Consider the following 228,097-nt stretch of genomic DNA (forward strand, 5'->3'; position numbering starts at 1 on the left):
TTGGTCCCTTTTCAGGGCCACCAGCAACAAACTTGGCCTTTTTTCAGGGTCACCAAAAGCCATTTTTTTCAGACAGTGGTAACAAACCCCTCGCTCGACCCGACTGACTAGCCCAATTGATGAACGAGCCACCAACTATAGCTCCAACTACAGCAGCGCTTAGGAACCAACCTGGCGGAAGACGAGGTGATCGCCCTGCTCATCGGTCAGCTGAGTTCCGAGCTTCGCACCCTAGTTTGAGCTGCTCGTCCCACGAACTATGAAGAGCTGATCATGATCGCCAACGACCTGGAAACCGACCTCAACAGTCGACCAAAATATAAGCCGCCTCAACCTACGGCACCCGCAGGGCCACCCCATCGAGAGCCGCCGCCGAGGTTCAACTACAACCAGCTTCCTCAGTGTCATTACTGCCCGGCCAAGCATTTTCATCGCGACTGCCCAGAACTCACGAAGAAACGGCAGGGAAACGGCGAAACTGGAGAGACTCGGACTCCACCCCTCGAGCACGGGAAGTAGGAGTCCACTACACTAACAATGAGGTGCAAGACCCGCAGCCCCAGCCTCGCAGGTCACCACCCCAACTACAAGCGATAACCGTCACCGAACCGGCCAGCCAGTCATTCCTTGGTCACGCCACCGTGGATCCTGCCAGCATCACCAAGCCTCCTTCCAACGTCACCAAAGACCCCTCGCTCTTCTCGGCTGACGGAGACTCTCCACGGTACCTAGCAGCCGCACCTCCACGGGCTATCAAGAATGACCCAGTACCAGTCATCACCTGGGTCACCGTCTCACAACAGCAACCATGTCCGGCACACCCTTGCGCGTCAACCACCCAGCCGTCACTCATGACCGTCTCACTCACAACGGATCGATCGCCTACCCGTCACGCCACCGTAGACCCTGCTAGCGTCGCTAAGTCTCCTTCCAATGTCACCGAAGACCCCTTGCTCTTCCCGGCTGACAGAGACTCTCCACAGCACCCAGCAGCCGCGCCTCTACTGGCCCGCGAGAGGACAGCATCACCAGCCAACAATGAGCGCGTCATTGACCACCAGCCTGGGGAGGAACATGCAACTGTGACCCACACGCACCCGCCACCTACCGGGATCGCTGTCATGGACGGAGTCACCAACACTGCCCTCGCCGCAGTCGACGACCAGGTCACCAACGCTGACCCAGCTGCAGTCAGCCACCAGGTCACCAACACTGCCCTGGCCGCAGTCAGCCACCAGGTCACCAACACTGCCCTGGCCGCAGTCACCGACAAGGTCACCAACACTGCCGCCCCAGTAGTCAACAACCACATCACCAGCCCTCCGCCCAGCCAAGCACCAAACCTAGCCGTGATCCAGATAGACGGACAGACTCTACCCCGGATCCCTGTCATCCTCGCGGGTAAACAACTACACGCTCTACTTGATTCAGCCGCAATGCACAACTTCGTGAGAGCTGCCCACCTCGACCACGGTACACGGATCCAACGGCTGAAGCTACCTGTACTGCTGGCCAACCGTCCCACTAGCTGCGAAACGGCCATACAAGGACATCTGGAACTCCAGATCCAACAGCACATTCAAAATATTCCCTTCCTAGGTCTACCTGACCTATGCGAAGACATCATCTTGGGACGACCATGGTTTCGGGAGAATAAGGCAGTGCTTGACTTTGAGCAAGACAGGCTAATCTACGGCAAGACGCAGCAAGACACGATCTTCTGGATAGCGCAACCACCAGTCTCAGTAGAGATGGACACTCACCTGGTTGACAAGTTACTAGAAGACACGCCCAGCGACCAGCACCAACGGTTAACAGTATTACTGCAACAACACGCAAAATTGTTCATGGAGCAGATGCCACCCTCCATCACCACTGCCGCCACCATGACAATTCAACTCAACAGCTCAGAAATACGCAGCCAGCGGCCTTACCGATACTCACGGGAGAAACTGCAAATTATCGAGTCCGAAGTTGCCGCCCTCAAGGAACGCAACCTGGTAGAAGCCAGTGATTCGCCTTACAACTCTCCAATCGTCGTTGTCCCCAAGAAGGACGGCACATCGCGGTTCTGCATCGATTACCGATGGCTGAATTCCATCACCGTTCCAGCCACAGCACCGCAGATGACCCTACAGGACGTCATTCGAAGCCTGGGAACTTCAAAAATATTCAGCTCACTCGACCTACGGATGGGATACTGGCAGGTACCACTCGCACCCCAGTCTCGACCTTACACGGCCTTCACCACTCCCTACGGCGAAAAGCTACAATTAAAGGTCATGCCTTTTGGCCTACGAAATGCACCCAGCTGCTTCCAATCCATGATGAACAAGGTACTGAGTGGATACGTCGACAAGTTCTGCTACGCTTATCTCGACGACATCATTGTGTACTCGGATACCTGGGAAGAACACTTACTCCACTTAGCCAAAGTGTTTGAATGGTTAAATCTATACAATCTTTTTGTCTCAGCAGCAAAATGCCAGATCAGCCGCAAGCAACTTGAATACCTCGGTCACATAATCACCTCCGAGGGCAACCAAGCAAAACTGCAGGCTATCCTAGCTGTGACTTCTGCCCAACCACCCACCACCAGAAAGAAACTGCGAGAATTTCTCGGAGTAGTCGGCTGGCTACGAGAATTTTTACCTAACGCCGCTGATGTTTGTGCGCCTCTGTCTGAGCTACTTAGCACGAAGACGCGATGGAAATGGTCACCAACAGAAGAGACAGCTTTCCGCTGCCTACAAGCATTGACCGCCAACATCCAACCACTCTGTCGACCAGATTTCTCCAAGACCTTCGTCCTACAGACAGACGCCAGCAAGGTCGGTATAGGGGCTGTCCTATACCAAGAAATCAACAATGACCGTAAGGTGATCGCATATGCCAGTGCCAAGCTGAACCACATGGAACAACAGTATCACAGTAACGAACAAGAGTGCCTTGCGGTTGTCTGGGCAATAAAGCGATATCGCCCTTACCTGGAAGGCAGGCCATTCATACTCCGTACCGACAATAAGGTGATTACCTGGTTACAAACTGCAAAGGACAGCCACACCAAACTCACTTGATGGGCCCTGCTCCTACAAGAATTTGACTTCACCCTAGAACACTGCCCGGGTAAAGAGAATCAGTTCGCCGACGCACTGTCATGGCAACCCGACAACGAAAAAGATGAGGAGACCAGTCAACAACTAGAACAAACCATGCCTCCCGACATCCTGCCAGTCACCAGTGAACCCGCTACGCTAGCAAGCATCGCAACCGAAACTGAACTGTTAGAAGAGATTCGGAAAGCACAGGCCACAGACGACCAGATCAACGTGCAGGTGCAACGATGGATGGAGATCGAACCCCGACCGTTGGAGGATCAACAGTGAACTGATCAAGTATTCCTCACCAGATACTGCCTACACAACTGACTCTGGGAGAAGAAGACACGCGACGGTTGGCGAATAGTCATACCACCCAACTTTCGCACCCGGCTACTGTTCTGCTATCACGACGATGATCTAATGGGACATCCAGGCTATGCCGAAACCTACCGAAACATCGCTACATACTACACTTGACCCCATATGAAGGCGCAGATAACCGCGTACGTACAAAATTGCCTGCTGTGTAGCTGCTCAAAAGCGTACAACCGGAATCACGAACCTACGCAATGACCGCGACGGTCTACTAGACCATGGGAAACCGTATGTCTCGATCTGATGGGCCCCTACCCACTCTCCAAGCGAAGAAATCGATTCATATTGGTCATCACTGATTCTTTCTCCAGGTGGATAGAAGCCTACCCACTGCCTCACGGCGACGCCAACACGATTGGCCGCACGATGGATACGCACCTGTTTCCCAGATGGGGATACCCAAAAATCCTACTCTCCGACAATGGCACTCAGTTTACAGGGAAACTATAGAACGAACTCTGCCTCAAATGGGGAGTCTTACACTACACCACGCCAATTTATCACCCCCGAGCCAACCCTACCGAGAGAAGGAACCAGGAACTCAAGAAGGGACTACGGATCCGCCTACAAGAACAACACCAAGAATGGGAGAACCAACTACCATCCGTGCTATTCACCCTGCGAAATCGACAGAACACGGCAACAAGATACAGCCCCAGTCAAACCCTGTTTGGCCAAACCCTTCCACGGCCAGGGGAATGGAGCCACTGGCCCGAAAATCAACTCGAACCACACAAAGACCATATTAACCAGCATCTACACACGCTAACCGCAATCCAACGCGAAGCCGTGTTGAACCAAGAAAATTATCTCAATAGGAAGGGAGACCAGATAGCCGAGACACAGCCTCATTACCAGATCGGCGACCAGGTGCTCACATGGAATCATCAACTCTCAAACAAGGCTCAGAAATTCCACGTGGGCCTAGCACCCAGATGGAAGGGACCATATATGGTCGCCCACAACCAAGGAGCTGTCTACTGGATCACCGTGACAACGAGACCATCAAGGTGTACGAGACTCAACTACGCCCGGCTCCAACCACCAACCAGCAACATCTCTTGGAATAACAACCCACCTGTTTGGGGAGACCCTTCTGGTCTTATTTCTGTAATTATTGACCACAACCCACCTGTTGGGGGAGACCCTTCTGGTCTCACTTCTGTAAAATTATCGCCCAATGGCACTTTTGTATATTTTGTAAACATTGTATCTTGTTTTTGCAATCAATAAATTCTCGCCGTGGCTACCTCAAACGGGGGGGGGGGGGAATTGATACCTCCCTCGCGTTCACTACCTTTCAGCCTGCCGCTCTGCTCTGCTCCCCACGCCACGCATCAACCAAATGAGTGGTTGACCCACCCGCCACCAGGGTGCGCCTCAGTCGCCGCCACCCGTTCCTGCGTTTCTATTGGCCGAGCACCGCCGGCCAATAGCAGCGCAGGTGAACTCGGGGACTGTGAATAAAAGGGGGCTACTCAGCTACCCTCGATAGCACTTGCTCACTAGCAGCCTTCCACTGAAGAGCCAGAAGAGACCACCAGCCGAGACCACTACCAGAGACCACTACCAGCCGAGACCACTACCGAGACCAGGAGCAGAGCAGCGAGCAGGCCAATGAGGGAACCACGGCGAGACTAACCGCAACCTGAGGTGTCTTCCTTGTCTACTACCCAGCCGATGCCTAGGAGGAACCGAGCCGGCCGCCGAATCCAGAAGAGGAGGGCCCTACGTCGGCTTCGCCAGGTGGAGGAGAGGCTGAGGCTGTACACCGCCGCGCCAGCTGCGCCCCAAGACCTAGCGCCCCAGCCTAACAACTGGCGTGCGGTTCTGGATGCGCGGGTTGGGTGCCGAACCGACATCGGAGTGTGTGCAGTGGAAGCCTACGACCCTGCCTGCCCGGGGTTTGACCAAAGGCCCCTTCTAAACGAGGAAGTGGTCGAGGAGGTCCTCCCGGCGGAGATTCGGCACGACCTCTGGCTAGTAGATCACTCGGTCAGCCCTCTCCGTAGCCCGGGTAAACCAGAGTGGAGACTGCGAACCATTGACTTGAGCCCCTGCCGGTCTGCTCTCGCACCAGACAGACCTCCCCGGGACCCTCGCGCGGCGTGGTATCGCGCCAGTCGACGACTACTAAACATCTAGCCTGCCTTGTCCCTTTTAGGGCCACCAGCAACAATCTTGGTCCCTTTTCAGGGCCACCAGCAACAATCTTGGTCCCTTTTCAGGGCCACCAGCAACAAACTTGGCCTTTTTTCAGGGTCACCAAAAGCCATTTTTTTCAGACAGTGGTAACAAACCCCTCGCTCGACCCGACTGACTAGTCCAATTGATGAACGAGCCACCAACTATAGCTCCAACTACAGCAGCGCTTAGGAACCAACCTGGCGGAAGACGAGGTGATCGCCCTGCTCATCGGTCAGCTGAGTTCCGAGCTTCGCACCCTAGTTTGAGCTGCTCGTCCCACGAACTATGAAGAGCTGATCATGATCGCCAACGACCTGGAAACCGACCTCAACAGTCGACCAAAATATAAGCCGCCTCAACCTACGGCACCCGCAGGGCCACCCCATCGAGAGCCGCCGCCGAGGTTCAACTACAACCAGCTTCCTCAGTGTCATTACTGCCGGCCAAGCATTTTCATCGCGACTGCCCAGAACTCACGAAGAAACGGCAGGGAAACGGCGAAACTGGAGAGACTCGGACTCCACCCCTCGAGCACGGGAAGTAGGAGTCCACTACACTAACAATGAGGTGCAAGACCCGCAGCCCCAGCCTCGCAGGTCACCACCCCAACTACAAGCGATAACCGTCACCGAACCGGCCAGCCAGTCATTCCTTGGTCACGCCACCGTGGATCCTGCCAGCATCACCAAGCCTCCTTCCAACGTCACCGAAGACCCCTCGCTCTTCTCGGCTGACGGAGACTCTCCACGGTACCTAGCAGCCGCACCTCCACGGGCTATCAAGAATGACCCAGTACCAGTCATCACCTGGGTCACCGTCTCACAACAGCAACCATGTCCGGCACACCCTTGCGCGTCAACCACCCAGCCGTCACTCATGACCGTCTCACTCACAACGGATCGATCGCCTACCCGTCACGCCACCGTAGACCCTGCTAGCGTCGCTAAGTCTCCTTCCAATGTCACCGAAGACCCCTTGCTCTTCCGGCTGACAGAGACTCTCCACAGCACCCAGCAGCCGCGCCTCTACTGGCCCGCGAGAGGACAGCATCACCAGCCAACAATGAGCGCGTCATTGACCACCAGCCTGGGGAGGAACATGCAACTGTGACCCACACGCACCCGCCACCTACCGGGATCGCTGTCATGGACGGAGTCACCAACACTGCCCTCGCCGCAGTCGACGACCAGGTCACCAACGCTGACCCAGCTGCAGTCAGCCACCAGGTCACCAACACTGCCCTGGCCGCAGTCAGCCACCAGGTCACCAACACTGCCCTGGCCGCAGTCACCGACAAGGTCACCAACACTGCCGCCCCAGTAGTCAACAACCACATCACCAGCCCTCCGCCCAGCCAAGCACCAAACCTAGCCGTGATCCAGATAGACGGACAGACTCTACCCCGGATCCCTGTCATCCTCGCAGGTAAACAACTACACGCTCTACTTGATTCAGCCGCAATGCACAACTTCGTGAGAGCTGCCCACCTCGACCACGGTACACGGATCCAACGGCTGAAGCTACCTGTACTGCTGGCCAACCGTCCCACTAGCTGCGAAACGGCCATACAAGGACATCTGGAACTCCAGATCCAACAGCACATTCAAAATATTCCCTTCCTAGGTCTACCTGACCTATGCGAAGACATCATCTTGGGACGACCATGGTTTCGGGAGAATAAGGCAGTGCTTGACTTTGAGCAAGACAGGCTAATCTACGGCAAGACGCAGCAAGACACGATCTTCTGGATAGCGCAACCACCAGTCTCAGTAGAGATGGACACTCACCTGGTTGACAAGTTACTAGAAGACACGCCCAGCGACCAGCACCAACGGTTAACAGTATTACTGCAACAACACGCAAAATTGTTCATGGAGCAGATGCCACCCTCCATCACCACTGCCGCCACCATGACAATTCAACTCAACAGCTCAGAAATACGCAGCCAGCGGCCTTACCGATACTCACGGGAGAAACTGCAAATTATCGAGTCCGAAGTTGCCGCCCTCAAGGAACGCAACCTGGTAGAAGCCAGTGATTCGCCTTACAACTCTCCAATCGTCGTTGTCCCCAAGAAGGACGGCACATCGCGGTTCTGCATCGATTACCGATGGCTGAATTCCATCACCGTTCCAGCCACAGCACCGCAGATGACCCTACAGGACGTCATTCGAAGCCTGGGAACTTCAAAAATATTCAGCTCACTCGACCTACGGATGGGATACTGGCAGGTACCACTCGCACCCCAGTCTCGACCTTACACGGCCTTCACCACTCCCTACGGCGAAAAGCTACAATTAAAGGTCATGCCTTTTGGCCTACGAAATGCACCCAGCTGCTTCCAATCCATGATGAACAAGGTACTGAGTGGATACGTCGACAAGTTCTGCTACGCTTATCTCGACGACATCATTGTGTACTCGGATACCTGGGAAGAACACTTACTCCACTTAGCCAAAGTGTTTGAATGGTTAAATCTATACAATCTTTTGTCTCAGCAGCAAAATGCCAGATCAGCCGCAAGCAACTTGAATACCTCGGTCACATAATCACCTCCGAGGGCAACCAAGCAAAACTGCAGGCTATCCTAGCTGTGACTTCTGCCCAACCACCCACCACCAGAAAGAAACTGCGAGAATTTCTCGGAGTAGTCGGCTGGCTACGAGAATTTTTACCTAACGCCGCTGATGTTTGTGCGCCTCTGTCTGAGCTACTTAGCACGAAGACGCGATGGAAATGGTCACCAACAGAAGAGACAGCTTTCCGCTGCCTACAAGCATTGACCGCCAACATCCAACCACTCTGTCGACCAGATTTCTCCAAGACCTTCGTCCTACAGACAGACGCCAGCAAGGTCGGTATAGGGGCTGTCCTATACCAAGAAATCAACAATGACCGTAAGGTGATCGCATATGCCAGTGCCAAGCTGAACCACATGGAACAACAGTATCACAGTAACGAACAAGAGTGCCTTGCGGTTGTCTGGGCAATAAAGCGATATCGCCCTTACCTGGAAGGCAGGCCATTCATACTCCGTACCGACAATAAGGTGATTACCTGGTTACAAACTGCAAAGGACAGCCACACCAAACTCACTTGATGGGCCCTGCTCCTACAAGAATTTGACTTCACCCTAGAACACTGCCCGGGTAAAGAGAATCAGTTCGCCGACGCACTGTCATGGCAACCCGACAACGAAAAAGATGAGGAGACCAGTCAACAACTAGAACAAACCATGCCTCCCGACATCCTGCCAGTCACCAGTGAACCCGCTACGCTAGCAAGCATCGCAACCGAAACTGAACTGTTAGAAGAGATTCGGAAAGCACAGGCCACAGACGACCAGATCAACGTGCAGGTGCAACGATGGATGGAGATCGAACCCCGACCGTTGGAGGATCAACAGTGAACTGATCAAGTATTCCTCACCAGATACTGCCTACACAACTGACTCTGGGAGAAGAAGACACGCGACGGTTGGCGAATAGTCATACCACCCAACTTTCGCACCGGCTACTGTTCGCTATCACGACGATGATCTAATGGGACATCCAGGCTATGCCGAAACCTACCGAAACATCGCTACATACTACACTTGACCCCATATGAAGGCGCAGATAACCGCGTACGTACAAAATTGCCTGCTGTGTAGCTGCTCAAAAGCGTACAACCGGAATCACGAACCTACGCAATGACCGCGACGGTCTACTAGACCATGGGAAACCGTATGTCTCGATCTGATGGGCCCCTACCCACTCTCCAAGCGAAGAAATCGATTCATATTGGTCATCACTGATTCTTTCTCCAGGTGGATAGAAGCCTACCCACTGCCTCACGGCGACGCCAACACGATTGGCCGCACGATGGATACGCACCTGTTTCCCAGATGGGGATACCCAAAAATCCTACTCTCCGACAATGGCACTCAGTTTACAGGGAAACTATAGAACGAACTCTGCCTCAAATGGGGAGTCTTACACTACACCACGCCAATTTATCACCCCCGAGCCAACCCTACCGAGAGAAGGAACCAGGAACTCAAGAAGGGACTACGGATCCGCCTACAAGAACAACACCAAGAATGGGAGAACCAACTACCATCCGTGCTATTCACCCTGCGAAATCGACAGAACACGGCAACAAGATACAGCCCCAGTCAAATCCTGTTTGGCCAAACCCTTCCACGGCCAGGGGAATGGAGCCACTGGCCCGAAAATCAACTCGAACCACACAAAGACCATATTAACCAGCATCTACACACGCTAACCGCAATCCAACGCGAAGCCGTGTTGAACCAAGAAAATTATCTCAATAGGAAGGGAGACCAGATAGCCGAGACACAGCCTCATTACCAGATCGGCGACCAGGTGCTCACATGGAATCATCAACTCTCAAACAAGGCTCAGAAATTCCACGTGGGCCTAGCACCCAGATGGAAGGGACCATATATGGTCGCCCACAACCAAGGAGCTGTCTACTGGATCACCCGTGACAACGAGACCATCAAGGTGTACGAGACTCAACTACGCCCGGCTCCAACCACCAACCAGCAACATCTCTTGGAATAACAACCCACCTGTTTGGGGAGACCCTTCTGGTCTTATTTCTGTAATTATTGACCACAACCCACCTGTTGGGGGAGACCCTTCTGTTCTCACTTCTGTAAAATTATCGCCCAATGGCACTTTTGTATATTTTGTAAACATTGTATCTTGTTTTTGCAATCAATAAATTCTCGCCGTGGCTACCTCAAACGGGGGGGGGGGGAATTGATACCTCCCTCGCGTTCACTACCTTTCAGCCTGCCGCTCTGCTCTGCTCCCACGCCACGCATCAACCAAATGAGTGGTTGACCCACCCGCCACCAGGGTGCGCCTCAGTCGCCGCCACCCGTTCCTGCGTTTCTATTGGCCGAGCACCGCCGGCCAATAGCAGCGCAGGTGAACTCGGGGACTGTGAATAAAAGGGGGCTACTCAGCTACCCTCGATAGCACTTGCTCACTAGCAGCCTTCCACTGAAGAAAAAGAAAGAAAGAGAAAGAGAAAGAAAGAAAGAGGTCTGTCTCTTCTGAAGAGCCAGAAGAGACCACCAGCCGAGACCACTTCCAGAGACCACTACCAGCCGAGACCACTACCGAGACCAGGAGCAGAGCAGCGAGCAGGCCAATGAGGGAACCACGGCGAGACTAACCGCAACCTGAGGTGTCTTCCTTGTCTACTACCCAGCCGATGCCTAGGAGGAACCGAGCCGGCCGCCGAATCCAGAAGAGGAGGGCCCTACGTCGGCTTCGCCAGGTGGAGGAGAGGCTGAGGCTGTACACCGCCGCGCCAGCTGCGCCCCAAGATGCCGAACCGACATCGGAGTGTGTGCAGCGGAAGCCTACGACCCTGCCTGCCCGGGGTTTGACCGAAGGCCCCTTCTAAACGAGGAAGTGGTCGAGGAGGTCCTCCCGGCGGAGATTCGGCACGACCTCTGGCTAGTAGATCACCCGGTCAGCCCTCTCCGTAGCCCGGGTAAACCAGAGTGGAGACTGCGAACCATTGACTTGAGCCCCTGCCAGTCTGCTCTCGCACCAGACGGACCTCCCCGGGACCCTCGCGCGGCGTGGTATCGCGCCAGTCGACGACTACTAAACATCTAGCCTGCCTTGGTCCCTTTTAGGGCCACCAGCAACAATCTTGGTCCCTTTTCAGGGCCACCAGCAACAATCTTGGTCCCTTTTCAGGGCCACCAGCAACAAACTTGGCCTTTTTTCAGGGCCACCAAAAGCCATTTTTTTCAGACAGTGGTAACAAACCCCTCGCTCGACCCGACTGACTAGCCCAATTGATGAACGAGCCACACCTTCCGCCATATCACCGTCTCAGCAAGACCTTCAAGAGTCACTAGTTCCAGCAGTTCCGAACCTTCAATAAGATGCCCCAAAGAATTAGTCAACTACCGGAACCAAGATATAAGGCAGTTATATGCAAGTGGCTGAAAGAGAAGAAGCATTTTATGATTTAAATGAATATATGAACTACACTGACATGCCTGGTGACACTCAATGACAGCATAGATTATATATGTTCCTTTTCTGGCTTAACATTTTGTAAAATTACTCAAAAATTTCCAATTTGTAGAGATTTGAGTGAAATATTTTTGTTGTTAATTAGTTTTAAAAAACAAAATTTAAAATTTTTAGTTTAGTCATTACTTTTGAAGTGTAAATTGAACTTTTTGAAGTGAAAAGTGAAATCTAATAACCTCCTTTTTTGAGACTTTTATTTGTAAAAATTTGGGAGAGGACAGTTTTGGGCTATGCCTGTTGTCTTCTCCCAATCATATTTTAATTATGATTTGTGATTGTGATTGTGAATGAATATATTGTATTTTGTTCTTTCCCCAAAAAAATGATTATGCCTACTGTACAGTGTTGTATTTAATGGCAAATAAATATTCTTATTCTTAATATATAGTTTTGCAATAAATAGGTAGTCTAGTGATGAATATTATGGTTTTGAGAGCATACATTTTTGAAGGATTCATGGTTCATTACAAATACGTTGTACGGTTTCAACTGAGTATCGATATTTGCTCGCCTCATCATAATACAGAGTGACGTTTTGAACCAGTGTGGTTTATCAATCCAAGGAATTTCAGCCAGGTATTGCCGGAAACAATCGTTCTGAAAACAAATTTATTATTTGAAATTACAGAAGAGGATAATATTTTTTGAAAATAGAATGAATTGATGTATTAATGTAACGTAAGTCATCATCATTCTGCCAAACATATATTTCTGTGGCTTGGTGCAAGAAGTACCTATGTCAAAATATTTATCAACTTTCTCACAAATCAGCTTGAAAGATCACCGTATTTTCGAACTACGGCATTTCTATACGGAAATGCGAGTGCTAGAAGTGCAGAAGTCGACATTGGTAGATCTGACACGGAGTATGAATGCCAATCTAAAAACATATGTCTTCATTGGTAGCTGGAATACTCTCACACTCTGAGAGTGGAACTAAATCATGACATTAGTATTATAAATAATATTATAAATAAGTATTATAACTTTTTATTGCTTTGAGATGTGACATTGACACTTCTGGAACTGAAAATAATATCGATATTAGTGATGTATGAAACTCATTTTTGAAAAAAATTGACATTGGTAGTTTCTGCACCAAGCCACAGATTTATATTTTATATTTTGAAACCAATGCAAGAAAATTACTAAAGAATCTCAGTAAAAAATAGAATAAATTGAGGTATTGCCGTAAATTATCCTCCTGTAAAACAAACATTATATTTTGAAACCATTTTCAGCTAAAACATTTGAGTAAAACAAAATTGAATAATGTTCAAGTATTGGCGTAAATATTATCGTTCCTTCTTGTAAACAAATGTTATATTTTGAAACATTTTTAACAGAAAAATACTAAAAAATTGAAAAGATAAAGGAAAGAGTCTATTTTTCTAACGTCATTTATTTATTTACAATGCAAGTGACACGAATGTATAAAAACATTGGTGGATAAAATAATAAGGTAGTCCTTGTGCTATTTTTTCCAAATTTATCGGTGACAAAGTCCAAGATATTATTATAAAATTTCATATTAGAGTTTCATACTTAGGTAGTTAAAAATAGTTATAGAATACTATAAAGTATTTTATAAAATATTATAAATACTATATAGTACCTATTTTATAAAATACTTTATAAATAGTTCTTGTCTGAATTGATAGCTCAATATTTTAAAATTTCTAGTTATTTAAAGTTTTATCCAGATCATTCATTCTTTCCAAGGTCTTATAAATTGAAACTTTGCTTCATTAATGAAGGATGAAGCTATAAAAAAGTGAATTCGTATAGCTTTTGTTGGTGGGGAGTCCCTTGCAGGAAGGTCCCACCTCCTGAATATATAATTTTAATTTAGGATGAAGCTATGATTAGTGCGAATTGATCTCAAGTGAATTAATTGTGAAAACCAAATCTGAAACTCTCACATCTGGAAATCCATAAAGATAGATAATTCATAAAACTAAGGGTGTTTATAATGATAGGCTATATTATAGGCAAATTACATTCGTATTTCTAAGCAAATCAACTAGTTTACTTTATTAAGTTGTATGAAACTTTTTTATCTATCCATTTTCATTTATTTCACAAAATAAATAATTGTAAGATAGGTGGTTTATGAAATGTATAGATGATTTGACCCAAACGTGTCTATTTTACATGTCTGTTTATGTGTATAGATAATAAAAATATAGGCCTATATTGAATAGTAAAGTCTTGAGTACCTGATTAACGATTTTCTGGCCATTGTGATAGCAGAATAGAATTACCAGGTTGACAAATATGCAAGTGAAAGCAAAGTACAGCATCATTTTGAAATTGTAGGCCTGTAGAAACAGGATTGATTAGAACGCATCAGATTCAGATTATATACTGCTTAGGAGAGTTTATTACTCCATTACAAATCATAGAATCATCTAAGAATGTAAGGTAGAACATACATTATTATTTTTGTTTACATTTAAAAATGACTCATGATTTGAAACATATTGTGCACTTATAAAAATGGGCACTTTTTCTATTTTCATTTCATATTTATAAAAGTGGTAGCAGATCTATATGAAAAACAATGTACCTAGATTATGTTCTAGAAACTGTATATTGGAAAAAGTATACTTGCTTTTGGCTACAATAAACTATTATTTTATTTGCATTACTAGCTGGCCCGGCGAACTTCGTACCGCCAAATAGTTTAATGCATCTCATGACAAACTATAGCTGGATGCACACCTGAGGACGCGCGATGCGGCATTTTTATTTATATAGATAATTTTCCAACTGCCAAATAAATAATTTACTAAAAATCAATTAATTCTGAACACCGAAGACAGCACAATTGTTCAAAACAAAGCAATGTCTTTAGAGCATTTAAGTCTTCAACCTGAGGCCACACTGATGGATGGTTACACACAGAACAGTCATTTGTTTTTAGTCGGGGCGTATAGAATAAAATACATGGGCGGTTATGGAGCAGCACACACTCTTGTCTACTATCTACAGACGGCTGTTTTATGACGCAATGATTATAACAGCTGATTTCTATTTCTGTGTGTGGCCAGCTCACAAATCTTCTCCCATAAGGATAACATGTAAACTTTGAAGGACCGTAGGAAAGAGTCCTGAAGTCGGATTATAAATTTGATAGGCCATAAACCTGGTACTGAACATAAAAAACACAACTAAAAAATCATCAAATTCGGTGCACACATGAAAAAGTTATGAATGTCAAAATTTGAGGCTCGATTTTTACTTTCCTTGCCCTATTACCATAGGTAAGGAAAGTATTGCTTTCCGAAAAAAATTAAGGTACTCCAATTTCTAAATTTCTATACGTTTCAAGGTCCCCTGAGTCCAAAAAAGTGGTTTTTGGGTATTGGTCTGTATGTGTGTGTGTGTGTGTGTATATGAGTGTATGTGCGTCTGTGTACACGATATCTCATCTCCCAATTAACGGAATGACTTGAAATTTGGAACATAAGGTCCTTTCACTATAAGGATCCGACACGAACAATTTCGATCAAATGCAATTCAAGATGGCGGCTAAAATGGCGAAAATGTTGTCAAAAACATGGTTTTTCGTGATTTCTCGGAAACTGCTCCAACGATTTTGAACAAATTCATACCTAAAATAGTCATCGATAAGCTCTATCAACTGCCACAAGTCACATATCTGTAAAAATTTCAGGAGCTCCGCCCCATCTATGCAAAGTTTGATTTAAGATTCTCAATTAACAGGCTTCAGATACAATTTAAACAGAAGATTTTGAGTGGAAAAGATTGAGCATGAGAATCTCTACAATTAATGACCAGTAACATTCTCACCTAGAATTAAATATAAGCTCGAAATTCGAGAAAATGTGATTATCCAATTGCAGTCTGTTGGCAACTGTTGAATCTATTAGATGATTCACTATGACGAGATAGCAGACCTCATGTGTTATTGCCCTGTCACCAGCTGGCTCAGATCTTTGAATAGTAGTAGACTTGAGATGCGCGGGAGCACTAGCGTCAGGTGATCAATTTTCATAACGGCAAGGGAAGTTGTGTGAGTGCGCCACATCAGATTTTTCTATTTTCATTTCATATTATTATTTTATAAAAGTGGTAAGGTAGCAGATCTATATGAAAAACAATGTACGGTACCTATAGATTATGTTCTGGATACTGTACATTGGAAAAAGTATACCTGCTTCTGGCTACAGTAAAACTGTTATTTTATTTGCATTTATTTTCTATTTCCATTTATATTATCTCATTTGTGTGTATGCTAAGCGAATTCCTGATTTTATTTTCAATTATGAGATATGCTCCTGTTTGCAGACAAAGTTAATTCTTTAGCAAGCAGTATATTGTATTCATTGACTGTACACACTATACGCATTTTTGTTGAATTCATTTTTTAAACTATACTTTGATGCTACTATTCTGATACATTAATATAATAAATATTTATAATATTTATCATTTTTTAGACAAAGTTCATTCTTTAACAAGCAGTATTTTATTCATTGACTGTAGACTACGCATTTTTGTTGAAATCAATATTTTATTCTTGTTATTCTGTAATGTACTTGTCATTGAATAGAGATTTTTTTTATTAATGTATCAAAATAGTAGCATCAAAATATAGTTTAAAAAATATTTTGAATTTTGAAGGAAGAAGGGTAATAATAGGTATTCAAAATTTTCAAAATTGATATTCAGTACCTACCTTGAGCATGGTATAAGTACTGGCGACGGTATCAGCATATATTATAACAGTACATATGACGGATCCATAAGCTGAGTAGTCTGAACACTGTTTGAAATTCCTAAATTATCGAAGAAAATAAATTATAATATGACAATTCAATAACATTATCATGTAATATTAACAGTACATGATTATCATGTGATCAAGTAACAATTCATTAGAACATATTTTTGTTCTTCTCATGAAGTCAAGTCTCTACATGAATGTCATGATTTCTAAATGCAATAGACAGGGGCGTCTTATTTATATTGACAGTGGAATTTGAAGTAATTGATTGTTTTCTATTAAAATGGTTTAAAATTCAGCAACCTACAAATCGAAAAGAGAAAAATTATAAAGTAATTCTCTGTTATATTATAGGTCATTTCGTATTCTTTGAAATGATAAGGAGAAATATATAATGTCCCTAGATATTCAAAAATAAAAGCTAGACAAATTTCAGTGCATCTGAATACTAGTCAAGTGTAAAAATAGAGACATTTATCGATCTATTTTTCAATCTTATTTGACAAATAGCTTCTTTATTAACAGAAAAAATCTCTATTTTGCGTTATTTGATTCACAGTAACTACTTTATCGTGTTGAATGAGATCAATTAATATTATAGATAAAATTAATTATAACTGGAACTTTACAGTATCTATGAAATTGTGCTATATAGGCCTACACAGAATTCATTACAAAAAAGTTTGATTTGATTTAATCCTAATTTTAAAGGGGATAATCATTCATTTGAATAATTTTAGTTTGAATGTGAGTATATTTTCCTCTCACCTCTTCTATATTGTCAAAAATACGACAAAGAAGATAAGTGTTATGAGATAATAAAAGCCCCCTCTTCCACGTTACCCACATCAGGTTACACCAGCTTTAAATATTACAAAGATGATTTATATTGTGACAGTAGGTATTCGATTTTTGGTGAGTGCTCCTCTAATTTATATGGAAATTAAAAATCCAGTCAGACTCAGTTTGGAAATGGCATTATTAATAAATTCGTATGGCTTTCATTGGTGGGGAGTCCCTGACGGAAGTTCCACCTCGTCTGAATATATCATTTAAGCCTTAAATGGGCCTTACGATTGTCATACTTCAGCCGGGATCGACAGTTCAACGTGCCCATACGATAACACAGGATTAATATTTTAAAACATGTTGTGAATGAAGTTTAGAAAACGGTACTGTACCTACTTTGATTTTTAATTTCCAAATATTATATTATTTATTTATTCATTCAGAATTACACAGCTTACAGACCACAGGCTTATACTAGTAGTTCTATGAACAGTAGACCTCACGCAGTATTCTCATCCACAAGTACCTGATTGAAACTATAGACCTTATGGGAATACAGCAATAGACTGGCTTCTCCACACATCTGTGTAATCACTTGTCAGCTGATTTATGATGAAGTTAGGTTTCAGAGAGTCTGTGAGAGAAAAATTCAAAAGCCTCAACATATTGACAATTTATGGACTGTACATAATGGAATGTATTCTGACATTGAAATTTAAAAATGAAGAATATGTTACCCACCGGTATCATACACGCTCAAGGAGAACATATGCACTTCATCAGCACAGGAGACACTTCTTTGAAAAACGGCCATCATACATGGGAGCAAAGTTCTTCAACAAGCTGCCGATTGATGTCAGAGAGAAGGAGGGTGCAGACTTCAAGAGAGAACTGAAGAGATATTTAATTTCTATGAGCCTGTACTCAATTCAGGAGTATCTAAATTGAATTGTTGTTAATGTTGAAATTCTTTTACCTCTTTTACTGTGACGTTATTTATATTGTATTGATGCAATGATGAATAAAGAATTATTTGATTTGATTTGATTTGATTTGATGAATAATTCTATAGTCTGATTTTTACTCCAATATTGGCGTATGGAGGAGGAATTCATTCTTCCTTTTATATTATCCTTGAAATGCAAAATTTCCTAAAACCTTGTATATACGTTGACGCGCAATTAAAAAAGGAACATACCTGTCAAATTTCATGAAAATCTATTACCGCGTTTCGCCGTAAATGCGCAACATAAAAACATATGAACATATAAACATTCAAATATTAAGAGAAATGCCAAACCGTCGACTTGAATCTTAGAGCTCACTTCGCTCGGTCAATAAGCCCAAAACGGTTCCAATTCTAATTTATACAACAGTCCTAATGTAGCTTTACCTTATATTACAGCAGCTTTACCTTACCTATTTAGATTCTGATGACATTGTATTAAAATGATCATATCGTTTCTGAGATCAGCATTTTGTTTGAAACCATTTTCTTGCACCATTAATGAATCACTGTCAAAGTCTTTTATGAGGTCTTCTAGAAGCATGTAAATTGTTAGAAAGTCAGCCAGCACCCGTTCAGTAGCTAAGCAGGTTGTGAGTAGCAGAGAGAATCCTTCCGCCAATAGAAACATGAATAAACCGATGTGAAGAGTTTCCACAATCACGAAAAATACTCTAGTATCATATCCTGGAGGACACCAGTACAAGTAAGGTGTTGGCCAGTCTTTAAAATTATCCTCAGATCCACTAAAAACATTTCTACCTACGTAACCAAACAGCAGCCCTACACTAATCACCGACATTCTCCCATACAATTTCTCCATAACCTTTCTCCTTTCACCATAATTTGCATGAATTTTTTCCCATTTACACGACCTCTCCGGGTATTTCTTGCTCTCTTCAACAAGTAGCTCACCCTCGATTAGATCCAGAATTCTGTTGACTTCAGCAGGATTTGTAGTGCGTTTAATGAGACATGTGAACAGGCAGGCCACAATGAAAAACTCCGCGATACCTTTAAGGCGTTTTTCTACGTTTTCCGTTTCGTAGACAACTACCAGGACAAAGTTCGATAGTGCGAAAGCAACAAGGGTTGCTAGAGTTATAGATGGAAGAGAGCTGAACGGCTGGTGGCTGAGAAAATTTGTAAACTTCCTCAGGAATTGTGTGCTTTCCAGTTCAACCTGAAAAAATATTACCTTCAAAATTTCATTCTTAGATGGAGATTACTGAGATATTGCATTTATTCAAATGCTAATGAATTATTGAATGAAAAAGACTAAGAAATTGTCAAAAAACCACAGATTTTTTGATACTTAGAAAGACTGGTTTCGGTTATTACACCATTGTCAATCTCTGATAAACTAAAACTAAATACAAGAGCAGCAGAATTTATACTAGTATAAAGCTTTCCAAGTATCAATAAATCTGTGGTTTTTTGACTATTTCTTAGTTTTTTTCATTCAATATGAATAATTACTACAATATCAACTTCTCAACTACACAAAAAGTGCTAATGAATTAATAATTATTATTTATTAAAAACAAGAATATGTGGAAGCAACAGATCAGTGATCCATTTTTCCTCCATTAAAATCGTTTGAAAAAACAATGAAAATTTGAAGGACAACTGAACAAATTAATCAGAAATAAGAAAATTAAATGTAGAAAAATTCATAAATTAAAAATATTAAATTTAGAAATATTAAACGAAAATCCAAATTAAATACTGTAAAATGGACTATAGTAAGGTCAAATATGTGGTATCAGATATATCATTATCAGCTATCTTCTATAAAAGATAGTGGCAGGCAGAGAGAATCTGCAACGCTGGTCTCCTATCTTCCTCCACTACCATTATATAAAGTGGACCTCACCATAATATCATTTTGAAATCCAAATTGAAAAAAAAAAACATTTTAATACAAAACTGTCACATATGCTTACAAAATAAGCCACTGTACTATTATTGTTTTTTACTTTCCTTGCCCTATTACCATAGGTAAGGAAAGTATTGCTTTCCGAAAAAAATTAAGGCATCCCAAATTTCTATATGTTTCAAGGTCCCCTGAGTGTGTGTGTGTGTGTGTGTGTGTGTGTGTGTGTGTGTGTGTGTGTGTGTGTGTGTGTGTGTGTGTGTGTGTGTATGAGTGTATGTGCGTCTGTGTACACGATATCTCGTCTCCCAATTAACGGAATGACTTGAAATTTGGTGCTTGAATTATAGTGCCCTTTGAAATTAATAAAATAATAGATTAAGGGCCGTTTGCACAGTCAAAGCTTAAACTGAACTTAATTTTAGCTGGTGGCTTCAAAATTTAACACATTATAATAAACGAGACTTGATACGGATTTAATCCAGTTTAAAATGAAATTTAGTTTAAACTGTCACTTTGCAAACGGCCCTAAGAATACAAAGAAAACTATAATTCTATTTCATATTGACCGAACGTAGTGAGGTCTATGTTTTAACTCTGATTTTCTTTTGTCTGTCTGTATGTAGTCTAATGCGATTTCGGCCAAACACGTTGATAGAATTCTATGAGATTTGGCAGGAATATTTCTTTTTTACTTTCTTGCCCTATTACCATAGGTAAGGAAAGTATTGCTTTCCGAAAAAAAATTAAGGTACCCCAATTTCTAAATTTCTATACGTTTCAAGGTCTCCTGAGTCCAAAAAAGTGGTTTTTGGTTTTGGGTATTGGTCTGTATGTGTGTGTGTGTGTGTGTGTGTGTGTGTGTGTATGTGTATGAGTGTATCGGAAGAGCTCGATTCCAAACGGGCCTAAGTCCATTTTTGTGGAAATCAAGATATCAGCTGATTATTGAACCTTATACATAGACCTTCATTCCTAGCATACTAACTACTCCGAACTATCCTTAGTCACTACAAAATAAATATCACAATATCACGTTTTTTTCCAAAGTGTATCTAAGTCCATTGCTGTTACTTTCCATTCCAACTCTAGTCCTTTGCGCATGCGCAGAGCATCTTTTTCTGTCGGTCTGTCTACAGATTGAAGCCTAACTACCATTTTTACTTCGAGATCAGCGCGTTTTCAAGGGAAGAGAACAGTGAAAGTCAAGAATACATACACTGGGGATTACCAAGGATATCAAGTGATCAAGAAAATTTATTCAAAAAAATTGGCAAAATATAATTCAACTCAGCAAATACAGCACTTGAAGAAACTTATCATATCAGTGACATGAAGAAGGTCCGAGTCCAAGTTTCTTCCCAAAATGTCACCAAGTCCATGGACTTGGGGACATTTTGGAAAAAAAAACAAGAAAATTAACCTATTACACAGAAATTACTTCAAAATATGCAAAATTATTGTATGGAATTCAAAATACACACTTTATACATTGGATTATAAACATTTTCCAACATTTAAGTGATGACTATCAAAAAATCGATTTCCTGAGAAAAACACTTTTGTGACTTGGGCCCGTTTGGAATAGAGCTCTTCGCTGCGTCTGTATACACGATATCTCATCTCCCACTAAACGGAATGACTTGAAATTTGGAACTTAAGATCCTTACACTATAAGGATCCGACACGAACAATTTCGATCAAATGCAATTCAAGATGGCGGCTAGAATGGCGAAAATCTCGCGTCAAAAACTGGGTTTTTCGCGAATTTCTCAAAAATGGCTCCAACGATTTTGATCAAATTTATACCTAAAATAGTCATTGATAAGCTATATCAACTGCCACAAGTCTGTAAAAATTTCAGGAGCTCCGCCCCATCGCCCCCATCTATGCAAAGTTTGATTTTAATAAACTGATAATTATCAGGTCTCAGAAATAAGAAAATTAAATGTAGAAAAATTCATAAATTAAAAATATTAAATTTAGAAAATTAAACGAAAATCCAAATTAAATACTGTAAAATGGACTATAGTAAGGTCAAATATATGGTATCAGATATACCATTATCGCAGCTATCTTCTATAGAAGATAGTGGCAGGCAGAGAGAATCTGCAACGCTGGTCTCCTATCTTCCTCCACTACCATTATAAAGTGGACCTCACCATAATATCATTTTGAAATCCAAATTGAAAAAAAAAACATTTTAATACAAAACTGTCACATATGCTTACAAAATAAGCCACTGTACTATTATTGTTTTTTACTTTCCTTGCCCTATTACCATAGGTAAGGAAAGTATTGCTTTCCGAAAAAAATTAAGGTATCCCAAATTTCTATATGTTTCAAGGTCCCCTGAGTGTGTGTGTGTGTGTGTGTGTGTGTGTGTGTGTATGAGTGTATCGGAAGAGCTCGATTCCAAACGGGCCTAAGTCCATTTTTGTGGAAATCAAGATATCAGCTGATTATTGAACCTTATACATAGACCTTCATTCCTAGCATACTAACTACTCCGAACTATCCTTAGTCACTACAAAATAAATATCACAATATCACGTTTTTTTCCAAAGTGTATCTAAGTCCATTGCTGTTACTTTCCATTCCAACCTTAGTCCTTTGCGCATGCGCAGAGCATCTTTTTCTGTCGGTCTGTCTACAGATTGAAGCCTAACTACCATTTTTACTTCGAGATCAGCGCGTTTTCAAGGGAAGAGAACAGTGAAAGTCAAGAATACATACACTGGGGATTACCAAGGATATCAAGTGATCAAGAAAATTTATTCAAAAAAATTGGCAAAATATAATTCAACTCAGCAAATACAGCACTTGAAGAAACTTATCATATCAGTGACATGAAGAAGGTCCGAGTCCAAGTTTCTTCCCAAAATGTCACCAAGTCCATGGACTTGGGGACATTTTGGAAAAAAACAAGAAAATTAACCTATTACACAGAAATTACTTCAAAATATGCAAAATTATTGTATGGAATTCAAAATACACACTTTATACATTGGATTATAAACATTTCCAACATTTAAGTGATGACTATCAAAAAATCGATTTCCTGAGAAAAACACTTTTGTGACTTGGGCCCGTTTGGAATAGAGCTCTTCGCTGCGTCTGTATACACGATATCTCATCTCCCACTTAACGGAATGACTTGAAATTTGGAACTTAAGATCCTTACACTATAAGGATCCGACACGAACAATTTCGATCAAATGCAATTCAAGATGGCGGCTAGAATGGCGAAAATCTCGTCAAAAACTGGGTTTTTCGCGAATTTCTCAAAAATGGCTCCAACGATTTTGATCAAATTTATTCCTAAAATAGGTAGTCATTGATAAGCTATATCAACTGCCACAAGTCTGTAAAAATTTCAGGAGCTCCGCCCCATCGCCCCCATCTATGCAAAGTTTGATTTTAATAAACTGATAATTATCAGGTCTCAGATATAATTTAAACGAACGAGTGGAAAAGATTGAGCATGAAAATCTCTACAATCAATGTCCAGTAACATTTTCACCTAAAATTGAAAATAAGCTTGAAATTTGAGAAAATGTGATTATTCAATTGCAAACTGTTGGCAACTGTTGATTCTATTAAATCATTCACTATGAAGAGATAGCAGATCTCGTGTGTATCCAGCGTTATTGTCCTGTCACCAGCTGGCTCAGATCTTTGAATAATAGACTTGAGATGCGCGTGAACACAAGCGTCAGGTGATCAATTTTGATAACGGCAAAAGGAAAGTTGTGTGAGTGAGCCACACCAGATTTTTATATACCGTACTTCAATAGGGCTGTTCATGGTTTTATTATAAAGAGCCATACTATGATACAATGATTTTTTCATACTTTTATACTTATAGGATCTTTTACAGAGCCATACCAAACTCACCATATTGTGACAGATTGGCTAGAGGTATTGGCTAGCAAGATAGGTCCAAGTACCTCTACAAACTTCCAGGTTCTATATAAACCTTTCTGGAAAAATAATATCCCTACAATGACGGTTAAGTGAAGTGTCTTCGATACTACTGACCAAAAATAATTATGATAACTCCTGTTATATACCTTATTACTAGAATTATACACCACTCGTCATAAATATACAGTGCTGGTTAGAAATAGCAGACAATCTTCATGAAAAGACTATAATTTCAGAGAATAAAAGAGAGAAAAACAATAATTTGGGTGTAGATATTTTTGAGTTGTTATTAGATGGTGAAATATGAGACAAATGACGGTGATTTTAATTGATAATATAGGAGTTGGAGACAATAATTGTGGTTTGAGATGACAATTATTTTGTCATGATCTGTCACTACAGGAAATGGATCAATCAAAGAATAAGTCTATTTTTAATCTGTTTCTACTTTGAGTGTTCGACATCGGCATTATAGAGAAGAAAGCAGAATTGGTAGCAACTCTTTTCTCATAATTGGATATATGCTCAGGTAAGTATTGAACACACAAAAAAATAAACCATTAAAGTCAAAAGGTGAAAAATTTATGGAATGAAATGAATATCTGTATAAAATCGTGATTATTTTATCCTTATCCTTCATGTTCGAAAAACTATTTGAAAAAGGTTTGTTTATTAAAATTATTATTATTTATTACTTCTAATAGTTCTATATGAGATTGAAAATATAATTCAATGCAGTAAGTTTATCAAATTTCTCCTCTCCAACAATAATTAGTACCTATGCTTTGTAAAAAAGGCACTGAAATACTGAGTCCTCAATTCAACAAATATATGTACATATAATTTCGTGTACAGTATTCAATATACGGTAGGATTCTATTCTTAATGGGCATTCTATTTTTAAAGGGGACAGCCAGTACGTTGTAATTACGTGTAAGTCGAGGTAAACTAGGGTAGGTATTTATTGGAATACAATATAAATGTTATAAACAATATGAAATACTTTTCTATCTTGAAGATGAAGAGTAGGTACTTCATAATTTATATTTTATTCCGATAATTTCAGTAGCCCTAGGAAATAAACGTGAATAGGCACCTATTTATTATTTACGGTACTATCAAGTACCGGTAACCCGTGCTCCGAATGGTCTAATTAAAATCTTGTCCTACTGAGATCTTGAAGAATTTAAAATAGGTCTATAACTATCCTCGGTAAATAATTGTTTTATTTTATGAAATTGATGTTTCTTTCCATGACGAAACACTATATAATAACTCTGTTATAGTTCAGACACTGTGTTACTTGTAAATATTTGAAAAAACACTTACTTGTCTTGGAGTATTGAGGAATGCATTTCACTCCTGAATAGGAGCTTCATCAGCCTCAGAGGCTGCAAATATTAACAAGTAACACATTGTCTGAACTACAAAAGAGTTTTTATTTTATGTCCTGATCATCATATCTACTTTTATTGTAAAGTGTAAATGAAAGTCATTTATCTATCCATCTATCTAGTTGTATTTGAATGGATCCATCTCATAATTTTCTCATACAAATTTCTTTAATAGAGAATGCTTGAAGAAATAGGCATACCGGTAATTATATTTTTCTGTATTATTTAGCCTATTGTAGCCTATTAGTATAAAGTTTGAGGAGTATTAACAATCTGAATACTGTACACACTAGTTGCATAATTATATGTATATTTCATTACTATTTCATTTTTCATAGTTCCATAATGTCTAAGGTATCTTGAGATTCAGTACGGTACCCAAATATATGAAAATATTCCACTTCCCTTCTTAGCCCTTTCATGTTCTTCTTTCCATCAATTACTGTTCCCTATAGGCTACAGTGTTTTTGAATGAAGTGTATTTTCTTTATTAATCGACACACCTAGAATAAATAATGAATTGAACTTGGTTTTTGATCTGATCTCTGAATCTACCATATCTTTCTTTAAGAATCGGTTAATAATAAAAGTGAATAACCATTAAATTATTTTTCTGATTAAGAACGTTATTGATTTTATAGGTATAAGAAATAATATAAAAATAGTACCCTTTCTTTAGAAAATACCTTCCACTTATTTTTCAAAAAACAATAAACTTTTTAAATGATAAAACCATTGTTATTTAAAAAAGGTGTTTTCTAAAAAGGGTAGATAGGTACTACTTCTATTACGGTACCTACTAAAAGAAGCACTTACTCATAATTATTCAAATAAATAATAAATAATTTTTTGATGAATTTAAATTGTATTTTGCGCTTGGGACCAGCTATTAAAATTTTGTTTGTTCTATGGGAAGAGACATCATAATTTATATTGGGAAATGCTCTATACTTACCTTAGGTACCGTACCCTATAGGCTACTATATAGGTACTCTGTACCCTTATTTTTCTTTAAATTCTATAAAAACTCAATTTTCTTTGAAATTCATGAAGTTTTTTACTTTATCTTATGATGATAGGCTAATTCTTATCAGCTATATATGAGCTATCATGATGTATATGTTATCAAATCATTGCATGAACAGATAAGAAATATTCCTTGCAGTTTACAACATTTCAAGACTGTTTCAATTATGTTAACTAGAAATAAAACCCAAAATATGTATTTATTTAATGCTGCAATTTTTCAAAACTTTTTCTGCAAACGAAACTCCACCCAGTTGTAAACGATGCTTGTAAAGATATTGAGAAGTAGTTGTTGACCTCTGATAAACTTGTTCTCAGAAAACTACCTTCACCACGCGCTCTGCTTGTCAAGATTTCAACTACAGTACGGTTTCATATCTTTCCCCTCTCCCCTTCTCAGAATCAACAGAAAGTTATAGTTAACCACACTTCAAAACTTGCCACATTGTTAGCTTATTTACGTGTTTCTATGGTATTTAAAAGCTTTAATTGTGTTGAATGTGTAATTAACATAAAATTGTGGAATCTGATAGCAATCGAGGTAAAAGTTTAAAGGAAATTACCTTAAAAGTGTTTGAATTTTGACTGACTACTCATAGCTACTTGAGGATTGTGTTGTGTTTTGTGTAGGACAAAGCAGGAAGATTTTTGTTTAATCTTGTGATAACTATAAAGGTAAAAGTTTCAAAGTCAAGTTTTACAGTTTAAACTGTTGTTCTTGGATTTCACAAATTACTCTCACTTTTGAGTTTTGAGGATTATTGTGAACAAAGTCTGATAGTATCCTACATACGATAACTTGAATAAAGTTCTTGTGATTAGAACTAAAGACAAAAATTCTACTAGAGGTGGACAGTTCTAAAGTTAGTTACGGTTTACAAAGTTGATTACTTCGATTTTGTTTTGAAACTGCAAAACTAAGTTAGGCATTTTATACTTGCACCAGAGGTGATATTTCTTAGTTTATTTTTGTGTTTTGAAGCTGCCCAACTTCGTAGCTTACTCTATACTTGCACCAGGTGATATTACTACATTTCTTTTGTGTTTTGAAGCTGCCCAACTTCGTAGCTTACTCTATACTTGCACCAGGTGATATTACTACATTTCTTTTGTGTTTTGAAGCTACCAAACTTTAGTACACCTTCTTTATACAATTGCACTAGAGGCGACATTCCTTAATTTTTTTGAGTGTTTATACTTGCAACATGGGTTGTATAATTGGAATCCTCGGCTACATCGCCCCCTGCTTCCCAACCTGCGTATCTACCGTGGGAGGTTGGCTAGGTTTCAGCGCGGTAGGCCCAGTAGCTGGCTCCGTGGCGGCGGGGGCCCAAGCGGCCGTGGGGAGTGTAGCGGCCGGATCTGCGTTTGCTGCCGTTCAGTCGGTTGCTATGACAACGGCCGCTGTTTCTACGCCTTGGTTGGTTGCAATTGGGGGCGCCATTGCTGGTGCGTTTGGAGGGTTGGTGGCCATTTTCAAATAATCATTTCTGATTATCAAAATTGGTTGGCCTATCTGATTTATATATAATTTCTAATAATTTGTGTTGAACAGAACATGTTTTTTGTATAACGTACTAAAATTTGTGTTGACAAGAACAGTTTAATATAAATAAATCAAATTATAGAATTCTAATCTGATTTTTACCGTACATATTTTGAATTCTCTTATAAGGCAATAGGCCTATAAAACCGTCCTGATAACTTTTGTAATGTAATTTTTGACAAGGTACCGTACCGTATGCACGGTAGCCGCCGTAGGTACGGTAGGCAACGTAGCCACCTATTTTCAAGTGATCATTATTTTCTAATAATCTTCTGCAGGCCTATCTGATTTATATAAATTCAACTGTATTCTTATATGGCAATTGATTTGACTATTTAATAAAAGTGTCCCAATTTTTTGTAATACCTAATTTTCATACGTACCCTACATAATTGTTTAAAAATAAATAGGCTAATAATTAAATGATATTACCAACCTTTTTACTAGTAGGCCTACCATCTAGTATTATTTTAAATCAAATCAAATCTTTATTTGTCCCAAAAACATAATTACAATGACAAAAATGGTTATAAATGAAAAAAGTAAAATACAATATAAAATGAAAAAGAAAAATACCATTAATAGGATTATACATAACTATATTAAAAACGGGAAGTCCCTGCAAGGTTCGAGGAACCTGAGCGCAGAGGCCGAGTGTTCAATGCTTAACAGTATATGAAAATAATAATGGGATATTATTAAGAAATAGGGAAAAGAAAAAGTGAGTAAGGAAGGGAAGAGAAAGAGCAGAGTGAAGGTATAGGGGAGAGTAAAGAATAGTTGAAGATTACATAAAAAACATGAGAGTAAAGTAACAATATTACTGTATATTGTTATTGATTGATTAAGGTACCGTATGCTACTTAATTGTTCTATCTCAAAATGTGTTATCTTTAGTACTACTTATATAATTGTTATATAAGGTACCTGAAGCTGCGTTTACACCAAAGTTGTTAACAAAATGTTGATTAACTTAATCCTTATAGATTCTATTAGATTGAACATAACTTATTATACACATGTTTGTCAAGCTTCGTTCAATTTAATACAATATAGTAAGGATGGAAAAACAAGCATATTGTTAATAACTTTGGTGTAAACGCAGCTTTACTTTATTGTTCATTAAAAACGTTCTGAGTTTGTAACCAGTTGTGATTTGTCGAGTGGTAGCTATTTTCAAGTTATCATTTCTTATTTGTTAAGGTACCTTAGCCTATATTATGATATGGTACCTGATTTGTATATTTAATAATTGTTCAGCAAATCCGTCCTGGTAACCAATGCAATGTGGTTTGACGCAAGGTTACATACCTTTATTCAAGTGATCATATTTCTGATCTCTTTGTAAATTTAACTGTTTAATAGAACCGTCCTGATAATCTTTGCTTTGTAAATAAAATGTAAAGACTGTAAAGGAATTTTTTATGCCTAACAATAAATATTTTGTACTCAAAGTAAAATTTACATGTGAATTCAATGTAATCCAAATAGCATTGACTTGTGCTAATTATGAGGTTGTAACTGTGGAAAACGTTTTCAATTTCTCATTATATCAAAATATGGAGGGATAGAAGCTAGCTAATTAGAATAAAAAGGGAATTATTAGACATTGTTTTTTTAATAAATTAATGGATCTTTTCTGTTGTTTTTTATGGAACCAGATTTAATTTAGATTTGTAACATTTCAAAAAAAGTGCAATAGAGTTGTAAAAGCCATAATAAAATATGATAATGTTGTGAAAAATAAGAAAATCTTTTGCTTTAAGATTGTGATCATTTTGTCAAATGATATTTAATAATTAGTGTTTGACTATAATTGTTGTACAAAATCTATTTCAACAATAAACAACTTTATAAAAGATTATTTTAGTTGAACTGAATACTAGACTATGTCCTGAAAGACTCTGATAAGAAATCCCTAATACGTACGTTATCATAAATTTTCACGTCTAGTGTGTATGTAGCTGCATGTGCATCTTAAACCAGTATACAGTATCACAGATTAATAAAATATGCATATAAGCAACATGCATAGAGCTTGTGCTGATGCATGAAGAGCAATAAATTATTATAAAATAAATTCAAGACAGTACTTGGGACCGTATTTATAAGCGATTACTCTTCGACGTATTTAGAACGCTCTTCGACAAGCACTGTTTTTGACTAGATCGGTTCCTGATATTATTATTGTAACAAAGCAGGCTTTGCTTCTAATGTCTTTGTAATCATTCATGAATACGGTCCTTTGTATTCGTCTATGTAAAAATATTCAATTTATAGAATACTAGTAGTTCTGTGAACAGTAGACCTCACGCAGTATTCTCATCCACAATTACCTGATTGAAACTATAGACCTTATGGAAATACAGCAATAGACTGGCTTCTCCACACATCTGTGTAATCACTTGTCAGCTGATTTATGATGAATAAGGCAAGTTTCACACTCATTCGGTTCGTTTCGTTTTCGGCAAATTCCGATAAGTGTGAAACGATGATTCGGTTTGAATTCGGTACCGAATAGCTACCGCATAGCACCGAACGCCCCCTCGACACGAATAGGTTTCATTAAATTCGAATTCGTTGCTAGGGAAACAGGAAAAATCTGGTGTGGCGCACTCACACAACTTTCCTTGCCGTTATGAAAATTGATCACCTGACGCTAGTGTTCCCGCGCATCTCAAGTCTACTATTCAAAGATCTGAGCCAGCTGGTAACAGGACAATAACGCTGGATACACACGAGATCTGCTATCTCTTCATAGTGATTGATTTAATAGAATCAACTTACAGTTGCCAACTGTTTGCAATTGAATAATCACATTTTCTCAAATTTCAAGCTTATTTTCAATTTTAGGTGAAAATGTTACTGAACATTAATTGTAGAGATTTTCATGCTCAATCTTCTCCCTTTAAATTTTTTTGTTTAAATCGTATCTGAAGCCTGATAATTGGGAATCTAAAATCAAACTTTTCATAGATGGGGCGGAGCTCCTGAAATTTTTACAGATATGGGACTTGTGGCAGTTGATAGAGCTTATCAATTACTATTTTATGTATGAATTTGATCAAAATCGTTGGAGCCATTGTCGAGAAAATGGCAAAAAACTCTGTTTTTGACAAAATTTTCGCCATTTCAGCCGCCATCTTGAATTGCATTTGATCGAAATTGTTCGTGTCGGATCCTTATAGTGTAAGGACCTTAAGTTTCAAATTTCAAGTCATTCCGTTAATTGGGAGATGCGATATCGTGTACACAGATGCACATACACTCATATACACAAACACACACACATACAGACCAATACCCAAAAACCACTTTTTTGGACACAGGGGACCTTGAAACGTGTAGAAATTTAGAAATTGGGGTACCTTAATTTTTTTCGGAAAGCAATACTTTCATTACCTATGGTAATAGGGCAAGGAAAGTAAAAACGTTGAGACTTGGAGAAAATATCCGTCTTGACAAAGTATTTGAAAAATCAATATTTTCTTGCTATAAACCATATGACTAGATTGACCACTCTGTATCTAATGTGTTGTCGAATTGAATACATTCTGTCATATGGGGTTGCATGGAAAGATTGAAATTCTCACAATTTGGCAACAGGAATATTTTTCCTAGTCTCAAGTTAGGTTTGTATGGCAGAGTGGACCTAGGGTCCTAGCTCTGCCCTAAAAAGGCATATAATCATTCAATCTCGACCTATTTCATACAGACTTTAGTTGTAATACAAGCTCAAAAGTATAATCGTAATGGAGCACTATGATTGGCCGAATAAATTCCTCCCACTTGTCTCAAATTACTGTTAGCCAATCATACCTCTCGGATGTTCGTTCAGCTTTCGTGAATGGAACACAAAATGGAGGATTCCCTTGTTTACAATATTACTCATCATTTGGTTAGTCAATTGGTAAGATTTACTTTTAAATGTCTAAGGCCCGGTTGCAAAAAAACCGGTTAAATTTTAACCGTGATTAATTTCACGAGAACCAATCAGATAAGACCTTTTCGATAAGACGGTTTCACTGATTGGTTCTCGTGGAATTAATCACGATTAAAATTTGACGGGCTATTGTGCATCGGGCATTAAATTGGTTGAATGGAAGTGTTACAGTGATATTTATAAGATAACCATATAAAGCTGGATTCTCACAATGATATCAGTGAAAGTGAAAATATAATGTCCATGGGTTTTAATGAGACAATACATACTTGCTCGACCGTGCTGTGTGTGAATAGTCCAATCAGAACTCATGCAAATTATATTTTCACTGTGCCGGTAACTTTCACTGATACAGATAAATGTACTGTACGGGAATCCAGCTTAAGGCTTTCCGTTCTACCTATGCTAACAGTGGTTTGAATAAACAAACAAGAGATTAAGATGGTTTTTTGCGTTTTTTATTAAAAAAACTGAATTTACTTAAGCTGAGTTTACACCAAAATTATTGACAAAATGTTAATAACTCAATCCTCATACTAGATTCTATTAGATTGAACGGAACTTGACAAAAATATGTGTTCATCATGTGTATGATAAGTTATGTTCAATCTAATAGAATCTATAAGGATTAACATTTTGTTATCAACTTTGATGTAAACGCAGCTTTACTGTTAAGTTATGTAATATTACATTTTTTTCTCGATTGGAATCGAATCTTCAATTCGAGATCTATAAAACTTTATAGTAAATATCAGAGTAATCGATATACGGACAACTTTTTGACTGAGAATTTATCATATATAATTGTGTTGCTTGTTCCATGGTATCACCGAAAAAACAAACTCTGTAAACAGAGTTAACAGAATTAACAGATCATATAGATGATATATAAATTTAAAATAACAATTTCGAAATAAAGTTTTATTGAGAACAAATGTAAAATGTGAATTCTAAACTTGTAATTTATAATTTTTTGGTGACGTGTCCGTGAAGTCGTCACTGGTTTGAGTTGTCTTTGCTCTTTACTGGTAGGCTTCCTTCTTCTCTAAAAAAATGGTGGCTGGCTATTGAAGGTGTTTTGTGCTCTCTGAATATTTTTCTATTTAATTGAAATTTTAATGTTTTAAATTGAGTTTTGAACAGTTTATAGTGTTCTAATTTTTGTCTATAATTATTTCTTGTGTTTACAAGCCTATAGCCATTGTTTTTTCAACTACATAAGTGGATAAGTATTTAGCTCGTAATGATTTTAGATGCTTAAGTGTGTAAGGTATTGTTCTTTGTGGATTTGTGTTATATATTGCCAAAATTCTTCTGAAGATTATAAGTTGGTTTGCTCTGAAAACTGGACTTCTCATTCATAGGCAATAGATCCATTCATAGTTTATCAAGAATCTATTACGTTGGAGCCGATAACTTTCCTTAGGTTAATAGGTGAGAAATGCTATCCAACCGATTTAGGAGAAATTGGTAGCACGGCAGTTATTGAAAATTAACTTGATAAAATAATGTACAAAGATTTTAAACAATACGTTTCTTTATTTAGAAATGAAACAATTAAAAATTGAGTTTGTTATTTTATATTTTTTGAAAACATATGTTTCAGTAAACATAATATGACTAACTTCTATTAATCAATAATTACAAACTACAGTTTACAATAGTTGGCCTCCTCAACACCCCTTATAGCCAACCCTAACCACCTCTAGTAAATAACAATAGAAAAATTACTAAGTTATAATAAATTTAATTACAAACTAAAAGGAAAAACGTTTACAACAGCTAGATTGAACAAATTTGTTTACCGACAAAAAGTTATATAGAAAAAATACAAAGTTATAAGAAATTTAATTACAAACTAAAAGCAAAAAAGTTTACAACAGATTGAAAAAAATTAATAACAGGCGAATATTTTTATATCAATTTCCAAATGTGATTTCTGTAAAGATATATTTCCAATACAATTTTCAAAATAAATTTTAATTGAATCGTATAAGCTGAGCTTTGGCTTCAGTTGAAGTTACAATAAATTCACTTACAAACTAAGTTTACAATTTATAGTTGGCATCCTCAAAACCCCTTATAGCCAACCCTAACCACCTCTAATAAATAACAATAGAAAAATTACTTATAGAAAATTACAATAGAAAAGTTACAATAAATCTAATTGAAAACTAGAAGAAAGAAAGTTTACAACAGTTGGAGTGAACAAATTTGATTACAGGCAAAAGTTATATGATTTCCAAGTAGTGTGACTTCTGCAAAGATTTGAAATTAAACATTACTTCAATTAATCACCAACAATTGATAAAGTCTTATCTTTGAAATACAGTAAAATTTTGAGACTAAAAATCAACCGCACTATCTTAAACTTGTTTTGAGTTTATTCAGGCAATAATAAGTTGATAATTTTATAAGCTGAGCTTTGACTTCAGTTAAAGTTACAATAAATTCACTTACAAACTAAGTTTACAATAGATGGTAAACTCCTCAACACCCCTTATAGCCAACGCTAACCACCTCTAGTAAATAACAATAGAAAAATTACCAAGGGCCGATTTCCGAGCTCGGGATTTAGCTAAGTTCTAGACTTTAAAGAGCTGGAGTCAGAAAATTGGCTTTCCGAAACGGGGCGTAGTCGCAGTGTCGTAGTCCACGTTTAAATTAAATTTTTAAAAACTAGGAAATTGAACACAAAATAAAATGAAGTGAAAATAGTGTAAAGTTTCAGCTATTTTGATTTATTTGGGAATGTTTCATTTCGTCAAGGAAAAACGTTTCCAATTATAGAGATGAGAAAATAAAGATTATCATAAAAATTACGACTATGCCCAGTTTTGGAAAGCCAATTTTCTGACTCCAGCTAGAACTTAGCTAAATCCCGAGCTCAGAAACCAGCCCCTTAAAGTTACAATAAATTCACTTACAAACTGAGTTTACAATAGATGGTCTCCTCAACACCCCTTATAGCCAACCCTAACCATCTCTAGTAAATTACAATAGAACAATTACTAAGTTACAATGAATTTAATTACAAACTAAAAGGAAAAAGTTTAGAACAGTTCAATTGAACAAATTTAATAACAGGCTAATATTTTGATATTAATTTCCAAATGTGATTCCAACTGCTTTTAATTACAAACTGAAAGGAAAAGGTTTAGAACAGTTCAATATTGAACAAATTTAATAACAGGCAAATATTTAAATAAATTTCCAACTGTGACTTCTGCTATATTTTTGCAGAAGTCACACTTGGAAATTCATATAAATATTCCCCTGTTATTAAATTTGTGAAATCCAACTTTGTTTCAATACAATATCCAAAATACATAATTATTTCAACTGAATGGTATGATCAAAATATAAAATAAATATTCCAATTTTAAAATTATTATTCAACAAAGGAAAAATTAAAAAGAAACAGTAATTGTGATGTAGTCCACCCACCATGAGCTGAGCGTTGGCTTAACAGTTTTGTATCAAATTATGGTGTTGTGTATCAAGTTGAGATTATATTCTGTATAATGTTGTGGTGATACTGTATCATATGTGATTAGCCTATACTGTATCATTTATGGTGGTGAAGCCATAGAGAAAAGATTGCTTAAGAAGATATCACATGGATTGTGGAATTAATTCAAAGTTTGCAAGTTCTGTATAATATTATAGAACAACATATTATTTCGATATATTTTGCTCAGTCGAATTGTATGATAGATATTTATATTTAATGTTAGTGTAGCCTTCCATATAAAATGACTAAGGGCCGTTTCCGAGCTCGGGATTTGACTAAGTTCTAGACTTTAAACAGCTGGAGTCTGTATTACAAGTCAAGTATTAACAAGTTAATAAGTATGAGCCTAATATTTCTTCAATGAATTAATTATCAAGTAATTAATTTTAGAGGTAAGAGATAGAAGGTAGAAGTTAGAATCAGTTAGGCTTTGACTTGTCAATTTGATGAAATTATAGGATTAAAATTTTTGACAACATGAGCTAAGCTATGGATTCTTCACTAATTAGAGCATTGACCTGTGGCTAAACGATTGAAATTAGTATTAATATTTTATCATTAGAAGAATAAATCTTAGTATGATTATAGAATCAGTAAGGCGTTGGATTGTTGAATTGAAGTAACTAGTATTAATAATTTCGACAACATTAGCTAAGCTATGACTTGGCAAATTGAAAAACATCTTAGTAGTGTTTTTTAATGAATTATGTAGAAATTAATATTGGAAGAATTAGTCTTAATATTATTATATAGATAGTATTTTGATAGATATTCATTTATGTTAGGCCCACCGCAAAGTAAACACACGATAATCCACGAAAAGCAACCCACGCCGTGGGATGTTTTGTAAACCATCCTATAGAATTATTCATAATCAATCAGCTGACAAGTGGATTATCCATTGCATGTATTATTATCATTACACAGATGTCTAGAGAAGCCTAGCAATGGTTTACAAAACATCCCACGGCGTGGGTTGCTTTTCGTGGATTAGCGTGGATCTACTTTGCGGCGGGCCTTAACCAGCCAGGGCTAAGCTTATTGTAGGGTACAAAGTTACAAATAATTCACTTACAAACTAAAAACTTAACTATGTTTACAAAAGTTGGCCTTCTCAAATTTATTTTCAGCTAATCCGTTCCACCAGAAGTTGATTACAATGGACAAATGACTTAGTTGGAAAAACTTACTTACAACTGGAAGGAACAAAATTTATAATAGTTAAATTGAATAAATTTGATAACAGGCAAAAATGTATATGAATATTCAACTGGACTTCTGCAAAATTATATCTAATGAGGAAGCTACAAGTAAAGCACAAGAAGCCATCAAGAAAATTGGACTAGAACCTGGCGGATTAAGTTGAATGAAAGCAAGTCCACACATGTTGTCTTCACAAATAGGCATTATGTGTACGTCCCAATAAGATTAAACAACTTAGAAGTTCCGTTTGCAAATGAATATAGGATGAGAAGACTGCCACCGACGTTCAACTTCCAAAAGAGAGCTGCCACCACTAGAATACTGGGAGAAGGCCTGTCAGAGAAGGCTACCAACCTCAAAGAACCTCAGACGGTCGACAGACCATGAGTGATGTATGCAAAAAAAAAACTTAGAAATACACTTACAACGCATAAAAACTTCTAAGAAATCAGAAATATATATTAATAGCTTTGTTCTAGCTTAGACACTGTTTTACATTTGTGAATATTTGAATAACACTTACTTTTCTTGCCGAATTGAGGTATGAATTTCACTTCTGAGGAGGAGCCACTGATGTAGCTCCTCCTCAGGAGTGAAATGCATACCTCAATTCGCCAAGAAAAGTAACTGTTTTTCACATATTTAAAAGTGTAACACAGTGTCTAAATTACAACAAATTTATCATAGGCTATAGCGTTTCGTCATGGAAAGCAACATTAATATATCAATAACTTTGTAAATTGATCCATTTTTTGCTGTTTTCAATATTCTGTTTGTAATTTTCAAGAAATCAGAAATGTATATGAATAACTTTGTATATTGATCCAATTTTGGTTGTTGACTCTATTCTACTCTGTACTTCAATTTTCAATTTTATAGTGAAACAAAAAAGGCTTGAAAAACCACACACCAAGTGCTTGCCTAATAACCTAATCTGTACAGTCTTGCTTATAGAAGAAGATTTTTGTATTTTTACAACCAAAGCTTGACAAACTAGAATTATAAATCTTTTGAATGTGGCAATTTCAAAAACTTGACAAAGTTGAAATTTTATAATAAACTTAGGCTCAACTCACACTTACGCGACTCAGGTCGAGAAGAGACTCGACTCTAGTCGAGATCATGTATTTTCAAATGGTGACAGTTACGGAGACTAGAATCGACTGGTCTGAGTGTCAACGTTTAGAAAAACATTCTCTCGACTAGAGTCGAGTCTCTTCTCGACCTGAGTCGCGTAAGTGTGAGTTGAGCCTAATTCAATAATAATAAAAAAAATCACCGGCTGTCCGATTAAAAAGTTAATTCTCGAAAAAACAGTAAATTACTTGAATACTATCAGAATAAATTAAACTATAGATTTGAAAGGATCAATGTGAATTTCAAAATTGAAATCCAAACTAGGAATTGGATTTAAAAATTTAATGAGATTAAACTAAAGATTTAAAATAATCAAAGTAAATTTAAAAATTCAAATTTTAAACTTGAAGATAAAAGAGAATTCTCCACTAACCTTTGAACCATGAAGTAGCGAACCGGTAGCCAAAATTTCGTCTTGAACTTCATACTTTTCCCACTGTGGTGGGGTTGGCGTTTCAGGTCATTAGCTTCCAGGAGTCTACTTCGATCATGAGCTCCATTTGGTGTTAGTCCCAAAAGGCTTCTCTATATAGAAGCTATATAGATAATCATCCTGAATGAATAAATTATTATGAGAAAGAAGCTGAAACCTCCTTATCTGAAACAAAAATCTCATTAGTTTAACTGGAAAAACACATTACTGTAACAATTTAATTGAACAAAGAAATATATAGTTTGAGTCAGTCGCTTCCAGGAGTCTCGGTCATGAGATCCGTTTGGTGTTAGTCCAGAAGGCTTCTCTCTATAGAAGGTATTATAATGTACCTCTCTATCTATGAAAAGGAATCTGAAATCTCATTATCTGAAACAATAAATTTGACAACGTATATCAACTATATACATCTCTACTTAATTACAATAAACAATGATATTAGAGAATAAAAATGAAACATGTATAATATTAGGCAAATAAAATAAATGCGCCAAAATGAAATGAATAGAAGGATAAGACCTAAGTCAACTATACAATAATATACATCTATCTATTATACAAAATACAATAAATACAAATAGACCGCCGGGACCACATTGGAAATGAGGATATAAGGCAAGAGCTGGGTGTCTTTAATATAAATGAAAAAGTTATATCATATCGCAACCAGTGGAGGGAGCATGTCAACAGAATGCCAAAAGAAAGGATTCCTTGAAAATTCTTAACTACCACCCTATAGGAAAAAGAGATATAGGAAGACCTAGGAAAAGATGGCTATAAAATATAAAAGATGAATAACTGATTTAATGATTATTGTAATTTTAGATTACCGTACTGTAATAGATATACAATTATACTGTTGTGAGTCGGAACAGGCAAGAGACTAAACCATGAATGAAGGAAGAAGACATTAAATATACATTCGTCCTGAACTATTGAATAGATAATATTATATCAACTTTATCATTATTATTATGATAAATAATAATGATAAAAATACAATTTGACAAATACATATACAAATATATGTATTTATGATTATGATTTATAGTATCATTAAATATAAATATCATAGATATTATATTTAATGAATATAGGCCTATTTTATTCCCATAATAATAGAAAATTCCCATTGAATTTATTTATTATAGGAACTCATTTATTACATTTTTCAACATAAATTTTCAAAGGCACTAGGATCTTCTTGATTTAGCACTTGAAAATTTATTGTTATGACACTAAAATGTAATAAAGAGTTGAAAATATAGCTGAAACTCCATAATCTGAAACGAAATATGTTTAGTTCAATAACACAGCACTAAAATAATGAGAAATCTAAGGCTCAACTCACACTTACGCCACTCAGGTCGAGAAGAGACTCGACTCTAGTCGAGAGCATGTGTTTCCATGGTGACACTCAGACCAGTCGACTTTAGTCTCCGCGACTGTCACCATTTGAAAACACATGCTCTCGACTAGAGTCGAGTCTCTCCTCGACCTGAGTCGCGTAAGTGTGAGTTGAGCCATTATCTTGAAAAAATAGTAGTGATGATCATTATGGTGCAATGGTGATGATATAATATATTACTATTAAAATTCCAACACGTTCCTAACATCACATCCAAGACATACAAGTGGAAAGTAGATGCAGCAAATAATATATCATTTTAAAATTTACACCAGGAAAAGAGAAGTGGAATCGCTCCATATTAAGATGAATATTGAAATAGATGTTGTCAGTTCTACATTATTCTGTGGAACTGAAAACATCTCTTTCAATTCACCTTGACTTATAATTTTGAATACAATAATATCTGGCAACACATTCGAGACCAATAATTGGATAGTATGCAACAAATAGCTTATGATTCCTACATGGGTTGCCAGAGTCAATAAAATTCATCCAGTCTCTTTGTTCAACAAATCACTATTTGATCTTCTGCGTGCAAACCCCTTCTATTGAATGAAAAAGACTAAGAAATTGTCAAAAAACCACTGATTTATTGATAACTAGAAAGACCGGTTTCGGTTATTACACCATTGTCAATCTCTGATAAACTGAGTCAATTGATAAACATTGTCGATCTGAGTTTATCAGAGATTGACAATGGTGTAATAACCGAAACCGGTCTTTCTAGTTATCAATAAATCAGTGGTTTTTTGACAATTTCTTAGTCTTTTTCATTCAATATGAATAATTACCACAATATCAACTTCTCAACTACACAAAAAGTCAAACCCCTTCTATTCTTTGGAGGAGTCTCACACATTCCTTTTTCAATGAAGTGTTAAGTGCCGGTTGCACAACAGCCGGTTAAATTTTAATCGTGATTAATTCCACGAGAGCCAATCAGAGAAGCCGTGTTATCAAGAAGGCCATCTCTGATTGGTTCTTGTGAAATTAATCACGGTTAAAATTTAACCGACTGTTGTGCAACCGGGCCTTAGTGTTATGAATATTTTACTGGCGTTGCTGATGTCTGTATAGTCCATAGCAAATGAATTAAATCTATCTATCTATTATATGCCTACAGCTCATTCAAGATTATAATGAATATTATGCAATATACAACATATAATATTATTCTAACACATGTTTTTCATCACATATCAAACATAAAAGTGAACATATAGTATGCAACAAATGGCCACAACACAACGTGTTCAAGATGCAACATAAATCATCCTAAACATGCACTCAAAACACATGAAGAGATAGAGCTGTAAAACTAAAACTGTAGGTGCATTCATATCTTATCATCCGCCTCATTACCCATGCACAAGCCTAGATCACTGGAAGCATGCACTCAAAAAAATGAAGAGATAAAACTAAAACTGTAGGTGCATTCATCTCTTATTAATTATCATCCGCCTCATCAACCATGCACAAGCCTAGATCACTCGAAGCATGCACTCAATAAAAATGAAGAGATAAAACTAAAACTGTAGGTGCATTCATCTCTTATTAATTATCATCCGCCTCATCAACCATGCACAAGCCTAGATCACTCGAAGCATGCACTCAGAAAACATGAAGAAATGAAACTGTAAAACTCAAACTGTAGGTGCATTCATATCTTATCATCCGCCTCATCAACCATGCACAAGCCTAGATCTCATGCGGGCATCACACTCAAATGAAAAATAAAAGTTGTGAGCATGTGCGCACTTTAAGTAGAGAAGCCGCAATGAATCTGAAACGTACTTGAGAAACATAAAAATTGAGAAAATTTATGTTGACAAAGAACTTGAGTTGTTCTAAATGCAACATGGGTCACTCAAAGCATGTACACAGTAAGCATGGAGGAGGAAAAGATGTGAGCGTTTAAAAAGATGAGCTAAGATGAAAAATATGAGCGTTTAAAAAGATGTACCTGAAACACTATGAAACTGAAACAAAAGGATTGAATACAATGTAGATAAAAAATACAAATTCAAGATATAAGATAATTACTCAAAGAATCCATTGTTATTGGATGTAAATCAAAAACACCATTTCACTCACAGAGTAAAATGTAAATTCAAAGACACCATTTTACTCACAGAGTAAAAATGAATGAATAGCTGCGACGATTGTGTTTATAATTATTAGAGAAGTGATGCTGTGATGAACCTGTAAACAAATTAAGGAACAGGGCAATTTAATACAATGAATAACATTAGATACAATAATAAAAATTGTAACAAATTAAATACAATATTAATATTAGAAACTGATCACATGCACACAGTATATAGTTGTAAACATGTGAAAGAGAAGCCATGTGATGAACCTGGAACATACTCAAGAAACAGAACAATTATATTGAATACAATAATATAATATTGTTAAAAATATAATAATATTAATATTGTAATTATTTTCATGCACACAGAAAATATTTGTAAACATGTGTAAGGGAAGCCATGATGAACCTGAAACTTACTCAAGAAACAGACCATTAATACAATGTTGATAAATTATAAATTACAACTTTAACTTATCATTAAACTAAACTAAGGCACTTCCTGAACCAACAGGAGTACATGTTCCCCCCGCCAACTAGCAAAGGCTAGAGGCAACGCTTTCTCGTCCCCGCCAACTAGCAAAGGCTAGAGGCTATCACCCGCCAACTAGCAAAGGCTAGAGGCTATCCCCCGCCAACTAGCAAAGGCTAGAGGCTATCACCCGCCAACTAGCAAAGGCTAGAGGCTATCCCCCGCCAACTAGCAAAGGCTAGAGGCTGTCCCCCGCCAACTAGCAAAGGCTAGAGGCTGTCCACCGCCAACTAGCAAAGGCTAGAGGCTGTCCCCCGCCAACTAGCAAAGGCTAGAGGCTATCCCCCGCCAACTAGCAAAGGCTAGAGGCTATCTCTCCGCCAACTAGCAAAGGCTATAGGCTATCCACGGCCAACTAGCAAAGGCTAGAGGCTATACTTTAATGATATAACTTCAGAATTATCAATGGTATATAGTCACTTATAAACTAAATTTCATGCAAGTTAAGACTTAAATTAGGTTAGAAATCAGTTTAAACCCAAGGTTTTACAGGATTGCATTGATCTTCAGTTCCGCGCCAACTAGCAAAGGCTAGAGGCTATCCCCCGCCAACTAGCAAAGGCTAGAGGCTATACATTTTCTTCCCCGCCAACTAGCAAAGACTAGAGGCTATCCCCGCCAACTAGCAAAGCTAGAGGCTATCCCCGCCAACTAGCAAAGGCTAGAGGCTATAATTTCTCTTCCCCGCCAACTAGCAAAGGCTAGAGGCTATCCCCCGCCAACTAGCAAAGGCTAGAGGCTATACATTTTCTTCCCCGCCAACTAGCAAGGCTAGAGGCTTTACTTTACTAATATCACTCCAATCTTAAAACTAAACTTAGATTCTAATTTCTTAATTCTAATGACTTATCACTAAACTAAACTAATGCACTACCTGACCACCAGGAGTGGATGATCCCCCCGCCAACTAGCAAAGGCTAGAGGCTATACTTTCTCGTCCCCGCCAACTAGCAAAGGCTAGAGGCTGTCCCCCGCCAACTAGCAAGGCTAGAGGCTATCCCCCGCCAACTAGCAAAGGCTAGAGGCTATACTTTCTCGTCCGCCGCCAACTAGCAAAGGCTAGAGTCTATCCCCCGCCAGCTAGCAAAGGCTAGAGGCTTTCCCCCGCCAACTAGCACAGGCTAGAGGCTATACTTCACTTTTACTTCAGCCTTAATCTAATCTTAATCCAGCATTAATCTAATATTTACATCGCCAGTGTCATAGAACAAGTCAGACCAGGCCACAGTGTAACAGTACCCCACCTGCCCATCAAATTAGTGCTGTACTGAGCCCGCAACCATCATGAAAAAGCTGTGAGACCACCACAAAGGGCACTGATCAGAAATGAAATACTCGACTGACAACTGCAAATATCCTACGGGGATCCTAACAACTCAACCCCTATTTATAGTGATTGTCTTACACCACAGCCATCCACAAACCACAATCAAACAGTAGCACATGTTCGTCCAGTTGTTGGCACGCGGAAATGCGATCTGCAGGTCAGTTGACTCTAACTTGAAAGCATCCATTGGACTCAGAACCAACCGGATAGAACTTGGCACTGCCGAGAGGGTTGGGATGAACTATGTTATAATACTAACCGCCACAAACATCCCATCCCTAAATGTCTGTGTTATGGGAAAGTGTTAAGAAGTTCTAGCCTGTCTTAAAATAATATAAATACCAGATACCTCATACCAAATTCACCGGTCCATATCTTCATTACGGTAGTGGCGCTGCTCTCCATTGATAACTGATGTATGTCTTTCCATAAACGTTTCTTTACGTTCATATAGTCCTGTTGGAATAAACAAAACCTAGGTTAATAATCATGATTTACAAATAGTATCAACTGTAATAAATATATTAAAGTTAAGCCTACCTTATGTTTTAGAAATTAATTGAAGATATTTTCAAAAAAATCAACTAAGATTATTTTTTGACAGGAGCATGCTTTCGTGTGTGCTCACAAGTCTCTTCAATTATGGAAAGCTTCCACAACATCAATGTTCACTCTACAAACTTAAAAAATGAACTTTTTTATTGGGGGTTGTGCATTCAATTGGTCTTGAAACTAATTATTTTTAATAAAATTCAATTAATAAATCTGACAAATTGGATTGTTTCAACTATTGGCCAACCTTGAAAAACGTAATTTGACCTAAAAAGAAAAATGTAATAGGCCTATAATAATTTTATTTCATGATGTAACTTAGCCTTGCCTTTATTTTAGTTTTGAATCCAAACTACTTGTAGGCTAAAGCATTTCAATAAAAAAAATTACTAGGCTATAAAAACATTTCAAAGATTTTGTGATGGAGCATTTTTAATGGAATGAACTACATTATTGAAATAGAATTTATAGAACTTACTCGAGATTGATAGAATTTCTTTTAAATAATTAAGAAAAGTATGTGATAGGAAAAGAAAGAGTAATAAGAATTGTCCGTATAGAATCGATAAGAAAAATATAGAATGATCAAAATGATTATTTAAGTATTTTAAAAGATATCTAAATTTTAAACTATTTGAGAAAGCTGGGCTCAAAATAGTTAATTAAAAAGCTAACAAGTACGGTATTGAAATGAAAAATCATTATATATTATTATGAGGCAGTTTAAAAAACTGAATATATCTAGACTTGGATGAAAAACAAATAACAACCGGCTAAAATGAATGCTTCAAAAGAATTAAAGTTAAGTTTAAGAGTTGAATATTTACACTTGAAAGAAAAAGTGACTTCAACTAACCTTCAAACCATGAATTAGCGTAGGAAAAAGTTTACTCTGTAGTATAATCTCATTACTGAAAACTAAATTAACAATTGATGTAATTAAAAACTTTACAAATTGAATTAAAAATGAGAATTAATGCACTAGCAAATAATTTTACGAAAAGTGAATGATCAACTAACTTTGACATCCTCACTCAAGTAGGTACTGGGCACATCTGATATTGTCGTCTGCTTTCTCCAGGTGATCGGGCCAGTCACTGCCTGGTACGTGCTCAGCTGTCTAATCAGTGATGTAAAAATATAAATATTTTTAAAGATTACCAAGCAATAAACAATTTTATCTGTTGAATAAATTTTTCAAATTACCTGGAAAATTATCAAATAATTATATTATCAACTTATTTTCTTTCATATGAAATATTTAATTTAATTCTTCTGAGAGCGCTATGTTTAAAAGCAATGTTTTGAAAATTGGAAATTGCTCAAACAGAGAGTAGCCGTTATTGATTTCTGCGAAGAGTGTATAATATAACTTATAGTCCAAGCGATGATTGTTAAATTAAACATCAACCTGTAAAGAATTTAATGCTCTATAAGCTTATAATCAGAATGTTTTTCAACGTTTCTAATTATAAGAACAAGAAAAGCAAAAAATTAGAGGCGAACGGTTTTTTACCAATTATGTCACACCTTCAAGATCAGATATAAAAAAAAGTTGTGAGATCAATATTACAGGGAATAATGCATGCTTAAATTTCGTTCACAACAAAGGTAAAATTCACTCCAAAACTGAATAATTGAAGCTTTTTCCAGTTTACCTTGTCTGGACCCAACGTTGTAATTTGCAAAATTATAATATAATAACATCGGAAATTAATATGTAATTTAAATCATATGTCACATCTAAATCATATGTAATATTAGCTGTTTATTCCTGTTCGAAATACTCAATCTTATTTTATCTATAGAAGGCAATGGTGAGGCTATACATTTTCTTCCCCGCCAACTAGCAAAGGCTAGAGGCTATCCCCCGCCAACTAGCAAAGGCTAGAGGCTATCCCCCGCCAACTAGCAAAGGCTAGAGGCTATACATTTTCTTCCCCGCCAACTAGCAAAGGCTAGAGGCTATCCCCCGCCAACTAGCAAAGGCTAGAGGCTATACATTTTCTTCCCCGCCAACAAGCAAAGGCTAGAGGCTATCCCCCGCCAACTAGCAAAGGCTAGAGGCTATCTCTCCGCCAACTTGCAAAGGCTATAGGCTATCCACGGCCAACTAGCAAAGGCTAGAGGCTATACTTTAATGATATAACTTCAGAATTATTAATGGTATATAGTCACTTATAAAATAAATTCCATGCAAGTTAAGACTTAAATTAGGTTAGAAATCAGTTTAAACCCAAGGTTTTACAGGATTGCATTGATCTTCAGTTCCGCGCCAACTAGCAAAGGCTAGAGGCTATCCCCCGCCAACTAGCAAAGGCTAGAGGCTATACATTTCTTCCGCCAACTAGCAAGGCTAGAGGCTATCCCCCGCCAACTAGCAAAGGCTAGAGGCTATCCCCCGCCAACTAGCAAAGGCTAGAGGCTACCCCGCCAACTAGCAAAGGCTAGAGGCTATACATTTTCTTCCCCGCCAACTAGCAAAGGCTAGAGGCTATCCCCCGCCAACTAGCAAAGGCTAGAGGCTATACATTTTCTTCCCCGCCAACTAGCAAAGGCTAGAGGCTATCCCCCGCCAACTAGCAAAGGCTAGAGGCTATCCCCCGCCAACCAGCAAAGGCTAGAGGCTATAATTTTTCTTCCCCGCCAACTAGCAAAGGCTAGAGGCTTTACTTTACTAATATCACTCCAATCTTAAAACTAAACTTAGATTTCTAATTTCTTAATTCTAATGACTTATCACTAAACTAAACTAATGCACTACCTGACCACCAGGAGTGGATGATCCCCCCGCCAACTAGCAAAGGCTAGAGTCTGTCCCCCGCCAACTAGCAAAGGCTAGAGGCTATCCCCCGCCAACTAGCAAAGGCTAGAGGCTATACTTTCTCGTCCGCCGCAACTAGCAAAGGCTAGAGTCTATCCCCCGCCAGCTAGCAAAGGCTAGAGGCTTTCCCCCGCCAACTAGCACAGGCTAGAGCTATACTTCACTTTTACTTAAGCCTTAATCTAATCTTAATCCAGCATTAATCTAATATTTACATCGCCAGTGTCATAGAACAAGTCAGACCAGGCCACAGTGTAACAGTACCCCACCTGCCCATCAAATTAGTGCTGTACTGAGCCCGCAACCATCATGAAAAAGCTGTGAGACCACCACAAAGGGCACTGATCAGAAATGAAATACTCGACTGACAACTGCAAATATCCTACGGGGATCCTAACAACTCAACCCCTATTTATAGTGATTGTCTTACACCACAGCCATCCACAAACCACAATCAAACAGTAGCACATGTTCGTCCAGTTGTTGGCACGCGGAAATGCGATCTGCAGGTCAGTTGACTCTAACTTGAAAGCATCCATTGGACTCAGAACCAACCAGATAGAACTTGGCACTGCCGAGAGGGTTGGGATGAACTATGTTATAATACTAACCGCCACAACATCCCATCCCTAAATGTCTGTGTTATGGGAAAGTGTTAAGAAGTTCTAGCCTGTCTTAAAATAATATAAATACCAGATACCTCATACCAAATTCACCGGTCCATATCTTCATTACGGTAGTGGCGCTGCTCTCCATTGATAACTGATGTATGTCTTTCCATAAACGTTTCTTTACGTTCATATAGTCCTGTTGGAATAAACAAAACCTAGGTTAATAATCATGAGTTACAAATAGTATCAACTGTAATAAATATATTAAAGTTAAGCCTACCTTATGTTTTAGGAATTAATTGAAGATATTTTCAAAAAAAATCAACTAAGATTATTTTTTGACAGGAGCATGCTTTCGTGTGTGCTCACAAGTCTCTTCATTATGGAAAGCTTCCACAACATCAATGTTCACTCTACAAACTTAAAAAATGAACTTTTTTATTGGGGGTTGTGCATTCAATTGGTCTTGAAACTAATTATTTTTAATAAAATTCAATTAATGAATCTGACAAATTGGATTGTTTCAACTACGGTATTGGCCAACCTTGAAAAACGTAATTTGACCTAAAAAGAAAAATGTAATAGGCCTATAATAATTTTATTTCATGATGTAACTTAGCCTTGCCTTTATTTTAGTTTTGAATCCAAACTACTTGTAGGCTAAAGCATTTCAATAAAAAAAATTACTAGGCTATAAAAACATTTCAAAGATTTTGTGATGGAGCATTTTAATGGAATGAACTACATTATTGAAATAGAATTTATAGAACTTACTCGAGATTGATAGAATTTCTTTTAAATAATTAAGAAAAGTATGTGATAGGAAAAGAAAGAGTAATAAGAATTGTCCGTATAGAATCGATAAGAAAAATATAGAATGATCAAAATGATTATTCAAGTATTTTAAAAGATATCTAAATTTTAAACTATTGAGAAAGCTGGGCTCAAAATAGTTAATTAAAAAGCTAACAAGTACGGTATTGAAATGAAAAATCATTATATATTATTATGAGGCAGTTTAAAAACTGAATATATCTAGACTTGGATGAAAAACAAATAACAACCGGCTAAAATGAATGCTTCAAAAGAATTAAAGTTAAGTTTAAGAGTTGAATATTTACACTTGAAAGAAAAAGTGACTTCAACTAACCTTCAAACCATGAATTAGCGTAGGAAAAAGTTTACTCTGTAGTATAATCTCATTACTGAAAACTAAATTAACAATTGATGTAATTAAAAACTTTACAAATTGAATTAAAAATGAGAATTAATGCACTAGCAAATAATTTTACGAAAAGTGAATGATCAACTAACTTTGACATCCTCACTTTAGTAGGTACTGGGCACATCTGATATTGTCGTCTGCTTTCTCCAGGTGATCTGTCACTGCCTGGTACGTGCTCAGCTGTCTAATCAGTGATGTAAAAATATAAAAATTTTTAAAGATTACCAAGCAATAAACAATTTTATCTGTTGAATAAATTTCATCAAATTACCTGGAAAATTATCAAATAATTATATTATCAACTTATTTTCTTTCATATGAAATATTTAATTTAATTCTTCTGAGAGCGCTATGTTTAAAAGCAATGTTTTGAAAATTGGAAATTGCTCAAACAGAGAGTAGCCGTTATTGATTTCTGCGAAGAGTGTATAATATAACTTATAGTCCAAGCGATGATTGTTAAATTAACATCAACCTGAAAGAATTTAATGCTCTATAAGCTTATAATCAGAATGTTTTTTCAACGTTTTCTAATTATAAGAACAAGAAAAGCAAAAAATTAGAGGCGAACGGTTTTTTACCAATTATGTCACACCTTCAAGAAAATCGTGAAAAACATGGTTTTTATGTATCTGTCATTTTTCTCAAGAATATTACGGAGCTCCTGCAATTTTCTCAGAAATGAGACTCACGTCAGTTGATAGGGCTTATAAATAGCTATCCATGATAAAAATTTGTATAATAGTACTGTAAGGCTAGCTACACACACATAGATTTTTGTCCATACGATATTTTGCCATCCTTGTAAATTCTATTAGATTAAACAGATGATTTCAAACAGATGATGTTTGTCAAGTTCCGTTTAATCTGATAGAATTCATAAGGACGGCAAAATATCGTACGAACAAAAATCGATGTGTGTGTGCAGGGCTTAAGTGATATTATGATATTGTTCTATACCAATATTTTTTGCAATGTTAAATACGGTATACAGATTCAACATCGATATAGTTTAGTTAATATTTTTGAATAGTATGGACCTTTCAGAAGAAATTTATTCATTTTACATTTATTTCAATAGGTCTACTTGGAAGTTTAATTACATTTTTATTGAACGAGGGTTAGTGAGTTCTCACTTGACTTACTAAAGGTCAAAATCTTCCGTATGTGTGTATGTTCTACAATTAACTTTCGCAAGAATTGATCAATCAGCTTCAAATTTTGAACGCATATTCTTCGAACCTTTCCACAGGTCAAGTTCATTGGACAACAAAATTGACTCACTCCTTCGTCCTTTTTCAGGATATAAGAATAATATTGAAAGTGCATAAGAAAAAAATCTGGTGTGGTACACTCACACAACTCTCCTTGCTCATTGAACTATAAGCCTCATTATCAAACGAGAATAATTTAGGGGAATAACATAATGACGATTGACGGCAACATATTTGCAACTACGATCAGACTACTGTATATGTGTATATACAATTGTTTTCAGAGTACTTTTTCCTTTATGTAAATTGTGAAATTCGATGATTTTTTTTAAATTCGTCAAAATAGCTGTTCTACAGATGAAATATCTTGACTATGACTGTGTTCTTTTTATAAACTGCTCTACCTACCGTACCCACGGTATATGAAAAGAAGAAAAAGAAAAAACCGTGTACCTACCTATCTCATGCACGAGAAGGAGGTTACAAAGTCCATTTCTCAAGGATTGGGTGGACCCCCCATTAGTACCCCAGGAAAAAGACTCATGCCAGTTGATAGAGCTAATAAATAACTATACAGGGTATGGATTTGAAAAAAAACGTTAGAGCCGTTTTTGAGAAAATCGTGAAAAACATGGTTTTTTAGTAACTGTTTATTTTTCTCAAGAATATTACGGAGCTCCTGCAATTTTCTCAGAGATGAGACTCACGTCAGTTGATAGGGCTTATAAATAGCTATCCATGATAAAAATTTGAAGAAAATCGTTAAAGCCGTTTTCGAGAAAACCGTGAAAAACATGGCTTTTTAGTCATTATCCGCCATTTTTCTCAAGAATATTACGGAGCTCCTGGAATTTTCCCAGAAATGAGACTCATGCCAGTTGATAGGGCTTATGAATAGCTATCCATGGTATAAAATTTGAAGAAAATCGTTGGAGCCGTTTTCGAGAAAAACGTGAAAAACATGGTTTTTTAGTCATTTTCCGCCATTTTTCTCAAGAATATTACGGAGCTCCTGAAATTTTCCCTGAAATGAGACTTATGCAATTTGATAGGGCTTATGAATAGCTATCCATGATATAAATTTGAAGAAAATCGTTAGAGCCATTTTCGAGAAAAACATGGTTTTTTAGTAATTATCAGCCATTTTTTCCGCCATCTTGAATTGAATTTTATTGAATTTCTTATTGTCGGGTCCTCATGGTATAAGGACCTTAAGTTTAAAATTTCAAGTCGATCGGTTAATTAGGAATGGAGTTATCGTGTTCACAGACATACACACACACACACACAACACACACACACACACATACACACACACGGACCAATACCCAAAAATCATGTTTTTGGACTCAGGGGACCTTGAAACGTATAGAAAACTTGAAATTGGGGTACCTTAATTTTTTTTGGAAAGCAATACTTTCCTTACCTATGGTAGTAGGGCAAGGAAAGTAAAAAACAAAGTCTTTTAAACACGCTTGCCTTTTTTGTTTTTATTTTAACCTGATATCGTGATTATCTGTTTCAGAATTTTCCAAGTCAAAACCATATGGTCAATCCATTCCTGTTAATTCACAGAAACATTTTTTCTCAATGAATAGTTTGCTAGAAAATATGAAAGATATAAAAATAACATCTTACAATTTAACACCAACTGTTATATTTAAATACTAGCCGTCAGGCTCGCTTCGCTCGCCATATCCGTCTAGCCAGGGGGCTCCGCCCCTGGACCCCTCGACTGGATCGTCCATGAATGAGATCAGCAGGCTCGCTTCGCTCGCCTGCATTTTTTATTTGAGCATTTTTATCATATGTTAGAACAATCCAGTCGGGGGTCCAGACTAAACGTCTGACTAAACTGATATGGCGAGCGAAGCGAGCCTGACGGCTAGTAATATAATATTCCCAGGATTGAAGTAGCAGTGCCCAATCAATCTTTCCGCGATAAATGCATTTAAATCTTCAACTTGGTGCCAACCTAACAAACAAAGTCAACTCAACTTAATGCCAACCTGACAAAATTATTAATTTTGTTGCCAGTTAACAACTGTTTCGAAGAGGTACTCTATCTAGATTATAGTTCTATAGTAACATATGATATGGAAAATTTCAATTATAATTAAGAGATTGGGAGAAGAAGAATATACATGCTAAAAGACGAACTTTAAACCCTTAAAAACAACCCTTAGAGTTAAAATATTGCCAAAAGATTTCTTAGTGCGCCTCTAAAGGGCCAACTGAACATACCTACCAAATTTGAACGTTTTTGGTCCGGTAGATTTTTAGTTATGCGAGTGAGTGAGTGCCATTTCGCTTTTATATATATAGATACCAGCATGAACTGTGAAAATCCAAACACAGCTGTGTTTGAGAAGAAAATACTTAATTAGAACCGTACGAATTAAAACCTGACATGTATGAAAGCCTCATTCGTTTTCGGTAACGAGCCGAATGAAACCGAAAGCGTGTGAAGCTAGCCTTATTCTATAGTCTGTTTTTTACTCTAATATTGGCGTATGAAGGAGGCTCCTTTTTCCTCTTATATTATCCTTGAAATGCAAAATTTCCAAAAACCTTGTACATACGTCGACGCGCAATTGAAAAAGGAACATACCTGTCAAATTTCATGAAAATCTATTACCGCGTTTCGCAGTAAATGCGCAACATAAAAACATTCAAACATCAAGTGAAATGCCAAACCGTCGACTTGAATTTTAGACCTCACTTCGCTCGGTCAATAACACTAATTTTCAAGCCCAGTTTTTGCTTAGCGATTGCAGTATCTGTGTGATATTTATCCAAGTAATGGAGTTCTACGAGCGTGTACTAACAAACTGTTTCTACAAGACTATTTTTTGGCTTTATATTTGACTGAACTCCAGATATGGCGTTTTACCAGAATTAGGGCAAAGCAACATGAAGCGTTTTTTCAGGCATTTTCAGACGAGTCGGCAGGGCAGAAAGCTCTGCTAATCGGGTTGGCGAACGGGAATCAGCTGATAATCAGCCAATGGTAGAGCATCCTCTCCTGCCGACTCGCCTGGAAAAACCGCTTCGTTTGGCTTCGCCCTTGTTAGGTTTAGTCTAAATACTCTATAGTGAGGTCCACGTTATAATGAGTGTTTGATTAGCAATGGTATTGCTATCCTTGTCTATCATTCAACAAAGCGGATACCACTATCTCTTTTGTTGACTAAGGAGGTTTTGCTCACTATAGTGAGGTCCACGTTATAATGGCAGTGTTTGATTAGCAATGGTATTGCTATCCTTGTCTATCATTCAACAAAGCGGATAGCGCTATCTCTTTCTCGCTTGCTCTGTTGCCAGATCGTCTTTCAACAATGTAGAATAAATAATTAACAAAATATTTCTTTTCAATGGGAAAATTCATTATTGAAAAATATGATTTCTTGTCTAATAAAATATAAATGATATAGATTTGGATGATATTCAGGCTATGGATAGAGGTTACATTGGCGAAATTCACTCCTGTTCTTGAGTTATAAGCATTTGAAGATAAGTGATTTCTCTGATCTGTGAATGGAGGAAAGATTTTATGTTTCAGTGAATAACTCACCCTGTATTGTAGCGAAACGTCTCATATTATAGCACAACACTTGTTAGGTCAACCTCTATCCATAGTTCGAATATCAATCAAATCTGGGAGATTTGCATTTTTCATGAAATCCATGAGTAAAACATCATGGATTTTTGCAAAAAATGGTTGAGAATTAAAATCGCTCAAACTCTCAGGTATTGAGACTCTATTCAGGAATAGTACTTGACGAGAGGAACAATAAGATAACATCACATTGGCGAAATTCACTCTTATTCTTGATTTATAAGCTTTGAAGATGAGTGATTTCTCTGATCTGAGAGTGGAGTAAAAATTTCTTATTTCCTACAGTTACGTTGAAAAGTGGCCATTGCTGCACTGATTACAGAACGCAAAGAATCACTTTTCCGCTCTAGTGCGGGAAAAATTTTTCTGAACTCCAGATTTGCAACATGGCAACGCAAAATACTTAGTAGGTTATATGGAGCAACAGTGCAGCAAAATCAAAATGAAGTTGGTAACAGTGACTGCTGTGGCTGCTATAGTGAGCAGAGGTGCAACCAAGCACAACGCGCTAATTATTATTCATTATATATTATAACCAAGGACAGCGAGGACTTTAGGATTTTAGGATTAAGGTTTTTATCAATAATAAAATTACACAGAAAAACATTTGATGGATTTCAGGGAATGTTACACATAATTACCAACTTTTCATAATCAATGGTAACTGTAGGAAAAACGTAATGTGAAATACATGCGCAAAGTTCCTCTGCTGCACTCAAGAAACCATTCCGCCCTCGCCTACGGCTCGTGCGTAAACGTTTCTTTCGGTGCAGCAAACTGTCACTTTGCGCACTAGTTGCACAAATAACTAGTTTCAGTGAATAACTCACCCTGTATTGTAGCGAAACGTCTCATTTTGTAGCACAACACTTGTTAGGTCAACCTCTATCCATAGTCCGAATATCAACCAAATCTGGGAGATTGCATTTTTCATGAAATCCATGAGGCCACACGTCCTTCTTGGCAGTTCAAATCCAGCCACATTTACTCCAACTGATTACCCAGTTTTTTTAAATAACAGTAAAGGGTAGACCCCTATTGAATGATGGAAAATCAAAGCGACATGTTTATTATAAAAATTATATATTTGCTATTATACAACCAGATGCGACAAAGAAGTTATTACACAAAAATATTACACTTCATATACACTTAATCATGTACAGACTTATACGACGCACCAGAAAACAATGAAAAACTGCAAATTGATCAACCAAAGTAATAATATTAATACATTTTGTGTATGTTTTTTACTTGAATAGATTCGAAAAATAGAATAACGCAACAACCAAAATATATTTTAACAAACCGACTTTTGTTTAGAAGTTATAGCTTCAGTTTTCATCAATAATAATATTGTATTGGCTAAACATGGTAAGTATACAACTACCTACTAAGTTATTAGGGAGAGATATCTGAGAAAAAGCAAAATGGTACCTTACATTATAAATATCAAACCATATATAGTTGGATTACAACATACAAAGATTAGCCTAGTTCTGTAGAGTATGATTATTATGCATCTATTACAATATTCCTATTCAAAACACACATTTGAAAAAACCGAATAGAAAATCCCCATAAATTATTATGCTGTTGAACTACTGTAAACAAAGCAGCCAAAATGTACTGTTTGACGAAGACAAGATAAAAACGAAAAGATTCAAGAAGAATACTAACTTATAACAATCTCATACTTCCGATAATATCTACTAAACCTACTTCATAAAAATAATTCAAGTAACAATCGTTAAAACTAAGTTATACATGACTTTTCATAGAAGACAGATGGATGCATTTTTCATATAAATATATCGATAATAATCAATCATTATTTACAAACTGACAGACACTATCACAGAATGCGGGGTTCAGACTCCTCCACTACATTTACAAATTTCCGCTCATTACCTATTTGTAAATAAAAGTAGCAAATAACATCGTTTAGTTAGTAGGTGCATTTCAAGGAACAGCCACAGTCTTTCCCTCAGTCTTTGAAAAACAACAAAACAATGTTGGCGACTCTTGGCGACAAGTTGACAACAAAAGTAGTGTTGCCGACAATGTTGCTTGGCTGTTTCTATTCTTCTATGACTTTTGTTTCTTGTTGTTGTTGTGTTTCTTGCGCCTGGGGGGGCGTGACTGGCTCCGCGAATCCGTTCGCCACCAGTTCTTGATTAACTAGCACCACCTGAAAACAAAACAAATTATTCAATCATTCAACATGTTGAGGCAACAAATTCAAACCTCATCTGCTTATTAGTGGATAAATTTTATTTGATTTCAATAACGCCAGAGAGCGGCCAGACGTTCCAAGTTCCAACAGTCTTGGAAGGGTATAGACAATAGACAAAGAGAAAATATACTAAATGAAAAAGACTAAGAAATTGTCAAAAAACCACAGATTTATTGATACTTAGAAAGACCGGTTTCGGTTATTACACCTCTGATAAACAGAGATTCAATAAATCTGTGGTTTTTTGACAATTTTTTTTAGTCTTTTTCATTTAATATGAATAATTACCACAATATCAACTTCTCAACTACACAAAAAGAGAAAATATACCATAAGAAGATATGCCATGGTTTAGGGCGATTATGTTCCAACTTTCACCAATAGTCCTAGTAGTTGTTTTTGGTGAAGCTGTGTGACGCTGATAGACTCTCATACTGTGCCGTTCTTACACTCACAATAACAACACATACTATAATGAGTTAATGGCAGTATGATTAGTATTGGTGTTGCTATCCTTTACTGTCTCTGCAACATTGCCGACCGTTTTTCAACTATGTATAACTATAATAAATTCACTTTTTTCTATGTATTCCAACACGACATGCAGTCAAATATTAATATCGCGAGACGGTCGAAAGTACTACAGTCAGTAGGTAAAAGTTTTTGATTATTTACTTAAATATTTGACTGCATGTCGTGTTTAAATACATAGAAAAAAGTTCATTAATACATCGCAGCTCGGAATGAATCAAGAAACCATCACCTATAATTAATTATCAAAATATTTTATCTCAGTTATGAAATTTATTATTGAATCATTGAAAAATATATTTTCTTTAGGTATAGAATCCAATTGGTATTTCAAACAAGAATGAACAGTTGATATTACATAAGATAAACCGTTATCAATTATCCTAATAATAATTATTTTTGTAATTTGACACTGTTCAGATGTATTTTGTGCATTTTGATGAATAAAGAAATTTTCAATTCAATTCAATTCTCTATACAAGGCTGATAATCAGCAACGTGAACTTCACTATAGTTGAAGGAGACATGAGTGTAAAGTAAGATACTTTACCTGATTTCCACAAGTGACGTAAAGGTAAATGAGTGGCATGCCTTCCTCTGTGTAGTCGTAGATCTGTGCCTGCAGAATCTTTCCATAGATTAGATTTTGTACAAAGAGTGTTGCTTCTTCACTCCATACGGCTCCTGGCCCACCTAAAAACAAAACAAACATTCATTAGCAACTATTATTTATTCAATCATTCAACATGTTGAGGCAACAAATTCAAACCTCATCTGCTTATTAGTGGATAAATTTTATTTGATTTCAATAACGCCAGAGAGCGGCCAGACGTTCCAACAGTCTTGGAAGGGTATAGACAATAGACATAGAGAAAATATACTAAATGAAAAAGACTAAGAAATTGCCATAAAACCACAGATTTATTGATACTTAGAAAGACCGGTTTCGGTTATTACACCTCTGATAAACAGAGATTCAATAAATCTGTGGTTTTTTGACAATTTTTTTAGTCTTTTTCATTTAATATGAATAATTACTACAATATCAACTTCTCAACTACACAAAGAGAAAATATACCATAAGAAGATATGCCATGGTTTAGGGCGATTATGTTCCAACTTTCACCAATAGTCCTAGTAGTTGTTTTTGGTGAAGCTGTGTGACGCTGATAGACTCTCATACTGTGCCGTTCTTACACTCACAATAACAACACATACTATAATGAGTTAATGGCAGTATGATTAGTATTGGTGTTGCTATCCTTTACTGTCTCTGCAACATTGCCGACCGTTTTTCAACTATGTATAACTATAATAAATTCACTTTTTTCTATGTATTCCAACACGACATGCAGTCAAATATTAATATCGCGAGACGGTCGAAAGTACTACAGTCAGTAGGTAAAAGTTTTTGATTATTTACTTAAATATTTGACTGCATGTCGTGTTTAAATACATAGAAAAAAGTTCATTAATACATCGCAGCTCGGAATGAATCAAGAAACCATCACCTATAATTAATTATCAAAATATTTTATCTCAGTTATGAAAATTTATTATTGAATCATTGAAAAATATATTTTCTTTAGGTATAGAATCCAATTGGTTATTTCAAACAAGAATGAACAGTTGATATTACATAAGATAAACCGTTATCAATTATCCTAATAATAATTATTTTTGTAATTTGACACTGTTCAGATGTATTTTGTGCATTTTGATGAATAAAGAAATTTTCAATTCAATTCAATTCAATTCGATTCTCGATACAAGGCTGATAATCAGCAACGTGAACTTCACTATAGTTGAAGGAGACATGAGTGTAAAGTAAGATACTTTACCTGATTTCCACAAGTGACGTAAAGGTAAATGAGTGGCATGCCTTCCTCTGTGTAGTCGTAGATCTGTGCCTGCAGAATCTTTCCATAGATTAGATTTTGTACAAAGAGTGTTGCTTCTTCACTCCATACGGCTCCTGGCCCACCTTAAAACAATAACAAATCAATACTTTAACAAATTAATCAATACTATAATAGAGGGAAGAACTACTGGCTTATACACTTACAGGATAGGAAAATTATGTTTGACGCATCATCACGTCTGAACTGCTTAACTAATTAACTTGAAATTTTATAGATTCTTCGTTAACCAAGGATGGTAATAGGCCTATTTTGAATTCTTCAAGATTCCACTCGGTCAAGTTTTCAGTTTGTCAAGTTTTTAAATAGACCCTTGCGGAGCACAGTTTCCTGCTAGTTGATAATAAAGCAATAATTACGCTTGTTGGCGGCGAGATTCACATGAAATCGATTACGGTAAGCTTATCAACTTTCAACAATAACATATTTTTATCTATCAACATTCAATGCCGCATCTACATGTTGGTCCAATGAAGGCCAATGTCGACCAGCGTCTGTGGTTTGCCAGCGCTGGCCTTCGTAAGGAATTGCACGTTTACCGGGCTGGGCCAGCTTACTGGACCAACATGTGGCTGCGACATTCGAGTAAAAAAATTATGCAATCAAGAAATATAAATTTATTCGCGATTCTAGGGAGCAGAGCGAAACTTATTCTCCGTGAGGGGAAACGTTTTAAGCCCTGGCATCGCTGCAATTTCCCACAGGGAGAAAAGGCACTTATGTTCCCTTGTTGTACTATAGTGAGGTCCACGTTATAATGGCAGTGTTTGATAAGCAATGGTATTGTTATCCTTGTCTATCATTCAACAAAGCGGATAGCGCTATCTCTTTCTCGCTTTGCTCTGTTGCCAGAAAGTCTTTTAACAATGTAGAATTATAACTAATTTATTACATAATATTTCGTCCTAATTATAAAAATTCATTATGAAATAATTTACAAAATATAATTTCTTGCTTAATAAAGCATAATTGATTATTTTAAACGAGAATGAACAGTTAATATTACATCAATAAACCTGTATCAACTACCGTCTATAGAAGGCATTGACAAGACAGAGAGGATCGGCAACGTTGTTTTCCTATCTTTCTCCACTGCCATTATAACGAGGACCTCACTATAATTATTTGGGTAGTTTTGTCTACCATTTTCTTCTTTATCCCCTCCTTCTTCTCTGTACTGTTCTTCTTCTTCCTCTCCTATTACTTCTAACTGTTATTCATCAGCATCATGATCATAATAATCATCTTCTTCTTTTTCTGAAGTAGAAGAAGAAGATGGAGAAGAACAGTGATACAATGATGATGAAGAAGAAGAACCTTCTTCTTTATTTTACTGTTCTTCTCCATCTTCTTTCTCCTTCTCCTCCTCTTCTTCATTTGTAGTCGTTGGTCTTCTCCTTTCTCTTCTTCTTACTGATGTTGTTGTTCTTCTTATTTCCTTACCTATGGTTGTAGGTAGGGCAAGGAAGGTGAAAAAGAATGAGAATAAGCAGATGAAGAAGAACAACAACAGTAAGGCTCAATTCACTTTTACGCGACTCAGGTCGAGAAGAGTCTCGACTCTAGTCGAGAGCATTTGTTTTCGAATGGTGACATCGCGGAGACTAGAGTCGACTGGTCTGAGTGTCACCATTTGGAAACACATGCTCTCCACTATAGTGAGGTCCACATTATAATGACAGTATTTGATTAACTTTGATACTACTATCCTTGTCTATAATTCGACAAAGCTGGTAGTACTATCCTTTTCTAGCTCCGCAACGATGCCAAATCTGTTTTTGACAGTGTAGAAATGTAATTAATTGAGGCAGAGAAGAAGCAACGCTGTTCTTTTATCTCTATCCACTGCCATTATAACGTGGACCTCACTATAGAGTCCAGTCTCTTCTCGACCTGAGTCGCCTAAGTGTGAGTTGAGCCTAAAAGTGCGTACAGATTTACGAGCCGCGAACACGAGCAATTATTCACTTTTCATCAGCAGATTATATCTGTATTTCTACAGAAACGGTAAGATACAAATATATAAAACAGCTTGGCATTAGCTGATTAAAAGTGAATAATTGCTCGTGTTCGCGGCGCGTAAATCTGTACGCACCTTGAGGTGGGCCGTCCACTGGAACCGATTTCGTCCGAACTAGCATCGGCCGAAAACTACCGAACTCGTCCGGACGATCCCCCAACAAAGAGAGAAATAGATGCTCGTCCATTGTTAAGGTTCATACGTCCGTGCACGGCCGTCTCCGGCAGAAAAAAAACCGACAGACTATGAAACAATTTTGAGGTTAGGATGATGTTGTCTCAGCTCGACTTCGGTCGGATAGAGCCGGAAAATCCCATTCAATTCGGATCAAAAACTTGATCGGCCGGAGACGGCCGTGCACGGACGTATGAACCTGTTGCAATGGACGAGCATCTACAGCTTTCTTTGTTGGGGGATCGTTCGGACGAGTTCGGTAGTTTTCGGCCGATGCTAGTTCGGACGAAATCGGTTCCAGTGGACGGCCCACCTTAACGGCCGGCAGATTCGTCCGATCCGACGGCCGAACGGATCGGTTGAATACGGTTCCAGTCGACGGTTACCCTAACCGAAGATGAGGAAAGAGGAAAGATTTGTATGACTGACCTGTGGGTGTGACGTTGGCGAGACAGCACTCGACCGCCTGGAAGGGCAGCAGCAGAAAGTCGTAGCGCATCTTCTTGAGGATGGTGTACTCGCAGGACAAGTAGCCGCCATAGTCCAGGAATCGCAGCTCCACTGTCTTCTCATCGTCGTTCACCGCCACTATCTGCGCCCTAAACCACCCGCCCATCGGCGCAGGCGCCGCGCATACGCCGTCTGTCATCAAACAATGAATAAATCAATCAATCACTTATTGCCTCATAAGACAATAAAAATACATAATATAAAATAGTTCACTTGGGCTCAACTCACACGACTCAGGTCGAGAAGAGACTCGACTCTAGTCGAGAGCATGTGTTTCCAAATGGTGACACTCAGACCAGTCGACTCTAGTCTCCGCGACGTCATCATCATCATCATCATCATTATTGGCACTACAGCCCATGTAGAGCCTTAGCCTTCACAACCACATCCTTCCACCCCTCTCGACATTCTGCTGTTCTTCTCCATCTTCTTACACCCAGTCTTCGCAAATCCTCCTCCACATCGTCAACCCACCGCTTTCTTGGTCTTCCTTGTAATCTTCTTCCTCCGGGTTTGCCTTCCAGCACCATTCTTGGCATCCTCCCTTCCGGCATTCTGCACATATGACCAGCCCATCTCAGCCTCATACTTTTCACAACAGATAAAATACTGGTCTCTTCGATCAATCTTCCTAGTTCCTCGTTTGTTCTTATCCTCCATATTTCATTTTCCTTGATTGCTCCAAAAATTCTTCTTAAAATATTTCTTTCCCATCTCTGAAGCAGACCTTCTTCTCGTGTAGTCAATGGGGCTTCGGCCCCATATGCCATTGGTCTTAAAACTGTTGTGTAAATTTTTATTTTGCCTTTTTTGACACATTTTTGGACTTCAGGATATTCTGCAGGGCGAAATACACCCTATTTCCGGACATTATCCTAGCATCCACTTCTTCTGCTACATTATTATCTTCCGTTATTAGGGTGCCCAAATACTTGAATGATTTCACTTTCTCAAAGGTTCTACCTGATAACTGTATCTGTGTTCCATCATTCACTGGCCTCCTGGACATAACCATCACTTTAGTTTTCTGCATATTAATTTCCAGGCCTACTTCCCTTGCCTCATGTTCCAGCTTTTCATAGATCTCCGCGACGTCACCATTCTTTCAAAACACAACATGCTCTCGACTAAATGACTCTTGAAGAGTTGAAACTATAGTGAGGTCCACGTTATAATGGCAGTAGAGAAAGATAGGAGAACAACGTTGCCGATCCTCTGTCTTGTCAATGCCTTCTATGGAGGGTACCGGATACCGGTCTATTGATGTAATATCAACTGTTCATTCTCGTTTAAAGTAATCAATATTATATTTTATCAAGCAAAAATATTTTCAATGATTTCTTAATTAAATTTTCACAATCAACATTAAATATTGTGTTAATTAATTTTATTTCTACATTGTTAAAAGACGATCTGGCAACAGAGAAAAGCGAGAAAGAGATAGTTCTATCCGCTTTGTTGAATGATAGACAAGGATAGCAATACCATTGCTAATTAAACACTGCCATTATAACGTGGACCTCACTATAGCTGGAGCTTATGGTTAATTGCTAGATTATAGTTTTTATTTAATTGACCCAACAGTTTATATATGCGCCCAAATTTGTGAACTACAGCTGTAGAAAGTCAACTTCTTCTTTTCTTCAACCAAATAAATCAACCAAACATTAATAGATGTTCCTGCCCTGTTATTAATAGGAAATCAAACCTCAAATATCTTGGCATATGGATCGATAAGTGTCTCAAATGGGACATCCATGTTAACTTCCTATGTAAGAGACTAAAATACCTATCTTATAAATGTTATAAATTGAAAAATGTGCTATCTTTCTCAGAATGCAAACAGGTATATACGGCACTAGTAGAATCCCTAATGCGATATGGTTTAATAGTTTGGGGTGGGACTTTCGATACCCATATTAAAAACCTTTTTCTAATACAAAAATTCATCATAAAGACAATTTTAAAGAAACCTAGAACTTATGATAGTAAGATGGTTTTTTATATTTGTAACATTTTATTGTGTTTTATTTGTTTCAAATTCTTTGTAATTTGTTTTGTCTTGTTGTGTGTTTTTAATTAATAAAAATAATTTTTTAAGATTTTGTTCAGTGAATTTGATGTTAAAACTATACGACAGTTATATCTTAGTTGCATAACAAATTACAGTTTTAAATACGAGCATAATTTCCCTCTAGCCGATGACATAAATTATAATCTTAGACCTAATACAATAAGAAAATATGAAATATATAACACCAACTCAGCTCTTCTTAGAAGGCAACTTTACTACATTAGCAGTGAATTCATAAATATACTAGAAAGTGAATTTCCACTTAATAATTTCCAAAATAATAAACACAGAAAAAGAGCCATAGAAGCATGGCTAAACTTGAATTATTTCCAATCGTTGACTTTTATACAATAATCAACTTCATATTATAAATTATATTTTCGAACACTTCATACGCTAGATTCAAGTTTATATATTACATCCCTGATTAAGCTGATTTACGACTCAAACTGGCGCACAAGGAATCTTCCTTTTGCCGGTGTTTTTGCCTCACCTACTGTACTTATGCATGTGATCATAAATTGAATCTTCATTTTAAAACTATTGTTTGTAATGTAAAGGATATCATTTCGTTATTATATCTAATTAAATAAATGTATGTATCTTGGTTTAAGTGCAGTAGCATATACTTATATTTATTTTTTGTAAAGCTTTTTTGTATTTTGTTTTTGGCAAATAAAATTCATTCATTCATTCATTCTTGTACTGTATCTATTGTTGTATTGACTCCTCCTCTTAGCACGGACTTACTAAATATTAGAGGAGTAATTCTGAGGGGAATTTATTGTAAAATGTACTAAAATAAAATGAATTTGCTATTTTGAATAATGGTTAGCTAACCTTTGACAGGTTCCTCGAGTGAAGGCGAGTCGTTGTAGCAGTAGTTGGCGTTCATGACCTGATTCAGGGCAGCCAACTGCTGGAACGAGGGATGTGTTGGCTGTTGCAAAAACATGTGACCGGCTGACACCAGGCTGGATAGAATCACGTCGTTGTTCACGCCTTCAACCAATTGCAACTGCAAACAACACAACATACAATTAATTACAAAAAACGTATAATTCAATCATCAAGCATTACACAACTTCCAGAAAAGTACCACAGGATTAAGCCCAAAACAGTTATAATTCTTTATTATATGACAGTTAGACTGTAAATATTGAAACTATTTATTCTTCATTCTTCTCTTTACTGTTTTTCATTTTTCTAAAATAACCTTTCTTATTATTATCCTTAGTAGAATATTAATATTTATCTACTAATTTCATAATTTTGTTTGTATTATAATTTTTTACTAATTTTATTATAAAAAACTTCAATCCTATATCAGTGAATGAAGTTTGTAAATAGTAATTATAACACGCAATAAGCAACTAATTACTTATACCCCAACACATATAATTTATAGTGGGGTGTATATTTATTCATTGAAGTTATCATTTATTCATTGTTGAAACACCGCTGATTTATGTAGTTACATTACAATACTATATTATCAATATTATAATGTTCCATTCAATCTTCATTGTAATTAATAAGTTTTCATAATATGTGAAATTTGTTGCATAATTTGCTGTTGTACTGTAATTTATTGTAGATTCGTGTATAGACCGGAATGAAACATTATGTTACTAAATGGATTACATATGTACAGTGAATTGTAGATTAATAGTTACATGAATCATCTCTTTTTCTTTTGAGTTTTTAAATTATTATGAATTCATTCTAGTTTTTCTGCTCTCTTAGTATTTCACTCTTAGTACTTCTTCTTTTCGGATTGAAATTTTATTTTATTTTTTCTAGTTTTTCATACATTCCATATTATGTTTCTTTTTTCTTTATTATATTTTTTCTATTTTCGACTGAATCTCAAGCCACTAATTATAGCCGACTGATTACTCGTTGCCATCGCTCAAACTACTTAGTTTTGCTGGTAACGCCAATGATAATATTATAATCGATTTTTAAATGGAAAAGATTTTAATTTCAAGTTTTTGTAATGTATTGTATATGAAAATTTTTATATTTTTCACATTTGTAATGTTTGTTTAATGATTTTGGCAATAAATATTTCTTTCTTTCAATGTATTGTGACTTACTTGAATAAATAAATTTGAATTGAATTGAAAAAGTCCAAATGACATCATCATAATTATCATCATATTATACGACATCATCCTCACAAAAAGGATGCTACTATTAATGCCGCATCACGTGTTGGCCCTTGGTAGCGGGAGAAGTGAAGCATGCTGCACACAGGGAATGCGGAATTAAAACTGTCCTTCACTCAAGTATGATTATGACATTTCCAATTCTGTATTCCGCGACAGCTAGTGGTACATTATCAAACCTTTATTAGAGATTCAAGTTTACTTACACGGAACTGTTCTGGAGCGAGCTCGCAGGTGGGTGCAACCTGTACAAATGTCACCTTCTCGAGGGTGAGAGTTGGGTAGCGGCGCAGTGGGAACTTGTGTCTGATCATCGACAGTGCCGCGTCAATGTCTGCTTGTGCGCCTAAAACAACCAATTCACATATTTATCAATTGATTTTTACATTCATAGATACAATATTATCCTCAACTCATCATGTTCTAGTAATAACGTTCGATTAATTACCGTCCTCATGAATTATATTATATTGAACAGATGATGTCAAACAAATGATGTGTGTAAAGTTCCGTTTAATCTGGTAGAATTCATAAAGAGGGCAAAAATCGATGTGTGTGCAACTGGCTTTTTACTTTCCTTGCCCTACTACCATAGGTAAGGAAAGTATTGCTTTCCGAAAAAAATTAAGGTACCCCAATTTCTAAATTTCTATACGTTTCAAGGTCCCCTGAGTCCAAAAACTGGTTTTTGGGTACTGGTCTGTATGTATGTGTGTGTGTGTGTGTGTGTGTGTGTGTGTGTGTGTGTGTGTGTGTGTGCGTCTGTGTACATGATATCTCATCTCCCAAATAACGGAATGACTTGAAATTTGGAACGTAAGGTCCATACAATATAAGGATCCGACACGAACAATTTCAATCAAATGCGATTCAAGATGGCGGCTAAAATGACGAAAATGTTGTCAAAAACAGGGTTTTTCGCGATTTTCTCGAAAACGGCTCCAACGATTTTGATTAAAGTTATACCTGAAATAGTCATCGATAAGCTATATCAACTGCCACAAGTCCCATATCTGTAAAATTTTCAGGAGCTCCGCCCCATCTATGCAAAGTTTGATTTTAGATTCTCAATTATCAGGCTTCAGATACAATTTAAACAAAAAAAATCAAGTGGAAAAGATTGAGCATGAGAATCTCTACAATTAATGTTCAGTAACATTTTCACCTAAAATCAGAAATAAGCTCGAAATTCGATAAAATGTGATTATCCAATTGCAAACTGTTGGCAACTGTTGATTCTATTAAATGATTCACTATGGAGAGATAGCAGACCTCGTGTGTTTCCTGCGTTATTGCTCTGTCACCAGCTGGCTCAAATCTTTGGATAGTAGACTTGTGATGCGCGGGAACACTAGCGTCAGGTGATCAATTCTCATAACGGCAAGGAAAGTTGTGTGAGTGCGTCACACCAGATTTTTGTCATAGTCATTCAATTTCAGCTGTTTTCCATGCATGAAATCAAACCGGTAAACAGCTGTTTGCAGAACAAATAAACATATGATTCTCATTACAGCATACTCTACTGCAATGAAACCATATGTTTTCTTTACAGTCGAGTATGTTTCCTAGTTCCGAAATAGGAACAGCAAAACTGCTACAAAAAAATCACCTTTAGCGTTCCAGGTGGAAGTAGCCTAAACTAGGTTATGTTTATAGAATGCATGTAGTAACGTCAGCACAAGCAGGTAATTCAAATTCAAATTCATTTATTTGCCATAAAATAATACAGATTGATAAAATAAATATTCTAACTTACAAAATGGCACTACCGGCAAAGAAAACTTGTGCGCCGGCAGTGAGTTCGAACAACTAGGTACAGCAAACATGTCAATAGAAAGAAAAAGAGCTTATTCAAACCACTAGAATAACTAAAATTATGGCCAGGTCACATCTCAATACTTCCAAACGATAAGACAAAGTAACAAAATCACAAGTGACAAACTCAAAAAGACCAATTCAAGGAAGCCATGACAATAATATTTTTTAAAATTTATAACATAAGAATGAAACACTACATAATGGATATAGATAATTTAAAATGTTTTCTATTTCTAAATTATTCTTCTATAGATTATTATGACAAAAAATAGTGTACGTTACTTGGACGTGAATGTCTTTTGCAGTGCTCGAATAAAATTCTAGTCTCGGCTAACGCCTCGACTAGAAACATCATTCACGCCTGCAAAAGGCCCCTTCCCGTCCTTGTGACGTAAGATACCATTACTCCATAGCAGCACATACCTTCGACAGCACAAATCTTGAGCTTGTTAGTGTCCGGGTGGCGTTTGATGAAGAGGTTGGTGTGTGTGGTGCCGCGAATCTCCTGCAGGAAAGCGCCATGCCTTCCTATGAGGCGACCAACCAGGTGCTGGGGAATGATGAACTCGTACACGCCAAACGCTTCCGCCCCCGCGTCACTTCCCGCCTCTTCCGCTTCCGCCTCTGCCGCCTCCGCTGCTTCCGCCTCCTCCGACACTGAACTGCCTCCGGCCGGCGGTGTTGCCACGTCACTGCAGCCTTTGCCGCTGTCGCTCGAACCCTGTAAATAAATTAATTAATTTAGATAGGTTTTTGTATAAGGTTTTTTGTATTAGGTTTTTTATAAAAGCATTTTCAGTGCCGCTGTCGCTTGAGCCCTGTAAATAAATCAATAAATTCAATTCAATTTGGAAATGTTTTTTGCTTACATAAGCATTTTCAGTTGAGATCTGAATGCTTTTCACTAATGTAAACACCACATACAAACCAACTATTAATGAAAAAGCTCGAAAAATATAAATTTTCGTTCCCTGAAAAGATTGATAGGCTAGTACAAATCACACTCAAGTCGAGACTATAGAAATAGAAATTGCTTTATAGACAAGAACATTTTCAACAAAGTATGGTCAATGTCATGTACAAAATTTTCAAGTCACAATACAAAACATCTAGATTTGACTTATATAAAAAAAAAATCAAATTAATAAAATATCGTTTGAACAGAGACAGAAATAATACAGTATATACATTAATTTTAATACTGTTTATGTATAATCATAGAGAAACAATAGCGTAAGTAGATATCCCATGGTATAGGGAATTTATGTCGCAACTTTTACTGTTATCTCAAGCCGATTACTGTCGATTATTGTCAATTTTGACTGTTTTGTTGGGGTGATAGTGTATGAACGGCACAATTTGAGAGACTACCAGCGTCACACAGCTGCATAGGGAAGAACTATGTGAACTATCGGCTTGGGATAACAGTAAAACTTGCGACATAAACGCCCTATACCATGGGATATCTATGCTATCGTTTCTCTATGGTATAATTTTTCCAATTTATAGAGAAATAGTCAGTTACTTTATATGGTGTTTCGTTTATCAAAATTTTCTTCACTTTCATTTTAAAAGATGTCTTGCTCAATTTAGGCGATAACCCAATCAGACAATCGGAGAGCTCCCTGCCCTGCCGACTCTAAACGCCTAATATGGTCTCGCCCTTAGGGAATCCGGAATCAGGGCTAGCAACTTGAGCAGAATGCAAAGAGATTTTGCATTTTAATGCTAATAAAATCAACTTATTCATCAATCAGCTATGGACAACGTTGTAACAATGAAATAAAAACACACATATATCGTCAAGTTAGCTAATTAGACACTGGCTCAGTCGAACGTTATAACAATTTTAGTCTAGTTACATATACAACGATTTTTGGACTTACGATTTTCAACAGTTCTTATAAATTCTATTAGATTGAACATAACTTGACAAACATAAAATGATGTTGAATGAAAAAGACTAAGAAATTGTCAAAAGCCACAGATTTATTGATACTTAGAAAAACCGTTTTCGGTTATTACACCATTGTCATTGTCATAGTTTATCAGAGATTGACAATGGTTTAATAACCGAAACCGGCCTTTCTAAGTATCAATAAATCTGTGGCTTTTGACAATTTCTTAGTCTTTTTCATTCAACATCATTTTATGTTTGTCAAGTTATGTTCAATCTAATAGAATTTATAAGAACGGTTAAAAATCGTAAGTCCAAAAATCGTTGTATATGTAACTAGACTAAAATTGCTATAACGTTCGACTGAGTCAGTGTCTAATTGTTTTTGACAATTTCTTAGTCTTTTTCATTCAATATGAATAATTACCACAATATCAACTTCTCAACTACACAAAAAGTGATAATATGATGTTATCATGTGTTTGCCAAGTTTCATTCAATCTGGTAGAATTCATAAGGACGGCAATAATATTCTTCAACTCAAAAATCGATGTGAGTGTCACTGTTTTTATTTGGCAACATTGCACTCATCTGTTCCAGTTTGCATCGGACTATTTTCGTGCGGTTGACTGTAGAGGACGCTACTATTGTCCCTTTGTGCAGGGTGCTACAAAGTTTCACTGTACACCAACGAAACCAACAATATCATTGTTGTTACTTCGAGGCAATCGACACTAAAGTTAAGGTTTCAATACTGTATAGATGGAAATATACGGAGAAACTATACTTGAGGCACAGAAGAAGGAACCTTACTTAAGGTGCGTACAGATATACGCGCCGCGAACATGAGCAATTCACTTTTAATCAGCTGACTATATCTGTATTTTTACAGAAACGGTAAGATATACATATAAAAAGCTTGGCATCAGCTGATTAAAAGTGAATTGCTCATGTTCGCGGCGCGTAAATCTGTACGCACCTTTATGTTCGTTCCTTTATGCTCAACACATCAACTTAAGCTGGGTTTTCGTTTGTGCGAAATGCCGTCGTCGACCAAGACAGGGTGAGGATCTCAGATTGGGTAGATTTCAATTTGTCTAAATAACTTAAAAGATTATGTTCAATTATGTTTTATTGTGGCAGGTTGAGCTTATACTTTTAAATGGCAATATGTTGATACTATTAGTAATGTTTTTATTCTTGAATAAAAGACACAAATGATGAAAAGTTATTATTTGGTCAGCTGTTTTAGCACACTTGAAATTTGGACAATATGAATGTCAACAATGCTTGTCGTCGTCGACTGCGGAAATTTACGCACAAACGAAAATGCACCTTTACTATTATCCATTATATACCTAAAAGTGCATTCTCGTTTGTGCGTAAATTTCCGCAGTCGACGACGACAAGCATTGTTGACATTCATATTGTCCAAATTTCGAGTGTGCTAAAACAGCTGACCAAATAACTTTTTATAATCTGTGTCTTTTATTCAAGAATAAAAACATTTCTAATAGTATCAACATATTGCCATTTAAAAGTATAAAAAAGTATAAACTCAACCTGCCCCAATAAAACATAATATTTTAGGTTATGTAGACAGATTGAAATCCACCCAATCTGAGATTCTCTCCCTATCGTGGTTGACGACGGCATTTACGCACAAACAAAAACCCAGCTTAACATGAGTTACTCACATGAGTTATATACCCTATAACTCACTATTATTCGTTATTCATACAAAGGGGAGGAAATTGAAGAATCAACACACTATGTGTATCCTGATAAAATATGAAATTTATTCGGAGCGGACACTTGTTTTAGGATAATTTTTCGGTACCGATATCTAATAGAATGGCAAATATTCATACTTTGCTTCAAGGATCCAAATATTTCAAGGAGTTTAAGCAGATAACAGTTCTTATGATGCATTGTTGGAGAGTTATAAGCCCTGAAAGAGCAAAACATTGGATAAAAACCTGTTATTCTAAAGGTGCGTACAGATATACGTGCCGCGAACATGAGCAATTCACTTTTAATCAGCTGATGCCAAGCTTCTTATATCTGTATCTTACCGTTTCTGTAAAAATACAGATATAGTCAGCTGATTAAGAGTGCATTGCTCATGTTCGCGGCGCGTATATCTGTACGCACCTTGACAATTACACACCTTCAAGAGCGAATATCTCGGAAACTGTTGGGAATATTATCACAAAATTCCACTGAATAAAAAATGTAGAGAATTTATCTCTTACAAGCCTGAATCCTTGGAACAAGTATCAACTTTCTCATAAAAAAGTGACGATATATTGTAATAGTGCGTTGGTTTAAATAACCGAATAAAAATAATTTATTGAAAATCGTGTTGAATAAGTTAGAAAAAAATGGAATTTGTACTGAGCGACAAAGACATCACCTATTTGTCTAATCATCAGTAATAACGTTTAAAACTGCTTACCAATGTTGAGAAACTTTCAATAACTAAAATAATGGGCTTTGAATGATGGATATATCCGTCTGAAACTGATGACAGCCCAAAAAATGTGCATACAGATAAACAAAATTAATAAGCTCCCATTGTTTCCGTAGCAAATGAACTGTGAGCAAACTCGTGTAAAAAAGTGTTTCAAACAATTAAGATATTAATTTTCAACAATACAATGTATGTCTCGACAGCGTAATAAAAATAATTTCAATGAAAAAACATCGAGCGATTCGATTTCTTATTGGAAATAATTGATGATTGCTGATATTTTCTTGCCAAAAAACAGTCAGATAAGTGTGGGTCCAAGGTTATTACATCACAATGTATCAAAATTTAGACATTGAACTTATCAGAATCACATTTATTAGTAAAATGTCAACTTGCAGAGATAACCGACTGATGAACGAGAAACTTTCTAAGTGCATCGCTTCTGATAACAAACCAAACCAAAAAGACAAGACTCTTCACGATTGATTTTAATAAATTGATACCAATAACAATGAGGAGACTGTATTAAAAACCTACTTGAATCTTTTGGTAGCAAAATAAAAATATGTAAAACTTTGTAATTTGTGTAAAATATGTATTTTAGTGTAATTATTAAAAATCTCTTCAGGGATGAGTAAAATACTCAATTTTTTACAGATGGAAATTACTGAGATATTGCAATTATTCAAATCCAATAATTCAATGAATTTTTGAATTTTCGTTTAATAATTATTATGTATCAATTTTTTGATTTTGATTCAAGTGAAATTTTTAATATTTTTTGTGATTGTGAAGGAAAATTTTTGTTTGGATTTGTATTTTTAAATTAATCTGATAAATTCAAAATTATTGTAGTACATACATTTTTGGACTCAAAATAGTGTGTGAATTGAGTTATCATTTAAATAACCTCTAGACTGTGTATTCCAAATTAAGGTTTAAAGCAGTTTTTGGCGAATGCCTGTTGTTTCTACTTGCATTGTATCTATTGTCTATGAATAAATGAAATGAAATATGATTGGTTGCAAATGAAGAGGATTGTATAGTGAGGTCCACGTTATAATGACAGTATTTGATGAACATTGCTGTTGCTATCCTTGTCTATCATTCGACAAAGCAGACAGCGCTATCCTTCTCTACCTCTGCAACGTTACTAGATCGTCTTTGAATAATGTAGAAATATAATTAACAAAATATTCAATCTCAACCATGAAAATCCATCATTTAATCATTGAGAAATAGATTTTCTTGACGTCAAATAAAATTTAATTGATTATTTTGAACAAGAATGAACAAGGTGCGTACAGACTTGAGCCCTACGAGCATGCGCATTTACCTTTCAATATGCTTACTGTACTGGTACAGAAACTGTGATAAAAATACAGATAATTTTCACCAGCTGATTATACAAGAAATGCGTGTGATCGCTGTGCTCAAGTCTGTACGCACCTTTTGATATACTTGTATCAGCTATCCTCTATAGAAGGCTGTGGCAAGACTGAGAATCGGCCACGCTGTTCTTCTATCTTTCTCCACTGACATTATAACGTGAACGTGGACCTCACTATACATATAAAGGTGCCTACAAATATACGCGCCTCCAACACGCTCCGCACTCGCTCCGATCATGAACGTTACGGGAGATGTTAGCTCTTCTCGCGTTCCACTCTTGCTTCCCGGTCGATTATCAATCGATCTGCTCGAGTGACGTTCGATTGCGGAGCAGAGCGGAAGTCTGTACGCACCTTTAGATATTCAATAAACGATTGCACCTTCTTGTGGGTATCAATTGAGTACCATATTTCGAGTGATCTACTACAGAATCTATAGTGAATTCCACGTTATAATGTCAGTGTTTGATTAGCGATTGTATTGCTATCCTTGTCTATCATTCAACAAAGCGGATAGCGCTATCTCTTTCTCGCTTTGCTCTGTTGCCAGATCGTCTTTTAACGATGGAGAATTAATGATTGATTAACAAAATATAATTGATTATTTTAAACTAGAATGAACAGTTAATATTACATCAATAAACCTGTATCAGCTACCGTCTATAGAAAGCATTGACAAAGACAGAGGTTCGGCAACGTTGTTCTACTATCTTTCTCCACTGCCATTATAACATGGACCTCACTATATATCAAATTATAAAATACATTAAAGCCATTAACGACAATTAACTATTATACCAACCTCACTGTGAGCATCGGAGAAATTGCTGAGTGCCGGACTTTCGAGCATAATTTCGGCAGGGCTGTGATTGGCCGAATCTCTCTCCCCATCGTCATGTGACTCGTTTGACAGTTCCATCTTCCGATCCACACTCAGCTCATCCTGTTGTCTCTGTTGCTCCTTGATGTCCAGCGCCATTTTCGGCTGTTCTCTGTCCTTTTTCAACGCAACAACTTCCTGCTTTTGGACTTGCACCTCCTCAACTGGTTTCTTAGACACCTTCACACAATTTTCAACACTGTCTTTGACAGCAGACTTGTCACTTTCCTCAATTTTCTTCTCCTTCACTACTGATGCACTTTCCGCAATCTTCCCCTCCTTTACTGATGCACTCTCCACAACCTTTCCCTTCTTCCTCTCACAGATTCTATCTGTATTACAATTATTGTCTTGACGCACCTCGTCACTTGATCTTTCTGCTACACTTTTGATGATTTGTTTTTGATTTGTAGTGGATGTATTTGCTCCAGTAATGGTTTGTTGACTTGCAACAGTTTTAGATTCTTCACAAGCGATCTGATTTACAGATATTTCCTTGGGAATCTGTTGTTTTTTTACAACTTTATCAGATTTTTTACAAACTATTTGTTCCACAGATATCTTCTCAATAATGGGTTGATTATCAACAACTTTATCAGATGTTTTACAAGCGATTTGTTCTACAGATACCTTCTCGTTATTGGGGTGATTTTCAACAAGCTTGGATTTTTCACAAACGATCTGATCAACAGATATCTCCTCGGTAATCTGTTGATTTTTTACAACTTTAGATGTTTGTTTTACAGATATCTCCTCCGTTATTTGTTGATTTTTAACAGGCTTTTCACAAGCGATTTTCTTAACAGATATCTTCTCGGGAATCTGTTGATTTTCAACAACTTTAGATGTTTGTTTCACAGATATCTCCTTGGCGGACAGTTCGACTGACCTAACCTCTTCGACCTCAGCTATCGGCTGCGACGTCTCCAGATCGCGTCGCGCCTTCTCAATGGCATTCAGCAACTGGCCGGCGGTACGGCTGATGGATGGGTGGTCACCTATGGACGCCTGCTCCGCTGCGGTCCCCCCGGGGTCACTCTTCAGTGACGGCCTCCTGCGTCTGTACCAGAATAGACTGATGAGAACGGCCAAAGTTGGCAGGCTCCAGAAATTATATTATTTTATAATTAAAGTTGAACCTCTGTATAAGGAAGTTTATTATCCCGAGAAAAAAAATCGCTGCAGAGAGGTATTCGTTATTAAGAGGTTGCTCGGTCTAGAAAACTGCCACACTCTTATGGATCTTATAATATATGAAGGGCGGTAATAATATGATTTGGGCGGTAGTTAGTGTCTTATTGGGCAACAATTTAAAGAATATAACATTCTCATTAACATTGAAATCGGTTCATAATATTTTCTGAGAACGTTTTCTGAACTTTTCTAAGAACATTTTCTTTCCAGAATTCACAAGAGGGTACATATCAACACTAGCACTTCCACCCAACATCATTTTTTGGACGATGTCATTTTTCAATTTTTCTAACCAGCTTTTCTTGCCTTAAAACTACTGTATCCCGATGATACTGCAAATTCTAAAGCCTTTTCATTGATTAAATTCCCTGACAATGGAAGATTTTACTCTTGCATTACAGTCACCCATTTTATTACCGGTTATCAGTATCATCAAATGTACAAATTTACAATGTTGCAAATCATTAGCAACACTTAGTTTTAGAATCTGATCACGATTTTTTAGAAACTGAATGAAACTGAGTACAGTAACTTAAAAAGCAAAATTGAAATGTGTAACATAAGCAAATGGTGGGATGATGGAAAAATCCAGCATTCCCGTTCCTTTATCTATGAATGGCGAGTTCTAACAATTGAAATGTCTGGCAAAAGCAAGGATAAGAAAGTCCAGTCGTTTACCTGTCTGGTCTACGAATGACAAGTTCTTGGAAGTCCATTTCCAGTAACTTGCATTCAATTTCCGACACGTGTTTCAACCTCTATTGACTGTCTAACACCCTATCTTCTTCGTATTTGAATTGCCATTTATTTTTAGTTCTTTAGTCCATTATTATTGACCTTTCTTCTGAAACTAAACTTTTTCTTTGAAAATGACTCTCTGCTTCCTATAAACACTACATTTTGTATGTTGAAGTCAAGAGAAAACTTTGTTGTTGAGAGGTCCGAAATTCGTTAAATAGAGGTAAATAAGCAGCCAAAACTCTAAAATGTCATGGGACGAGGTAAAAACTCGTTGCGTAGAGGATTTCGTCAAGTGGAGGTTCAACTGTAATTAATTAATTACAATTCTAATAATACCATTAGAAATCATGTGAATTATATTTTCATATTGTAAATCAAACCTCCTGGAAATTATACTCACACTGATATGAGGCACTCCATCTCTATAAAGCTGGATTCGCACATGAAACAGTGACAGTGGAAATATAAATCACATAAGCTCTAATGGAATTATTCATACTCACTCGGCCGGGCTCAGTGAGAACAGTCCAGATAGAACATATGTGAATTATATTTTCACTGTTCACTGTCACTTGTAGTGTGCGATTCCAGCTTTATAAAGCTCAGTGTTAGTAAAATTTCCATGAGGTCTAATTTCAGGTAGCCTAATTTAAGATATGATTTACATAAAGTAAATATTTCATTAGTTATAAATATTTCTGAAAATACATGGACCTTGTCGAACAAACATAAAAACAACAATTAGTACGGTACGGTACTTCCTGAGCTATTATCAGACTAATATTTTAAGACAATTAAACATAAAATGTGTAATCAAACTAGATGTCAGTATGTAAAACAATATGACCGATATATTGACACAATTCTTAAAACTCAAGGTAGGCCTATGCTATAAAATTCAAATTTCTCCACTGCCATTATAACATGGACCTCACTATATATCAAATTATAAAATACATTAAAACCATTAACGACAATTAACTATTATACTAACCTCACTGTGAGCATCGGAGAAATTGCTGAGTGCCGGACTTTCGAGCATAATTTCGGCAGGGCTGTGATTGGCCGAATCTCTCTCCCCATCGTCATGTGACTCGTTTGACAGTTCCATCTTCCGATCCACACTCAGCTCATCCTGTTGTCTCTGTTGCTCCTTAATGTCCAGCGCCATTTTCGGCTGTTCTCTGTCCTTTTTCAACGCAACAACTTCCTGCTTTTGGACTTGCACCTCCTCAACTGGTTTCTTAGACACCTTCACACAATTTTCAACACTGTCGTTGACAGCAGACTTGTCACTTTCCTCAATTTTCTTCTCCTTCACTACTGATGCACTTTCCGCAATCTTCCCCTCCTTCACTGATGCACTCTCCACAACCTTCCCCTTCTTCCTCTCACAGATTTTATCTGTATTACAATTATTGTCTTGACGCACCTCGTCACTTGATCTTTCTGCTACACTTTTGATGATTTGTTTTTGATTTGTAGTGGATGTATTTGCTCCAGTAATGGTTTGTTGACTTGCAACAGTTTTAGATTCTTCACAAGCGATCTGATTTACAGATATTTCCTTGGGAATCTGTTGATTTTTTACAACTTTATCAGATTTTTTACAAACTATTTGTTCCACAGATATCTTCTCAATAATGGGTTGATTAACAACTTTATCAGATGTTTTACAAGCGATTTGTTCTACAGATACCTTCTCGTTATTGGGGTGATTTTCAACAAGCTTGGATTTTTCACAAACGATCTGATCAACAGATATCTCCTCGGTAATCTGTTGATTTTTTACAACTTTAGATGTTTGTTTTACAGATACCTCCTCCGTTATTTGTTGATTTTAACAGGCTTTTCACAAGCGATTTTCTTAACAGATATCTTCTCGGGAATCTGTTGATTTTCAACAACTTTAGATGTTTGTTTCACAGATATCTCCTTGGCGGACAGTTCGACTGACCTAACCTCTTCGACCTCAGCTATCGGCTGCGACGTCTCCAGATCGCGTCGCGCCTTCTCAATGGCATTCAGCAACTGGCCGGCGGTACGGCTGATGGATGGGTGGTCACCTATGGACGCCTGCTCCGCTGCGGTCCCCCCGGGGTCACTCTTCAGTGACGGCCTCCTGCGTCTGTACCAGAATAGACTGATGAGAACGGCCAAAGTTGGCAGGCTCCAGATTAGCACTTGCTTGGGACATTGGTAGGGCGCCATGCCAGAGATCCACTTTGACAATTGAGTAACTGCAACACAAAAAACAAAAACATCCATCATTATATTGTCACATCTACATACAAGTACGAGGAGACTTCAATAAGTAACAAGACAAATTACTATCAATCATTACACACAAAATATTGTCAAAAAATTCGAAATTTGATTCAAACGAATTGATAAAGTGAAGCAACATAATCTACTTTTTGGACATACTTATATCAAAATTCGTTAAGGGCAACAGTTTTTGGCTAGGCCTGTTGGTACTTTTCTGATCATATATTTGATTTGTATGTTATGGAATTTGAATAAATAAAGATAGGAGATACACGAATGACGCATTATTACATATGAACAAATCAACTTTAAATTTTGCATAGAGATTCTGTAGTTACAGACTGTATTATCAATTCAATTTTTCTTTGGTATACTCAGTGGTCAACTGATTTTTATCAGATAATACAAATTTAATCGAATAATACAAACTATTAATAGATACGATTTGTAGTGGAAATTTTAATGGATAACACATTCAAAAATTCATCAATTTCATAGCTTCATATTTCTGATCAACCCAGATACAAAATTTTTAGTAAAATGCTTATTTGGACTGTAATTGATTGTGATTTTTATAAAAGTTTTTACATAACCTCATTTTGACTATTTTAATCGAAATTAGGGAGAGAAACAGTTATGGGTTTATCCTGTTGATTCTCTCCCAATCATTTAATTTGGCATTGTGATTGTGGAATGAAATAAATAAGTAAATTACACCACTATTGTATTCTATTAATAAATACAATACGAGTTCTAGTAGACAATTTGAGATGAACAATTACAATAATAGCATGTAAACAAAGTGCAAATCCTATTCAAGGACAGTAAGATGATGTATATCAACTAACAGGAATATACGAGTGTGGTCGAGACACACTTTATCGATAAAAACCAGAAATCCGGATATTTTGACACAAGAATCTCCGCAGATAAACGACGACGGTTGACTACTAAAAAGTGAAGGTTATCTGGGCAAGCGCCAAAGTCCGAGCGGGTAAACTTTGCGACAAAGTCCGTTAAGTCCCACTGAGGAACTTCTCTAGTGGTCGACCTTCGGACGATCAACACCAAATAATTCAGACGATCCGCACCAAATGTCAAAGGCGTTCCTTGCACCTGCTGATGATCGCAAAATTGGAAATATTGCGTCGCAGACTCATACGCAACTTTGTTGAAACAGATACAACTCTATGCAGACTGATAGGCTCCAAGTCAAATGTCAGCCGAACTGGTTCAACGAGTAACATTAAACGAATTTAAGCGATCGAAAAAATGTAACCACATCACAAAATTCTCCAAATACTGATCATCCACAATTATCCCTAAAACTATAGTGAGGTCCACGTTTCTTTTCTGGCTTAAAATTTTGTAAAATTACTCAAAAATTTCCAATTTGTAGAGATTTGAGTGGAATATTTTTGTTGTTAATTAGTTTTAAAATATCAAAATTTAAAATTTTTAGTTTAGTCATTAGTTTTGAAGTGTAAATTGGACTTTTTGAAGTGCAAAGTGAAATCTAACCTCATTCTTATTTGTAAAAATTTGGGAGAAGACAGTTTTGGACTATGCCTGTTGTCTTCTCCCAATCAATAACTCTCTATTTGGTAGAGACTTAGTGGGGAGGATATTTTTAATATTCTTTCCGAAGAATGGACATTGATATGTCCAAAGCTCCGCCAATTTATGTAGATGCATAACAATATAATTATCTATAGTTATTATATTACAAATTACTTTTTCATATCATATACAGTTCAATAATTATTTTCTTAGTCTATATTATGTAAATTCATCTATAATTTTGCTGTATTGTAAGCTATTGTATATAAGTGTATAAGCCAGTATATATTGTAATCTACATAAATAAAGTACTCAATCAATCAATCAATCAATCAATCACATTTTAATTATGATTTGTGATTGTGATTTAAAATAATAATAATAATAATGGCAGTATATTTGATTAACATAGGTTTTGCTATCCTTGTCTATCATTCAACAAAGCAGACAGAGCTATTATCGCTAACAATGTAGAAATATAATTAATTAACATTCTCAATTATGATCATAACAACTAAGGTGAGATTCACCATTAATAGGACGGCATAGTTGTCAGGTTTCCTTTTCCACCACCTACTAAATTAGATAGTTTTAATAATTCAAGTCAATCATGCCAGTATACAGTTTCTGATGAGAAGTTTCTGCAGGACTACTAACTTGATCGATTTTTCTATAGATTTACTAATAATCTTAAAAATTATTAATTTTACGGTGCTACATGATGAATAATTATTAATTTTTCGAAACTACATGATCAATTTTCATAGGTTTACAAATAACCTTGACCATTATCAATGTTTGTGGTAAATATATCCGATTTGAAGTACTCTACAGTTGCTCTTACTTTTCAATAGGTTAATGACTTTCAATATGAGATTTCTTTCATTCAACTTCAAAGAAAACAAATGTAATTTGAACGGATATTTACATCACGTATGATAACATTGACCACACAAATATCTATCAATATATTTGAAAAAATGCAGTCGCCACTTTTTATCATTATATAAAAACAGTACAATCTTCAATGAAGAAATTGCGTCTTAAAAATAATTATCTTTGCTTCGCGAGACTGATAGCATTTGCAATTTTTTTTCAAACATTCAACTGGGTATTGAAATCAAGTTGAGCTATTACTGCCTTACAAACATGATGATTGTAAATTCAACAAATTCATAACATTGATAAATTTGTCATAACGTAATGGTTCAAAATAACCAACAAATTCAAGTTAATCCTTCAACTTGAAAATAAAACTGTACGTCATAAAGTATAAATTTTGACTTGTAAAGATTATCCAATAAGCTTATGCTTCTTGTTATACAGCAGAAGATAATCTAAAAGTCAGTACAAGGACTGTCCAAGTACCTTGGACAGAAAATTATATGTCAATCAGAGTATCAATTACTCCAATTAATAATTAACTATCCCAAGAACATAAAACTAATTGTAACAGAAAACTAAGATAAGAAGTAATTGGAAAATAGTGTAGAGTTAACTTACACAATAATTACGATCTTGACATAAAACTTGTTGTAAAAAGTTGTTGAGAATTGATTTACTTATAAATTTCTTGGAGAATAATTCAATTTTAAAAATTCAATACCTAATTCATAGAATAATACGAATACTTGATTGACACTAAGGGACGTTTGCACAGTGCCAGTTTAAACTAAATTTCATCTTAAACTGGATTAAATCTATATCAAGTATCATTTGTTGCAATGTGATTCATTTCCTAATCAATTTTCAGCTCGGAAAAATATACAAATATTAATTATAGACTTCATCTATTCTTCTATATTCTTCTCCACCTTCTTTCTACTCTCCACCTCCTTCAAATTGTTTCGGCTTCTCTTGTCATACCTCTATAGTGGGGTCCACGTTATAAAGGCAGTGGAAGAATATAGAATAACAGCATTGCCGATTCTCTGCCTTGTCACTGCCTTCCATAGAAGATAGCTGTTTACCGGTATATCTGATGTAATATCAACTGTTCATTCTTGTTTAAAATAATCAATCATATTATATTTGTCAAGGAAATATATTTATCAATGATTAATTTATTTTATGAAAAGAAGTTTTGGACTGTAGTATGTTTCTTCGTCCTTAAGTTGATTGTAAATGATGCATAAATTAAAACATTTTCAAAATTGAAACTGAATATTTAGTTAATTAATTGTTGAGAAATTATTTAGCAACGTTACGGAGCTAGAAAAGGACAACGCTATCGGCTTTGTCGAATGATAGACAAGGATAGCAACACCAGTGTTAATCAAATACTGTCATTATATTGTGTACATCACTATAGCAATAATTTTGTATTGCATTTGCCCTGATTGCTATTACTTTACAACGCAATAAATGATGTATATACAGCAGTATTCCGCATTCAACATGCTATCAAATGCTATGCAAAAAGAGTTCAGCTTAAAGAGATAGATAGTCTCAAAATCTATTTGAACAGATGGCTTTATGACTACAACGCTAATGAAAACCTTCCACAACCTTCTCTAATATTACAATAGATATTAATCAACGGTCTCACTCAATATAACATGACAAATGAATTCAGATCACATCCAAAACAATAGATCTAAATATTCTTCACGTCGAAATGCATCATTATAAAAATGGTTGCAGAAATTATATTTAATCCGTTCAAGGACAAATTTAGTTACCTCAATAGGCTTACAACATCGTGAAAACTTAATCATAAAATTTTATTCATACTAACAACTATTTTTTATAGTTATCATCATCATAATCATCATCATAGATTTATTCTACTATTATTGAATGTAAAAGACTAAGAAATTGTCAAAAACCACATATTTATTGATACTTAGAAAGACCGGTTTCGGTTATTACACCATTGTCAATCTCTGATAAACTCCTACACTACTATTTTAGTGAAGTCCACGTTATAATGGCAGTATTGCATTGTATCCCAATACCAAGATATCATGATTTATTCTTTATTGATTCATACAATAAGTTCATCATCAAAAATGATAGGGAGAGAATAAGGTAACCTTGTGCTATTCCTCTCCCAAATTTAGATAAGGCTACACATAGTCCGAAATAGGTTAAGAGTATATATTTGAATATACTTCAACTCCCTATTTTTTAAAGTTTGTAGTGTTAATGTTGATGTGGAACTTTTCCATAATTGAATAGACTTAGAACGTTGTCAAAAATCCACTCTAATTAAATAAAAATTAATATTTTTTTACAGGAGCATGCTTTCGTGTGTGCTCACACATCATCAGCTGTAGGTTACACCTCTTTTTTATAACTATGCACATTTCCATATTGTGGATCTCAATATTTTATAATATTGTAGTGCTTTTAAAATATTATATTTTCAATTATTGTATTACTGTATGAGAATGTACGGCATTTATTGTAAACTATGATGGAGGTAGAGATTCTGAAGACCACAGAAGCGGTTACAATAGAACATATTACATTCGATCAACATTAGTGTTGTTATCCTTGTCTATCATTGGACAAAGCAGATGAAGCTATCCTTTTCTAGCTCCACAATACCGTTTTCCATTAATGTAGAAATACAAATAATCAACAAAATATTCAATCTCAATTATGGAGAAAGATGGGAGCACAGTGTTGCCGATTCTCTGCCTTCTATATAGAGGATAGCTGATACCGGTATATCAAGAAAAAATATATTTCTATCATTTAATAATGAATTTCCATAATTGATCTCTTTTCTGTATAGGGCTACTTTTTATAGAAATAGAAAGAAAAATAAAATCTCAGTACCCTTATTTAATCACAACATGTTTCGGACATTGATGCCATTATCAAATGATGAATATCATTATCAAGTGATAAATATCATTTTCAAGTGATAAATATCATTATCAAGTGATATTTATCACTTGAAAATGGCATCAATGTTCGAAACATGTGATTAAATAAGGGTACTGAGATTTTATTTTTCTTTCTATTTCTATAAAAAGTAGCCCTATACAGAAAAGAGATCAATTATGGAAATTCATTATTAAATGATAGAAATATATTTTTTCTTGATAATACCGCTATCAGCTACCCTCTATATAGAAGGCAGAGAATCGGCAACACTGTGCTCCCATCTTTCTTCACAGCCATTATAACGTGGACCTCTCACTGTAGAGTGGCTTCAGCTGCCGGCTATCTGCACTGGAAAACTGAAACTGGTTTGGTTGGCATTTCTATTTGGTAGCCACAAATGTAGACCACATCTACTCTCTCAGTCGCACCCATTCATATCACATACTTCCTTCTCTCTTTCTCTTGCTTCTCAACCCATTCAGCTCTGATTTCCATTCCAAAGTAGGCAGACCTCTCAAACACACCCACATTCACCAGTCAACAAACTCGGCGAAAATAATTAATTATCGTCGTATAAATAAATCAAGATTTAATTACTGCAACGTATAAATTTTATAGGCTATCACACCATGGAGAAGAGGTAGCATAAGAGGATATCCCTACACATAGCATCTCCAAAAAGAAGTATTATGACTATCGGCTTGAGTTAACAGAGACATTTGGAACATAATCGCCCTATAACATATCTGCTTATGCTATCACACATCAACTCATCATATACTAGTAGTTCTGTGAACAGTAGACCTCGCGCTCAGTAAGTTACATTGACCTCTTGTTATGTTTTCCCAAAAATTAATAAATAATTTATCAATTTAAAATGTCTAGAAAAAATCCTAAATAAACATAGATCTTTCTGTCCTATCGTACCGTGACGTGTCGTCCCGGAATTTGAGTGTGAGCGCTGTTATCAGGTCTGGCTGCCGTCGATACGCCAATCCAATCAACCCATCAGAGAACATTCTGTGTTATCGTGTGGCGAAAAATCGGTGTGTTGAAATTAACAAAATAAACTACCATAATGCTGATTTCCTACAAACTTAATTTCTCACTTTTCATGATTTTAGAAATCAATTTCTTTTCAATAATATTTGCTGCAATTTTGATCATCAGATTAAAAAATAAAAATGTTTTCTATCAATAACTCCAAATTCTAAACTGGAATCATGGCCTCAGCTTATGGAAAGACAAAGTTAGTAGACAACTGTCTACAAACGTTGATGGAAAGATACATTTTCAAGATGTTCGATGTTTTTGAATGGGTAGTATTATATTCCACTAGGCAGCTGATTTATGATGAATAATTTATTATTCTATAGTCTGATTTCCACGGTAATATTGGCGTATGAAGGAGGCTCCTTTTTTCTTTTATATTATCCTTGAAATGCAAAATTTCCAAAAACCTTGTATATGGGTCGACGCGCAATTAAAAAAGGAACATACCTGTCAAATTTCATGAAAATCTATTACCGCGTTTCGCCGTAAATGCGCAACATATAAACATTTAAACATTAAGAAACATTAAGAGAAATGCCAAACCATCGACTTGAATCTTAGACCTTACTTCTCTCGGTCATAAAGAGACATCTGGAGGAAGGGAATGAAATAGGGAAAGAAAATAAACTTCTGTTGACTAAGGAGGTCTTGATCGCTATAGTCAGGTCCACGTTATAATGGGAGTGTTTGATTAGTAATGGTATTGCTATCCCTGTCTATCATTCAACAAACCGGATAGCGCCATCTCTTTCTCGCTTTGCTCTGTTGCCAGATCGTCTTTTAACAATGTAGTATTAATAAATTAATCAACAAAATATTTTATCTTAATTATGAAACTTCATTATGAAGTTATTGAAAAATATAATTGATTATTTTAAATGAGAATGAACAGTTAATATTACATTAATAAACCTGTATCAGCTATAGAAGGCATTGGCAAGATAGAGGATCGGCAACGTTTTTCTCCCATCTTTCTCCACTGCCATTATAACGTGGACCTAACTAGTTTTCAAAACTCATGTAGCAGTTTGGTATGACAGTGGAGGTCCACGTAAAAATAATGTCAGTGGAGAGAGGAGAACAACGTTGTCGATTCTCTGCCTTACCATTGCCTTCTATACAGGATAGCTGATACCAGTACAACTTATATCAACTGTTCATTCTTGTTTGAAATAATCAATTATATTTTATTCTTCAGTAATACTCTTCAATAATTCAATAATTAATTTTCAAAATTGAGATGACATATTTCATTGATTGATTGTTTAAAACCTATCTGGCAACATTTCATAGCTAGAAAAAGATAACGCTATCTGCTTTGTCAAAGTAGAACTAAAGACCTGCAATTCACTTTCAACAGAAAATCAGAAAAATTTAGTTCCTTTAAATTTCTAGGGCTAACACTTGACAACAATCTTAATCGTAAAGCTCATATCCTTGATGTATGTGGCAAGCTTGCAAAGGGTATTTTTATGTTACGCAGGCTAAGAAATATTGTTAGGCATGAGGTGATAAATAATGTATATTATGCTCATATTTATAGTTATTCAATTGGGGTATTAATTGGTATTAATAACATAACGGTATTCAATTGTGGGGTAATAGCTCAATGTCACCTACACTCTTCAAGCTTCAGAAGAAAGCAGTAAGAATAATTTGTCATGCACCACCACTGGCAACTTGTAAGCCACTCTTCTAAAACTTGCAACTATTGACTCTTCCCTCTCTCTACATATTTACATGTTTGTTATATATGAGGAAGCACGCGCAAAAATGTACTCTGAATGGTAACATTCACGATTACAATACAAGAAGTAGACAAGATATAAGAATTGACGCTCACCATTGGACTACGGCTCAGAAAAATTGGCGCTACATGAGTATCAAGATATTTATAGTATATTTCGCACCTAGGGCCGAAAATGAGACTTTTCCGGCTCGAAATCGGTTTTCAAGTCCGAGGTCGTAGGCCGAGGACTAGAAAAGATTGAGAGCCAGAAAAACATTTTTGCCCGTGGTGCGAACGCTATTTTTCGCCACACACAAAAATAAACAATATATAATTATATGAGAATAATTCTTTATTAAGCACTTCCGAAAGCAAAAGTGGAAGGTCATAGCTCTAGCAAATCTGAGGTAATCTGAATAACAGGAAATTGTCAAAGTATTTTTATTTTTTATTCTGATTTGTCTAAATAACCTAATAGATTATGTTCAATTATGTGGGAGGTTGAGTTTATACTTTTTTATTCTTTCAAATGACAATAAGATGATATTATTATAAATGTTTTAATTATTATTGAATAATAAACTCAAATAATGAAAAGTTTTTTGATCAGCTGTTTTTGCACACTTGAAATTTAGCGGCAGGAAAGGGTACTCTTTCCGGCCTTAGCCGGAAAGAAACCTGTTCTGACGTCAGACGAGAGTCGTCTGCAAACAATGCCTTTCAGATCTATGTAGGGACTGGAAAACAGCTGCTTTCTGTGCAGTGTGGCGAAAATAAATTACCACTTGAGGTTAGAGCAATGGATGACAATCATTTCAAGTCCTATATAAAGAAAATACTCATTCAAAAGTGTTTCTATTCTATTGAGAATTACTTCAATTCAGATTTTACACTAAGCAGGTAGTGTCGTTAGATTTTTGATATTTGTTTGCGAACTCGGTTTTAGTTGCTGTGATATTTATATAATTCCAATGAAAGCTCCTGTACATTATTTGTGTAATTGTTTATTTGTGTTGTTTGTGTAATTTGTAGCCTATTATTTATGCTCTGTTGTAATTTTTCAGCTACTGACGTTGTTATAACATTGTTCAATGTTATTTTGATTTGATTCAAATGATAGACAAGGATAGCTGCAACACCAATGTAAGTCAAATACTGCCATTATAACGTGGACTGGGGGCCTCACTATAGTATCCTGCTTCCTAGTGTAATATGTAGTTGGCTGACAGAGGAGAACAGAAGACAACCAGGCAGTTGGCCAACGACATGGACACAAATAGACCAAAACTGCATCTGACAAAACTTCACTTTCAACATGCAACCAATCCCACAGGTCAATCCAACATTCTAATCTACAGTCAGGTTTCGACAATAAATTGTTTTCAAAATAGAAATAAAATTAGATTCAAATCAAGAGTGGTACCGAACATCTCATCAACAGTTTCAACAATTCAATTTTTAAATGAAAAATCTGGTGTGGCTCACTCATACAACTTTCCTTGTCGTTATGAAAATTTATCACCTGACGCTAGTGTTCACGCGCATCTCAAGTCTACTATTCCAAGATCCAAGCCAGCTAGTGACAGGACAATAGCGCTGGAGATACACGAAGTCTGCTAACTCTTCATAGTGAATGATTTAATAGAATCAACACTTGCCAAAAGTTTGCAATTGAATAATCACATTTTCTCAAATTTCAAGCTTATTTTCAATTTCAGGTAAAAATGTTACTGGACATTATTTGAAGAGATTTTCATGCTCAATCTTTTCCACTCGAAATTTTTCGTTTAAATTATATCTGAGATCTGATAATTGGGAATCTAAAATCAAACTTTGCATAGATGGGGCGAAGCTCCTGAAATTTTTATAGATATGGGACTTGTGGCAGTTGATAGAGCTTATCAATTACTATTTAAGGTATAAATTTTATCAAAATCGTTGGGGTCATTTTCGAGAAAATCGCAAAAAATCCTTTTTTTGACAACATTTTCGCTATTTTAGCCACCATCTTGTATTGCATTTGATCGAAATTGTTCGTGTCGGATCCTTATAGTGTAAGGACCTTAAGTTCCAAATTTCAAGTCATTCCGTTAATTGGGAGATGAGATATCGTGTACACAGACGCACATACACTCATACACAGACAATACCCAAAAATCACTTTTTTGGACTCAGGGGACCTTGAAACGTGAAGAAATTTAGAAATTTGGGTACCTTAATTTTTCTCCGGTGCACACAAACTGTGATGTTTATCAGAGATTGACAATGGTGTGATAACTGAAACCGGTCTTTCTAAGTATCAATAAATCTGTGTTTTTGTGACAAATTCTTACTCTTTTTTTCATTTAATACGAATAATTAACACAATATCAACTTCTCAACTACACAAAAAGTGAATTCAATTTTTATTCAATTATTGAAAGGATTTTATGAGCTTGAAACAGAACAACTCATGAAACGTCAAAACTTTGAAAAACTGTAAAATTTTGAGACAAACACACACAATTGGATAAAAATCCATGAACAAGATTCATCTCTCAACATTTATAAAACGCAAATAGTTGATAAAAAATAAACCCTTGATTGATATCTATGCATCATCCTGAATTACTTTACATCTATGCAACTTCTCTTCAATAGACTAAAATATAATCAAACACCAGACCGTAGTTCAAAAACAAACATAGTTTGTAAAACTACTACCATTGTTCCTGTTATTTGAACAGCTCTGACAAACTCCAAAGATGTTTGAATGTCAATTGTCAACATCATATTACACTGTCTCTATCTATTCAATGCAGTGTCTCAACATAAAATGAATATAAATTTATACAACTATAATGCAGTCATTTGGAGTCTTGTTGAACGATGCATGGCATAAATCACTAATGAAAAGTGAGTGAAGATGATGAATCAACACTTGTTGATTGGTTAACATTGTCTTCTTAACTGTGTGCGAAAAACATCTGTAGCTATTGTGAGGTCCACGTTATAATGGCAGTATTTGATCAACATTGGTGTTGCTCTCCTTGTCTATCATTCGACAAAGCAGATAGCGCTATCCTTTTCTACCTCCGCAACGTTACCAGACATTTTTGCAACAATGTAGGAATATAGTTAATTGACAAAATATTCAATATCAGTTATTGTTTAATCATTGAAAAATATATCCTCTTAACGAATAAAATACAATTATTGATTATTCTAAACAAGTATGAACAGTTGATATTACATCAGATATACCAGTATCAGCTATCCTCTATAGAAGGCAGTGACAAGACAGAGAATCAGCAACGTTGTTCTCCTATCTTTCTCCACTGCCATTACAACGTGGACCTCATTTTAGCTATGTGCGAATAACTTGTAGCTTTGCACACTTCCATAAAAAATCCTATTGTTCTCAGTAAAATACGCAAAATAATAATGTGAGTTAGTTGAGTATGTAATTTGTTACAAACTTGGTGATAAAAGAGTGTGGAAATCAGGTAAAAACAATGAAAGACCACGGGACAATACTTGCATAGCTATGAGAATTATCATAATGAAATGACAAATTAATTAGTTACAATAGTGAAAGGTCCACGTTATAATGGCAGCGGAGAAAGATGGGAGGACAGCGTTGCCAATTCTCGGCCTTGCCACTGTATTCTATAGAGGTTATCTGACACCTGTTTATCTGAAGTAATATGAACTGTCCTTTCTTGTTTGAAATAATCAATCATATTTCTTTTGCCATGAAAATATAGCCTATTCTTCAATGATATAGATTTTCATGATTGAGATTAAATATTTTGTTGATAAATTATATTTCTATTAACTATTATCTATTATAAAATATATACATGACGCGAACTCACAGCCTCCTTCATTCCCTGGGATTTATTGGCCTGCACAAGAAATAAAATCAATCCTAAGTTTAGTTAATATTTTTCTTTTTATCTTTTATTTCTTAATTAAGTATTATTTCTTATTTCACTATTATTTGAATTTGTATTTAATCTATTATTATCATTATTATATTCTGAAGCTTATCTTTTCTATTATAATTATTTTATGTAGTGACTGCTTATGTTGTCTATGGAACTCTCCTCCACACGCAGACGTTTAGTTTTTGTGGAGGAATTCCGTAATATTGAGTTTTACACTGTAAATACTTCAAGGAATAAAAAATATTTGAATTTGAATTGAATGAAAAAGACTAAGAAATTGTCAAAAAACCACTTATATTTCTACATTGTTAAATGACTTTCTGGCAACAGAGCAAAGCGAGAAAGAGATAGCGCCATCTACTGTTGAATGATAGACGAGGATGATATGACCAATGTTTATCAATACTTCCATTATAACGTGGACCTCACTATAGTTTTTCTGCATTCAACAATACTATTTTTGTAATCTGGTGTATTTTTGAAAACGCATACGGAAATGACAAAATTTTTCATAAATTCAACACACATTGCATGGCACCTCCCACAAGAAACTTCATCTCACAAAACAAAATCCAAGAGAATCATTTGTTCAAGTTCAAACATGCCATTTCCCAACACCCACTCAAGGGCTTTTCAAAAACATTGTGTCTATTAGACGAAAAACAAGAGTTATAGACAAGTTCAGTGGCCTAGACATGCCTAGGAAGTGGCCGATTGAGTTCAATAACATTTCAAAAAATTTGGCTATTCAAGCCAGAAATTTAAAAATAGCTGGGACAGCCACATCGTTGTCAAATTGGAGACGACATTCGTTTCTAATTCTATTTCTGTTGATACACAAGTTTCTAGAATGGGCCACATTTGTATCAAGGCGAGATACGGGGAGCCGCCTCCTTCAAAGATTTCTGAGAGCATCCTGTCTGTTTGGAGTCGTCTATTTGAAACGGTATTTCCGGAAGTTGTGGGAGGCTGTCTGTAGAACTACGCCGGTTGGAAGCCCACAACTCATCTAATTATTGCAATCAGCTGATTTCTTCTTCATCTTCTTCTACTTCTTACCCTTCCTCTTCTTCTTTGACCTCTTCCTCTTCTTCTTCTTTGATTCTTCCTGTTTATCTTAATATTTTTTTACTTGTTTCTCTTCCTCTTCTTTTTCATCATCTTCCTCTTCTTATTCTTCTTTATCATCTTTTTCAATCATCATCATCATCATCATTATTATCTTCTTCTTCATCATCTCCTTCCTCACCTAATTATTGCAATCAGCTGATTTCTTCTTCATCTTCTTCTACCTCTTACCCTTCCTCATCTTCTTTGACCTCTTCCTCTTCTTCTCCTTCTTTTATTCTTCTTGTTTATCTTAATATTATTTTACTTGTTTCTCTTCATCTACTCTTCTTGTTCTTCTTCTTTATCATCATCATCTTCCTCTTGTTATCCTTCTTCATCATAATCTTGTACAATCATGATCATCATCATCATCATCATCATCATCTTCCTTCCTCACCTAATTATTGCAATCAGCTGATTTATTCTTCATCTTCTTCTACCTCCTACCCTTCCTCTTCTTCTTTGACCTCTTCCTCTTCTTCTTTTATTCTTCTTGTTTATCTTAATATTCTCTTACTTGTTTCTCTTCATCTTCTCTTCTTGTTCTTCTTCATCATCTTCCTCTCCTAATTATTGCTATCAGCTGATTTCTTCTTCACCTTCATCTTCTTCTACCTCTTACTGTTCCTCTTCTACTTCTTTTTCTTGTTTCCCTTCATCTTCCTCTTCTTCCTCTTCCTTTTATCGTTCTTCATCATTATCTTCTTCTTTTTCTTCTTCTTCTTCTAAATCATCTTCCTGTTTTTCATCTTCACCATCTTCATCTTATTCTTCATCCTCTTCTTCTTTTTCATCATCATCATCATCATCAACATCCTCCTCCTCCTCATCTTCTTCTTCACCTTCTTCTTTATCTTCTTCTTCAGGCAGCTGCACCCGTCTGCTAGTCGACCAGGATTTAGCTTTTATTTCTCACCAGTAGACTAACGACTAACTAGACCGATATTCTCTGGTATAGAAGAGTCCTTTCACTGACCTGCCTACTATTGGAGAGAATTCTACAAACCACCACAGTCTATAGTGAGGTCCACGTTATAATGCCAGTATTTGATCAACATTGATGTTGCTATCCTTGTCTATCACGCCACAAAGTAGATAGCGCTATCCTTCTCTACCTCCACTACGTTACCAGACATTTTTTAACAAAGTAGAAATAAAATTAACAAAATATTCAAGCTCAATTACTAGTAGTTCTGTGAACAGTAGACCTCGCGCAGTTATAACGACCCCCAACCATAAGCACATCCACACTGATACACTAACTATTTATTTGATCAGATCATGCTTACACAAGATTTAATTATCATATAACGCTTTCCGGAATTTAGCGCGAGAAAACCAGAAGACATCTGGGCGCCCAGACGAGCTGTTATAAGTTCTTTGCATCCTATTTAATAGTGCATAAAAATTGCATTCAATGAGGCATATAGTCTACACAGCTGCTAATTTTTTACCAAGTTACATTGAGATATTGAATTGCATGCGTCTTGGCATGCAAATTATAGTCAACTCGACGGCTGATTTATGATGAATAATTCTATAGTCTGATTTTCACTCTAATATTGACGTATGAAGGAGGCTCCTTTTTCCTTTTATATTATCCTTGAAATGCAAAATTTCCAAAAACCTTGTATATACGTCGACGCGCAATTTAAAAAGGAACATACCTGTCAAATTTCATGAAAATCTATTACCGCGTCTCGCCGTAAATGCGCAACATATAAACATTTAAACATTAAGAGAAATGCCAAACCGTCGACTTGAATCTTAGACCTCACTTCGCTCGGTGAATTATGAAAAAAGTATTATTCATTCATTAAAAATATATTTTCTTGGTGAATGGAATAAAATTGATGAACTGAGTTGATATCACATCAGATACACCGGAATCATCTATCCTCTATAGAAGGCAGAGAATCGGCAACACTGTTCTCCTATCTTTCTGCACTGCCATTATAACGTGGACCTCACTGAAGGGCACGGCAACTCTTGACTCAGCTGTTGAGTGTTGATGTGACATGGAATTGTAACTGGAATTAATTCAGTCCAAGAATTCAGTGAAGAAGAACTAACTTGTTATTCTATTTAGCCGACAACCAGTCTCGCAAGTTCCGAAAAACAGCTTCACTTGGCGAAACTTTTAGTTTTATTTGAAACTGACGAGCTTTTGGTGGTGGTAACAAGAACTCTGCTATGACGACTGTCCGCCTCTTCTCTTCCTCGTCTGCTTCTATTCCTTCTTCAATATATCTTCCTCCGCAGTTGCCGGCTCATTGGCAAAACATCTGATCCTCTCTCTCACTCACTGGTGTTCTCCTACTCTTTCCTCTCTCACTCACTGGTGTTTTCCTACTCTTTCTTCTTCTTCTTCGTCTTCCTCTGCAGTTACCAGCTCATTGGCAAAACATCTGATCCTCACTCACTACATCTATCTCTCTCACAAACTCTGTCCCTCACTCTCTCTTTCTCGTGTTTCCCTTCTCATACAAACTTGCTTCCTTCCTTCTCCTTCACCTTCCTCCGACATATTTCTGTCCTTTCTTTCTCTGGGACGTCTTCCTCTCTCACCGTTCAATATGTCTTTCACTGGAAGGAAGTGCTTTGTACAAGAAATTACACACAGCAGTCTTCTAGTTCTTTAGTGAGGTCCCACGTTGTGATGGCAGTGGAGAAAGATGGAAGAACAGCGTTGCCGATTCTCTGCCTTTTATAGAGGGTAGCTCATACCGGTATATCTAATGTGATATTAACTGTTCATTCTTGTTTAAAATAATCAATAATTGTATTTTATTTGTTAAGAAGATATATTTTTCAATGATTAAACAATAAATTATTATCATAACTGATATTGAATATTTCGTCAATTAAATATATTCCTACATTGTAAAAAGGTCTGGTAACGTTTATCAGAGATCGACAATGGTGTAACAACCGAACCCGGTCTTCCTAACTATCAATAAGTCTGTGGTTTTTGACAATTTCTTAGTATTTTTATTTAATATGAATAATTACCACAATCTCAACTTCTCAACTACACAAAAAGATAATCAATTACATTTTATTCGTCAAGAAGATATATTTTACAACGATTAACTAATAAATTTTCATAATTGAGATCAAATATTTTGTTGATAAATCATATTTCTACATTGCTAAAACGATCTGACAACGTTGATTGATTGATTGAGTACTTTATTTATGTAGATTACAATATATACTGGTTTATACATTATATACAATAGCTTACAATACAGCAAAATTATAGATGAATTTACATAATATAGACTAAGAAAATAATTATTGAACTGTATATGATATGAAAAAGCAGTTTGTAATATAATAACTATAGATAATAATTATATTGTTATGAATCTACATAAATTGGCGGAGCTTTGGACATAGCAATGTCCATTCTTCGGAAAGAATATTAAAAGGAAAAGGATACCGCCACCTGTTTTGTCAAATGATAGACAAGGATAGCAACACCAATTTTAATCAAATACTGCCATTATAACATGGACCTCACTATAGAATAGTCTAGTGTAGTGTAGTAGGCTACAATTCGCTTGCCACTTGAATCGACCGTGGAGACGGGAGAAAGTCCACCCAAGAATAGTATATAGCTAGGCACTATATTTGAAGTCCACCAACCGATAGGCCGGCCGGCAACTGAGAGTATATAGAATGTAACATTATATAAATATATACTGAATAGTCTGAGGCCGGCAAGCATGGTATGAACCGGTTTCAGATGCAAGACAGACTGTACAAGCAACCGGTACAGAGTACAGACTAGACAACACTGATACTACACATCCATTCCTATCCTGTTCAAAATATTCATAACACAAAATCATTCATCATTTATTTCTTTATCACAATTAACCTTCCATATAATTTCAATGTTTCATTACAATCATTTTATTTGTATTATTAAAGTATCGTCAAAAAATGAGCACTATATCCACTAGCTGGAAAATAACAGATTTTGAATGGTGTTTGACTTTTTTCAGTATTGAATGAAAAAGACTAAGAAATTGTCAGAAAACCACTGATTTATTGATAATTAGAAAGACCGGTTTCGGTTATTACACCATTGTCAATCGCTGATAAACTATAAACTCTATAGTTTATAAACTATAACTATAAACTGTAACTGTAACTATAAACTCTATAGTTTATAGTTTATCAGAGATTGACAATGGTGTAATAACCGAAACCGGTCTTTCTAATTATCAATAAATCAGTGGTTTTTTGACAATTTCTTAGTCTTTTTCATTCAATATGAATAATTACCACAATATCAACTTCTCAACTACACAAAAAGTTTTTTCAGTATTATTCAATCTCTTAAATGAATCAACTATAGTGAGATACTGATTAATAGTGGAATGAAAAAGACTAAGAAATTGTCAAAAACCACAGATTTATTGATACTTAGTAAGACCGGTTTCGGTTATTACACCATTGTCAATCTCTGATAAACAGTTCAACTGTGGTTTTTGACAATTTCTTAGTCTTTTTCATCCAATATGAATAATTACCACAATATCAACTTCTCAACTACACAAAAAAAAAAAGATTAATAGTGGTTTGCTATCCTTGACGGTCATTAGACAAAGCAGATAGTTTCATCCTTTTTCAACCCCTACCGTTGCCAAATTGCTTGTAGGACTATGTAGAAATATGATGAGTTGGCAAAATATTCTACCTCTATTATGAAAAAATTCAATACTGAATCATGAGAAAAATATATACTTGAAAAATAATTATATTTGAGATAGAATTGATCATTTAAAATAATCATCAATATTAATAACAGATCAGATTATTTATCAGAAGGTTGTGTGTTTAAATCACGTCGGGGTCACCAATATAAGAATTTAATTTGTTGGTTTCCTATGTTGGAATTGATTAAATGAAACTAGATGAATGATGAAATATTTTTACTTTCCTTGCCCTATTACCATAGGTAAGGAAAGTATTGCTTCCCGAAAAAAATTAAGGTAACCAATTTCTAAATTTCTATACGTTTCAAGGTCCCCTGAGTCCAAAAAACTGGTTTTTGGGTATTGGTCTAGATGTGTGTGTGTGTGTGTGTGTGTGTATATGAGTGTATGTGCGTCTGTGTACACGATATCTCATCTCCCAATTAACGGAATGACTTGAAATTTGGAACATAAGGTCCTTTCACTATAAAGATCCGACACGAACAGTTTCGATCAAATGCAATTCAAGATGGCGGCTAAAATGGCGAAAATGTTGTCAAAAACAGGGTTTTTCGTGATTTTCTCGGAAACGACTCCAACGAATTTGATCAAATTCATACCTAAAATAGTCATCAATAAGCTCTATCAACTGCCACAAGTCCCATATCTGTAAAACTTTCAGGAGCTTCGCCCCATCAATGCTGATAGATTCCCAATTATCAGGCTTCAGATACAATTGAAACAAAAACAAATCAAGTGGAGTAGATTGAGCATGAAAATCTCGACAATTAATGTTCAGAAACATTTTCACCTAAAATTGAAAATAAGCTTTGAATTCGAGAAAATGTGATTATTCAATTGCAAATCATTGTTGATTCTATTAAATCATTCACTATGAAGAGATAGCAGACCTCATGTGTCTCCAGCGTTATTGCCCTGTCACAAGCTGGCTCAAATCTTTGAATAGAAGACTTGAGATGCGCGGGAACACTAGCGTCAGGTGATCAATTTTCATAACGGCAAGGAAAGTTGTGTGAGTGCGCCACACCAGATTTTTAATGTTGGAATGACAAAATTGAACTCTGGATAAAATATTGAAATAAACTGTTACAAGTGATAAACAAACTATGCCGGTTGAAAACATCACACAGGTGGCAATCATATGATACGCCACAGATTTGAAATACCAGGATAACTTGGAGCACAGCCGTCTACTAAAGAAAACGGCGGAAAGAAAAAAGTGTCAACAATGCTTTCCTATAATTTTCTTATAATTTCCTATGTCCTATTTCCTATTTTTTTCCTATAATTTTCGCCGTCTACTAAAGAAAACGGCGGAAAGAAAAAAGTGTCAACAATGCTTTCCTATAATTTTCAATGATGTTATAACATGTGAATCTTACTATATTAAAGTAGCCTTTGGTACAGATTTTTCCAATAATTCATTTGAAACCCCATATTGAGAAGCCTGGATAGAATATACTGATGTACCACAAAATTGAAGATTTATCTATGTTATTTATTTATAAAATTGTTATAAGAATTTGATTACTCATATTATGGGATTGTTCCTGATGAGAAATTTTGTATATCAAAACATTTTAGCAGTTTAAAGTTGTCTGTGGTGATGAATCAAATAAGTTACATTTCACTAGAAGAGTCTGAGGAAGAGAAAAAGCTCAGATAAAATAGTTATTTGTATATCTAGAGTGAAAAGTGCTGTTTTTTCTCCTTGAGGGAAAAGTTTGAAGCCCGAGGCGAAGCCGAGGGCAACAATTTTCCTGAGGGAGAAAAAACATTTTTCACTTGTGATATACACAATATTTTTCCTCCACCTACATTTTTATAAAAACTATTAATAAAATAATTTTTAAAAACTTATATGACCAAACAATGTGTTACAACATAATCTAAAAAGTAAACAGAAACAGCTGGCTTGTAATCACAGTTCTCCTCCGACAGCACTATCTGTCGGCTAAAGTTGTAACAACAATGACAGCCAAAACTACAGCTATGATGAAGTTCCCGTTTCAAATTTGATTAGTTAATAAGTAATATTCGTTGGCTGATATTTTGAATAACATGGAATAAAAGAAAAAAATATATACATTTTTTTTAGTATAGTGATATGAAGTTTGTAATAATAATTTCAGCATACAAACATAAATTTTATATATCGATCAAATGTCTGGTTGAGGTATTGAATTTAGTTGGTTTAATGACTACTCTATATGCCTCCTCATCTGAGCTTAGACCTTCTGACCTATTCCAAATGTAAGTTTTTAAAATAGAGATGCTTCCCATGTTATTTAAATGGAGTCACTTTTACTCCCTAGGGAGTTTTTCTGTTTTTTAGTACCGAGAGCGAAAAAGTGACACTTTAGTATCATGTTTCAGGGAGTAAAGTAAGTACTTTTGACAGTAGGTGGAGGAAAAGTTAATCAAGTACTGTGAATCAGACTAAAGGCTGTCAATTCATTTTTATATATTAATAATAAATTGAATGAAAAATTTTGTATAAACAAAGTTTTAGCAGTTTAAAGTTTCTTATGGAGATGAATCAAATAAGTTACATTTCACTAAAAGAGTCTGAGGAAGAGAAAAAGCTCAGATAAAAAGTTAATCAAGTACTGTGAATCAAATTAAAGGCTATCAATTTATTTTGAAGTATTTGTAATATCATAAATTATCTCCATAAATTGATTCTCTTCATGAAATTATCAACTATCATGAATATACACTAGTAATAAAATAGAATGACAATGAACAAAATAGTTTCAAAACACAGAAGCACATTCTACAAGAGGTAGTTAATCTGTTTACGATGATAACAATCATTCTTGGAAAGAAATAATTGTTGTTTATCGATGGAAAATTATCAGGTGGATTGCTGAAATATTGCAGAAAATAACTCAAGAATAACCAGAATAGTAGAAGATGCAATAGTGAGGTACACGTTATAATGACAGTGGAAACAGATGGGAGAACAGCGTTACCGATTCTCTGCCTTGCCACTGGCTTCTACAGAGGATAGCTTACACCGGTATATCTGATGTAATATCAACTGTTCATTCATGTTTAAAATAAGTCTAGGACTTGAATAGTCTGAGAAAATACTTTTTTAGTCTAGGACTTCAATGGTCTGATAAAATACTTGATTTACATCTAGGTTACGATTTTAGTTGTTTAGATCCTTAAGGTGCAGTTCCTGAATACATATTGAGAGTTACCTTAAATTTAAACTCATGAAAAGTTGTCAATTATTTTTTTCAGAAATCGTTTGACCTATATCTGGTTGATTACCGATTTCAAAGAAACCGCTTGACTGAGAAATAATTGTTCAAGATATTTACTGCATGGTTCCACGAATGCATACAGTTATTAATATAGGAGTAGTTGCCGAGATAACGATCAACTTCACCTATCAACCAACCTGCTCTGCAAGTTTCTCACCTACATCAATAAATATTGTTCAAAATCTATAGGTAGTTGACGCAATACTAAATGAAATATTGTGCACTGATTTATTACGATATTCATTTTTATGGAACTCCCACTTTCTCAATCCACTGTTGTATAGCTATAGATATAATTGTTTTATAGCTATCGCTGTTGTATATATCTATAGCTATGACTGTTATATATCTGTCTACATGGTTTGGCATTTGATGTTAGGGAAATTATACAGTGAGGTCCACGTTATAATGGCAGTGGAGAAATATAGGAGAACAACGTTGCTGATTCTCTGCCTTGCCACTGCCTTCTATAGAGGATAGCCGATACCGGTATATCTCATGTAATATTCACTGTTCATTCTTGTTTAAAATGATCAATTATTATATTTTGAGGAAATATATTTTTCAATGATTAAATCTTCATAATTGAGATTGAATATTTTGTTAATTAATTATGGTTCTACATTGTTAACTATCTGGGGACGTTGTGGAGGTGGAAAAGGATAGAGCTATCTGCTTTGTCGAATGATAGACAAGGATAGCAACACCAATGTTAACCAAATACTACCATTATAACGTAGACCTCACTACAGAGCAACCGGTCCCAAGTTGCCCTCAGGTTATGTGTTGGCTCAGCTTAGATTTTTGCACTGCTTTTCTTCAAGAGCCTGAGAGATCAGATCACTACCAATCGGCTCTAAATTCAAGGCGTATAATTAACTTTCTTTTCAGCCTGTGCAAAAAGTGATCACCATTTATTATTTTGTTGCAGTTGCTTCAACGTTTTCAGTACGTAACTGTTTCTATCTAGAACAATATTGCACTGGGCTGGTCGATTCTAGCTCAGTATAGACAATTTATTTTCCCGCAAGGGACTCCCCACCAACAAAAGCCATACGAATTTACCTTTTTTATGAAATTGGGATGAAAAGAAGTTTTGGACTGTAGTCTGTTTCTTTGTTCTTAAGTTGATGATTAAATGAATAAATGAAAAGTATTTTCATTACTATAAATCAATGAGTACATTTAAGAAGGAAACCTTTTTGGAATTGAGCCATAGAGAAAAACCAGAGAAAAGTCAGTACTTCTCTCTTGTAGAGATCTATACATCTAGTAGATCTTCTCTTATCTCTGATAGTAAGTAGCCTACATAAGAAAGTAGAAGGGAAAAGATAGCATATTTTCATTAATAGTTTTTAGCCTAGCAACATAGCTAAACGTATTTTGGGTGCAAATTTCAAACAGAAATTCTATATTTGGATTGTTTTTATGTGATAAATTACAATTTGAAGCAATTTTGGATATTTGTAATGGTGAGATAATTTTTAAAATGTTTTTTTTTCTGGGAAAATTGAAAATTGAGATTCAACCTTCTTTAACCTCAAAATTGTTCCAGCAATCAGTTTTTTACTTAAATATGTGTAACGCTAGTTCGCCTCCATGGTGCACATTGGGTAACGCTAAATGGACTAGCAAATAATGATGGCGGTCAGACAAACTTATGTTCTCCTGACCAAAAACTACACAAAATCCTGAATAAATTGAAAAAATATAGTGTATATAGAATATAGTGTATATAATATAGTGTATAGACTCACGAGCTTTATATGTGTTGTGTATCTGTCATACAATATTATTCAGTATATCCTCGAAGCATTACTAAATACTCTATTAAAAGACAGTGACAAGACAGGGAATCGGCAACGTTGTTCTATCATCTTTCTCCACTGCCATCAAAACGTGGACCTCACTATAGGCACTAAAGTTCTTCAGTAAAGAGTCTGGTATGTAGATGCTTCAAGTGACCTCAAAGTATTTTCTTCAATAGCAGACTAGAATCGGTGCTAGGTTTTTCCAGTTAGCTTAATCATAGAGGAAAGATAGCATAAGAAGATATTCCATGGTGTAGGTCGTTTATGTTCCAAATTTCAGGTCGATTCTATACTAATTCAAGCCGCAGATTACTGTCGACTACTGTCTATCATTACCGTATTGTTGGGAGTTTAAGAGTGTGAGAACGGTACAGTTTGAGAGACTACCATCGTCACATAGCTTCACCAAAAACAAATACCAGAACTATCGGCTTGGATATTGAAATTTGGAACATAAACGCTCTATAACTTACCGTGTGATATATTTGGGGGAAAAGGAGACATATTCGGGAAAACCAGTTGTCTCCATTGTAAATAATGAATAAATAAATAAATATCTTCTAATGATATCTTTCCTCTATGATTAAGCTAACTGGAAAAAGCTAGTACCGATTCTAGTCTGCTATTGAAGAGAATACTTTGTTTAGAAAATGTTTTGAGGTCACTTGAAGCATCTACATACCAGACTCTTTACTGAAGAACTTTAGTGCCTATAGTGAGGTCCACGTTTTGATGGCAGTGGAGAAAGATGATAGAACAACGTTGCCGATTCCCTGTTTTGTCACTGTCTTCTAATAGAGTATTTAGTAATGCTTCGAGGATATACTGAATAATTTTCTAAAACAAGTGGATAGTATCTACAGACCATCTAATTTTGATAACCGTTGATACAGAAACTGTTATAATATAGTTATCGACTAATAAAAATGAAATTCATACTCCCAAAGAACGACTAAACATGAATATTTGAATAAACTATCAACTAACCATCTTTAATTTTTGCGGGCATCATTTTTATGAACATTACAGCTAACTCAACGTAATATGAATATCAAAAATGCTAGCCTTATGATAATTTGACACCTGGGTGTTAATATTGTTAAGATGCTTCCGGTGGAGCTAGAACCTTAAAAAATGCAAACTTTATTTAAATTTAAATGAAGGGTTCAGGATAGACCTTCAACTCAATTAAAATAAAGTTCGAGAGGTTATATTGTCATTCATTCCTATCGTTCAGATGCTTCCGGTAGAGCTGGGACTTTCAAAAAATTAAAACTTTATTTAAATTTAAATGAAGGATTCAGGATAGACCATCAACTAAATTAAAATAAAGTTCGAGAGGTTATATTGTCATTCATTCCTATCGTTCAGATGCTTCCGGTAGAGCTGGGACCTTCAAAAAAACTAAAACTTAATTTAAATTTAAATGGAGGGTTCAGGATAGACCTTCAACTAAATTGAAATAAAGTTCGAAAGGTTATCATTCATTCCCAACAATAACTCAAAAACTCTTCAACTAAGGATATGGTGGCAGAGAGGAACTAGAGCCCTAACTTCGATGAAGCTAATTATTCAATAATTCAATTCAAAGTTCTAAAGGTTATTTTGTCTATTATTTTCCCAGGATATGTCTCCTGCTATTTCACTACACACACACACACACACACACACACACATAATTCGCATTTCCAAGTCAATAAATGATGATGTTTCCTCTATAGTGAGGTCCACGTTATAACGGCAGTATTGACATTGGTGTTGCTATCCTTGTCTATCATTCGACAAAGCAGATAGCGCTATCCTTTTCCACCTATGTAACTTTGCCAGATCTTTTTTCAACAATGCAGAAATATAATAAATTAACAAAACATTCATCTCAATTATGAAAATTCATCATTAAATCATTGAAAAATATATTTTCCTAGAGAATAAAACATAATTGATTATTCTTAACTAGAATGAACAGTCAATATTATACATCAGATATACAGTTTATCAGCCATCCTCTATATTTATACATTTACTTATTATCATAATTAGGTTAGGTTAGTTTCCATCATTAGATGTCCCTAACCTAACCTAATTATTAATGATAATACTGTAAGTAAATGTATAAATATAGAGGATGGCTGATAAACTGTATAACTGATGTAATATTGACTGTTCATTCCAGTTTAGGTTCCATCATTAGATTTACTTAATTATTTCTACATTGATAGATACAATATAATTCTCAACTATGAATGATTGGGAAAGGAACACAACACGCTTAAAGCCCAAAACTGTCCCTATAGAAGGCAGTGACAAGGCAGAGAATCGGCCACGCTGTACACCCATCTTTCTCCACTGCCATTATAACGTGGACCTCACTATACTAGTAAAGGCCTCCCCCGTTATGTTGGTTTGTACTTATGAGACATCAAACATGTCTAGCAATAAGAATCCCATCTTGAAATGAGAAAATCGTCCAAGCCATTACACGAAATTATGCTATTATTTGAGGCAAAAATTGACTATAATTCTGCCCCAACAACATTCTCTATCCACTTTTCACTGTGGTGATATGTATGTATGGTAGACAATTCACAATGTGAATGTACCATCTCTACAAGATCATAAAATCATAATTGGTTTCCCATAAACAATATGTAAATCCAAACTGCTCTCACTTCGCCAGTGAATGTAAGTTAGTTCTCAATACTGGGCCTGCAGAGTTATTCAATTTATTGTTCAGAATACTGTATTATATTTCTTTATTGATTGATACAATAAGTATATCATCAAAATGTTATTTATAATTATATATAAACTCAGATAACTAGGCAAACTACAAGGATGCTAATCAGACTCCCCAAACCAAACAGCACTACCTTCCAGAGATGCTTTTTATTCCTTCGACCTAAATTCTTCAATATTCTCCCAGATGAGATAAGAAAGCTACAGAATCTCAAGAAATTCCTAAAACAAACGAAGAGTTGGCTATGGCTTCATTCACCATTAGAAGTAGAAGACTTATTCAAAGTAGTAAGCTGAGAAACACATGGTGCTAATATCTAATCCATTATTGAATATGAATTTCAGTATTGCTTACTTCAGCTTTGCTTTGAGCTTTGATCTGCAAACAATGTTTTATTTATCGCTGTTATGTCTCATCTTTTATTTTTCATTTTTTTCCCCTCTCTTGTCATGAATTATGTTGAAAAAAATTATACTGGTGATTCTTCCTCCCATTTTTTCGCAGTTTTAACTACATTTCATAATATAAGTATATTTAAAGAGAGGAAATGCTACAATCAATCAATAAAATTACTTGATGATGGTGATTGAATGTGTGTGTTTGTGTTTGTGTGTGTGTGTGTGTGTGTGTGTGTGTGTGTGTGTGTGTGTGTGTGTGTGTGTGTGTGTGTGTGTGTGTGTAGGCTTTTTTCTCCTCCTATATCAGATTAAACCTCAACTCCTGCTCACGGACAAGTGCTTCATGAAGCACTTTGTGAGCAGTAATTGTTCACATTAATATTATATTATATACTATTACTTACAATCTATTATTAAATTTTAGATGGATTATTGTTGTATTTGTCAAGCTAGACTCTATTTGGTTTCTGTATATGTATTTATGAGTGTGAATAAATTTGAATTTGAATTTGAAAAAAATTGAAAAAAAATGATAGGAAGAGAAAAAATAAGGTAACCTTGTGCTATTCCTCTCCCAAATTTAGATATTGTTCAGTATACTGTATTATATTTCTTTATTGATTGATAAAATAAGTAAATCATCAAAATGATAGAAAGAGAAAGAATAAGGTAACCTTGTGCTATTCCTCTCCCAAATTTAGATAAGGCTAGGAAAGACAAGACTAGTCACGTTTAGTCACAATACTTCACATAGTTGCTTATGAAGTCATGTCTAATTGCAATGACTAATCTGTGTGAGTTGCGTCACAAGCAGCTATGTAAAGTATTGTGACTAAACGTGTCTGATCATTTCTTGTCTTGACTAACTGGTGTGCGCCTAGCCTAAGGTTACACATATCCAGAAATAGGTTAAGTCTTGTAGTTGTTCACTTCACTAAATTTTCAATATTGTTTGCACATATTCAGTAACAAGCCTGATTCCATTCAATTAGTTCAAATGACTCCAAAGTCAATAACGAGTTAATTAACTTGACATAACTTCAAGTTTATAATGGACCGATTAATTTATTTGAATGACTCCAAAGTTAATGAAAACTTAATTAACTTGATAGAGTTTCAAGTTTATGATAGACAAATAAATTCAGGAATGTTGTCATTTACAGAACTGATAGAGTCTAGAGTAGATTATAGTCTAATGACTAATGGTTCAACAAACAAAGCTGGTAAATATTTAGAGAAAACATGGCCTAAATATTCATTCCAATATTGACATAACATTATGATGCAAAGCAGCCTTTCTCTCTGAACTTCCAAAATTTGAATCAAACAGTTCAGAGAACATAATCAATATTAAACAAATACTGCCATTATAAAATAGACCTCACTATATATGGCTTTATCTTTAGTGTTAGTGAACTTCAAATTCAATTTCCATCATTCTTCACTAAATTTAATCAACTTTTTACATTAAGATATATTGTAAAAATTTATTTTTTCATTTTAGTACCAAGTTATGTTTCATTAGAAACTAAATCAAAGAAATCAATTCCTATCAATTCGGATCTTAATGTTTCTAAATTCAAAATTAATAATTGTTTGTGTTTTGTTTCAATGTGAAAATAAGTGAAGAATTGGAAAGTCGCACATAACCTTTATTTGGACAATTTATTTTATGAAATTGGGATGAAAAGAAGTTTTAGAATGTAGTATGTTTCTTTGTCCTTAAGTTGATTGTAAATTATAAGTAGATAAATAAATAAATTAGAATTCTTTCCTCACACACAAACTTGTCTATATGGGAAAAATTCACAAGTGTATTTTTATTCATGTATTGTGTTTTGAATCTGTGAATAACACTTTATTTGATTCAACTTTCAACTTGATGTTGGTATCAAAGCATAATTCGATAACTGTAATTTGCAACTTTGGAGTTATATTAATTACTTACTCAATAAGGACTGAAAATTTTGTGAAGTAAAAACTAAAAGACTTCACTTATTTCGGACTATGTGAAACCTTATCAAAATTTGGGAGAGGAATAGCACAAGGTTACCTTATTTTTTCACTCCCTATCATTTTCAAGATGTACTTATTGTATCAATCAATAAAGAATTAATACATACTCAACTAGTAGTTCTGTGAACAGTAGACCTCACGCAGTATTCTCATCCACAAGTACCTGATTGAAACAATAGACCTTATGGAAATACAGCAATAAACTGGCTTCTCCACACATCTGTGTAATCACTTGTCAGCTGATTCATGATGAATAATTCTATAGTCTGATTTTTACTCTAATATTGGCGTATGAAGGATGCTCCTTTTTCATTTTATATTATCCAATGCAAAATTTCCAAAAACCTTGTATATACGTCGACGCACAATTAAAAAAGGAACATACCTGTCAAATTTCATGAAAATCTATTACCGCGTTTCGCCGTAAATGCGCAACATATAAACATTCAAACATTAAGAGAAATGCCAAACCGTAGACTTGAATCTTAGACCTCACTTCGCTCGGTCATTTAGTCAATAACTATCTTGATCACGATGTATTATCTTCATTACAAAATAGCATATAACATTATTATTATTATATGAACATGATTCTATCTACACTCGACTTTGAAGTATAATAATTTTATAGAGAAGTTGTAGCATAACATATAAATCGAAATTCTTTGAGAGAAGGGGCTCTGATTTAACGATAAGGGTAGCTTTTTCATTGGTGACACCAGAAGACATTAATTGACATAATATATTGGATCGGTTCGAATTCGCCAATAAGCAATAACCAACTCGGAAATGACATTTAGTTTGCACATGGGAATTGGGAAGCTCCAATTGCTTATGTAACGGAGAAGTGGAAGCTACAGTGAGTTCCACATTATAATGACAGTTAACATTGGTGTTGCTATCCTTGTCTATCATTCGACAAAGCAGATAACGCTATCCTTTTCTACCTCGGCAAGGCTTCCGGATTGGTTTCTAACAATGTAGAAATATAATTAACTAGCCGTCAGGCTCGCTTCGCTCGCCATATCCGTCTAACCAGGGGGCTCCGCCCCCTGGACCCCTGACTGGATCGTCCAAGAATGAGATCAGCAGGCTCGTTTCGCTCGCCTGCATTTTTCATTTGGGCATTTTCATCATATGTTAGGACAATCCAGTCGGGGGTCCAGACTAACGGCTGGCTAAACGGATATGGCGAGCGAAGCGTGCTTGACTGCTAGTAATATAATATTCCCAGGATTGAAGTAGCAGTGCCCAATCAATTTTTCCGCGAAAATGCATTCAAATCTTCAACTTGGTGCCAACCTAACAAAGTGAACTCAACTTAATGCCAACCTGACAAATTATTAATTTAGTTGCCAGTTAACAACTGTTTCGAAGAGGTACTCTATCTAGATTATAGTTCTATAGTAACATATGATATGGAAATTTCAATTATAATTAAGAGATTGGGAGAAGAAGAATATACATGCTAAAAGACGATCTTTAAACCCTTAAAAACAACCCTTAGAATTAAAATATTGCCAAAAGATTTCTTAGTGCGCCTCTAAAGGGCCAACTGAACATACCTACCAAATTTGAACGTTTTTGGTCCGGTAGATTTTTAGTTATGCGAGTGAGTGAGTGAGTGAGTGAGTGAGTCAGTCAGTCAATCAGTGAGTGAGTGCCATTTCGCTTTTTATATAGAGATTAATTAACCAAATATTCAATCTCAGTTATGAAAATTTATTATTGAATCTATGAGAAATATAATTTCTTGACTAATAAAATATAATTGACAATTTTAAACAAGAATGAACCGTTGATAATACATTAGATATACCGGTATCAACTATCCTCTATAAAAGCCAGTGACAAGGCAGAGAATGAGCAACACTGTTCTCCTATCTTTCTCCACTGCCATTATAACGTGGACCTCACTAAAGTCGGTTGTTTAGTGTCCAACGCTATTGAAATTCGTTCATAGAATATTTACCAGACTCCAATTAAGCCTTGTTGCTACAGTATCACAATAATCAATTAACTTTATACTAACTAATCTAGATTAAACTTGCTGAAATAACTAATTAACTTTAAACTAACTAAACTAGATTCAACTTGCTGAAATAACTAACTAACTTTAAACTAACTAAACTAGATTCAACTTGCTGAAATAACTAATTAACTTGAAATCCGAAACATTTTTAAAATGATTGAATATTTCAGTTGGAAGCATTTACTTTTGATATGGAATTTGCAATGGTCTTAATGCGATTCCATTTCATATAGTAAACGGAAGTGGGTTGTGTATTGCAGTTGTTGACAGACTAGAAACACAGTTTATGACAAGCTATAAATAGAACAGAAAGTTCAGTAATTGAAATACATTTCTAACAATGTCGACAGATAATAGAACTCGAGTTATGACTAATGGTATAATACTAATGTATTATAATTGTGAACATGACAATACATTTAATATTAATTACTGTTACAGTAGTAATGAGATTTTCATGTATGTCTTGGAAAAAAAAATCTGGTGTGGCGCACTCACACAACTTTCCTTGCCGTTATGAAAATTGATCAACTGACGCTAGTGTTCCCGCGCATCACAAGTCTACTATTCAGTGATTTGAGCCAGCTGGTGACAGGGTAATAATAATAATAATATCGAGTGACCTGGCTGGCTCAGGTCTGGTGTCAGAGTTTTCAGGTCGCCACTGATCAATTTCAGGGCCTCTGAAATGACCTAACGACTGCTTTTTAGGCAGCCGGGACCGACGGCTTAACGTGTCCATCCGAAACACGGGAGTGGCCCGAGATAAATTATCTTGCCCGGGCCGGGATTTAATAATATTAAACAGGGTAATAACGCTGGAGACACACATGAGGTCTGCTATCTCTTCATAGTGAAACATTTAAAAGAATCAACAGTTGCCAACAGTTTGCAATATTGGATAATCACATTTTCTCGAATTTCGAGCTTATTTTCAATTTTAGGTGAAAATGTTATTCAACATTAATTGTAGAGATTCTCATGCTCAATCTTTTCCACTCGAAATTTTCTGTTTATATTGTATCTGAAGCCTGATAATTGAGAATCTAAAATCAAACTTTGCATAGATGGGGCGGAGCTCCTGAAATTTTTACAGATATGGGACTTGTGGCAGTTGATAGAGCTTATTGATAACTATTTTAGGTATAACTTTAATCGAAATCGTTGGAGCCGTTTTCGAGAAAATCACGAAAAACCCTGTTTTTAACAACATTTTCGCCATTTTAGCCGCCATCTTGAATCGAATTTGATCGGAATTGTTCGTGTCGGATCCTTATAGTGAAAGGACCTTGAGTTCCAAATTTCAAGTCATTCCGTTAATTGGGAGATGAAATATCGTGTACACAGACGCACATACACTCACACACACACACACACAGACCAATACCCAAAAACCACTTTTCTGGACTCAGGGGACCTTGAAACGTATAGAAAATTAGAAATTGGGGTACCTTAATTTTTTTCGGAAAGCAATACTTTCCTTACCTATGGTAATAGGGCAAGGAAAGTAATAAATGATTGATGATTGATTGATAGTAATAATGTAGTTCCAATATTTTCCCATTGTCAATGAAAACATATTTAATACTAGCAGGTAAACACGTGCTCCAAAAGGGTCTAATTGAAAACTTGACCTACTGGAATCTTGAGAATTTAAAATAGGCCTATAACAATCCTTGATAAATTAAGAATTTATTGCAATATTTCAAGTTAATCAGTTGAGTAGTTGAGACGTGATGATGCGACGTGATTCGTGAATTTCCTATCCAATAAGCCAGTTCTAACCTTTATTATATCATAGATTCATTAATTGATATCAGTTTTATATACTGTTAAGGGAGCTCTTAAACAAATAATATATTTAATTTTGTTAATGAATAATGTAACATTTGAAAAAAAATAAAACTAATTTACAGGATAGTTTTTCTCAGTGATAGAAATGAAATGAAAATACTCTTTATTAGGCGGAGTTAGGACTAGAAAGTCCTTTCTACCACTCAACCTTAGAATCATGTTGCTATTATTAGTAAACAAATACTTGGCAATATCTTTTAGCACTTGTTGAATATTATATTTCAAATTCCAACCTATCAATCAACCGCATTTGATAAGTATTCCTTTATTTCACACAAACTTACACATTGTTCAAAGGATAGTATGCCACTTGTTTCCCCGTTTATTTCTATCATTTTTCATGTTTATTCTATATTTGAAGATCTAATTCCTTAAGAAATTTCCAGAAGAAATTTAATAACTCTCCATGTTGGGATTCGATCAAGTTCGATAAGGTTAAATGTCAATTTTCAAAAAGTGTCAAACAACTAGATATTGGAAACCTTGGTAAAATAATTATTTAAACTCTTTAAATTTCAATTGGTAATAGATTAGGTCTCTGAATCATAGTATCAAACTACTATTGAATATTTATGTGATACAATAATAAACAACATGATTATCACAGTTTCAAGTTTTAATTTCAATTGCTACTTCACAAACGTAGCTCATGTTCAAATCTGATCTTTCTAATTAGATAATATGATAGGTTGTTTATGGCAACTAATGAGATTGAATTTGAAAATACAAAAATGTAGTCAAATATCACGAAATTATTAGGAGAGCAACAAATATGTTTCAACGCCTTTAGTCAGGTCCACTTTCAAAATGCAGTGGAGGAAGATAGAAGAACAGCGTTGCCGATTCTCTGCCTTGCCACTGCCTTCTATAGAGGATTGCTGATACCAGTATATCTGATGTAGTATTAGCTGTTCATTCTAGTTCAATTTAAAATAATCCATTATTTCATTCATCAAGAAAATCTATTTTTCCTATGATGAAAAAATATCAAACTTCATCATTGACATTTAAATATTTTGTCAATTAATTATATTTCTACATTGTTAAAAAACGATCCGGCAACGTTGCGGAGCTGGAAAAGGATAGAGACATCTGATTTGACAAATAATAGACAAGGATAACAACACCAGTTTTAATCAAACACTGCCATCATAACGTGGACCTCACTATAGTATCAAGTTCACCGGCTCTACCAGATGGTTTACGATTTTCCTCCTCGTTCCAAAAATATTCACAGGGAAAACCCATCTATAAATCCCTATAAAAAAATTTCCAACTTAAAACCAAAAATCTACAAGTCCCCAATCAAGATAACTAGAAATCCTATACAACTGCCATGACATCCTTATCACGTCATATAAGTCAACCCCCGACCACGTGTTAAGAAAATGCCAGAACCTTCCACAAATTTCCTAAACAAAACAACACCCTTATCAACAATGTTGACAAACAAATATATCAAATACGTTGAAAATCAAATAATCACATCAAAATATTTCCACCACGTGATAAATCAATTCCAGCTGTTAGTACCTGGTCAATAAAAGGCAGACACGTGCTAAAGTCAAAATGTTTTGTAAATACAAGACTGGAGATGTGATAAAGATATCTCACTGTGTGACATACGACAATAATTGAATTGTGCTTGACAATAATTTATTATTGAAATTCAACAAGAAACCCAGATGAAATACACAAATTTGAAGCGAGAACACTACACTAAATGCGGCAGACAGAGCGAGACAGAGTATCGATTTTAGTTGCCCCCCGCACCTTATACAAACCGGGTGTGTCTAGCGTTGTATTCAAGTATTTTTACACAAAAAACTATCGAAACCAACTCACCTGATCCATTATTTTGGGCTGAATTTAGTTCCAAATACAAATATGACACAAGAAAGCTTCAACAACAGACTCACTACTTCACAAGAGCTCGACTAAAAACGCAATGCGCTTTCAAACAGAATTGAAATGCCACCACACCACGTGGCTTCTCCGAACTCATGCAACAGTCTGTCGGTTCTCCGTGATACGCGTTGCAAACCGAAATGATACTGTATCCTTTGAGCACCTACAGATAGGGAATGGCAGAACAAAATAATGTAGATTAATTTTAAATGAAATAATCATGAAATGATAACTAATTAAATGGAAGGTGAAGGATGATCGTGAAAAAATAAATAAAACAAACCAGTGTAGCATCTTCGATAAAAACATATGATAAAAGACATTAAAATATTGCATTAAAAAACCATGCTATTAAAAATGTAGTAAAAATTTGAGAAGGGACAGTTTTGGGCATAAGCCGGTTGTGCCTTCTCACATAAATGTAATAAATTATACATGACTGAATAAATAAATAAATATCAGGGCCAAGCAACACGAGGTGCTTTTCAGACGAGTCGGCAGGGCAGAAAGCTCCCAGATTGGCTGATTGGGTTAGCGTTCGGGAACAGCTGATTCAGAATCAGTCAATCGGAGAACATTCTGCCCTGTCGACTCGTCTAAAAAACGCCTCCTGTGGCTCGCCCCTTACAGTACAGTGGACACCCTCTAAAGTAAAGGTTTGGTTTTTTCTTGTAGAATTTGTTGGCTGAGATAAGAGAAACTATACTGTTGACAACTATTCAATAATACAACCCTGACACAATAATCTACAATTTTTGAACGTAAATGATATTCATTTCCAATTGGATTTTCTAATTCTCAGTCCTTTGGGATTTTATTGATTAACTACGGTATTTCAATATACCATATTGTGGAAAATTTATTCTAGCATACAGCAAACTGAGAAGTTGCAAAGTTATCCCACTGTCCACTGTTAGAAAAACTGCAAAAAAGAATGCAATAGAAGCTAAATTGATAGCATATCATTATTTTTTTGCTAGCATAGATTTTCAACTCCTTTGTATGTTCTGATTTTCTCCTTTTTTTTCTCTATTTTATGATTACTTTTTTGAGTACTGTACTCAATACTTTTTGACGTGTCTTATACTACCAAGCTTTGCTTGATTATGTAGTGTCACATGACGAAAATTAAACTAAACATCAAGTGCAAGCTGATTAAACAATTACTTTAACAACTTCCAATTATTTCTGTATTCAGTTCTACCTGCATTGAAAATGTAATTGAATTCTTGATTATTCAAATGTTCAACAAATTTTACCAATTTCACAAATCAATATTTGTTACATACCAAATTTATGATGAGATAATCATGATTCCAAAAGTAGCTTTCAGATCTGATCTTTACTAATAAAAATCAAATAAACTTAGCTACAATTCCTTCATTCCACTATGACACTGATAAAAACGCGCAACATATTTACAAAACCTCCTTCAAAATCAAATTCACCATAATCAACCTTTCCCGTCCATCCTAACCAAGACTTAGAAACACAATTTTCTACAAAATCTAAAATTCACCAACTTACCAACTCAACAACTTTCATCCAATATGGAAGAATTCTACAAGACCACGTGCAAAATAAACTGTATCGTCCATTCAACAGCTGTTACTCTTGTATCACAGTGAGCTTCCTTCTTATAAGAGGGCGAACTTCTTGGAATGCGGTGTGGCCGCAAGACCATTACAACCTTTACCTGCAACTCAGCGACTAACCTATACCTGTATATACATATAATATACCAGGGAATAGCTATACAGACTGGATAATTCTATACCTATACACATAACCACTGAATACAACATTATAGTAGACATGACCCAAGTTGCTATAAATATAGACACATCTATGCTATAATATAATATAGACATCTAACAGTGCAGTCTGTACACTTCGATGAACCTATAGTGAGGTTCACGTTATAATGGCAGTGTTTAATTATTATCAATGGTATTGCTATCCTTGTCTATAATTCAACAAGTGGATAGCGTTATCTCTTTCTCGCTTTGCTCTGTTGTCAGATCGCCTTTTAACGATGTAGAATTAATAATTAATGAACAAAATATTTCATCTTAATTATGAAAATTAATTATTGAATTCTTGAAAAATATAATTTCTTGCTTATATTTTAAACGAGAATGAACAGTTAATATTACATCAATAAACCTGTATCAGCTACCGTCTATAGAAGTCATTGACAAGACAGAGGACCGGCAACGTAGTTCTCCTATCTTTCTCCACTGCCATTATAACGTGGATCTTACTATAGAAAGACACGGTGTATCTACATAATGTAAACAACGCTTTGCCATAGATAGATTCACGTTAAAATGGCAGCGTTCCTAAAAAGCAACACTAACCAATGCTGGCTATATGCATGCTTGCCTACCAGCCCATAGCATATAGCAATAGCATAACATAGCAGCTCCCAGACAAATGAAAAAGTGAAATTAGCCTTGAAATAGCAACGCAGCGGACAATAACCTATTACGTTGTCTTACAACATACGCCGCCTTACAGATTCACAAAACATAATCAAAATAGTTCAACCAAAAAACTCTTCAACATAAATTATTGACTTTTCAATAATTCAATTTGAAATTAATTGATGCTTAAAAGCGTGACAATTTTCCACAATATAAACTAATTATTTCTTTGTAAAAACATAAGATTCCTGCAAAAATCTTTGGGTGGCTCGTTGGAGTAAGTGATAACGTGTCGGTTTAATAATCAAGAGAACCCGATTTCGAATCTCGACCGAGGCAAAAGTTTTCGACCACAGCACAATCACATAGATACGGTTACCCCGTCTTTCGGAGGAGACGATAAGCCGTCGGTCCCGACTACCTAAGAAGTAGTCGTCATCTCTCATCATCATCCCTCTCACTCATTACCCACGCACAAGCCTATGAGCTTATGTGGGCATCACTCTCAGAATTATTATAGAAATCTACAGCATATGTTACAAGGAGTGAGAAGGATGGAAGGAGGAAGAGAATGAGCGAAGAAAAGAAGAAGAAGAAGAAGAAGAAGAAGAAGAAGAAGAAGAAGAAAAGAAAAGAAGAAGAAGAAGAAAAGAGAAGAAGAAGAAGAAGAAGAAAAGAAGAAGCAGAAGAGAAGAAAGAAGAAGAGAAGAAGAAGAAGAAGTAAGAAGAAGAAGAAGAAGATACGAAGAAGAAGAAGAAAGAAGAAGAAGAAGAAGAGAAGAAGAAGAAGAGAAGAAGAAGAAGAAGAGAAGAGAAGAGAAAAAGAGGAAAGAAGAAGAAGAAGAAGAAGAGAAGAAGAAGAAGAAGAGAAGAAGAAGAAGAAGAGAAGAAGAAATATAAATTGTGGAGTAGGAGAAAAGAGAAAACCAATGAATAAAAATTACAAGGAGGAACCAAGAGATGAGAAGTAAGTATAACATTGAAATTCACGTTATAGTGAAGTCAGGTAGGACGACCTGGTTGCCAATTTTCTTTTACCACCGCCTTCTAAAGTGGACAGCTTCAAGATAGCATAGTGAGGCGCACGTTATGATGGCAATATTTGATTAACATTGTTGTTGCTATTTTCTATAGAAGCCAGTGGCAAGGCAGAGAATCAGCAACTCTGTTCTCCCATCTTACTCCACTGCCATTATAACGTGGACCTCACCATAACATCAGATATACACAGAAAGGTATCTCTCCAAATGTGTCCACTACATTTTCCCCCAATATATGCATGCAAGGCTAAGCACACACCATTTAGTCAAGACAAGACAAGACAAGACATGATCAGTCACAATACTTCACATAGTTGCTTATGAGGCAACACACACTGATTAGGCATTGCAATTAGACATGTCTTCATAAGCAACTATGTGAAGTATTGTGACTAAACGTGTCTGATCTTGTCTTGTCTTGACTAACTGGTGTGCGCCTAGCTTAAGGGTGAGCACATTCCACTTAGTCAAGACAAGACCAGACACGTTTAGTCACAATACTTCACATTGTTGCTTATGAGGCAACACACACTGATTAGTCATTGCAATTAGACATGTCTTCATAAGCAACTTGAAGTATTGTGTCTGATCATGTCTTGCCTTGACTAACTGGACCTAGCCTAATTCTCATGAAAATAATTAGAAATGAGGTAAACCGTATCATAGATATCACACCAACATCAACTTAAACTGGAGATATGGATTTCCCAATACTCCATACCCATATACCTGACAAATTATAGTTTATCAATGCTATTCCACATAATTCCTAGCAGATAGTGAGTGGAGTTGTGAGCGCGCATTTAAAGCAATACGATAACGGTTAGCATAAAAGCATGACCGTTACATTTGCTCGATAGACCGTGAATGCCAGCATTATTTGTCACTGATACTTGGGTCGCCATCGCGATCAAATCGACATAAATACTCGTTACAGACAGGCTAGAATCACTAGATATGGCTGCTAATTAGATGCGAAATTCTTCCACAAACAATAATAGAGTTTATCGTCAGTTGTGGTAGAACAATTCTGATAGCGATTAATTAGAGCAACAATTCGACAACCAAATAATGAGCGATTTTTCTTCATTTTTTCTGATAACAAAAACTGTACTTGGATTAATTCCAAGTTTCTAAACCAATATCAACAATGGGAACAAGACGAATCTGAATTAATTTAGAATTTTAAGACACTTAAGACAATAATGAGCGATTTTTTATTTATTTTTGATAACACTTGGATTACTTCCAAGTTTCTAAACCAATATCAACAATGGGAACAAGACGAATCTGAATTAATTTCGAATTTCAAGACACTTTAGACTCAAGACTTTTCAAGATAATTTGAAGAATAATGGCGAGGCAAGATAATACCAACAAAAGATTCATGTTGCACTGACGAAAAAATGATATTTTCATGATCTTAACAGATGGTCTTCTATATATATAAAAGCGAAATGGCACTCACTGACTGACTGACTGACTGACTCACTCACTCACTCGCATAACTAAACCTCTACCAGACCAAAAACGTTCAAATTTTGGTAGGTATGTTCAATTGGCCCTTTAGAGGCGCACTAAGAAATCTTTTGGCAATATTTTAACTCTAAGGGTTGTTTTTAAGGGTTTAAAGTTCGTCTTTTAGCATGTATATTCTTCTTCTCCCAATCTCTTAATTATAATTGAAATTTCCATATCATATGTTACTATAGAACTATAATCTAGATAGAGTACCTCTTCGAAACAGTTGTAAACTGGCAACTAAATTAATAATTTAGTCAGGTTGGCATTAAGTTGAGTTGACTTTGTTAGGTTGGCACCAAAATTGAAGATTTGAATGCATTTATCGCGGAATAATTGATTGGGCACTGCTACTTCAATCCTGGGAATATTATATTACTAGCCGTCAGGCTCGCTTCGCTCGCTATATCCGTTTAGCCAGACGTTTAGTCTGGTCCCCGACTGGATTGTCCTAACATTATAAAAATGCAGGCGAGCAAAGCGAGCCTGCTAATCTCATACTTGGACGATCCAGTCGGGGGTCCAGGGGGCGGAGCCCCCTGGCTAGACGGATATGGCGAGCGAAGCGAGCCTGACGGCTAGTCGTTCTATAAATTATCATAGAGTAAGGACACGCTTCCAAATTGATTATTCTGAGATAAATTGAAGAACGTCCATGCACAGTTTGATACTGTGATACTGTTTGCACAGTGAACGTTTTAACTGAATTGAATCAGCTGGTGATTTAATCTCAGAATGAATTACATTAAAGCAAACACAACTAAATATTGATTAAGTTCAGTTTAAACTGCAATTTATTTTCTGTATATTGTATTATTTTGTTTACTGTATCCAATAAATGAACTAGCACAGTGCAAACGGCTCCAAGTTCAATGTAACAAATATGATAAAGAGTTGAAACCCCAATATTCATTCGGGGAACCAATATTTTATTCCACTTACAAATTTCAATTGAAGAGGAAACAAATACTTTTAAAAAAATGCTCAAAATAGTTTTCTGCCTTGTATAGGCTGGCAGGAAGTTGAGCATCGATTGTCAAACCACTGCTGACTCAATCATTAGTATATCCAGATCTAATTTTGAGAGGTGTTCGTGGCGCATAAGTCTGTACGCACCTCAATACAGAAGGCGGTGGTAACGCAGAGAATCAGCCCCCTCGACTCCTAACATTTCCACTGACTTTACAAGGTTCATCTCACCATAAATCTACAGAAAATATCTCAAAATCCTCACCTGATTAGTCCGAAAATGTTGCTCCCGATTTTCACCTGGCAATCACAAGGAGCCGTATCCAATTTGCTGGTACCTGCACACACACACAAACACAATTAATTAACACAACTACACTCAACACAACTTGTCTCAACTTGTCTACAATCTAGAATAAACGCGAAATGACCACAAATTCGCTTGCCACTACAGTGAGGTCCACGTTATAATGGCAGTGGGGAACGAGAGGGGAGCAGTGTTGCCGAGTCTCAACCTTGCCCCTGCCTTCCATAGAAGACAGCTGATAGCGGTATATCTGATGTGATATCAACTGTTCATTCTTGTTTAAAATAATCAATCATACTTTATTCTCCACGAAAATAAATGTCTCAATGAATCCTAAATAAATCTTCATGATTTAGTTTAAATATTTTGTTGATAATTATATTTCTACATTGTTCAAAACCGATCCGGCAACGTCGCAGAGCTGGAAAAGGATAGCGCCACCTGCTTTGTCGAATGATAGACAAGGATAGCAACACAATGTTGATCAAATACTGCCATTATAACGTGGACCTCACTGTAGGAAACCGGTAGTAGGAAAGTCGGAAGAGAACAGGGAACATTAAGATCGGAACCAAGGGCAAAATGTTGCCAATAGCCTTGCGCTAAACACTTATGTTTTATGAGCAGTTTGCTAAAAACCGGAAATAACGTTCACTTACCCCAAAAGTAAAAGTCCATGACATTCTAGTAATCACTCACATTCTAATCAACTTTATTTTATTCAATAAAAATTGAAAAAAGTTGTACCTACTCTAATTATTACGTTCTATACTTTAAAACAAATTATGCAAACTGTGTATGTGGTACATTCTTATCTGACAGAATGGTATAGTGAGGTCCACGTTACTAGTAGTTCTGTGAACAGTAGACCTCACGCAGTATTCTCATCCCCAAGTACCTGATTGAAACTATAGACCTTATGGAAATACAGCAATAGACTGGCTTCTCCACACATCTGTGTAATCACTTGTCAGCTGATTTATGATGAATTATTCTATAGTCTGTTTTTTACTCTAATATTGGCGTATGAAGGAGGCTCCTTTTTCCTCTTATATTATCCTTGAAATGCAAAATTTCCAAAAACCTTGTATATACGTCGACGCGCAATTAAAAAAGGAACATACCTGTCAAATTTAATGAAAATCTATTACCGCGTTTCGCCGCAATTAAACATTAAGAGAAATGCCAAACCGTCGACTTGAATCTTAGACCTCACTTCGCTCGGTCAATAATGGCAGTGGAGAACAACGTTGCCGATCCTTTGTTTTGTCAATGTCTTCTAAAGACGGTACCTGATACATTCATTCTCGTTTAAAATAATCAATTATATTATATTGAGCAACAAATTATATTCTTCAATAATTTCATAATTAAAATAGAATATTTTTGTAATTGATTATTAATTCTAGATTGTTAAAAGACGATCTGGCAACAGAGCATAGCGAGAAAGAGATAGCGCTATCCGCTTTGTTGAATGATAGACAAGGATAGCAATACCATTGCCATTATAACGTGGACCTTACTATAGTTGTTGTTATAATGAGGTCCACGTTATAAAGGCAGCATTTGATTGACATTGGTGTTGCTACCCTTGTCTATCATTCGACAAAGCAAATAGTGCTATCCTCTACCACCTCTGTACTATTCACAGATCGTTTTTCAACAATGTGGAAACATAATTAATCAACAAAATATTTAATCTCAATTAAGAAAATGTATTATTTAATCATTGAAAATATAATTTCTTGAATTAAATATAATTGATTATTCTAAACAAGAATGGACAGTTAATATTGCATCATATATACCGGTATCAGAATGCATTGTCATCGCAGAGAATCGGCAACGCTATTGAAAAATATAATTTCTTGCTTGATAAAATATAATTGATTTTTTCAAACGAGAATGAACAGTTAATATTACTTTAATAAACCTGCATCAGCTACCGTCTATAGAAGTCATTGACAAGATAGAGGACCGGCAACGCTATCCTCCTATAGTGAGGTCCACGTTATAATGGCAGTGGATAAAGATAGAAGAATAGCGATGCAGATTCTCTGAATTAATTAATTATATTTTCCTACAGTTACGTTGAAAAGTGGCCATTGCTGCACTGATTACAGAATGCAAAGAATCACTTTTCCGTTCTAGTGCGGGAAAAATTTTTCTGCATTCCAGATTTGCAACATGGCAACACAAAATAGCTAGTGGGTTATATGGAGCAACAGTGCAGCAAAATCAAAATGAAGTTGGTAACAATGACTGCTGTGGCTGCTATAGTGAGCAGAGGTGCAACGAAGCACAACGCGCAAATTATTACTATTATATATTATAACCAAGGACAACATTTTTATTCAATTTGACAATAAATTAAGGTTTTTATCAATAATAAAATTACACAGAAAAACATTTGATGCATTTCAGGCAATTTTACCCATAATTACCCACTTTTCATATTCAATGGTAACTGTAGGAAAAACTTAATGTGAAATACGTGCGCAAAGTTCCTCTGCTGCACTCAAGAAACCATTCCGCCCTCGCCTACGGCTCGGGCGTAAACGTTTCTTTCGGTGCAGCAACTGTCACTTTGCGCACTAGTTGCACAAATAACTATTCTACACTGTCAAAAACATAATTGGCATCGTTGTGGACCTAGAAAAGGATAGTACCACCGGCTTTGTCGAATGATAGACAAGGATAGCAAAACCAAAATTTGATCAAATACTGTCATTATAACTTGGACCTCACTATAGATCTATACTCGTTTTGGGGTCTAAACGCTGCCAAACAATACATTCAATCTTGATAAAATAAATATAATTTTAAAACAAAAATCCAAATCAAATTTAAAATCTTGAAAGCTCGATCAGCACAAAAACGCAACATTCTATTATTGTGCTGTATCATCCATGCTTTCACCTATCGTGGGTACCCATTCAGATTTTGCACGAACCATTTCCGAGCAAGTGAGAGAGAGAGAGTGTGAGTGGAGAGAGAGGGTGAAAGAGCGATTTGAGAGAAATCTTGCGAGACGGTCGTTAGCATGGCAGGCAGGCAGGCCAAACACCATGAGGTCTGATGACCTCGATTTGAGCCGGCGCAAATTCTCAGTCTACTTCTAGTTTTTATGTGTTCCACCCTTCTTATCATCTACACTGTTGCCAAACCTCCAATTTGACAAAAAGTCTGAGCAACATTTATACGGTTCACATTATGCTGAACTGGTGGCATTATATTATTTTCACTCTTCCTACTGGAGAGTAGAATTTGTTTCACTACTTGTTTCTGGCTACTGATATGTTTACTTTCCTTTGATTAGAAAAACAAAGATATTGATTGATTTTTTTTAAGGGGAGTCTAGCTCGTCTCTAACACAATAATAATTGACCAAGCGAAGTGAGGTCTAAGATTCAAGTCGACGGTTTGGCATTTCTCTTAATGTTTAAATGTTTGAATGTTGATATGTTTATATGTTGCGCATTTACGGCAGAACGCGATAATAGATTTTCATGAAATTTGACAGGTATATTCCTTTTTTAATTGCGCGTCGACGTATATACAAGGTTTTTCAAAATTTTGCATTTCAAGGATAATATAAAAGGAAAAAGGAGCCTCACTCATACGCCAATATTACAGTAAAAATCAGACTATAGAATTATTCATCATAAATCAGCTGACAAGTGATTACACAGATGTGTGGAGAAGCCAGTCTATTGCTGTATTTCCATAAGGTCTATAGTTTCAATCAGGTACTTGTGGATGAGAATACTGCGTGAGGTCTACTGTTCACAGAACTACTAGTAATAATAGGGTTGTAGGGTTATAATAGGGTATTTTTCAATTGGGTTGTATCATTTTCATATCTATCATAGTACTTTTAAGTATATGGAATTGTAGAGAACTCGTTCCTCGCACATAGGCTTTGCCCATGTGAGGAAACTTCTTCAAGTTTTGTATATATATATTGTATGTAATTCCTAAGAAGAAGAATAAAGATAATTTCAATTTCAAGACTATGGCCCGGTTGCACAACAGCCGGTTAAATTTCAACCGTGATTAATTTCACGAGAACCAATCAGAGAAGGCGTTTTCGAAAAGACGGCTTCTCTGATTGGTTCTCGTGAAATTAATCACGGTTAAAATTTAACCGGCTGTTGTGCAACCGGCACTATGAGAGATACATGATAAGTCATATAGTTCACTTTTTGTGTAGTTGAGATTATCAGAGATTGACAATGGTGTAATAACCGAAACCGGTCTTTCTAAGTATCAATAAATCTGTGGTTTTTTGACAATTTCTTAGACTTTTTCATTCAATAGTCATATATTGTCATAATACCTAAAGCTGGATTTTCGTTTGTGCGTAAATGCAGTCATCGACCACGACAGGGAGAGAATCTCAGATTGGGAAGATTTCAATTTGTCTACATAACCTAAAATATTATGTTCAATTATATGTTTTAATGGGACAGGTTGAGCTTATACTTTTAAATGGCAATATGTGATATTATTATAGATGTTTAATTCTTTAATAATAAAGACAAATAATGAAAAGTTATTTGATCAGCTGTTCTAGGACACTTGAAATTTGGACAACATGAATGTCAACAATGCTTGTCGTCGTCGACTGCGGAAATTTACGCACAAACGAAAATGCACCTTAAGAAAAATAATGTATCGAAGTCATAATATCTGTCATGAATCCCAGAGAGATTTTTTGATAAGATATTTATGAGTTACTGATTTATTCTTCAATGATTCAATAGGATATGAAAAGGAGAGCTTTATCTGCTTTGTCGAATGATAGACAAGGATAGCAACATGGTGTAAATAGCTAAGATGCGTTCCACCTCAAGTCTAAATGATTTTCTAAATAATATTATAAATAAAAATTGAATATTATAGTTGAAAAACGTTCAGGAAACGAGGTAGAGAAGGATATCATCATCTGCTTTGTTGAATGATGGACAAGGATAGCAACACCAATGTTAATCAATGGTGTAATAGCTACAATACATTCCACCTCAAGTCTACATGATTTTCTAAATAATATTATAAATAAAAATTGAATATTATAGTTGAAAAAAGTTCATGAAACGAGGTAGAGAAGGATATCATCATCTGCTTTGTCGAATGATAGACAAGGATAGCAACACCAATGTTAATCAATGGTGTAATAGCTACGATAAGTTCCACCTCAAGTCTACATGATTTTCTAAAGAATATTATAAATAAAAATTGAATATTATAGTTGAAAAACGTTCAGGAAACGTTGCGGAGCTAGAGAAGGATATCGCCATCTGCTTTGTTGAATGATGGACAAGGATAGCAACACCAATGTTAATCAATGGTGTAATAGCTACAATACATTCCACCTCAAGTCTACATGATTTTCTAAAGAATATTATAAATAAAAATTGAATATTATAGTTGAAAAACGTTCAGGAAACGAGGTAGAGAAGGATATCATCATCTGCTTTGTCGAATGATAGACAAGGATAGCAACACCAATGTCAATTAATCGATGGTGTAATAGCTACGATATGTTCCACCTCAAGTCTACATGATTTTCTCAAGAATTATATATCAGAATATTATAGTTGAGAAACGTTCAGGAAACGAGGTAGAGAAGGATATCATCATCTGCTTTGTTGAATGATAGACAAGGATAGCAACACCAAGGACCTGACTACAGCGATCGGATACAGTTTGGTAGTGGATAGAATACCATCATTTACAAGAGAGCCAATTGATCACATGACCTGCCTCTATTTATACAAGCCACGTCTCTCATCTACTTGCACAGAAAGTGCTGTCGTCATTTGTTCAAGAGTCGTTGGCCGTTTAATGCCACTGCCATCAATATCACGGAACTCTTTCAATTTTCACCATCAATATCACGAATTTACACCATCAAATCATGTCTCTTCATCACGCTTCCTCCTCGTGACGTCACGAACCTACTCCAATTTCAACCAGTTTCCAACCAGGCAAATCGGTCCATCCACGTAAATTATCTCTTCTACCGGTATAGAAAGTCTTCACTAGATTTGCCCAACGATTTTTACAAGTAAATCATCACGTTAATCGGAAATGATTGATTCACTAATTGAAAAGAGTTTTTTAATTATAATTTTAGATAATTTCCAACACCATGGCATTGTTTATGACAGGACTTCAGTTTCGTGTTGAAGCCAAAACATATTCAGCTGTACTGTAATCTATAATTGACCGAGCAAAGTGAGGTCTAAGATTCAAGTCGACGGTTTGGCATTTCTCTTAATGTTTATATGTTGCGCATTTACGGCGAAACGCGGTAATAGATTTTCATGAAATTTGACAGGTATGTTCCTTTTTTAATTGCGCGTTGACGTATATACGAGGTTTTTGGAAATTTTGCATTTCAAGGATAATATGATAGAAAAAAGAGCCTCCTTCATACGCCAATATTAGAATAAAAATCAGACTATAGTCATAATCATAAATCACCTGACAAGTGATTACACAGATGTGTGGAGAAGCCAGTCTATTGCTATATTTCCATAAGGTCTATAGTTTTAATCAGGTACTTGTGGATGAGAATACTGCGTGAGGTCTATTGTTCACAGAACTACTAGTAAATTTTTCAATGATTAGCATAACAAAAGCCGGTTAAATTTCAACCGTGATTAATTTCACGAGAACCTATCAGATAAGCCGTCTTATCAGAAAGGCCTTCTCTGATTGGTTCTCGTAAAATTACAGCTGTACTGTAATCTATAATTGACCGAGCAAAGTGAGGTCTAAGATTCAAGTCGACGGTTTGGCATTTCTCTTAATGTTTATATGTTGCGTATTTACGGCGAAACGCGATAATAGATTTCCATGAAATTTGAAAGGTATGTTCCTTTTTTAATTGCGCGTCGACGTATATACAAGGTTTTTGGAAATTTTGCATTCCAAGTATAATATAAAAGGAAAAAGGAGCCTCCTTCATACGCCAATATTAGAGTAAAAATCAGACTATAGAATTATTAATTATAAATCAGCTGACAAGTGATTACACAGATGTGTGGAGAAGCAAGTCTATTGCTGTATTTCCATGAGGTCTATAGTTTCAATCAGGTACTTGTGGATGAGAATACTGCGTGAGGTCTACTGTTCACAGAACTACTAGTATAATAGAGGAAAGAATTGCCTTATACATTTGCGGGATGAGAAATACAATAATGACGCATCATCACGTCTGAACTACTGGACTGATTAACTTGAAATTTTGCACATACTGTAGATTCCCAGTTTACCAAAGATGATTATAGGCCTATTTACAGTTCTTTAAGTTCTCAGTTTGTCAAGTTTACAATAAAAGTGGAGTTGATAAACAAAACAGTGTTACTTTTTGTGTAGTTGAGAAGTTTTTATTGTGGTAATTATTCATATTGAATGAAAAAGACTAAGAAATTGTCAAAAACCACAGATTTATTGATATTTAGAAAGACCGGTTTTGGTTATTACACCATTGTCAATCTCTCATGAACTAAAACTAAATACAAGAGCAACAGAATTTATTCTAGTAGGCGAGTACTGCTATTGGTCAAGGACATGAATGCCTGCCATTGGCCCAGCTAGACAGTCTCCTCCCACTCAACGGTGTGAACAATGGCAGGCGTTCGTGTCCTTGACCAATAGCAGTACTCGCCTACTAGTATAAATTCTGCTGCTCTTGTATTTAGTTTTAGTTTATCAGAGATTGACAATGGTGTAATAACCGATACCGGTCTTTCTAAGTATCAATAAATCTGTGGTTTTTTGACAATTTCTTAGTCTTTTTCATTCAAAACAGTACTATTTATGATTTAAAATTATTGTATTTCTTGTAGCCTACTGTATTAGTGTAAATTCTTACACTAACTTTATTATTTATTCCTTGTATGTATTGTTTGAGGGCTATTAATTTTGAATCAATACTTTTATTTATTTATCATTTACAATCAACTCAAGGACAAAGAAACAGACTACAGTCCAAAACTTCTTTTCATCCCAATTTCATAGAATAAATTGTCCAAATAAAGGTTATGTGCGACTTTCCAATTCTTCACTAATTTCCACATTGAAACAAAACACAAACACTTGAAACAATTAATTTTGAATTTAGAAAGATTCATGATAGCAATGATTGGAAAGTTGACTGGAAATTGATGCAATTATTGAATGAATAACTACTTTCAAGCTGTGTAATGCCAAGTACACACCTCAGATATTCAATTAATTACAACAAATCAATTTAGTAAACAAGGAACTCGAATCTACTAAAATTATTGTGTACATATTGGAAGCAGTATTCTTATATCTTTATGACTAAATAGAAAACAGAAATTCACATGTAAGCAGAGGCTTGAAAACGAGTTCCACTCTTAAGCCGATTATAGATGAGTGAATCCAATTTGAGTTATCTCACAGAGCTACAAACCAACCTGCCACACCTAACCACATTAGTCCAATATTATTTCAACCAAATATTGATATTATATAGAGAAAATAGAAATTATTTTCTAAAAAATTTCAAAAAGAATTCGATTTTTAAAAAGTGAGAATCATAAATTTTAGTCTTGTGGGACTATAGTGAGGTCCACGTTATAATGGCAGTATTTGATTAATATATTATTTGAAACCAATATTATTTAACCAAATATGGAAATTACAACGAAAATAAAAATAGTTTTCTATAAAATTTTAAAAACCATACTTTACGATTGTTTCACAAATTTTAGTCTTGTGAGGCTATAGTGAGGTCCATGTTATAATGGCCGTTTTCAATTAATATTGGTGTTGCTATCCTTGTCTATCATTCTACAAAGCAATGGAGCTATCCTTTTCTACCTCTGCAACGTTGCCAGATCGTTTTTCAACAGTTTAGAAGTTATTAATTAACAAAATATTCAATCTCAATAATTATAAAAAATTATTATCAAATAATTAACAAATATTATTCTCTTAACGAGTAAAATAGAATCGATAATTTCTAACAAGAATGAGTGACAGTCAATATTTCATCAGATATACCGGCTTCAGCGATCCTACTATAGAAGACAGTGGTAATCGGCAACGTTGTTCTCCTATCTTTTGGTAGAGAGTAAGTGGGGAGGATATTTTTAATATTCTTTCCGAAGAATGGACATTGATATGTCCAAAGCTCCGCCAATTTATGTAGATGCATAACAATATAATTATCTACAGTTATTACAGATTACTTTTTTCATATCATATACAGTTCAATAATTATTTTCTTAGTCTATATTATGTAAATTCATCTATAATTTTTCTGTATTGTAAGCTATTGTATATAAGTGTATAAGCCAGTATTTATTGTAATCTACATAAATAAAGTACTCAATCAATCTTTCACCACTGCCATTATAACGTGGACCCCACTATAGAGGTATGCCAACAGAAGCTGGAGAGTAGAAAGAAGATGGAGGAGATAAAATCTAGCATCACAAATCATCTAAATCCTCACAATTCAAAAATTAAATAATTGTAGGACATCAAGATTAATATAGTCATGAATAAATTTAAATCATACCTGATCTACTTCCAAATTCAAATTATCGATTGTACCGTTTGAAAACTGAAAGCTTACTACGATTGAAACTAAGTGTAAAATGACAAGAGTAAACAGATAGAAGAGTCAGCACCAATTGTTTGAGAATAGAAACAATGGATAGGCACACCAGGAGGCCTAATTATTTCATAACTATGACAGTAAGAACTGGATTAACAACACTTATTTTTCACTAATTTACCGAAAAATTCCTACATTTTGTCATTATGTTTGAACCCGATTTCAATAAATAGGATTTTTAGGAATATACGTTACAGAGCGTCACCTAAAACTATGTTAAACAAAAATTTTCCCAAGAGACTCCAGATAATGTTTCTAATTTTGTCAGACACATTTTTCAATTCTGAACCTCCATTACACAATAAAATTTCTGATTTGAAACGATATTGCTGTTATTTAAAAAATATTGTTATTGTTCAACCGGGTGAGGTCAATGCAATGAAATAATCATCACTTGAAAATTAATGGGCATTTAGCGATTCAGCAGTCAATTCTCAAATGAGAGACAGTGAGGTCCGCGGAGTGGCAGTGGAGAAAGATAGGAGTACAGCGTTGCCGATTCTCTGCCTTGCCACTGGCAGGCAAAAGTATCAACACCTGTAATAATTTACAATGGAGAAACTATTATTTGATTGGGCTTTTGTGTAACTTAAGTTTTGGATCAAAAATCAAATAAATTTGTTTCTATTATTATTATTGAAATTACAATAATTAATATTGATGAATAAAAATGGGAAATAGGACTATAACAATCCTCAGTCAATTGAGAATTTTCATGCACAATTTCAAGTTTATCAGTTCAGTAGTTCAGGAGTGATAATGCATTCGTGCACCTCCTATCCTGTACGAAGAGGAAGAAGAAAAAGAAGAAAAGACGGTAGAAGAAAAAGAAGAAGAAGAAGCACAAGAAGAAGAAAAGACAGTAGAAGGAGGAGGGAGAAGAAGGAGGTGGAGAAGAAATAGGAGAAGAAGAAGAAGGTGGAGAAGAAATAGGAGAAGAAGAAGGAGACAGGAGGAGGAGGAGGAGAAGAAGAAGAAGAAGAAGAAGAAGAAGAAGAAGAAGACAGGAGGAGGAGAAGGAGAAGAAGAAGAAGAAGAAGAAGAAGAAGAAGAAGAGAAGAAGAAGACAGGAGGAGAAAAAGAAGAAAAAGAAGAAGAAGAAGAAGAAGAAGAAGAAGAAGAAGAAGAAGGTGAAGAAGTTATAGGAGAAGAAGGAGGTGGAGAAGAAGAAGGTGGAGAAGAAATAGGAGAAGAAGAAGAATACAGGAGGAGGAGGAGAAGAAGAAGAAGAAGAAGAAGGTGGAGAAGAAGGTGGAGAAGAAGAAGAAGAAGGAAGAAGAAGAAGAAGAAGGTGGAGAAGAAGAAGAAGAAGAAGGTGGAGAAGAAATAGGAGAAGAAGAAGAAGAAGAAGAAGAAGAAGAAGGTGGAGAAGAAGAAGAAGAAGAAGGTGGAGAAGAAATAGGAGAAGAAGAAGAAGAAGAAGAAGAAGAAGAAGAAGAAGAAGAAGAAGAAGAAGAAGAAGAAGAAGAAGAAGAAGAAGAAGAAGAAGAAGAAGAAGGTGGAGAAGAAATAGGAGAAGAAGAAGGTGGAGAAGAAATAGGAGAAGAAGAAGAAGAAGAAGACAGGAGTAGGTGGAGGTGGAGGAAAAGAAAAAGAAGAGATAAATTATAGATTTTAAATAATACAGTAGATATTGTTACTTATAAAACTCATTGGACATTATTTACAAATTAACCAACTCCAGTGACAAACAATTTCACCACAACCCAACTCATTTGTATACAAGTCGACAAGTTTGGGACTCCGTTTACATAACCATAAACTCTGAAGAAGCGAGCTTGTGACAACGTTGGAAGCTAGCTACTCACCACACAGCACGCGAGTTGTTTATAAACAGCACACGAGGAGTGGAGGAGGAAGCGTGAATTGCTGTGACGTCACTGGAAAAAGCACAAAAAAGAGCCAAGGATGGCTGGTTGGTAGGTAGTCTGAATATTTTGGGACCGATTCAAAAACAGCACAGCAAAGCATGGCTTGTGACAATGCGGTCACTTCAACCCCCTCCTCCATCACCCAACATTCTAGGGGGAAACTATAGTGAGGTCCACGTTATAATGGCAGTACAGAAAGATAGGAGAACAACGTTGCCGATTCTCTACCTTGCCACTGCTTTCTATTGAGTATAACCATAGATGAAGGATAAGTAAGACTATATTATTCTTGTCTCTGGTATAACTGATACCGGTGTATCTGATTTAATATCGACTGTTCATTCTTGAATGGAATAGAGTCAATTATATTTTATCCTTCAAGAAAATATATTTTTCAATGAATAAATAATAGAATTTAACAATTGAAATGATATATTCAGATAGCACAACAGCGTAACCGACTCTCTACCTTACCACTGTCTTCTAAAGAGGATAGCAAGATACTGGTATATCTCATGTAACATATTCCTTTATTTAAAATTTATTTGACAATCACAAATCATAACTAGTAGTTCTGTGAACAGTAGACCTCACGCAGTATTCTCATCCACAAGTACCTGATTGAAACTATAGGCTTAGACCTTATGGAAATACAGCAATAGACTAGCTTCTCCACACATCTGTGTAATCACTTGTCAGCTGATTTATGATGAATAATTCTATAGTCTGATTTTTACTCCAATATTGGCGTATGAAGGAGGCTCCTTTCTCATTTTATATTATCTTTGAAATACAAAATTTCCAAAAACCTTGTATATACGTCGACGCGCAATTAAAAAAGGAACATACCTGTCAAATTTCATGAAAATCTATTACCGCGTTTCGCCGTGAATTCGCAAGATAAAAACATATAAACATTAAGAGAAATGCCAAACCCTCGACTTGAATATTAGACCTCACTTCGCTCGGTCAATTAAAATATATGAAATATGATTGGGAGAATACAACAGACATAGCCCAAAAATGTCTTCTCCCAAATTTTTACAAATTAAAGTTTCAAAAATGAATGAGGTTAAGATTTCATTTTTCACTTCAAAAAGTTCAATTTCCACTTCAAAAATAATGACTAAACTAAAAATTTTGAAATTTGATATTTAAAAACTAATTAAAAACAAATATATTTCACCCAAATCTCTACAAATTAGATAGACATATACTATGCATTCCTGTTTAAAATAAACAACTATATTTTATTTGTCAATAAAATTTATTTTCAATGATTTACTAATTAAGATTAAATACTTTGTTCATCAATTTTATATTTCTACATCGACCGATCTGGCAACATTAAGGAGCTAGAAAAGGATAGCATTAACTGCTTTGTCAAATGATAGACAAGGATAGCAACACAAATATTATTCAAATACTACCATTATAACGTTAACCTCACAATAACGAGTTCGTCAGCTATGGGTCTGGATTATTGGAAATTTCTATCTCAACATTCTAGCAACAATGCAGAGGTAGAAAAGGATAGCGTTAACTGCTTCGTCGAATGATAGACAAGGATAGCAACACCAATGTTGATCGAATACTGCCATTATAACGTAGTCACATACTGTAGAGCAGCTGCAACCTCTCATAATACAATGAAGGGTCATTGAAATCCAAAACCCTACAATGTGGGGGCAGGAAGGGAAGTAGGGAACACAAAGATTTCATTGAAAACCTGTTGAAAGTGCCACAGGTGTTCTGGGTCCTGGGTAGATGCGTTTTGTAGAGCCTACCAAATCAAGGTCACCACCCTACATAGTAATAGACCCTTAGTGAGGTCCACGTTTTAATGGCAGTGAGGAAATATAGGGAAACAGTGTTGCCGATTCTCTGCCTTGCCAATGCCTCCTATAGAGGATAGCTGTCCCGGTATATCTAATTTAATATCAACTAGTTTAAAATAATCATAATATCAACTAGTTTAAAATAATCATAATATCAACTAGTTTAAAATAATCAATATTATATTTTATTCCACAAGAAAAAATATTTTTCAAGAGCGACTGTACTGTTGGCTGGTGTTAGACCGAACGAGTATAGAACTATAGTGAGGTCCACGTTATAATGACAGTGGAGAAAGATAAGAGAACAGCGTTGTCGATTCTCTGCCTTGTCAATGCCTTCAATGGAGTAAAGCTGATTCCGGTATATCTGATGTAATATTGATTATATTTTATTCATGTTTTCAATAATCAATTATATTCTATTTATCAAGAAAATATGTCTTTCAATGATACATTTATAAATCTCCACAATTGAGATTAAATATTCTGTTAATTAATTACAGTTCTACATCGTTGAAAAACGATCTGGCAAGAGCTAGAAGAGGATAGCGCCACCTGCTTTGTCTAATAATAGACAAGGATAGCAACACCACTGCTATTACAACGTAGACCTCACTATAGCAGACTAAAGCCCGGTTGCACAAAAGCCGGTTGAATTTTAACCGTGATCAATTTTACGAGAACCAATCAGAGAAGGCCTTTCTGATAAGACGGTTCATCTGATAGGTTCTCGTGAAATTAATCACGGTTAAAATTTAACCGGCTTTTGTTATGCTAATCATTGAAAAATTTACTAGCAGTTCTGTGAACAGTCGACCTCACGCAGTATTCTCATCCACAAGTACCTGATTAAAACTATAGTCCTTACTAGCCGTCAGGCTCGCTTCGCTCGCCATATCCGTCTAGCCAAGGGGCTCCGCCCCCTGGACCCCCGACTGGATTGTCCAAGAATGAGATTAGCAGGCTCGCTTCGCTCGCCTGCATTTTTATGATGTTAGGACAATCCAGTCGGGGGTCCAGACTAAACGGATATGGCGAGCGAAGCGAGCCTGACGGCTAGTAATATAATATTCCCAGGATTGAAGTAGCAGTGCACAATCAATTTTTCCTCGATAAATGCATTTAAATCTTCAACTTGGTGCCAACCTAACAAAGTCAACTCAACTTAATGCCAACCTGACAAAATTATTAATTTAGTTGCCAGTTAACAACTGTTTCGAAGAGGTACTCTATCTAGATTATAGTTCTATAGTAACATATGATATGGAAATTTCAATTGTAATTAAGAGATTGGGAGAAGAAGAATATACATGCTAAAAGACGAACTTTGAACCCTTAAAAACAACCCTTACAGTTTAAATATTGCCAAAAGATTTCTTAGTGCGCCTCTAAAGGGTCAACTGAACATACCTACCAAATTTGAACGTTTTTGGTCCGGTAGATTTTTAGTTATGCGAGTGAGTGAGTGAGTCAGTCAGTGAGTGAGTGCCATTTCGCTTTTATATATTATATAGATAGATGGAAATATAGCAATAGACTGGCTTCTCCACACATCTGTGTAATCACTTGTCAGCTGATTTATGATGAATAATTCTATAGTCTGATTTTTACTCTAATATTTGGCATATGAAGGAGGCTCTTTTTTCTATCATATTATCCTTGAAATGCAAAATTTCCAAAAACCTCGTATATACGTCGACGCGCAATTAAAAAAGGAACATACCTGTCAAATTTCATGAAAATCTATTACCGCGTTTCGCCGTGAATGCGCAACATATAAACATTTAAACATCAAGAGAAATGCCAAACCGTCGACTTGAATCTTAGACCTCACTTCGTTCGGTCAATTATTTGATAATTGAATAATATTATATTTCCTATCTCCTATGCTGTTCTCCTATCTTTCTCCACTGGTATTATAACGTGGACATCACTTTAAGCAGACAAAATCTGATTGAAGGATCCAACTAATTCAAATTCCAATGTCGTGTTGTACTGGACAGATTTATGCATTGTGACAAGGAGATGTTTACAACACGTAGGAGCTGAACAAAGGTGATTGTTGCAACAATGGAAAGTTATGTGAACATCGACCCCATCAATGACTGGCTCACTACAGAGAGGTATGAAAGTAAACTATATTTTTCAAGAGATTTTTTTTCACAGGAGAGATGAACAAAAAGACGTTTCGAATTATGATTACAGTTTTATTGAAAACCGTAAATTAAATCAATCAGCAAAGTGCTTGTACATCTCTATTTTATTTACAATTTCAAAGAAAACACTGATTGAATTAATAGAGAATTGACTGCAGTGGTAGTGAAAACATGAAAATATGACTATATTTTTCAAGAGATTCATTTTTACAGGAGATCATCATGATATTTATTACAGAAATATTAAATCCATTGAAGCAGAGCACGTACATCTTTATTTCATTTAGCATATACTGAAGAAAACATTTATTTATTCATCACATTGTGTACAAATACTTAACATGGGGAAAGGCACAACAGGCTCATGCTCAAAACTGTCCCATTTCCAATTCATACTTTGATTTAATACTTTAATTTAACATTGATTGAATTGACACCAGTTGAAGAAAAAACGACATTACTAACAATCAAAAGAATGATTATTGAAGTCAGCCAGACAGATCAATGATTATGTAAAATCTCCAATGATGATGATTCAACACAGAATTAATTATTGGCAGCATAACGATCATCAACAAACATGGATGAACTTGGAAAATAAGTTAACTACAAAATTAACTACTCTCATTATTAAAGCGATATTTGGTGTATTATTCAAAAGCAACACATCCCTAACATAACTGGATTAAATATCAAAGCAAATCAAATAAATCACTCAAATTATAATCAATCAGTTATATTTTTGGCTTCTAGTGGGGAAACAGAACAATAAAATTTCACTATCAAGTGGTTTGACAGGAGCTCATTGAGTGATAATTTTATCTCAAACGTTTACAAGCTACAATTTCTATCAAGAGGAACAATAGATAGCGTTTTCTACACTAGCAAATTTGTTTTATAATATAACACTGTTCACTGACTAACCGAGTTCAGTACTCTAGTATCTACTACGATCATAGAGAAAATATATCATAAGATATCCCATGGTATAGGGCGTCTATATATTTATTATTTTAATCACAAATCATAATTAAAATATGATTGGGAGAAGACAACAGGCATAGCCCAAAACTGTCTTCTGTGGTAATATACCATGGTATATTATATCTCCAGTATGATATCTGTGTTTGTACAGAAACAGTAAGATACAGATTTAATGGCCATAGAATCATAGATAAAATAGTATAGCTTAAAAAGATATACCATGGTATAGGGCGTCTATGTTCCAAATTTCTCAGTTAACTCAAGCCTATATTCCCAGTAGTTTTTTCGTGAAGCTATGTGACAATAATAGTCTCTCATACTGTGCAGATCTTACACTCTTACCCCAACAACACAATTATTATAGACAGTAGTAGACAGGAAAGATACAAGGCAAGAGAAGTATAGGAAGAAGACGGATCTCCTGGTTAAATAACTTGAGACAGTGGTACAACAGTAGTTCCATTGATCTGTTCAGGGCGGTTGCCTCAAAAATCAAAATTGTCATGTTGATAGCCAACCTTCTTAAAGGAGACGGCACATAAAGAAGAAGAAGAAGAAGTAGACAGGCTTGAGTTGACAAAAAAATTGGTTTGAAATTTGGAACATAAACGACCTATACCATGGGATATCTTCTTATGCTACGAGGTCAAATAATAGAGATTGACTACGACTGCAAATTAGGTATCAGAATTTAAGTTCGAGTATGAATTTCTATTTATTTTCATTAAAAACAGGATAAGAAATACGTTTATTAAAAAAGGGAACAAATTGAAAATATTGGCTTACATCATATTGACTGAGAAATAATAATTGCATTACGTTGCATTACTCATGTCATGTACTTGTTTTCGTCTAACCCTCTTCACATTCAATGACTGAAAAATCATTCACACCAATTTCAACAAGTGTTCACATTGTTCAATTCTTTCAATTTCTTCCTTCAAAGATTCTCAATAGATACATTTTTCAGTATATTACAAGCTTAGAGCAAGTGTGCGATAATTTTTCAAAGATTCTTAACTCACTGAAAATATAAAAATAACTGCTTGACTCAAGTTGGAGAGAATGGTGGTAGAATTTGACAAGTAATTATTGGTTAATGAAAATATGTTCAAATTTAAAATGTTTCAAAATTATAAAGGTCATGGAAAGGGGACTGATCTTGAGATTTATCAAATGCAATAACAACAGTCCTTAGAATATCAATGTAATGGAGACTTGTGTATGTACAACACTCAATTCAAAAGATAGCATATCTTTATTGACCTAGTTACAATAAACCGATTTTACATTGGCCAAACAAATACATGTGGCTACAACAAATTTGTTCTTTAGATAAATGGAATACTTGTAAATCATTTTTTTTCTGGTACCTATTGTTATTCAAGTTATTTTACCCAGGGGTCCCCAGGGGTGGGGGACCTTGATATATAATAATAAAATCTTGGTGTTAATAGGTTTTCAAATCAAAGGGGGAGGGAGGTTGGTATAGCAGCTGTAATTTTTTTCTAATTTCTTATGGGGGTGCGTCAATTTTCCACCTAATTTCAGGTGGTGGGGGAAAGGTGGGTCCGTCCATTTTCTACCTAATTTATGGTGTGGAAGAGTCTGTCCATTTTTCGCCTAATCACGGGTAGGAAAGGGGAGACATCCCTGTTTTACCTATAATTAGAGACCGAAGTTTAGAGTATGTAAATAAAAATATTATAAATCTTACGAGCATTAAAGAAATGCGAATTACTTATAAAATGGGAATTATAAACATGTTAAGTTTCATCGAATATTGGAAGAACAGTTATGGCTTATGAGCCTAGCATGTTGTTCTTTCGCAATCATAATTATTTAGCCTAGTTTTATAATGTATGAATGGAGAATAATATAAGTGATTTGATCAATTAAATCCGAATAAGATGCTTATTTTGTTCGATGAAACACCAAAAACAGCAGAATAATCACTTGAGACCAGACAATTGGTGTTATCAAATTTTGTTTGACCTCTCTAGAATATCATTTCAATGTAGAATAGAATTCTTTCAAGACTATTTTGAATTTTGAGCTGATTATTCTTAAATTCTCTTTGGTATATAACCAACATTACGACATAAATTTCGTCAACCCAATTTCATGAAACTTACATGATTATAAGTTTACCCAATATTATGACACAAAAAGTGTTAAATTTTATGAAGATCAGTCTAGCAATCAAAAAATTAAGATCAACGTCAAAATAAGATATTGCAAGAGCATACAAGACCAATACAACTAATATTGGAGAGTTTGATCTAATCTCAAAATACAAAAAAACAAAGATAAATACAAACCGGTTCGAAATGAAATTAAAATAAGAAATGAGTAAAAGGTGAGACCAATTAGGATTTTATTAGTTTTAAAAATTATTTCAACAGTATACAATGTTGATAGATGTTTATATGCAAGACTGGTGAAGACTATATACCAAAATAAAATTTGCAACTGGAAATTCAAGTAGAACAAAATGCCCACAAATATCTTTTAATTAGTTTCGAAAAACAAAATTGATAAGTGAAACCATTAATTGAATTAGCTAATGTGTTATCAACATGTTAAGTTAATACATTGGCAATTGATAATTAACTTATCAATTCAAATAGAATCAAAAATACAATCATCGTCTACTTCCAGTTATACTGGCATGTTTCCGGCATGCAGTTATATGGAGAAAAATCACTCACCTTTTGTAAAAGTATTACAGAAAATCAATAAGTTTCCAAACGAAGAGAATGATGTACATAAACTCACAAACTTCTTATTTCCGTTGGAATTTCCTTCCGATGAAAAAATTCAACACCACGTGCAAAGAGAGCAAGAAGACGCAATTTGACTTCAAGCAATATGGCGTCAAACGACAGCCTTGATTCAGTGGTGCCTGGATTATAAAAAAAAGTTATAGACCTTCTGAATTTTATCGCTGATACAGTTTTGGAAAATTAAATATTTAGTTGTTGACTAAAGATAATTCTAAAAAAATTTAAATAAGCTGAAATTTAACACCCTAAACTACTTACTCACTTTTGAATCTAATTCAAACAGAACCTCATGCTTTTTTCTTTGAGATTTTAGGTTATGTCTTGATTGTGGAGGAAAATAAAAAAAATGGTTCTGAAGCTGCTATCTAGCAACAGAATAAAATTGAATTAGAATGATTGTCAACGGAGAGCTAGCGGCATTTTAGTAGCGAACATTATAACTATATCAAACATTAGAAAGAGAATTTTATTTTTGTTGCTGGTAGCCTTGACATCCCCAAAGGAACAAGAGGATCAATAAGCAATAATTACATAACCTGAAAAAAGTTAATTAGTATTTCAAAGGTTGAAGGGAAGTTTTTAATTTGAAATGTTAGTATGCTGGTATTGCACAAATTTTCTTGATAATTCAAAAAAATGAAAATGAGGGAAAGAAAATAAAAACGTTTACTTCCTATGAAAACTTCAACCGCACATGCGCATTACGCTGTATTATTGCTAGTTGATCCTCTTGTGAACTGTCAAGGTTGATCAATTGTAAGGTTATGAATTACAATATTATGTTTATCGTTAATTTTCGTTAAGAAAATATAATTGATAATGCTAAAGGATTGTTGAACAATATCTGAGAATAATGGATATAATAATTACCAGCCTAGAAGCTCTTATTCGTAAGTACCGGGTCAATTCTCTTGTATTATCTACCAGATTGTCATTGTTGATGTGGTAATGTTTGTCTTAGATTATATGGATTTTATCCAGTTTAGTTGTATAAAAATATAATCATACTTTAAAAAACAAATTTTTCAAGGATCAAATCACATATTCCATCAGTTTATTTTATTACATATAGCAAATCAGCCTACAATATACTTTAGTGATATACTGTAGCATATCTGCGATCTCTAGGGCCGAAACATACAAGTTGTTTTTTCACACAATTCGGCATGACAGAACAAGAATCTCTCAGTCAAGTTGATTGGATTGGTGTATCGTAAATCAGCCAATCGGAGAGCTTGGGAAGACAGGAAGCTCTTTGATTGGCTGATTCTCGATACGCCAGCCAATGGGAGAGCTTCCTGCCCTGTCTTGGAAGACTTTCGACTGCCCTGTTTCGAGACTTTTCTAAAAAACGTCTCATGGATCACAGGCTCTAGATGCGCACCATGGGAATATCAATCAGCTCTCGAAGCCTGGTGTTGTAGTGATGCACATCTGACCGTGTTTCCAAGTCGTGGTGGTTTATCAGACAGATTCGAGTGGTTTAGATGGCTGCTTTGTAATTTAGAGAACCGGGTTCTAATCTAGCCAGGGCAAGAAATTTTTTTCGGGCCATTCCCGTGTTTCGGATGGACATGTTAATTCGTCGGTCCCGGTTACCTAAGAAACAATCGTTGGGTCATGTCTGAGGCCTGAAATTGATATGTTGCGACCTGAAAACTCTAACACCAGACCTGAGCCAGCCAGGGCACTCGTTATTATTACTTTCCTTGTCCTATTACCATAGGTAAGAAAGTATTGCTTACCGAAAAAATTAAGGTACCCCAATTTTTAAATTTCTATACGTTTCAAGGTCCCCTGAGTCCAAAAAAGTGGTTTTTGGGAATTGGTCTACATATGTGTGTGTGTGTGTGTGTGTGTGTGTGTGTGTGTGTGTGTGTGTGTGTGGTGTGTGTGTGTGTGTGTGTGTGTGTGTGTGTGTGTGTGTGTGTGTGTGTGTGTATGAGTGTATGTGCGTCTGTGTACACGATATCTCATCTCACAATTAACGGAATGACTTATAAGGATCCGACACGAACAATTTCGATCTAATACAATACAAGATGGCGGATAAAATGGCAAAAATGTTGTCAAAAACAGGGTTTTTCGCGATTTTCTCGAAAATGGCTCCAACGATTTTGATCAAATTTATACCTAAAATAGACATTGATAAGCTCTATCAACTGCCACAAGTCCCATATTTGTAAAAATTACAGGAGCTCCGCCCCATCTAGGCAAATTTTTATTTTTGATTCCCAAATATCAGGCTTCAGATACAATTTGAACAAATGATTCCAACATTTAAACATTCCAAGTTAAATAGATTAAGCATGAAAATCTTTACAACTAAAATGGCGAAAAGGTTGTCATGAACAGGGGTTTTCGCAATTTTCTCGAAAACGGCTCCAACGATTTTGAACAAATTCATACCTAAAATAGTCATTGACAAGCTCTATCAACTGCCACAAGTCCCACATCTGTAAAAATTACAGGAGCTCCGCCCCATCTATGCAAAGTTTGATTTTAGATTCTCAATTATCAGGCTTCATTTAAACAAAAAAAAATTAAGTGGAATAGATTGAGCATGAGAATCTCTACAATAATGTTCAGTAACATTTCCACCTAAAATTGAAAATAAGCTCAAAATTCGAGAAAATGTTATTATTTTAATTGCAAACTGTTGATTCTATTGAACCATTCACTATGAAGAGATAGCAGACTTCGTGTGTATCCAGCGTTTTTGTCCTGTCACCAGCTGGCTTAGATCTTTGAATAATAGACTTGAGATGCGCGTGAACACTAGCGTCAGGTGATAGATTTTCATAACGGCAAGGAAAGTTGTGTGAGTGTACCACACCAGATTTTTTTATCATAAATATAGGAACAGAGAATAGGACAATAGATAATAGACAATAGGAATAGAGATTTTTTAAATGTAGGAACAGATTTTTTATTGATTATTATTATCATCAGGCGAAGAAGAAGGAAGTGACTGACTACTGTCAAAATACTTGACCAAGTAACTACCCAGGCTAACATAGAGGGGCCAGAAGTTTCATGATCCGTTTTGTAGCCTTAGTACGTCCACAACCTTACCTGAATGACACCACAAGAGTAGATTGCAGGTAATATTAAAGAGTCATTCGACCATCGATACATCACGACCAAATAATCGATGATACAAATAATCGACCAAATAATCGATGATACATCACGATCATCAATTTCTTGATCGTTAGCTAGGACATTCCTTGGTGGCCCAGGAGGCAAATAAGCCTCCTTCCTACGTTCTATAGTGAGGTCCACGTTATAATGACAGTGTTTGATGAGCAATGTTATTGCTATCCTTGTCTGTCATACAACAAAGCGGATAACGCTATCTCTTTCTCACTTTGCTCTTTTGCCAGTATTAATTTATTAAAGTGTTAATAAGTGTTTAAAAGTATTGGCATTTTAAGGTTAGTTCTGATCACTAGACAACACACTTCACCAACTTTTCTCAATTGTAGTGAAAACAGTTACTCGACCAAGTAAGCAGAGTAGAGTTAGCTCGGTAGAGCTAGTATGCTAGTTACTCGACCACTAACTCTACTAGTGAAAACCAGGCTATAGTCCTAGTATTTTTTTTGTGGAGCCAAGTGACGCTGGTAGTCTCTCATACTGTGCCGTTCTTACACTCTCACCCCAACAAAACAGTGATAATTGACAGTAGCCGACAGTAAACGGCTTGAGTTAACAAAAATTCGACTTGAAATTTGGGACATGAACTATGGATGTGGATCTAGGAGAGGATAGCGCTATCTGCTCTGTTGAATGATAGACAAGGATAGCAACACCAATGTTTGTCAAATACAAAACATTATAACGTGGACCTCACTATGAGTTGATATAGTGAAGTTCACGTTATAATGGCAGTGTTTGATTAGGAATGGTATTGCTATCCTTGTCTATCATTCAACAAAGTAGATAGCGCTATCTCTTTCTGGCTTTCCTCTTTTGCCAGATTCTCTTTTAACAATGTAGAATTAATAATCAATTAACAAAATATTTCATCTTATTTATGAGAACTCATTATAAAATTATTGAGAAATCTAATTTCTTGATTAATAAAATATAATTGATTATTTTAAATAGGAATGAACAGTTAATATTACATTAATAAACCTGTATCAGCTACCGCCTATAGAATGCTTTGACAACACAGAGGTTCGGCAACCATGTTCTCCTACCTTTTAGACATTGGCTTACTACTATCAAAATTCGGAAAGAGAGCAGTTTTGGGCTAGGCCTGTTGGTCCTTTTCTAATCATTTATTTCATGTGTGTATTGTTAAATTTAAATAAAAAATTGCATGGTTGCCTGTAAAGTCGGTATACGGGCGAAAGTTTTACGTGACAACGACTTTGAGTGGTAAAATAATTTTAATGTGAATATTCATTCGTATAGTAGGAAGAAGGATGAAATAATAACTCACAATGAGAGTGAGTGAGAGGCACGCGTCCCTTCCACTCGGGCATGGTTAGCCCGCGCCCACCTAAGAGCGAGAGAGACAACCATTGACTTGACATTTTGAATTAGTGGCGCAGTCGCAGGAGATTGCTTGCGGCGCCTGCGCAGGTTGACTGCTCCGTTTCACTCTCTCTCCAGGTGAATGCTTCGGGTTGCTGGGCTTGCTGCTGCGAGCGTTGCTCGCCACTGCTCCTATTCGTGCTCTTTCCAGACGACCGTGAACCGAAACGAACGCTCTCACTCGCTCTCATTGTGAGCGCATAACGTGGGAACGTAACGCAGTTTCTTGAAGTGTCTCCCGGCAAACCAATTTATAAGACGTTGTCACGTCAATAAACTAGGAATACATTCTGGACAGTCTCTTGGCCACCTGATACTTTTAAAAGTACTTGTCAGATTTCTTTCCAACCTATTCTATTCATAAATGTGTATTTTTGTTGCAGAACGGGCCACCAATAATCAAAACCAATGCCCTGACACGGCAGCAATAGACGCGTTTTGTGGACTCATCAACCAGGAGCCCGAATGTGCTCAGAGTGCTGCTAGATTCATATCGGCTAAAGCGCATTCTATGCAGGAATGGGAGGCGTTACAAGCGTTGAACGTAAGTCGCTTGAATTTATTTATTTAGCGTATGATAAATTATATTATTTAGAATATGATATTTTATATTCATAATTTTATAAAGAATTTGTATTTTATGTTTGTAAGTATGAATTGTATATTAATTTTTTGTTGACATTAATAATTGAATTGAATAATTGAATTGTATGACAGCATAATATATACACAACACATTTATAATCACAAATTTCGCAAAAAAGAAAACAATAGAAATTTCATAGATAAAACGAATAAAATATCTTATTACTTTCCTTGCCATATTACCATAGGTAAGGAAAGTATTGCTTTCCAAAAAAAATTAAGGTACCCTAATTTCAAGTTTTCTATACGTTTCAAGGTCCCCTGAGCCCAAAAACATGATTTTTGGGTGTTGGTCTGTGTGTGTGTGTATGTGTGTATGTCTGTGAACACGATAACTCCATTCCTAATTAACCGATTGACTTGAAATTTTAAACTTAAGGTCCTTATGCCAAGAGGATCTGACAATAAGAAATTTAATAAAATCGAATTCAAAATGGAGGATAATTACTAAAAAACCATGTTTTTCACGGTTTTCTCGAAAACGTCTCTAACGATTTTCTTCAAATTTATACCATGGATAGCTACTTATAAGCCCTATCAACTGAAATGAGTCTCATTTCTGGGAAAATTTCAGGAGCTCCGTAATATTCTTGAGAAAAATGGCGGATAATGACTAAAAAGCCATGTTATTCTTGGTTTTCTCGAAAACGGCTCCAACGATTTTCTTCAAATTTATACCATGGATAGCTATTTATAAGCCCTATCAACTGACACGAGTCTCATTTCTGGGAAAATTGCAGGAGCTCCGTAATATTCTTGAGAGAAATGGCGGATAATTAGTAAAAAATCATGTTTTTCACGATTTTCTCAAAAATAACTTGACCGATTTTTTTCAAATTCATCCCCTGTATAGTTATTTATCAACTCTATCAACTGGCATGAGTCTTCTTTCTGGGAAACTAATGGGGGGGGGGTCCACCCCATCCTTGAGAAATAAACTTAGTAACCTCCTTCTCATGCATGAGGTAGGTAGGAAGCGCAGTTCATAAAAAGAACACAGTCATAGTCGAGTTATTTCATTTGTAGAACAGCTGTTTTGACGACTTTAAAAAAATGACGACTAAAAAAATCATCGAATTTCACAGTTTACACAAAGGAAAAAGTACTCTGAAAACAATTATATATACACATGTACAGAAGTCTGATCATAGTTTCAAATATGAGCAAGGAAAGTTGTGTGAGTGTACCACACCAGATTTTTGACCTGGAAATTAGAGGCATGCTACCAGCCTTTTTAATTTTTTCCGAATACTTGATTTTCCCAATCTACTTGATAAGGTAATTTGTAGAGGGTTAATGCCTGGGAATCCTTAGCTCAGGCGTTGAATGTGAGTCGCTTGAATACATTCTAAATTATCACAGTTTTCCTGATTACTTGATTTACTCAATCTACTTGATCTGGTAATTTGTAAGGGAATGCTCAGCCTGAAAATCCTCAGCTCAAGCAAACCTGGAGATTTGAATTGATTGAGCTCTAAGCCCTCTCCATAAAATACAATATTCTCACAGACGTGTATCTTTGTTCAGAACCTCAATCGGTCTCTCTCTTCTTTATTGACAACTAGCAGGTAACCCGTGCTCCGCAAGGGTCTAAATGAAAACTTGACCTACTGAAATCTTGAGTTCAAAATAGGCCTTTAACCATCCTCAGTTGATGAGAATCTATATGCAAAATTTCAAGTTAATCAGTCCAGTAGTTCAGACGTGATGATGCATCATCATTCGTTAATTTTTATCCCGTACTTGTCTAAGCCAATTCTCCCCTTTATTATATCTAGACTCCGCTATCCTTCAGGTAGTAGGGGACCACTCCTGACCCGGGCGAAAGGCTGGTCTTCACGTAGGGGGCTACTCATAGATTATGAGAAGGTGTTTTCCTTATCCTCCTCTGCGAAATTGTGACATTGCCTCTGATTTTCATCAAGTTATCACGTAATAGACACAAATAACAAAAAGTTATTTGATCAGCTGTTTTAGCAGATTTGAAATCTGGACAATATGAATGTTATCAGACAACAATGTGTACGTTCTATGTACAGTAAATTGTTCCAGTTCCAATCGTAAATTGTTCCATCACGTGACTAGTGCAAAATGTTCTCATGGAACGCCATTTCAAAATCGTTGGTTCAAGCTTTTGGCGCGCACATATAAAGTTGATTTACACTAAAATGTGTCGTTTACTAGCTGCGTGAATGAAGAAAGGCTGTTTTACAAACCTACCGGCTAGAAAAGTGTAAATTTATTTTATTCCATTACTCTCAAATTTTCTATCGAGAAAAATTCATTTAATGAATGGTTATCAAACATCATATTGTTGGTTATGTATACGTCGTCGACGACGGAAGGTTACATACTAACTAAAATCCATCTTTAGGGCCAGACCATATTGAGCGTTTTTTCAGGCGCCAATCCAATCGGCCAATCTAAGAGCTTCCTGCCCTGCCGATTCTAAAAACGCCTGAAAAACGCTCAATATGGTCTGGCCTTTATTCTGTACGCACCTACATATTCTCTTGAGTATATTGTACAAGTTCAAAACTGATTTTATTTGAAATTGATGCAACTTTTGTTCGATGTAGGTGTTGGACACATGCATGAAAAAATGCGGGAGCAACTTTCACGCGGAGGTTGGCAAGTTCCGGTTCCTGAACGAGCTGATAAAGCTGGTGTCGCCGAAATATTTGGGCGCGCACACGCCCGAGCCTGTGCGTAGGAGAGTGCTCGAGCTGATTCAGTCGTGGACCGTGCAGTATCCCAAGGAACCCAAGATCAAGGAGGCATACGAAATGCTCAAGAAACAGGGAGTGGTCAAGGTTCGTTATTAATATACCAAAATAAAAATATCCAAGTAAATTATTTAAACTCAAAATAATAACAATAAAGGTAAAGAACTAATGAAAAAGACTAAGAAATTGTCAAAAAACCACTGATTTGATGACAAAAATCAGTGGTTTTTTGACAATTTCTTAGTCTTTTTCATTCAATATGAATAATTACCACAATATCAACTTCTCAACTACACAAAAAAAGTAAAGAACTAAATAATGTATGAAAGAGATATACAACACCCGGTTGCAAAAAAGTCTGTTAACTTTTAATCCCGATTAAATGCCACGGGAACTAGTCAGAGAAGCCGTCTTTTCAAAAAAGCTTTCCCTAATTGATTATTGTGGAATTAATAACGGTTAAAATTTAAGCGACTTTTGTGCAACCGGACATTAGGGTGTGATCACATTGGATGCGCATATGTGTAAGTGCACGCTTGATCATGCATGACCAAACTTGCAGATTAGAAACAAGATATGGGAAGATCAATAGGAACACTCACACTGAACGTGTGCACTTGCTGGTTGCGTTCAGTGTGAGCAGCTACATGCACACAATCGTTCAGGAATCTCAACACAGATTTATAGAGTATATTCATGCAGGAGGAAGCCATTTCAATGAAGTAATTGTCAAAAAGTGATAGATGCTATTAATAATTCTCAAATGGCAAGTCTTGAACTTCACATTAGTTTATATAAAATCATTTTTGCCCTGCCCACTTTTGTTTAATGACGTTTCTACTTTCCTTGCCCTATTACCATAGGTAAGGAAAGTATTGCTTTCCGAAAAAAATTAAGGTACCCCAATTTCTAAATTTCTATACGTTTCAAGGTCCCCTGAGTCCAAAAAACTGGTTTTTGGGTATTGGTCTGTGTGTGTGTGTGTGTGTGTGTGTGTGTGTGTGTGGTGTGTGTGTGTGTGTGTGTGTATGAGTATATGTGCGTCTGTGTACACGATATCTCATCTCCCAATTAACGGAATGACTTGAAATTTGGAACTTAAGGTCCTTACACTATAAGGATCCGACACGAACAATTTTGATCAAATGCAATTCATATGGCAGCTAAAATGGCGAAAATGTTGTCAAAAACAAGGTTTTTCGTGATTTTCTCGGGAACGGCTACAATGATTTTGATCAAATTCATACCTAAAATAGTCATTGATAAGCTCTATCAACTGCCACAAGTCCCATATCTGTAAAAATTCCAGGAGCTCCGCCCCATCAATGCAGATAGATTCCCAATTATAAGGCTTCAGATACAATTGAAACAAAAAAATTAAGTGGAGTAGATTGAGCATGAAAATCTCTACAATTAATGTTCAGTAACATTTTCACCTAAGATTGAAAATAAGCTTTAAATTCGAGAAAATGTGATTATTCAATTGGAAATTATTGTTGATTCTATTAAATCATTCACTATGAAGAGATAGCAGACCTCATGTGTGTCTCCAGCGTTATTGCCCTGTCACCAGCTGGCTCAAATCTTTGAATAGTAGATTTGAGATGCGCGGGAACACTAGCGTCAGGTGATCAATTTTCATAAGGGCAAGGAAAGTTGTGTGAGTGCACCACACCATATTTTTGAAAGTTCCCGTTATTCTGGGTCACCCGGTATTACTAATATCCTTCATCTTTCAACACAACTCCTTCAAGCCCTCAATTTCTCTCATGTGAGATGGAATTGAATTGAATATTTTCATTCCCATATAAAACGGGTCATATAATAAGTAATTCAAAGGCTTGCCACTAACGGTAGAACATGCATGATAAACATGTGTGTACATGCATGTCTCTACATAATTAGCGGATGAATAGAAATAATTGAACAGTGTTGCCATGTTCACTAATTGGTTTTGTGTGGGTTTTTCAGGAGGAAAGGATAGGAACAATAAATATAGAGAAGCCTCCTGAAGCGTGCGTTTCGCCCAGACCTCAGGCCGACTCAATCTTTCAGGATGAGGAGAAATCTCGATTGTTACAGAAACTTCTGCAGAGTAAGAAACCTGGTGACCTGCAAGCCGCTAATAAACTCATCAAAACTATGGTCAAAGAGGTGAATAACAAATATTTCATTCCAATTATTATCTTTTTTCATTAACTTTGTTGTACTTTTTGTATGAAAGAGACTGGATAAATCTGCTCAGTCACGATTTCTTAATAGTTATTTGTATATCTAGAGTGAAAAGTACGACTTTTTCTCCCTGTGGGAAAAAGTTTGAAGCCCGAGGCGAAGCCGAGAGCAACAATTTTCCTGAGGGAGAAAAAGTATTTTTCGCTCCTGATGTACACAACATTTTTCCTCCATCTACATTTTTTTATAGAAACTGCAAATAATATCATTTTAATAACTTACGTATTAGTGACAATGTTTCCTAACAACATAACCTGAAATCTGAAACCCAAAAACCGGTCGTATGATTGGCACTGCCGATTGCACTATCTATCGGCAAAAGTTGTAACAATTATATCAGCTGGGCGTCAACCAAAAATGGCTGACTCCAGATCACGCGGTTCAGATTTGAATTGCAGATCAAAAATATTTTGTTGGCTGGTTTTTTGAATAGAATATAATATTTTAAAAATTGTATGAATTTTTATCGTCTACTAATATTAAGAATATAATATCATACAAACATATATTTCATGAGTTGATCAAATTTCTGGTTGTGGTATTGAATTCAGTTGACTCAATGACAGATACCTCTATTATGCTTTCTTATCTGAGCTTAGACCTTCTACCCAATTACAATGTAAGTTTTAAAATAGAGATGCTTCCCATGTTATTTAAATGGGGTCACTTTTCCTCCCTAGGGAGTTTTTCTGTTTTTTACTACCGAGAGCGAAAAAGTGACACTTTGGTATTATGTTTCAGGGAGTAAAGTAAGTACTTTAGACAGTAGGTGGAGGAAAAAAAATTGTAGTCTCTGATCAAATTTTTTTATGATTTCTTCTTCTTGTCAGCCTTTTCCGACTCTGGTGGGGTCGGCGTTTCGCTTCCAGGAGTCTCGAGGGCTTCGTTTGGTGTTTAAGTCCCTTCTCGACAAGATCTTGGGTGATAAAATATTCCCATTTCTTCCTCGATCTTCCCCTCTTCCTAGTGCCTTCGAGATCCAAGTGGTCGATCTTTTCCCCACATAATCGTCCTCCCTTCTCTCCACATGTCCGTACCACAGCAGTATTTTTTCTTGTATTTTCTTTGATATTTCTGTAACATTCATTCTGTTTCTTATCATTTCATTTCGGATTCCATCCCTTCCAGTTAGGCCGCAACTTCACCTCAGCATCTTCATTTCAGTGACCTCCTGTCTGTGTTCATGGCCTTTTTTAACTGCCCAGGTCTCCGCTCCGTATGTCAACGGGGGCCGCACGACTGTTTTGTAGATTTTACCCTTTAGTTTATCATTCATTCTGCTATCACAAAGTGATCTGCCAAAGTATCACAAAGTGATCTTCTATCCAGTCATCTGCCTCTAATTTATCCAGGCTGTATTTAATGATTTATTATGATAAATCTAATCAATTTATCATAGTAGATGATTAGTCATAGCAATGCTTGAATTGCGTTCGAATCTAATTGGTCATAGAATTGACTGACTAGGTTATTGTCTTTAAGGAATGATTATTCTATTAAGATAATGAAGAATATGCAGCATTATTTAGGATTTCCGTTTAATAATAATTATATATTAATTAGCATTTGAATAAATGCATTCTCTATTCAATTCCATCTGTAACTGGTTGGCCGCTATGGCTTCGTATAAAATGAGCGCTGCTATCCAGAGATTGTCAGTTTGGTGTAAGGGTAAGCATTCCTGACTAGCAATTGGGAGGTACCGAGTTCGATTCCCGGGCTGGCAATTAATTTTTGGATAGTAGTTCTCATCGAATTTCCATCTAGCTTTTAACCCTGTTGTCAATGTCTGCAGTAGCAGAAGTCTTCGGGGTGATTTGCAGCATTTATTTAGGATTTTCGTTAAATAATAATAATTAGATAATGAAGAATAGCTTTAATCTTCAAGAACATTTCAACTTCAATGCTCTGATGAAATAATAATACTTGAGTTTCAATACTACTTATTCTCAAGGTATCATATTTAGTTGCATAGTCAGGACTTCCTATTTTCCGGACCTGCACCTTCAAAAAAAAAAAAATGACCGCCGTAGGTGGTGGCTGGCAATGATATTTTAAACGGGAACTGGACAAACTGAGATATCGACAAACTGTGACGCTCTCTAACAGCTGATTAGTGATTTTTTCCCAGTAGGAATTCCTATAAGACCACCACATACGGCAGCCATTTTTCTTCTAGGCTCAGGTCCGGCAGTACATATAGAAGTTCCTGATATAGTAGTAAGTTATATAGGAAGTCCTGATTGAAACTTGATTTATTTATCAATAAAACTAATCTTCTTCTTCTTCTTCTTCTTCTTCTTCTTCCTCTTTATGGCTGGCCTTACTCATGCATTTGCAACTTTGTCAATTTAAGAAGAAGAAGAGAGCAGCTAACATCTTACTGATTTTTATCTCTTTTCTGTATAGGTCTACTTGTAATTTTTATTTTCTTTATATTATATCTTACTGATTTATTTGCATCTTTATTGATTTCAGGACGAGAAAAGAGTTGAACAGAAAGTGCGGCGTCTATCAGAGTTGGAAGCTGTTCACAACAATGTGAGACTACTGAGTGAGATGTTGGACTCGTATCGTCCAGAGCAGAGTTCGCCACAAGATCTGGAGTTGATCACCGAATTGCACACTAGTTGCAAGCGACTCAGGCCCACAGTCTTCAAGCTAGCCTCGGAAGTGCATGCCGAGGAAGACCTGTTCGGTAACATTATTTATAATAAAGCTGTTTTTAAATTAATAAAATAATAGATTAAAAATAGAAATTATATTACAAGTAAAATACAAGTGATAATTTGTATTTTCAATCTAGTATTTTATTAATTCCAAAAATAGGGTACTTATTCTACAGGGTGTGTGATAAGTCACTCCCTATTTTTATACAGCTATAATTTCTTTATTCATGAACCAATTTTATTAGAACTACATTTGTTAGATAGAGCACTCCTTGAGGTTGTGTTTAACACCAATTTTAATTTGTTTCAGTTTAAAAATGCCCCCTCTCTTGACTGTGGAAGAACGAGCCGAAATAGCAGCTCGTTATGAGGTCTGAGGATCTGTGGTACGAGTACAAAGATGGTGGTGGGCTAAACGAGAGATCCATGTAACACTGGATTCAAATACATTGAGATCTTTCTTATGAATCGTTGCAACAGAGTAACGTGAAAGACCACTTTCACGAGATCCTTGATGCAGTGATTTCTTGGGGCTCCTCATGAACATTTCACGAACTCTTTCAACATTCATACCTTCCGATCCTATTTGTTCAGTAATCTGCTGTCCTTGACGTTGATGGTCTTCCTGATCGTCTTCTATCTGCAACACTCCCTGTTGTTAGTAATTTTGAATGGCAATTTTTAACAGTTTTTGTATCCAGTGTTGCATGGATCCCTCGTTCAGACCTCCACCATCTTTGTACTCGTACCACAGATCCTCAGACCTCATAACGAGCTGCTATTTCGGCTCGTTCTTCCACAGTCAAGAGAGGGGTCATTTTTAAACTGAAACAAATTAAAATTGGTGTTAAACACAACCTCAAGGAGTGCTCTATCCAATAAATGTAGTTCTAACAAAATTGGTCCATAAATTGAGAAATTATAGCTGTAAAAAAAATAGGGAGTGACTCATCAGATACTCTGTATTTTATAAATAAAAATAAGTAGCTCTTAATTCATACATTTTGAGATGATAAAGCTGTATTTTCACACACCAGTGACAGTGAACAGAGGAAAAATAAATCCAATAAGTTCTGATAGCATACTTCATACTCACTCGTCTGGACTGATTGTGAATTTTCCAATTAGAACTAATGTGAATTATATTTTCACTGTTCACTGTCACTGTCCTATCCTATTCTATCTAACATTGAGAATAAATTTCATTTGACATGTTGTAAAATATATTCTGACTAAATTTGAATGTATTTACTGTAATTGAAAAACACAGTTCTATTTTTGTCACATTCACATTTATTAGACTTTTACACATGACTGCAGTTTCTTGTTGAAATCAACACATCTTTAGCTGTAGTGATGCATAGATATCAATGATGAAGATGTGTTGGTTTCAAAACGAAACTACAGTCCTATGGTAGGCCTATAAATGTGGATGTGACAAAAATAAAACTGTGTTTCTCCAATTATGGAGAAATTCCACAATATCGATTCTTGTGAGGGTTATATGTAGGAGAGGGCCGACTGCGCCCTAATTTCGCTCTCCTAGGTCAAAAATTAAGGCAGTCATTCTATTCTTATTCTACAATTTTTATCATGAATGCTGTTTTGTTCGTGTTTCAGGCGAAGTGTTCGCTACGAACGACGAACTCGGGGAGGTTTTCGAGAAGTACAACCGGCTGATAGTTCAGGGCGGTGCTAGCAGTGGCAGGGCGGGTGGAGGTGAAGGAGGGGCCAGTCTGCTGGACCTGGGCACCCCAAGTCAGGAGGCTCTCCCTCCCGCTCCTTCAACCCCCTCTGTCAACATGATCGATGATCAGCTTGCTGGACTAGGTAATCATCAAGTAATAATATCATAGAGAAACAATAGCGTAAGTAGATATCCCATGGTATAGGACGTTTATGTCGCAACTTTTACTGTTATCTCAAGCCGATTACTGTTGATTATAGGTGAATTTTACTGTTTTGTTGAGGTGAGAGTGTATGAACGGCACAATATGAGAGACTACCAGTGTCACACAGCTTCACGGGAAAGAATAACATGAACAGCGTCACACAGCTTCACCGGGAAGAGCTGCGTGGACTATCGGCTTGAGATAACAGTAAGAGTTGCGACATAAACGTCCTATACCATGGGATATCTACTTATGCTATTGTTTCTCTATGATAATAGTTAATAAATAAATTGATCGATGGAGAAAACTACAGTACTGTATTATTAAACTTAAATGCACTATCTCATTCCTTCACTTATGGTTATCACCACAAGATGACCTTTAGGGTGTGATCACATTGAATGCGTGTATGTGCTCGTACACATTAGATAATGCATGAGCCGAGAAACAAAATTTAGAAAATGCCTTTAAAGCACGTTGTGACGTGCATGGAGGTGTTCACACTGAACGCAACAAGCAAGTGCAAACGTTCAGTGTGAGTACAAAAAAGTTTAATTCAAGTTTTTTGTAATAAATAAATAAATAGAGTGTTTTTATTGCTCTTTTTTCAGGTTTTGTTCCCCATCTGCACGCTTGGTCATGCATAACCAAGCTTGCACTTGCACATATACTCATTCAATGTGATCATAACCTTCACTACAACACAGAAAACTCCCAACTATCGCTCTTTCGACTCCACATGGAAAGCTAGTTTTAAAAGTTCCACTTCGGTAGCGCGCTGTGGTTGCCGGCCTTCCCCCACTACTAGAGAACCATACTCATCAAAACAATCACAAAACCAAACTACCACCGCGGGAGCGAGCTCGCTACCTCTAGCAGACGTTGGTGTGGCCAGTGCTTAATGCCTGGGTATTACATCAAGAAAGTGGAGTGATCCATGGTCTAGTGGATAGAGTGCCTGCGTAGCAGCATAGAGATCCCGGGTTCAAACCCTCTTAATACCAAACGTTTTTTAACCAGATCACTCCCGTGTTATCGGATGGGCACGTTAAAGTGTCGGTCCCGGCTGAAGTATGACAGTCGTAAGGCCCATTGACGGCTTAAATTATATATTCAGGCGGTGGAACCTCCCCGCAAGGGACTCCCCACCAACAAAAGCCATACCAATTTACTTTTTACATCAAGAAAGTGCATATTGGATGTTGGTTTCAAACGGCGACTCTTATGCCGCATCCACATGATTGCCCATTGAAGGCCAATGTCGACCTTCATTTGCCTAAGTTGGGTCAAATACTGGTCAGACTGGGCCAGCGACTAAGTCAACATGTGGACTAGGCAATAGGCTAGCTACTAATGACAGAACATGCATGACGAACATGATGTGTGTACACACATTTTCTTCATGCATGTTCTGTCGTTAGTAGTCAGCCTTATGTCTACTTGTCAAACTAACCATTATTCTATAGGACGAGAGACGATATATGATGTCAAATATGCTTTGTTGAATTGTATTAGACACTATATTTTCGTAGTGTTTTTCAGCATGGAGAAAATATAGCATTAGAAGATATCCCATGGTATATGGCGTTTATGTTCTAAATTTCACTGTTAACTCAAGCCGATAGTCCTAGTAGTTCTTTTTTGTGAAGCTATGTGACGCTGGTAGTCTCTCATACTGTGTCGTTCTTACACTCTCAATACACACTAATAATAGACAGTAGCATAGCCACCTCCAATACAAGGCCGCGGCCGCGGCCAGCTGAAAAAGATCAGCTCAAAATATCGTAGGCCGGGGCCTTGTATTAGAGGTGGCTATGACAGTAGTCGACAGTAATCGGCTTGACTTAACAAGAAATCGGCTTGCAATTTGGATCATAAACGACCTATACCATGAGATATCTTCTTATGCTATCATTTCTCTTATAATTTAACCTAGAAAACATTCACTATTAGACTGTTTCCCACATCGAGCCATATGCTAACACTACGTTTAACGCTAAACCACGTTTACTTGTGGATATGGTTGCATTTATCGTAATGTGTTTCATATGGGGTTTAAACGAACAGCTGACATTTCTACGTTTAAACCGAGTATCTGCATATTGTTTTTACAATAAGGGTCGCAACATTTTTGAAACCATTTACTGTATTTACCCTATTATACCTCCACTATTAGAGACTGTTTTTCACATATATTTCAATTGGTCAACAATTTCAATTGCAGGTTTGGATATTGGTGCACCAGCGGCAACGAATGTGTCGGCACCAAGAAAGGATCTGGCGTCACTTGGTGATATTTTTGGTGCTGCGCCCGAAACCCCACAACAGAACCCTTTGCAACCAATGGCGACAGGGCTGCCCATGTATAAAGAAGGTAAGAACAATCCTGTTAAATTGGTGAGTGCATTTTGATATAGTGAGGTGCACGTTATAATGGCAGTATTTGATTAACATTGGTGTTGATATTCAAAGTTTGGAAGTTTTGTATCAAATTATGGTGTTGTGTATCAAGTTGATGATGCTGTATCATATTGTGTTGATACTGTATCATTTTGTGGTTATTGTTCTTGTTCTATAATGAGGTTCACGTTATAATGGCAGCATTTGTTGACATTGGTGTTGTTGATATTCAAAGTTTGAAAGTTTTGTATCAAATTATGGTGTTGTGTATCAAGTTGAGATGATGCTGTATCATATTGTGTTGATACTGTATCATTTTGTGGTTATTGTTCTTGTTCTACAGTGAGGTCCATGTTATAATTGCAGTATTTGATAACATTGGTGTTGCTATTCAAAGTTTGTAAGTTTTATATCAAATTATGGTGTTGTGTATCAAGTTGAGATGATACTGGATCATATTGTGTTGATACTGTATTATATTGTGTTGATACTGTATCATTTTGTGGTTATTGTTCTTGTTCTATAGTGAGGTCCACGTTATAATGGCAGTATTTGATTAACATTGCTTTTGCTATCCTTGTCTATCATTCGACAAAGCAGATAGCGCTATCCTCTATCACCTCCGCACTGTTCCCAGATTGTTTCTAAACAATGTTAATAAGTAGAAAGAACTATACTCTGATTACTTTAGAACATTCGAAACATGAATTTTATTATTTTTTTGGTGTTTTTCAAGATGGAAACTATGATTTTATGACTTTTATAGATCTATTTTGTATAAAGATGAACAGAAGTTCAGGTAGAATTATTTATTATTTCCAGGATTTAATTTACTTCATATTGTTTATGAGAAATCGTCAAATTAAATATGTATCTGAAGAATACAATATCACTAATAATTATAAAATTGTTAAAAAGTTGAATTCAAGCGAGATTAGTTTTTTGTCTTTGCTGATTGATTTATTGAAAGATGGCTTCTTGGTATTATTTTATTTGAACGGCCAAAGGTATATATATAGAACGCAATTTTGAAAACGTTCAATCATTTTTATTACTATGTTTATTGTAAATTTATATAGAATGATTCCAAACAGCTTTATTAGAGCCGAAGATCCACAAATTAAACAAGAACAGGTTGATTTGAATATTTTTATCAATAAAATAATTGTATTCTACATCATTGTCACAATATTGTCAATAATTAGGATTTCAATATTGGTAAGACTCCATTATCCTATTAATATAAATCTTTATCTTATCGTGTGCAGTAGGTGGCTAGCCGAATTTTTCATGAGTAACGAAGTTGTTATTTTATTTTTCTACCCAATCCAATGCCTTTTGAAGTAGGTGATACAGTTGATGTTGGTATCTATGATACGCTGGAGGTTCAAGATATTGCTAACTTCAAGCCGGATAATTATTTAAATAGTAATACAGAGAGTTTACTCAACTTATTGCATATGAACATAAGGAGTGTTAATAAAAATTTTGATCAATTTATATGTTACCTGAACCAGTGTGAAACAAAATTTCATGTGATAATTTTATCAGAAACATGGATAACTGAGGACTCTCAATGTAATTTTATTATGGATGGATACCGAACTATATATAAAAAATCCAAATATTCAAGAAGCGATGGTATCTGCTTGTTTATTGACAATAGCATCATAGACTTCGAACTGATTGATTTAGAAATAGATAAAGCTAACTCGATTGCAATTACATTCACATTTCTAGATAAGAAGTATACGCTGTTGTCTGTCTATCGCTCACCTTCACTTAATATTGTTGATTTCATAAACAGTTTCGACTCTCTTTTGCAAAATACTAATAATGGAAATACATTTTTGGTGCTAGGAGACATGAATTTGAACCTATTAGAAAATTGCAATCTAACGAACGAATACTTGAGTGCTGTTCATTTAAATGGATTTAAATCCTACATAAATATACCAACAAGAATTCAAAATAATACTAAGACATGTATTGATCATATATTTCTCAAAGATAAGAATATAAATCCTGAAAACATATTAGCAACTGTAATCGAATCAAATATTACTGATCATTTTTGCACAACCATCCATTTAAATCAGAATAACATAAAAACTAAGAGTATTTCATCGACTAATGATATAGTCAAAATTGATTATGAAAAATTATGTCGTAGCTTAGAAGAAGAAAGATGGGATAAGATATTTAATAGCAATACTGAAGACATTGATGAGTTAGTGGATGCTTTTATAAATACACTCACGGACCACATTAAACTTAGCTCACGATCTTTTAAGATACCTCATAAAAGAAAACCACTGAAGCCATGGATAAGTCAGGGCATTATTAATTCTATAAGAAAGCGAGACAAGATGCATAGGAAACTGACTAAAGAACCATTTAATATTAGATTGAAGGAGGAATATAAGCGATATAGAAACACTCTGAACATTTTGATCAAAAAAGCAAAAATTGAATACTATAATCAAAAGTTTCTCAATTATAAAGGTAATATTAAGAAAACTTGGGATTGCATAAAAGAAATTACCAAAACCAAAACTAAAGAATTTGAAGCTAGAATTGAAGCTGTCGTACTAAATAAACATTTTGCAACAGTAGGCCAGAAATATGCTAAAAACCTAATTCAAAATAATATAATTGAAATTCCCGAAACAATCTCACCTAGAACCTTACATAGCTTTTTTCTAAGCCCAACCAATGTTACAGAAATAAATAAATACATTCATGAGCTAAAACCAAACTCTTCTCCAGGTGCGGATGGCATAAGTAGCATATGTCTAAAGAAAATTTCAAACTATATTGTTTGTCCTCTTGAATTCATAGTTAATAGATGCTTTCTACTAGGATATTTTCCCAGAAAATTTAAAGTAGCCTTAATAAAACCGATTCCTAAATCCAATAAACTTGATGATCCACAAAATTATAGACCTATTAGTCTACTCAGCAACTTGTCTAAAATCATGGAAAAAATTATAAAAGCAAGACTGTTGAATTTTCTTGAAAAAAATAAATTTATTGAGGGCAACCAGTATGGATTCCAAAAAGGTAAATCTACCAAGGATGCTGTGTTACATTTGACAAGTATAATCGACAAAAATTTCAATAGTAATAAAAAAACACTTGCTGTATTCTGTGACTTAGCGAAGGCGTTCGATACAATACCACATTCTATCTTATTAAACAAGTTGGAAAATAGTGGAATAAGGGGGATAGCAAAAAAACTATTCGCAAGCTATTTGAAGGATCGAACCCAAATTTTGGAAACTGATATCCAGATTATTAAAGATTATGGTCTGCCACAAGGCACTGTACTATCGCCTCTTATGTTTTTGATTTATGTGAATGATTTATTGAAACTACGCATTCCGAATGGTATTGCTCTATCTTTTGCCGATGACACTGCTTTAATCTTTTCTGGCTCAACTTGGGATGAAACATTCAACTGTGCAAATCGCGGTCTCTCAGTGGTCAAGTCGTGGTTAAAAAGTCATATTCTAACATTAAATACAATAAAAACTAAATATATAACTTTTTCGCCTAATAGAAGCGGTCAACCTTCAGAACATTTAAAACTAATAATACATAATCATAACTGCGACACTCCCAACTGTACTTGTTCAACTATAGAAAGAGTTAAGTCAATGAAATATTTAGGAATTACGATTGATCAGCATATTAAATGGGACATTCACATCCAAAATCTTTGTTATAAATTAAAATACTTGATTACAATATTTTACAAAATTAATCAATTGAAAGACTTGAACATTCTCAGAACAATTTACAATGCATATGCTCACTCAATCTTCCACTACAATATAGAAGTATGGGGAGCAGCCTTTGACACCCATTTCAATAAACTTTTTACTATTCAAAAGCATATCATCAGGGCTGCGCTAGGAAGACCAAGACGCTATCCTAGCAGACTAATATTTGATGAGATAAACTTACCAACGCTTCGCCAAACGTACATAACAAACTTAATTATATTCATAAATAAAAATACACATCTATTTACTCAACGCAATGTCACTTACAATTTAAGACCAGCAAGTGTAAGTGCTTACAGTATAAATTTCACTGCATTGTCAACAATGAATACCGATCTCCCTCTTATATCTAATGGTAATATTAATTACAATTTTCAATTGAAACTAACTATACCTTGTTGCTATAGTGAGGTCCAAGTTATAATGGCATTGGAGAAAGGTAGGAGAACAACGTTGCCGATCCTCTGTCTTGTCAATGCCTTCAATGACAGTAGCTTATACAGGTTTATTGATGTAATATTAACGGTTTTTTCTCGTTTTAAATAATTGACCGAAGCGAAGCTGAGGTCTTAGTTTCGACTCGATCGCGTTTGTCTGTTTGTTTGTTTGTACCGCAGTTACTGTCCGATTTGGATAAAATTTGGTATACAAGTTCTTTGAAACAAGGCACAGAAACGTATGTGTAACGATTTTTGATAAGACCTCCGGTTTTAATATAAATTGTGCCGCTCTAAAATGTGCTGTATTGAATGAATGGTATCGTTGGAATGCTATCGATAGAGGACAAGTAGAGTTGTCAGCGGTGAACCTTGAAACGTCTGAGCCGCTCCAAATCATACTGTATTTATTAATTGAAGAAAACTTCTCACTTGATTGCACCCATTTCTTCTTCCCTTTTCAACACGATATTTTCCTGTTTCATAGATGAATAGTTTCTAGACCTACCGAACCGGCCGGAGACATCTCAGCTTAGTTAGTTAGCTCTTGTTTTCGCTTTAGTATGAGATCGGAAACCGACTTGTGAGCATAAACATTCTGCATAGGCATAACAAGCCGCCATAACATTGAATCCACTTTTCATGAAAAACATTATTAGCAACCTCCTGTCATTGTCACCAACAAACCCATCTTATTTAGAATCATTTTCCGTCTCACTATCGTCTGTGAGACGATTCATCGTCTGAATTGCCTACTGCATATTCCAATTTTTCTATCAGTTGACCGATTTCTTATAATTTATTGTAAGAAAAGTTGTAATATTGTGAATATGGGGACAATATGAAGGTACTTCTTTGAGAGACATTTATAAGTCCGGTGTCCCTGGAAACAATGTCTTTAGCACGTTCAATGGAGAAAATAATAGGTGACATGGATAAATATTCACAATTTACTGTACTTTCTTAATGGCCCTTCTCATTAGTTTGAAAGTTGTAGGCTATTCAGCGAGGTCTACTGTTCGCAGAACTACTAGTAAATTATATTTCATTAAGCAAGAAATTATATTTTTAAATAATTTCAAAATGAATTTTCATAATTAAGATGAAATATTTTGTTAATTAATTATTAATTATTCTACATTGTTAAAAGACGAACTGGCAACAGAGAAAAGCGAGAAAGAAATAGTGCTATCCGCTTTGCTGATTGATAGACAAGGATAGCAATACCATTGCTAATCAAACACTGCCATTATAACGTGGACCACACTATGTAAAACATTATTCCAACAAAGAATCTCTGATTGAAATGGAAAGTATTGTGATGAAAAGTAGTTCAATGTATTTTTGTGTACTTGAGAAGTTGATATTGTGGTAATTTTGACAATTACCACAATTATTGTGGTATATTTTTGACAATTTCTTAGTATTTTTCATTCAATAGCTCAATGTAGTGATACAATTTTTTATTAGGTAGTTATGAAGAATGTCTTGACCCATTCTTTCGCTAGAATTTAAAAAAATGTATAATAATTGTTTCCTTCTACAGCTGCTGGTGTTGGGAGTAGCCTAGTCAGTGATCTGATGGACGACAAATCTAGTAAAATGAAGGCCCTAGAAGATCTCGATAAACTTGGAGCTGAACTGCTACGAGAGAGTCTACCAAATACTGTTAAACCATCACAGCTCATAAAGTAAGTTTCATCATAGAGAAAATATAGCATAAGAAGATATCCCGTGGTTTGTAGAATTCATTCAAAGTTTGGAAGTTTTGTATCAAATTATGGTGTTGTGTATCAAGTTGAGATGATACTGTATCATGTTGTGTTGATACTGTACCATGTGTGGTGATACAGTATCATTTTGTGGTGATACCATAGAGAAATGATAGCATAAGAAGATATACCATGGTTTTTAGAATAAAATTCAAAGTTTGGAAGTTTTGTATCAAATTATGGTGTTGTGTATCATGTTGTGATGATACTGTATCATGTTGTATTGATACTGTACCATGTGTAGTGATACAGTATCATTTTGTGGTGATACCATAGAGAAATGATAGCATAAGAAGATATCCCATGGTTTGTAGGATTCATTTAGTTTGGAAGTTTTGTATCAAACTATGGTGTTGTGTATCAAGTTGATGTGATACTGTATCATGTGGTGATACAGTATAATTTTGTGGTGATACCATAGAGAAATGATAGCATAAGAAGATATCCCATGGTTTGTAGAATTCATTCAAAGTTTGGAAGTTTTGTATCAAACTATGGTGTTGTGTATCAAGTTGATATGATACTGTATCATGTTGTATTGATACTGTACCATGTGTGGTGATACAGTATCATTTTGTGGTGATACCATAGAGAAATGATAGCATAAGAAGATATACCATGGTTTTTAGAATAAAATTCAAAGTTTGGAAGTTTTGTATCAAATTATGGTGTTGTGTATCAAGTTGAGATGATACTGTATCATGTTGTGTTGATACTGTACCATGTGTGGTGATACAATATCATTTTGTGGTGATACCAAAGAGAAATAGAAGATATCCCATGGTTTGTAGCATTCATTCAAAGTTTGGAAGTTTTGTATCAAATTATGTATCTTCTTTTGTATCAAGTTGATATGATACTGTATCATGTTGTGTTGATACTGTATCATGTTGTGTTGATACTGTATCATGTTGTATTGATACTGTACCATGTGTGGTGATACAGTATAATTTTGTGGTGATACCATAGAGAAATGATAGCATAAGAAGATATCCCATGGTTTGTAGGATTCATTTAGTTTGGAAGTTTTGTGTCAAATTATGGTGTTGTGTATCAAGTTGATGTGATACTGTATCATGTTGTGTTGATACTGTATCATGTTGTATTGATACTGTACCATGTGTGGTGATACAATATCATTTTGTGGTGATACCATAGAGAAATGATAGCATAAGAAGATATCCCATGGTTTGTAGAATTCATTCAAAGTTTGGAAGTTTTGTGTCAAATTATGGTGTTGTGTATCAAGTTGATATGATACTGTATCATGTGGTGATACAGTATAATTTTGTGGTGATACCATAGAGAAATGATACCATAAGAAGAAATCCCATGGTATAGGTTGCTCATGTTCCAAATTTCACTGTTAACTCAAGCCGATTACTGTCTATTATTACTGTTTTGTTGGGGCGAGAGTGGTTTTCGAGAAATTTGCCATCAAAAATTTAAAATGGCCGCCATTTTGAAAATTTACATAGAAAATTTTTTATTTTATTTTTTAAAGTTGTGTTTTTATAGCATAAATATTCATGCCAAATTTCAGATCAATACAACATTTCGTTCTTGAAATAAAAATTCATAAGTGAAAAAAACAATATGGCAGCTATAAGGATAACCGCTGAGTTTTGGACACTTCAAATAGGACATTTGTAGTCTCCTATCAGCCAGGAACAATACCCTTAACGACACTACTTCTGAAACACTCTGTATAAAACTATGAAATTGAACCTTCAAGTAGGGTTTCAAACAGATTCCAATTAAACACATACGCATTATATAAGATATTTGAGATATAATTGATCATTATTAACAAGTATCAAAATTATTTCTAACTCAGGAACACGAGCAAAGTACCGATGAACCAGCTGAATCGCCTGATCGAGTCTCCACTACATCAAGCTCCGCCTCCAGTTACCGCCTCCAAGCAAGAGGCGGACTTTAATCCACCTCCAGTCACCGCCTCCTCACTTCCGGTCACCGGCCCCTCACTTCCGGTCACCGCCTCCCCACTTCCGGTCACCGGCCCCTCACTTCCGGTCACCGCCTCACCACTTCTGGTCACCGCCTCCTCTCAAGACGCGGACGACAAGTGTCTCGACCTTCTGATGGACGACTACGCGGACCAACCGCCCCTAGACTTCAACGGGGCCCTGGAGGCGGCTCTGCCTCCACTCACCATTCAGACTACAGACTACAACGGTGCCCTGGAGGCGGCACTGCCTCCGCTCACCATCCAGCCCAGGGAGCAACCGCCCCCGCAAGTCAAGGAAGAGTCTCAGAAAGTCAAGAAAGAGTCTCACACCCCGATGCCGTTGGGTGACGTCTTTGTTCCTTTGGAGAATGCTAAACCAGGTAGGCTTTTAATCAAACAATTGAACTAGTTATCTATACTTCTAATTATCTGTGAACAGTAGACCTCACGCAGTATTCTCATCCACAAGTACCTGATTGAAACTATAGACCTCATGGAAATACAGCAGTAGACTGGCTTCTCCACACATCTGTTTAATCACTTGTCAGTTGATTTATGATGAATAATTCTATAGTCTGATTTTTACTCCAATATTGGCGTATGAAGGAGGCTCATTTTTCCTTTTATATTATCCTTGAAATGCAAAATTTCCAAAAACCTTGTATATTCGTCGACGCGCAATTAAAAAAGGAACATACCTGTAAAATTTCATGAAAATCTATTACCGCGTTTCGCCGTAAATGCGCAAAATATAAACATTCAAACATTTAAACATTAAGATAAATGCCAAACCGTCGACTTGAATCTTAGAATTCACTTTGCTCGGTCAATAAATAAAAATCGAGCCTCAAATTTCGACATTCAATAACTTATTTATGTGTGCTCTGAATTTGATGATTTTTGTTTAGTTGTGTTCGTTATGTTCAGGACCAGGTTTATGGCCTATCAAATTTATAATCCGACTTCAGGACTCCTTCATACGCCAATATTACAGTAAAAATCAGACTATAGAACTTATAATTCATCATAAATCAGCTGATAAGTGATTGCACAGATGTGTGGAGAAGCCAGCCTATTGCTGTATTTCCATAAGGTCTATAGTTTCAATCAGGTACTTGTGGATGAGAATACTGCGTGAGGTCTACTGTTCACAGAACTACTAGTATAATCATTGCGTCACACAACAGCCGTCGGTAGATAGTAGACAAGTAGACAAGACAAAGCCACACCCAGAAATAAAAATCAGCTGTTATAATCATTGCGTCATCGAACAGCCGTCGGTAGATAGTAGACAAGAGTGTGTGCTGCTTCATAACCGCCCATGTATTTTATTCTATATGCCCCTACTAAAAACAAAATGACTGTTCTGTAATTAACCATCCAGCAGTGCGGCCTCAGGTTAAATACTTACATGCTCTAAAGACGTTGCTCTGTTTCGAATAATTGTGCTGTCTTCGGTGTTTAGAATTATTAATTAATTTTTAGTAAATTATTACATGAATATATATATCTCAGCACAAAGGAAGTCCATATTGAGATATAAATGTAAAAATACTGATTGTTGTATAATTTTTATAAAAATATAGTGATGCATCAGATTAAGCTAAGGCTAAGCACTCCTGAGGAGGCGCGGCTTGGTGATACAAAGTGTTGATCGTAAGAAGATTGCCTTATCACACCGTTCCACGTCATGTCCGATCCAGTGTGTGTGAGTTCTTCCATTCAAACCAATAAGCAAGAAGCACCTGGATCAAAATGCTGCATCGCGCCTCCTCAGTTGTGCATTCAGCTAAAGTGTGTCATGAGATGCATTAACTATTTGGCGGTATGAAGTTCGCCTGGCCAGCTAGTTTATTGATATAATAAATTTTTTATTCCACACATTTTTTTCAATTTCATTCAATCTCACCAGTAACAAACAAAGAATATTCTTGGGAAATAGAGCATACTATGGCAACATGAAGCTTCTAAAGAAAAGGCTCATTAGTAGGGGACCGCGTCAAACTGGGCGGTAGCCCAGTTTATCGTCACCCCAGGTTGTCGTCGGCCCACTATGTCGTCAGCCCAGTTTGATATCATCCCCATCAGTAGAAGCACCAAGCCATAGCCACCTCTAATAAAAGGTCCTGGCCTACGATATTGCAACGTCGCAGTGTACGCCTAGAATCTAATACATGATTGGTGAAAAAGATCAGCTGGTAGTTTTTAAAATCTTTTTCACCAATCATGTATTAGATTCTATGCCAACACTGTGACGTTGCAATATCGTAGGCCAGGGCCTTGTATTAGAGGTGGCTATGACCAAGTCTAAGATTTATGAATCCCTTATAAGACCTTTAGTTAACTATGGCTCTGAATCGTGGACTTTGACTTAATACGAAAAGCACAATTTAAGTGTATTCGAACGAAAGGTGCTTAGAAAAGTGTACGGTCCTGTTATAGAAGCAGAACCAATGATGAACTTGAATTATTAATAGAAGGCCGTAGTTTAGTACGCTTCATAAAGGTACAGAGACTAAGATGGTTCGGACATATTTATAGGATGGATGAAATCAGAATGCAAAAAATGGTGCTTAAAGAGAAGCTTCACTCGAGAAGGAAACAGTGCAAAAAAGGTTCATGTCTTGTTTAAATATTTATGACCAATAAATTAGATATTTAGATAATTTTTTGAGCTCTTCAGAATCAATACAATCGTCAAAATAGTACATGTAAATAAATATTTGATTTATTTAACTAGGCTATTTATTAATTTAAATTATATTTATAGGCGAACATGCGCCGCGAACCTTGCTGGAAGACTCTAGCGGGATGATAGTGGTTTTAAACCTGCGTTCGCCAACAGTTGTGACAATGCTCGCGAACATATGCGACTGTGTTCGCGCCAAATGAAACATTTCAATTGGTGGTTCAGGCAAACAGGCAACGCGCATCCTTCTGGAAGACTCTAGCGTGGTGTTGCACCTGTATTCGCCAACAGATGTGCGTGTGTGTTCGGTTGTGTTCGCGAACATTTGTGACCGTGTTCGTGGCAAATAACCTATTTCAATCGCCGTGTTTCAGGCAAACATGCGCCGCGCACCCTGCTGGACGACCCTAGCGGCATTGTAGTTGTGCTGCACATGTCCGCGAGCCGTCCGCGAACAGATGTGACAGTGTTCGTGGTGACGGCGAGCAGTCGACACACGTCGGCCATCACCAACTACCTGTTCCAACCGGTTGTGCCCAAGTCGTGTCGTCTCAAACTGCAGCCGCCCACTGCCACAACGTTGCCAGCTCATAATCCGTTTGTGTCGCCCGCTGTCATAACTCAGGTGAATATCTAATCGAATCAGTTCAACACAAAACACACAAAAGAAATCAAAATACAAATTTCCCATGAAATTAAAAATAAGTATTTAGATCTCAGAAAAAGCATTAAGAATAAATTAATATTCTTGACTATAGTGAGGTGCACGTTATAATGGCAGTGTTTGATTAGCAATGCTATCCTTGTCTATCATTCAACAAAGCGGATAGCGCTATCTCTTTCTCGCTTTTCTCTGTTGCAAGATCGTCTTTTAACAATGTAGAATTGATAATTGATTAACAAAATATTTCATCTTAATTATGTGAATTCATTAAAAAATATAATTTATTGCTTAGTAAAATATAATTGATTATTTTAAACGAGAATGAACAGTTAATAATATCACATCAATAAACCTGTATCAGCTACCATCTGTAGAAGGCATTAACATGACATAGGTTCAGACCTTCAAGTTTAAGGAATTATCATTCAAGTTTAGACCTTCAAGTTTAAGGAATTATCATTCAAGTTTAGACCTTCAAGTTTAAGGAATTATCATTCAAGTTTAGACTTTGTTACCAGTATTAGTGTAGAACTTGTGTACCAATTTCCAATTTAGAACACGTACCTGTGGTGGAAAATCTTGAACATATGACCGCGAATAAACGACTTTGGACACGGATATTGGTCGACAAGGTCGAGATACTCGGTGGCCATCTCCCAGCAGGGGGGGTTGCGACCCTCGAAGACGGCCGGGTTGTAGAGGCTGTAGAAGGAATTGACAAGACTGAGGATCGGCAACGTTATTCTCCTATCTTTCTCCACTGCCATTATAACGTGGACCTAACTATAGTCAGCTATCTATACAGAATCAAACCTCACACTCTGAATAGATTTCTTCTTTCAAATTTAATCTTGATTCTTGATATCAGACGTATTTCATTCTAGGTCTATGGCCCGGTTACACAAAGATCCCTTAAATTTTAACCTTGATTAAATTCCGCAAGAACCAATCAGAGAAGTGTTTTATGAAAAGAAGGCTTCTCTGATTGGTTCTCGGACATTTAAACGGGGTTGAAAGCAGTGGCGGCTCGTGATCTTTTAGCTTAGGGGTTCAACCTCATGATCTATTGGGGAGAAAGGTCAAGAGGATATAAAGTATTGGGCATAATCAAGTGTAAAGGGCACTGATTACGGAACGCAAAGAATCACTTTTCCGCTCTAGTGCGGGAAAAATCTTTTCTGCACTCCAGATTTGCAACATGGCAACGCAAAATACTTAGTAGGTTATATGGAGCAACAGTGCAGCAAAATCAAAATGAAGTTGGTAACAGTGACTGCTGTGGCTGCTATAGTGAGCAGACGTGCAACCAAGCACAACGCGCTAATTATTATTAATTACCGTATATATTATAACCAAGGACAACGAGGACTTTAGGATTTTAGGATTAAGGGTTTTATCAATAATAAAATTACACAGAAAAACATTTGATGCATTTCAGGCAATTTTACCCATAATTACCCACTTTTCATATTCAATGGTAACTGTAGGAAAAACTTAATGTGAAATACGTGCGCAAAGTTCCTCTGCTGCACTCAAGAGACCATTCCGCCCTCGCCTACGGCTCGGGCCTAAACGTTTCTTTCGGTGCAGCAAACTGTCACTTTGCGCACTAGTTGCACAAATAACTATTAAGGAATAACTCCCCAAAGATTAAGCATATTCTCTACAAAAAATCGATTTTTTGTCCTGTTCATATTTTTCTTGTTTGATTTTTACTTTGGGAGTTAATCTACCATCATGTTTTATTTTACACCTATCCTCAATATTAATAATGTTTGTCTTTAACAAATACTGTTGCTCCGCTAGAGTCTAATTGAAAACTTGACAAACTGAAATCTTGATAAATTTAAAATAGGCCTATAACCATCCTCGGTAAATTGAGAATGTCAAGCTAATGAGTTGAGTAGTTGAGACGTGATGATGCGTCATTCGTGAATTATTTATCCCCTACGTGTATAAGCCAGTTCTTTATTTATTTATTGTACAGAGCAAACAAACTGAACCTTATTCATATTTCTTCATCAAAATGCTGTTACGGTAACACAATAAATTATATTCACACTCTCACTAGAACAAAATGGACATACTAGAAATACACACGAATACACGAAACACACTATAAATTACTAGTCTATATCCTTCAACACGCAAAACAAATTTATATAACAAAAAATGCAGTGAAATCTATCACAACTGTATACAGTGTATACCCGATACCGTACCGTATAACCTCAAAAATTTCACGCTTTCTACTTCTTGTTTACCGCCTTTTTACTGTTTACTGCCACCAAATTTGAATTTATTGGTTATGTTCAAGATGGCACTGCTACTGAATCCGTATCACGGATACTCACGATTCATTCCGAGGTTTACCGAATGCTTCACTTGCCTCGGCTAGGTTCGGCTAATCTCGGATGAACTCGTGGAAACGTGGTTCAGACAGGATGGTGAACCAAATCCGTGCTATAGTGAGGTCCACGTTATAATGGCAGTGGATAAAGATAGGAGAATAGCGATGCCGATTCTCTGCATTAATTAATTATATTTCTACACCGTCAAAAACATAATTGGCATCGTTGTGGACCTAGAAAAGGATAGTACCACCGGCTTTGTCGAATGATAGACTAGGATATCAAAACCAAAGTCGATCAAATACTGTCATTATAACGTGGAACTCACTATAGCAAACCGATTCCCCTCCTCTGTTCCACTACCTCACCAAGCCCTGTTTTGGGGTTCACAACGGGGAATGAACACTGCCTTCCATCACCACCCGTCTCGTCATGCCATTCGGTGCTGTTTCAAGAAAGCCACTCCGGCACCGGCCGCAAAACATCGACGTTAAGTTTACGTAGATGAAAAATTTTGTGATGTAATTTCATGAGTATAAAATAAAAATATAGAGTAGAACTAGCCGTCAGGCTCGCTTCGCTCGCCATATCCGTCTAGCCAGGGGGCTCCGCCCCCTGGACCCCCGGCTGGATCGTCCAAGAATGAGATCAGCAGGCTCGCTTCGCTCGCCTGCATTTTTCATTTGGGCATTTTTATCACATGTTAGGACAATCCAGTCGGGGCTCCAGACTAAACGGCTGGCTTAAAAGTTAACAGCCTTTTGTGCGACCGGGTGAAAATCTTTGTGTTATATTACAACAAATTTTTTGTTTGCAGGTTATGCTGGTTGCTAGTCTTTCTTTCGAGCCGATCAAGCTGAAGTACGTGGTAAGTTATACAATGGATGGAGAATCAATGACAGAGATGGGAGAACTCGATCAAGTGCCCTTATTAGATTCGTGAGAAATGCACCCGATAATTCTGTGCCATTCTCTCATATAAATCACTGCGAATTCAATATGGAAATGCTACTTTAATTTGAAATTCTATCGAGAATGCATGAATTAAATGTTGAGAGTAGATCTGATTTCTAGTTAGATCCACGTGGAGAAAGATAGGAGAACAACGTTGCCGATCCTCTGTCTTGTCAATGCCTCCTATAGACGGTAGCTGATACAGGTTTATTGATCCAATATAATTGTCCATTCTCGTTTAAAATAATCAATTATACAGGGTTATCATAAAAGAATGGTGCGGTTTCGAACATTGTTTAAAGAAAAACCAAATTACTTACAGTTAATGTTTTTTATTCAGCTAATTTGTCGTCTGAAACAGTTTTACATGATTAATAACTTTCAATAAGTGCGCCCTTAGTTGCTCGACAATAATGTCCAAACGATAATAAATTTCTCTCTTAACATTCGATAACATTTCTTCGATTATGGTTGTCATTGGTTCTTTAATCCTGTTTTAAAGTGGTTCAGTTCGCGATTTCTTGTGAATAAACAATGTTTTTGATGTAAGTTTACAAGAAAAAATCTACCTGAACCACTTAAAAACAGGATTAATGAAGCAATGACAACCATAACCAATGAAATGTTAGCGAATGTTTGGAGAGAAATTGATTATCGTTTGGATATTTTGTCGAACGACTAAAGGCGCACATATTTAAATTTATCAATTATGTAAAAAACTGCCTGAGACGACAAATTAGATGAATAAACAACATCAACTGTAAGTAATTTGGTTTTTATTTAAACCTTGTTCGAAACCGCACCATTCTTTTATGATAACTCTGTATTTTATCAAGCAAGAAATTATATTTTTCAATAATTCCATAATGCATTTTCATAATTATGATGAAATATTTTGTTGATTAATTAATTATTTCACATTGTTAAAAGACGATCTGGCAACAGAGCAAAGCGAGAAAGATAGCGCTATCCGCTTTGTTGAATGATAGACAAGGATAGCAATACCATTGCTAATCAAACACTGCCAAAACAATATAATATTGTATGTGCTCTTCAATTGAAACACAATAAACGATGTCAAGTACCTTTTTACTTTTATCAAAACATGACTATAGTGAGGTCCACGTTATAATGGCAGTGTTTGATTAGCAATTGTACTGCTATCCTTGTCTATCATTCAACAAAGCGGATAGCGCTATCTCTTTCTCGCTTTGCTCTGTTGCCTGATCCGTTTTTAACAATGTAGGAATATAATTAACAAAATATTCTATCTTGATTATGAAATAATTGAAAAATATAATCGATTATTTTCAACGAGAATGGACAGTTAATATTACATCAATAAACCTGTATCAGTTACCTTCCATAGAAGGCATTGACAAGACAGAGGATTGGCAACGTTGTTCTCCTGTCTTTCTCCACTGATATTATAACGTGGACCTCTCTTTAGTTCTAACTCTTCAAGAGTCATGTTTTTTCATGCAGTTTATATTTATTATCAAACTACACAAATGCTTTTGGTTTTTGTAGTCAGCAACCTTATATTATGTTGCTAAATACCTCGAGTGGAATTGTAGAATTTATTTGAATTCATTATCTTTGAATAAAGAAATTGTAGAAGCTAAGAGTCCGGTGAATTCTAAAATGATTCTTGATCAATATGCTTGGTACCTATCATGTATCCTATGTCAACATTCATCGAAATTAATTATTGAACATTGAAATTACAAATTACTACAACAAAGAAATTAATTAATGCAACATGAATCACTGTAACTAAGCTATTATGAGCTTTTGTGTCTTTAAATTCAAGCTTAGGGGAAAATTTAAATCCACTACAGTACTGAAATTAAATTTTAATTCGAACAGTATTATTCAACATTTTAAAATATAAGTTATGTACTTATTGATATTTAGGGCCGGTTTCCGAGCTCGGAATTTAGATAAGTTCTAGACTTTAAACAGCTGGAGTCAGAAAATTGGCTTTCCGAAACGGAGCCACTACCTCCGTAAACAAAGCCATAGTGCATTCTGGTGACGTCAGCACAGGTAGGACTCCTACACCAATAAAAACACTATCTGATGTAGATCAGCTGAAATCAACGAATTTTTATTGGTGTAGGAGCCATACCTGTGCTGACGTCACACGAATGCACTACAGCTTTGTTTACGGAGGTAGTGGGCGTAGACGCAGTTTTTATGATAATCTTTATTTTCTCATTTCTATAATTGGAAACGTTTTTCCTGGACGAAATAAAACATTACTAAATAATTAAAAATAGATGAAAATGTACACTATTTTCTCTCAATTTTATTTTGTGTTCAATTTTCTAGTTTTTCAAAATCTAATTTAAACGTGGACTACGACTTAGGTAAGCCAATTTTCTGACTTCAGATGTTAGTCTAGTAACTTAGCTAAATCCCGAGCTTGGAAACCTGCCCTTAATCTCTCATCCATCTGTTCTTAAAGAGAGAAAACTATTAGTGCAATATATTTATTTAATATTTCATTCATGAATTTCTCACTTACTACTTACTGTATTAATTTGATCAGTATTAGAAATATGTATAATGTATCAAGGTCTGAGAATCTCAACCATTACTGTATTGTGCTGAAGAATATTATTTATCATTCCTTAATAATAATTGTAAAAATGTATTTTCTTCTGAAATATTATGATGCTTTAGTGCTTGTAATCAAGACTGAAAGTGACTGTAAAAAAGAAGATTTCTAAAAAAAATAATTTTCAATCAATATTAATAATATTGATTTTTGTAAAAAGAATTGAATGTCTATATTCTGCGATATGGATATAATGTGTATACGGATGAAGTTATTAAAAACTAATGATTAATCGTCATAATATTTATAAAATTCCCTACTCTTCGGTGTTGTAAATTAAATATTATGTATTATTTTAAAAAGTATGATTAAACTTGAAAATTATGCAACAGAGTAATTACGCCGAAAAGTATGATATTATTTTATAGGTTAGCATATTATCGGTCTCAGATTTATTGCGATATTCCAAATTTTTACGGCTATTTTTTTCAGTGGAAATGAATATTTAGGTTGTTAAATTAATTGAAACTACTTAACGATGAGCTCAATAAAATTGATTGGCATTCAAATATTGTCATCTGTAATTAAATTGTTTATTCTCTTCATACAAAGGACATTTCAAGATTGAATTATTTCAAACCGCTTTGAGCTTTGTACGAGAATATTTTTAAAGTGATTGGATATTGTTCTTTCAGAATCAACCATTGAAATAAGATGTTTGGAAATTGTTTATTACAAGTAATTAACTTCTGGAATGATAGTGGTATGTTTAGTGCACAAAAAAGCCTGTTCAATTTTCTAGTTTTTCAAAATCTAATTTAAACGTGGACTACGACTTAGGTAAGCCAATTTTCTGACTTCAGATGTTAGTCTAGTAACTTAGCTAAATCCCGAGCTCGGAAACCTGCCCTTAATCTCTCATCCATCTGTTCTTAAAGAGAGAAAACTATTAGTGCAATATATTTATTTAATATTTCATTCATGAATTTCTCACTTACTACTTACTGTATTAATTTGATCAGTATTAGAAATATGTATAATGTATCAAGGTCTGAGAATCTCAACCATTACTGTATTGTGCTGAAGAATATTATTTATCATTCCTTAATAATAATTGTAAAAATGTATTTTCTTCTGAAATATTATGATGCTTTAGTGCTTGTAATCAAGACTGAAAGTGACTGTAAAAAAGAAGATTTCTAAAAAAATTAATTTTCAATCAATATTAATAATATTGATTTTTGTAAAAAGAATTGAATGTCTATATTCTGCGATATGGATATAATGTGTATACGGATGAAGTTATTAAAAACTAATGTATAATCGACATAATATTTATAAAATTCCCTACTCTTCGGTGTTGTAAATTAAATATTATGTATTATTTTAAAAAGTATGATTAAACTTGAAAATTATGCAACAGAGTAATTACGCCGAAAAGTATGATATTATTTTGTAGGTTAGCATATTATCGTTTTCAGATTGATTGCGATATTCCAAATTTTTACGGCTATTTCTTTCAGTGGAAATGAATATTTAGGTTGTTAAATTAATTGAAACTACTTAACGAAGATCTCAATAAAATTGATTGGCATTCAAATATTCTCATCTGTAAATAAATTGTTTATTCTCTTCATACAAAGGACATTTCAAGATTGAATTATTTCAAACCGCTTTGAGCTTTGTACGAGAATATTTTTAAAGTGATTGAATATTGTTCTTTCAGAAACAACCATTGAAATAAGATGTTTGGAAATTGTTTATTACAAGTAATTAACTTCTGGAATGATAGTGGTATGTTTAGTGCACAAAAAAGCCTGTTGAATTTTAATTATGATTAAATACAACAAGAACCAATCAGAGAAGACTTATTTTCGATGAAGACTTCTCTTATTGGTTCCTGTGGCATTTAATCATGATTTAAATTTAACAGACTTTTGTGCAATTGAGCATTATTGTCCAAATTTTGACATCCATTTATATTCTATATTATTCATAGGCCTACATCACACAATATGTTTCAATGTATAATATAGCTTATGTTAATGAAAGCTGCAAAGTATACTATCATTAAAAGTTGATTGTAAAGTTATGAAATTGTCCATTGATAGATAATTTCTTATCATGGTTAAAGTATTATGTAGCCTAACAATAATAATACAGTGTATATTATCTTAGTAGCCTGCTTGTAATATAACTTTTACTCATAAACTGTATTACAGGAAATTGTCAATTCCAATTTTATTAATATTTATTTATTCATACATTGATAGATACAATATAATTCTCAACTATGAATGATTGGGGAAGGAACAACAGGCTTAAAACCCAATGCTGTCCCTTTCCCAAATTTGGATAGAAATTTTTGTCAATTGACACACTATTTTTGTTAATTCATATGTTTTTTCAATTATCAATTTTTATTGTTTAATCACACTTCTACTGTTACAATCATTTTTTAATAATTTAATTACTATGAAAGCTTTTAATTTTTGTGAAAGGTAGTATAGCACTTGAGAAGTAAATCATAATATAATCTTGGTAACACTTATTTGCATTTGTAAGATTTTGTGCCGGTTGCACAAAAGCCGGTTAATTTTTATTTGTGTTTCTGAAAGTTTAATCCTTCCACCTAAATTCAATGAACCATTTTCAAAGCATGATGTTCATAGGTGATCAATAGAAAGGCACACACTGGTGTCGCAAGACACGCGTCTCAAGACGCGTGTCGTATCTTATCAAATTTCATGAGACATGCATGTCTTTTGCATGTCTCTGTCGCTTGTCGCATGTCTCGTGATTTTTGGTTGTATTACAGACTGAGCATGAGCAGTGACAAAGAGTGCTCAGTGTTGGCAGTAGACAGTGGCTGGGGCGCATGCGCGGAGTGATGTCCCGCGCGACATGTGTCGCATGAAACCGGCTAACCGGTTTCGTGCGACACTTGTCCGATACACAGGCAATGCCTCGAAAATATGTCGCAAGCAGTGAGTAAGCTCTGATTTTACAACATAGGTTGGTTGTTGGTTTCATATGCGACATGATTCGGACATGAGATTTGTCATCATGTCTACGACACCAGTGTGTAGCCCGCCATACATTCAACAATTTAAGCTAGTTTTTATTTAATTAATTTGGGGTTTTTATTAATTGTTCAAATAGTTTTTTGTGTCTTTACCACATGGTTTGAGAGAAGGAAAAAGAAAAACCAGCAAATGTAGAAGAATTCTAATATTAGAATAGTATGGAGAAGGAGAGAGCTAAAGAGTATGAAAAAGAGAGAGGAAGTGACAAAGCAGAAGCGAAATAGAAGGAAAAGATTGATTCATAGAATTGCTATAAAGATGGGATTGGAAAAACCAGAGTATAATGATTCATCAACATAGAATTCATGCTTGTTAAATTCGTTGATATTCCATTTTCATACTCCAATTTGATGAACATAATAAACATTGGTTAGATAGTCTGTAGTGAGGCCCACCTTATAATACGTTGGCTGTTGCTATCCTTGTCTATCATTAGACAAAGCAAATAGCGCTATCCATTTCTAGGACCACAACGTGGCCAGATAGTTTTTCAGCAATGTAGACAAATAATTAACAAAATATATAATCTCAATTATTGAAATTTACTATCCAATCATTGCAAAATATGTTTTATTAGCGAATGAAATATAAGCTTAATTGATTATTTTAAACAAGAATGAACAGTTAATACAAGGTGCGTCAGAGAAACTTACTTATTTGAAAAAATCCCGTGTTTTGAATTGGTCGTGCAGAGGGGCAGGATGGGGCGCATCTGGAGGAGGAAGTTGTCAAATTTATCCTCCCTCAAGTAAATAGCCATCATGCTCCGGTCTAGAGAGCAGCGGGCCTTCGCAGCTCTATTTTCGAGCTTATTTTCTAATGGTCGATCACCTTCCACGCTCGATTGAAATTCCTCCCCACAGACTCGTTCCTGGCCATAATTCGATTCTGTCGGGGGTTAACTTATTTCAGGAGTGTGGAAGTGTTGCTAAACCCAGAAATGGACTTCAACGAACCATCAGAACTGCAGGAAAATATCGAAAGAGTGAGGTAGTCAGTTGTGCGTTCTCCCCGGCGTTCAGCTCACAAACACGCAGCAACTATGGCAATTTCTGTCTTCACTGTTCGACGAATTTTCCATGAAGACCTTCAACTTTATTCCTATAAATTGGCTGTTGTTCAAGAATTGACTGAACGCGATTTTGTTGCCCGTCAAAATGCATGTGATATGCTGATTGACAACCTGCCTGAAGACGCGGTCATTTGACAAGGCTCATTTCCACATGCGGTTCCTCAATGAGATTTTTTACAGGTTTATTTGAAATCCCTTGTTTATGTCGATCTACCATAGCACACCTCAAGAACAACATTCGCGACGCTGTTGCCAACATACCGATTGATATACTGCAACGAAATTTCAGTGTATGCGCTATGGGGTCGCCATTGATCTGATTTCATTTTCAAGATTGCATGAAAAAAATATTGAGAAATTGTATTCTCATATAAAAAAGGAAACAGTATCTAAAGTACTTTTGTTTTTATTGACCTTACAAATGGATAAGTTTCTCGGGCGCACTTTGTATTACATGAGATATACTGGTATCAGCTATCCTTTATAGTAGGCAGTGCCCAGGCAGAGAATCGACAACGCTGTTCTCTTATTGCCACTGTCATTATAACGTGAACCTCACTATATGCAGGTTCTACTATCAATATTATTCTTCATTCATGTGTCTTAATTAAAATTGCATCAGCAGTGATGTGTGATTTTATAACTTGAAGGTGCGTACAGATATACGCGTCGCGAACATGAGCAATTCACTTTTAATCAGCTGATTATATCTGTATTTTTACAGAAACGGTAAGATACAGAAATATAAAAAGCTTGGCATCAGCTGATTTAAAGTGAATTGCTCATGTTCGCGGCGCGTATATCTGTACGCACCTTAATAAGTTGGATAAAATTATCTTTTGATCAAAATTTTGGAGAGAAATGGTACAGGCTCAGCCTAGTTTTTCCACCTTGGTCTCAATAATTATATCATTTAATATAGTGCGTTTACAATAAATAAAATTAATAATTAAATAAATTTAAAAAGAAAGACTCAACTATAATTTATTTACAAAATCTCTTCATTCATTTTGCTCAACTCATTTCCTATTGAGGCTGAATCGCGTGAGGAGATGAGAGCAGATTAAAATCTGAACTTGTTTCTGAATCTGAAACTAGTGAAACAGGTTTCTGTAGTGAGAATCACGTAAAACAGTCAGCATTGGTTAAATGGGAAGCCTTGATGATATTCATAAGGAATGCTGACAGAGTTTAAAGTGGATCTCATACTCGAGATCAGCTCCAACACGATTATGCTAATAATTTAATGCTCTTGAACTGACCTAACAACAATAGCCTCATCAATTATTCATGAAAACGTTGCTTCCTCTACTCGTTCTTGCTCGATTTAGAAAATTAATCGTTTGCAACTTGGAGTTCCGAGTAATATCTTCGAATTCTTTGAAAGTGTTCACACTTCTGACAACAACTATTAGTCAAAAAGTATACAAAAATTTATATATTAGAGATTGTAAACATTCACTTTTTTACCTGATTTCTTCACGAATTTGTGTTTTTGCACTAGTCTTTAGTAATATTTTTTAGAACAGTGTGTAAAAAATGTAAGATCTGTAAAAATGATATTTTAGCTTAATTAAAGTATGAATGAAAAGGTTTTTGTTGACATTACTGCTTCCTTATAATTCCTATACATAAATTTTCAACATAATTGATGCTTACTATATTCTATTGTTCCTTTCCTAACATTCATAGTTGATAATGATACTGTATCTGTATATATGTATTGAAACACAATTAAAGTAAAAAAAAACTTAATAACTGATAAGTTTATGACTTTTATTGCAGAGATGTTATATGCATAATAATAATAAAAGTTATCATGTTCTCATTTATTTCATCCAAGGTCTGATTTCATCACAAAACAACCATGGTGAGGTCCACGTTATAATGGCAGTGGAGAAAGGTAGGAGAACAATGTTGCCGATCCTCTGTCTTGTCAATGCCTATATTTTACCTTCTATGGAGGGTATCTGATACCGATTTATTGATGTAATATCAACTGTTCATTCTCGTTTAAAATTATAAATTATATTTGATCAAGCAAGAAATTATATTTTTCAATGATTTAATTATCAAGATTAAATATTTTGTTAATTAACTATTAATTCTACATTGTTAAAAGACAATCTGGCAACAGAGCAAAGCAAGAAAGAGATAGCGCTATCCGCTTTAATGAATGCTAGACAAGGAGAAGCAGTACCATTGCTAATCAAACGTTGCCATTATAACGTGGACCTCACTATAGCTGCAGGATATTCCGAGTTCCAGATATTCCCAATTCATGCGACTCATCTTTGTTGTTTCATATAGTTATAATTTTGGCTACTTGATGCCGCTAGCTGTCCACTGACGAGCAGTCTAGTGCAATAGTTCTGCCACTAGGTAGCAGCACCCGTACAATTTCACAACTCTGGACTCTGCTGTCTGCTCTAAACTTTTGTCTTTTGCATGTCAATGTAAATAAAAAAATTATTGTTTTTGTGTGATTTGTGCCACTGAATGAAATAATAGTGGACTGTAAGAAATGCTTTTGTAAATAAAAATTGTTAAGATGTATGAATTGTATATTTATTGTACTACTGCACAAATCCAACATGCTAAAAAATGAATGATAATTTATAATAAAACTGGTAGCTGGGAAAGATGCCAAATAAAAGTAAGGTTTAAGTAAAACAGTTCAATAGATTTATTGTATACTTTGAGAAATGTGACATATTGTCTTAGATTTAGGAAATGCCACACAGGGCAGTTGACTGACGAGATACGAATAATTGACTCAATAGTCAGGAGTACAAAACAATAAAAATGACATAATAAAAATTGAGACAATCAGTTGAAATATGATAAATTGACTCAATCATGAGTACAAAACAATAAAAAATACATAGTAAAAAATTGAGATTGTCAGTTGATAAATGCTGACTTGAATGTTATAATTTTAGCATTGAGATCGTTCGTCATTCAAATTAAAAAACAATTTGTGACTAATGAATAAGTATAAACCTACTATATGTAATGCTCCATAATGAGCTAGTGCATAAATTCAAAGAGAAAATAAACTTTCAAATGGCAATAAGTAAAATAGAAAAGTCAGGTCAATGAGTAATCTCAAAAAGTACAAAAGGTAAAGGTAAACTGCCAAAACAGAACAATTGAAATGTAAATACTAAAGGTAACAAAAAAACGAATGCTTTCAGGACATATTAAAACCTTTGTAGTTCTGGATAGGTTTTATTAGATACACTAAATAATCATGAGTTGAACGTCAATTGAAAAGCATATATTCAATGTAATTAATAATTTTAAAGACAATAAAAAATAGGTAATACAGTGAAATGAAACAGACACTGTATTCAAGAACGTAAATGACAATGGCTTAGACTAACTTTTAATGCTTGATATAATAAGTCAAATATGAATAATAAGTCAACAAAAAATTAATTGGAAGTTGATCGATATTTAAATAAGTCAATATGAAAAATGTAAAATACAAATACTTGCAATACTTCCAAAAATATTGGTAAAAAGTTGTGTCTACAAATGGGAATCGCGACTTTAGAATAAATAATTCCAAGTAAACCCTGAAAAGGTCAAATAATAATTAAACAAACAAAGCAATTGAACAAATAATGAAAAATGCTGATAATGATTCAAACTTGATACAGAATACTTATCAAATGCATGAAGAGCATGAGATCCAATCTTGAATTGGATGGGCAGTACATCGAGACCCCCTCGATGATACCGGACGATGGTGGAGACCTGGATGGACCCACGAAATGGAGCGGACCAGAGCGAGCTACCGGAGCTGGACTGGACGGCGAGCCATGAAGAGCGGCGACTTGGATGACCCGCAAGCAGGACAAGAATCAATCCGAGCGACAGACTCCGGACTGGAATGTTGACGAATCAGGATAGCCAACAGCGATGGCTCAGTGGTGACGACACAGGAACGGCGGCGACACAGCGATGAGTGGGTAATGTCAGGTTAACTATTGTCAGTGCAATACGGGCAAGACTGACACAATGACGGTGTGACACAGTTGAGATATGCAACACATAAACTTGAAAGTAACGTAGCTGAAGATTCACTGAATTTGAATTGAATGAACCGTCCAAAAGTTAGGCACGGTGAATGAAATGTAAAGTTAATTGAGTTGGCTACGGCCAAAAATCACAACACTGATGCTAAGTGAATGTCTGAATAGACAACCATCCAAATGCTTGGCATGGTGAATGAAATGTAACAAATGTTCGTAGATCACTAAAAGAACTGATTGAAACTGATACACCATCTACGGGGTAGACATGAAAATTGCTAATACTTCGATCTAGCAATGAATGATTAGGTAGCTAGCTGACTAACCTAACAAAAACGGATACAGAGCAGAACGTCTGACTGCACCGTGAAATGATGAGAGTGTGATCTTGGAATGCAAGCAACACACCAGTAATAATGTCCCGCGAGACCAGAATTACTTCAATGAAACGATGAATGCGAAAATGGGCCTCAAGCCCTACCACAAAATGCCTACCGCAAATGAATGTTCAGTTCAATCATATAACTTGTTGCTGAATGTTGAATGTTCTGGAAACTTGATTTTCATAATCAGTAATATAAAAATGATTTGAGTTCTCACACTGAGAAGTGAATAAATTTGGATTGAAGATAAAAATTCGAAATAATCGTGACAAATGAAACGTGCTCTGACATACCAAATACTGAGATTGAAGATATTTCACAAACTAACGAACCGAAAATACTGAAACTTTATCAAAGCACTGGAAGAAACATTCTACGTTGAATAAACATGAATTTAAAACTTGAGAATTGAAAATTTTGAATTGAAAGCGATGAAAATTGAAGAACGGAAAAAAGCTGATGTGAACTGTTACGCCATTGCTGTGTGTAGAAGGAAACAGGAAGATGCAAGCACGAATTGCGATGTAAAAAACTACGTATAGCCACATCGATGAAAAAGATATGCGTAAAAAACGTCTAGACACAGTAGGAAATACTCCAAAATAATATTAAATAATACCAAAATGTACAATAAAATTAATGTACAAATGTAGCATGACAAAAAACTGATGTAATCCGTGAACTGCAGAAAACACAGTGAAAGTGGACCGATGACGAAGTGACTTGCGCACTAACGCGACAAGTTGGGACAAGAACACAATGCATAGTGCGAAATCTGACATAAACCTGGCCCCCTTGAGGCCTGCAGGGTCTCAAAAGAGAGACATACGAGAGAACAAAAAAGAAACGGAGATTATGTCGGATGAGCAATGCTGAATTAATCAGAAAATTCCTCGTCGAGTGGAAGCGGTGCAATGCTAGAAATAGCCCGCTTGAAAGTGCCTGATGCGGTGCGAACGGTGACCACCCGTACCTTGTTGTCCTTCCCTGGATGAACGGCCGTGATGCGCGCAAGTTTCCATACCGAAGGTGACGTACCCGTGTCCTTGAGAATAACCACAGCACCAATCTGCAGGTTTTCAGATTCAGAGCTCCACTTGCTCTTCCTTTGAAGTGTGACTAGAAACTCAGCAGACCAACGATCCCAGAGTTCCTGAGTGATCAGTGCTAACTGACGCCAGCGTGAACGGTGATCGATGTGAGTGGTGGTTGGTGTGTGGAACGGCAGTGCGGTGAGCGGACGACCAACCAAAAAATGCCCAGGAGACAAGTATGCTAAATCTTGAGGGTCCTCAGACAGAGGCACAAGAGGCCGGGAGTTGAGGATAGCTTCAATCTGTGCAGACAGCGTGGAAAGCTCTTCAAAATTCAAAATCTTATTCAAAGTGACCACTCTGAAAATTCGTTTAAAATTTTTTACAGCGTTTTCCCATAGACCTCCAAAATGAGGAGCCCTGGGAGGGATGAAATGCCAACCAATGTTGAAAACGGCGGCAAAGTTGTGAATTTCAGACTGAATAGCAGAATCCGAAAGAAATGCATGTAACTCATTGAGTTCATTGTGAGCGCCAACAAACGTTGTAGCATTGTCTGAATGAATGGCAAAAGGGATGCCACGACGAGCAGAGAACCTGATGAGTGCGGCAACATAATAATTATTTACAATACCTACTCCAAAACCCAACACTCTGGTCCAAAAAATGATACAACTTGACATAAAATAGATCGTTTAAAAAGTATCAAGTCTCACTTGCAAAATCATATTTATATACATAAGCTCAATTAATTATGAGTGTTGTGGATAATGATGATGATAATATTAATAATAATGTTTTATTAACTTAAGAGCTTTTACAGATATAGAGTTTCGTCATAAGGTAATTTAGAGTCAATGCAATAAACGATATAGATTTCATTCTATATAAATCTTATCACAGCAATGCATGAAAAGGTATTAGCCTAATTGCTCCACAGCTGAATCAGTTCAGTTCATAATTAAATCTAATTATCAAAGAAAAAAGGCCGTTAATTCGACCGAATATGGTCGTCCACTGGAACCGTTTACGTCAGTCTAGTTGCCCATTATTGAATTAACTACTATTATCTCTATACTTATAAAAGGCTAAGCCCCTACAGACTGAAATCACACCACAGCCCAAACTACTGAGCCTAAAAACTTGAAATTTCGCACGATTGTTTATGGTAACCTGAAAACATCCACTAAGAAAGGATTTTCAGAAATTTGCCCCCCTGAGGGAGCTGGGGCCCCTCCAAAATTTTGTACTTTTTAACCGCTCATTGCACAGCAAAGTCATGAGGAACTTTTTTGTTCAGCTACGAAAAAAAATTAGATCTATGCAGAAAAATTTCGATCAGTAGCACAGGGGGGTCCAGGAGAGGGCATTTTTCGAAATTTTTGATGTAAAATCACACTACAGCTCAAACTAATTGTCCTACAGACTTGAAACTTTGCAAAAATATTCTTCAAACATGCTAGACGTGCACTAAGAACGGATTTTGAGATATTTTGCCTCTAAGGGTTTCAAAGGATGAAAAAGGATCCTATTATGTAAGCTTATGGTAAGGTGAACTCCATATGAAACTGAGATAATTGAAACATGATAATTCTAACATATGTTGTAATCATTGGAAAGCTTAAAACAATTTCATCAATTAGCTGATCGAATTGATTTTGCGTTGATTGAGAGCGCGAGCTTACCACGTGTTTACGTGGTAAACGTTCTACAGATTTATAGTATTCCTGGTGATTGAGCCTGTCTTTTTCAGCGTTGTCTATTAATAATAAAGCTTAATTTACAACTAGCTTACCCAGCGAACTTCGCACCGCTAATGTATCTCATGTTACACTTGACTTTATTTGATGAATCATGAAATTTATCTGACAATCAACATGTTCATTTACATCTCAATACGGACTTCCTATGTGCTTAGTCATGCAGCATTCATTATTCCGAAAACATATTATTCTTCTCAATCAATTGGTAGTAATATCTATCAGTAAAGTTTTCAATTAGAAAAAAAGGTTATATCAGTGTTTCAAAGAAAAATATTCAATGTTTTCATAGCTGTAGATTGTCGATATATGGTCCAGGAAATATGCGATGTATGATGAATCACACAGAATTCTAAATTCTCTCCATTTTAGGATGAATATAATCTGAGCTAAATTCAAAAAATTGTAAATTATTCTTTCATTCTTCAGTAATTAATGAATGCAATATGAATACTATACATATATACTCTCTTTCATTAGGTGAATAATTTTTTTCAACATTTTCCAGTTTCTCAATGATAGGGGAGTGATAATTATTTGTATAGGTCTTCTAAGGAACCATTATCAACAGCTGGTACCAATCAACTACACTTCAACTCCAAACTACCGTTTTAATACCAGTACACAATAATTTATCACAGGGTGATATGTTTATTACAGCTGGTAACTTTAGATGCTAAATCATATTATCACAATATGATCTTGAATCATGATCATCTTTTCGTTCTTCAGTAGCCGCTCGGCCGAAAATTTCGAAAACATATGTCTGTGAAATGGATCTGAAATGATTCAGAAACCATCCCCAATATTCACACAACATATTCCCAAAGTTTCATGCCGTTATGTCAAGTAGTTTTCAAGTCTACAGGGAACAAACAAACATACAAACAAACACACAAACATACATTCATCTCTATACTTATAAAAGGCTAAGCCCCTACAGGCTGAAATCACACCACAGCCCAAACTACTGAGCCTAAAAACTTGAAATTTTGCACGATTGTTTATGGTAACCTGAAAACATCCACTAAGAAAGGATTTTCAAAAATTTGTCCCCCTGAGGGAGCTGGGGCCCCTCCAAAATTTTGTACTTTTTAACCGCTCATTGCACAGCAAAGTCATGAGGAACTTTTTTGTTCAGCTACGAAAAAAAATTAGATCTATGCAGAAAAATTTCGATCAGTAGCACAGGGGGGTCCAGGAGAGGGCATTTTTCGAAAATTTTGATGTAAAATCACACTACAGCTCAAACTAATTGTCCTACAGACTTGAAACTTTGCAAAACTTTGGGAAGTCTCATGCCGTTATGTCAAGTAGTTTTCAAGTCCACAGGGAACAAACAAACATACAAACAAACACACAAGCAGACATTCATTTTTTTATAAATAGATTTCCATTCGGCTCAAACAAAAGCCTCTCTAAATGAAGGTAGAATGATAAGGATTAAGTGTTCTGTTGTTTTAACATTTTTTCAAATCACTTTCAAAAAGTTCATGTAGTACCTACTATTGTATTTGAGACACTTCTTGCGCTATCATAGTTTCACCACTATTCTGTTCCACAGTCCTATCTCTTGCAGTCGTTAACTATATCTATAATAATAAAATTATATAAAGTAAAGAGCTGGCTTATACATGTACGGGATAGGAAAATTATGTTTGACGCATCATCACGTCTGAACTACTGGACTAATTAACTTGAAATTTTGCTTATAGATTCTTAATTAACCAAGGATGGTTATAGGCCTATTCTCAATTCTTCAAAATTTCATTATGTCAACTTTTCATTGTCCATAGTTACAGCTTTATAAAACAGAACAACTTTAAAAAACAAACAAGACTGTGGAACAATTTTCAGGTTAGGAACACTAGTTGTTGTCTCAGCTCGACTAGCTAGTTCGGCCGGATAGAGCCGGAAAATCCCATTCAATTCGGATCGAAAAATTGGTCGACCGGAGCCGGCCGTATGAACGTGTTACAATGGACGAGCATCTATTCCTCTCTTTGTTAGGGGATCGTTCGGACGAGTTCGGTAGTTTTCGGCTGATGCTAGTTCGGACGAAATCGGTTCCAGTGGACGGTCCACCTAAAGTAACATTAATATCATGACTAGTTCTAACATTGAATCTGTGAAGTGCACCTCTCTCATTATGTTGAAACAAACTTCTCTTGACATTTATAGGATGACATTGATAGGTGATGAAGCGCTTCAGAAATTCAAACAAGGCTTTCACCTACTGTTTGAACGGCTGCAGATCGGTGGTGTGGCCCCCCAGCCGTGTGCCAGGAAAGGAAGACGTCCGCCTGCTGCTCCTTGACCGCCGGCCTCAATGTGCCACCCTGGAGGAGTTGGGTCAGTAAATCTGCAACACTGTAACGCCATCTTGTAGCTCCCGCCTTTATTAGTCAAGTTTACTTCAAGTTTTGTATCAATTTTGCAAACTTGAAGTCAAGTTTACAATAACAGAAAGCTGAACCATAGAGAAAAGATAGCATTGTGTATCATCAAGTAATAAGCATTGTGTATCTACTAAATAAATTAGAAAATATTGGCGTTAGAGGGCTTGCACTGAAATTACTTGCGTCATACCTACTTAACAGAGTACAATATTGAATGAAAAAGACTAAGAAATTGTCAAAAAACCACTGATTTATTGATAATTAGAAAGACCGGTTTCGGTTATTACACCATTGTCAATCTCTGATAAACTAAAACTAAATACAAGAGCAGCAGAATTTATACTAGTAGGCGAGTACTGCTATTGGTCGAGGGCATGAACGCCTGCCATTGGCCTAGCTAGACAGTCTCCTCCCCCTACACGGTGTGACAAAATGGCGGCTTAAGCAACAGAATCGCCATGATAATAAAATTTACTTTCAGTACAAAATAAGAACCAAGAAACAAATGTGAAAGATAATAAAATAAATATGTAAATGGAAAAACTATTGACTAATGTATGCTTACATGTTTATGATAAACTAAATTCGTAGTGTTGTACTGGTTGAAATGAATCTGGTCATTTAAACTATACTGGGGATTTTCCTTAATTACTCTTGTTATTTCTAAAGCCTCTAGAATATTCAAAGATCTGCCTTTGTTATTAACATGCAGAAACTCAACATTCTCCTTAACTGTGAACTTGTGATTATTTGTTATCAAATGTTCTGCAAAGAATTTAGTTTTATTATAAACATGTAAGCATACATTAGTCAATAGTTTTTCCATTTACATATTTATTTTATTATCTTTCACATTTGTTTTCTTGGTTCTTATTTTGTACTGAAAGTAAATTTTATTATCATGGCGATTCTGTTGCTTAAGCCGCCATTTTGTCACACCGTGTAGGGGGAGGAGACTGTCTAGCTAGGCCAATGGCAGGCGTTCATGCCCTCGACCAATAGCAGTACTCGCCTACTAGTATAAATTCTGCTGCTCTTGTATTTAGTTTTAGTTTATCAGAGATTGACAATGGTGTAATAACCGAAACCGGTCTTTCTAATTATCAATAAATCAGTGGTTTTTTGACAATTTCTTAGTCTTTTTCATTCAATATGAATAATTACCACAATATCAACTTCTCAACTACACAAAAAGAGTACAATATGTTGAAATAAAAAACAGCAATGGCAATTTTAAATCTAAGTTAAGAGAAGTCAAATTTGGAGTCTCCCAAGGATTTGTGCTAGGTCCGCTTCCTTTTAACATCTACATAAATGATATAAAGGGCAGTGGATTAGGAGCTGATATTACTTTATATGCGGATGACACTAGCAACCTAAATGCTGAGAATGACTGTGAGCGGCTGGAGTTGAATGCTTATGTATCAGTCAATAACATTTGTCAGTGGTTCAACAGCATCAATCTGCATCTTAATGTTATTAAAACTGTTAGAATGACCTTTTCAAATAGTGTATGTTGTATTGGTTTATTGCTGGATGATGAGTTCGTTTCAGAGGTTGAAGTGTGTAAATTTTTAGGTATTCATCTGGATTCTAGTCTTAACTGGCAATCTCATGTGGATCATACTTGTTCTAAACTAAGTTCAGTGATTTTTATATTTTTAAGAACACTATCCCGCTATTGTACTTTCAATATACTTAAATGCATATATTTTGCTTTATTTGAATGTCATCTGAGATATGGAGTAACAGTTTGGGGCAATTCTTTTGAAAGAAATGTAAGAAAAATATTTACTTTACCTAAAAAAGCCATTAGATGTATGTGTAAACTGACGAGATATCAGTCCTGCCGAGATTATTTTAAAATTGAAAGTATTCTCACATTTCCATCTTTGTTCATATATAAGACTATCCTTAGCACCGTTGATAATAATTTTCTACCCACTAATAGCAATATACACAGTCATAGAACAAGAACATCTAATAACTATCATTTACCTAATGTTAATTTAGCAATAGCAAAGAAAAATCCATTTTATCAAGGAATAATTTTTTACAATAGGCTCCCAAATGAAATAAAATCTGTTAAAACAAATAAAAATGTATTTAAAGCCCAATTGAAGAAATATTTATTGAATGGTGGCTTCTATTCCATAAAGGAATAAATACATGGATAATTAGTGGATACATTTCAATAATATTGTGTACTTATCAATTAATAGCTGTGATAACTTATTGTACTTTTGTGTTTTGTACTTTGTGACATTGATCATTTTCATGTAGCCTATTTTATTTGTTTTTATAATAATTGACGTTTGCCATATCTGTAATGTACAGTTTTTATGCAATAAAAATATTTATTATTTAAAAAAAGTTGTGATGATACTGTATCAAATTGTGTTGATACTGTACTATGTTAAATTATAAAGTTTTTAATTTCCCGAAAATTCCAACACCTTGCATCATTATTCTTCCATGGATGAACTGGATATCTGAATAATTATTTGTAGACTTTTTGTGTAGTTGAGAAGTTGATATTGTGGTAATCATTCCTATTAAATAAAATTACTAAGAAATTGTCAAAACGACAGATTTTATTCAAAGTAGAAAGACCTCTACTTTTTACTTTCCTTGCCCTATTACCATAGGTAAGGAAAGTATTGCTTTCCCAAAAAAATCAAGGTACCCAAATTTCTATACGTTTCAAGGTCCCCTGAGTCCAAAAAAGTGGTTTTTGGGTATTGGTCTGTATGTTGTGTGTTTGTGTGTATGTGTGTGTGTATGTGCGTCTGTGTACACGATATCTCACCTCACAATTAACGGAATGACTTGAAATTTGGAACTTAAGGTCCTTACAATATAAGGATCCGACACGAACAATTCCAATCAAATGCAATTCAAGATGGCGGCTAAAATGGCAAAAATGTTGTCAAAAACCGGGTTTTTCGCGATTTTCTAGAAAACGGCTCCAACGATTTTGATCAAATTCATACCTAGAGAAGTCATTGATAAGCTCTATCAACTGCCACAAGTCCCATATCTGTAGAAATTTCAGGAGCTCCGCCCCATCTATGCAAAGTTTGATTTTAGATTCCCAATTATCAGGCTTCAGATACAATTTAAACAAAAAATTCCAAGTGGAAAAGATTAAACATAAAAATCTCTACAATTAAGGTTCAGTAACATTTTCACATAAAATTTAAAAATAAGCTCGAAATTCGAGAAAATGTTATTATTTAAATTGCAAACTGTTGGCAACTGTTGATTCTATTGAATCATTTACTATGAAAAGATAGCAGACTTCGTGTGTCTACAGCGTTATTGTATTGTCACCAGCTGGCTTAGATCTTAGAATAGTAGACTTGAGATGCGCGTTAACACTAGCGTCAGGTGATAAATTTTCATAGCGGCAAGGAAAGTTGTGTGAGTGCACCACACCAGATTTTTTCGGTACCGAAACCGGTCTTTCTACTTTGAATAAAATCTGTCGTTTTGACAATTTCTTAGTAATTTCATTTAAATCATTTGTAGATAGTATTTAATACTCTCCAAGTTGTTAATCTTCTGATAAAGATTAGCCTATTAAATTGTTAATTTTCGAAAATTTCAATGCCTTGCATCATTATTCTTTCAGGGATGAAATGGATATCTGGAGGACGAGATGCATGACATTACATTTCTCTGTGAAATACATGGATGCTGATATGCGTTTGACATCCTGATGTGACTTCATCAGTATCCTCACCGGCCAGAGCATTCAAGTGCGGATTTAGACAGCTGGTGAGTCTTGTAACATACCTCATTCTTCAAATTACTTGTAGTTCTGTGAACAGTAGACCTTGCGCAGTAATAAACCACAACCTTCTCTTATACTGTCCATCAGAGTAAGTCCTATCTGTACTGTCGTGTCGGCGAGATTAATTGAGTACTTTATTTATGTAGATTACAATATATACTAGCTTATATATTTATATACAATAGCTCACAATACAGCAAAAGTATAGATAAATTTACATAATATAGACTAAGAATATAATTATTGAACTGTATATGATATGAAAATAGCAATTTGGAATAACTATAGATACTGTAATGTTGTTATGTTTCTACATAAATTGGCTGAGCTTTGGACATATCAATGTCCATTCTTCGAAAAGAATATTTAAAATATCCTCCCCACTAACTCTGCCGAAATATCAGATATGGGTGTGAAAACGGCTAATGGCTGTTGGGGTTGGTGTATCAAAAAGCTAATCTCCTTCGAGACATACTGGCAACAGGACAGCCAGATTTGAAAGCAGAGAAAGGTTGAGAGAAAATACTATGTTACTTTCAGTTATTCACTATTTATGCGTCATTGCATGAAATTATAAATAATCCATACGACAGCTGATTAATCATGAATATTTCTCTAGTCTAATTTCCACGGTAATATTGACGTATGAAGGAAACTCCTTTTCCTTTTATATTATCCTAAATATGCAAAATTGAAACCTTATATACAGGGTGATTCTTAATTATGGTAAAATAATTTAATACGTGATAGTAGAGGTAAAAATAAGAAAGGGTCCATTTTCGGCTTAAGTATATATTGAGGCGAGGTGGAACTTCCGTCAGGGACTCCCCACCAATAAAATCCATACGAATATTATTATTATTAGTGAAAAAAAAATTCCCATGTGTTCTAATATTGGACTATTCTCACTTTGCCCGTCCGAGTTAGTATGAATGATACTTCTAAAAAACAGGTTAAAAAAAATGTCAAGGTCATCTTTGTCCGAACGTAGTGAGGTCTATGTTTTAACTCGGATTTTCTTTTGTCTGTCTGTATGTAACGCGATTACGGCCAAACGCGTTGATGAAATTCCTTGAGATTTGGCAGGAATATTCCTTTTTTAACTGCGTGTCGATGTATACATAAGGTTTTTATTAAAATTTTGAATTTTAAGGATAATATGAAAAGAAAAGGAATTCCTCCATACTCTGATATCACTATATATTATATATCATCTACTCTGAAGATAGGATTGATAAGACTATAGAATTATTCATAATCAATCAGCTGACAAGTGGATTACACAGATGTGTGGAGAAGCCGTGTCTATTTCTATAAGGTCTATAGTTTCAATCAAACACCTTAAAGAGTTTTGCATCTTTTTGTGATAGAATTTGTGATACCTGTATAAATTATTGAATATAATTGACCGAACGTAGTCTATGACCGACACGACGAACGTAGTCATAGACCGTGAGGTCTATTTTTATAACTCGGTTTTTCTTTGGTCTGTCTGTATGTAAAGCGATTACGGCCACACGCGTTGATAGAATTCGATAAGATTTGGCAGGAATATTCCTTTTTCAACTGCACGTCGCTGTATTAAGGATAGGCTAATCTGAAAAGAAAAGGAATTCCTCCATATTCCGATATCACTATAGCCTATATATCATCTACTCTAAAGATAGGATTAATCAGACTATATAATTATTCATAATCAATCAGCTGGCAAGTGAAATACACAGATGTCTGGAGAAGCTGTGTCTATTTCTATTAGGTATATATTCAATCAAAGAGGTATGCATCTTTAAGGTCTTTGGTTTCAATATTTTGTTTTGCAGTCATGGTATTATTATGCGTGCCCATTAGTATCAATATTCTCACATTTGAAAAAAACTAATTCGATAGGTGATTGAAAATAATCAAATAAACTAAATAATGCTGAAGAAATTATAATATTTTTGATAGTAAAAAATTAATTTTCATCAGATGGAAAGATTATCACGGAACTGGATTAATCATATATGGAATACAAATTCAAACGTGAACTGAGTTACAGTGAACAATAAAAATATAATTCCCATAAGTTTCAATGGTAGAATAGAATATGTTTATTCACCAATAAATACATTTCAATCTACATTAGGTGTCATCGAGAATAAAATTCTAGCTATACAACTAACTGGAAATTCGGTCAACCAATTCATATACACATAATCATCACACAAAGTAAGTAATAATTACATCCACAGGCAAATTGAAAAATTCTTCTCCATTATTGACCGAACTAAGTGAGGTCTAAGATTCAAGTCGACGGTTTGGCATTTCTCTAATGTTTAAATGTTCATATGTTGCGCATTTACGGCGAAACGCGGTAATAGATTTTCATGAAATTTGTTCCTTTTTGAATTGCGCGTCAACGTATATACAAGGTTTTTTGAAATTTTGCATTTCAAGGATAATATAAAGAAAAAAGGAGCCTCCTTCATACGCCAATATTAGAGTAAAAATCAGACTAGAATAATTATTCATCATAAATCGGCTGTCGAGTGGTTTATAAATCGCATGCCATGACGCATGCAATTCAATATCTTAATGTTGCATGGTAAAAAATCAGCAGCTGTGTAGACTATAAATTGCATGCCTCATTGAATGCAATGTTTATGCATTATTAAATAGGATGCAAAGAACTTATAACAGCTAGTCTGGGCGCCTAGATGTTTTCTGGTTTTCTCGCGCTAAATTCCGGAAAGCGTTATATGATAATCAAATCTTGTGTAAGCATGATCTAATCAAATAAATAGTTGGTGTATCAGTGTGAATGTGCATATGGTTTGGGACGTCGTTCAGTTATAAATGTTATTTATTCTATTGATAAAATTTTTGTTCATTATTTGTTATTATATTCTTTAATTTTTATAAGTTTTGGAATAATTTTAAATTCCCAATTTGTTTTATTTTCACTTTTTTCATTAGTATTTGAAATCTTTGTATTTTTCATTTTTGAATTAGGTGGTATTTATGTTGTTTGTATTATTTATTATTGCATAAGTTCGTATTATTTTTATCATTATTTTTCTTTTTTCATTTGTATCTGTACAATTTTTATTGTTAAGGAGACATATTTGGGGGAACCCGTTGACTCCATTGTGAATAAATAAATGAACTATTGATTGCGTGCAATAACGCATGCAATTATAACAAAAATAACATAGTATTGTCTCTCGAACTTTTTCTGCTTTGAACTCGGGCTTTCCTGTTGCCAGTATGTCTTGAAGGTGATTAGCTATTGATGCAAGCATTTTTGATACACCATCCCCAACAGCCATTAGCCGTTTTCACACCGATATCTCGCCGACACGACAAACAGACAGGATTTACTCTTATGGACAGTATAAGAGGAGGCTGCGGTTTATAACTGCGCGAGGTCTACTGTTCACAGAACTACTTGTATCATTTATTCACTTTGAATAATTGGAAATAATCAACAATGTAAAGCATTATTTGCGGGTATACCTTCGTTTTGTGATCTTACTGCTATTATAATATGTCTCAGTTTTGATGAACACCTGTTGGATCCATTATATATCTTATTTTACTCGTAATAATAATTATTATTAAACGAAAATCCAAATTAAATGCTGTAAATCACCCCGAAGACTTCTGCTACTGCAAATATTGACAACAGGGTAAACAGGTAGATGTAAATTATTAATTTATTAGCATTTGAATAAATGCAATATGCTATCTCAGTGTTTTCCATATCTTATTTTTTTGAAACTACAAACGTAATAATTATGTAACAGCAATATGTTACTGGGGCTTATTGTATGAGAAAATACAAACTAATAATACTAGTAGTTCTGTGAACAGTAGACCTCACGCAGTTTTCTCATCCACAAGTACCTGATTGAAACTATAGACCTTATGGAAATACAGCAATAGACTGACTTCTCCACACATCTGTGTAATCACTTGTCAGCTGATTTATGATGAATAATTCTATAGTCTGATTTTTACTCTGATATTGGCGTATGAAGGAGGCTCCTTTTTCCTTTTATATCATCCTTGAAATGCAAAATTTCTAAAAACCTTGTATATACGTCGACGCGCAATTAAAAAAGGAACATACCTGTCAAATTTCATGAAAATCTATTACCGCGTTTCGCCGTAAATGCGCAACATAAAAACATTCAAACATTTAAACATTAAGAGAAATGTCGACTTGAATCTTAGACCTCACTTCGCTCGGTCAATTAGTAGTCATCTGTTTATTAGAATAGGGAATTACGAAAAAGTAATTGCATGCAACAGGTTGAAAATATCAACTGAAAATTGAAATCAGTTTTATTATTTGGCTTCTACGTTCCGCTTGAATATCATAAGTACGGTTCCAATCCTTGGCTAGAGCACCCAGCCTACAGGTTTCAGACCATTCAAATAAATGTTCAAATAAATTTCGCTTCCCTAAGCAATTATTCTTTCCTGTTTTTGCCATTATACCCTAAAATTATAAGATATGATTGAGTTATTCCCTTTTCTAAAATCTATTCTTTATCCAAAGTACCTAACTTGGCCTAATTTATTGACTTGAATAGTTGTTTGTCTATGAATGTTTTTTAATGAACTTCTAAATTTGATCCAGATTTGTTATCTATCTTAACTATCTTCTTAAACATTGTGCCTCATCGTAACAAATATTAAAATTGTATACCCCATTTATTATGGCTGCCGTTTTGATTGTCGGTTTTTAGTAGCATTTTTCATTACAATCAAATTATCAACAAATTCATTTTACATCCCTTGAAATGCTATTAAAAAGTAAGTAATTCCCATTTCAAATATCTAAAACGTATTTGGAACTCAAATTGCGTTTATTTCAAGCGTTCAAGTATTGAATAATATTTTGAAATTTTCGGGATTTTAATCAAATAAATATCAGGCCATATTGAAAGATTCTAGAACCTTCGGTTCATTTGTTCAGTCGGCAAGAATTCAATCAAATTATCAACAAATTGTTTTTACATCCCTTGAAATGATATTAAAAATACAGTAATTCCTATTTCAAATTTCTGAAACGTATTTGGAACTCAAATTGTGTTTATTTCAAGCGTTCATGTATTGAATAATATTTTGACATTTTCGGGATTTTAATCAAGTAAATATCTTGAAAGATTTTAGAACCTTTGGTTCCTTTGTGCAGTCGTCAAGAATTTAGGTGAAAGCTGCCCGGCCATTGGCTGAGAAGCCCAGTTTACTTTGTTTGGAGCGCTGTGATTGGCTCACTGATTGGGGATGTAGAGTCAAGATCGTGCAGGTTACAGTCTGAGACGTGATAGCTTCGTGGTAGCTGGTCATCACATCGTGTCCTACTAATTTTCTTTGATTAATATATTAAAATTACAGTTTACTATCAATGCGTGTGCGAATTATGAAGCTATTTCAATGTTGTTATTAGTGGTGTAATTTGTTTTCCGGCTGTGTGATAGTTTTGTGTAAAATTTTAATGTGATGTGTCAAGTGATGAGAACCCAAGGCCGTAAAAGGTAGGATTTTGTTTTTCATCAATCATAACTCACACTCATCCAATTATTCGTGCTATTATTTGTGAAAATTAATTTTATTATCATTGATATTGATTGTAGATAGAATGTTTAGGTCATTTCTCATCATTCACTCATTAATAATCTGGTCATTAGGCTAATGTACGATTTCAGAATGATTCGAGTTGTACAGAGAATGGCGGCTGTTTTAGTTTATTTGCACTAGATCTCGCTATTAATGAACTAAAAATACATTGAATAATGGTCAATTATTTGAGTTTTTTACTCTCAATTTCAAATCTTATTGAGCTAGCTGCAAGTAACTGGATCAGTTCAGGAAAATTTCTCTTCGAAATATCTGAAATCGTACTCTATTTTTAATTATAATATTAATTTTAGCAGATATAGGGATTTTAGTTGTGTGTTACATGGATATAGCTTTGTATTTCGGACATTTTATTAAGATTTTTTGGGTTTTTGTGAGTTGAGGTTTTTCATGTTCTATTTATGATGTCAGCATTTCTTCAGGATAACATCAGTATCTTAGATCGAACCAATTCTGCCAGTTTCTTGTGAATCTCATTTTAGTGTCGACGCCATAACGTTGAAATGCGAAGTTTTGAATTTAAACGTTCAGTGCCACAGCCATACTGATAATAGTATCTCCTGTTAATGCTCCTGGAAGTTAGTTTGTTACTGTTTCTGAAATAATATCGATAAACTGGAATTTCGTATGTACTTATCAATTTCATAGATTATATAATCAGATATTTTTAATTTCTGTGTCATAAATTCAATAATGAATTGAAGGAATATCAGTTAAATAAATGTAGGTCAATTTAGTTCCGTCATGTTGGTAATTCAGCTTTCTGCTCTCTGCCTGCAACCAACCGTGTCTAGTCAAAACAACAACTGTATGATTTCAGTGAATATTTTAAAGTTTCCTTGATAATAATTATTGTAATTCTAAACTATATTTGTTTAAAATAACAGTTTTCCAACACAACTTTATATTTTCCAATTGCGTGAATCTGCTGTTAGTGCTACATTTATCTGACTACAAACGTAAGTGCTCTTGACTCTAGCAGAGCTTTCTACTCTGTCTTGTCTTGTCAAAACAACAACTGTCGGGTTTATTCTTATTGTTAATTTTGAAAGTTCCCTTGATAACAATGAATATTATTGTAATTCTAAAGTATATCTGTTCGAAATAACAGTTTTTCAACATAATTTTATAGTTTCTAATTACGTGAATGTGCTATAATTGGTGCTACATTTATCTGACTCCATAAACGTAAGTGGTCAAGACAATGAATACTGATGTGCTCAAACGTTGACTGAATTTTCATTCTATCTACATTTTAGGTAAAGTACTTTATAAAATTTACTTTTTATTATTGATATTCATCACACTTCAGATAGCTTTTGACGATTATTTCCTTGGTCTATCCATGAATTTACAAATGTCAATAGATGGTTAGCGGATAGGTGATCGTATTCAACAGGTTATCCACTTGATTCTTGTTTAGTTTTGATTCAAATCCAATAACTTACCTCTTAAATAATCAAATTTTAATTGAAGTTCTTGTATTAAAAAAGGTTGAATTTAATTTTATGAGTTTTAGCCAATTTTTTGAAGTTTTTAGTGTTGAACAAGTAGCCTATCGGTTAATCTAACCTATGAAATTGCACGGTTTAGGTTGTAATAATACATTGTAGGTACTTAATACTTTGGGAGTGTTTGCGTTACTAATTCCCTTCTCAGTTTAATTTATTAAACCTATGAAATTTTATACCGATTTATGGGTAATATATTCATAATTTGTGGTGTAAGTATGTTTCAAATTTGTGATTAATTTCGGTGTTATTTTGAGATCCTATTTGAATTTCTGCGTTACAGTACAGTTCTGCGTTTCTCAGATCTAATTTCTAATAAATTGAGTCTACCACTGATTTCTTATTTTGATTTAAGGATAGGCTAATGTATTCATAATTTGTGGATAATCGTGAGTTGAATATTTATTTATTCTTCGTTTTTAATTTATTCAAGTAGGTACCGTATTACAAATATGAATTGTTCGATTAATGCGAAATGTAATGATTATTGATTAATGTTCTTACATATTATTCTGATTATTTAGCTGTTCTAATTTCATACCACATAGAGCGGTCAGTGAAAATATTTGTATATCAAAAACCCACTGAAATCTTGAAGAATACAAAATAGGCTAGACATATAACCTTCCTCGATAAATTAAGAATCCGAGTGCCGGTTGCACAAAAGCCGGTTAAATTTTAATCGTCATTAATTCCACTAGAATCAATCAGAGCTTCTTTACAAAAACGCCTTCTCTGATTGGTTCTCTTACTTACTTGTTACTTGTTATCCTACTTGTATTTGTCCTCCTGACAGTCTGACAAGTACTCGTAAAATTAATCACGATTAAATTTTAACCGACTTTTGTGCAACCGGGCCTCTATAGCCTATGCCAAATAATAAGTCCAGTAGTTGAGACGTGATGATGCGTCATTCGTGAATTTCATTTCCTATTCCCCTACATGTATAAGCCGATTATTTTCTTTATTGTTTAGTTCTATATAGGTAATCAACCTGCGCACAAATCTTGGAATAATGTCGGTATCATCCTCAGCCAAGAACGCCGTATAAAATATTTGAAATTTTAAAAATGTGAACCGTATTTGTTTTATAAAACTTGAAAATTGTTTCTACATGGTTTATTGCTGGCTTAATAATTTCAAATGCTATTGAGAATTTTGCGAGATTTTAATGTGTGTTTTTATGTTATGTTGTAGATGTGTCAGCAACGCATCGATTGGAGCTTGGCTACTGATTTACTCCTGTCATGGACCACAGCTTTCAAGTATGGCACTTGACAGGTGAGGCTTACAACTTATTTAACTATCTTATTTCCACTATTGACTCTGTGTTATGTATTTATTGTCTGCAATTGATTAAAATTTATGTAATTTTACAAAAATGTTTGAGAGGGTAGGCCTTCTAGATCGACACAATGCGGTTATGTGTAGATAATTGTGCTATTTAGTTTCAATAATTTAGTTTTATTCAGCTTATGCCCAATCCATATTTCAGTATGGTATAAGGGTTGGTGGGGGGGTGCCTTAGACACTCATTTCAATAAAATGTGTGTGATTCAGAGGCACATACTAAAAGCTGCTCTCCAATGGCCGAGACGATATCCCAGTCACTTACTTTATGAAGAATTCCCGGTTCTGACAGTGAGACAACTCTTTAAAAAATGTAATACTTTATATCAATAGATCCATAAATACATTCACTCCATACATTCCAGCTTATAATTTGAGATCGCCATCAAATTACCGTGTTTCCAGGACAGACCTAATAATATGCCGTAGACAGTTCCCCTATGTAGTAAATAAATTGATTAACCCGATACCCGAAAATTTAAATTTAGATAGTATCACTAAATCAATTACTAAAAAAGTAATTGATTGGATTAAAATTCAACAAATGTTTTTTCATCAATTCACAACATAATTTGATTTTTTTTCTAGTATTGCCATCAGACTTATACAGGGTGATTCATAATTATGGTAAAATATTTTAATACGTGATAATAGAGGTAAAAATAAGAAAAAAGTTCATATAAACAATATATCCATAAACGCTTCATTAGCGAGCTATACAGGGTGAAAGATTTCGCCCGGAATTCAGTTCCTCTGGTGAAATACACCGATGCTGAATTGTTTGGGGACTAGTTTTTGAAAAACTTATGCTGGATTCATATGGAAAAATATATGAAAAATTGATTAAAACTAGTCTGGAAGCTGTAGTGTGAGTAGTTTTTGAGAAAAAAGTTGAAATATGCAAAAAATCTAATTAGAAAAACACAGACTTCTACGTTTGATGCCCAATAACTTTCTTTAATGACCAGTAAACAAATCATTTTTCGCAATAAAAATTGTAGAGAATTTAATTCTGAAAAGAATTATGTAAGCTGTGTAAACTAAATTCAAATAAAAGTTGAATAAAATGTATTCTTATGTAGTACATTACACCACAAAAATTTGCTGTTCTATGAGGAGAGAACTAATAACTCATAGGTTGTAGCTGATTGCAAATAAAATATTCGGTTTTTTATGAAAAGTTTTTTTTTATATGAAAGTAGCATATCTAGATGACATTACACTTATACCAAAAGACTAGTAGATTATGCCATTAAGCCATGTCTAGTAGGAAGGCAAATTTTCAGAGATGAAAATGTTATTTCATTTATAGGTATGGACCAACAAATTAGTGGAGGAGATACTTGAGACGAGTTCTGCAATGTATTGATGAAGCCAGATTGCTGGAGGTTGAGATACATGGATGCTGATTTATGAGCTTGCTATCCTGATGTGACTTGAGTCAGACGACCAGAGCAGAGTAGAGCCTTCGCGTGTGCTTGTTGACAACAGCTGGTGAGTCTTGTAACAAATACCTTTCCACATTGAAATTGTATTCAGCTCTATTGAGTTCAATTATTTCCTGTAGGCCTTGCAGCTGTAGTGAGGTCCACGTTATAATGTCTTTTCAAAACTTATTCAACTTTTACTTCATTTCCCTGTATCATTTTTAGTTGACCTATGTTCCATTTTAATGACAACTTTATCCGGTTCTGTAGTCTGTAGATTCACTGCAAAATGTCAGCATTAATATTGGATCACAGCCATGAAGTATGGCTCTTAAAATGTCAATCTTGTAACTTGTTTTCAAGTTTTATTCAGTTCTGTTGAGTTTTGAATACATCTTTGAGGAGGCCCAGTTGCACAAAAGCCGGTTAAATTTTAACCGTGATTAATGTTACAAGAGAAAGCCTTTTTGATAATACGGCTGCTCTTATTGGTTCTCGTGGAATTAATCACGATTAAAATTTAACCGGCTGTTGTGCAATTGGCACTAAGTACCCAACAATAATTATTGCAAGTTAAGCTGTCGGTCCCGGCTGCCTAAAGAGCAGTCGTTAGGTAATGTCGGAGGCCCTGAAATTGATCTGTTGCGACCTGAAAACTCTGACACCAGACCTGAGCCAGCCAGATCACACGATATTATTATTGTAATTAGCCTACGTTTCATCCAAGTGGAATCTGTGATGGATTTAAGCCTAAATCTTTAGCTTATATTTATTTTTGGACGAAAATTGAACTAGAATGTTTTACAGTAGAAACATAACCTATTTTTTGGACATTTTATTAATTTATCAAAATTTGGGAATGGAATAGATTTGGGCCAAGCCTGTTGTTCCTTCCTAATCATATTTATATGATTTGTGATTATGTCCACGAATAAATGATAAATAAACCTGGTAGCTGCTACCGAATTATTTGAATAGTACAAACAAAACATCATGACAATATTTTACAAAGTTTAGTTGACTATTATCATAGAGAAACAATAGCGTAAGTAGATATCCCATGGTATAGGGCGTTTATGTCGTAACTTTTACTGTTATCTCAAGCCGATAGTCCATGCAGTTCTTTCCCGTGAAGCTGTGTGACACTGGTAGTCTCTCATACTGTGCCGTTGATACACTCTCATCCCAACAAAACAGTAAAAATCGACAGTAATCGGCTTGAGATAACAGTAAAAGTTACGACATAAACACCCCATACCATGGGATATCTACTTACGCTATTGTTCCTCTATGCTATTATACAGTATTTATGATTGGTTGCTAATGTGTTGAGAGTCAATGGTTGTGGTATGTCTTTTGCAGTGAGCAGAGTGAGAGAGAGAACAAGAGGGAGCTGTAGATCGTCACCGGAACATTTGAGCGAGCGAAGTGAGCTCTCACCACTTGATCATCACTGATGTGTCGCCGAGCGAAGTGAGATCTCACCACCTGAGATCATCACTGTGTGTCGCCGAGCGAAGCGAGTTCTCACCCCCTGTTGCAGTCTTCATTCATCTGGATTGTGCGGTGAGTCATCTTTACACATTTTTTGTCAGATATTGCTGTTACAACAAACTTGTGTATAGTGAGGTCCACGTTATAATATGGCAATGTTTGATTAGCAATGGTATTGCTATCCATGTCTATCATTCAACAAAGCTGATAGCGCTATCTCTTTCTCGCTTTGCTCTGTTGCCAGATAGTCACTTAACAATGTAGAATTAATAATTAATTAACAAAATATTTTGTCTTAATTTATTATGGAATTTATGAAAAATATAAGTTCTTGCTTAATAAAATATAATTGGCTATTTCTAACGAGAATGAACCGTTAATATTACATCAATAAACCTGCATCAGCTACCGTCTATAGAAATCATTGATAAGACAGAGAGTCGGCAACGTTTCTCAACTATCTTTCTCCACTGCCATTATAACGTGAACCTCACTATAGATCACAGATCATGCGCTCATGTTCGTCTATTGCTGAATATGATCTGGAGCAAAGTGGTGTTGATAGAATAACAGTGAAAAGCATAAGGCCCGGTTGCACAAAATCTGGTTAATTTTTAATCTTGATTATTGAATGAAAAAGACTAAGAAATTGTCGAAAACCACAGATTTATTGATACTTAGAAAGACCGGTTTCGGTTATTACACCATTGTCAATCTCTGATAAACTCAACTACACAAAAAATCTTGATTTTCTCACGAGAACCAATCAGAGAAGGATTTTCGAAAAAAAGGCTTCTCTGATTCGTTCTCGTGATATTAATCACGATTAAAATTTAACTGACTTAAGTGCAACCGACACTATGTAATCTATTAGGTTCATGATAATGAATGGTGAAACCACAATGGAATACAGTAGTAGTCTCCGTTGATGCGATGTTATCGATCCTGAATAATCATCATTATTGTTTGTAGCGACAACCGAAACTAGTATCTCATTGTTTCTGTCAGTAGGCCTGTACTGTATTGAATGAATAAAAACGCGACTGAATTTCGGTGGCGCTTTTCCGCATAGCCTGTTATGCGTGTCTTATAATCGGCCGGTCCCACAAGAGGCAGTGCGTTCTGCAACAAGCTAGGAAACTCGACAGTCATTCGTTCGGCACCTCAGCTGCAATGAGCTCACATGCTCTACACTGTCGATGTAATCGTCACCGTTAATCAAGCATATCTTGGGTTTTAACGATTTTTTAAATATTCTATTCATTCTATTATTGCCTGCATATCTTAACCGAATTCAGTGCCTTGGAAGATCTCTTAACCTTCCGGTAGTCGCGCCCTACTCAATCACAGCGGTAGTCGCATGTTGTATTTTGTACAACATCCAATTTTTCAAGTGTTATGTACTCTGTTTACTGTCAAAACATATTAATTAATGGTATAATTACTTTTTCCATCTTCTTGGATTATTTTACGCCTATGAACATACTATGGATGATTACCATTTCATAGCCCAATAAGGTACATCAGGCAAAGCCATCAATTCTGTGTTATTGATTCGTTTAAAGTCCCCGTATACAGTCTTTCCCTATCTTATGCACTGTCGCGACTAAATGGCACCTAAAGACTGAACCATTGCTCGGTTGATACTGCAACTCAGTGGAGTGATGGGGGGAAAGTTTTGGAATGCATAGGTGACTCATTCACTGACACCACCCCATTTTACAACAGCGCGACTGCCGGAAGGTTAACAAAATAAAAAAAACAACTGAAATCTTTGAAGTATTTTACAATCTGAAATGAGTTTTACTTCTTACCCATTCCTCTATTTTATGCAATGTAGTATTTAGAGTCAGAAACTGAGCTGATATTACATTTATTACACAGCCTCTTGCAGTAATGAATTGTTGAATTGACGCTCACATGCTGATAATGTTTAATGTATCTTTGTGTCTGAGTGTCGGTTGCACAACAGCCGGTTAAATCTTAACCATGATTAATTCCACGAGAACCAATCAGAGAAGCCGTCTTTTCAAAAACTCATTCTCTGATTGGTTCTCGTGAAATTAATCACGGTTAAACTTTAACCGGCTGTTGTGCAACCGGGCATTAGTATTTATATTTCCAATTAGGTTTATAAATTTAATTGACATATGTCCTGCCTCAAATACTTGAAATTAACACAACCATTTGGAAACTATAGTGAGGTCCTCGTTGTAATGGCAGTGTTTGATTAGCAATGGTATTGCTATCCGTGTCTATCATTCGTTAAAGCAGATAGCGCTATCTCCTTCTCGCTATGCTCTGTTGTCAGATCGTCTTTTAACAATGTAGAATTAATAAAATATTTCATCTTTTTAATTTATTGATAAATTATTGAAAAATATAATTTCTTGCTTGATAAAATATAATTGATTATTTTAAACGAGAATGAACAGTTAATATTACATCAATAAACCTGTATCAGCTACCGTCTATAGAAGGCATTGACAAGATAGAGGATCGGCAACGTTGTCTCCGATCTTTCTTCACTGTCATTATAACGTGGACCTCACTATAGCTTGGATTGTTACTAAAATATGATTGTTAAAATTAATCATCAATTAAAGCGCTGACTATAGATGCTAATATTTCGTATATGTAAACTAGTGGTTGTAAACACTTCAAATTATTTCTATTTAATTCAAAGTATATAGATCATTGCTATGATTTTGTCTTAAAGTTCAGTTATTTGACTTTTAATGTTTCTCCTATGGTTTGGAACCCACTTGAAACCATCAGTCTTAGGCCTACCATACACGTTTCGATCGGTCTTAAGGCCCGGACTCTTCATTCCGGGTCTTAAGGCCGATCGAAACGTGTATGGTGTGGCCTCAAGACGAAAAGTGATCTCAAGGCCGGATTTCGGCCGCACTGGAATCAAGTGAGGCCCGGCCTCAAGACGGATTAATTTTAATTGCTCTTGAGACGGAAATGAACGTGAATGGGGAAACCTGGTTTCGTCTTAAGGCCAAAACACCCACTCTTCCCCCTGTGCCATATTTTCTACCCTCGGTCAACACGTTTTGCACGTATTATGGATAGCAAAATCATTCTTAAAATCGATTTCTTGAAAAATCAATTATACCCTTGGTCAACATGTTTTGCACGTGTTATGGATAACAAAATTATTCTAAAAATCGATTTCTTGAAAAATCGATTATCGAAAAAAAAGAAATCGATTTCACAAAAAATCGATCTTTTGAGAGAGTCGATATTCATTTTTCATCCCCAGTTGTGCCTCAGTGTGAGTAGGAGAAAGTTAACAGTCACAATAAAAACCGGTTTCTTCAGGAAACGAATACTGCACTGATCATCCCCTAGTTTCACTTCAGAGTGAGGGTGAGGGGAATAGTCGAGGAATCAACACATCCCCCAAGCAGTAGGGTCAGTGTGTGTGTAGTAGTGTGGTGTTTTTGGTGTGTGGCATCACATTCGGCTGAATAAATTATCTGCTGAGGCTGGTATGATAATATATGATTATAATATTCCTATTTTCGTATTATAATATTCCTATTATCATAGTTGTAGTTGATCAAATGAAATGAGATAAGAATTAGATTTCGTATTTTCCTCTGTTCAAATATGGTAATAATGATATGATCAACTAAGATAATAGAAATATTAGTGTGTAATACCTGTCTAGTCCTGTCCTAGTAGTGCTAAAAAAGTTTCAGGGTTGAAGGATTGAAGGGAATTCATTTATGATAAAATTGATAACATCGCGAAGATTTGTTTTTCTTTTGAATATAACTTCTCCCAGAATCATGGGTCATTGTAATGTGTAACAATTTTATATCAAATTAACGGAGAGAATGTCTCCTTTCTATTGGTGTCTGGATGATTTTTATCCAATACCTACATAATAATTTTTTAATTAATGATTATGTTCGTCAACGTCGATACATTTTCGAGCAGAAAACATTAAAATTTTGTCATGCTCGTAAATTTTCGTAATGATTAATTCTACATTGTTAGAAGACGATCTGGCAACAGAGCAAAGCGAGAAAGAGATAGCGCTATCCGCTTTGTTGAATGATAGACAAGCTTAGCAATACCATTGCTAATCAAACACTGCCATTATAACGTGGACCTCACCATAGGTTAGCAAGTTCAAGCAGTCACCTTTTGCAAATAAATTATGCAAGTTTAAAGTTATTTGCTGCTTTCAATAGTGATTAATAGTACAATAATTAAACTACTGAATGTGTGAGATGTGAACTGCATGATGGAATACAAGGTTTGTACATTCTACACTGAAACTGCAACGGCGACTCGACTAACATCATAAGCATTCTAAGCTTATATAAGAAAGGTAGGATCTCGAATAAGTTCTATTACCTTTTCAATATTTGCTCCTATTATAAGTGTCTCTTGTTACTTTCCTTGCCCTATTACCATAGGTAAGGAAAGTATTGCTTTCCGAAAAAAATTAAGATACCCCAATTTCTAAATTTCTATACGCTTCAAGGTCCCCTGAGTCCAAAAAACTGGTTTTTGGGTATTGGTCTGTATGTGTGTGTGTGTGTGGTGTGTGTGTGTGTGTGTGTGTGTGTGTGTGTGTATGAGTGTATGTGCGTCTGTCTACACGATATCTCATCTCCCAATTAAGGGAATGACTTGAAAATTGGAACTTAAGGTCCTTTCACTATAATGATCCGACACGAACAATTTCGATCAAATGCAATTCAAGATGGCGGCTAAAATGGCGAAAATGTTGTCAAAAACAGGGTTTTTCGTGATTTTCTCGGAAACGGCTTCAACGATTTTGATCAAATTCATACCTAAAATAGTCATCGATAAGCTCTATCAACTGCCACAAGTCCCATATCTGTAAAAATTTCAGGAGCTCCGCCCCATCAATGCAGATAGATTCCCAATTATCAGGCTTCAGATACAATTGAAACAAAAAAAATCAAGTGGAGTAGATTGAGCATGAAAATCTCTATAATTAATGTTCAGTAACATTTTCACCTAAAATTAAAAATAAGCTTTAAATTCGAGAAAATGTGATTATTCAATTGCAGATTATTGTTGATTCTATTAAATCATTCACTATGAAGAGATAGCAGACCTCATGTGTGTCTCCAGCGTTATTGCCCTGTCACCAGCTGGCTCAAATCTTTGAATAGTAGACTTGAGATGCGCGGTAACACTAGCGTCAGGTGATCAATTTTCATAACGGCAAGGAAAGTTGTGTGAGTGCGCCACACCAGATTTTTTTCCATGTGCTTATTTTTATACTAATTACATTGTGCTGATATTTGCTGGGATATTATGATATATTATTTCATAGGCCTAGATCGTAATGCCACCGTGTGTTCTTACCTAAACTACCGTACTGTACTGAAAGGTTAGGTTTATATTGTTTATTGTTTTGAAGGGACGGATTCAAGGATCCAAAGATTCAAAAAACCCCACACGTCAATCGAAGCTTATTGTGTTCCCAAGTAGTATGTTAGTTAGACAAACCAATACCTGTATCATTTACAAGAACCAGGAGTTTTTCCCTATACTAACATCCCATTCATCACCTGGTTGCAATCCTTGTCGCAATCCAGTGTGATATGCTTGGCAGTCTCTTCAGACTGATTAGTCCCCGTGACCTACGTGAGTTCCACTCCTGGCCTTCTTTGTAAGTCTTTCCGCTGAGCAAGGGGCGGCCAAGTTGCCTTCAGGGCTCCCGGCCACCCTTGACTCAGCCTCTTGAACCCAAAGACCTTAAAGATGCATAGACTCACATACAGCGCTAGTGTTGTACTTGGAATTGAAATCCGCCATTGAGGGGGCAACCCATAAGATTATTACATACCAATGCCACCAACGCCTTTGTATTACAAATATATATAGATATAATACTCGTGCTAAAATACCCCAATGGCGGCCTTCAATTTCAAGTAAGAGCTATCATTGGGAAGGCATAGGCATTGTGGGTCTATATCTCTTTAAGGTCTTTGCTTGAACCACATTTGTACCTGGTTTTTCACCCATCACTGGTCTAACCTATCTAATTTCAGCCTAAATCTAACCTATTTATTTAGGCCCATCTTTTTTATAGTTGAGGCTGTGCAAAGGCTAAAAATAAACTTTCTACTGGTGATATTTATCAAAGTTTTTGATTTGTTTATCATCAAGCTATGAAAATGAAAAAGTTTTCAAAAAAAACAACATTTTTTTCTATCATTACTTCTTGAGATATGAGCGCTTGAAGATTGAATTTTTGGGACAACATTCAAATTCAGTAGAAGATAAATCCATGAGATTCAGAGGATAGATCTTCATGGTATTGTTCATCTAGTAAAACAAAAATTTTCTGAAAATATCAATTTTTAAGATAGTTATTCAATTTACTAAAAATAACTTTTAGTTGTGTTATTTTTGGTAAATTGAATAACTTTTTCAAAAATTAATATTTTAGAAATTTTGTTGCTCTACTTGATCAACTAAAAGCTCCCCCAACCCACAGGGGGCTGTTTTTCTGTAGGCTGAAGTATGCCCTATTTCCAGCTTTCAATCCCTCTTTAATTTCCATTTTATTCTCATTTTTGTTAGTGATCAGGGATCCAAGATACTTGAAGCATTCTACTGTTTTAAAACGATGTCCTTCCAGTGCGAGCTCTTCAGGTATCTTTCTCTGGTCTCTTGTCATCCTCATAATAATAATAATAATAATAATATCGAGTGACCTGGCTGGCTCAGGTCTGGTGTCAGAGTTTTCAGGTCGCAACTGATCAATTTCAGGGCCTCTGACATGCTTTGTAGGCAGCCGGGACCGACGGCTTAACTTGTCCATCCGAAACACGGGAGTGGCCCGAGATAAATATCTTGCCCGGGCCGGGATTTGAACCCGGGCCTCTGAATCATGTATACAGTTTAATCCCTCATTACATTACCGATAAATTCTCAACCTTGGTTTAATCCCAAAGCTATTTTGTTAATAATTATGAAGATAGGCTAGGATGCGTATAGTAAGTTTACTGGATGACTCCTTCCAATCTATCTATAGTGAGGTCCACGTTATAATAGCAGTGGCGAAAGATAGGAGAACAACATTGCCGAACCTCTGTCTTGCCAATGCCTTCTATAGACCAGACCGTAGCTGATACAGGTTTATTAATGTAATATTAACTGTTCATGAATCTACAAAATTAATATGAAATATTTTGTTAATTAATTATTAATTCTACATTGTTGAAAGACAATCTGGCAACGAGCAAAGCGAGAAAGTGATAGCGCTATCCACTTTGTTGGATGATAGGCAAGGATAGCAATACCATTGCTAATCAAACACTGCCATTTTAACGTGGACATCACTATAGCTTGTCGAGCTCACTAATATATTTCATGTAGCTTAGAAATCGTAGTAGATTCAATCAGAAAAATTGTTGAATTCGTTAGAAAGAGAATATATTTTGATTCCGGAGGTAGGAAATGATATCTCATTGAATTTATAGCTATTCTCAGTGGACTAGGTGACTCATGTGATCTATAGTCGGGAATGGCCTGGTCGCCGATCGAGAAATTGGATATGGATGTCTTTTTTATTGGAAAATGTTCTTCAAAGTCGGTACATTCGATTTTGCATTGGACAATTTAGTAAGTTGTGCTGGAGCAAGGCTTTTTCATTTGGTTTTATCTCAGTGTTTGAAGGTTGTGGTCTTTGGGAAATAATTTATGAGGAAATAATTTATTTATAAATAATTTTTTATATAATTTATAATTTATTATAAAATAAATTGAATGAGCGAAGCGAATTCTATGTTTCAAGTCAATCGGCGTCTGTCTGTTTGTTTGTACCGCAGTTACAGTCGCAGTTATGGACCGATTTGGATAAAATTTGGTATACAAGTACTTTGAAACAAGACGCAGAAACGTATATATTTAAAATTTCTAAATTCATCCCCGTTTTAAGATGGCGGTTCTTTATTTGGAAATTTTACCCTAAAAATCAACCTAACTTTTCAATACTATATCGGATCAGGTTCAAATTGGACTCATTCTTCTCAGCGCTTCAAAACGGTATTGATTCATGTATCATTTGTTCAAAATTTGTTAATTTTCCCAAGTCCCAAAAGTCCTAGTCCAAGTTTAAGGCCTGCCGCAAAGTAGACCCACGCTAATCCACGAAAAGCAACCAACGCCGTGGAATGTTTTGTAAACCATTGCTAGGCTTCTCTAGACATCTGTGTAATACATGCAATGAATAATCCACTTGTCAGCTGATTGATTATGAATAATTCTATAGCAATGGTTTACAAAACATCCCACAGTGTGGGTTGCTTTTCGTGGATTAGCGTGGGTCTACTTTGCGGCGGGCCTCAGATTTTTTAACTTTTCAACCATGCTTCCGACCTCAAAAGTGTAGAGGACCTTTATTCTTCAGCGCTCCAAGGTGGTCTTATTTCATATATCACAGTTCAAAACTTTTAAAAATTTAGAATTCGATAATTTTTTTCCAAGACACACATATTTCAAGTTTCAGATTTTTTATCTCTTTAACAGTGCAGCCCAGCTCAACAGTGTAAGAGACCTATATTCTTCAGCGCTTCAACGCGGTCTTATTTCATAGATCAAATGTTGAATTTTTGATAATTCGATAATGTTTTTCAAAGTCCCACATTTCAGGTTTCAGATTTTCAACTCTTCAACCGAGCATCCTAGCTCAAAAGTCTAAAAAAACTTCTATTTCTCAGCGTCCTCCACCAATCTTATTGCATAATATATCACCATACTCTAAATCCAATCTGTATGTGTGTTTGTGTGTGAATAGGCGGGCTTGCGTGTATAGTGATGTTAGTGAGTGTAAGCGAGTTCTACTATTCTACGAACCACAGTACTATAGTTGACCAAGCGAAAATGGGTCTCTCAAGGCCACTGTAATGTTGCCACTGGTGGCCACCTCTCACTCGACCAGTCTATACATTGACTAGGCTATATTTCTACACCCTGAACATCGCTCTTTCCTTCTCATACCTTCCCTCTTCCTCTTTTCCGTCACTACCTGTCACAAATTCTTTTGAGCACGTTAGGTTCAAAAGTTCTATTGTGTCATTCTTTGAAGTTAGAACAATAACATCCCCCGTTACCTCCTCCCATCATCCGCTATATTCTTCAACATCATGAAATGAAGAAAAGAATATTGTTATGTATAAGTATAATGTATAACTCTTTCTTGAGTCATGACATCAAGAAATCCAATTTTATAATGATGATTAGATTTTTCTTAAACTGAATTATAAACTGAACTATTTATAAACTGAGCTATTACTTCATAAAGGTTACTTGAATACTTTTATAATAATCAATTGGAAGTGGAGTGATGTAATTTTATTTATTTTAGTCGATATTCTTGTAGTGCCCACTTCACTCTGCATTTTTCAATTTGCATGAATTCTTATTTGATTCCCATCACACTTCATCCAGACTTTGGACAGAGAAGACAAACAAAACTCCACACAATAACAATACTTCACTATCACACCCTCTCTCACACACACATTCACTTTCTCTCTTACTAGCCACCCTTAGTACAAAGTGGTAACAGTGTTGGTAGTGACGGGTGGTGGTGTCAAGAGCAAGCTTTGACCTTGAGGGAGTCATTTTCGTTTGGCCAACTATAGTAATTTCTCTCTAGCATGGTGAATGGGTAAGCTACTGTATGAGAGAGGGAAAAGGGAAATTCCCACTTGCCCACCCGGCCTCATCATGTCGGAGGATTGATGACCTTTTTTCCGTAATTATTTCGAATATTTTCACTCATATCTCTTTCAAATTGTTGTTATAATTCTTGGGAAGTGTATTAAAATTTCTAGAATAATTAGGGGATTTGTTTTTGAGAAAGGAACAAGTTCTGTGATGAGGGGAAGTATTTAACTGGTAGTGAAAGTGATTTTGAGGTGATTTTATGAATTTGGAAATAGATTTGCGTTGTGACATGTTGGGTAGGTTGACGTTTAAGAATGTTCTAGACGTTCTAAACTCAGGAAGACGCTCTGTGATTGGCCAGTCTTTGGGAAATAATAATTTCTCTCTAGTATGGTGAATAGGTCAGCTACTGCATGCAAGAGGGAAAAGGGAAATTCCCACTCGCCCACCCGGCGGCCTCATCATGTCGGAAGGTTGATGTACTTTTTTCCGTAATTATTTCGAATATTTTCACTCATATCTCTTTCAAATCGCAAGTATAATGCTTGGGAAGTGTTTTAAAAACTCTAGAATAATTAGGGGATTTGTTTTTTGAGAAAGGAACAGGTTCTCTCATGTGGGGAAGTGTTTATCTGGTAGTGACCGTAATTTTTGGGTGATTTGGTGAATTTGGAAATAGATTTAAGCTACGACATCTTGAAATGGGTAGGTTGACGTTCTAGAAGGAAAGTGATGCATCAGCCTAGCCAAACCTGCAGCAACAAGTCAGTCTACAGTCGCCTTCGCCTTGAATAGGTTCAAACGCTAGTTGGTCTCCCTTGTGGTTCTTATTACTTTTATATTAATAATTTCGTTATTACTCGGTGTGTTATTGTGAATATACTAATTAAATGCTCCCTTTCATGTATTTTAATACGGGGTTGTGAAATTATTGGCGGTGATATGACTTTGGTTAGTGAGAAGTGAATCGTGGTTTTCGGTTCATGGTCGTCCTTTGAGGTAGGAATTTTAATAATCATAACTCACCCCTCATGATATTAATTTGATTTCATTAATTGATATATTCAATTCTAAAAGGCCTTAAATTTCGTTTCATTGCCCCTATATTTTTAAGGTTATTAGTTCGTAAGATGTTCGATTTCAGAATACTGCAAACGTTAAGGGAAAAGGCGTGTTGATCTCACCTATTTGCTGTTAAAATCTAGTAATTTTTAATATCAAATTCGTGTGGTTAATTCAGGTCAAATTCCTTTGTAAGCCTTCTGAAATTGTTCTGTAGTAAGTTAGAATTTGTAGTTAGTTTTCTCTGATGATTATTCATACTGCTTTAATCATAATTGTGTTTGTTTAATCATACTGGTTTATCAGATAGATTCACATTATTTGTCTTATGTATCTTGTATTTTGGCGAAGTAAATATTCTATTTTATTCAATTAGAGTTCTGAATCCACCTAGACTATTGTATGAATGCACTTTCAAAATAATTTTGCTCTGCATTGCTGTGTTTAGGCCGATGTACCTACATTTCTTTTCAATCTGGCAGTAATACACATAGGTTAACATCAATGCCCCATATTCAACCAATACTGCAGACAGTGTAATGAGTTTTGTTTGATAGTGTCAGTATTCTCCTATGAATAGAATCAGAGTCTCTGGTTTGAGCAATAGTGACTGTTGAATGTGATTTTTAAGGTAGCCTACATAAAGTAGTTCCATGGTACAAAATATTACTCCGCGTAGTTGCTCGGTCAACGGTCAGTCTAATTTGAATTTCTGTCGGATTTTGTTTGTTTATCTTCTTGTATAGTGTTTTATGGTTTGTCTTAATCGTTCATTCACTATTATAAAGTCAATGCAGTAATTAATATCATATCCGACGTTAACAGTGATTATAAAAGTGAATTTATTAGTGTCGAGTTTAATCTTGTGTGAGTGTTGGATACACCAGTTGAGGATATGTGACTGGCTTCGATTTTACACAGCAGGTCTGTAGTTTTCAATTCTAATTATTTATTTATACTTTTCTCTTTGCGTATGAATTAAATTTGATAGGTTGCTTTTGATCTAGTAATCTAGGATTTTGATGTGAGATTCTGTTGAACTACGTTAAGTTCTATTTCTAGGTAGCTAGGTGCCGACTATGTAGGACTGTTTTCAACATTAAAAATTCCAGGTTTTGAACAATTCTAGTTTGAGATTATCAACTAAATGATCGGTTTATTGACTTTGAATCAATGATTTTATTGGGTTTAAGATTTCAAAAAGTTGATTTAATACCGTATACCATGCAAGTAACTAGTTCAATGTCTAACCTTTACCCAACCTAACGAGGCTACGTCGTACCGTATCTTGAAATTTGAAATTAGGTAGCCTATTAATTATACATTAATTGAATAACTATCCCTATTATTAATTGTATTTCTAAGATTAATTTTGATTACTTTTTTGAATATAATGTTGTATGCTGACTTTGTAGTTCTGATTTTACTATTCAATAATAGGGTTTGAACAATTCTAATTTGATATCAATTAAATAACTAATCGTTTTATTAACATTAAATCAAAGATTCCAAGAAGTTGATTTAAATTGTAGTTCTGATTCCACCATTTAATACTAGGTTTTGAAAGGTTCTAATTTGAAATTATTTACTGAATGATCGGTTTATTAACGTTGAATCAATCATTTTATCGGGTTTAAAATTTTAAGAATTTGATTCAATGACTTGAGGCTATACCGTGCATGTAACTAGCTCAACGTTATACTTGGCGAAATCATAATGTGTAGATTTTTCAGTGGTTATTATCTTGAATATTTTAACTAACTATAAATGGTTCTTTATTATCCAATTCCGAAGTTTGTGCTGAACAATAGGATCTGTTTTGTGTTGGTGAAAATAATGTGTTTATAGAATCCTAGTCTCGATATACATTATGAAATAAATCAGTGATAGCTGATCAGTCATCGTGAAAATAATTTGTTTCCGGCATCCCAGTCTCAATATGAATTTCAAAATAAGTCAATCTTAACTCATTCCTCCTGTTATAAATTCAAGATCATCAGATAATATTTGTTTATTGTAGGTGGCTAGGCCTTTCATTCAATTCCATTTACGGAGCTGATGGAAATGATTATAACTAGATAATTGGACTGCAATTGAAAGCTGTACGTTTTCATAGAATACTGCCATCCGAGGCAAATTAAAATAGGCATAGGTCATTGTATTCTGATCACCTTGATCCAAGCTCTAGAGAAAAAGTCATCATTTCATCTACAGTATTTGTAGTTGTTATCAAAGAATTCATTCTTATATCTTATAATGATGTTTACTGTTTTCGAGAGATTGGTTTGCTCATTCCAGGATAAGATTGTTTGAAGTTTTAATCGCTCAATTCTATAACTTATAATTTCATGCAAGTTATGCCAATATACCTTCTACGGTAGATTTACTTATTTTTTAGTATTTTGACTTTTTAGAAACCATTGTGTTGAGTTCGGAATCCACCCAAGATTTTAGGCCTACACGCCTTCAATCTAAAGCTTTACTTTTTTCATTGCTCGTCAGTTGTTTTTTAACTCATGATATTGAATAGTAAATTAATAACAAATGGCGGTTCAGTTTCATATAAATCAATACAGCTCATAATAATTATTAAGCGGTTTTTTGTAAACCACTAATTCATTTTCTGCTTGTCTAATTTTGTTCTTGAAGCAGTGGTTCGGAACCCACCCGACAGTTTAATTACAGTTCCACTATTCTCCTTATCAATATTTATCTAATTAAAATTACTGACTGTTTGGAATCTAGGCCTACCAAAAATTGTAGGTTAATTATTTAATCAAGATATTTTTATCTTCCTTATTCTCGGGTGGTTCGGAATTTATCTGGAATATCGTTTTTGATTTGGAAAATCGAAAACTATTAGACGGTGCAGTGATAAATGTTCCTTTCCTTTGCTTTAGCCGAATAGGGAATTTTGTAGCATGAAGGAGGGAGAAGGGAATTTCCCTCTATGCACGATGGTTAATGGCGTTTTGTTTTTGGTGATTATTTTTCAATTTTCACTCAGATTCCCTTCAAATTGCTTCTCAAATGGTTGGAAAGTGTTTTAAAAATCGTAAAATAATTGGGGGATTCATATTTGAATAAGAAACAGACTCTCAGATGAGTGGAAGTATTTTTATGGTAGTGAAATTATTATTGGGGTGGTTTGAAAAATTGGCAAGATATTTGCGACATTTTGAAGTTTGGTCGGTTGTCGTTGGAAGAAGGAGAGTGTGACGTCACAATACCACTGTCTTTGTCAGGTAGCAGGCAGCTCTCTTGCTTGTTTCAACTTGTCGAGTGTCGAGCGAGCCCATCAGGCATCTACAGCTAGTCAGTCGTCTCAATATTGTTAGTGTTTGTCTTATTGTTTTTGAATAGAAATTGTGTTGATTATTCAGTGTTTTATCGTGAATTTCTTAGCTAATTACTCCTTTTCATGTGTTGTGATATAAATTTTGAGTTGTGTGATAATAAGTTGTGGAATTAGATCGGCTAGTTTTGTGTGTCGGTGTGATTTTCGTCAACCAGTTTTCAATGAAGGTATGAAAGTTCGTATCTATACATGTTTATCATGTAATCTTCATGATTATTTATTGCCGGCTTAATAGTTTCAAATGCGATTAGGAATTTCCGAAATTTCAATGTGTGTTTTTGTTTTGTGTTTTAGGTGTGAAGGGAACACAGTCAGCAACGCATCGAATGGAGCTTGGTAGACTCCTGTCATGGACCACAGTTCTCAAGTATGGCACTTGACAGGTGAGGCTTCTAACTTACTCTACTATCTCATTTTCACTATTGATTCTGTTTTATATATTGTCTGGAATTGATTACGATTTATGATGTCGTCTTATGAAAATGTTTGAGGGATGTAGGCCTTGTAGCTCAACACATTGCGGTTATGTGTTGATGTCAGTCATTTTAAATGTGCTATTTAGTTTCAATGCAAAATAATGAAATGATGCTGAGAGGTTTTTTAAGGTATTACCACACTATCCCTGTGCAGCTAACAAAAACATTTTATATTTATTTTGGGGGGCGCGACAATCGAGACCGACGACATTCGAGGCCTACGACCGTAGAGGACTGTTTACGGTCGTAGGCCTCGACTGTCGGGAGTGTACGAAAATTAGAGTGGCCTCAACTGTCGCCTAACGCAGGCAACATTTGAGGCCACTTTTTCAGGAGTCCTCTCCCGTCGTAGGTCTCGACTGTCGGGGCTGTACAGAAATTAGAGTGGCCTCAACTGTCGCCTAACGCAGGCGACATTTGAGGCCTCTTTTTCAGGAGTCCTCTACCGTCGCTGGCCTCGAATGTCGCCGGTCTCTACCGTCGCTGGTCTCGACTGTCGCAGGACTCTTCTGTCGTTTGCCTCGTTTGACATCGACCCTTATTTTCATTGGAGGAATAAATATAGGCCTATAATGACAAATGTTGTGAGGTGCCATGATTTTTATGTTATTTCTGTTGTGTTTGTACAATTAAGTGTGACGGGCGCAGGTTGGACGGGTGACCGTTTTTTGGTCAGCTCCACCAACTTACAAATTTTCTTTAAATATGACTTGTCACTGTCCTGTTTTGATCTATAAGATCAGTTTATTTTATCTTATCATTATCATGATTTTATCACTCACGAACAGCAGAAAATGACGTTTTAGTGTTATTATAGTTTACTCAACTATAAGGTAGAACCAATATGGTTTTTACCTGTTTGCCTCCACATATTTCTGGATGGAAATAAATACTTTTTGAGGTTTGAAAATTTTAATTAATATTCAATGCTATAGTAAGGTCCACGTTATAATGGTAGTATTTGTTTAACATTGGTGTTGTAATCCTTGTCTATCATTCGACAAAGCTGATAGCTCTATCCTTTTCCAGCTCCATAATGTTACCAAATCAGTCTTCAACAATGTAGAAATATATTTTGTGAGAATTTGGTTGACCTAAGGGTCCTCAATTCGATAAATCTGAATGGACTCACCGATTTTTTTGAAGCATTCGTCCCCGGACAGCAATCCTCCGGTAGAGCATTAGTCTTCTGTCCGCCAGCCTTCTTTCACACGCGTATTCACTAAACCGTTTATTCACTTCGATTATCCGCACACTTTTACGATTGCGAGTCCCGAGAAGTCTAGGAGAAGAGTGACGAAAACACAGGCCGAGTTCCTTCTCAGTTGCCGGGAGAGAGTCCCGTTACTCTAGCAGATAACGCCGTAAGCCAATATTTCCCCAAAGTTATGGTGGTGGGGGGGTAAGCACCCTCAATTGCAAAAGAGGGAACTCTCAATGTAAGAGGACTAGATAATGAACATGGAGGTAGAGGGATAATTTGAAGAACACCTTTCCGAGAGAGAGAGAGTATATAATAATAATTAAAAATATAACTTGACATACAATGACAGCTATAATAAGGTATTGAAATGAATTTTTATTATATTAAAGCTGCATGAATCGAAGTAATAGCTGGCTGGCATCTTATCTCATCAATATTGCTGCTCGCTACTATCAATTTGAGCTATGCCAGCCCGCTTATGAAATGTGATGTCACAATATAAAGGCAGGCAATCGGGGACGACGCTGTCTTCCATTTTCATTCACTGCCATTTTAAAGTGGACCTCACTCACTATAGCTCTCAAAATTGGAATGTCAAGTAGCATAGAAAATTTTCTGAAACTTATGTATCATTTATTGTTTTTCTAGGTATGGACCAAATTTTTGGAGGAGATACATAAGACGAGTTCTGCAATATATTGAAGAAGCCTATGATATGTTGGTATCCTGATTATATGATTGATCACCTGATTTGTTTCCTTGTCTCATGGTCCACATCCTTCAACACAGGTCAGTCTTTTCAAAACTTATTCAACTATTACTTCATCTACCTGTAATATTTTTAGGTGACTAATGTTCTCTTGAGGTGCGTACAGATTTACGCGCCGCGAACATGAGCAATTCACTTTTAATCAGTTGACTATATCTGTATTTTTCCAGAAACGGTAAGATACAGATATAAAAAGCTTGGCATCAGCTGATTAAAAGTGAATTGTCCATGTTCGCGGGGCGTAAATCTGTACGAACCTTTAAGGTGCGTACAGACTTTCGCTCTGCTCCGCAACCGAACGTCACTCCAGCAGTGCGATTGATGATCGACCGGGGAGCAACAGTGGTTAGACCGGGGAACGCGAGAAGATCTAACATCTTTCGTAACGTTCATGATGGGTGCGTGGGAGGAGCGACTGTGGTTCGATGGTGGTACGAGGGCGGTACGAGGGAGGAGCGTGCTCGGTGCGGGTTGGAAGCGCGAATATGTGTATGCAGCTTTAGAATTACAGCTTTAGCTGGTTCTATAGTGTGCAGATTCACTGCCAAATGACATCATTAATATTGATTACAGCCTTCAAGTAATGGCTCTTGACAGGCCAATTTTGTAACCTGTTTTCAAGTTCTATTGAGTTTTGAATACATATTTCAGGCTTCTAAATTCACATGAAATTGGACTTTTGCGCTGGTGTGTGTATATTCAACACAGAACATCATTATTGTTACCTTGGATAAGATTATATTTCTTGAACTGCAGATAGATAGATAGATATACATTACGTCTGGTTGGCCTCAACAGCGTCAGACAAGTCAAAGTGCTAGCAAAAGCGAGACACCATTAATTTTTAATTAAATTTATATCTAGTATATAATTACTATTTGTATTTGACTCTATTACAGTATTCAAAATAGTCCTTCAGACTATAAAAGCATTCCTCCTTTAGAAATAATTTCAAACTTCGTTTAAACTTTTTTATCGTTAATATTTCCCGCAACCGAATTGGTAGTACTTGGTAAATCTTTCTACCAATATAACTGGGTTTTTCTTCATACAAAGTCAATTTATGATATTCCGAGAAGGTACTCTTATGCCGTGTATTATATTTATGCGTCTTATTAATAGACTTATACACTAATAATACAGCGATAACTATTCAATGAAACAAGAATTTGATTGTAGTAGCCTATGGAGGTGAAATAAACATTGAATTGAGATGATTTGCATATTCAATTATACACAATTCATTTAAATGGTTTCATCAATAATTTGTAACTCCGTAAATCGGTGGAGTTTGAGCAAATAACATTTTATTCAGTTTTGATATGAAAAGTGATGTAGAACAAAGTGATAAAAACATAACATTACTGAGATATGTTTTGGATTTTGTTCTCTATAATAATAATAATGTGGGATATCATATTACAAAATAAGACTCTCCTAACTCACTTCATAAACTTCTGAAGAGAGACACTAGACTACACTACTACCCGTTCAAAAATATGAAACATTTTTGAAAATTTATCTTTCCGTAAGCTACAGATGCTCTTTTGTATCTTGTCATAAGCTATGTGTTGCATCCGAAAAGATACACAATGAGATTCTGGAGTTACGTCCTTGAAGTACAACACGTCCTTGAAGTACAACACAGCCTATCAGCTGACATTCGTTCAACAAGCTCTTTCCATTGATGGTGATGCTTTGCAACTCTCTCATTCATGATGTTGCAACTTTCTCATTCATGAAGAATCTCTGTGTGTAGGGAGCTTTCTCTATCTAGGTTCTCTGAATCTCTTGGGTCTTTGGTAGAGAGTTAGTGGAGAGGATATTTTTAATATTCTTTCCGAAGAATGGACATTGATATGTCCAAAGCTCCGCCAATTTATGTAGATGCATAACAATATAATTATTATCTATAGTTATTATATTACAAATTGCTTTTTCATATCATATACAGTTCAATAATTATTTTCTTAGTCTATATTTTGTAAATTCATCTATAATTTTGCTGTATTGTAAGCTATTGTATATATATATATTGTATATATATTGTATATGGCTTGTATAAGCCAGTATATATTGTAATCTACATAAATAAAGTACTCAATCAATCAATCAATCAATCTCTGATGTTTTTGCAAAGCCGTGTATATTACCCCGTGAACCACACCTTGCCTATATGCCGTTACATTCACTTTATGCGCTTATTATTTGTAGTGTAGTAGGCTGAAATGTTCTTGTATCAAATGTTGGAATATTGTTTTTCAGTGTGTTGGAATGTTGGAAGCTGGCAGAGGAAGGAATGTTGCTAGCCATCTCTCTCTAATTTCTCCCACCCATCACCAATGGACGGACGGACATTGTACTCACACACAGTACTCGAGGTTAGTTTGAAATATTTGCTATTTGTATGGATTTGAATATTGTTTGATCTTGCACGTCTACTTTATTAACAATTGGATGCTTGCAATTAATTATTGAATTCTAGACTATAGTGAGGTCCACGTTATAATGGCAGTGTTTGGTTAGCAATGGTATTGCTATCCTCGTCCATTATTCAACAAAGCGGATAGCGCTATCTCTTTCTCGCTTTGCTCTGTTGCCAGATTGTCTTTTAACAATGTAGAATTAATAATTATTACAGAATATTTCATATTGATTATGAAAATTCAATTTGAAATAATTTGAAAATATAATTTATCTATTATAATTATATAATATATAATTTTCTTAATAAAATATAATTGATTATTTTAAATGAGAATGAACAGTTAATCAATAAACCTGTATCAGCTACCGTCTATAGTAGGCATTGACAAGACAGATCGGCAACGTTGTTCCCCTATCTTTCTCCACTGCCATTATAATGTGGACCTCACTATAGCATGGAAGTATTTGGTATTCTAGATTGCTAACTTGTATGGGAGTAGGGTTTGCTTGAATAGTTTTGACTACTTTCCAAAAGGTCGAGAGCCTAATTTCTTGTTGATAACTTTCTTTTTCTTGTTGACTTACCATTGAGTGCCGGTTGCACAAGAGCCGGTAAAATTTTAACCGTGATTAATTCCATGAGAACCAATCAGAGAAGTCGTCTTATCAAAAAAGCCTTCTCTGATTGGTTCTCGTGAAATTAATCATGGTTATAATTTAACCGGCTTTTGTGCAACCGGGCCAAAGTCTTTCTATGTTGATTGTCTTCTCGGCTTGTCTTGTTCCACTTTGATGCCTCGCTTACAAACTTGACTGCTTTGCCTTTCAATCTTCTTCTGCTTGATTTCGTCTTCAGTCATATGCATCAAAAATTGTGTTGTCATTTGTGGCCTTTCTAGTCACTTTTCGACAGTGGACTTTCTCTCCTGCTGTGACTGTTGGTTGCTTGCTTGTCTTGGTGTGCCTTTAGGATCCCCATCATTTCACCATTCATTTACTTGATTTTCTCACTATTTTATTGACTTTGTGCATGGCAGAGAGCACCGCTATTTGACATAAGACGCACGAGCATGGTTTGTAGATTGGCAACAAGTTGGCGATTCAGCCATGATTGGTTGCTTGCTTGTCTTGGTGTGCCTTTAGGATCTCCATCATTTCACCATTCATTCTCTTTTCATTTTTCACAATTTTATTGACTATGTGCATGGCAGAGAGCACCGCTATTTGACATAAGACGCACGAGCATGGTTTGTAGATTGGCAACAAGTTGGCGATTCAGCCATGATTGGTTGCTTGCTTGTCTTGGTGTGCCTTTAGGATCCCCATCATTTCACCATTCATTCATTTTCTTCTCATTTTTCACAATTTTATTGACTATGTGCATGGCAGAGAGCACCGCTATTTGACATAAGACGCACGAGCATGGTTTGTAGATTGGCAACAAGTTGGCGATTCAGCCATGATTGGTTGCTTGCTTGTCTTGGTGTGTCTTTAGGATCTCCATCATTTCACCATTCATTCTCTTTTCATTTTTCACAATTTTATTGACTATGTGCATGGCCGAGAGCATCGCTATTTGGCATGATACGCACGAGCATGGTTTGTTGATTGGCAACAAGTTGACGATTCGACCATGATCGTAATGTCGCCCCCTTCATGTGTTACAGGAACGCGATTTGGCAGTCGCATTAACAACTCTGGCATTCAAATACATTCGTTTAATGTTATCAAATTATTCGTCATTTTTAATGTATTCGTCCATCTTTTGATTTTATGTTTTATTCATCAGTAATGAAATCTCATTTTCTGTTTTTAAAATCAGTTTGTAATTAGTAGTTAAATTGTAGTTTTCATTTTCATTTTATGATTTCTTCATTCATCTTATTATATTTTCATGTTTTATTCATCAGTAATGAAATCTCATTTTCTGTTTTTAAAATCAGTTTGTAATTAGTAGTTAAATTTTAGTTTTCATTTTTATTTTATGATTTCTTCATTCATCTTATTATTTTATGTTTTATTCATAAGTAATAAACTAACATTTTCTGTTTAGTATCATGTAGTTTCCATTTTTATTTTATCCACTTGTTATTATTATTGTAACCTTGAGTCGCCCTTCCAATACCACATATTATGTTGGTGAGAATTAGAAGTAGTGATATTAGATGTAGTGCCCTGCCCCATCACAGGATTGAATTCCTTCCATTATCACTTATCGTTGTGGATGTTGAGTAGTGTTGTGGCATAATATTCAGTGTAGTATTGAATGTTAGTCTGCGGGCACATACCACATAGGCATTCTTTTCACGTTTCAATACAGCTTGTCTGTACGCTGCTTGAAAATACGCTGTTTGAGTGTTTTCACGCGCTAATCATTAACTTTTTTATGGAAGTGAGTGTGAAAACAAGCGCCTGTTTAGCGTGAAAACAAGCGTCTGTTTAGCGTGAGAATAAGCGCCTGTTTAGCGTGAAAACAAGCGCCTGTTTAGCGTAAAAACAAGCGCTTGTTTAGCGTGAAAACAAGCTCTTATGGCATGCTCCAATTACATTGAATGCTGCCGACTTGTGGGAATTCAAGCGGCGTTCGCTAGTGAAAAAAATTCCCGTGTGGTCACAGACTAATTCATGTCAAATTAGAGGTTTTAATACACTAATCCTTGAAGATTATAGTCCTTACAAAATTACGTTTGACTTGGAGGGATATTCAGAGCAGAGAAAAGTAGGGGATGTTGCCGTTCCAAAGTGGCCAGTCTTCTCTAATTTCTAGTGTGTGTTCAAGTAAGTGCTCATGGATACGCATACGAAGTGTTCTCATGAAGCACTGAGTCAACTGACTCTAATCGACAAATTGGCAACTGCGCTCTTCTACCTATGAATCTATTCATCACTATAATTGGCTGATCTCCCTTCATTTCTCTGCTCCGCATATCCCTCCAAGTCAAAAGTAATTTTGTATGAATTATTTATAGTTTTGCCAAATATAGCTATCCTCTTCATAGATGAAATACTTAAGCTTCCAATACGAGTACAGTACATTTGTTTCACAAAATTAATTGATGTTTGAATATAATTTTATTTGAAATTCAACTTACTAAAAAAAAAAATCGTAGTAGAAGTAGAAAAACTTGGCATTGGAGTAGAAAAATGAGAGTAGAGAAGTGGTAGTTTACCGTTAATGTGAGTAGAAGATTGATGCGCCAATAGCAAGCAAGCACAGACTGTCTGCCGACTATTAACAGAGCAATAGGTGGCGCACATTGGAGCAAGGCGAGCTGGCACTATAACTACTTGAGACCAGTTTCCATCACCACAAATTAATGAATTACAATTTGCAGTTTATTAGGGCTGGTTTCCGAGCTCGGGATTTGGCTAAGTTCTAGACTTAAAACAGCTGGAGTCAGAATTTTCCTCCGATTGGCTGAGAATCGGCAGTTGGTGAGAATTAGCCAATCAGAGGACAATACTGAGTGTCCTCTCTTGATAGTCGCTTATATTATGGTCTGTGGTTATTGCTATGACGTCATTCTTTCAAGTATTCTAATGTCGTGGTAGGTACCTTAGTAATCTTAACATATTTCTTCTCTTATTAGACATTGCCTCATCTGTGATTGTTTGTGTGACGATATTATAAAATGTATGGACGAAATATTGAATCAATTTGAGAGTACTGCATAAAAATTTATCTATGTGATGTCCACGTTGTGGAGAAAGATAGGAGAACAGCGTTGTCGATTCTCTCTCTGCCTTGCCTTTGCCTTCTATAGAGGATAGCTGATACTAGTATCTCATGAATATCTATTCATTCTTGTTTAAAAAAACCATTCCATTTTATTTGTCGATAAAATATAGGCTATAGGCTAATTTTTATAAATAAGATACAATATTTTGTTAATCAGTTGAATTTCTACATTGTTGAAAAAATCATCTGCAAATGATACTGAGTTAGAAAAAGATAGCGCTATCTGCCTAAATGATAAACAAGGATAGCAATACTGTGATAACGAGAACCTCACTACAGTCTGCGCGCGCATCATATGGTCAGCTGTTTCTGTTTCACCAACCTTATAAATATTTGTAGGAAATTACTGGTGTTGCTTAGCAAGTCACACACACGTGGACTTTTGGACGTCCGATTTTTTAAGTTCTACCAGATTGAACGGAACTTGGCATACATTTGATTGATGTCTGCAGATACAATTCATGTTTTTCAAGTTATGTGTGATCTAATAGGATTTATAAGTACGGTAAGAAATCGGTAGAATTCATGCTGGGGTTTCAATTGTAATGGAGTTGGTGGGTATTCAAATTGGGCCAGTTGAACATAGAAGTTACATATAGCCATAGAGAAACAATAGCAAAAGTAGATATCCCATGGCATAGGGCGTTTATGTCGCAACTTTTACTGTTATCTCAAGCCGATAGCCCACGTAGTTCTTTCCCGTGAAGCTTTATGACGCTGGTAGTCTCTCATATTGTGCCGTTCATACACTCTTACCCGTTCAAAACAGTAAAAATAAACAATAATCGACAGTAATCGGCTTGGGATAACAGTAAAAGTTGCGACATAAACGCCCTAAACCATGGGATATCAACTTACATTAAGGATAAGGCTTATGTTCCGCCTCTATACCACGGAATAAGCATAAAGTAGTGTTTCTTTCCTCTGCGTCTATACCTTCTGGTATACCAGACAATCTCAATTGACCTCCGAAATGGGATTATCGCTGCGGTTGCACAAGTTATTCTGGCACGAGTGTCGCAAGAAATCGATTATCGGTGGGATCTATGCCACATTACCAACGGCTGTCACATCCAACCAAAATAACTCCCACACCTTGAACTTGAAGTGTTTTGTAACAAAATTACACCTTTCTCAATTCTGTAAGTAATTCAATAAATATTTATGTGATTTTAAAGTTGTAAAGTCCTTTTATAATCACTCTGTATAATTGCCATAAGTTTTGAATGGTCATTTAATTATTGATACTCGGCCGGGCTGAGTGGGAATAGTTTAGTTAGAACTTGGGTTATTCATATTTTCCCTATGTGGGAATCTTTCTATAGTGAGGTTCACGTTATAAGATGGGGTTAAGTGGAGAAAGATGGGAGAAAAACGTTACCGAACCTCTGTCTGGTCAATGCCTTCTATAGATGGTAGCTGATACTGTACAGGTTTATTGATGTAAAATTAACTATTCATTCTCGTTTAAAATAAACAATTATGATTTATTAATCAAGAAATTTTATTTTTAATAATTTCATGATGAATTTTCATAATTAAGATGCAATATTTTGTTAACTATAAATTCTACATTGTTGAAAGACGATCTGGCAATAGAGCAAAGCGAGGAAGAGATAGCGCTATCCGATTTGTTGAATGATAGTCAAGGATAGCAATACCATTGCTAATCATACACGGTCATTATAACGTGGACCTCACTATTGATTTATAGATGATCTCAAATTCGAGTGCTTACTTCATACATAGGAAAAAACTTGAGTACCTAATAGCTCTTTCAATACCTTTTATTCATTTTAAATTATTGGTTACTTAGGTGACACCTTGATTTTAGGTAGGAAAACTGTCGATAGGCTATGCTATGTTTTAATAGTAAAAGCCACTACCTACTCCTTTTAATAATCCATTGAATGGAAGTGTAGGGTAAACTAGGAATAAGCTCAGGATAGGCTACTATAAACCATAATCTCTCTCATTCAGTCTCTCTTGGTAGAGAGTTACATGCAAGGATTTTTTAATATTCTTTCCAAAGAATGGACATTGATATGTCCAAAGCTCCGCCAATTTATGTAGATGCATTACAATATTATCTTGTATAGCTATTCCAAATTGATTTTTTTTTATATATCATTGTACAGTTCAATCATTATTTTCTTAGTCTATATTATGTAAATTCATCTAAAACTTTGCTGTATTGTAAGCTATTGTATATAAGTGTATAAGACAGTATATATTGTAATCTACATAAATTATGTACTCAATCAATCAATTTTATTAGTTGAATACCAAATCTGTGGTGACCCACTAACGGTAGGACATGCTTGATACGCATATCGTCATAATATTGTTGCCTCATCACAGCGAAAGGCTTAGAGTAAACATTTTTGAGTCAAGGTTTTTGTATCTCCGATTTTTGTTGTTATTCTTCGCTGCTCCATATTTGAGATTAAGTTATTTTTCGCCCTACTTGGATGTAATGAGCTGGTTTTCGTGCGTCATATGGAGGCCGAAAATGATTGTTTTCTGACCAGGCCGGTAAAAGTTTTACGGCCCTAGGGCTGTAAAATAACCTTGAAGTCAGCTGATTCTGATTTGATGTGAACGTGTTTACAAAATGGTTTATGAAACGGAATCATTTTATGCTTTTAGAATTGAATAAGTATTCTGCAATAAGGAAACTATCATTTTATTTGGATGAATAAAATGCAGATAAGATATATATTATAAACTATTCAAATTCGATTTTCAGAGTAGGATAGAACTTCTATCCTAAATTTCCGAAGTCAACGACAACAAGCATTGTTGACGTTGACATTCAGATTGGCCAAATTTCAAGTGTGCTAAAAGAGCTGATCAAAAACTTTTCATTATTTGTGTTTATTATTCAAGAATCAAAACATTTATAATAATATCATCTTATTGTCATTGGGAAGAATAAAAATTATAAACTCAACCTCTTACATAATTTAACATAATCTTTTAGGTTATTAAGACAAATTAGAATAAAAAATAAACATACTTGGGACGATTTCCTGATATTCAGATTACCTAGAGCTATGACCTTCCACTTTTGCTTTTGGAAGTGCTTAATAAACAATTATTCTCATGTAATATATATTGTTTATTTATCTGTGTGGCGAAAAATAGCATTCGCACCACGGGCAAAAATGTTTTTCCGACTCTCAATCTTTTCTAGTCCTCGGCCTACGGCCTCGGACTTGAAAACCGATTTCGAGCCGGAAAAGTCAGATTTTCGGCCCTAGGTGCGAAATATACTATTTCTATCATTATAATTTGTAATTTTCCACACATGACAACATGTGTGTGTGTGTGTGTGTGTGTGTGTGACTGTGTGTGCATGTTTACCCCTGCTATTTGTTTTACCGTTAGTGTCCAACCTGAGATAGGCCTACAAATCATACATATCATTTGAACAAAGCTATCTGCTTTAGCCAAATTCAGTGTGGTTGTCTATAGTGAGGTCCATGTTATAATGACAGTGTTTGATTAGCAATGGTATTGCTATCCTTGTCTATCATTTAATAAAGCAGATAGCGCTATCTCTTTCTCGCCAGATCGTCTTTTAGCAATGTAGAATTTATAATTAACAAAATATTTCATCTTAATTTTATGCAAATTCAAATTCATTTTGAAGTTATTGAAAAATATAATTCATTACTTAATAAAATATAATTTATTATTTTAAACGAGAATGAACAGTTAATATTAATAAACCTCTCATAAACCTGAATCAGCTACCATCTACAGCAGGCATTTACAAGACAGAGGTTCGACAACGTTGTTCTGCTATCTTTCTCCACTGCCATTATAACGTGGACCTCACTATAGCAACCAATTAGATTCTATAGTGAGGTCCACGTTATAATGACAGTGGATAAAGATAGAAGAATAGCGATGCTGATTCTCTTCATTAATTAATTATATTTCTACACTGTCAAAAACATAATTGGCATCGCTGCGGACCTAGATAAGGATAGTACCACCGGCTTTGTCGAATGATAGACAAGGATAGCAAAACCAAAGTTGATCAAATACTGTCATTATAACAAGGACCTCACTATAGTGTTGGGTTTGTTTATAGACAACCAAATTTAAGATGGATCCAGTTTATTTTATCTATAGGGTTCTGAGTTGGCTTAGACTTGGGTACTTGATTTGACGTGAGTTAGGGCTAAACCAAATGAAGCGTTTTATTCCAAAGTCGGTAGGGCAGAAAACTCGCTGATTGGAGTTTCGGATATCAGCCAATCGGAGACCTGCACTGTTGACTCATGTAGCTTGGCCCTAAAGGTCAATGAAACTTGCCTGTCCAGCTGGTTACCACTAATTTTTTGCGATTTATTAAATGTTGCTCACTGTAAAATGATTTTCTGTGTCATTGATTTTGTGATTATTATGCATTATATTTTTACAGGACACAGAAGAGCGGGACAGATGCACAATAGGAGAATGATGGCCAGCTTCATAGAGCAAGAGAGAAGAAGGATATCAAGAAGTAGCAGACTGGAAGAAAAATGTTGTTGGAACTCTTGTGAAATTTATATAAAGTGAC

The 228,097-nt window shown here is 35.6% G+C and overlaps 4 protein-coding genes and 2 long non-coding RNA genes across 16 annotated transcripts; 3 read left to right on the top strand and 3 right to left on the bottom strand.

Annotated features, from left to right (window-relative positions):
• Positions 1 to 26,884: 26,884 nt before the first annotated feature.
• LOC111051289 lies at positions 26,885 to 29,915 on the top strand. The gene has a single exon (XM_039436948.1). The coding sequence runs from the start codon at positions 27,711 to 27,713 to the stop codon at positions 27,987 to 27,989; it is 279 nt and encodes a 92-aa protein (XP_039292882.1). The 5' UTR covers positions 26,885 to 27,710; the 3' UTR covers positions 27,990 to 29,915.
• A 3,598-nt stretch (positions 29,916 to 33,513) lies between these two features.
• LOC120353390 lies at positions 33,514 to 39,343 on the bottom strand. Its single transcript, XR_005572336.1, has 2 exons — positions 38,222 to 39,343; positions 33,514 to 37,119 (listed from the first exon to the last, which is right to left on the bottom strand). It is a non-coding gene; the product is annotated as an uncharacterized LOC120353390 (long non-coding RNA).
• A 15,408-nt stretch (positions 39,344 to 54,751) lies between these two features.
• LOC111051290 (A-kinase anchor protein 1, mitochondrial) lies at positions 54,752 to 74,888 on the bottom strand. 2 transcript variants are annotated; one of them, XM_039436951.1, is made up of 8 exons: positions 73,708 to 74,888; positions 67,948 to 67,962; positions 67,568 to 67,850; positions 65,533 to 65,672; positions 63,996 to 64,173; positions 61,001 to 61,213; positions 58,300 to 58,442; positions 54,752 to 55,882 (listed from the first exon to the last, which is right to left on the bottom strand). In XM_039436951.1, exons 1-8 carry the CDS (start codon positions 73,882 to 73,884, stop codon positions 55,772 to 55,774), a joined length of 1,260 nt encoding a protein of 419 aa, XP_039292885.1. In that variant the 5' UTR covers positions 73,885 to 74,888; the 3' UTR covers positions 54,752 to 55,771. The 2 variants fall into 2 exon arrangements, with proteins under 2 accessions (XP_039292885.1, XP_039292884.1); XM_039436950.1 differs by lacking the exon at positions 67,948 to 67,962 and having other exon boundaries at positions 67,568 to 67,865.
• Positions 74,889 to 77,183: 2,295 nt separating this feature from the next.
• On the bottom strand, positions 77,184 to 137,633 carry LOC120353391. 3 transcript variants are annotated; one of them, XM_039436952.1, is made up of 3 exons: positions 137,452 to 137,633; positions 118,189 to 118,261; positions 77,184 to 77,960 (listed from the first exon to the last, which is right to left on the bottom strand). In XM_039436952.1, the coding sequence occupies exon 3, from the start codon at positions 77,929 to 77,931 to the stop codon at positions 77,548 to 77,550; it is 384 nt and encodes a 127-aa protein (XP_039292886.1). In that variant the 5' UTR covers positions 77,932 to 77,960; positions 118,189 to 118,261; positions 137,452 to 137,633; the 3' UTR covers positions 77,184 to 77,547. The 3 variants fall into 3 exon arrangements, with proteins under 3 accessions (XP_039292886.1, XP_039292889.1, XP_039292887.1); XM_039436955.1 differs by lacking the exon at positions 137,452 to 137,633 and adding an exon at positions 127,793 to 127,816; XM_039436953.1 differs by lacking the exons at positions 118,189 to 118,261; positions 137,452 to 137,633 and adding an exon at positions 111,905 to 112,057.
• Positions 137,634 to 137,882: 249 nt separating this feature from the next.
• On the top strand, positions 137,883 to 169,515 carry LOC111051287 (ADP-ribosylation factor-binding protein GGA2). The gene is made up of 11 exons (XM_039436949.1): positions 137,883 to 138,416; positions 142,458 to 142,618; positions 145,299 to 145,532; positions 147,417 to 147,599; positions 150,156 to 150,375; positions 151,967 to 152,176; positions 154,463 to 154,612; positions 160,410 to 160,554; positions 162,473 to 162,987; positions 165,671 to 165,921; positions 169,129 to 169,515. Exons 1-11 carry the CDS (start codon positions 138,380 to 138,382, stop codon positions 169,252 to 169,254), a joined length of 2,232 nt encoding a protein of 743 aa, XP_039292883.1. The 5' UTR covers positions 137,883 to 138,379; the 3' UTR covers positions 169,255 to 169,515.
• A 15,808-nt stretch (positions 169,516 to 185,323) lies between these two features.
• LOC111049364 lies at positions 185,324 to 228,097 on the top strand. 8 transcript variants are annotated; one of them, XR_005572344.1, is made up of 9 exons: positions 185,324 to 185,555; positions 189,237 to 189,382; positions 197,735 to 197,818; positions 199,200 to 199,381; positions 200,677 to 200,880; positions 215,204 to 215,292; positions 217,238 to 217,378; positions 219,624 to 219,739; positions 227,960 to 228,097. It is a non-coding gene; the product is annotated as an uncharacterized LOC111049364 (long non-coding RNA). The 8 variants fall into 8 exon arrangements; XR_005572342.1 differs by lacking the exon at positions 189,237 to 189,382 and having other exon boundaries at positions 185,345 to 185,555; XR_005572339.1 differs by lacking the exons at positions 185,324 to 185,555; positions 189,237 to 189,382 and adding an exon at positions 194,700 to 194,923.

This window comes from Nilaparvata lugens, chromosome 10, assembly GCF_014356525.2.
Source record: "Nilaparvata lugens isolate BPH chromosome 10, ASM1435652v1, whole genome shotgun sequence".
NCBI classification, from domain to species: domain Eukaryota; kingdom Metazoa; phylum Arthropoda; class Insecta; order Hemiptera; family Delphacidae; genus Nilaparvata; species Nilaparvata lugens.

Bases quoted from the DNA above. Each gene is read 5' to 3' on its own strand.
- LOC111051290 (XM_039436950.1), bottom strand. From the start codon at position 73,884: ATGGCGCTGGACATCAAGGAGCAACAGAGACAACAGGATGAGCTGAGT. The intron at 64,174-65,532 runs GTAAGTAAACTT...TGTTGTTTGCAG, and splicing joins TCGCTCCAGAACAGTTCCGT to TTGCAATTGGTTGAAGGCGT. The intron at 55,883-58,299 runs GTAAAGTATCTT...TTTTGTTTTCAG, and splicing joins ACGTCACTTGTGGAAATCAG to GTGGTGCTAGTTAATCAAGA.
- LOC120353391 (XM_039436952.1), bottom strand. From the start codon at position 77,931: ATGGCGCCCTACCAATGTCCCAAGCAAGTGCTAATCTGGAGCCTGCCA.
- LOC111051287 (XM_039436949.1), top strand. From the start codon at position 138,380: ATGGATATAATAATTACCAGCCTAGAAGCTCTTATTC. The intron at 138,417-142,457 runs GTAAGTACCGGG...TTTTTGTTGCAG, and splicing joins CAGCCTAGAAGCTCTTATTC to AACGGGCCACCAATAATCAA. The intron at 152,177-154,462 runs GTAATCATCAAG...TTTCAATTGCAG, and splicing joins TGATCAGCTTGCTGGACTAG to GTTTGGATATTGGTGCACCA.
- LOC111051289 (XM_039436948.1), top strand. From the start codon at position 27,711: ATGGGTTGTATAATTGGAATCCTCGGCTACATCGCCCCCTGCTTCCCA.